Consider the following 239,623-nt stretch of genomic DNA (forward strand, 5'->3'; position numbering starts at 1 on the left):
TTGCCAGTCCACATGATCTTTATAAACCCATTTTGGGGTTCATATCTTAACAGGACTTGAACTCCTGGAACAGTAGGCACAGATTGTGGCTTCTTCGACAATCAGCAGAACTCACTAGCAGGAAGGATCTAGATCCAAGAGGTATAAGCAAAATTTTAGCTTCCTCACTTTCCTAATCTCATACATAGTAAGCACTTGTTCCCTGTAGAATGTGAAGAGATACTATTTCTTAAAACATAAAACCTGTTCCGAAGACTCGTCAAGTAAAAGATGCCTAGGTACACACTCATTATGCACCTCCAGCGACTGCTGAGAAAAATATTACGAGGTATTAATTGACCTCAAAGGGCATCTTGGAAATGCACCACAACGCATTTTTTAAAAACTGTTTTGAAAACAAAGCTGACATAAAGCATAACCTGTAAAATCTGAGCATGAGAATTTGAATGGAGAATCCGGATCATGGCCCTTAATTTATAAAATGTGCAAAAGAGAAATTATGCAAAATTAATGCACAGAATGAGGTTGGACTGTATTTTGTTTTCAAAAATCCGATTCATTTTTCCTCCAAGATATGCATGTTAATGGATGCTGTTTTTCAGGCAGCTACCTTAAGCCCCAGTTTGCTGCTTAAGTGTACTTCAGAGATAAGAAATGCAACTGAGCTATACAAAATGAGACAACTTCCCTCCTGTCTCTTGTGCATGATAAATGCTAAAGCAATTAGGAACCACTGTTGCATGCTACTTTGGAATTTGTCAACAACGTCAGTGCTGTACTATGTAAATGGGGGGAACTTATTTAGAATAAAGTCCTGAGAATTTAGGAGACCACTAATTTTACTTAATGTTAAACATTTGGGTTCATAGAACTGAGCTAGAAGCAAACCCCTCGACTTTTCAATCTCAGAATATCTATTATAGGGTCTTCTATTTTGTTAGCAGTAATCTGAATTAGCATTTCCAATCACAAAAGAAGCAAGGCAATATTGAAATGGAAAGCAGATTCTTTAAGTGTGTAAAGAAAAATGTGAAGCTTATAATTCATTCTGTATTTTCATACTTGTAACCCCCCAGAAAGTTTTCAGCAGTTTTGCATTTTCTCCATCATTTTCAGGGAATTAAGTCTGTAGGGCACTTAAAATATAATTCCTCAGACTTTCTGTTACTGTTACTTTAACTTTTCCAGAAGCAGATTAGGAACCATGTGTATGACCTTGCTTTTTTTGAATATTTTAAGTGTTTAAGAATAAGTGCCCATGAGTAAAGAAGGCACATGTATCTTTGCTTTTAAATTTTGTTTCTTTCCCCTTTATAATTATATCTTAATTATATTAAGACTATGCTTATTCCAGGAGGACCAGAAGTATTGGTGGTGCTGCTTAGTTCTTAGAATTATAAATATGTTAGAGTAGATAGATAATCTCTTTTTGCAAGACAATCAGGTCTTTTTGTGGGAGTGTGACAGTATCACTAGATCAACATTTAGTCTTGAAAGTGTCAAGTTTTGTTTCTTAACACTTTAGAAAATAATAGTTGACTCTTTGTGCAGAGTTGATATTCTGGAATTAGGTTTAGAACTACGATGAATCTTACATGTGGTATAGACCAAGCCTTATCAGTCTTTCAACTACTTCCCTCTTCATCTACTCATCTTTGAAAAAGTTATTTTAGTCATTTTCCTAGCCTTTAAATTCCTGATAAAAGTCTAATAGGGAAATAAGATTAAATGTTTGGAAAGATTTCTTTTTAGTTTAGAGTTTTATGACTCATGATATCTCATAGAAAATGAGAGTTTGACATACAGGATATTTTTTTTCTGACACAGGGTCATGTTAAGTAGTCCAGGCTTACCTTGAACTTGCTGTGCAGCAAGTTCAAGCTGGCTTTGAACACCCCACCCCCAACTCACCATATAGGATTTGAAAGAAAGTTTTTCTCTTCTCCTTCCCTATTTTGACACTTCCCACCCTCACCAAAAAATGTCTTCATTACACCTGGTACTTAAGTATTTATTTTTGTAAATTCAGAGTGTAAAACAAATTTTCCCAGTTTTCCCATGTGTGATTGAGAAAGTAAAATCCCATTATGCTACAGGTAATGAGAAAAATATCTTTTTTGTGGTGCTGAGGTTTGAACTCAAGGCCTTGCACTTATCCGCTTAAGCCATTCCCCCAGCCCTTTTTGCTTTTCACTTATTTTTTCATATAAGGTCTTGCTTTTGCCTGGGGCTGGCCTTGGACCATGATCCTCCTACCTTTGCCTCCCGAGTAGCTTAGATAACAAATGTGTACCACTATGCATGGCTTGTTTGTTGAACATGGGACCTTGCTAAATTTTCCCAGGCTAGCCTCCTGAGTAGTTGGAATTATAGGCATGAGCCACCTTGCCTAACCCAAGAGATATTCCAGATGACCCTAATTGAAAGTCAAATGTGCCACACAGTGAATAATATCCTCTAGAATGTTTTTGATCCAATGTAGTGCTAGAACCAAGTCATTTTAAGTAATGAGAAGTAAAATGCTTTAGGAAGTCTTTACTTCTGACTGATATTCTAGATTTATCCTCCCATTTGAATATACCTCCCCGCAATAAAACCCCAAAGGATGAAAGAAGGGTTTTGAAGATACTGAGGAAGAGGCAATAAAAGACTGGGATCCCAAAGAGATAAGAAATTTGGTGAGCCCTATGACTATCTTGGCTTACTGCATTGAAAGAAATGTCTGGCCATGGAGCAGGCTTGGAGAACCCAAGCAGACTTCCTGAACTGAGGAAGCAGAATGGCAGTCATACATTTTACATCTTCAGTAATTGCATTAAGTGTGAATGGCTTGAACAACCCAATCAAAAGACAGAGATTGTCAGAACAGACATAAAAGACAAGGTCCAAGCATGTGTTCCCTAGCAGAGATACATTTAAGATTCAGAAATACAAACAGATTGAAAGTAAAGGTACAGAAAAAAGATGTCATAAAAAAGTAACAAAAAGAGAGCTAGAGTGACTATATTACTATCAAACAAATAAGACTTTTAAGACAAAAGTTGCTACTAGAGATAAAACCATTTTGTAAGATAAAGAGATGAATCTGTAAGAAGATATAATAATTATATATACATGTAAGGTCAGAATCTCAAAATACACAAAGCAAAATCTGATAGAATTAAAGTGATAAATATACAGTCAACAATAATAGCTGAATACTTGATAATCCCGCTTTCTTTTTGTTGTTTACCATCATTTGCTTTATCTTTATTTTATTTATATTAGCATAAATTAATTGTAAAAAAGAGATCATTGTGATATTTCCATACATGCATATGATGTACCTTGATCATATTTACTCCCTTTACCACACTTTCTTAGACCCTTCTTTAAAAACAGTTTTTAACAGGTTTCATTATTCTATTTTGAATACCTCACTTTCAATAATGGACAGAACTGGGCAAGGGATCAATAAGAAGATAGAACACTTGAGCAATACAGTAAATCAACTAGACCTAATAGGCTTCTACAGAACACTTTACCCAAAAATGACAGAATACACATTGTTCCAAAGAGCATATGGAGCATACTCTAGGATAACCATATGTTAGTCCATAAAACAAGTTTCAATAAACTTCAAAGCATTAAAATCATATGATGTATGTTCTCTAATCATATTGGAATGAAATTAGCAGCCAAAAATTGGAGAATTCACAAGTCATGTGGAAATTAATTAGCATTCCCCTAAATAACCAATGAATAAGAAAAGTTGCAAGGTAAATTAGAAAACACTTTGAAATGAAGGAAAATTAAACATGACATACCAAAACTTAAGGTGTATGGCCTAAACTGTGTCTAGAGATAAATTTATATTCATAAATACCTCTATGAGGGGGTTGGTATCAGTGGGAGGGAGAGGATATAAGGAAATGGGGTCATAGGGTGGAAATATTCTGTACACATGTATGTAAATGGAAAAATGAGACCTGTTGAAACTATTCCAGGAATGGGGGGAAGAAGGATAAAGGGGAATAATGGAAGTGGTGAGTTCAACTGACATATTCTAAGAAATATTGCAAATGTCACAATGTACCTTCAGTACAAAAATAAAGTATAAAAAAACCTAGAAGAGCAAACTAAACTCAAAATAAGAAGGAAATAATAAAAATTAGAGGGGAAACCAATAACATGAAGAATAGAAAAGCAATAGAGAAAGATGAACAAAATTTCATGTTGGTTCTTTGAAACATAACAAAATTGATAAACCTTGCTATACAGACCAATACAAAATAGAAGATTAACATTAGTAAAAGTGGGAATGAATGATGGGACATTACTGCTAACGTTAGAGAAATAAAATGGCAATAAAAAGACTGAAGAATTGTATGCAAACCAATTAGAAACACTGGGTGGACTGGACTAATTTCTAGAAGAATATGAACATCATAAATAACAAAGAAAAAAATTCCATAAAAACAGCAGATTATGACATTGAATTATTATTTAAAAATTAAATGTGAAAGACTAAAACAGATAAATGTTTAAAGGAGCTGTAACACCAACCCTTCACAAAATTTCCCCCCAAATGGAAAAGGAGATAAAATGTCCTAGCTCATTCTATGAGGGTAAAACCTCATAGACACCAAAACCTTGATACCAAAACCAGACAAAAACAGAACAATGAACGAAAACATAGACCAGTATCTCTTACAGATATAGACATAAAAATCTTTTTTAAAAAAGTTACTAGCTAACCCAATCTAGCAACATAATAAAGCCCAGGACCAGATGTCATCACTGTTGAATTCTATTACACATTTAATAAAGAATTATCATTAATCCTGCTCAAACTTTCCCAAAAAATGAAAATAAAGGAACATTTTCCAGTTCTATTAGATTAGTGATACATGGATACCAAAGCCAGGTAACAACACTATAAGAAAACTGCAGACCCATATCACTTATGAATAAAGATGCAAAAATCTTCAACAAAATACTAGCAGACTGAATTCAAAAGCATATTAAAAGGGTTATATGCAATGAGTAAATAAGACATGAATGAAAAAATCCACAGCTAACACTATACTTCATGGTGAAAGACTGAAACTTTCTTCATTAGATCAAGAACAAGAAAAATACGTATATTCTCTCTCTCCCTCTCTCCTTCCTAGGCAAGCACTCTTATCACTGAGCTAAATTCCCAACCCTCATTATTTCTGTTTAAAAGATAAAGCTATGTCTATTTGCAAATGATGTGACCTTATATAGGGAAAATCCCAAGGAATCCACTAAAATACTATCAGGGTTAACAAATGCATTCAGTAAAATTGCAGAATACATAATGAATACACAAAAAAATGAAAAACAAAAGCAATCTTATTCCTATACACTGGCAATGAACAATCTGAAAAGGAAATTAAGAGCACTTCCATTTGCAGTAACATCAAAAAGGGTAAAATACTTATAAATAAATTAAACAAAGAAGTACAAGACTTGTACACTAAAAACTATAAAACTCAAGCCAGGTGTTGGTGGCTCCACGCCTGTGATCCTAGCTACTTCAGAGGCAGAGATCAAAAGGATCGCAGTTCAAGGGTAACTCAGGCAAAAAAGTGAGACCATATCTCAAAAATACCCAGCACAAAAAAAGGGCTGGTGGAGTGGCTCAAGTGGTAGAGTGCCTGCCTGGCAAGTGTGAAGCCCTGAATTCAAACCCAGTACTGCCAAAAAGGAAAAAGAGAAAAACTATAAAATACCACTGAAAGACATTAAAGAAGATCTAAATAAATGAAAATACATCGTGTGTTCATGGTCCAAAAGACTTGCTATTGCTAAGATACATTCCCCAAAGTGATGTACAGATTCAATGCAATCTATCAGAGTAGAAGTTGTCTTCTTTTTTTCCCACTAATTGAAAAACTGATCCTAAAATTTATGCAGAATTGCAAGGGAGCCTGACCAACCAAAAATCTTGAAAATGAAGAACAAAATTGGAAGACTCACACTTGTCTATTTCAAAACTTACTATAAACATTACAGTAATCACGACTGTGTGATACTAGCATAAAGACAGGCATTGTAGATCAATGGAACAGCATTGAGAGTCCAGAAATAAATCTACACATTAATGGTGAATTGAGTTTTGATACAAATATCAAGACAATTTAATGAGGGAAAGAGCAGTCTTTTCAACATGTGGTGCTTGAATGACTGGATACCTGAATGCAAAAGAATTAATTTGGAACCTTACTTCACACCATGTATAAAAACTAATTCTAAATGGATCAAAGACTTAAATGTGGACAGAGGGTGTGGCTCAAGTGGTAGAACACCTGCCTAGCAACTTCAAGGCCCTGAGTTCAAACCCCAGTACAACAAAAACAAAAAGGCTTAAATGTAAGAGCTAAAATTATGTAATTCTTAGATAGAAACATAGGAGTTAATCTTCATGCCCTTAGATAAGGAAAGGGTTTCTTAGCTGTGACACCAAATACAAAAATGGCAAAAGGAAAACAGATAAATAATATTTCATTAAAACTAAAACCTTGTGCTTTAAATTAGGACCCCATAAGGAAAGTAAAAAGGCAGCCAGGTGTGTTGGAACACTCATGTAATCCCAGTACTTGGTACCCTAAGGCTGGAGGATCGTGAGTTTCCAAGCAGCCTGGCTACATAATGAGACTCTGTCTTGAGTTTGGGACAGGGAGAAAGTAAAATGGCACCCTCAGAATGAAAGAAAGTATTTGGAAATTGTACATCTGAAAAAGGACTAGTTTTTATAATATATAAAGTACTCTTACAACTCAACAACAAAAAGACAAATAACCCAATTTAAAAATGGGCAAAGCATCTGAACAGATATTTCTCTAATGAAGCCTGGCACCAGTGGCTCATTCCTATAATTCTAGCTACTTGGGAAGCTGAGATTAGGACAATGATCACAGTTTGAGGCAAGTCTGGGCAAACAGTTCCTGAGACTCCTCCAAAATAACCAGAGCAAAATGGACTGGAGGCATGGTTCAAGTGGTAGAGTATCTGCTGTGCAAGCAGGAAGCTCTGAATGCAAACTCCAGTCCCATCCCCCCAAAAAAAGAAGATATACAAATGGCCAATAAGCAACATAATTCATTAGGAATATGCAAATGACATATAATTCACATCCAATGGGATGGCTATAATTAAAAATGGAAAAATAGGCAAGGGTGGAAGTTTATAATCCCAGTACTTGGGAGGCTGAACCAGGAAGATTGTTAGTTTGAGGACAGCCTAGGTTACCTCGTCTCAAAAAAAAAAAAAAGAAAGGAAAAACGAGAAGCTTAGGTAAGGTTGTAGAAAAGTTGGAATTCTAGTACATTGCTGGTAGGAATGTAAAGTAATCCAGCTACTGTGGAAAATGGTTTGGCAGTTCTTCAAGAAGTTAAACAGAACTACTACAAACTCAGAAACTCCACTCCTCTCTCTCTCTCTCTCTCTCTGTCTCTCTCTCTCTCTCTCTCTCTCTCTCTCTATATATATATATATATGAAAGAATTGAAAAAAGTATTCAAATGAATGCTTGTACATTACATGAATGTTCACAGCAGCATATTTACAATCACCAAAATGGAAAAATAACACAAATACCAACGGATGAATGGATTTAAAAATGTGGTATATCCATACAATGGATTATGCAACACAAAAAGAATCAAGTTCTCATGTATGCTATAATATGAGTGAACCTTAAAAATATGCTAAATGAAAGAAACCCGATAAAAAGGCCATATATTGTATGATTGCATTTATATGCAATTATCCAGAATTGGTAAATCTATAGAGACAGAAAGCAGATTAGTGGAGAGTTAGGAGCAACTGCTTAATGGAAATGAGGTTTCCTTTGGGGATGAGAAAAATGTTTTGCAGCTGGGTAGAGGTAGGGTTGCTCAACATTATAAATGCACTAAATGTCACTTGAATGGTTAGTTTTATGTTATGTGAATTTCATCTAACTGTTTTTTAAAACAAATAATGAAGTGTTGGTACAAGTTACAACATGGATGAGAGCCTTGAGCACATTATGGGGAGAGAAAGAAGCCAGGCACAAAAGGCCATGTATTGTTTGATCCTATTTATATGAGATGTCTAGAATAAGCAAATCCATAGCAACAGAAAGTACAGTAGTAGTTGACTGCAGCTGGGGGAGGCAGGGATGGAGATACACTGAGTAATTGCTCATGTGCATGGAGTTTCTTTAGGAGGTGATAAAATATTCTGGAATTAGATAGTGACAGTGGTTGAACAAGTTTATTAATATGTGAAAAACCAGTAAATTGTACTTTTAAGAGGGTGAATTTTATAGTATGTGAGTTATATCTAATAAAAAAGAGAACGTACTGCTTAAAAAAGTAACAAAGTAGTATGGGGTTTATAATGTGTTAAAAGTGCAGTATATGAAGATAATAGCACAAATCTCAAGAGAGAATTGAATGTACACCAGTGTAACATTCTTATAGCATATATGAAATGGTATTCTATGACTTGAATATAGACTGTGATAAATTAACAATATGTATCAAAAACTTTACAGCAGCCACTAAATCAACCAAACAAAATGTTGGAGTTAATGATGTTACAAAGCAGATAACATGGAACCAGAAAAAAATATTCAATCTAAAACAAGCCATAAAAATGAACAAAGTAAAATGGAACTGATAGAATGCAAATAACAAAATGATAGATTTTAAACTTAGCTCTAACAAATAACCACATTAAGTGCATTTTGTTAAAAAGCAAAGATTGTAAATCAGGCGTGGTGGTACACATCTGTAATCCTAGCACTTGGAAGGTTGAGGCAGGATGATTTTGAGATAGAGGTTAGCCTGGACTACATAATGAGATCCTGTCTCAAAAAAAAAAAAAAAACAAAGATTGTCCATCTGTATAAAAAAGTCTAACTATATGCACCTTAAGAAATGCACCTAAAATAGAAATGCACAAATAGGTTTAAAGTAAGATAATGTGAAAAATGCATCACGTTGATACTAGCACAAAGAAAGCAGGTTGGTTATATTGTTATCAATGTAGACATCAGTGCAAAGAATATTAGCATTTTCTTTCTCATATTGCCATTATACTGACAAAGGGATCATTTCATCAAGAGGGTATAACAATCATAAATAAATATTTATGCACTTGGTGAAAGTATTTCAAAATAGATGAGAAAAAAATAGAACGCAAGGGAAAAAGCCTTAGCACATTTTCATGTACCATGGCTATTTCTACTTGCTTCAGGAGGCAAAAAGAAAATGCAAGTTTCTCAGGGTAGAAGAAAGTGTTTATAAAAATGGCTTCAGGCTGTATTACTTTACACTCTATGAGGGGGGATTTTCTGTGTTGCTGCTGGCCTCAAGGTGGGCAATAGTTGCCACATATGAATGTACACAGTAACCTCAAAGCCAGGCTTCTTATTTCGTGATTGCTATAAGCTAACCAGGGCCCTATTTTGGCCTAGAGGGTTTTTCAACTTGTTAAACTTTCCCATTTCTCTAATCTGATAAATAGCCATTTACTGTTTGTCCCACTTGGCTTGACATTTGTTCATTGATTCTCAGCCTAAATTTCTGCTGAAGAGAGCCAAATAAGGAAAACTACTACATGTAAAATATCATCAATGGAGATTATAGTTAGCACACATACACTCAAGTTGCTTCTGTGAGTGTAATTTTGTATTTTAAGTTGAATGATTAAGATATAATGAACTTTCCAATTGAAACTAAAGAAAATTTCCTCTCCATAGAGTACCTTCTGCATTGTCTGTAATAGTGACAGACACTATCTGGATGGTCTCAGATGTCCAGAAGTGGTCCTCAGTTAGCCACTCCTAACACTGTAGAGTTTGCAGATCAGAGAATTCAAATTCTAGGAGCTAATCTAGATTCAAGAGTCCTTAGAAAGCTCACATAAGGTGGGCCCCAGGCCCACCATAAGGTTTTCTTTAGCTGCAGAGGCTTACAGCAGACAGACAAGAATGTTCTGAGGTATAGTAGATTAAGTTATTGAAAGTTCTCTGTGTCCAAGGGCTAATTTGAAAGGGTCTCAAGTGCACTTCCTTCCAAAAACATGCAGTGAACTTCTCGTAAGGCACAGACCTCGGTAGTAGAACCTTATGAATCTCTGCTGCACAGGATTCTGGGTGTTTTTGTTGTTGTTGTTTGTTTGTTTCTGGGCATGGGGATGGAACACAGGGCTTGGTGCATGCTAGGCATCACTCTTACCAGCTAAGCTGTATTTCCATCCCTGGATTCTAAGTATTGTGAAACAGTCATCTTCATGGCTAGAAGATGATGGTTAGATTTTTGAGTGTATTAATAACTTGTCCCTTGACCGTGGGAAAGTTGTTAACCACTCCAAAGCTCAACTTCTGCATCTGTAAACTGGAGACCCATCCTTGTACTGCTTCAACACATCAGAGTTGTAGAGGCTCAGGTGAAATGTGTGAAGAACTGCACTTAAGTGAGAACTAAACCTGGCACAGTGGCTCACTGTAATCCCAGCTACTGGGGAGGTGGAGAGTGAAAGGATCATGTTTCAAGGTCAGCCTAACTAAAAAGTTAGTGAGACTCCCATCTCAACTAGTAAAGCTGGGTATGTGGTACTTGCCTCTCATTCACATTATGAGGGAGGCAAAGGTAGGAGGTTCGCAGTCCAGACTGGCACAGGCGAAAACCACAAGAATCCATTCAAAAAATAATTAAAGCAAAAAGGGCTGGGGACATGGCTGCAACGATAGAGCCATAGCAAGAATAAGGCCTGGAGTTCAAACCCCAGTATTGCTAAAACAAACAAGCAAAACCAAAACCCAGATAAGAACTATATAAACATAAGGCATTACTCTAATTGCTTGCTGAGGCATTGGAGGTAGTCTTTATAGCCCAAGCAAGTATCAAATTATTGTGTCAGAGAAAGACACAAAGGTCTGACATCTGGGTTTCTTATGTGGTTTATGACAGTCTGGCAGTAGCAAGCACTTTATTGGCCCTGAGGAAATCAAGCAGAAAACTATTTTACCTGAAGGTATGTTCACTTCATGGTAAGCTCCATGTGACCCTGGCTGAAATTAACAGGTAGAGTCAGACTACCATTGGCCTTTCAGTTTATCCTGTGTTTCATAATCCCTAGTGCAAGCCTTCACTCTGGCACCCTTGATGGACAGAGGAGAAACAAATATGGAACTTCTGCAGGTTTACCTTTCGCATACACTCTTGAGGCTAAGAAAGTAAAAACTGTCCATTTCTTGGCTAGTATCATTTTGGGTCTTTTCACTTACTGTAGGCATGTACACCTGTCTTGGTGGAGTCCTCTGGTTGAAGTAATACTACCGGGAGTTTTCAGAGATCAGTTAATGGGACTTAGAATCTAGCCTGCCAATGGGGTAAGTAAAATTTTTTGTTTGGAATAGGATGGGGCAAGCCAAATGACGACCTAAGGGAGGGAGATCCAATGAGAGAATATTTGGATAAAAGGTAAATAAATAATTTAGGATCTTAATGAACATAATTTGCTTTATTTCACCAGAAGGAACTTGAAACTCAGCTTATTATAGTTTTTTAAATTTAGGCTTTAAATCAGATGATGTTAAGTCATATTTCCACTGGCTTATCCTTTAGCTCAAAGTGGAAAATGTTTAATAATGCATGAGTTTTATCAATTAACCCTAATTTTACTACATAAAAGGATCTCCCATTCATTTTGGAAACTAGAAGCAGTACTATATTTATCAGGTTATCAATAGCAGACAACGCACTTAAATTAGAATAATATGAGGAGAGTTTAATTAGAAAGATAAGATAGTGGGATAAGAGCCACAAAAGGAAGTTCAGGAATCCAGGTAGCAGCATAACATCAGCCCCCTTGTCACCACACCTAGACCTCCCCAGGAGAGGAGATCACTAAGAAGAGCAAGTCATTTTGTGAGGAGAAAGAACATTCAATGGAGGCGCACTAGCCAACCTGAAGTGACCCCACAGAGAGGGAGCCATGACAATAAATACCCTAATCTCACTCTTGTCCCTTCCTCTGCTCTCCTGCTGGGACATCCCATTGATTGAATACAGAAGCAAGAGGGTTTAGGAATTCTCTGTGGGCAGAAAACAGGGAAGGATACAAAGTGAATCTGAAAGGGAAAACAAGGATAGCTGGCATAAACTGGTATGCTATCAGCAATTTGTTACCTTGTGAGTTCAGGTTTTGGACCATGCTGTCCCCCAGATAAACACAGAATTAAGGTTACATAAATGTGATTTTGGCCTGTCCATGTGTTAAGGAATAGGTTAGCGAGCCAGCTTCTTCCGGACATCTACTACTGGCAAAAAGCCCCACGATCTGTTTAAGGGTTAGTAAGACTTGGTAGTCAAAGATAGACTACAAAGATAACGTTTCTCCAGAGTATATATTATGGTGACCACATATTTTTCTAGTCGACTTGACTTTGACTTGCTAACTAACATAGTGCGTTACAGCTAATCACCATCCAATGAATGTTTGTCAATGTAGAACTTGGGAGACAGGCTTATCCGGACCTAAACGTCTCAATGCATGAGCTATTTCCACTATATGAACTTTCAAAGCACCCTGAATACATTCTAAAAGCCACTGCTATTATTAAAAATGGCAATGACTTATGATTTTTAAATATCATTCAATTTATTTTGGAGCTGCCTGGGGATGAAGGTGTTTGAATAGTCCAGCCTGAGAAAAGAGTTTCTCTGCCAAAAAAGCCAATTGAAGTCACAGCCAAACAAAAGTGATTTTTTTTCCTTCTGTGTTGAGAGGCACAAGAAGTGCTAGCAGAGCCAACTCCTAATCAAGCTCTTAAGAAAAGAATCATTTGACAGCAAAGCATTTGGATGCAGACATTATGAAAATTGGTTCATTTCTTAGAATATTTGCTATTGATTTTTATGAAGATGAAAGAATGCATGAAGCTTAAAACAAGGAATCAGGAGGCAGGGCTTTGAACAAACACTATCAATAAGCTCAACAAATCATTACACATGAGGACTCATTTTTATAGGCAATAGTGCCCTCTTGTGTTACCTTCTAAATAAACTTTTGATAGCTTGGCAAGACCAGCTGAGTTTTTAATTAGTCATGCTAATTGAAGCAAAGAACCTCATTGGCACCACAAGAACTAAAAAGTGTTTTTCAAATTTCACTAGGTGGGAAAAAACACTGTAAAAGCTCGAAGTGTCCAATAAAAACCTCCTTTGGAAATAATGAGTAAGACACCAACATGGCACTAGAATGCAGATATATCCAACAAACTAAGAAAGCAAAAGGAATGCATAATTTTCCACAACACAGACACACACGCACATATATATATATATATATATATATATATTTATATATCATGCATGTATAATTCCTGTGGTAGAAGTAGTACTGCCAGAAGTACGTCTTCCAAAAGGTGAAGGTGTCCATGAACCAACACTTCCATATAACTGTGGAACATTAGGATTTGCTAGCTATGTTACATCTGAATCATAACATATTTGCTAACTGGTAAAATCCCATTTGGTACACTTGCCTATTTGGCATCAAACTGAATGATTAAACAGACTAGCTCATTCATTGCCTGCTGATGTGAGAAAACCATTAACTGTGGATGACTATAAAACTCACTGAAGGTTACTACAACAACTAGCTTCAGAATAATTTTTGAATAATCAATGGTAAGGAAGGGTCAGCAACATTAAGGTCCTGGAATGGACCGGGTTTATGTACTCAAAGAACAAAGCAAGTGTAGGGATAGTTGGAGGTGTTAAGAAACAGATCAGTTACACATATAATAAAAAGTTATAGATGTTCTTTTTGAGGTAAGGTTTGCAACAAGCTATATATGAGAAAAAGTTGCAAACAGCCCAATCTCTGGAATCAGTTTTTACACCTATAACTCAAGGAGGAACCTTCGAATGTACACTATGCTGAAAAACCTGTGGGATGTAATATGGTATTTTTCAGTTAAAATTACTCATTAATTTAAAAACCTAAGTAAAAGTTGCAATTGGCTAGCCAAAATCAACAAAATAACTCTTACATAGTTAGCATTGCTTAGACTCTGCATTTTATCATGATATATTCTAAGCTTTAGATTTTACATGGGTTCATATAGGATCTAAAATTCTCAAAATTGTTCTAGTTGTTTTGTATTTTGGCTATAACAAAAGTTTTATTAGAAACTCTTTTAATACCTCTTATTTTTAGCAAGTTCTTGATTATTTGAAAAAGCTACATGTGGCTCATTCTTAATTATTAGGAATATTAACTCACTAATCTGCTTTAAACATTACTATGGATTTCTTACCCAAATAGAAACCAGTTCTGCTCCCTTTCTTGGCCACCAACATAATGTTGTCAAGAAATTTATTATTTCAAAAATATCTTCCAAGAGGTTGTTTTCTTAATTGGAAAAAGTTTTCATTACTATATGTTTTCTATCAGCTATCAGAATGCTTAAAGTCTACAGAAGTCAGTTCCCAGAGAAAGGAACATTTGATGTGCAAATATGTAGTTTATCTGTAAATAAGCAGTTTTTTTCACATAGGCTGAAGAGATACACAAAAAACCATCTTTGCAACGCATATCTTTAATTAAATTGATGCTGTTAGCTTAAAAAACATTTAGTGAAAAGATGACAGCTAGGGAAATAAGATATTCTGTGACTATAGTAAAATGTTAAATATAAAAAGAGTTAAAAATCCAGCTTTTTGTAATTGAAGAGAGTTAGACTAACCAAGTATTGTCTTCCCAGTTCTTCTGGGAAAAGCTGCGGTGTAAGCAAGACCACAGGAGAATAGTTCTTACATAAGAAGCACCAGAAAAAGAATCATTAATTTTTTGGTAAATTTTGTTCCTCAGAACTCTTGGGGAGAACTTTGCCCAGTCAGGGATGAGCAAAAATGAGGTATAAAAAACATTAAAACAGGAGGCATCTGGTTTTAAGAGTGTCTTGGAGAATATAACCAAAAAGAAATTGCTCCATTGGATATTATAATTTGATATGTAACATGAACCATTAAATTCTGATTAAAATGCTCTATTTTTTAAAAATCAAGCACAAACAGGGGATAAAAATCAAATCTAGTCTCAGTAGTAACTTGATGTAAGAGTATAAATTCTGTCACATATAAAATGTTGCTGTCTGTACTCTATGCTTTCTTACATTTTCTGTAAAGAGTGATTCGTGACACGTCATACATAAATGACTCAACATTTTGAGCTAAAAAGGTTGTTTACACAATATACACATTCTTTACGTACAGAGCAAAATAAGCTTAATACTTTATATTAAAAACCTGGCATACAGTAGGATTAGTAGCACCATGAAAAATAATTCTTCCCCCAAACAGCAGTCTTTTATTTTACTCAGCGTGATTCTCAATTAACTGAATTCTTAATGTGCCATTTTAGTAACTGGGCAAAATATATGATCTTCCTCTTATAATGCTTGGAGAAAGTCATTCTGCACCCAAAAAGCATGTTCACTTCTGTATTTCTTTCATAGAAAAATAATGGAGGCCTTGTTCTGGCACATTGCTGAGGTACATCTCAATCTTCATGGTTACTAGTCAGCATGCTCTCTTGGTCATATATAGTAGCACCATTGGTGGCAGCAGTGGTAAAGTTGGGGAGAGTGAGACATTGGATCCTGGTAATTTTATATATATATCACATTTAAAAACACACGAGGAATTCTTCAAAATGTTATGTCCTCTTCATGCACACTTGACATCGGCTAATACGTGTCCTCAAGTCTCCTGCTTTCAGCGTTTCTGACTGAGGTTTACTGGAAAACAAAAAACAAGACAATCAGATTTGCCTTTTCTAATTTTGATTCTTTATCTTTTCTGGTATTTCAATTCTATTATTGGTCCAAAGTCACACTCAAACATTCTCTTTGTGTTAAGTAGTTCTCCTGATGACTTAAGGGTTTACTTTTGAGCAATCTGATTTCTGCAGTGACAGGTATGGCATAAAAGCCTTTATTGATTATATGTATTTTATGACAATTCTCCCCACTACTATTATCTTTGTATATTTGTCTCTCCCTCTCTTTCTCTGATACCTATTTCTGATATTCATAAGATGGGACGTTTCTGAGCAACTAAGGATCAATACATGATGAGTATCATAAAAATATCAAGCAATGATAACTCAAAAGAATCAACACATAAAAATACATTTAATCCAATAAATTTCAATAGATTAAAGTACCCTAAGGAACATGTATTATGTGTGATTTTACTTGTTCAAACACTTGGATGAGAGTGTCTAAAGTATTCTTAGAAAGAGGATCCTTGGATTGGGGTAGAGATCCCACACTACCACTTTAATTCTGGGGTCATCTCATTCTATTAGAACAACTCATGAGCAGGTCCCATTACCTTTCCTTGTCTCTGTTTTGTTACTGAAAGATTATTACCAAGACATCTCTAATCACACTTACCCAGTATTAGTCAGGTCTGTTTTTCTGCCCTGGCCTACATAGATGTAGAAAACAAGCAAGAATAAAGGATACAGTTCAATAAATTCTTAACATTCACCCATGAATTATCTCTCTTCACTAGCATCTCCTAAGAAAGATTCAGGCCTGACCTAAAGCCATAAACATCTTACCTGAACATGTCTGGCACATCTACAGTTGCCAGCCAAAAGCTATAGGAGTTGGCATAGTAGTTACAGGTTCCCCGTCCATGACATTCAATGAAGGGAGCTGAACGAAACTCTTCCAAACAAGAACCAGGAGAGGCCAAGGCTTGACCTGAGCCCTCTGCCCCTGCACTTGTATGCTAGAAAAGACAAGGAAAAGTATAACACTATACCTATGTGCTATGATACCTTTGTAAATATACAATGATATGTACCTAGCCTGGTCAAATATTCGAATCCAGTGAAGGGGAGTAGGACCAGGGACAGTCAACAAAAGCAGGAGGCAGATTATAAAAATGTGCTATAGAAAATGTATAAGGGAGAACACAGTGCTTGAACAGAAACTATTGAGATTCAGGCATCTCACTACATAAGTGACAGGGATTCTTTTAATTGGGGAGAAATATACATATGAAGAACACTCAGCTATGATGACAAAAGCAAGGATGACTGTTTCATACCATCATGAAGGAATAACCAATCCACAGAGAATCCCATCCCTGAGGACAATGTGGAATCTGGATGGTCTGACTGTGAACTGCGATCACCACAGCTGGAGCTTCACATACTGAACATCTGGGAAAGGAGGGGAGAGAGAACATAATCTACAGAGTGAGAAGGTGGGAAATAGTAATCCCTCTTCTTTGGCAGCTATCCTGGTATGGTGGCCTATTATTTCTGAGCATTAAGGTGCCTTCAATGCTCAGAAAAGGAGAAAAATGCACTTGGAGAATTATTTTTGCATAAACACTCTCTTTCAACACACATAATAAAATTATAAACTAAAACTGTAAACTTTTTAAAAGAAACGCTGAACCACTAAGTGAAATGCTATAGCATTTTCATTTTCCAGTCTGCCCTAAATTTGTACTTATATTTGCTATAGTCAATGCCATAATTGCTATAAGAGTTTGGCTTAGTGTATTACACACACTACTTGTTGTCAAAGTGCCCAATTGGAGGGTAGACATTTAGTAATGTTGCAACTGTGGTAAGAACAATGTCTGGTAAACTGGAAAAGACAAGAAGTAGATACTTTCTTAGTCCCCACCCATGATTATTGGTCCAAAGGACATTTATTCACCATTGGTCATATTTGGTTAAGTGCAACAGATCAAGAACGATGGGTAGGCACCCAGGCACTTAGAGATATGACTGAAATCTATAAAATCAAGTACAACAAGTGAATAAAGTTGAGTCTACCAGATTTTGAAATATGGCTGAGGTCAATTATGCACAGTTTACTTTCATAATATACAATACACTTACAGGATCTTATATTCCCCAAAGTTAGGTCTAACAAAAATGTCACAGAGACAGACAGGCACCCCCTCCTTGTCCTGTTCCCTCACCACATGCACACAGTTCCCAAAGGATTTAAGCAAATATATTACAAAGGGCACCATGAATTTGCTACTAGAGTTGAACTAGGTTTAGTCTTTATAGTCAATGTCAAAGAAACTAGACCTTCTAATGATTTAACCCTACAGTTATAACTTTGAATCATGATCAATATAAAAGTGGCAATATCCCAATATCCAACATTTCCAGGAGATTGAGTTAAACTAAGGTTCCAAGGTCCCAGGAAATCTCTATTAATAGTACCAACCTCCTCTTAGTTACTCATGTGCCAATCTCAGATATCACTTCCTCCTTCCCACAGCTAAACAACTGCCAAATCCTATTTATCCTAATAATGTGATACATGCCCCCAACTGTAAATCTAATCCATTTATACCAGGACTATAGCAATATCATTTAATCTAACTGGTTTCTCTGCCTCAGAACTATCCCTTCTGTAATCCATGTTATATACTGATGGCTCTTTAATTTTCCCTGAAGTGTAGCTAAAAAAATTTTTGGAGGGGTCCTCAGAATGTACTAAATAAGTTCCAAGGTGCAATTTGGCACTGAAAGCATTCTACCATCTGAGCTCAAGCAAACTTTCCAATATTTTTCCCTATGTAACCTTTAAATACCACATTCTAGACACCTTAATCTATATTATCCATTCTCATTCTAGTATATCTTTCCCCTTTATAACTATATGTGCCTCAAGTCCTTTCAATCCATCAAGGACAGACCAGTTCAAAACACATTTCTTTAAGCTAGCCATCCCAGATTTCCCCAGGTGGAATTAAAGCATCTTGTATTCTTTCATAACATTTTTATTTTCTTTATTGTAGCACTTAGCCCAAACTTGTTTTTGTTTATTTACCCTAATGACTAGGCTCTGAGTTCTTTGTATATTATGCTATTTAGATAGTAGGACCTGGTCAAAAGCAAATCCCCAGTAAATATAGATCAAACTAAATACTGAGTTGATGATTAAACAGAACCCTTATCTGTTTATCAGAGGGAGGATATCATCAGATTCTTATCTTTAGACTGACTTCTGACTAAACTAACTGGGGATTGGTACAAGTCAAAGATAAACCAAAGCCTCACCGACTAATGAATGGTTGGATGCTCTGGCCCTTCAGGGGTTCCATGTTCATTGGCATGGGCTCTGGGGTGGAGAGCCAATAAGAATAGTCATTTCTTGAAGCAAAATTACAAACATTATTGATGTTGCAGAACATAAAAGGCATGGTACTGAAGCGACGAAGGCAGCTGCCAGCCGTCCCTAGGAAAAATTGGAAAGAAAAAGATCATGATTGCATCATGATGATACTTTAGTTTCTTCTAAAACAGTAATAAATAACCTTTCAAAATGAAACTTGTCCACATTTCTTAAATAATAAATACACTTTTTGTAAATTCTAAGATTTACTCATATTTTAACATTTCCAAACTCAGGATGTACTTTACAATTTATGCAGCCATTTATTGTTATAGCTCATCACATATTATCCCCCAGCGCTATTTTTAAACCAGTGATGCATCTTATAAACAACAGTGTCTATATATCTTGTGTGGGTTAGCAAACTCTTTATGCCTAGGAGGATAATAGTGGTGACCAGTACACATTGTGACCTCAGATAGGTTTGGAGATGAGTAAATAAGAAGGGAAAAAGAGAGAAGAGAGGAAGGAAGTTTTGAAAAAAGAAAAAGATCTAGTCTTGAGAATACACAGCAAATTCACAGCACAGAAAAACAACAATAGGTGTTATCTCTACCAGTAATGAAGGCTTTCTTTTCTAATTTACTCATGAAGGTAGGATGAAGAATGATGTTCCTGCTCACACATTTTAAAGTACTATATCTAAATTTTTGATTTTTTTTAACTTTTTCATTAGTTTAAATTGAGACTGTGACACAGGTTACTCCAGAGGCACCTGCACACCCATGTTTATTGCGGCACTATTCACAATAGCCAAGTTATGGAAACACCCAAGATGCCCCACCACTGACGAATGGATTAAGAAAATGTGGTATCTATACACAATGGAATTTTATGCAGCCATGAAGAACGAAATGTTATCATTCGCTGGTAAATGGATGGAATTGGAGCACATCATTCTGAGTGAGGTTAGCCTGGCCCAAAAGACCAAAAATCGTATGTTCTCCCTCATATGCGGACATTAGATCAAGGGCAAACACAACAAGGGGATTGGACTTTGAGCACATGATAAAAGCAAGAGCACACAAGGGAGGGGTGAGGATAGGTAAGACACCTAAAAAATTAGCTAGCATTTGTTGCCCTTAACACAGAGAAACTAAAGCAGATACCTTAAAGCAACTGAGGCCAATAGGAAAAGGGGAACAAGTACTAGAGAAAAGGTGAGATCAGATAGAATTAACCTAGAAGGTAACACACACACAAAGGAAATTAATGTGACTCAACTCCCTGTATAGCTATCCTTATCTCAACCAGCAAAAACCCTTGTTCCTTCCTATTATTGCTTATACTCTCTGTACAACAAAATTAGAAATAAGGGCAAAATAGTTTCTGCTGGGTATTGAGGGGGTGGGGGAAGAGGAAGGGGGCGGAGTGGGTGGTAAGGGAGGGGTGGGGGCAGGGGGGAGAAATGACCCAAGCCTTGTATGCACATATGAATAATAAAATAATAAAAAAAAAGAAAAAAATTGATGCTGTGCAAAGTATTATGCTATTAGTTGAGCCAGGTATGGTGGTGTACGCCTGCAATCAAGGACTCAGGAGACTGATGCAGGAGGATAGTGAGTTGGAGGTCAGCCTAGGCCACCAGTGAGACTGTCTTAGAGTAGGAAATATTGATAGGCTATTGAATAGGAAATATCGATAGGCCTATAGAGTAGGAAATATTAAAATATTGATAAGTACTCAATGTGTGTCCTTCACTTGTACACAGTAAGTTACTAAATATTCTTCATAAGACATTCAATAGATGCATAAGATGCATCTATTATTTATAAGATACATCACTACTTAAGAAATAGCATAGGACAATATACTGATCCTGTCTCAAAGAAAAAGATATTAGCTATCATCTCTCAACTCTAAACCCACCCTTCTATAGCCTCCTTTATACTACTAGAAGCTGGGAATTTGAAACCACATTTCTACCTCACCAGCTGTCATTTCTGGTGTTTTTTGAATATTGATACTTAAAGATAAATGTTTATATCATTCTTTCAAGGGTATCCAATTCAATGTTTTGGAACATCACATTACCATTTTAAAAATATATAAAATCATTTCTAACAGTTGAAAGTTATGAATTGTTCCTTTTGCATTTTGAAATTATATTTCCATTTCATTTCTCTCACACAGTTTAAGCCTAATTTATTTTTATTTTGGGGAGTATTTTATTGATCATTCTATTTGTGATATTTAATCTTGACTGTCAACTTAATTTGACTGAGAAATGCCTAAGACATTAATAAAGCACACTTCTGGGTGTGTTTGTGAGGGTGTTTCCAGAGAGGATTAACCAAGGAGGGAAGGCCCACTATGAATGTGAGTGATACCATACCATGGCATGGGTCAATCCCACCACCACCAGGGAATAAAAGGGGAGAAAGAAGAAAAAAAAGCAGCACAGGCTCTCTTCTCTCTGCTTCCTGGATGCCATGAAAAGGGCAGATCTGCCCCTCCATACCCACCCACCATGATGTTCAGTTTCTGCACAACCCAGAAACAACAAAGCCAGCTAACAGTGAACTGAAACCTCTGAAACTGTGAGCCAAAGTCGATCTTTTCTCCTTCAAAATGTTTTTTCCCCAAGGTATTAGTCACAGTGATGCAAAAGTCTGACTAACATATGCTTCTTTGAAACAAGAATTTAAAATAATTTTTAAAACTTTCTGTCACCATAAGGCTTAGGATGTTAAATATTTTGTCTTTATCTGTCATTTACTTATTTTTTTGGTGCTGGGAATTGAACCCAGGGCTTTAAGCATGCTACCACCGAGCTACATCCCTAGTCCCAGAAACACATTTCTTAATGTTTAGGACTGGTTTATAAAGTATCTATTAATGGAGACTTTAAGAAAACCATTATTTTGAATGTCCTCTTTGAATTTGTTTCCCAGATGTTTCCATACTTCAATGCAGCGGTGAAAGGTTATATGGGAAATGTAATTACCCAAAACACATTCACAAGCAGAAAAATTTTAGGAGAAAGTGCAGCACTTGAAAATTGAGTCCTTTAAAATTAGGCCTGTGTGGCAGCACCAAACCACAGGAAAAGAAAAAGCAAGAAAGTAGAGAGTAACCTCAACTTAGGTACAAACAATCAAACCTTCAAACAACTAAGACAACTAAATGACAGGAATCACCACATACCTTATCAGTACTAATGCTTAATGTTAACAGACTTAATTCACCCATCAAAAGGCATCGCTTGAAGAAATGGATTAAAAAGGAAGATCCAACAATTTGTTGCTTACAGGAGACCCATCTCACTGACAGAAATAAGCATAGGCTTAGGATGAAAGGCTGGAAGAAGATTTACCAAGCCAATGGCCCCCGAAAACAAGCAGGAGTAGCAATACTTATCTCTGACAAAAAGACTTCAAACCTACATTGATCAAACGAGATAAAGAAGGACATTCCATACTAATAAAAGGGGAAACAGACCAAAAGGAAATAATAATTATCAACCTGTATGCACCCAATGTCAACGCACCCAATTTCATCAAACATACCCTGAAAGACCTAAAAGCATATATTAATGCCAACACAGTGGTTGTAGGAGACTTTAACGCCCCATTATCATTAATAGATAGGTCATCCAAACAAAAAATCAATAAAGAAATCCAAGATCTAAAATATACAATAGATCAAATGGACCTACTTGATGTCTACAGAACATTTCATCCAACTTCTACACAATATACATTCTTCTCAGCAGCCCATGGAACCTTCTCCAAAACAGATCATATCCTAGGGCACAAAGCAAGCCTCAGCAAATATAAGAAAATAGAAATTATACCATGCATTCTATCTGATCACAATGCAGTAAAACTAGACCTCAGCAACAAAAGTAAAGACAAAAAACATGCAAACAGCTGGAAACTAAATAACTCATTACTTAATGAACAATGGATCATCGATGAAATAAAAGAGGAAATTAAAAAGTTCCTGGAAGACAATGAAAATGAAAACACAACCTACTGGAACCTATGGGACACAGCAAAGGCAGTCCTGAGAGGAAAGTTTATAGCCATGAGTGCATATATTAAAAAAAAGACTGAAAGATCTCAAATCAATGACCTAAAGATACATCTCAAACTCCTAGAAAAATAAGAACAAGCAAATCCCAAAACAAACAGAAGGAGAGAAATAATAAAAGTAAGAGCTGAAATTAACGAAGTAGAAACCAAAAAAATCATACAAAGAATTAATGAAACAAAAAGTTGGTTCTTTGAAAAATAAACAAGATCGACAGACCCCTGGAAAACCTGACTAAAATGAGGAGAGAAAAAATCTAAATTAGTAGAATCAGGAATACAAAAGGGGAGATAACAACAAACACCATGGAAGTCCAAGAAATCATTTGAGAACCTATATTCAAATAAATTTGAAAATCTTAAAGAAATGGACAGATTTCTAGATACATATGATCATCCAAAACTTAACCAAGAGGAAATTAATCACCTGAATAGATCTATAACACAAAATGAAATTGAAGCAGCAATCAAGAGTCTCCCAAAAAAGAAAAGTCCAGGACCTGGTGGATTCTCTGCTGAATTCTATCAGACCTTTAAAGAAGAACTGATACCAATGGAGAAAAACTGAAACCATTCTCTCTAAAATCAGGAACCAGATAAGGATGCCCACTGTCTCCACTCCTATTCAACTACTGGAATTCCTAGCCAGAGCAATTAGGCAAGAAGAAGGAATAAAAGGAATACAAGTAGGTAAAGAAACTGTCAAAATATCCCTATTTGCAGACGACATGATCCTATACCTTAAAGACCCAAAAAACACTACTCAGAAGCTTCTAGACATCATCAATAGCTACAGCCAGGTAGAAGGATATAAAATCAATATAGAAAAATCATTAGCATTTCTATACACTAACAATGAGCAAACTGAAAAAGAATGTATGAAAACAATTCCATTTACAATAGCCTCAAAAAATATCAAATACCTAGGTGTAAACCTAACAAAAGATGTGAATGACCTCTACAAGGAAAACTATAAACTTCTGAAGAAAGAGATTGAGGAAGACTATAGAAAGTGGAGAGATCTCCCATGCTCATGGATTGGTAGAATCAACATAGTAAAAATGACTATATTCCCAAAAGTAATCTACATGTTTAATGCAATTCCTGTCAAAATTCCAACGACATTCATTAAAGAGATTGAAAAATCTACTGTGAAATTTATATGGAAACACAAGAGGCCAAGAATAGCCAAGGCAATATTCAGTCAAAAGAACAATACTGGAGGTATCACGATACCTGACTTCAAACTGTATTACAAAGCAGTAACGATAAAAATAGCATGGTACTGGCACAAAAACAGATATGAAGACCAGTGGAACAGAATAGAGGACACAGATACGAAGCCACACAACTATAACCAACTTGTCTTTGACAAAGGAGCTAAAAATATACGATGGAAAAATAGCAGCCTCTTCAACAAAAACTGCTGGGAAAACTGGTTAGCAGTCTGCAAAACACTGAAACTAGATTCATGTATATCACCCTATACCAATATTAACTCAAAATGGATCAAGGATCTTAATATCAGACCACAAACTCTAAAGTTGATACAGGAAAGAGTAGGAACTACTCTGGAGTTAGTAGGTATAGGTAAGAACTTTCTCAACGAAACCCCAGCAGCACAGCAACTAAGAGATAGCATAGATAAATGGAACCTCATAAAACTAAAAAGCTTCTGTTCATCAAAAGCAATGGTTTCTAAACTGAAGAGAACACCCACAGAGTGGGAGAAAATATTTGCCAGCTACACATCAGACAAAGGACTGATAACCAGAATATATAGGGAACTTAAAAAACTAAATTTTCCCAAAACCAATGAACCAATAAAGAAATGGGCAAGTGAACTAAACAGAACTTTCTCAAAAGAAGAAATTCAAATGGCCAAGAAACACATGAAAAAATGCTCACCATCTCTGGCAATAAAGGAAATGCAAATTAAAACCACACTAAGATTCCACTTCACCCCTGTTAGAATAGCCATCATTAGCAACACCACCACCAACAGGTGTTGGTGAGGATGTGGGGAAAAAGGAACCCTCTTACACTGTTGGTGGGAATGTAAACTAGTACAACCACTCTGGAAAAAAATTTGGAGGCTACTTAAAAAGCTGAACATTGACCTACCATTTGATCCAGCAATACCACTCTTGGGGATATACCCAAAAGACTGTGACACAGGTTACTCCAGAGGCACCTGCACACCCATGTTTATTGCGGCATTATTCATAATAGCCAAGTTATGGAAACAGCCAAGATGCCCCACCACTGACGAGTGGATTAGGAAAATGTGGTATCTATACACAATGGAATTTTATGCAGCCATGAAGAAGAAGGAAATGTTATCATTTGCTGGTAAATGGATGGAACTGGAGAACATCATTCTGAGTGAGGTTAGCCTGGCCCAAAACACCAAAAATCGTATGTTCTCCCTCATATGTGGACATTAGATCAAGGGCAAACAACAATGGGATTGGACTATGAGCACATGATAAAAGCGAGAGCACACAAGGGAGGGGTGAGGATAGGTAAGACACCTAAAAAATTAGCTAGCATTTGTTGCCCTTAACGCAGAGAAACTAAAGCAGATACCTTAAAGCAACTGAGGCCAATAGGAAAAGGGGACCAGGAACTAGAGAAAAGATGAGATCAAGAAGAATTAACCTAGAAGGTAACACACATGCACAGGAAATCAATGTGAGTCAGCTCCCTGTATAGCTATCCTTATCTCAACCAGCAAAAACCCTTGGTCCTTCCTATTATTGCTTATACTCTCTGTACAACAAAATTAGAAATAAGGGCAAAATAGTTTCTGCTGGGTTTTGAGGGGGTGGGGGGAGAGGGAGGGGGCGGAGTGGGTGGTAAGGGAGGGAGTGGGGGCAGGAGGGAGAAATCACCCAAGACTTGTATGCACATATGAATAATAAATCAATAAAAAAAAGAAAGCAAAAAAAAAAAGAAGTTCTCAAAAGACAGACGCAATAAATACATAAAGAAACGTTCAACATCCTTAGCCGTCAAGAAAATTCAAATAAAACTATATTGAGACTCCACCTTATCCTATTCATAATGGCTATCATCAAATAAACAACAACAAAAACCCACAAAAATGCAGGGATGGGGATGTGAAAAGAACTTTACACACTGTTGATGGGAATGTAAATTAGTATGACCATTATGGAAATCACTATGGAGCGTCCTTAAAAAACTAAAAATATAACTATCATGTGATCCTGCTATACCACTCCTGGGTATGTAAGGAAAGGAATCAAATTCAGCATACAATAAAGATAGCTGCACATCCATGTTTACTGTGGTGTTAGTCACAATATCCAAGTTATTGAATCAGCCCAGGTGCCTATCAGTGGAAGAATGGATAAAGAAAATGTGGCATAGATACACAATGGAATTCTACTGAGTCATAAAGAAGAACAAAATCATGACATTTGCAGGAAAATGGATGAAAATGGGGATCATTCTGTTAAATGAATTAAGCCAGACTCAGAAAGACATATCATATTTTCTCTCATATGTGGAATCTAGATTTTTTCAAAAAGACATGAAAGTAGAGGAGGAGTATTTGGCAGAAGGAAGAAACTAGCAGGAGGGGCAAGGGAGACAAGAGAGGATAATGGGGGAAGGATGAGTACGATCAAATTACATAGTATGCATGTATGAAAATGTCATAATGAAACACATTATTTTGTACAATTGATATATGCTAAAAAAGGAATAGAGAATGATCTATTTTGGCCCAAGCTACCTCTAGAACTCATAAGGATTTTCAAAACAAATCCAAATGCATAGAAAGAAATAAGATGCCAATTATCTCACCTAAATCTTGACCGTGGGCTCTTTTATTTCCTTGCACATACAGGAGAGAAAAACCTTCATAAATCTGGACTGTTCCGTGTGGGCATTGTGGTGCATCTGTTGTCTGGCTGTGGCGTGTGATGAGGAATCCATGGGCTATAGAGGAGGTTCCAGGGGGACCTGGGGGACCTTGCAATCCATCTGGTCCTGGGGGACCATCCAAACCACGAGTACCTATTTCCATGAAATACCAGTACACAAGGTTAGGTAAGTACTGAGCCACTATTATGGCTATTGGCAAAACACAAGAACTTTATTTGATTACTTAACTTATTCAATATTTACAGAGTGTCATGTCATTAAAGGCGTTGTCAGATATCATGGGCACAGAGACAAATAAGACATGGTTCCTGCCCTTAAATAGATTTAAATGAACATTTTTTAATTCTGGCATTGGCTAAAGACATTAGGTACTAAAATACTGGTGAATGGAACTTTAAGTAGAAAGAAGTTAAGCTATGGGAAACCTGTATGTTATCTAGTCTCTTGCTATACTAATGGAGTCTGAACCCCATGACTACATTTTAGCCTCCTGTGTTGTTCATCAATGGGAAAGAAAGGGTATGGTTTCCATCAGTCTGCTTTTCTATTGAATTTTTCTGGGTAATTATTCTTAGGTACACTTTGTTTAGAAAACAGGTAGAGGGCTGAAGGTGTGGCTCAGGTGGTTGAGTGCCTGTTTAGCAAGCTTGAAGCCCTGAGTTCCAACCCCAGTAACCAATAAACTCCTCCCACCCTCCCCCTCAAAAAATCCAACGGGTAGAGCATTCTTAAAAGCCTTTTCAAAATGTCTATTTTAATGTACCACTGTCCTCCTTCCCTGTTTAGCGTCTTTATTTGAGCTCATTTAAAAGTTCACTTTATATATTGGCCTTTATTCAATATGTGTAAATATGTCTTTATTTTTAAGAAACTTCACAGCAATGCCTGTGATGAAGATAACAATAGCTTGTTCTAGAAATCTGAAATTAATGAATTGGCAGGGTGTTAGCTCTAGGAAGGCCATGAACTCAGCACTCTGCCTTGTTGCCACTGATATTTTTTGCTAACACAAATTATTTATGTTTATATTATTTAGAGTTTTATTTGTATCAAGAGTTTCTAAAATATACTAATAATCTATTGAGTTTATGACCTCCTATTTCTATTTTAGCAATCTTACATTGATGTATCAAATTCTTTTTGGAAGTAGGTTGACTACAACAGAAACTTGGTAGATACCAGACTCAATATTACCAAGAGCATCTATTAATGAGTGACCTCAAAAGCCTGCATATCAATATATCATCTTAGCATGAGATGTCATCATGACTCTCAAAGGCTGGGGATCACTTAAATTTTTCATCTATAGTTACTGCATTTTATGGGGGAAATTATACCCTATTGTGATATTTTCAAATGTGGAAGGATTCACAACAGTTCTAAGGTGGGCAGAGATTTAAATCAACACACTGAAAATGAGGTGAACAGAGCTGGGGGATGTGTGTCAGTGGTAGAGCACTTTCCTAGCATGCACAAGGCCCCATGTTTAAGCCCCAGCACTGAAAGAAAAAAATAGAATTAAAAGAAAACAAAAAAAAATTTAGCTGAACAAGTAATTCCAGTGAATATCTAGAGGAAGAGCTGTGTTTTATGGTGTTTAGCACACATAAATAAAAACAATCATAGTATCCTTCTCTCATACTGCAAATTTCTTTGGATGTGTCTCCCTATTTTTCCCCAGCTCCAGATTCACTAGCCAGCTGTAAATGCCTCCAGAGGAAGGTATCACAGCACTGAGTAGAATCTTATATCCAGAGGCCTCTCTGACATAAAGACTACCATTAGCAACACTGTTTTAGCTTTCTTACCTGGCTGTCCTGGCAGACCTGGGTCTCCTTTGCGCCCTCCTGCACCATCAAAACCAGGGAGTCCATTGCGTCCAGGATCTCCTGGAGGACCAATGGGACCTAAAGGAAAAGAAATGAGTGTTTTTCAAATGTGGGTAAATTAAGTCCATATCCAGACAGATCTAGGAGATCTTAGGTTTGTGAATTCATAATCTGTTTTTCTCTTAAATCTCCATAAATGAAGGAATAGCTCAGACACAGGAATAGCAGACAATGATTTAGCTTTGGCTTAAATATTCCATCTGCTTCTGAGAAGATTCCCTTAATATGGCAGGTATATTCTCATGCCTTCAGAAATAGAAAAGAAGACATGTCCCACCAATTTTTGTTATCTATCCCTCTATAGATAGGGCTGTTACTACTAGGCAATTTATGAAAAGGCTGCTACCTACTCCGTAAGAAGATAAAGATAAAGTTAGGTCTAGCCTTTTTTATTATATAAGTTGACTATAAACATACAGCCAAATGATCAAGTAACAATAGTTAATTTAAAAATCAAGGGGGATCTGGGTGCACATCTCAGTGGTAGAGTGCTTGCTTAATATGCATAAAGTCCTGGGTTCAAGATCCAGAGATTACTAGTTCTTAAACATATTTCCATGTCATTATAGACTCTTAACACTAACCTAATCATTTAAAATAGAATGGCCAGAGGAGCTTAAGAAATCTGAATGGGACTAAAAGAAATTTGGGCATGACCAATGAACATTTTCAAGAAAAAAGGAAAAAGTGGAATCTATGGTGGTCTGATACTCCTATTGTCAGAGACAGACTGCTGTGTAAAAAGAGAGAGCCAGGAAAATGTTCTCAAATAGACAGGTCTTTTTTATTATTCATATGTGCATACAAGGCTTGGGTCATTTCTCCCCCCTGCCCCCACCCCCTCCCTTACCACCCACTCCACCCCCTCCCTCCCCTCCCACCCCCTCAATACCCAGCAGAAACTATTTTGCCCTTATCTCTAATTTTGTTGAAGAGAGAGTATAAGCAATAATAGGAAGGACCAAGGGTTTTTGCTGGTTGAGATAAGGATAGCTATACAGGGCATTGACTCACATTGATTTCCTGTGCGTGGGTGTTACCTTCTAGGTTAATTCTTTTTGATCTAACCTTTACTCTAGTTCCTGGTCCCCTTTTCCTATTGGCCTCAGTTGCTTTAAGGTATCTGCTTTAGTTTCTCTGCGTTAAGGGCGACAAATGCTAGCTAGTTTTTTAGGTGTCTTACCTATCCTCACCCCTCCCTTGTGTGCTCTCGCTTTTATCATGTGCTCAAAGTCCAATCCCCTTGTTGTGTTTGCCCTTGATCTAATGTCCGCATATGAGGGAGAACATACGATTTTTGGTCTTTTGGGCCAGGTAACCTCACTCCAAATGATGTTCTCCAATTCCATCCATTTACCAGCAAATGATAACATTTCGTTCTTCTTCATGGCTGCATAAAATTCCATTGTGTATAGATACCACATTTTCTTAATCCATTCGTCAGTGCTGGGGCATCTTGGCTGTTTCCATAACTTGGCTATTGTGAATAGTGCTGCAATAAACATGGATGTGCAGGTGCCTCTGGAGTAACAGTCTTTTGGGTTTATCCCCAAGAGTGGTATTGCTGGATCAAATGGTACATCAATGTTTAGTTTTTTAAGTAGACTCCAAATTTTTTTCCAGAGTGATTGTACTAGTTTACATTCCCACCAACAGTGTAAGAGGGTTCCTTTTTCCCCACATCCTCGCCAACACTTGTTGTTGGTGGTGTTGCTAATGATGGCTATTCTAACAGGGGTGAGGTGGAATCTTAGTGTGGTTTTAATTGGCATTTCCTTTATTGCTAGAGATGGTGATAATTTTTTCATGAGTTTTTTGGCCATTTGAATTTCTTCAAACTTTTGAGAAAGTTCTGTTTAGTTCACTTGCTCATTTCTTTATTGGTTCATTAGTTTTGGGAGCATTTAGTTTTTTAACTTCCCTATATATTCTGGTTATCAGTCCTTTGTCTGATGTGTAGCTGGCAAATATTTTCTCCCACTCTGTGGGTAGTCTCTTCAGTTTAGAGACCATTTCTTTTGATGAACAGAAGCTTTTTAGTTTTATGAGGTCCCATTTATCTATGCTATCTCTTAGTGGCTGTGCTGCTGGGGTTTCGTTGAGAAAGTTCTTACCAATATCTACTAACTCCAGAGTAGTTCCTACTCTTTCCTGTATCAACTTTAGAGTTTGTGGTCTGATATTAAGATCCTTGATCCATTTTGAGTTAATATTGGTATAGTGTGATATAAACGGATCTAGTTTCAGTTTTTTGCAGACTGCTAACCAGTTTTCCCAGCAGTTTTTGTTGAAGAGGCTGCTATTTTTCCATCGCATATTTTTAGCTCCTTTGTCAAAGACAAGTTGGTTATAGTTGTGTGGCTTTGTATCTGTGTCCTCTATTCTGTTCCACTGGTCTTCATGTCTGTTTTTGTGCCAGTACCATGCTGTTTTTATTGTTATTGCTTTGTAATATAGTTTGAAGTCAGGTATCGTGATACCGCCAGCATTGTTCTTTTGACTGAGTATTGCCTTGGCTATTCGTGGCCTCTTGTGTTTCCATATAAATTTCACAGTACATTTTTCAATCTCTTTAATGAATGCCATTGGAATTTTGACGGGACTTGCATTAAACATGTAGATTACTTTTGGGAGTATAGACATTTTTACTATGTTGATTCTACCAATCCATGAGCATGGGAGATCTCTCCACTTTCTATAGTCTTCCTCAATCTTTTTCTTCAGAAGTGTATAGTTTTCCTTGTAGAGGTCATTCACATCTTTTGTTAGGTTTACACCTAGGTATTTGATTTTTTTTGAGGCTATTGTAAATGGAATTGTTTTCATACATTCTTTTTCAGTTTGCTCATTGTTAGTGTATAGAAATGCTAATGATTTTTCTATGTTGATTTTATATCCTGCTATCTTGCTATAGCTATTGATGATGTCTAGAAGCTTCTGAGTAGAGTTTTTGGGTCTTTAAGGTATAGGATCATGTCATCTGCAAATAGGGATATTTTGACAGTTTCTTTACCTATTTGTATTCCTTTTATTCCTTCTTCTTGCCTAATTGCTCTGGCTAGGAATTCCAGTACTATGTTGAATAGGAGTGGAGATAGTGGGCATCCTTGTCTGGTTCCTGATTTTAGAGGGAACGGTTTCAGTTTTTCTCCATTAAGTATAATGCTGGCTGTAGGTTTTTCATATATAGCTTTTATAATGTTGAGGTACTTTCCTTCTCTTCCTAGTTTTCTTAGAGCTTTTATCATGAAATGGTGTTGGATCTTATCAAAGGCTTTTTCTGCATCTATTGAGATGATCAAGTGGTTTTTGTCTTTGCTTCTGTTAATGTGGTGTATTACGTTTATTGATTTTCGTATGTTGAACCACCCCTGCATCCCTGGGATGAAGCCTACTTGGTCGTGGTGAATAATCTTTTTGATGTGTTGTTGAATTTGGTTTGCCATTATTTTGTTGAGGATTTTTGCATCAATATTCATTAAGGAGATTGGCCTATTGTTCTCCTTTTTGGAGGTGTCTTTGCCTGGTTTTGGGATAAGTGCAATACTGGCTTCATAAAATGTGTTTGGCAGTTTTCCTTCCCTTTCTATTTCATGGAACAGTTTAAGGAGGGTTGGGATCAGTTTTTCTTTAAAGATCTGATAGAATTCAGCAGAGAATCCATGAGGTCCTGGACTTTTCTTTTTGTGGAGACTCTTGATTGCTGCTTCAATTTCATAGTGTGTTGTAGATCTATTCAGGTAAATAATATCCTCTTGGTTCAGTTTTGGATGGTCATATGTATCTAGAAATCTGTCCATTTCTTTAAGATTTTCAAATTTATTTGAATATAGGTTCTCGAACTAGTCTCTGATGGTTTCCTGGACTTCCATGGTGTTTGTTGTTATCTCCCCTTTTGCATTCCTGATTCTACTAATTTGGATTTTTTCTCTCCTCATTTTAGTCAGGTTTGCCAGGGGTCTATCGATCTTGTTTATTTTTTCAAAGAACTAACTTTTTGTTTCATTAATTCTTTATATGGTTTTTTTGGTTTCTATTTCATTGATTTCAGCTCTTATTTTTACTTTTCTCTCCTATTTGTTTTGGGATTTGCTTGTTCTTGTTTTTCTAGGAGTTTGAGATGTATCATTAGTTCATTGATTTGGGATCTTTCAGTCTTTTTAATATATGCACTCATGGCTATAAACTTTCCTCTCAGGACTGCCTTAGCTGTGTCCCATAGTTTCTGGTAGGTTATGTTTTCATTTTCATTGACTTCCAGGAACTTTTTAATTTCCTCTTTTATTTCATCGATGATCCATTGTTCATTAAGTAATGAGTTATTTAGTTTCCAGCTGTTTGCATGTTTTTTGTCTTTACTTTTGTTGTTGAGTTCTAGTTTTACTGCATTGTGATCAGATAGTATGCAGGGTATAATTTCTATTTTCTTATATTTGCTGAGGCTTGCTTTGTGCCCTAGGATATGATCCATTTTGGAGAAGGTTCCATGGGCTGCTGAGAAGAATGTATATTGTGTAGAAGTTGGATGAAATGTTATGTAGTCAAATAGACAGGTCTTAAAAGATAATCTACAAAGGTACCTGGCAAGCCTTGAGGGCCTGGTAGTCCTTGTAGACCTTTTAACCCAGGGTGGCCAGGGACCCCTGGAGGACCAGCATCTCCTTTGATTACAATACTCTGTCCTGAAGGACCAGGTAACCCGGGAGGACCTAAGAGGAAAATCACACAAATGTGAAGATGGGGAAGAGAAAAGTCAGAAGAAACAGATGCCAAAGTGACCTAAAGTCAGACGAAGAATTGGCAAGAGAGAAACAAGTTATATGTATTTACCCCTGCCATATCCAACAGAAATCTGGCATTGAAATTACTATTATTTTACCCAGAAGACTGAAAAATAAAGTTTTCTTAAAGCCAATGGCAAAATTAGGAATATCTTCCCTGTTGTCAAGCTGTAGGCATTATTTTGTTACTAGAAAGTGTAATCCATTACCAAGCTATGAACACGGGTGTCCAGGAAGATAATCTTACTCCCTGACAAGTCATTTTGATTCTGACATTATTTGCAGTTCTTATTTGTTGTGTTTGTCAAGCACACTAGTGGGGGAATTTAGCAGATGCCCTCTCTTACAGCTTACCAGAGACCTCTATAAGCCTCTATCAGCACAAACAACTATTTTATTATAAAAAGTATACAAACATACACATATAACTTGTTCTTGTGATTTGTTCAATTGAATATGGGGACACCAGTATAAAAGTCAGTAAAAATATCAGTTAAGACTAGCTTTCTTATTGATCTTGCATCTAAAATTTAAAAATTTAAAAAGCCTGGTATCAATATGATGTTAATAGTAGAGAGTTTAAGAGATTAGTAAACCGTGGTAGTTTGGGTGAAAGACAGAATGGAAACTCAAATTCTTTAATGTGTCTAAGTATGAAGTATAACAAGCTTCAGTAGTAATTCTTACCTGGAGGGCCAGTAAGTCCTGGTTCTCCCTCAGGGCCAGTTGAACCAGATACTCCCATGGGTCCTTTCATACCTGGAAAGAAGGTACACACAATTGCACAGCAAAGCAACAAGTCCACAGCCTTTGCTCAGACAAATCAGAAAATAGGCATCTTGTCCCAAAGGAGCTTAACATAAAGAAAACCTCAAAAACATCCCTTCAAATACCTGGGAATCCTGGAACACCAGGAAGACCAGGATCTCCTTTCATTCCATTGAGACCTGGCCGGCCAGGATTGCCCTGAATAAAAAAAGAAATCATTTAGTGTTAAGAGAAAAAACTGCAGGAGGAAGGGGAGTGAGGGCAGAAGAACTGCATAGTGGTTTTCAGCACTATTTTTAAACTTTTAGGATTCAAACCCTAATTTCACTTATTTTGACCCCTTTGATCCATAGTTTTCACATCTCTAACATGGAGATGATAATAGTATATGTACTTCATGGAGTGGTGGTGAGGATTAAATTACATATTTCACATTAAATGCTTAGAAAATTAATGGACATGAGGTGTGTATTTAATAAGTATGAGCTATTATTATTATTAAAAATACTTCCTTTATAGTGTAGATATGAAGTCCTTGGATTAGAATTGCATATGTAGAAATGATAAACTTGAAAGACCTAGCAAATGTATTGCAGGACCTGTCAATTAATTGGAGTTGAAGCAACAAAAAGTATTGAAAACAAAAGAGAGGAATATAGCTCTAGAAAGAATCTAAAAGAAGAATATAGAATGGTAACATCATGAAAGAATCTAAAGGAAGAATATAGAATGGTAACATCATTTAAGAGGTTATTGCACTAGTCCAAGTGTGGGACAATGAAGCTTCTAATGGGGATGAAAAAGAGGTAAGAGGAAATATTAAAAAATGGGGGGAGTGGAAGCATGTCAGAAAGTCATAGGATTCATCTTGAAGGGGCTATCAGATATGGGATAATGTGAACATCAAAATGATAGCTTAAAATTTTGTTAATCATTGAAAAATGAGAAATCTTGAGTTCATATTGATGATAAATATATAAATAAATAGGAGAGAAGGGAGGCTCTTGTTTACAGTAGGGCTGACTGATATATGTCGAGATAATGCTAGAGTTGCAAAATCATTTTACCACTATCTCAGAACAAATTGATTAAGATAAAAATCATTAATAGATGTTTCATCTAAGGGGAAATTTTGATGAGGACTAGTATATTTGCATGATCGCAATGTTCCTTCCTGCAGGTTTGCTTATTAGTTGCAAGGGGAAAAGCAGAGGAGAAACGGACAATAACTTGATTGAGTTATGAAAATTAAAATCACAAATGAGGGGCAGATGGACATCATGAGCCTCCTTATGTGTTACTCTGAGGACACAACATCACTCATGTCGTATTCCAGCTGAGGATGTGTAACCTGAATCTAATTATGAAGAAACATTATACAAAAGAAAGAATATTCTGATTTTAAGATGGGAGGCTACAATTTTTTTTAAATGTCAAGATCATGAAAGAATAGAAATAGGTTTAGGAACCATTCCAGATTAACAGAGAATAAAAGACACTAAAGTGTCTTTTTAATAAAAGACAATTAGGTGGAATACATGATTTGGTCTAGATCCTGTACTAGGGGAATAAATGCTAAAAAGGACATTACTAGGTCCACTGGTACAATTGGAAAATGAAAGATAGAAATTAAAATATTAAACCTATGTTAAACTTTGTGAAGTCGATAACTGTACTATAGTTATCTAAGGCAGTAGCTTTCATCTTAGGAAAATAGGTACTAAAGTATTTATTGGTAAAGAGATAGATGAAACTTATTCTCAAGTGTTTCAGGGAATATGTACTTGCATATACGTATATTTATACATACATATGTGCACACATGCAGAGAGAGAGAGAGAGAGCAAATGAGGCAAAACATATGTGAGTGGTGTTGAATGCAGAGGTACTTGGGAGAAGACAGAAGTAGGAAGCGAATAGAGAATCAATGAAAGGACTACATTCTACAGTCTAGGTAACTAGAAGTAATGCCATGGGAAAATGGTTAGCTATTGGAAAGCTTTAAAAGGCATTACTTTATAGATAACTTTTTGTTATAAAGTAGCCTTCATAGTTAGAAGACAGTTCAGTTTGTTGATTTGCAAATCTATGATCTGCTTGAATGAATGGAAGCAGCTTTGAGGATCCTTAAAGAAGTATATGACTTTCTGGGTCTTTCAAACCATCGTAGAAAGCTCATGAATGAGTGGATATCCTATTATTCTCTTTTGTAGGAAAGACAGAAACCCAGAGTGTCTGTTTTTGTCACAGACACAAAGCAGAAGTATATAGTGGAGGGGAAATTTGACCCAACTTTTCTAAATTCAAAGTCTAAACTACTCTCATTCACAAAATTACTTCCCTATGAGAGGACTCATCCACATGCAATGCTCTGATATACATGTCTCCTTTGCATACAAATTTGCTTTCACTGGAAGTAAAGTATCTTTTGAAGAACACTTTTTGCTACAATAAAGCAAAGACCCTTAGTTAGAAGACTATAGGAAACTTGCCTTCTACTTCCATTTTAATTCACCAGTAAGCCATGCATAGAGCCTCCTCCAGTGAGTGCTAATTAAAATGTTATAGCTAAGAATTCTCACTTCGAATGCAAATATCCACACTCCTCTCTCATCAAATATCTACTCCCATTTTCCTACCTGGAGTCCTGGTGGTCCTTGATCTCCTTTCAAACCAGGCAAGCCAGGTTGTCCAGGTGGACCTGGGTTTCCTCTCTCTCCTTTAATACCTCCATTTCCAGGGAGACCCCGGGGACCTTCTGGACCTGGTAGACCTTGATAATGCACACCAAATGACATTTCAGTATAGCATAAAATATCTATCACCTTCACATTAGTCTGTGGCATAAAACTGAAACTACATTAAAATGTATACACCTATGCTGATTTCCTTCCCAATGCAAATTGGGCTGGGTTCCTTTTGTTATTAATATTGGTTTGCAGGCCATTTTGGTTTATATTTTATTATCTATTAAACCTAATAAACTCATATCTAAAGAAAGGACTCAGAACATAATGTTTGCTTTTGTAATCCCTGACAAAATGTTTGACTTAAACTGAAATGAAATAGACACAGAAGGGCACTCTTCTCAAATTGGTGTATGCATCAGAATCACCTGGGGGCTTGTTAAAATAGATTCCTGGACCCAGCTCCAGAGTTCTGGCTTCAATAAGGCTGGGGAGGCACCCAGGAATTTGCATTTTAACAAGGTGCTCTTTAAGAAGCTGAAGCTGCTAGGTGCAGGACCACACTTAACCATTGTTGTAGGGCAATCAGGAATTCAAGACATTTATCTTCCTGTGTTTAAAATTAAGTTACTTGGGGCCAAGGGGTGTAGATCTTACTTGCCTATAAAGCATGAAGTCCTGGGTTCTCCCAGTATCACAAAAAATTATATTCCTGTATTTGTAAAAAGTTACATTTATTCAGCTTTCATTACTATGGAATATTTTTTGTGATGCTGTGCGACCCAGGCAAGCACCTAAGTACTGAGCTACATCCTACTATACAATCAAGATATTTAAGCAAGCTAACATTAATTTAATTTTAGTGATATACCTGATACATGGGAATGTTTTAAAATGTCAGAAATTTACTGCTTCGATATAGTACTGTAAAAATTTATTTTTAAAATGATTTTAAGGGCTAGGGCTGAAGCTTAGTGGTACAGCATGTGCCTAGCAGTGTGAGGCCCTGGCCCCCAGCACCACATAAAAAAGTCTTCATTTATTTTTTGCATTTTAGATATTTTAAAAGAAAAAAAATAAAGAATTGTGAATATATCTTACGGACAAACAAAATGGCATTTTGCTAAGCTTTTTTCCTGATGCTGTTTTTAATCTGTCATTCTAAATACCGATATCAGGTTCATTAAGCAGGTGATGTTATCATCAGGCATGACTTTCGCTGGCAGGTGGGAAATTGATGCTACTTGTTTGCAGAGGGTTTAGTGGATGAGGCTGAGACTAAATAGTTCTGCCTTAAGAAAATAATTACAAAATCCTAAATAATGAACAGTCTATAGATACCTTTTATATCTTTTCTCCTCTGGTTGTCTTAGTTTTTTTTTATTGACTTCAACAAAAATGAAAATAGTAGATTTTTTAAAGGAACTACCATAGGCACATGAATTAAGAACACTAAGATCATGTTTACATATTTACAAATTCGACTTCAGTTACTTTCCCAAACTCTTATGACTCAATCAATGACTACACACTAACAAGACAGAACAACACAGTGACTAAGAACACTGCGGCCTAGAGTTACAATGGTGGGTTCAAATCCCAGCTCCATTAGTAATTAGCTGTTTGACCTTAACAAGATTATTAATGTCTTCTTTGGCTTCAATTTCTTCTTCTATGAAATGAAAATAAGAAGAGTTTCTACCAGGTTGTTACAAGCACTAGATGAAATAGCATGTATAAATTACTCAACACAGTGCCTGGCACATAGCAGTAGCTATGAAAGTTTTGTTATTTTTATAATTATTGCTACTATTATTTTATTATCTTTACTATTAGTAAAATTGAAGGCAAGAACATATACTAAAATGGGCCTATTTTCAATATTTCAGGTATTTTTATGTGATGTCATAATCTAATACTACTTTATCTGGAATATGAGAAAGAGGAAGCAAATTCATGACAAAATAGCAATTATTTTTATCTTTAGACAATTTTGTTCATATAGTCACCTTAGCGTGATAACCAGACAACAGAGACATTTCCTTCTCAGTTATAGAGGGTTGAGGCACTTTGTACTTAAAAATAACAAAAACAAAACCACAACTACTTAGTTCAAATACACTAGATAGTGTTTTCTGAGCAAACTTGTTAGTTTGCATGATTTAGACAAGAACTCAGGTAGCAAATCAGCTTAGTAAGAGAAAAATAAACTATAGCTGAACCAACCTGATGACAATGACAAAGTAAGATTTAAGATGAAAAGAAAGGAACCTTTGACTACCATCTTTCTCAGTTTGAAATTACCAGAACAGTACATGGTCCGAAGAAAATAAAGCACTGATCTTTTTTGTAATGAAAAAGAAACATTGGGGATTTTACCTGTCAATTCGGACCTGGTGTTTAGAGTCCCTCAAATTTAAATTAATGAATTACTACTTGTATAATGGACATACAAGTTCTATTTTTAACAGTATTCAGTAATTTCCTTCTCTCATTACTGAAAATAGCTATGAACACACAGTTCAGTGTGATGACAGATAAAAAAGAAACCCAAGAAAATAAAATCAATACTCAGAGATTATAAATTAGTCAGATGTCTGACTAAATAAATGCCTTAATGTAGTCTAGAAGATAAAAGTAAGTGTATATTCATTTAAAATTCAACATGTCTTTATGTAGGATTTTCTATTATAAACAATCAAAACCACAAAAACATCATATCATTTCAAACTAAATTTCAAAATAAGTCACATTACCTTCACAGCAATGTTAAAACCCAAGTAGGCAGTATTTGGAATAACAGCACTGTTCAATGACTTCTGAATTATAGCAACATTAAGTGTATTTCTCTTATCACATGTATGAAGCATTAAAAAAAAAAAGAACTGACCAGTGAAGAGTCTAACCTTGAAAACCTGGGAAGATCAGAGTTCACCAAAGCCCAAAGATCGATGTTAGCAGTATCAGACATCACACAGTACAAAATAAGATTATGAGTTAGAAGTGGTTCATATTATAGCACAAGTTAAACAATAATCCTTTGCCAGCATTTCTTATAGTTACAACTCAATCAGTATTCAAACAGAACCATAAAGATCTATACAGACAAATCTTTTCAAATAGGGCTTATTCTAAAGAATAAGCTGCTGGTCTTCATTAATCCAAAAAATAGAAAACTCTACTGAAGACATCATGTTAACACTGTTACTGTGGCTTTCCAAAAGTTAGCTTCTCAAAACATTAATGTTGGCAAGATAGCACCATTTCACTGATAGCCTCCAGTTCCATTAAGAAAGGGGTAATTGTGGATAAGTTTTTAAGTGTATCTTGGCCTCTGCCATCCTTTGATAAAAATATAAGGGGAATTTTTTTTGTGGTACTGGGACTTGAACTCAGGGCCTACGCCTTGAGCCACTCCACCAGCCCTTTTTTGTGTGTGTGATGGGTCTTTTGAGATAGGGTCTCGGGAACTATTTGCCCTGGCTGGCTTTGAACTGCAATCCTCCTGATCTCTGCCTCCTGAGTAGCTAGGATTACAGGCATGTGTCAACAGTGCCCAGTTGAAATTTTCTTTATATATTCAGACTGACCCAAAGTGATAATAGTTAACTTTAAAAGTCTCACTTGTAAAAAAATATACAAAAATCAAATAGAAAAATCAAAATATGAGTATGCCTTTACCAATTATACTTTTGTCTGTCTTTATTGGAAAACTATTCCATGAAGCCATATTCTGATTTGTTTCATAATTTATCAGGAGTCCATCTTCTATACATTATTACTAAAAATAAGTACCTAAAGAGAAAAAGCCAATGTATATGTACACTATTGAACTTGAAAATAATGATTTAAATTTTCCAAAGATCTGCAGACTATCAGTGAAGGGGTGTTCTAAAATATTTTAGCATGCAATATCCTACCCCAAACCACAGAAAATATTACAATTACTTTATTATTATTATCCAATGAACATATTTAGTCAGGCTACTCACTATTAAAGGATCAATAAACAAAAAGATTAAAAGCCTATAGATAGACACTTCTTGATTAGTGTTAATTGACTATAAATACAATTTCCTTTTCTTACAAGTCTTGCTATGATTTAGAAACACTGAATGTTAGCAGAGAGAATAAATTGTGCTAGAGTACCAAAGCCCAGGATTTAGAAGGCCTATGCCTTCTTGCAAGGTACTAAAAGGAGTAGAAATATGAGTAAGACCCAAACTCTGCCTTCAAGGAGCTTACAATATAAGTACATTATATGTTGTAAATGGTGCCATACCATACATGGAGAAAGCATTATTGTTACTGTTCAATAATGAAACTTTTAAAGCATTTGGTAATTTAAAATTTAGGAAGCTAAAAATTAGCTTTTGTTTAAGTGAGTTCTAAACTACAAAAGCAAACCAACTCAAGAAAACACTTAGAGCAGAGCATGGCCCACATTTAGTTCAGTAAATTAGAATTCCTACCTAACATAATTCAGAATTTGAGTTAAAGGCATGTGATACGTGTGTTTGAAACAGAACAAGAACTCTTAGAAAGATATCTCATTGAAATATGAGATTTTAATCTGAGCCAGCAGCAGGGGAAACTTTGGATCATATCATAGCAAAACTTCTAAGAATTTAACTTCTAAAAGGTTACACCTTGATAAGTTATATGCCAAGTCAATTTTGTGTATGAGGCTCTCAATCCAGTTTTTCAAAACCCCTGACAAAATTTAACTGAAAAACAAAACAAAACAAAAATCTAGACTCTAATATATTAGCAGTAATTGCTAAAGATAAACTGATGAGTCAATTGGCATTTTTCAAATTTAATTTCCTTTTAAGGTTGTATTCTTTAATTGTTGCAAAGAAAACACCACAGAGACCAGGTTTCAATAACTTCAACTTACAGTACATTTGGTAAATGGGAAGTTGTTAAATTGGTTTGAAAGTAATATAGCTATTTTTCTTTTTCTTCTTCAAATATATTCTAGTGCCTCACATACAAAAAAATCTCGTGGTTGACAGTCTTATCTAGCAGTGATCAAGGCAGCAGAATTCTATGAAAATTAGACAGGGCAGGACTCAAAATTACTTCAAAGTACCTCTAGTTTCCTTTTTATTTTGGTAATAATTAAATCACAAGCACTGTCTTAATCTATTTGTTGACACCCATTTAGGAAGAATATAAGAAGCAGTTATTAGGGGTTGAAGGAGCTTTTGAGGTAACAGAAAACAAGAAAGTGAATGCAAGGCCCAGTCAGCTATGGCCAACTCTTCTAAAATGGTAGAAGTTTTTCTCCATCAATTTACCATATTTGCAACTACTAAAAAAGACCGGATCATAAGTATAAAGCTCAGTCAATCTTCTCTATTGCAACAACATTTCCTCTATTGCAGGAATCTTGAATAAAAATCTGTCATGCCATCTTTAACAAATGTCCGTGAGTAATTTCTCTTTTATATTTGTAAAGCTTCATCCCTTCTAGACCTGGAATTCTGTAATTCAATGAAATAATGAGTCTGTGGGGAAATAAGAAACTAGGGAATCAATTTAGATAGAGATGGCTTTCTACAAACCATTTTGAAAAATTATGAACTTTTAAGTTATAAGAGTAAAAATAATGTCCTGTCATTCTCAATAGCCAGACCTCAGGAGTATAATATTTCCCTGTTTAGTTTCTCTCTAGAAATTTGAAAAGGACTCTTTATTTTGAATAATAATAAATACATTCAAATATTTGTTGCTCTTTTTACTCCTGATTAGGTGCACATCTTTGATTAGGAATTAGCAAGTTTCCATTGGGTTGCTTTTGGTAATTGTTCTTCGGTGTGTTTATTTGCATGTATATGATGAAAAAAGATTAAGGTCCTCTAATCTGGGTTGGCTGCACAGACTTTTTTTTACTCTATGCCTATTAATCCTTCTTCACAACAGTAGAATTTAGAACTATGTGACAAGCCAAAATATGAAGACTGCTGAAAACCTACAAAAGTTATGGCAAGTCAAGGAGTATATATATTTGCAGAATCTGATAATATACATTATTATTATTTTAAAGATGTCCTTCAAAAGATCGTTCAATTTAATTTTCATGAACAGATATAATAAGGCAAATGCAAGAGATACATCCCATTACAAAGGAAAGGTAAAAATATTATACAAAGCTGTTTGGATACTATAAATTTTCAACTTAAAATGACACAAATACATGAATTTTGGAGTGTTACATTAGTTTTCCTAATTAGATAATATGAAATCATTCCAGGAAAAACACTGGGCTGTACAAGTTTCTGACATGTTACAGAGCTAAGCCACCATGTAAGAATTGAATTGGCATATATACTCTTAAAATATATTCAAACACTTAAAAACATTAGATACAAGAATATATATATACAAACACATATATATGTAAATACATACATAAATTGCATATATAAATGTATGAGAAAAGTTTCAAACTTCATGCAATTATGACTTTGAGTTAAGGAGCTAACCTGTAGGACCTGGATAGGAGCCAAAGTTCACCAAGGCCCAATGTCATCATTAACAAAAAAGGAAAAATATTAAAACTGTTAGATACATCAAGAAACTAAAGCATTACACTAAAGAATTTAAAGTTAAAATTTAATTCAATGACAGAATATTCTGAAAGCGTCTATTCATGCACCTATACATAAACCAAATTATCTCCACTTAGCACTAACACTAAAATGAAAATAGCACCTGCCATATTTTGAAAGTCCAAAAACCATTTTTATAATCATCATTACTATGAGCTCTAAGAATAATGAATTCTAAGAGCAATTGGGTTTAAAACTCCTGTTTAATCTATAGTTTACAAACAAATTGAGAAGTAAAATACTCATCAAATGTATGTTCTTCATCTGAGTAGTTTCATTATTATTTCTTTAGAAACATTAATTTTTAAAGTACCTTTGTGACTAATGGTTTTATGTTGACATATTCTAAAGTAATTTTCAACAGTGAGCTCCATTGCTAGTAAGAACGAATAACCACAGTGCTAATTATAATATTAAAAGGATAATAGTTTGGTTTATTTGAATTATTACATGCAAAACAAAGCAAGGTATTTGCTTCAATTCTTTACATGCAAGAGAGTTAACATGGCTGGGTGTATTTTCACTGATTTGTTTCAGTAGACACAGTCAAGTCACATTAGATTATAATCTGATTTTGAAAACAATCTTCTGAACCTAGCATGTGATCCAATTTAATACATGTTTTTAAGGCATACTGTATTAAAATTAACTCCAATCACTTATGATTGTACTGTAATGAAAATGTAATTTTTATTTAAAAGTACATTAAAAAAATAAATCCGGGATTTTTAAAGGATAAATGGACAATTGCTTTGTTTCTCCAATCTTAGAGTTCTCTTCCTTTGTAGAATCAATGAAGGCCAAATTTTCCATTACCAGAAATATAAAAACTAAACATCAAATCTCAAAATCTGTTAGTAACCTATAACCAGTGACTAGCCTCAGCAATGTTAATCCAGTATGAAAGTGAGCATTTTCCCAAATTAGTAAAATGAAATGACACAGCACAGACACAAAATGAAAAGGTGAACATTGGATGCAAAATTGAGTTACTAGAGCAGTGAATACAAGACGAACAAGGTGTAGGTATGAGGTTGGTATGAAGAGATCACTAGTCAATTTGATCATGCTGTGATGCTGAAGATAAGTTTGCTTGCCTAGTTCCTAGAGAAGATAAAAAATTTTATTGTGCCTGGTGACATTTGCTGATCATGTGACAAAACCATAGCAACACTTCTGGTATGGACCATAAGCATCTGTTGAGTGATCACTAAAATGATTTCTATGATGTCATGCTGAGAAGCTCATATTTAAAAATACAGATGGCACTTTGCTGCCAGGTTATCAGCATAGTTTTATCTTTAACAGTAAGACATATAACTCCATCATTTTTTGTCCAAGTCATTTGGTTTTACTTCAACTTATAAAATACATTACAGAAAAAAGAATATATTAGATGCCATGGAAATAGAGCTGGGTATAAACCAAGCTATTTGATTATAAGAAGTTCTTACATTACAAATTCTAAAGTCTTAAAGACTGAATAACCTGCCAGCAAAATAAAATAAACAGAGTAATAAACAGACCATTACCCTACCACTCACAAACATACCTGGTCTCCCAGGAGGACCTTGGGGCCCAGGATTGCCTTTAGGGCCTTCCAGAGCTGGACCAGGAGAGCCAGGAGGGCCTGGGGGACCCTGTACACCAGGGAAACCCTGAAAGCCTGGTTCACCTTTTGGGCCTGGAAGGCCAGGATTTCCTGGAATGCCAGGTAATCCTCCATCACCCTTTTGACCTATGAAAGCAAAATGATATTAGAGAACACATTAAATGATACTGAGTTATAGGCTTGACTATAAGGATAAAGCTATTAGAGCAACTAGTGGAATTCACTAGGGTAATTTCTATCTCCCACTAAATTCCAAAGCCATATTTTAAAAAAACTCATTCTTTCTAATATATATATGCAGGCATGTATGTATTCTTGTAGAAGTATTTATTGTAGAAATAAAAAAACTTGAATCCTAAAAGGTGCCTTTTATATTAAGACAAAGAGCAATGATCACATGACCAATAGTTGTGAGGAAAAAAAGAAAAAAAATCATAAACTTTCTTCAATAATAGGTTCAAGATGGATAGAGACAATTCATAAAACAATTGCTTTAGGTCTAGCTTTGAGACTAATGGAAGATATGGATTTTTAATGGTTGCTATGGATCTCTGCAGACCATTGTACCCAATGTTTGTAATCACAATCTAGACAAACTGTTCTCAACATTTTTTCTACACCACTAACACTCTTAAGACCCATGAAACGGCACATTAAAGCAGTAATTTTCATGTTGGGATCATGAAAACAATGTCAGCATTTCTAGGAGATATACTTATGGTTTGAGAAAAACCTCCAGGGTATAGTCAATTGTCATTTTTTAGAATATAAACATACTTATCTGCATGCACATTAAGTCTATTAACTATTCAGTGTTTAATCAAGCTCTAGAGAGTGAAGGTAGATGTGTGTGTGTGCACATATCCACCCAAACATACAATATTAAATTTGAGTTTTCATTTTCTAAAAATTTTTTGAGACAGGTTTTGTTATATAGCTCAGGCTAGCCTGAAACTTATGATCCTCCTGCCTCAACCTCTAAAGTGTTGATATTACAGGCATGCACCACCACGCTTGCCTCTAAAGTGGAGTTTTTAAGAAACATTTTTATTTTTAGTACATATTTCCACAGGATTTCCTTATATTACCTTGATATTGCTTGCATGGGGAGGAAAGAATGCTTTATTTCTGTTTAAATGAGTTTTTAAAAATCTATCTCTTCCTACAATAATGCCTTCTTTGTATATTATTTCCTTTGCAATTATTTACAAATTTAACAGAGATATCTACATGTAAATATCCTTAAAGATGCATTTTTATATAATATGACTCCTTATATTAAGTTGCTAAATAAATTCTCATTTAGTTTTTTGGATTTGTAAATGCATTTTATAACAGTAAATGGAGATAGAAAAATAAACATACTGAAAGATTTTCATTTATGTATGTATTTAGCATATTTAAAAAGATTTACCAGAAAGTCCTGGGAGTCCAGGGGGTCCTGGGATTCCAAAGCCTGGTTGACCTGACAGGGTACAAAATGAAAACAATTTCAGATGGATAATAATCATTGAAATATGGACAAATTATTTTCAGATCAATGAGGTTTCAAGAGCTACAATTTATTATAAAAGAACATGCAAAAGATTTCCTTTTTCTCTTTCCTTTTGTCTTTACTTTCCCCTTTTCCTTTCCCCCTTTCCTTTCCCTTTTCCTTTCCCCTTTTCCTTTCCACTTTCCCTTCCCCTTTTTCCTTCCCCCTTTTCCTTTCCTTCCCCTTTTCCTTTCCTTTTCTTTCTTCCCCTTTCCCCTTTCCCCTTTCCCCTTTCCTTCTTTCTTTTGGTTCTGGGGATAAAACCCAGGGCCTGCTGTATCACTAAGTCATACCCCCAAGCCACAGAAGACTGATTTCTAACACAGAACAATTCTACCATGAGAAAACTATATGTTATATTCTATTTGTAATGAGTGTCAAATATATTTTATATATTTATGCCATATGAAAACATATAAATGGAATATACTATATAGTGAAATACAGAGAAATGTGAAAAGTCTGCTCACTTCTTAATGTGGAAAATTGGACAAGACAGGATTCAAAGGGTTTTTTTGTTAGGAGGGAGGCTAGTTGTTCAACAAACATGAAGAGGAAGAACCTAATTAGGAGGGAAAGTGTATGGTGGCTTAGAAGGTGAGAAAGAAGACACAACTTCATTGTACGTAAAAAGAACAATTAAAATAGACAAGGAGGAAATTAGAAAATTAGAAAAAAATGAAAAAAGTATAGCACCTGGTTCACCCTTCTGTCCTGCTGGTCCAGGAATACCATCTTGACCTGGTTTTCCTTTTTCACCTTGAGGTCCTGGTGGCCCAGGACGGCCTGTACCACCTAAAGAGCAGAATGTGGCAGGTTACGCTCATCTTTCCAACTCTCTTTCCTTCAATATACTCCATTTCCAGTTTAGATTCAAAGAGTTCTGTTCAAAACACACAAAGTGTTTCTGACACACTCCTTTAAAGTGAGAAATTTTATGAAAATGAAGAATGAAAAAAATGAAAGAGAATGAGAATAATCCCCAATCTATTCACCCAATGTCCAAGGTTTTTTGGTTTATCATTTCAATGTAGATTTTAGAATATCTCAGAGAATAAGGCTCAAGGGGTGACAAAGCCTCACATGGGCCAAGATAAGTGATTTACTTTGAGTCAATAAACAAACAAAACTGTTGCAGCCTGCCATTCTTAAAAAAACCAAAAAACCAAAACTTAAACCAAAAAGAGAGGTTTTGTCTTTTATATACTAGGACACTTGAATTAACCTTCTCTAGAAAAAGTGAGTCTAGAAAATTAGGTCCAATAATGACAATTTCACGTAATTTTTAAAATTAAAACTTGTTGATCTGACACCTAATATACAGTGCTAAATGAATGATCTCCATGTTTTCTTGTCTTAAAAATGTCCACAGCTGAATTGAATATGATAAACCTTAGTTTTACAGAATAGTAAAATCTTAGTTTTCATGCTCACCTACAGGACCAGGTTCTCCTGGAAGGCCAGGGTTCCCAGGAGGACCACTGATACCTTTTGGCCCGGGAAGGCCTGGGATTCCTAGAATAAAGAGCTCAACATAAAAATAAAAGAAAACCCACATTGCTTTGATAGCTGCACTTCAAACTTATGACATTAACATTGAAACAGCGAAGAGCAAAAGGGAGCCCAAAAGATGTTGGTGATTGCTTGATGTTCTTAAGAATAATTTTAGGTGTCTTACCTATCCTCACCCCTCCCTTGTGTGCTCTCGCTTTTATCATGTGCTCATAGTCCAATCCCCTTGTTGTGTTTGCCCTTGATCTAATGTCCACATATGAGGGAGAACATACGATTTTTGGTCTTTTGAGCCAGGCTAACCTCACTCAGAATGATGTTCTCCAATTCCATTCATTTACCAGCGAATGATAACATTTCGTTCTTCTTCATGGCTGCTAGCATTTGTTGCCCTTAATGCAGAGAAACTAAAGCAGATACCTTAAAGCAACTGAGGCCAATAGGAAAAGGAGACCAGGAACTAGAGAAAAGGTTAGATTAAAAAGAATTAACCTAGAAGGTAACACCCACGCACAGGAAATCAATGTGAGTCAATGCCCTGTATAGCTATCCTTATCTCAACCAGCAAAACCCCTTGTTCCTTCCTATTATTGCTTATACTCTCTCTACAACAAAATTAGAGATAAGGGCAAAATAGTTTCTGCTGGGTATTGAGGGGGGGAGCGGGAGGGGGTGGAGTGGGTGGTAAGGGAGGGGGTGGGGGCAGGGGGGAGAAATAAACCAAGCCTTGTATGCACATATGAATAATAAAAGAAAAATGAAAAAAAAAAAAGAATAATTTTAAAGTTTTAAATTTATTTATTCAGAAGTTGAGATAATTATATATTCATAAGCAGATAATAACTACTAACATATTACACTAGTAAAATTTATAGTATTCCAACCCATATATCTATTGATGAACATTTAAATTGTTGCCAGATTTTAGATATTATTAATAAAGTGGTTATGAATATTTTTGTACCGGCCTTTTTGTACAATAACGCCAACCTCTGGTTATTATTCATTTTTCAGATAGGTGTATTTTGCAAATATTTTCTCCTAGTCTGTGTCTTTCCTATTCATTTTCCTAGTGTTATTAATAAATTTTGATTAAGTTTAATTTTTTTCTTTTACAGTTAGTTTTTGTGTCCTAAGAAGACTTTGCCTATCTCCAAGTCATAAAAATTTTCGCCTATGTTTTCTTTTAAAATTTTTAAGGTTTTAGGTTCTACATTAAGAGTAAGATCCAATCAGACCCCAAACTCTTAAGTTGATACAGGAAAGAGTAGGAAATACTCTGGAGTTAGTAGGTATAGGTAAGAACTTTCTCAATGAAACCCCAGCAGCACAGCAACTGAGAGATAGCATAGATAAATGGGACCTCATAAAGCTAAAAAGCTTCTGTTCATCAAAAGAAATGGTCTCTAAACTGAAGAGAACACCCACAGAGTGGGAGAAAATATTTGCCAACTATACATCAGACAAAGGACTGATAACCAGAATATATAGGGAACTTAAAAAACTAAATTCTCCCAAAACTAATGAACCAATAAAGAAATGGGCAAGTGAACTAAACAGAACTTTCTCAAAAGAAGAAATTCAAATGGTCAAAAAACACATGAAAAAATGCTCACCATCTCTAGCCATAAAGGAAATGCAAATTAAAACCATGCTAAGATTCCACCTCACCCCTGTTAGAATAGCCATCATCAGCAACACCACCAACAACAGGTGTTGGCGAGGATGCGGGGAAAAAGGAACCCTCTTACACTGTTGGTGGGAATGTAGACTAGTACAACCACTCTGGAAAAAAATTTGGAGGCTACTTAAAAAGCTAGACATGGATCTACCATTTGATCCAGTAATACCACTCTTGGGGATATACCCAAAAGACTGTGACACAGGTTACTCCAGAGGCACCTGCACACCCATGTTTATTGCGGCACTATTCACAATAGCCAAGTTATGGAAACAGCCAAGATGCCCCAGCACTGACGAATGGATTAAGAAAATGTGGTATCTATACACAATGGAATTTTATGCAGCCATGAAGAAGAACGAAATGTTATCATTCGCTGGTAAATGGATGGAATTGGAGCACATCATTCTGAGTGAGGTTAGCCTGGCCCAAAAGACCAAAAATCGTATGTTCTCCCTCATATGTGGACATTAGATCAAGGGCAAACGCAACAAGGGGATTGGACTATGAGCACATGATAAAAGCGAGAGCATACAAGGAAGGGGTGAGGATAGGTAAGACACCTAAAAAACTAGCTAGCATTTGTTGCCCTTAACGCAGAGAAACTAAAGCAGATACCTTAAAAGTGACTGAGGCCAATAGGAAAAGGGGACCAGGAACTAGAGAAAAAGTTAGATCAAAAACAATTAACCTAGAAGGTAACACCCACGTACAGGAAATCAATGTGAGTCAATGCCCTGTATAGCTATCCTTATCTCAACCAGCAAAAACCCTTGTTCCTTCCTATTATTGCTTATACTCTCTCTACAACAAAATTAGAAATAAGGGCAAAATAGTTTCTGCTGGGTATTGGGGGGGAGAGGGAGGGGGTGGAGTGGGTGGTAAGGGAGGTGGTGGGGGCAGGGAGGAGAAATGAACCAAGCCTTGTATGCACATATGAATAATAAAAGAAAAAGGAAAAAAAAAGAGTAAGATCCATTTCACAATAATTTTCTATACAATAATATATAGGTTGAGTATGTCATTATATGAAGATCACCAAGTTTCAGGGCAATTTCCATGTTGGATTTCTTTGGTCCCCTTACCAAAGTCATTTTCTTGGATAATATGTGTCTTTTTCTATGTACTATATTCATTCCTATTTATTAATCCTTGTGCAAGTACCACACTATCTTGATTACTGTACATCTTGAAATGAAATAGTACAAGTCTTCCAACTAGGTTTTCCATTGTTAGTATTTCTTTGAACATTCTATATTCTTTCTATTTTTATAAACATTTTAGAATCAGTTTATCATTATGCTTATTAAAAGCCAGGTTATTAACTGGAATCATTTCGAATCTATGGACTACTTTGGGGACAATTGGAATTTTAATGATATTGATCTTCTAATCCATGGATATGCTATCTTTTCATATAGGTATTTAAATTTTTCTTATAGCAGGTTTTTATAGTTTTCAGTGAATACACCCAAGTATAGCCAAGATAGAGTAAACCTACTATAGTCTCTTTTTCTACAATGATATAATTTAAAACTAACAACAGCAGGCATATTTCAGAGGGAAATAAAAGCTTGAGAAATGACCAGAAGAGCAGTGCGTTACTTTTCTATTGTTATATAACAAATTATTACGAACTTAATAATTTAAAAACAATGCTGGTCAATGCCACTCTTGGGGATATACCCAAAAGACTGTGACACAGGTTACTCCAGAGGCACCTGCACACCCATGTTTATTGCGGCACTATTCACAATAGCCAAGTTATGGAAACACCCAAAATGCCCCACTACCGACGAATGGATTAAGAAAATGTGGTATCTATACACAATGGAATTCTATGCAGCCATGAAGAAGAATGAAATGTTATCATTCACTGGTAAATGGATGGAATTGGAGAACATCATTCTGAGCGAGGTTAGCCTGACCCAAAAGACCAAAAATCCTATGTTCTCCCTCATATGCAGATATTAGCTCAAGGGCAAACACAACAAGGGAATTGGACTTTGAGCACATGATAAAAGAGAGAGCACACAAGGGAGGGGTGAGGATAGGTAAGACACCTAAAAAATTAGCTAGCATTTGTTGCCCTTAACGCAGAGAAACTAAAGCAGATACCTTAAAAGCAACTGAGGCCAATAGGAAAAGGGGACCAGGTTCTAGAGAAAAGGTTAGATCAAAAACAATTAACCTAGAAGGCAACACACACATACAGGAAATTAATGTGAGTCAACTCCCTGTATAGCTATCCTTATCTCAACCAGGAACGCTTGTTCCTTCCTATTATTGCCTATACTCTCTCTCTTCAACAAAATTAGAGATAAAGGCAAAATAGTTTCTGCTGGGTATTGAGGGGGTAGCGGGGAGAGGGAGGGGGTGGAGTGGGTGGTAAGGGAGGGGGTGGGGGCAGGGGGGAGAAATGACCCAAGCCTTGTATGCACATATGAATAATAAAACAATAAAAAAAACAATGCTGGTAATTATTTCACAGCGTTAGTAGAAAACAGTCCAGGTACAGCTAAGCTGGGCCCTCTGCAAGGCCAAAATCAAATTTCAGTCTTCCTGGGCCCTTTTTTGGAAATTATGGGGAAAAGATGCACTTCTAAGCTCATTCGAATTCAGTTTCTTGGGGTTGTAGGACTGAGATCCCTGTTTCCTTGAAGACTGGTTGCCAGGAACAGTTTTCAGGTTTTGCAGGCTGCTCACATTTCCATCCTACAAGATGTCTCCATCTGAACAATGCAACTACTTTATGTATGATCCCTCCCATACTTTGAATCCCTTAAATTTCCTTTTCTGCTATTAGTTGGAGAAAACTCTTATTTTAAAGAGTTTATGTCATTATTATTATGCCCACCCAGCATATCTCCATACCTTAAGATAAACTGATTTAAGAGTTTAATCATATCTGCAAAATTCTTCCACAGTAGTATATAAATCAGTCATTGGTCAAATAAATAGAAGCTATGAATATTTGGTAGGAGTCATCTTATAATTCAATCTACTAAATAATCCAATAACTAATGAAAGCATAATAAAAACATTCTCTACTGAATGATAGCTAAGAGAATTTGCTGCCAAGGGATTTCACTACAAGAAATATTACATGAAAAATTTCAAAAGAAATGACCCCAGAAAGGCCATACGTTAAGAGTAAAGGTGACACACCAAATCTAAGGGATATACTTAAGACTAAGAGCAATGGAAATGTCCCTGCTATGGAAAAGCCAAAATCTCCATTACTGCAAAATCAAGTTGACTCTCAGGTAACTGAACTACCTGCTAGAACAATATTCCACACTTTTCAAAACTATTTCACAGAATACAGGGCCTCTATGCCAAATTATGTACAGCACTCAGTATATAATAAAAGTATCATATATGAAAAATCTGAAAATGTGACTTTCATCTGGCAGAAAAGAACAAACAATAGAAACAGACTCATAGATACTAGAATATTGAGGTAAGCAGAAAAAGATCTTTAGGATAGCTATAATAAATATGGCATGGAATTTACAGGCATGGAGGCTAAGGGCATAGCTCACTGGCAAAGAGCATGCATGTGCAAGGTGTGGGTTTAATCTCCAGTGACAAAAAAAAACATGAGAAAAAAAAAAAAGAATCCATGAAAAAAGATGTATACAATGGGTGAAAAACTGGAGAATTTCTAGAGAAAGAAACTTTAAAAAGTGGCAAACAGAAGCATGTTTTGTGGAGGACACTAACAGCATATTAAACATATCAGAAACAAAAGGATCTGTAAATTTGAAGGTAGTAAAAAGAACCATCCAAATTAAAGCAAAGGCACACAAAAAACTAGAAAAAATATAGTCAGAGCCTCAATGACCTAGGAGACAATATTGAGTGATGAAATACGCATATAATTACACTCCAAAAAGGAAGGGAAAATCTGTGGGAAGAGTTATATGATGAAGTAATAGCTGTAATTTTTCCAAAGTTATTTAAAAATAACAATCTTACAGATCTAGAAATATCAGTGAATAGAAGGCAAAATAAATATAATCACAACTAGTCTCATCGAAAAGGAACCAATGACAGAAAGAAAAATCTCAAAATGTATCCAGCGGAAAACATCAGACATAACATAAAGGAGAAAACGAATAAAAATTTCTCACTAATTAACAAGAAAAAATAGAGATGGAAAGATGGTGGAAGAAATAACTAAAGTATTGAAGAAAACAGAGCTGGAGGCTTGGCTCAAGCTGTAGAACACTTGCCTAGAAAGTGTTGAAGCCCTGAGTTCAAACCCCCAGTTCCACCAAAAAAAAAATTAAAGTACTGAAGAAAACAAACATCACAAACAGATTGATAGGAGATAAGGGTATATCTCAGTGGTGCAGTGCTTGTCTTGCATACACAAGGCCTTGGTTTCAATCCCTAGCATCACACACAAAAAATAATTTCCATAGTCAGTAAAAATTTCCTTAAAATGAAAGCAAAATAAAGACCTTTTCAGATAAAGGTGAGAGAATTTGTCACCGGAAAAGTCACTTAATAATAAATGATAGTGGATGTATACCAGGCTTTAGAGAATGATAACAAATGGCAATTTGATGTAAAGGAAGGTAGAACATTGAAAATGGAAAATATGTAGGTAAATGTAAAAATTAGCTTTGTCTGTTTCTAACATGGAATTCTTTAGAAGCCAATGGACAGTTTAAAACAAAGATAAGGCTGGGATGTAGCTCCGTGGTAGTGTGCTTGCCCAGCATGCACAAAGCCCTGGGTTACATCACCAGCACTTCAAAAATCAATCAAACAAACAAAACCCAAAGATAATAGCAATTGTCAGATTTATTATATACATAAAAGAAAAATGTGTGAATACAATCATACAGATCTTTATATAAGAACATAATTATGCTATTTTAAGTATCTTATATGTGAAGGTGTATAATATTAATTTAATGTAGAGTATAATAAATTAAGAGTAGTTAAATATCTAGAACAATCGTTTTAAAATAGTAGGAAAAGGTAGAGGTTAAAATAGAAGAGATAGAACTGAATATCAATGCATTTATCATTAACATAAAAGAGAACAAGCAATGAAAGACAAAAGACAAACAAAAAAACAAACATCAAGATGGTAGACTAGCACTGAAATAGCAATAATTACATTAAATATAAATGTACTAACCACTCAAAATTAATCAGAAAGATTGTTAGAACAGAAAAAAGCAAGATACAAATGTTCACAAATGATGCAATTTTTAAATATGAAGACAGGTAAAAGTAAAAAATATAGGAAAAATATATTATACAAACACTAAAGAATCTGATATATCTATATTGATATCACACAAAGAACAGTCTAAAGGAACAATGTATCATAAAAATAAATAGGGTCTTTATATAAGGATAAAAGAATCAACTCTTCAAGAAGTCCTGTTTCCTGAATATACACCCAATAAGAGATTCAAAATATGTATAGCAAAAAACTGGCAAAAACATAGACACAAAGGAAACTCCACAATCTTATATTGGAAATTTTAATACCTAACTTTCAGTAATTAAAAGAACAATTAAACTGAAAGTTGGTAAAGGTATGTAAAATTTTAATACTAATAACTAACTTGACACAATAGATATTTATAGAACAATACATATAATTACAAAATACACAATGGTTTTATATAAACTATGAAATTTCACCCAAACAGACCATAAAATGAGCCATAATATTTAAGTCATACAAATATGTACTCTGTCCAAAAAGAAATCAGTAACAAAATTGAAAGTATCCAAATATTTATGAATTGAGCAACCCAATTCTGAACATCTTATGGATAACAACAGAAATTAACAAGGAAATTAGAAAAAAATTTTGTAGTGCCAGAGATGGAATTCAGGGCCTTGTGCATGCTATTGGTAAGTGATCTACCACTGAGCTACATCCCCAGCCTAAAAAATATTTTAAATTAAATGATAAAGAAAGCACAAAATAACAAAATTTGTGAGATGTTTCTTAAGTATTCCTTATACAGAAACTACAAGTTTCAAATATACCTGTTGTAAAAGACAAACCTGAAAAAATCTATGATATGAGCTTCCAGTTAACAAAGCTGTAGAAAGTAGAGGTTGTAAATAATAGAGGCATAAGCAGAAACCAGGTAAAATAGAAAGCAAACCCAATGAGGTCCCAGCCAATGTAATTAGGGGAAAAAACATAAAGGTATCAAGAACAAAAAGAGGTAATAATATCTGAAGTAATAAGTTTATTTATGCAAACAAAAAATCTACAAACTCCTAGAATTAATAAGTGAAATCAGTAATTTCTCTACATAAAAGTTCAAATTTCCAAAATCAATTATTTTTATGTACTTTAAACAAATAATTACAAAATGAAGTTGGAAAGGCAGTACTATTTAAAATGTCATCAGATTTCCAAGGACAAACTTTACAAAATATGAGCAAAATTTATAAAATAAAAGGTGCCAACATATTTTTGAATTAAAAAATGTTTAAATAAATGGAGATTACATGTCCACTAAATTGGAAGACTGAACAATGTTAAAATATCGACTATCCTCAAAGTTATCTGGTAAATTACTGCAATCTTAAAGCCACTGCAGTATATTTTCTAATGGAAATTGATGGAGTCCCAAATTCATACAAAAGATCTAGGATAGCCAAGAAGAGTACTTAAAAATTGGAATAAACTTGTAGCATTTGCACTACCATGTTTCAAGGCTTAACACAAATTTACAAACTTCAGACAATGGTTCATTAAAGCATGAGTAGAAAACAAGTCAATGGAACAGAATACAGAAATACAGAAACAGACCCATATACAGTCATTTGAGGTTTTTGGCAAAGAAATAGCCGTAATTTATTGAGGGAATTAAAGTCCTTTTTTCCTGTGGCTATCAGTGTGGGAAATATTGAACTTTGACTGCTACCATACACTACCAAAATATTTTATTTGAGATCATAAATCTAAATGTGAAAGTTTAAACATTAAAGGTTATAAAAATTAGGAGGCTATTTCCATAGCTTCAAGTAGACAAATATTTATTGAATAGGATAAAAAGGCAATAACCATGAAAGAAAAGATTTATGTACTGGACTTTATTAAAACAACAAACTTTCATTTGTTGCAAGACAGCATTCAGGCAATGAAAGGCAAATCTGAGAAAGGGAGGACAGATTGGCAACATATGTATTTGACAAATGACTCACATCTAAAACATAGAAACTGAAATACTTTGAATCAATTAGAATAAAGGCAAAGAAGAAATGAAATGAACAAAAAGACTTGAGTAGGCACTTCAAAAAGATGTTACCCCAATGGCCAATAAGTGTTATGAAAATGTATTTAATAGTATTTATCATTAGGAAAATGTAAATCAAAACCTTAATAAAATATTTCTACAAGCCCAAGAAAACAGATAACAATGAAAAAGACTAAGAATACCCAGTGATGGTGAGGATATGGGCAATTGTATGAATCACACATTTTTGATGAGGCTGTAATTTATAAAAATCACTATGGAAAATGGTCTGGTACCATCTACTAAAGTTAGATGTACACCTATTCTATGATTTTGGCAATTCTACTACTGAGTTTTTATCTAAGAGAAATCGCTACATATATCCACTAAAGACATATATAAAAGAATATTAATAGCATTTTTCATAATAGCTCTAAACTCTAAACATCCAGAAGTCCATCAATAGGAAAATGTATAACTAATTGTAGTACATTTTTAAATACAGTATTTCACAGTAACAACAAAGAACAAAATTAATGAATCTTAGACATAATGATTAGTGAAAAAGTCAAACACAAGGCTACACAGTGTTATGATTCCACTATATGAATTTAGTAACAAAGTCATCGACATGCAGAATTTATAGTAATGGTTAACGTGGGATGGGGTAGGGGAAGGTTCTCTGTGGAGAGGCATAGGTAAACATAAGATGAAAAATTTGTAGTTTTGGTGGTACTGGAGTTTATACTCAGGGCCTCAAGCATGCTAGCACTTGAGCCATGACCCCAGCCTTTTTAGCATCAGCTTACTTTTCAGGGAGGTTCTCATGCTTTTTTCCCAGGGTCAGTTTAGGACCACGATCTTCCTACCTCCACTTTCCATCTAGTTAGGACCATAGCCATGTGCCTCCATGACTTGTTTGTTTGTTGAGATAGGGTCTCAATTATTTTTTTGCTTGAACTGTGATCCTCCTATCTCTGCCTCCCAGAGATTACAGGTGTGCAACCCAATACCCATCACAAAAGATTTATTTTATATTTTGATATGTATGGTGGATTCATGGATATGGAAATAGACAGGAACTCATCTACAGTCTTGTATACTTAAGTGGACTTTGCCATATGTATGTCATATTTCCATAACAAGATTAAGAAAAATATAACCAAAGACCCACTCATCCATGCCACTGTGCAATTCAAAAACCAAACAAAATATTAATCAGATATAATAATCTAGTTTAGCCTATCTACTTGACTGTAGCACTAAGTCCCTTTGCATGAATGACTCAGTCCTTGCCATTTGAATGGACAGTATGATTGTTCCTCCAACAGCCACCAGTTGTGTGCCTGTGTACAATTTTCTAAGAGAATCAGCAGCAAGTTAGGGCCTGGCAGAGTATATTATCACCTACAAAAATAGCAAGGTCTCTTAATTGATGTGTGGCTAGCAGTCAAAGATTGAAAAATGCTCCACCAAACAAGTCTCTCTGCCCACAGGATATTGTCCTGCTGAGTTCACATTACTCATTCTCATTTTATACAGAAAGACATTTGGGCAAAGAAAGGGAAAAGAGCTAGTTTTAGATTATGTTGCTAATCAGTATCTGATTAGGAAATGGAATGAAAGTCTGCCAAATAAGAAGTTGCTATGTGGTACTGGTTAGAGCATGTAAGGAAGGAGATGAAGCATTTGAGAAAAGGAGTACTTACCTGGGAATCCAGGGAGGCCTGGCTGTCCTTTTGCTCCAGGGGTCCCTGGTAATCCAGGCAAACCAGTGTTTCCCACAGAACCTTTGATACCTGGGTTCCCTGGGTATCCAGGCAGACCAGGTTCACCCTGAAACGATGAATAAATAGATAAAACTGAAGTCTTTATATGACTCAGACTGTGTAATAATGTAACATTATTTATAGAGCTTTTACTATATGTCAGACACTCAGCTAAGTGCTTTATATAAATTGCTCCATTTAATCATCACAACAGTCCCATGAGTTAGTCTTTGTCATCTCCATTTATAAATGAGAAAACTGAATCTTAGAGACGTCATGTGCCTAATGTGTATAGTAAGTGGCAGAATTAAGATTTGAAACAAAGTCTATCAGATTCCAGAGCTCATGCTATTTCTGTGCTAGGATATACATCATTCCCATTAATTCATAACAATTCTATTGGAAAGATACTATTATTATCCTCATATTATAGTGATGCAGCTAGTTAAGTGGTGGAATCAGAATTTTGACTTCAGAACCTGCGATCAGCATCTGTAGTATGCTGCAATGTGATTCATTGTTTACAATAAGCAAGTCAATGAACAGCTACAGTAGTTTCAACTGAAAAGAGAAATTTCATCTTAACATGAAGAAATCTATCAGTTCTTCACTGGACATCTAAGACCCCATTTCTTCCATGAAACCATTCCGGACAAAAAGAGTTTACTTGAAGAGCTTAGGGTATGTGCTTGTTCTTTCATGATTCTAATAGTTTCACACATGCAAATTTTAACTCTTTAACAAAATTTATGGTATCTTTTTGCTCAGTGAATATTTGTATTATGTGTTCTTCTAATACACCCTTAGAAGAATTCCTACCCACTTTCACTCAGAAAAGCTATGTTAGTGCCCTACTACTGAGCTATGTCCCCAGTCTGAGTCCTCTTGTTATTCATAAATGAATTAAATCGACATAGCAAAATACAGAAATTGAAAAGAAAATTTTAGTATTCTGTTAGTGGCAAACCTGAAAGGCATTCAACAAACTCCTGATTGCTTATGGTAATAAGGTATGTTAAATTCCACAAAGAACCCCAATTTCCAACTTTAGCTAGCACTGTTTCTTAAAACAGTTCCTCTCATCACCCTTATAGCCCTACTCTTTCAAACTAAAAATTTAAAAGAATGTAAATATTTTATTAGGACTTCTGAAAAGGGCTATAATTTACTAACTTAAGCTTTATCTAACCTTTCATTATTCATACACTTACAGGGAAAACAATGAGTTTCAAAAAAAGGTAAAGCAGAAGAGATAAAGAATAGTCAGAAAATCAATAAACTGGCCAGGAATCCTGTAAATCACCCTGAGAAAGGAAAATTCAATTCTATTTGCACTTTTAGCAAAGCTAGAAGTGACTTGAATACACTTAAGCTGCAAATATCTACATTCATTTTAATGTCAAGCTTTGATAAAATTTTTGAAAATGGAATATATCATGCTTAATGGGTCAAATTTACCACTGTGAAACTATCATACAAATACAGTGATACTGGAAGACTAGAATTGTTTTTAACAAGCCTGAAACTGGAACTGCTTTCAAGGTCATTGTGTTGTATCACATGCAGTTTATGTAGAAAAAGGACTGAATTTGATATCTTCTCTGCTGCTAAAATTCAAATTGGTAATCTAAAATTATTTGGATCACAATGTCTACTATGTCTTAATAATAGCATCTTCTTTTCCATTCCATGCTATAAGGTAGGACCCAGACTAAAATTACAGATTTGTACCATTTTATAAAAGACATAAAAGCTGGTGAGAAGTTAATGTTTTATTTCTTGCCTGCCATTGTAAAATTGAAATACTGCTTCTGAGACAAAACCAACACAGTGAATATAAAAATTTGGTTAGAAAAGGTAAAAACTGCATCTTCCTCTACTGCAACAGAAGCCCTATGACAGCAGTCCATCAATTGGAAGTTGTATTCCCCATTTAATTGTTAACTTTTTTATAGCAGTATCTGTATTTGGAGATTAAGGATTCCAGAAACAAAGCCATATGTGGCAAGAACTGACTTATTTATGGTTCTACTTTAGACAGAAAATATTAACAACAAGAGAAAGTAAAATAGAAGTACCATAGAATCCAAAAGTCAGGCATGCTCCTGGTTATATATCAAAAGGAAATCAACACATTGCATTCTTATGCTTATTACAGGACTATTCAAAATAGTCAGGATATGGAACCAACCTAATGTCTATCAACGGATGAATGGACAAAGAGAATATACTTCATATGCACAAGGGAATACTAGTAATCTATAAAAACTATGAAATCATGTCACTTGTGACAACATGGATAGGCCTGGAGAATATTATGGATGTGAACCAAGCCAGGCACATAAGGACTAATAATGTATGAGCTCTCTCATATGTGGGTCTTTAAAAGTTGATCTCATAGAAATTGAGAATAGAATGGTAGATGCCAGAGTCTGGGGAAGAGATAGAGGGAGAGGTTGGTCAACAGGTAGAATGTTATTGCTTGATACGTGGAATAAATTTTGGTGTTCTATGGCACAGCAGGTTGAAAATAACAATAATGTATTATGTATCTCAAAACAGAAGAGAGGGATTTGAAGACATGCATCATAAAGAAATGAGAAAAGTTTAAGGTGACATATACATTAATTACCCTAAGTTGATCATTATTCAATCTATACATGAATCAAAACCTTATAGTGTCCTTTATCAGCATATATAAGTATCATGGCTCAATCAAAAATAAAAGAAACTAAAGGTCAAAAAAGTGGATGTAGCTTTTTACTAAAAGCATTATTGAGGTATAATTTATGCACAAAATTTACACATATATAATGTATAATATTTTTGCAGTACTGAGGTACTCAGGGTTTCATGCTTGCTAGGTAGGTACTCTACAGCTTGAGTCATGCCTCCAGCCCTAATGTATACATTTTGATGAGCTTGGACATAAACAAACTATAATCAAAATTTTCTTTGTGTTCTTTTGTGTCTCTGTGTGTGTTTTATGGAAACACATAAAATTAATCTTCTCACACTCAGGATGGTCTGGGGTCAGAAAAAGCTGCTACGTGGCAATTGTGGCTCTGGCATGATGAGGGACAGAAGTTGTAGAGTACACTTTCCTATGAACACCCTATCCCAAGAACACTGCCCAACTGAGAAGGTACATATTAACACATCTACTCACGAAGGACTTTTTAGCAGAGCAAGCTGATCAAAGGCCCTGAACACTTGGGACCAATCAGGGGTGAGGAAAAGCTGCTAGGCACCTGTGTCTGTGGTGTGGGTGGGAGAGAGGGCAGGGGCGCAATTTCCTGTGACAGTCAGATTCCTAAGAGCACTGCCCAGTTCACTAGGTACAGGTAAACACATCTGCCCAAGGATGACTTTTTGGCAAAGCAAGCTGACCAAAGGTGTGTACACCCAGGACTGGACCAGGAGTCAGGAAAACCAACAAGAGAACTGCAGATAGAAAGCTCAGGAACAGAGAGTAGAGAAGAGCATCCGCTACACTGGTAGAGCCAAGCAGACATACACTAGTATTCAACAGGGAAGAAATACCGACTTTTATTATTATCCTTCTTTTTACTTTTTTTTTATACATTTTAATTTTCTTTTCACACTCTTTTCTAGTGATGGTTTATTCTATTTCTTGTCTTTCTTATTCTTAGTTTTTCTATCCCATTGCAATCCTTGACTATACCATCTTTCTCCACAATAATTGAACCATATTCCTGCACACTATTAGCTTGTTTACATCAAGCCCACACACTTTACCTCCTCTCCTTCCCTCATTTTTCCTTCTTCTCTATTTCTTCCCTTACCCCTTTATTCTATTACCTAATTTTAAAGTCCTATGCAATAATCTTTTTTTCCTGTACCTCTCCTGTACCACATGAGTGCTAGTACATTTCATATACGTTATTGGTGGTATAGATGGTGTTGCCAATGGTTTATTACTTCATGTAAATATATGGTTTGTATTCACCTGGTGAATTGGTTATTGCTGAGTTATACCCAAGGCAAGTGGTGAGAAATGGCACATCAACCCTGCCACTATCCATTTCTGCCTAGAATATAATGAAAATGAAACACAACCTACCAGAACCTATGGGATACAGCAAAGGAGTGCTAAGAGGAAAGTTTATAGCTATGATTACTTACATATGAAGAGAGAGAGAGAGAGAAAGAGAGAGAGATCTAAAATGAATAGCTTACTGATGCACTCCAAGATCCTAGAAAAACAAGAACAAGGCAAATCTATAATTAGCAGGTGGAAAGAAAAAATTTGGACAGAAATTAATGAAATAGAGAACAAAATCTACACAAATAATCAACAAAACAAAATGTTTGTACTTTTAAAAGATAAGTAAGATTGATAACCCCTTAGCCAATTTGACTAGAAGGAGGAGGGGAAAAATCCAAATTAATAAAATTAGAGATGAAAAGCAGATATTATAATAAATACCAATGAAATCCAGAGGATCATAAAGGAATGAATACTTTGAAAATTTATGATCAAATAAACTAGAAAATCTAGAAGAAATGGATAAATTTCTAGATGCATTTGACTTACCAAAATTATGCCAAGAGGATGTAAGCCATTTACATAGATCTATAACTGAAGCAGTAATAGTCTCCCAATAAAGAAAAAGCCAGAATCCAATGGATTCACTGCTGTATTCTACCAGACCTTTAAAGAACTAACAGCAATATTCAAAGTTTTCCATGAAATAAAAAGGGAAGAAACAGCACCTAACTCATTCTATGAAGCTAGTATTCCACTCATTCCAAAAACGGACAAGAACACAACAAAGAAACAGAATTATAGGTCAATCTCTTTAATGAGGAGAGAAACAAAAATTCTCAATAAAATACTTGCAAACTGAATTCAACAACACATCAAAAATATCATACATGATCAAGTTGGTTTTATTCCAGGGATTCAAAGATGGTTCAACATACATAAATCAGTAAATATTATACAGTATATGAACAAAATCAAGGACAAAAATCACATAGTCATCTCAATTGATGCAGAAGGAAATCTTTGACAAAATTCAGCTTTCTTTTATGATAAAAGATCTGAAGAACCTAGGAAAGGAGGAATGTACCTTAATATAATAAAGTGTTTATATGACAAACTTATTGTCAGCATCATACTAAATGGGAAAAAACTGAAACCATTTCCTCTAATGTCAGGAACAAGACAAGGGTGTCCATTTTTCTCATTATTATCCAATATAGTATGGATTTTCCTAGCCTGAGCAATAAGGCAAAAGAACAAAACAAAAGGGGTGCAAATATAGAAAGAAGAAATCATATTATCCCTATTTGCAGATGACATGATTCTATACTTAAAAGACCCTAAAGATTCCACCAAAAAGTCCTAGATATGATGAAGACTTTCAGCAACATAGCAGGAGAGCTAACTAACATGTAAAGTTGATGATCTTATTGTATACTTTTGCCTATATATCACTTACTAAAATATTAGTGGTTGCTCATTGGGTATGAAGTCTATCCAGGATTTTCCATATACCAAGTAGCTTTTCTACATACTAAGAATGAACAGTCTGAGAAAGAAATCAGAGAAACAATTCCATTCAAAATAGCTGGGTTATAATACATGCATACATGGAAATGTCACAGTGAAACACATCTTAAACAAACAAAAATATCTTTTTTAAAAACAAAAACAGAGAACAGGAAGGTAGGACAGGTCCTGTCTGGGGAGTTGGTACCAGTGGGAAGGGGGGAAATACAAGGAAAGAGTGTAGGAGGCTGAATATGGTGGAAATATTATGTACACATATATGTAAATGGAAAAATGAGATCTGTTGAAACTATTCCAGGAATGGGGGCACAGGAGATGGGGAGAATGATTGAGGGGGTGAATTCAACTATGATATTTTGTAAGAACTTCTGTAAATGTCACATTGTACATCCAGTATAACAATAAAAAAACAAAATAGCCTCAAAAATATAAAATACCTAGATATAAACTAATGAAGGAGAGAAAAGACTTTAAAATGAAAACCATAAAGCCTTGAAGAAAGAAACTGAAGAAGACACCAGAAGATTTAAAGACCCCCCATGTTCATGGATTATTGGCAGAATCTATCATGAAAATGTATATACGACCAAAAGCAATACATGATTCAATTCAGTGCCCATCAAAATTCCAATGTTGTTCTTCGCAGAAATAGAAAAATTAATCCTAAAATTCATTAGGAGCATAAAATACCCCAAATAGAAAAGGTAATCCTGAGAAAAAAGAGCAATGCTGGAGGTATACTAGACTTCAAATTGTACTACAGTGCCACAATAACAAAACAACATGGTACTGGAACGAAAAACAGACACAAAGATCAATGGAACAGAATAGATAATGCAGAAATAAAACCACAAAGCTTCAGCCATCTGATCTTTGTAAAAAAGGAGCCTAATGGCTTCGGGGGGGGGGTGGGGGAGATGGCACAAACAATGTATATACATGAATGTAAATGTATAAGTGATAAAATAAAAGGAGAAAAAAAATCAAAAAAAAAAGAGAGAAAAAGGAGCCTAAAAATACACTGAAGAAGATAGCTTCTTCAACAAATGGTGATGGGAAAACTGCTTTATCCCCACATGCAGAAGATTGAAACTAGACCCTATCTACTACCCTGTGCAAAATTCAAAATCAAACAGATCAAAGTTCTTAAGGTAAGTCTTGAGCCTTCTAAACTACTGCAGGAATAAATAGGGAAAACTGAAAGACACAGGCCAAGACAATTATTATCTGAATGGGACTCCAATTGCCTAGGAAATAAGAGCAACAATTGACAAATGGGACAGCATCAAATTAAAAAGTTTCTGCACATCCAAAGAAACAATTACCAGAATCAAAACAACTCACAGAATGAGAAAAATCTTCCCCAGCTATTCAACAGGTAAAGGATTAATATCCAGAATATGCAAGAACTCAAAAAACTAAACAGCAAAAGAACAAATAATTTAATAAATGGGCAAACAAATTAGACCATTCTTAGAAGAAGAAATACAAATGGCTAATAAATATATGAAGAACTGTTCAACATTTTTAGCCATAAAGGAAATGCAAATCAAGACTACACTAAGATTCCCTCTTACCCCAGTCAGATTGGTAATCACCTAGAAAACAAACAACAAGATGCAGGGGGGCGGGGAAAGAACCCTCATACACTGTTGGTGGGAATGTCAACTAGCACAACCACTATAGAAGTGAGTATGGAGGTTCTTCAAAAACTTAAAAATAGATCTGCCTTATGACCTCACCATACAACTCTTAGGCATATATCCAAAGGAATGTAAATCAGTATGCAAGAGAAATATCTGCATACCCATGTTTATTGCAGCTTTGTTCACAATAGTTAAACTGTGGAATCGGCCAAGCAAGTGATGAATGGAAAAAGAAAATATGATACATACCATGGAATTTAACTCTACCATAAAGAAAAATGAAATCATGTCATTTACAGGAAAATAGATGGAATTGAAGATCATGATGTTGGGTGAGATAAGCTAAGCTCAAAAGCCAAATATTGCACGTTCTTACCCATTAGTGCAACCTAGACCTAAAATGATGATGACAATGAGATATGAATATGAAAGGGGTATGCTGTGTGGGAAAGGAAAAGATACTTTAGGGTGAAGAAAATCAAAGTACTGTGTCTGTCTATATGTGTGTATATATGTGTGTGTGTGTATATAAATATACACATACATATAGACAGTATAATGAAACCTACCAAATAGTTTTGAAAAGGGGGAAAAGAGGGAATGGGAATGTAAAGGAAAGGTGAACTTGTTCAAAGCACACTGTATGTATGTAGGAAATTATAATGAAACATTATCATATTATTAATATATGCTAATTCAAAAATATAATAAAACTATTAAAAATCTTAACATATTTAAAGGCAAACAATACTGTTAACTGTAGCCATTGTATTGTACTGCAGATTACTAACACTTATTCATCTTGCATAACTGAAGCTTCACATCTAATAGGCAACCACTGATATGTTAATAAATGATATATAGGAGAGAATATACAATAAGATCTTCAAGTCTGCATGTTAGTAAGCTCTCTCAGGTAGTGAAATGTGTAGCTGGCAAAGACAAACTGATAAAAAACAGTTCAAGGTAGCCTGATCAGTCCAAAAGTTACAAGATTCATTATGTGTATGTGTAAGGTGATGAACTTAGAGAAAAGTAATATGAATGGAGTTTATACGATAATGGTCTCAATGTTATGTTTTACTATTCAAGAAGGGAATAATGAAAAAAAAATTGCTCCAAATGTCAGCCCAGTGTAGACAAAAGTGGCTCAAAACACTAAAGAAACATTAGAGAAAAATATGACTCACAAATATATTCCATATTCATACAGCATGTGTAGTTCTAGTACCCACACTGTAAATTTATTTCAAATATCCACAAAGTTAAGTGCAAGGAAGGTAATACTCATGTGTTCATCAAATTGTAGAATTCTAAAACTGAGAGAACACTGAAATGAAGATAGTGTAAGTTTAAGACAAATGAAACCTTGAGAATTTCCCCATTAATGTGCATGATTAAAGCATTTAAATACCTTTGAGCTAAAATTCACATCATACAATTTATTCATGTAAAGCATACAATTCAATGTTCTTAGTGTTTTCACAGGGTTGTACTACTATCATCACAATCTAATTTTACAAATTTTCACCTCTTTCTAAAAGAAACCCTGTACTGATTAGCCATTATCCCTCATTTCCTTTCCCTCCAGGCCGTGGCAACAGGTAATCCGCTCTTTACACAGATTTGCTTATTCCAGAAATTTTATATAAATGAAATCATATAACATATATCTCTTCAGTCTGGCTTCTTTCACTTAGCAGAAAATTTCAAGGTTCATCCACATTATACTATATAGCAGCGCTTCATTCTTTTAAATTTTCAAATAATATTTCATTTTTTAATTAGGCACTCATCCGCTGATGGACACTTGAGTTTTTTCCACTTTCTGACGTTATGAATAATGCTTTTATGAACATTCACACACAAGTTTTTGTGTGGAGATACAACCTCATTTCTCTTGGATAGATACCTAGAAGTGGAATTGCTAGGCCATATATGATAACTCTGCATCTAACTTCTAAAAGTATTTTTTAAACTCTAGTTTTATTTAAATTAATAGACTAATTTATAGCAAATGACATTTTAAAATAAAAACCAGTATTTTATTGAACAAATACAATATAAAAGGCAAAGCAATAAGTTATAAAATATAAAATAAAAATACATTATAAAAGGTAAAGTGAAAAATAGAGAATCCTTGGTTGTCTAAAGACATTTTCTTGTTTTTTTCTATGTTTTTTTAAATTCTTTTTTTACATTGAAATAAGAAACAAAATTTAATTAATAAATTCATTCTTGAATAGACCATTTTATATATCTAATTTTTTGAGGCACTGCCAATTTTTTTGTCACAGAAGCTGCACCATTTTATATTCACACCAGCAATGTATAAAGGTTCCAATTTCTTCACATCCTTGCCAACACCTATTTTCTGTCTTTATTATGGCTACTTTAGTGAGTGTGAAGTGATATTGCATTATGGCTTTAATTTGCATTTACATAATGACCAATGAGGTTCAGCGCCTTTTCATGTACTTATTAGTCATTTTTACATCTTCTACTCAATTCCTTTGCCTATTTTGCCTTTTTAATATTTTAATTGATAATAATTATATGTATTTATGGGTAAATTGTAATGTTACAATCCATGTATATGGTGAAATTATTCATCTTATAAATGAAAATTTGTATACCATAACATATATCTCCTTACTTTCCCCTTCCAAACCCTTAGCAATCATGACATTACTTTCTGTCTCTAAATTTGACTATTCTAGGTACCTCATATAAGAGGCATCGTACAGTATGTGTCTTTTTATGATTAGCTTATTTCACTTAGATTGGTATCTTCAAAGTTCATTCATGTTGTAGTATGTATTAGAATACTATTCTGTTTTAATGTTGAATAATATCTCATTGCATATGTATACCATATTTTGTCTATCCATTCATCCACTAATGAACATCTGAGTTACTTCCACTTTTTGGCTATTGTGAATATTGCTGCTATAAACATGCTATAAAATATCTGTTTGAGTACCTGTTTTCAATTCTTTGGGGAGAATATATCTTAGGAACACAATTGCTGGATCATATGATAGTTCTACGTATAAATTTTTGAGGACCTACTGAACTGTTTCCACAGTGGCTACACCATTTTACATTCCAGTACCAATGCACAAGTGTTTTAGTTTCTCTACATAACTCACCAACACCTATTATTTATTAGCTTTATAACAAACTTCTTATTGGGTATGAAGTATTATCTCAATATGGCATGGATTTTCATTTCTGTATTGATTAATGATGTTGACCATCTTTTCATGTATTTAGTGGCCAATTGTATATCACCTTTGGAGATAGGTTCTTTGCCTATTTTTTTAAATTTTATTTTATTTTTAAATTTTATTATTATTGTTGTTCTGGGGGTACATCATGACATTCACAAAAGTTCTCACAATATTTCATAGCTGAATTCACCCCTTCCATCTTTCTCCTTTATCCCACCTCCTCTCACTCCTAGAATAGTTTCAACAGGTCTTATTTTTCCATTTACATACATGTGTACACAGTATTTGCACCATAGTCACCGTCCTACACCTTTTTCCCACATCCTGTCCCCTCCCACTGATACCAAATCCCCAGACAGGACCTGTTCTGCCCCCGTGTTCTCTGATCTTGTTTAAAAAATGACGTTGTGTTTGTTTAAAATAGCTATACAGAGAGTTTCCTTGGGATATGTCCATGTATATATGTATTATAACCTGAATTGGTTCATTTCCTCTATTTTTCTCCTTTCTACCTTAGTCCCCTTCTTATGGTGATTTCAACAGGCTTAAAAATTCTATATTCATTCTCGTAGAGGGAGTACATCAACCATATTCACCTTCTTAACTTCCTTCTTTTACTCTCCCTTTCTTGAATATGACCTCCCTTTAGTGTGACCTGTTTTTCATAATATTGACTGTATTTGTATTAGGTCTATATTCCACATATGAGAGAAAACATGTGGTCTTTGGCTTTCTGAACCTGGCTAACTTCACTTAAGATGATGTTCTCCAGTTCCATCCATTTACCTGCAAATGACATAATTTCATTCTTCTTTGTGGCTGAATAAAATTCCACTGTATATAAATGCCATGTTTTCTTAATCTATTCATTAGTCTTGGCTGTTTTCATAGCTTAGCTACTGTGAGAATGCTACAATAAACATGGGTGTACAGATGCCTTTATTGTTTCCTGACTTACATTCCTTCAGGTATATATCCCTAGGAGTGGGATTGATAGATCATATATTTTGCCTATTTTTGAATTGGCCTGATTTTATTTTTTATTGTTGATTTATAGGAGTTATTCACATATTTTGGAAGTTAATCCCTTATAAGATATATGACTCATAAATATTCTCACATTCTGTGAGTGGCCTTTTCACTTAGTTGATAGTGTCCTTGGATGCACAGAAGTTTTCCATTTTGATGCAGTCCATTTTATTATCTGTTTTGTTCTTCTGCTGCCTGAACTTTTGGTGTCATATACAGAAAATCACTGCCAAATCCGAAGTCATAGCTTTTGTTCCATGCTTCCTTCTAAGAGTTTTATAGTTTTAGGTCTTACACATTTAGGTCATTGATCCATTTTGAATTAATTTGTGAATATGGTGAATATGGTGTAGAGGGTTCAACTGTAGATTCATTTGCATATGGACATCTAGTTTTCTCAGCACCATTTGTTGAAAAGTCTGTCTTGTGCCCATTGAGCTCATTTGACCATATATGAAAGGGCTTATTTTGGGAGTCTCTATTCTATTCCATTGATCTGTTTTTATATTAGTATCCTCTGTTTTCTTAGTCAATGTAGCTAATGGTTTCCTTTTTAAAATTTTATTTTATCATTTTTACATTTATTTACATATGTATACATTATTTGGGCCACCTCTTCCTCCACCTTCCGCCTCCGAGCAAATTGAGTTACCTTGGTTTTGTTGATTTCGTCTATTGTTTTTCTATTCTGTATTTTATTTATCTCTGCACTAATTTTTATTTTCTTTTTTTCTGTTACTTTTGGATTTAGATTGCTCTTATTATAGCTGTAAAGTCAGGTTTTTGATTTGAGATCTTTTCTAATGTTAAGCATTTATAGCTATTCTTTTACTTTCCGTATTGCTTTCACTGCCTCTTATTAAATTTAGGTATATTGTGGTTTCATCTTCATTTCTTTCAAGATATTTTCTAACTTAATCAGTGATTTCACCTTTGTCTCATTGGCTGTTTAAGAGTATGTTATTTAATTTACACATATTCATAGATTTTTCTGGTTTATATTCTACTGTTGATTTTCAGTTTTATCCTACTATGATAGAGGACAAACTATATAATTTCAATCTTTTAGTTTTATTATGATTTGCACCTTAATGTGTTTATTCTATTTTGTGTGCTTGTAAAATGCATATTTTGCAATTGGTGAGTAGAATGTTCTTTATGTGTCTGTGAGGTGCAATTCACAATGTAAAGTTTTTACTAATTTATTTTCTTATTTAATTTTATAAGTTCTTTACATATTCTGGATTCAAATCCCTTATCCGATACATTACTTGAAGATATTTTCTGCCATTTTGTAGGTTGTCTTTACTTTTTTGATGGTTTAACAGCAGTAAAAAATGAAATTTTAATATAGTCTATTTTTGATTTGATTGCATTTTTTGTGTCATAGCTAAGAAGCAATAATCTGATCCAAGGTTAAGGAGATTAAGTGGTCTTTTCTTCTAAGATTTCCATAGGTCTATGATTCATTATGAGTTAATCTTTGTATATGATGTGAGGTATGGGGCCTAAATTCATGCTTTTATATGTAGAATATCCTCTTGTCCTAGCATAATTTGTCGAACAGATTCCTCATTTTAATTGTCCCAGCCCCTTTGGTGGAAATCAGTTGACCAAAATATATGGATTTATTTCTGGAATTTTAATCTATTTCATCTATCTCTATGTCTATTCTATGGCAAGAAAATCTCAGTATTTTTGCTAAGATCAAGTGTCTTACATCTAGCCTAGGCCAGTATGACACTCTTCATTATAGTAGCTTTGTAGTGAGTTTTGAAATCCAGAAGCATTCTCTAAATGTGTTCTTTTCAAGATTTGACTATTCTGGGTTCCCTGCATTTCTATATGAATTTTAGGATGCACTTGTCAATTTCAGCAACAACAACATCCAGGATTATAGTAGGGATTGTATTGAGTCTGTAGTATGGTTATATTTTAAGGAGTAATTCAGGTTTGAACCATCATGCTGTGATAAAAGAACATTACAGATTCATACAGTTCCGTAGAACTATTTAACTTAAGAGTTGTAGAAATTATAGAAATCATCTACTACACAACTCTACCTCATTTTAGAGATAAAAACACTGTGTAGAAAATGCTTTGTATTTACAAAGTGCTCTTTAACCTCACTGAAGTCTCACAATAATTCTGTGCACAAGGTAGGATATTCTCCCCATTTTACTGTCAAGCTGATAAAGTCACTTGGTAAGGGCATGTATGTGGCTTCAGGATTTCAAATTTCTGTTTACAGACTCCATGTCCAGGATTTTCAGTATATTCTATTCTTCATTCTTTTTGAGTAACAAGGATGATATCACATAAAGTATGTCATTTATAAAACAATTGATCTGATCATCTAGGACATCCTTACTTCTTAACAACTCAGTAATTATGGAAATTTCTCTTATGTTTGTCACCACAATCATGCTATGTTTCCTGAAACTTTCTTAATATCTTCCTGAATAATATAGGCACTTTTTGTTTTATGTAGTCACGTGGGACTGTAAAAATGAAAATGCAAGCTGAAATCATATAAAGTATCTTAATAATCAATGGTAAAATTATGGTTATTCTATGATCTTCAAAAATATTTGTCAAAACATTAAAGTATCTCTTAATGTAAATTATATATGTGTAAGGAAATAAAAAACATAGAAGTTAAATTTACTCAGTATATTCTAATTTAAAATATTAGAAACATTGACAATGAAAGTTTATTCCATTGTAAAAGACTTACCCAAAGAAGTTTGAACAGTGTCTCCCTATTTTCATCATATAACTTACAATATGGAGCACACATCTTTTCTATGTGTTGGAGGAGAAATTGTCACACTGACTTCTAAGTTTGAATCAGCTTCCAACATTTTAACCTTTGTATTTTCAACCTTGTGAAAAATCTCCAAGACTTTTTTTAATGGGAAGTTTTTTGATTGTACCACTTCCTCTGTAACATCTTCATTCTTTTCATTAGTGTCCTTTTCTCATTTGGGCTGGTAAGCTTCCACTTACTACATTTCTTGCTTTCATATATAGCATACCTCATACAGTGGCAGTGTCTGCATCCCTATAGGTATTTTTTTGGCAGTATTGGCTTTGTGATTGCTAGGCAGGCACTTTATTGCTTGAGTCACACCTACAGCCCCCTATAGGTGTTTTGTTCTGTCATTTCATTTACATTAGATTTATATCTCACTTTCAGTGTTATCACTATTTATTTATGTATTTATTTATTGTTGAAGACTGAAACCAGGGCCTCATACTTGCTAAGCATGTGCTTAACAACTGAATACCACCAGTCCCATTTTTCATTTTCTCTAAACTTTCTTCTCTACTTACCAATTTCTTGTTTCAATTGTCCATTTTTGTAAAATGCCACATTGCTTTATCAGTGGGAGACAGAGAGCCAACACAGTACATGAACTTAACAGATGTATGGTGATTAATCACTGACCAGAATTTGAAAGAAGTAAAATGTCTGTTCATTGATCATGATGCAATCTGTTATTTACATGGTAATTTATGAACTGAAAAGCTAATATACCGTGGTAACTGAAATTTGAGCCATGTTTTGGTAGGCTAGTATTATTTTACTAAATTTTTGTAATTGAAATTTGTATGTATGGCAACTGTACAAGACAAGAACTGCCTGTGCCTAATAGAACTAAGTTATAAAGCTTAATTTTTCAACCTGCCACTATTCCGACATATAATACCATCTGAAAGAAATAACACGCTACTTTGTTGTTTCCTTATTTTATCACCTCTGTAAATTTACAAATTCAGTGTAGAATGTTTATAGAAATAAACATTCAATGTTTATAGAAATGTACTTGTAGGCCACATAGAGAAACTAAAAATTAGCCTCTTGCCTGAAGAGTGGAATATACATTGGATATATGTCAAGACATATTTTTCTGCTACTATTAACTATAAATTCAGAAATGATCATTTCACTATGTAAATGTTACAGTTTACTCATTCTGGAAAAATATACATGAACAAATTTCAATTTAAAATACAATTTTAAATCAATCAGTGAATAGAAAAAAAGAATGGAGTTTGTAACAAATTGGGTTGGATCAATTGGGAATTGATCTGGAAAAAAGGTCCTCACCTCATATATCACATAAAAATTCAGATGGAATAAAGATGCAAATATAAAGAAAAACAATGAAAATACTGGAAGAATATCAATTTATTTTTATAGACTAAGGATGTAGAAGTCTTTATAAGTAGAAAATGAAAAAAACCCAAACCGACAACCTTTATGTCAGGCCTCCAAACCTTCCTTGTGTCTTCCTTCTTCCTACCTCCCAGTTGATGAATTTTCATTTCAGCAACAAAAAATAACCAGAAAACTATGTTTCTGATCTTTCCCACCAAACCTGCTTCTTTGAAAATCTTTCCTATCTTCCAGCTGCTCAGTATTATAATTTTGGGGACATTGTTGACACCTCTTTCTCTCACATTTCACAAGCAAATCTTCCTAGTTTGAGCTACAAAACTGACCATTTTTTTACCACTTCCACTGCTACCCCCCTGATCCAAGTCATCAATATCTCTAGACTGTGTAATTTTAATAGTATCATAACTGGTCTACCTGCTTTTATTCTTGTCTTCTATTATCTATTTTGAAACAAGAGCTGTGGTATATTTTGAAAATTCATATAAAATGCTGTTATTCTTTCTTTTGCTTTCCACTTTACTCAGGATAAAAGCCCTAGATAATCTGTCTCCCATTACCAACCTGACCTCATCTTCTATTTTATGTCACCTCATTCATTCTGCTTCATTCACACTGGCCTCATTTATGCTCCTCAAACGTATGAGGTATACTCCCACCACAGGGTCTTTGCATCACTTACTGCAGTGAGGTCACTGCTCCATTGTTAGGGAGACTTTCTCTTAACAACCTATTTCAAAATGTAGTAATTTCCAGCAATTCTTTATCCCAAGCCTCACTTTACTTTTTGTCTTGAGATTTACCACTTTCTAACATAGCATGAACTTATTTATTTTGTTTAATGTATGTATCCTTGACTAGATATGAGTATCACATTAACAGTAGCAGCGAATTTATTTCAGGTATGTATCCCCATCACCTAGAATAGCACTTGGCATATCACACTTACAGATTAGATATTTTTTGAATGAATAAATGAGTACAAAACTTTGCCCATGTAAAAAATTTAAACTTCTACGTGATGAAATATACCACAAACAGTATTATCAGACAAAAAAAGTGACTAAGAGAAAATATTTCCAATATATGTAACAGACAGTGAATGCACCCTCATGATTTACAATATACTTTTACTAATCAGTAGAAAATATATAACCATCCCCTTCCTAAAACAATCAGGAAAAGATGCTTGGTGCCTGTGGTGTTTGCCTATAATCCTAGCTACTTGGGAGAATTGTAGTTCCAAGACAGCCCCAGAAAAAATGTTTGTGAGACTGCATCTTAACACACAAAAGGTGTGTGTTGTGGTGTGTGCCTATCATCCCAAGGGCAATGGGAAGCTTAAAATAGAAGGATCTCAGTCCAGGCTGACCTGGGCAAAAAAGCAAGACCCTATCTTCAAAATAATCTAGGCAAAAGTCTGGCGATGTGGTTGCAGTGATAGAGCATCTGCCTTGCAAACACAAAGCTCTGAGTTCAAACTCCAAGTTCAAATCCCGCCCCCAAAATGAGGCAAAGAGTATAAAGAGACAATTTAGAGAAGAAATATGGATGTACAAAGTCTGACTGGCATTCAGGACAATTTTAATACAAACAAAATGATATGCTATTTTCACCTATTAGATTGATAAAAATAAAAAATTGTTAGCACTATTTATAAAATAAGAAAATAAGAAGTGCTTTGTACTAATTATGAAAGACCACCTTTGTACAATTAATAGATGCTAATAAAAATAAAGGAATAGGGCTACTTAATAGGAAAATATGGCAGTAACCATCAATATTACAAAGGCACATATATGCTGGGTTCCAACAAGTCTGCTCAGAATTTATTTTACAGTTATATTTATCAAAGATTTAAAAAAATATATATGAAAGACCTGATTAAGAATTATCAGTGAGCCATATGTTTGTAATCATGAAACCACAGAAACATCTTCAGTGTTCGTTCATAATAGGTTAAATTATTTCTGGTGAACCCCCACAAAAATGCTATATAATTATGGAAAAGAATAAGGCATATATGAGCTAATAAAGAGTTTACCAAGATCTACTAAGTGATGGTGGCTACACAAACAGTTTACAGTATGATTTATGTGCATAAATAAAAATATAAAAACATACCTGAATTTGGGAGATGTACCATCATTTCATATATCAATAATTGAGGGAAAATGCTTTCAAATTTAACTGTAATATGCTTTCCATTCTAAGATGCACTTTAAAACCATAGATTTTGGATGTTAAAATGAGCCTTGAAATTGATGAAATATCATATGTGCGTGCATATACATGTATTAAAACCCCTTTTCTAGAGGAGTACATGAGAAACGGCTAAAAGTAGTTACTCTGGGGTTCAAGTGGTAGAGCATCTGCTTTGCAAGTGTGAAGCCCTGAGTTCAAAACCCAGTCTCACTCCCTCTCAAAAAAGAAAAGAATCTATCCAGTATACATAATTAGACACGTGTCCACAGGTAGAATGCATAATGGCAAAGAAAGTTGTCTAAGATTTACTGAGAAGGGAAATAATGTACGAGTAATAAAGCAAGGTAAAGAACTTTGAGCACACTATAACTGTGCATATATATAACGTATAGATAAAACAAAATTCTACATGAATATATATATATGTGTGTGTGTGTGTGTAGAAGAAAAGATTCAACTTTATAGAACTACTGACAATGGGCATCTGTAGGGAACAGAATGAAAAAAAGAGGTTAGGGCATGAGGGAAATTTTTCACTTTTACTCTTCGTATGTCTATATTTATTTTTCTATTTGTGTTTTTGAGACAAGTTCTTGTTATGTAGCTCAGGCTGGCCTGGAACTCAGTATATATCCCAGACTGGCCTCAAACTCTTGATCCTCCTGACTTAGGCTTCTAAGTGTTGGGTTTACAGACATGTTTCATCATGTCTGGCTTGTACTTTCATTTTTTAATAAAAGTGCAGATTCATGTATTACCGGTAAAATCTAAATGCAACAAAAATTAAAATTTACTTCAATAAATTTTATATTGGTAAGAATATACAGAAGCTTCTCTGAATTACCTCTTATAATAACTCAATCAACTGGACAATTATACTATAGTCTTTGTATACTATCAAAAGGAAATTATGTTTAAAATACAGCTCAGTAAATTCTTATTTCAGTGGGAATTTTCAGTACTTCCATGCAAGTTGAGTATCAGGATTCCTTTTCTATTACTCCTTAACTGTGGTCTGCCTGCATGATTAAGGGAGTTACCTGTTTTACATGGAACTAATCAGTTAAGAAATTCCTGCTGTGTTCAGTGGTTCTAAATAAGTTCTAATTTTTTTGAGACATGAGGTCTTTCTATATAGTCCAGGCTAGCCTGGAACCTTCAATCTTTTACCTCAACTTCCTGAGTGCTGGCATTACAGGCATGTACCACTGTGCCTAAATTTGATTACTTGAAAAATACCATCAAAGTTTTCACAGTGACAAGGAGAGTAGAGGACTATGTAGCACTGAACAGAGAACCACCTCAGGAATGTGGTGGTTCATTAAATACAAAAGTTATTTGTTTATAAATCTTTTCAAATTAACTAATAACAATATTAGGAAAATGATGAAAAAAAGTCCACCACTAAAAATAGAAAGCCAAAACCAGGCAAAAATATGCCTTTGATTTATTGAAACATACTCAGAAGTTAAGTTAGAGGAAAAAACAAAGAGACCAAAAAGGTTTTTTTCTTTGTTTCTTGGACTTGGTGCAAAGCTTAAAACGTTATCTTCTCACAACCTAAGAGAAAAGAGAAGGAACAAATCTCTTACCCAGAACATACTATGTCCTTCTAGTTTGTTTAAAATAGAATGAGAAATGAGCATACTGTTAAAGAAAAATCACAACTGCTCAGGCATCAGACATATGATAGAATATGATTACCTTTGGACCAGGAAGACCTGGAAGACCAATGCCTGAAACACCAGGATCACCTTTGTTTCCTTTCTGTCCAGGTAATCCTGGGGAGCCAGGCTGTCCAGGAACTCCAGGAGGTCCAGGGGGCCCTTCCATACCCTGAGGGCCTGTTGAAAATATGCAACATACAATATTTGATAAAATATTATTTTCTCATGTTATATTTAAGATGCATATGACCAAGCAAAAAGATTTTTTAAACCTCTGCAAACTCTGAGATATATAATAATGAGCTTTACAACAAAGCCTATTTTTTAAGAAGTTTAATTGAAAGGGATACAGCTGGAGAGCAGGCACATTTATGAATTCCAATTTTGGAAGTTTCTAAAGCTCTGTGCCTTAATTCAAATAGTTTTGTAATGAGAATTCTACCCATTGATTAGACATTGTCTCAACCTGATTCTACCAACATTATTAGTCTTTTTTTTTGCAGTTTTGGAGATTGAACCCAGAGTCTCATGTTAGGCAAGTGTTACATCCTCAGCCCCCACTCTAGTCTCTTTTCTGGTAAAAGGATAGCGAACCACCTTCCATTAATGAAGTTGAATATTTGAAAGTTTTTCATCACTCACCTGGAAAACCCATATCACCTATGTTTCCTTTAAGTCCAGGCGGTCCCATAAGTCCTGGCTGGCCAGGGAGACCAGGGTTACCCTTGGGACCTAGAAAAGTGATTTAGTAAAATTAAGACAAATATGAGCAAGCAAGGAATTTAAGGGTTAAATTTTGTTATATGATTAAAGTTCACAGATATAACTCAGTACGAACAGGTAAAGAAATCTCCTTAGGAACGCATTACAATATAACTATGGTAATAGAAATCTCCTGCTATGACTTTATGAAAGAGAGGGGAAAAATCATTAGAACACCTTGTTTCTTCTCCTAAAACTATTTAATCACCTGATGTTCTTACTTGGTGCATACGTATAATTACCCTTGCTGTATTTTCACAGATAAATACAATATAGTAAGTCTGTTTTTCAAACACTCAGGAATGGCCTTCCCATATAGAGCCTGATTATGTGAGACCAGGAAGAGCAAAGATGGTAGCCTGTCATGACATATCCCTAGTACATTAGGCCAAAGAGAGATCAGGGTTGAAGGAAAGGTACTAGACATTCACCCCTCACTGACCAAGCTGCTCTGTTTGTACATTCTTCCTAGAATTTAGGTGTTTGAGCTCTGTGGTGTCACCTAGGGGCTTCCCAAGGATCACAGTGTTACCTTAAACATTTTTTTTCTTTTTTCTTTCACAATGACTTCTAACTTGGGAAAGAGAATGCAGAAGATGTAAGGGAGATACAAAGAAAGGACTTATCTTTCTGACTATACAAAGGCAATGTGTTGTGAAGTCAAGAACAAATAACTGACCTTCAGGGATCTTACATGGATGAAGACCAGCTGCTCTTTATTTCTCTAGGGGCCAAACTAAAGGAAAATGACTTAAGAAGCAGCAAGAGTGTTTAGTGAGGAATAAAACCAAAAAACTGTCTAATGTAAGGGTGATTAGTGTTATAAGAGAAAACCAAAGAAGGCTGTGAAATTTTCATCCCTACAAAAATTTTAAAATAACATTAGCATCCATCTGTTTTACATGTCTTAATGATTGACTTGTCTCAAGGCAAAAAAAATTGCTAAAGGTAAATTATTTAGCATCCTACCAGATAAGTGTCTTATTTGTATACATTGCAATGTATGGAATAAAGCACACCTTTCTTGAATCATACTTTGGTGCATACCCTATTGCCACAGAAAGACAAAACTGAATGAGCAAAGCAAAATATCCTAAAAGTCTTGTCTGTTGAAATATGGCCACATGGCAATATTTTGTCAAACGTGAGCTCCATATTTTAGTAGCTACCCAAGCATATTACCATGACCAGAATAGTGTTTCCAGGGTTCAGCTTCAGCCATCCAAATGCTACAAGTGGTCTATCATACCTACCTGGAGGCCCTGGTAATCCAGGTTGTCCACTCAGTCCAGGTTGGCCTGGGTCTCCAGGCAAACCTTGGTAGCCTTTTGGCCCTGAAACTCCAGGAATCCCTTCCAAGGATGAACAAAAGACACAAGTCAGACTTATTACAATTAATCATTAAATAAATTGACAAAACAGGCTATCCAAGTGTTGAACTGTAAGTGAAATGGAGGAAGTGGAGATATTCATATTTTCCTGCAATTCTGTGTCCTGTGACAACAGCTCTGCTTCTTAGAGTCCACTCAATTCAAAAAATCTATCTGACTAATATTTAAGAGGGCAAAGTTACTAGGACAAAACAACAATGGAAAGATAACTGAAAAGATGGAGCTGAACTCTGCTTTGGGTGGATACATGGGGGTGGTCACGGGGAGGATGAGGTAAACAGAGGTCATTCCTTGCATGGCCCTTAGGAGGTCAGGGATGCTTCCCAGGTCATCTACCACATCTTGGGGCAAATAAACTTTACAGTTGGAGACAGTGGCTGTCCAGCCTGTAAATCCAACAAGACACGGTGCTGCTCACACATTTTATTAAGATGCCCCTGGACAGATGGGCTTTTGCTACATGGTAAAGCACTGGCCTACCATATGTGAGTCCCTGGGATTGCCCTCCAGCACTGTTAATACAAAAGCTGTATCTTGAGCTATAGCTCTACAGTAGAATGTCAATGATCAGGGTCCTTGGAGAACCAGGACCAGTGTATGGGGGACTGAATTGGTGATATTCTGATAATGTATGATTCTTAGTACTGGACTTATACTAAAAATCCTCACTTTATCAGCCACCAATAAATTCAGAGCACTCAATAAAGTCACCTTTCCTCTTTGGCCTTAGTGTCTTATAGTGCAGTACCTTTAAGAAGACTATAGTGGAAGTTAAGTGTAGTTTATAGCCCCTATTATACAGAAAGCATAGTTGAAAAAGAAAAGAAGCTTTGCAAGGAGTAAACCAAGAAAGATCTCATTTTTACTATAATAAAAACTAGGTGACCTTGACTCTTTTGTCACTACATGCAAAACTATAATAGCTTAAATTTTTTGTAATGGAAAAAAATCCTACCAAATTCTGCTTATTAAGAAACTTTAACATCTATACATACACAACATACTCACATGACTATTGATATTGATGGTTAGAATCTGAGAGTTACATACTTACTCTAAGCTGTAAATAGTAACTAATTTTTAAAGTTCCATATTGTTTAAAAAAGCTATTATATGTAGATTGAGTTGCAAGTACTTTTTAAAAAAGTATTTTCTATTGTGTTTTATATATTGATTTATGCTTATTTATATTTTATGATGTTTTGTTATGAACATGTTATACTTCTAGAAAAAGAAAAAAGTATTTTTAAAATTAAAAAACCCATGTTATACTTCACACTTTATTTGTTTTTCATAAAATAGCTATAATAACACAGTTGTCCCTAGACCTACTTTTAGCAAGTTCCCCCAGGACTGAGCTTGGTTGTTCATAGTCCAATACTTGTTTATTCTGCCAAGGTAGAATAACAGTGCTGTATTTAAAAGCCAAGAATGGTATGGATATCAAAACACTGCAGTACAACAATGCACTATTCATACCCATTTGGTATCAAGGGGAAAAAATGAAAAGGACAAGCAAATTTCCTAAACAGTGAAACCTGTTCTCTAAGTTATTGTGGCTATATATCCTTTTCTCTCTACTCCCTCTTGTACAACTTTCTGGAAAGCTTGAAGGCAATTGCTTAAATCTATTTTAAAATCCTACAGCTCATGACAGGTAAACTACAAAGAAAATACGCAAACAAAACTAAATCAGTGAAACAGTATGAATCAAGTGAAAATTAATATTAATTACCAACATTTTATGTATCTGAGTGACTTTTGTTGAATTTCTTTTTACAACTTTTCATATTGTTTAAAAATAAACTTCAGGAGCTGGGGTGTAGCTCATTGGCAGAGTACATGATTAGCATGTACAAAGCCCTGGATTTCATCCCTAGCACAAAAAATTAAACTTCATTTATACCAGAAAAAGTATTTGTGAATACATGCATTCACTCACCTGGTAAGCCAGGTTCTCCCTTCTCTCCCTTTGAGCCCAGGAGACTTGGATCCATTGGCCCAGGGGGGCCTGGAAGGCCAGGCTCTCCTTTACCACCTTTTTCACCTTCAGGGCCAGGAAGTCCTGGCTGACCCTGTAAGCCATCATCACCTAAAATCAATATGTGTGGGAAAGACAATTATCCATCCACAATTCATGCATGCAAAGGTTATTTATATGTTTGATAGTTGGGTAGGCTGCTGGCCACCCAAAACGTCTATGCTGCTTAATTATTATCTATGAATTACTTGAGTGTATACAGAATTTCAAACTCAAATAACAATCTGTGTACTTTCTGGAATTCTTTGACAATGGCAAAGTCTAATTATAAAAAAAGAAAAAATTAAAGTTTAATATTTTTACATTTTGGGCTAAACTTTTACCAGGTTTCATAACATCCAAACTAAGTATGCAACTAAATTGAAAACAAAACCTTTATTTTTATGCCATGAACAAAGAAACAAAGCACAAGGCATTTTAAAGTAGTCAAATAAAAATATTCTGTATTGACATAAAGCAGTGTTTAATTTTCCCTCTCATACACATCTGTCAGCAAACTCTGTTACCTTTAAGACCAGGAACGCCGCTCCTGCCAGGAAATCCCAAAGGTCCTGGTGGGCCTGGAGGTCCCATCATACCCATTTCACCTTTGGCACCTTTGAAGAATATCAGTAAGTACCATATGACTTCTTGACTTTGGGAAGATAAAAGGTAAGCTTTAAGGTGTCTACTAGAAAACTATTGAGGGTTGGAGAGCACTGTGAAGTTTTACTCCTTCTCACCTGCTGTTACCTCAGTACCCATTCCTGCCAATACCCAGGAACAGAAACTCCCAGGGGCAGCTAATATCTTCTCAATGAAGCATATTTCCTAGTACACATATGTGGTGGATTCCCCACCCCTGGAATCTGGGATGCCTCTGTGTTTTATCCTTGGCTACATGACACTGCATAACACCCAAGGCTAGATCAGAACTCTTGTGGCTTTTACATGGGACTCCTGGATCACTCACTTTTGGCTTTTGAGATTCTTTCTCTTTGGAAGTCAGGTGCGATGGTAGGACAGCGAGTACTGTGATATTATGATGATGTGAGGGGCCAAAGCCAAATGAAAAGGCACCATGGATGATGCCATATGAGTCAAAGAACACCCAAATGTGAGAGAAGTGCCATCTTAAGTAGATACTTCAGCTCTAATCACTCACGTTGGGGCCATATGAGTTACAGATAAATGATCCATTAAAGCTATTCCTTTATTTCTGACCCACAGAATCTTTAGCAATATTAAAAAGGTGAGTGTGAACCATCACAGTTTAAGGTTGTTTATTATACAATAATATATAACTGGAACTCTTATAGACAAAAGTATAGTGTAAATAGCAAAATAAGTTTCCTTGCAATCAAAGACATTTAGCACTCTTCTTTAACAGATTGTGTCAATCCAGAGAAGTGCAACATGAAAACAATCTATAAGAGTTATACTACTATTAATTTCCTGAATCCAAAATCAGAGATAATTAAACAAGTTACCTGGAAGTCCAGAGACACCTTCTTTTCCCGGGAGCCCTGGTGATCCTGGAGGTCCAATAGGACCAGGTGCTCCAGGGATCCCTGGACTGCCCCTCTCACCAGGGGGTCCTGGAACATCAAACCCAGGAGGTCCTTGATCCCCCTTCTCTCCTGGTATTCCATGTAAACCTAGTTAATATAGTAACAAGTATTGAAGCAGTTTTAAAAGATGTGTCTGATTACTTTTCTAATAAGCAAGTGATAGAATCCTGTGTATAACAAACCTCAGAGAATGTTAGAGATACTTTTGGCATAATGCTTATAAAATGACTGAAAAAATCAACACTTAGGATTTTTAATCACATTTCTCTAAAATAATGCTTCTCAAATTGTTTCTGGTGAAAGACTAATTTTTCTTGATTCCTAGCTCATAATGGAATAGTATATTTATAAAAGACCATAAAATCACTAAAACATGAAATAAAAAATAAAGACACAAAATAAAAGCCTAATTTTTTGTTTATTATATTCAACAAATATGATTATATCATGTAATTGCCATAAAAAATTCTAAAGGCTTACTCAATCTTTGTCCTTATTCCACTATAGACTGATTACAGTTTGTGATTCATTGGCCATACTTGGATTTGCATTGTTCTAACATTTATGAATCATTATTACACACTGCTGTGCCCTTAAATGATTAATTGCTGAATAAGTCAGCTACATGGACCCTTGTGATTTTATTTTGGCTTTATTTTACATGTTGTTTTCATAATACATTACTATTAGTTCTTATTATGAACTTTTGTTTCTCAGTATTTCAACAAGGATTTTACAGAAAAAAATATGACAATGCAAAAATACTTAACCTTAGTACATTTCTAGATTAAACTGCTCCAAAAGACAAGGTGGTTAGACAACAATATTATAGGGAAAGAATTACATTAATACATTGTGCATATTCTTGGTCTGAAACCTATCGACTGTACAACTTAAGTGAGCTTAGTCAAATGATCATTCCAAGTATCCCTTCAACAATGAAAGCTAAATTTATTGTTGAAGATTCATAGGTGATTGTTTTTATAAAGGGAACTCTTGTTCTTCGTTGGAATTTTAAAATATGTTTGATGCCCTATTCCAACATGCACTGCGGTTGATAAAATTCACTTTGAAGATTTGAGAATTCCACTAAGTGAGCACAGTGCTAATGGTTCCAAAGCTTCCTTTTGATTCATGTAGTGGAGATTTTTTTTTCTTTTTAGCTGATTTAGTTGCACACTTTTTTCCTGAGACTAAGCAAGTAGCTATAGTACATTTGGCTAAGATAGAGTATATCTGTATACAAAGAGTATATTTAACTGATCTCTAAAAAGATTCACTAAAGCACTCACTAACCTTTTACCTAATGGTCAAATCAAATAATAAGAATCAACAACCTCCATATTTGTCTGGGTTAGTAGGGCATAGGATGAAAAAACATTTTGCTTTTAGTCCCTTGGTAATTTTTTTCCTGCTGTGGGATGAGGAACTGATATTCAAAAGGACCTAAATTTATAAATTTGCTAAGCTGTATAACTTGCCTTGGGAAAGAAAAAGCAATTAGTAAAACATTAAGTAAATAATAATAGAATCAAAAGAAAAACCTAAAGCATAACACATTTTACACTCCAATGATAACAATATAGAATATTTTGAATAAAGTATTCTATTGCAAAGTAAAACACTAGTATATTAAGTATGTTCTTTTAAAATAGTTGCTGTTAATATTTCAGTCATGCAGTGTAACTCAGGTATTAATATATTCATAATAGTCTTGCTGAACATCCTATTTTTGAAATATGTGATCAGGAATTATGACAGTTTTGAAATATGTTAAGATAATATTTTGTTTTGGTGGCATAATTAAAATTTACCTAAAAAGAGTTATTAAATGTGGTTCATCCATGACAAGAAAGTGTGGTTTGAGAACATTTCTACATTAAGACGTGTCAGTAGCTTTATGTCAGGGCCAATAAAAAAGGTACAATGTGCCTTAAAATCAATTTTTTAAATATCACAGAGAGAAAAATAGCCTTTACCTTACAGGCTGTTTATATGATTACCAGTGTTCTAGATTTTTATCATAATAGCCAAGAAAATACCCATTGTCATATAAGGTCAGAAAACGTATTTCTATGGGTTCAAAAATAAATGTATATACATATGAACTGTGTTTTAAAGACCTCCTATGCATTCATTGTGAATTAAAGAATGATTAAATGTTCCATATTGGAGTGAGCTTTTTCTCGCTCTTGTTATTACTGAACCTAACTGGGGCTAACTGGGCAGTGATGGGAGATTCAGAAACGGCACAGTATAGGCAGACAGACAGAAAGTTGGGGCCAGGTGTGTTGGGTGCTTGGGTGGAGACACACAAACCTCATTGCTTCTTTTCTCTATTATCCTATTCATTTACTCTGCTTCTTACCTCTATCTTTATTCTTTAAGGTCTTACTCTTTTACAGTTCTTTAAAACATTGCTTCTAAAGTCTTTCCTTAAAATCTTGCTTTTAAAGTCTTCTTTTCTGTTCTTCAAAGTCTCTTTCCTTAGACTCGCACTATCCCATGTTTTCTCTTAGCTGTTCTTTAGCATAATCTCTCTTAAAATCTTTGCCCGCACACTGGCACTGTCCCATGCTCTCTCTTTAGGTTTCTTCAAGCCTCAGTGCTCAGACTTGCACTGTCCCATGTTCTCTGTAGCTTTTCTTTAGCTTAGTTTTTCTAAAGTCTATGTATAAAGCTCTCGGTGCAGACTTTCTATCAACCCCTCTTTAGCAATCCCCCTTTAGCATTTCTTTTCCCTTCTGCAATCTCCCTTTGGCAATTTCCCTTCCAAAAGCCTCCCACATCCAAAAGCCAAAAAGCCAAAAGCCAAAAGCAAAACCAAAAAGCCTCAAGCTAAAGCCTCCTGTACTCCTTTAGTGAGTCTTTTATATCCAGTGGTAAACAGGGTGGAGCAGCAGTTCTTGGGAAAGGGCGTGACATTGTAACAGGAGAAACCTGCATTCCTGCTTCTCTGAATGTAAACAATTTAGGAAAAGCAGCTGTTCTGCATTTTCCTCTTCTGTGGCCAGGGCTATGCCAATCTCACCCTATAGATAAACATTTTAGGAAAAGCAGCTGAGCTGCATCTCGCCTTGCTTATGTCCAGTTCTCATAGGCTTCTCATAATCTGCTCTCCACGCTATATTTGTTGATTTTATGAATTATTATTTCAGCTACTGTGCCTGCTTAGATTAGAATAAGAACTCACATCAGCAAATAATTCAGAAGTCACAATCTCAATATATTTTCACACGTATGTAGAAGAACCATATGATTCTCTATGGAGCTAAAAGAATTAGGATACATGTTGATGAAACTTTGTGGAGTGTCCAATTAAAAAATACAAAAAAACATTCTACAGTGTTCAGTTACAAACTGATTGCCTTTTTGGGGGCAAAAAGGAAAAAAAATCAACTACTTTTCAAAAGAGAAGAGGAAATGATAGTGCTAACTATATATAGCTTAGTGCTTATATGGCTTATATGTCAATGGTGCAATTATTAGACTACATTATTTAAAAAAGATGAATTTTAGATGAACAGGAAGGGAAAATGTCAGGGATTTAAAGTAGCTCTTATGCTGTGACCTATATATTTTCATTTTTACAAATTTATATACACATATATATTACCTGTTAAATTGGTGTTCTGGAAGACTTATATAGTTTTCATTTTATCAATGCGCTAACCAACCTACACGTTATGAGTGCTATAAAACACACATTTACTCCAATCTTACCAGGTTGGCCTATTGGTCCAGGAGTCCCTGGTGGTCCTGGTGGCCCCTGAACACCTTTTCCTGGCAGCCCAGGGGGCCCTACTGGTCCAGGTTGTCCATTTGCTCCAACATCACCTTTCATAAATAAATATAGTTTAGAAATTAAAAATAACAACTGAACCACCAGTCCAAAGGGAAATGGCACATCATATTAAACAGGGATCTGGAAAAGTTGGCCATTGTTCAGGAGAATGGCTAGAGAACTCATCAATAGGTAAGATTCTTATATAATTTAACATAAGTAGAGCACTCAACTTCAGTACTCAAATTAATGCCACAAAAAGAATAAGAAATCATAAAGAACACATTCTTTCTACTTCTAACCCATCTTAGGCAATTATTTATTAGTAAGTTTAAAATACATTTTCAAATTACATGTATTTTAAGGTAGATAGCTTTCAACATCTTCCTTTTTATTAACTCAGGACTGTGGCATAAAATAAGCTCAAGCCTCTCTCATCATCAGTAAAACATTTCTTTGATATTAGAAACTTCACTGTCTCCATTTTCTAACAGTCCAACTTTTCAAACATTTTGCAGGTATTAAAATTCACTTTGAAAAGTGTGCATTTTGATGAGTTTTGACAAATGTATATAGTCACATAATCACTACTAAAATGAAGTTATTGAACAGATCCATCAACCTCAAAAGGGCCCCGTGTAGTCAATCTACCCCCTCCCTGCATTCCAATTCCCTTGCAACTACTGATCTACTTATATCTTACAGTTCTTACCTTTTCTAGAATGTTATAAATCTAATCATGCAGGATATAGCCTCTTGACTATATCTTCTTTCACTTAATGTGATTCATTTACGGTTCGTTAGTGCTCTGTGTATCAGTAGTATTCCACTGAATGCATACAATATATTTTGCCAGTTTTACCACTATCTGATGGACATTTAGGCTGTTTCCAATTCTTGGTGATTATGAACACTGACAACAGATTTCTGTGTGAAGCTTCAAATTTTCTTTAGTAAGTATCTAGAAGTGATATTGCTGCATCATGTGGTAAGATCATGTTTACATCTATAAATAATTGTCATGCAGGAGAGACAAGATGGCAGACTGGAGACACCCACCACATTCCTGCATCTTCACAAACATGAAATCAGATACATGGATGCAATGAGAACTATTCGTTGGACAAATAAATAATATCCTGAAAACAGGTGCTCATCAATTGATTAATGGATAAAGAAAATGTGGTATGTATACACACTGGCACATTATTCAGCTGTAAAGAAGAATGAAATTGTCATTTACAGGAAAGTAGATACAGTTGGAGATCATGTTGAGTGAAATAAGTCAGATTCAGAAAGACAAATTTCACATGCTTTTTCTCATATGTGGAATCTAGTGTAAAAAATCAAAACAAAAGAAAAATAATGGCATGAATATGAAAGGAGGACTGTTTGGGGAGGGGAGCCAGCAGGAGGGCAAAAAGAGAGGGTGATGGGGGATGAATATGATCAAAGTACATTATATGCATGTGTGAAAATAGGTTAATAAACACATGAAAAATTATAAAAAGAGGAGCATGGGAAGGGGATAAGAGAGTAATAGAGTAGTAAATGTGAACAAAACACATTATATGTATGTGTGGAAAGATCACAACAAACCCAACAATTTTTAAAAAATAGTAATAAAAAGAAATTGTCACACTTTTTCAATATGATATCAAACTTTTCTTCTGTGCTGGAGACTGAACACTTCTTCAAAGTGCCTGTACTATTTTGCATTCTAGTTGCTCTGCATTCTTGGCAGCACTTGGTATTACTAGTTTTCTTCTTCTTTTGTGAAAAAGCCAATTCCAATAGTTATGTATGACATTGTGGGTTTAACTTGCACTTGGGAGATGAATATTTAGCATTTTTACATGTGCCTTTTTGCCACTTGGATGTTTTCTTTGGTGACATTTCTATTCAAATTTTTGCCCATTTTCCAACTGTAGTTTTAATTTGGTAATTTGTTTTCTTATTTCTGAGCTAATGTTTTCCTTAATCAAAGAACATCTGTATTGATGTCAATAATTGTGTCATGGGTTTCTCCAAGGGAACATATGGGGTTAGTGTTTCCTTTTTTTTGATTGTTGTACTGGGGGTACATTGCAACATTTGCAAAAGTTCCTGCAATATATTATAGTTGATTCACCCCTTCCATCATTCTCCTTCATCTCCCCTCCCCCCCATTCCTGGAACAGTTTCAACAGGTTTCACTTTTCCATTTTCATACATGAGTATATAATACATTGGATCAAGCTTTTTGCAATGTCATTTATTAAGCTAAAGAAATTCTCTTCTATTACTAATTTTCTGAAAGTAATTTTTTTCAGAAATGGATATTATTTCAATTTTATCAAATAATTTTTAGTATTTATTAAGTTGATAATACTTTAGACTGTTGATTATGCAAATTATACTGATTGATTTTTCAAGTGTCAAACCAGCTTGTTCTGAGGATAAAACTTACTTGGTTGTAATATAGTCTCCATTTTATATGCTGCTATATTTGATGCACCAAAATTATTTGAAGATTTTTACTTCTATGTTCATGAGAAATACTGGTCTCTAACTTTCTTTTTTATGTCTTTGCTTTCTTATAATGTCTTAGATATCACAGTAATACTAGTCTCAATATTTGGGAAGTGAACCATCCACTATTTGGGGGAAGAGACTGTGTAGATTTGGTGTTATTGCTTCTTTAATGTTTGGTAAAAATGCCAAACATTTATGCAAATGATGCCAATTGGACCGTTAGTTTTCTTTGATGATATGATTTTAACTGCAAACTCAATTTATAAAAAAAATAGGTATCTAGGTTGCATATTTCTACACCAGTAAGTGTCAACAGTTTTGATCAATAGTTTGTAATCAGTCCATTTCATCCAAATTGTTGAATTTATGAGCATGCAGTTTCTTGTAATATATTTTTGCTATTCTTTTAAGATCTATAATGGAACTGTAATGATGCTCCCCTTTTCAATCCTAATATTGGTTACCTGTATGTCTCTTTTCTTTCTTGGTCATCCTGGCTAGATGCGTATCAGATTTATTGGTCTTTTCAAAGAACCTCATTTGATTTCATAGAACTTTCCATTTCCCAATTTTAATTTAATTGATACTTGCTCATTATAGCCAACAATCTGCATGTGTTCTTGTAAATTTGTTTTTCTTCTCTAATTTTTTCTTTCTTTTTTTGGTGATAATGAGACTTGAACTCAGGGTCTCATGCTTGATAGGCAGGCACTCTACCACTTGAGCAACACCTCCAGTCCCCCTTCTCTGGTTTCTTAAAGTGAAAACTTAGATAATTTATATGAGATCTCTTTTTTCTAATAAAGTCTTTAATATATGAATTTACTTCTAATTACTTCATATAATTCTGCAGATTTTGATATGTTTTACTTTCATTTTCATTTGATTCAAAATACTTTATAATCGTCCTACTGATTTCTCCTTTGATCTACTGTCTATCTAGAAGTGTTCATGTTATTTTCTAAATATGCCAGAAATTTCCCAGATATATGTCTTTCTGGTATTGATTTCATATTAAATTTATTATGGATTCTTATTATGGATTTAATAAGAGGGCTTACTATATAAGTAAAAGGACTTAACCGTATAACATCAAATTTTAATTTGCCAAGGTTTGTATCATTGCCCAGATTATGGTCTTTTATGGTTAATGTTTCACGTGCATCTGAATAGAATGTGCTTTCTGATCTTATTGGGTGAAATATTCTATAAATGTCAATGTAGAGGAGTTACACTAGAGCAATTTCTAACAGTTCCCTGACAGAATACTAGACACCCTTATCCCTGTATCCTTTTATGGAAACCAATGCCAAGTATGGCCCATTCTAGTTGGATGAGAATGATAAATCTAGACCACCTAATGGTGGGATACTATTCCCCAATTTTCTATGTGTAATTTTATACTGCCTTTAATGGAACCATTCAAATTGTATAATTTGAAAATACAAAAATCTTTATCTTGTACATTTTCTTCATAGTATTTTAATTTTGCATTGTATACTTATAATTATAGTTCTATTTTATATATTGTGCATTAAGGATTTATTTAATGAGACAATTCATTCAATAACAATTTTAAAAGAATTGACTCTTTCCCTGTGACTAATGATGACTCTTCTGTGAAATATGAAGTTTCTATATACACAATGGTGTATTTCTGAATCCTTTGTATTCCACTGGTCCACTTGGTGATTCCTGCACTAGTTCACAATGTATAATTACAATGACATTTTAATATATTCTAGCAAACATTTATCAAATATTAAGTTTCAGAATCACTTATGTCAGATGCTTTCAAAATTTTACTTGAGTTCTCATTGAAAACAAATTATATTTATAGATGAATTTGGGAAAAGTTGACATCATTGAGTCCTCTTATCAACACATGATTTATCACTCAATTAATTCTACCATTTTTTCTTATTAACAATAGAGTTTATATTTTTCTTACAGATACATTAGGCATATTTTGTTAATCTCAAGATATGACACACATTTTGTTATTATCATAAACTTATATTTCTTCCAATATTTCCTAATACACCATTCTATTTCTTCAAATATTTCGCACATTATTTCTGCTGCCTATGACCCTTTTCTTAAAGAGTCTATTCAAGTGTCACCTCCTATCTGAAACCTCCCAAGTACCCTAGATGAAGTCCTAAACAAAAGTAACTTATCAAGTAAACAGAATGCTTCTAAAGTCATCTTCTTTCTTTATTTCTTTTTGTATAATTTCATTTTAATGTTCAACCTTAAGTACATTTTCTACTAATGTAGATATATACTGATTGTTATTAGCTTCATTAATTTATTATTGGTTACTAAGCTGTTTTGAAAGTGCTGCATCAACCTCTCCTATAGTTTAGTTGCCGAGGTTAAATATCTAGTAATAGGCGTGAGTGTGTTTGGTAGGTAAACTTATTTCTGTCAGTGCTGGGGATTGAGCCCAGGGATTTTCACATATCAGGTAAGTATTCTACTACTGAGCTATACTCTGAGCTCTCGTGGGTGAACTTTTATTGTAATTGCTTGCTGGGTTTTGACTGTGATCTATTAATTCGAAAGATTAGTTATACATATTCATAAAAAGTTCCTGTTGAGATAACAACTATCATAGCAATACCACCTACATTTTCTTAAAGTCTAGAGCAATCTCTTCAGACCTTTAAGAACTGAATTTATGTAACTGTGTTTCTAGTGATTCAGATACTACATGGCTAAGGTTAGGAACATAATAACTGTTGGAGGATTGAAGGGATCACATGGCAGACTTCCCCAAATATTTATTCTTCTAGCACCTTAAGAACTATGCTGGGAGCCAGGCATGGTGGCACACACCTATAATACAAGCACTCATGAGGCTGTTGCAGAAGGACTGTTAATTCAAGGCTAGCCTTGGCTATAGAGACAGTGTCTCAAAACAAAACAAAAACCAACCAGCCAAACAAACAGAAAACTATAACAGGGTTTTAGTAACTGAGAACTTCTTTTATTAGGATACAGGGATCTCAAATTTCCTTCCAAAGATTAAACAAATGCCTCTGAAGACGTTCATGTGTCTCAGTGACATATAATAAAATATAATGAGTGAGTTATAACATAAGGAGATTGCTACACAGCTTATCATTTGGAATATTTCCATCTGCAATTTTGAGGGTCATGGGTCTACAGCTGAGAAGGGGGATAACTGGTGGGAAATATTATCTGTAACATTGAGATATAGCTTACAGCTGGCCAGAACTGTTTAGTCAAAGATATAAAAGTATTTTTAAAAGAGCTTACCTAAGAAAAATTTGTGCTGGGCTAGTTTGTGGTTTTGCAAGTAGAATCTATCCTGGTTAAAAATGGCTGTACTATTGCTTTAATAGAAACCAAACCAATACAGTTCAGGAATATTGACTTATTTGGATTGTTCTTTAGGGATCAAAACATTGACTAGGAGAATCTGGCTCCTTGCAAACGAAACAACAAAAAAAATTCCAAACTAGCTATACTAATTCTATTTCTGAATATATTTAGCAAACTCAAAATCATGGGGCTAAAAGAAACCAACAGAGAAATGAGCAAATGACATTAGCAGCTAAAACAAAAAATTATGACTCTTACATATATGAAATGATGGTCAATTCACTCATAGCAAGGGACATACAAATTTAAACCACCCTCAGAAAAAGGCAAAGGACCTAGTAGAGCCAATAAAAAAGAACAAATTTACAGGACTTACATTACTTGACTTCAAGTCTTAATATAAAACTATAGTAATATAAACAATGTAGCATTGGCTTAAGGATAGTAAAATAGAAATAAAACAGAATTGAAAGCACAGAAATAGACCCACACATATATAACCATTTGATTTGACAGAGATCCCAAAGTAACCCAATAGGGAGGGGGGTATTTTAAATAAATGATACAAAATAAAAGTTATGTGAGATAGGTGATAGTTCTAAAACCATAAAGCTAGGGGTGAATTCAAATATGATATATTTGTTACATTGTAAGGACTTTTGTAAATGCCACAATGTACCCCCACCCAGCACAACAATAAAAAAAGAAGAAAAAAGAAAAAATCCAAAAAAAAAAAAAAACCATAAAGCTTTTAGAACAGAGTATCTTGGTAGTGCTGGGGCCAGCAAATATTTCTTAGAAAAGACACAGAAAATTATAAACATAAAACATTTTATGGGTAATACATCAACAAAATTAAAAGTTTGTCCATTAAAATACATGGAAAAGTGAATAGGAAAACTACATAGGGATAAAATACTCATTCCAACTTAATACTAAAATGAGAAACACTGATCATTTAAAATGACAAATAGTTGAACATGTAAATAGTCCACAAATACATAAAAAGGGTTCACAGACACTTTTCAAAGAAGAACAAATGGCAAATAGATACAGTAAAAAAATATTCAAAGTCTTCAGTCATAAAAGAAATGCAAATCAAAACTGCACTGAGATTCCATCTCACTCCAGTCAGAATGGCTATCATCAAGAAAGCAAATAACAAATGCTCGTGAGATGGGGCAGGGGGGATAAGTCTTATTCACTGCGAAGAAAAGGTAAATTAGTCCAGCCACTATTACAATCAATATGGAGATTCCTCAAAATATTATATGATCCAGCCACACAATTTCTGGGTATATGCCCAACAGAATTAAAGTCATCTTACTAAAGAGATACCTGTATACCTATGCTTATTGCAGCATTATTCACAACAGTTAAACCATGGAATCATTCTAGATGTTTATCAGTTGATGAATGGATAAAGAATATGTGGTACACCTACACAATGGAGCATATGTGAAAGCTAGGGGAAAACAAAACAAAAACCCAGGTCATGATAGTAAAAGGGGATGAGAGGGGAAGAAAAAGGGGAAAGCGAGGAAGGGGAATAAGAAAGAGCAATAGAGGGGTTGAATATAATCAAACTACATGATATGCATGTATGTAAATGTCATGATGAAACCCTTACCATGTACTATTTAATTAATGCCAATAAAAAAGAGCTGAACATCTTTAATCATCAAGCAAATGTAAATTGAAACAACTTATGAATCTACCACAACCTACCAAAATTCCAAATTTAGAGAGAATATGGTATAACTGAAACTTTCTTACCACATTGGCATGAATTTAAAATGGCACATCTATTTTGGAAAAAGGTCTAGTAGTTTCCTACACAAGTAGATACACACTTAAGACCCAACAATTCTATTCTTATTTACTCAAGCAAAATGAAAGCATATATCCATAAAAAGACATGTATAACCTGCTCTTAACAGTTTCACTCATAATAGCCAAAAATGTGACACAGTCCAGGTGACATTCAGTAATTTCACTGAAAGATAAAAACTACTGATCAAAAATATGTTTGTTGAAAGAAGATTTACACAAAGAATGTACATATTGCATATTCCACTTATAAGGAGCTCTAGGATAGGTAAACAAATTTATAATTAAAAACTCCTAACAGTATAGTTGCCAACGTGGATGTGACTGACTGGAAGGGGAATAAGGAGAATTTCTGGAATGATATCTTTTCCTTTTTTTTTTTGTGGTAATGGAAATGGAACACAGGGCCTTGAGGATGCTATGTAAGCGTTCTACCAATGAGATACTTCCCTAGCTCTGGTATAATATCTTGACAGTGGTTTGAATTACACAGGTATATACATTTACTAAAATCCAGAAAATATACCCTTAAGATCTGTGCATCTCATTTAATGTGAATTTTATAACAAAGTAAAAAGTGAAATTTTAGTTATGGTACACATCCTGAAATATTTAGGGAGAAGTATACTATTGTTGCAATTATTTTGAGATGCATCAAAAGGAGATCAATGGATATAGAGGTAGATGGGTAGATGAGCACATATGTGCCAAAGCATGTATAGTGAAACACTGAAAGTGGAATATCAGTGACGGGTACATAGTAGTCATTGTAATGTTCTTTCTACTTTGTGTTGTACATGACTTACATCACTATTTTTCTGATCCTAAGGATTGTACCTAGAGCCTTGAGCATGCTAGGCAAGTGCTCTATTGCTGAGCTATACCCCCAGCCCCTATATTTAGATTTTTAAAATTAAAAATCTGGCAGGGAAACAAAATGTTAATTGTGAAATCTAGGTAGTGGATATATAGCCATTCAGCGTTTAATTATTTTTATTTTCTGTACTTGAAAATTTCCACAATAAAATGTTTAAAAACAACTACTCTGAGAAACCTACTTACTTCTATCAGCCTAACAAAAATTCAGGAGTTTTTCAGTATACTTGGGAAGGTTTTGGAGAAACAAGAATACCAATTCATCACTGGTGAGAGTATAAAACGGTACAAATGGAGAGGAATCTGACAATATCTAGAAAATCCATTTACCCTTTATTCAGAAAGTCCATTTTCATTACTTTATTCTGTAGTTATCCCTACACACATCTGAAATAATGTGTATGAAAGATTATTCACTGTGGCATTATTTATAATAAGAAAACATTGACAAAAATGAATTCTAGCAAATGCCACCTGGTAGAATAAGGTAGTATACCCATGCAATTCAATACTAGGCAGCTACTTTGCTTTTAAATCAAGATTTCTAAGTACTGATATGAGTGATTTCTAAGATATAAAGTTACATGAAATAAGCAAAGTAGAAAAACACCTAAAGTTAAATACATGGTCTTTTAAGAAATGGAGAAAATAAAAATACATTTGCCTTAGATAGTGTTTTTATAAAGGAACAGTAGAAGGATAATTAAGAAACCAAAAAGTGGGTGCATATGTGGATGAAGAAGAGTGGATGGGGATGGAAGGGAAGAAATACTTCCCACTCCTACATTTATTTATTTATTTTTGAAACAGGGTCTCACTCTAGCCCAGGCTGAACTGGAACTCATGATCATCCTGCCTCTGCCTCCTAAATGCTGGGATTATAGACATGACCAGTTGAGTGTTACTTCTATACAAAGATTTTTGTATTATCTATCCAAAGAAGTAAAAGATAAAATGAAACAATGGAGGATGTAAAAAGGAGTGTAGCAGTGACAGAGGAACATCAGAGACTTTCCACTTACTTGGCTTATCACCCTTAAACTTTCCCAAAGGTTTCAATTTCTATAAAACCAGAAAGCAAATTGAGAATTACCAACAGCCTCCATACCTTTTGGTCCAGGTAGCCCATCCAAGCCAGTGCGTCCTGGAGGACCTGAAGGTCCTGGGAAGCCACGATCACCTTTTGGACCAATCGTTCCTTTGAAACCGGGGAGTCCTGGCAGCCCAGGTGGCCCAGGTAACCCAAATCCTGGCTCTCCCTTAAGGCATACACATGACAAAACACAACAAAAACTCCCATAACTTTTCTGGGGCTTACTATTTACTACAGAGAATTTAAAGCTGAAAACGCATGGTAATACATTTTTCCAGAGGGAGAAGGGGAGGATAATTAAATGAAGAGTAATTGGTATGTTAGAGAGACCATCTGGAAGGATGGGAAATAAGGTTTAGTAAAACAAATTAATTGACTTGGACTGGTTTCAGAATAAGGAAGATAACTAAGGAGTATGAGATTAAATAAGTCTTTCCAAGTGAGGAAAGACTGAATATCAGAAAAGTCAGAAATAATTATTTTTAATTTGACTAAGTATCATAATGGCACTGAGATTTTTGTATAAAATACACATGTACTTAGAGATGAATACAGAAGCATTTGTAGGTGAAATGGCATAATTTTGAGATTTGCATTAAAATATTGAGTAAAATAAAATGAAATAAAGTAAATATGAGAAAATCTTATTAATTTTCCATCTTGGAGATGGATAAAAGTATTACTCCTTTTACTTATGTGTTTATTTGAAAATGTCCCTAACAAAAAATTTTTAAAGTCAAACAAAAGATAAGTGTTTTTTTCATGAGAGCTGGGGTCAAGGTCAACTGTTTTTCCCATGGAAAACAAGAAATAATGATAAAACTCAAGAGAATTAAATTAATTAAACACAGAGAAAATACAGGAACAGTCAGGACAATTACACATTACAGCAGTTTGCTGAAGTCTGATTGAGGAAAGTTTGAGATTAGGTAAGATACAATAAAAGAAATGGAAAATAACACAAATATAGAAGTTTTAATTATTATTACTATAATAAGTCAATTATAGTGATTTGCATTATGCATCTGTGGTAGAATTAGCACACAGGCAACCAGTATAGGATGTTCTTAATATGTTCAACCAATCATCATATAGGTATATCAGATAATGGGGTAGTAATTCTATAGAAAAGCACAGTATAAGCTGATTATTATATTTTCTCATCTATTTGAATAAATGGCCATTCTAAAACAGGATTAGAAAATTCTTAATCAAAATATGACCTCTTGGACTATTATAGATGGTTTGGGGATTAAATATTTTTAAACAAAAACATGATCAGTTAAGTTTTATCTATATAGTAAAGACTTGGAATGATGTCTAAGTTAAAATAGAAAGTTAGGACTAAGGAAGTTGAGGAGATAGAAAAACAAGAAAGGGTAAATTAAAATGTCCTAGACCTTTGGTCCTGGAAAGCCTGGTGGCCCTGGAGGGCCTTCTAGACCAATTCTTCCAGGTATCCCAGGTGCTCCTGGAGGTCCTGGAATTCCTGGAAAACCTATAAAATGATATATAATTTTTTAATTCCCACAGTGGAGACACTTTAAGAAATGTATGTTTATTCTCACCTTACACAATCATGCTTAGTGACTACAGTAAGATGTTAAAACACAATGATATTCTTTATGACTACTTAGGATTAAGCCTTAAAGATATCTGACATTCTTACTCAATGACCTTACAATCCTTTTATTTTTACAGACACAATGTGTATAGAAGAAGATATGCTCTTCTGAAGAAAAAGAAGACTATTACATAGTAAGACAGAACTAAAAATAAGGAATGAATCCCATGCAAAATACAGAACAACTTTTTTTCTACTTACCTCTTGATATAGTACGATAAAATGCATATCACATACGTCTAATAATGAACTAAAAACAGCTACAGGTATTACACACACATTCACACATAAAACTAAATCTGATACTTTTGAAAGCATTTGATAACAGTGATGGTTATGTTTAAAAACTGTCCTCACACAAATGTGCACCCTTGCCAATCATGAGAATAAATTCTGTGAGGAATAAAGCAGAACTGTTGCAATAGCCCTAAAAGTTTTTAATAACTCAAGATAGCATTTTTACTTGGAATGAAACATTGTATGTATGTGTGCAATAAATTTTTCCTGTTTAATTCAACCCATTAATTCAACAAATATATACTGAGTGATTACTATATTGCCAGGAACTGTTACAAGCTTGAAAATACAAAGGTGGACACAAAATACAACAATTCCTGTGAGTTTTTTGCCTTGTAAATTATTTTTATTCTAACCTTATAAATCAAGCTAACCTTTCCTACCAACTATCAAATTCAACATACCTTTAGGACCTGGTGGCCCAGGAAGCCCAATTCCAGGGGTACCTGGTTCTCCCTTGCTACCAGGTATTCCTGGCAGACCTGGTTGGCCTGGGAGTCCAGGGTCACCTATGAAGAAATAGGTTTTGAAAGGTAAATGTTCAAAAAAAAAAAAAAGAAGCCAACAAGCAGTGAAGATGTTTTGAAAGAAATTATTCCCATACCTGGAAGACCTACTTCACCATCTCTTCCTGGATTACCAGGAAGACCAGGCTTCCCTGGCTGGGTTATGGTCTGACCAGGATCACCTTTTGGACCTGAGAACAAAAGAGAATCAGGGCTGAGTAAGAAATATTTACTGACTAATGATCTTTTAATTAAAAACTAAAAGGAAATCATCATCAACAATCTTCAGAAATGCAAACTAATAAAATTCCACAAGAAAAACACTCTGACATTATATATTCTAGGAAGGTACCAGACAGAAGGATGAAATTTCCAAGAGATAAAGTTGATGATAGCTTTAAGAACTTCCCTGACTGAAGAAGTGTGATGGCTAATTTTAGAAGTCAACTTGAATGGATTAAGAGATGCCTAGGTATCTAACAAAGGATCATTTCTGAGTATGTCTGTGAGAGTGATTCCAACATCTTGGATAGATCAAAAAAGGCAGAAAACAGGTGAATTAGCTCTCTCTCTCTCTCTCTCTTTTGGAGTTGGGACACTCATTTTCTCCTGCCCTTAAGCATCAGAATGCCCATTTGTCCAACCTTTAGACTCTGGGACTTGCACCAGCACCCACTCCCCCTCCCCCAGTTCCTAGGCCTTTGGACATTGATTGAACCACACTACCAGCTTCCTGGTTCTGCAGCTTGCAGAAATCCCATCATGGAATCTCTCAGCCTCCATAGTCATGTGAACCAATTCCTTTAATACATCCCTTCTTTATCTATCTATCTATCTATTTATCTATCTATCTATCTATCTGTCTGTCTTGCTACCTATTCATCCATCCATCCTATTGTGTCTATATCTTTGGAGACTCCTGACTAATCAAAGATAGTATCTATAAAAACATTTCTTAAATGTAGGCCAAATCACCCTAAAGTATATCCAACTGTAGTAAACAAGAAGCATGCTTCTTTTGATTAACTAATGGTACTTTAGGTTTTGTGTGTGCAGAGTCCAAGTACAACTACTTTTCAGTAATTCAAACATGAACTTGAAATGAGTTAAGGACAAAGAAAGATTTCCTAGCCATGACACAAAATATGCTAACCATGAGAGGAAATACTGACAAATTGACTATATTAAAATTGATTTCTGAAGGATAGGAAGGAAACGGGTCATTTCCGGGGATGGGTACCAGTGGGAGGGGAGGCATAAGGAGAGCATGAAGGAGGGTGAATATGGTGGATGTATTTTGTACTCATGTATGAAAATAGAAAGATGAAACTTGTTTAAATTGTTCTAAGAAAGGAGTGGGGATGAGGGAGAACAAGAACAAAGGAGGGGGTAAATCTAATTAAGATATAGTGCAAGTATATATGTAAATACCACAATGTATCTCCCATGTACAACTATTATATGCTAACAAAAAAGAAATATCTTTAACAAAAAACTGATTTCTGTTCAATAAAGACACCACAGAGTGCAAATGGCAAGCAAAATTAGACAAAGATTTTTTTGCAAAATTCATAGCTAACAGGCCAGATGTGGTGATATAAACCTGTAATTCCAGCTACCTGGGAGGTAAAGATCAGGAGGATCACATGGAGTTTGAGGCCAGCCTTCGGACAAAGCTAGTTAGACCTCATCTCAACAAGTAAGCTGAATGTGGTGGCTTTATGACTATAATCCCAGGTCCTTGTTAAGGACTGAAGAATCCTAATATAAATGGCCAAGGAAACACATTTCTCAAGGAAGGAAGCCAAGAATGGCCAAAAGATAGTACGTTTCTGCTCTTGAACACCAAATTTAAAATAAAACAATCATAGTAAACATACCTGGAATTCCTGGTGGGCCTGGATTTCCTGCCATACCTTGTATGCCTTTTTCACCTATTGGGCCTGGAGGGCCAAAACCAACAGGACCTGTAGGCCCCATTGTCCCTGGGAGACCTGGCAAACCTGGGTTCCCAGGGGGGCCTCTTTCACCCTTAAAAGCAATTCCACCCTAAAAGAGAAAAGTTTAATACACAAACCATAGATAAAACAACTACCTGTAGGTGATATAATTGAATACAACTAGGGAAATCATGCAACCATAAATAGCTCTTGAGGGTGAATTCAAGTATGATATATTTGTTATATTGTAAGAACCTTTGCAAATGTTACAATGTATCCCCACCCAGCACAACAATAATAAAAAAATTAAAAACAGCTCTTAAAAGTGTATGGTATTATGGAATGCTTTGTATAATCACTTCATTTAATCATTCACTGTTTCAACAAATATTTTTGAGATCCTTATCTGATCTCAAAATCATATAGTAATACAGCAGAGAATATAAATATACCAAAATCTCTGATCTCATTAAGCTTATGACCTAGTATAAGTCAAGAAGGGTACATTCTAGCTAACATATTATAAAATATACTTTCAACCTAAATATTTTAGGCTGTTTGCCTTGAACAAAATGATACTCTATTCATTTATGTACAATCTTTGGCTCTGTGGCACACTTAACTCATAATAATCTATGAGATTACTGTATGTAAAAATCAAGTTAGATTTCTGGTTGTCAGGTCTAAACAAACACATGTGATGTGAGAGAAAGTGAACCTCATACTGACTCATAAGCATGCTAACCTTCTGCCTACCTATTCATAGCCATTATACTCAATATCAGAATGGGTTAAGAAATAGTTAATGAAATGGAAAGAAAAGACTAGCAAGGAAATCCCACATAATATCATTACTATATTAATCACATTCTTTTAGGTATTGATAGGGTATTCATTCCAACATCAGGTTCATCATTTGTTTTAATTTAGCAAACTTTCTTGGGGGGAGTGGGGTCTCACACTCACACCAGGGTCTCACACATGCCAAGCAAAAACTCTACCACCAAGCTATACCTCCAGCCCCTAGGAAACATTTCTAAGTAGCAATCTGACATCACAAAAGAAAGAATAACAAACCAACTCACAGGTTCTCCTTTGCGGCCAGGAAGCCCTGGCAATCCATCCTGTCCAGGAGTGCCAGGTAAACCAGGAAGCCCTGGAGCTCCAGGGGAACCTAACTCTCCTTTGTCACCCTTCATTCCTGGAAAAGTGAGGATGTCACCAGGATCACCTTTAGATCCAGGAAAGCCTGGAGTACCTGGAGCTCCAGGTATTCCCTGAGTTTGGGGAAAAAAAAGAAAGAAAAAAATAGAAAAAGAAAATCAATTTTTTTCTAACACTTTCTTCTCTTCAGTTTACCTCATTAATCCACCCAGCAACTTTTAATGCAAAAAGCACTGGCTCAAATGAGGTGTGTGAGTCAGGTAGAGTCAAACATTGAAATAAATTACAATTTCATATACAAGGTAATTACCATGTATTATACTTTATATAATACATATTATATAATCATTTTATATTATATACAAATACTGATTAATAGATATTAATTACATATAATATACAAAACTATTATTTATATAAGCAAAAATATATCCAAAAGTGAAACTCAAAGTGCACATGGCTTCCTTCTACTTCTTTTTGATCTAAAATATACTCAAAGCTTACTTACTGGTAATCCTTTGGGACCAGTTGCTCCTGCATATCCTTTTTCTCCCTTCTGTCCAGGGAAACCAAGAGATCCTACGACACACACAAAATAATGTGAGCTTTGAGCCTGAACCTTTTACAAAGCTCATAAAGAAATCAGCAAATCCAGAGCTCAAGTTTTAAAATAAGAACCCCACTCGATCCCATTTATGTCACATTTTTATTTTCCTCTTTTATATTCTCCAAATTAGGAAATCACACTTTCTTTTAAATAAATTTCATGTTATATACAATATTGTATCTTCAGGTATTTCTAACCCAAAGTAGCTTTTCCCAGAGCTTATATCTACCAAATAGTACATGTACTGGTGCTTGAATTCCTGTAATCGTAATCATCCCAATACCAAGGGGAGAAGCAGATAAGAAGTTTTCATATCTTCATTCTCAGTTATACAATTTTCCTAGATCTTCACCAGTGCTTCCTTTGGTTTGTCACTTCCTAAAATTTGGTTTAAGAGAAATGTTTGGTGCCCAAAGACTACAGAAAAAATGAATAGAGCAGTGGTTCTCCAAATGAATCACTGCCACCAGAATACTAGGTAAAAATGGTAACTTTTGAATGTTTCTAATAACTTCCCACTGTGAACTACTGAATCAGAATCTGGGATTTAAGACATGCTCCAGGTGATTCTGATCCACTGCAAATTTTGAGAGCACTAGACAAGAGCCACAAGGCTAGATGACTAACTTCTAGAGGCTGGCTTCTAGATTTGTAGAAAGTATTTCCAAACTGCTAATGAACTGGTGTCTTTGGCAGACACACTAGACAGGTAAAGATCTGGTATCTATTCTCACCCAGACTTAGACATAAAGTGTGACCTCAAAAGCATCTAATATTAGGGTATACAAAGAAACAATTGAGTAAAACATTTGGGGGTCTGAAACACTGAAGATGGTTTTCACTGGAAATGAGGAGGAGATAGGTAGGTAGGTAGGTAGGTAGATAGATAGATGGCAAAGGAAAGGAAAGCAGTGGAGAGGAGAGGAGAGGAGAAGAGAGGAGAGGAGAGGAGAGGAGAGGAGAGGAGAGAGGAATTGACAGCTGCCAAGCTCTTCCTTAATGACTCATGTGATATATCCCCAGTGACTAGAAACTCTGCCATTGGAAACTATCCTCAGGGTTTAGGCATTATCAACTTTGCTTCAGTTTTCTAAAAGAAAGAAGTCTGACTGTATTTTATATTCCTTTATGTATGGAAAACAGGGAAGATATAACTCTTAGAATAATATTGTTAAAATGCTGTAATAGAAAATGTTGTTAGTTTCAGGTATCAGGCATAAATAAGAGCATAATTTATTTCATAACAAAGAAAGGCATTTTATATTGAATTATTTGTGACTGGCTATAAAATTATGAGTGACTGTCTATAAAGTGAGAAATTGGAAATATTATAAATCTATGAATGCACTAAAATATAGCCAAGAAATATTTTAAAAGATTGCCTTCAGGCAGAATGTTTTACCTGGAGGACCTGGGAGACCTGGCAAACCAGGTTGACCTGGTGGCCCTGAAATACCAGTTCCAATACAGTTGAAGCAAGTGTCACCTTTGTCACCTGATGAAAATCATAATAGAAAACAAAATATTACTGGAAGTGGTACTTAAACCTTCTTTAGATAGGTTCTAAAGAACTTAGCACTAAGGGATAGCATTCCTATGCAACAGTGTGGTTAGAGAAGCCTATGTCTAGAATTGATTCACTGACATACTTATTGAGTGACTTCTTTGTACCAAGGACTGTTCCAGGTGTTTGTGATACACTGACAAACAAAACAGGCAAAATTATATGCCTACACGGAGCTTACTTTCTACAGGTAGAAAGGATGATAAACAATGAAGGTAATAAATTACTAAATTACAAGTTAAATATTTTAATACAATATAAATATGCTAAATTTTAATATATTAAAATATGTAGGAAAAATATGACAAGAATGGGTGAGTGGAAGGAAGGTTGCAATTTTAAATAGGTTGCACATTTAATAGGTAGATCTCACTGACAACATAATATATGATTTAAAAAACTTAAAAGGCATGACATTCTATACATAAGTATACATAAATATAGAATGTTCTGACAGAGAGAATAACCATGTTTGACATATACATGAAGCAGCAAGCAGACCACACAGCTGGAGCAGAATGAGGAAGTGGAGCTAGGTCAGATAGTAGTTTCTAAGGAGTGGCTTACCATGAAATATCATACAGATCACAGTAAAGACTATAGCTTTTACTGTGGTGAGATGAGAAACTAGTAGAAGAATTTAAACAGAAAAACAGCATGACATAACAAGTTTTAAAAGTATGATTCTGGCTGTTGTGTTAAGAATAGACTTTAGGGGCAAGGACAGAAACCAGGTAATCAATTAAGAGGTCCCTACTACAGTGATTTAGAAGATGGTCACTCATCCCAGAGTGACAGCAATTAAGATAATCAGAATTGATTAGGTTCTGGGCATTCTGTTTGTTTTCCCTCATCTCCTCTCTCCCCTTCTTAGAATAATTTCAACAGGTTTCATTATTCTATTTTCCAATATGAATACAAAATACATCCAGCAAATTCCCTTTCATTCATCCTTTTCTTATGTCCACCCTCCTCCCACTGGTACCCGTTCCTGGAAAAGACCTGTTTTACCTTCCCGTCCTTCATTCTTTTAAAAATGTATATTGATAGTCCAAGGGGATTTCACTTCGCTTTGGCATTTCAGGTATGTATATATCATGTTTTAATCACATTATCCCCCTATTTGCTTGTTCTTTCTCTATCATCTCGCCCCCTTATTATTCAACAGCCTACAGTGCATTACATATTATAATAACATATAGATAGAATGTTTCAATATTTTTCACTATCTAACTTTCTATTTCCCTCTCCTGCCTCCCATAGTTCCCTCAGGCAGACCCATGAATACAATCTTGTTCTGTCTCATATACACATATACACATATATGTGTATATATATCCATATATGTATTTATATGTACATTTAATTTATGCTATATGTACATTTAGCTTCCACATATGAGGGTAAACATGCAAAGATCTTGGAAATTCTTGCAAGTACAGCCAATGGGATGGTTTTCAAGGACATATACAAATACAAAATAAGAGGCTGATAAAGGATGACTCCAAGGTTTTTAGCCAGACCAACTAGAAGGTTGGAGTAGCATGATTTTTAAGTAAAAGGGAAATATATGAGTGGAGCAATTGTGGGGGAGAAAGTGGCAGAAATGAGGACTATAACTTGATCAGGATATCAAGTTCAAAAGGCTAAGTAGGCAACTGAATATACAAATCTATAGGTAGCATAATATCTGGACAGGAGATATAAATTTGGAAGTCACTGTCAAGCTGATGCTATTAAAAGTCATAAAACTGGATAAACAAGTTTAAATAAGAGAAGAGGAACAAGAACTGGACCCTAGGGCATTTCCAATGAAAAGGTGATTAGATAATTCTAAGATGCATACAAAATACAAACATCCAAAAATACTTAAGACTTAATATAAAGCCACAATAATTAAGACAGACTGGTATTGGTACAAGGAGAGACAAACAGAAAAATAGCATAAAATAGAGAGGCTAGAAACAGACTCACACATATATGGTCATATGATTTACAACAGAAGTGCTAATGCAATTAGTGAGGGACTTAATGGTCTTTTGTACAATATTACTATGATGCTGAGGTAACTGCATATCTATAGGGAAAATTAATTTTCAATCCTGCTTCAGACCATGTCCCAAAATTAACTGAAGATAAAGAACAAAACACTGGAAGGTTTTGATAAAGCATCTAGAAGAAAACATAGAGGAATATCATCAGCTCTTTAAGATAATAAATAATTTCTAAAGTAGGGCATAAACAACACTATCCATAAAACAGGACATTAATACATTCAATTTCATTAATCAATTATTTTTGCTTAACAAAAGATGCAAATAAAAAAGCAAGTCACAGATTGGGAGAATATATATATATATATATATATATATATATATATATAAACGATTCTCAGCTAGTATATATAATAATATCATATACATTACATATTCTATATATATATTATATATTATATGTAACAATACTAAAAATGGAGAAGAGAGAGGTACTTTACAAAAGAGAATATATAAGCCATAAGAAAGAAGCTCATTATCAGTAAGTCATCAGGGAAATGCAAACTAAAATCACTTTGCCAAATGGTTTGGTGCTACCTAGGAGATAAAACCTACGCCTACCCTATAACCCAACAATTCCATTCTTAGGTACATCTCCAACAGAAATGAGAGCTTATGTACTACAGAAAACATGTACAAGAATATTCACTATAGCTTTATTCATAATCATTCCAAATCAAATGTTCATTGACATTAGAATCAATATTGAGGAAAATCTGTACAATAGAATACAAAATAATACTGTTGTAAAAAACATGGATGTATCTCACAGATATAATACCTATCAAAACAAATCAGACACAAAATAACTCATACTGTATGATTCCATTTATATTAAGTTCAAGATTAAAGTATAAAATAGTGGTCGTATTTTGTGATGCTAACTATGGGGCACAAGAAAGTTTTCAAAAGTCCTAGAAATATCCCATATTTTGGTTTAGATGGTAGGTATGTGCAATCTATCTACATATATTTCATATACACATATATAAACATATAAATGCCAGGGAGGTATGAAGAAAAACAGGAAATGTAATTTACTGAAAGCCAAGTGAAGAAAGTCATTTACCCAGGGGAAAAAGCAATTAAAAAAACAGAGACTTGACATTTGGATCAACAAAGTATACTTTGACCAGCATTTATGGAGTGGTAGGGAGCAGAGTGAGATGGAGTGATGAGATAATCTATTCAAGACCTCACAGTTAAAAGATAAAGAGATTTTTAAGTCTGAAAGACAAAAGAAACAAATAATACAAAGGGATGCCCCAATTTGTATGACTGTTGATTCTCAGCAGAATCCTTACAGGTCTGTAGAAAATGGTGTAAGATTTGCACAATATTGAATTAAAAAAATAAATTAGCTGGGTGCTAGTGGCTCACGCCTGTAGTCCTGGTTACTCGGAGGCAGAGATCAGGAGGATTGCAGTTTGAAGCCAGCCTAGGCAACTAGTTCTTGAGACCCTATCTTGAAAAAACCCATCACAAAAAAGGGCTGGTGGACTGACGTGAGGTGTAGACCCTGAGTTCAAACCCCAGTATCGCAAGAAAACAAAACAAAACAAAACCTGTAAACCAACATTACTGCATTCAGCAAAACTACCCTTTAGAAATTAAGGAGTAGCCATACTCCTTAATAGATAAAATAGATAAAATAGATTTTAACTCAGAATCAGTAAAAAAGAGATGAGTGGTCATTATATAATGATAAAAGCATCAATTCAACAAGAGGAACTAACAATTTTGTATTTTGGAGCACCCAAATACAAAAAGCAAGTATTAGTAGACCAAAAAGGAAACAGATTGCAACACAATATTAGTTGGACACTTTAACCAATGGACAGAATATTCAGATAGAAAATCAACAAAGAAACATCAGAGTTAAATTGTACCCTAGATCAAATGGACCTAACAGATATCTACAGAACATTGTATCCAACAGTAGCTGAATATACATTTTCACATTCTTTAGGATAGATAACAAGTTTCAACTAATATAAAAAACTTGAAACTATATCAAGTATCTTCTCTGACTACAATGCAATAAAGCCAGAAATCAGTAGCAAAAAAGAAAAAAAAACTCTTTGGAAATTATGCAAACACTTGGAAATTAAACAACTAATTTTGAACAACTTGATTAGCTTCTTGAAACAAAGGAAATAGGACACACACATACCAAAACCTATAGGTACCTATTTCAGTACAGCAAATGCAGTACTAAGAGGGAAGTTTATAGCAATTGAAGCCTGCATCAGAAAAGTAGAACAGGTTGGGTGTGGTGGCTTATATCTACAATCCCAGATACTCAAGAGGCAGAGATTGGAGAGAGGGAGGATTGTGGTTCAATGCTAGCCCAGGCAAAAAGTTAGCAAGATCCCATCTCAGTCAATAAACTGAGTGTGGGAGTGCTAGTTAAATTGGAGAGCACAAGTAGGAGGATCATGGTTTGAGGCTGGCCCTGGCAAAAACATGAGACCCTATCTGAAAAATAACTAAAAATAACTAAAGCAGAAAAGGGATAGAGGCATGTCTCAAGTGGTAAGAGTGCCTTCTTAGCAAACACAAGGCCCTGAATTCAATCCCAGTACCACCAGAAAAAGTAGAACAATCTAAATAAACAACCTATCACTGAATGTCAAAGGACTAGAAAAACAAGAACAAAGTAAACTCCAAATTTGTAGGAGGAAGAAATAATAGAGGTCAGAACAGAAATAAATGAAATGGAGACTAAAAACAACATAAACGATCAATGAAATAAAGAGATGGGTCATCAAAAAGATAAAATAGACAAACCCTTAGCTAGATTGACTGAGAGAATACTCAAAATCAGAGATGCAAGGGAAAAGATTATGACTAACACCACAGAAACACAAAACACCATTAAAGATTATTATGAACAACTATATGCCAACAAATTTGATAATTTAGAAGAAATGGACAAGTTCCTTGACACATACACCTTACCAAGACTGAATCACAAAAAAATAGAAAATCTGAACATACCAGTAACAAATAATGAGATTTAATTAGTAATGAAAAGCCTCCTATTAAAGCAAAGTCCAGGATCAGATGGCTTGGCTGCTGAGTTCTACCAAACATTTAAAGAATAACTAAAACCAATTCTCCTTAAGTTATTCCAAAATAGAATAAGAAGGAATTCTTCCAAACACATTCTATAAGACCAGCATTATTATGATACCAAAACCACATAAGGACACAACAAATAAAGAAAACTACAGGCCAGCATTCTTGATGAACTTAGATATAAAAATCCCCAGCAAAATATAAGCAAACCAAGTCCAATAGCACATTTAAAAGATTATTCACTGTGGGGAGTGGATTATGAGAAGCCTATGAGAACCTGACATAAGCACAATTGTGCTCAATGATCTACAGGCTGAGTTTGGCATGGCCCCAGCTGCAGAAGACAGCGAGAGGCAAAATGCAACACAGCTGCTTTTTCCTAAATTGTTTACATTCAGAGAAAGAAGTAGGAATGCAGGTTTCTCTTGTTCTGATGTCATGCCCCTCCAGAGAACTGTTGCCCTGCCTCCTTGTTTACCACTGGATATGAAGGAGGACACAAGGTTTTTTGATGGGAGATTTTTGATTGGCTGCCTACTTGTGAGGCTGCTGTGAGAATGACACTGCTGCTGCTGCAGCTGAGTTATGCTAGAGATTAGAGGAAACATGGGACAGTGAAAGTCCGAGCACCGAGGCTTTAAGAAAGTTAAAGAGAGAACATGGGACAGTGCAAGTCTGAGGACCTAGACTTTAAGAGAGATTAAGGAAAACATGGGACAGTGTGAATCTAAGGGAAGAGACTTTAAAGAATAGAAAAAAAAGCAAGGTTTTAAAGAAAGACTTCAGAAGTAAGGCCTTAAAGAATAGAGAAGAAAAGTAGCAAAGTGAAAGAAGAGCTAATAGAGTAATAAAGAAACAAAGCTGTTGTGCATCTCCATCCGAGCACCAACACACCTGACCCCAACTTCTATTGTTTGTCCTTTATGCATCTCCAGTTGCCTGCAGTTAGGTCAGAAGGAACAGAGCTCAAGAAGGCTCGCTACAATTCACCATGATATCAAGTGGAATTCATAATGAGGATGCAAGGATGGTTTAATATATGCAGATTGATATACAGTATATATGATATCAACAAAATGAAGGGAAAAAGCCATATGGTCATCTCAATTGATACAGAAAAGGCATTTGATAAAATTCTGTATCCATCCATGGTAAAAATGTTGAGCAAAACAGGCATACAAGGAACATACCTTAAAATAATACCATTTATAATTAGGCAACAGCTACACAGTGTTGAACAGGGGAAAGCTAAATCTTTCTCTCTGAGACCTATAACAAGACAAGGATGCTCACTTTCATCACTCTTATTCAACACAATGCTGGAGGTCTTTGCAAAGAATAATTTGACAAGAGAAAAGAAATAAGGGTATCAAATTGTTGCAGATAACTCGATCTTATATATAGACCCCCCAACTCCACCGAAGCTAATAGAAACTAATAAATGAATTCAGCAAAGCTGTTGAATTAAAAAAAGTTGCTGAATTCAAAATCAAAATACACAAATCAGTACTATTGCTGTATACTAACCGCATATTATCTGAAACAGAATACAAGGAAACAATCCTCATTATAATAGCTAAAATTATATATCTAGGAATAAATCTAACCAAAGTGGTAAAAGAGCTCTATAATGAAAATTGTAAAACACTGACGAAAGTAAATGAAAAGAACACAAAAAAGTGGAAAGTCATTGTATGTTCATGGATTATAATAATAGGTATTATTAAATTGTCCATACTACTCAGAAGAACTTATAGATTTAATACAATCCCTCTCAAAATAAAAATGAACTGGGAAAAAAGCCAATAAAGAAACATTAGTATTTTTAGTGTACCCTTGGCCAAATGGACCTAACAGACATCTGACATCCATATGGAGCCACAAAAACTCTAAATAAAGCCATTTTGAGCAAAAAGGACAAAGCAGGAGGGATTATGCTATCAGCTTAAAAATGTACTACAAAAGTAGAGTAATTCTTTTTCTTGAGTTTATTTATGGATAAGAATGTGAACATTGCTTCATGTATTTATTGGCCATTTTTGTTTCTTCTTTTCAAAACTGTTCAACTCATTTTCCCATTATTAATTAGATGACTTATTTCTCACCTATTAACATTTTGGAGCTCTTTATATATTCTGTATATTAATCTTTTGTCCAATAAATAGCTTGTAAATTTTTTCTCACTCCCCAAATAACCCCCAAAGTACAGTAATCAAATAGTGCATGGTATTGGCATAAGAAGAAACACATAGACCAATGGAACAGAACAGAGAGCTTAGAACTAAACCAACACATCTATAATCAACTGATACTTGATCAATGTCCTTTCATATTGGAGAAGGGATAGTCTTTTCAATAAATGGTATTGGAAAACTTTGATATCCACATGCAGAAGAATGCAGTTGGACTCCTATATTATACCAGTCATAAAAATTAATTCAAAATGGATTAAATGTAAGACCTGAAACTATGAAACTATTAAAAGAAAACAGGGAAATGCTTCAGGACATTGGAATAGCAAGGACTTTTTGGACAAGATGCCAAAAGCACAGAAGACAGAAGCAAAGATAGCAAATGGAATTACATAAAACTAAAAAGCTTCTGTACAGCAAAGGAAATAATCAACAAGAGCACAGAGACAACTTTCAGAAAGGTAGAAAATATTTGAAATGTATATATCTCATAAGGGGTTGATATCCAGAATACACAAAGAACTCAAAAAATTCAATAGCAAAGAGACATATAACCCAAATTTTAAAAGGTCAAGAGATCTAAATATATAATTCTTAAAAGAATAAAAACAAATAGCTAATAGGGACATGAAAATTGTCAATATCACTAATCATCAGGGAAATGCAAATTAAAACTACAATGAGAGATAACCTCATCCCAGTAAGAAAGGCTGTGATCAAAAAGACTAAAGATAATAAGTGCTGTAGAGTTTGTGAAGAAAAGGGAACCCTATCACTACTGGTAGGAATATAAATCCTACCAAAGAGAACGATATGGAGGTTACTCAAAAAAATAAAAATAAAACATCCATATGATCTAGCAATTCTACTATTGAGAATATATCCAAAGGAAATAAAATCAGTATGTTGAAGAAACATGAGCATTCACATGTTCATTGCAACACCAGTCACAATATCCAACAAACAGTGACAACCTAAGTATCCACCAACTGATGAATGGATAAAGAAAATTTGTTACATATACACAATGAAATATTATTCAGCCATAAAAGGAATGAGATCTTGTCATTTGTGACAACATGGATGGAACTAGAGATCATTATGCTAAGTAAAATAAGTCAGAGACAGAAAGACAAGTACCATATGATCTCCCTCATAGGTGGAATGTTAAAAGCTAATCTTATAGAAGTTAAAGTACAACTGGGTTATCAGAGGCTGAGGATGATGAAGAAGGGAAAGAATGGGGAAAGGCTGATGAGTGGGTACTAACTTATATTTAGAAAGGAGCAAGAAGCTCTGGCATACTTTTTGTGGAATGGTAACCACAGATAATAACCATGTACTATACATTTCATGAAGCTAGAAGAAAAGATTTCAAAAGCTTTCATCACAAAGTAGTGATAAATGTTTGAGGAGATAAATATGTTAACTTGATTTAACTACTACACAATATTGAACATTACATGGTGCCCCATGAACATGTACAACTTTTGTTTTTCAGTATTAGTTAAAAGTAAAAAATAAGAGAAAAAAGAAAAGAGTATTTAGAAGCAGTGAGAAGAAAATGCTTGGAGAGTTTTGCTGCAAATGGAAGCAGGAGGATAGAGTTGTAGCTAGCAAAGGAAGTGGATTACCATTATGGTATATTTTTAGATGAGTGTGAAAAGCCTATCTACATGCTGGAGGGAATGACCCAGTAGAAAGTGGAAAAACTGATTATTTGGAAATGGCAAGAATTTCTGGATCAAAACAAGAGCAAATGGAGCCTGTTGTAAAATAGAATAACTGGCTTAGATAGGAGCAGTAACAGCAATTAGGTAAGTATATAGGCACAAATGAAAGTAGGTAGGAAAATGTGGCAGCAGCAATCTGTGAAGATTCTCACTATTAGTTTGATTGGTTAGTAAAGAAGGAAGTAAGGTCAGAATCTTACAATGAGAGTAGAGAAGAAGGTATTCTAAAATGAGAAGAGAAGGTGCAGAATCAGAAGAGGTGGGAATTTGAAACTACCAGGGCCACCTTTAGTTTCAAGTGAGTACAATGGAGTGAGACAAGGACAAAAGAGTCAAGGCCTTATGAATGGAATTGATTGCAATGATTGATCATAGAATTCAAGCTAGGCTAAGAGGAAAAGGGCATCAAATAGTTAAAGTTGTTAGGTCTCAGAGGGGTTGAAGTAATACTGGAGTCAGGTAATAAGAGGTAGTAAGCTAGAAAAACAGGAGATAAGTGATCAGAAAATGTGATTCATGAAATTATTATGGAAGTATACACTATTGTTAATGAGATGGTCTTGGAATATGACTTATGGGAGTGAGTGGCTGAGGGGATGGAAATTACGATGTAGGGGGTTTTGCTGATGATTTGAAAGAATGAAAGAATGAATATGTCTGGGGATCAAACCTTTCTCTCCTTGTTCTCCTTGGAGTCCTTTATCACCTGGAGATCCTGGGGGACCTGGAGGGCCTCCTTTACATATCTCATCACCTGTGATTAGGTAAAGAAAGGATAATAAATTAATTGTTGTGAAATACCTAAAAGACTAAGCCCCCAAAAGCTTTAAAGGCTAAGAAAAATGATCTATTGTCAATTACTTCTCTGCAGAAATATAACTACCTATAAGCAAAATGAAGATGTGGTATTTTTGATAATAAATACAATTTAAATGTCAAAGAATCACCAAAATCCAGAAGTAGAAACAGCGGTAGAATCTCTTAGACATCGGAAACACAAATAATGATGCCAACTATAGCTAAAGTCACTTATAAGTGAAATTTAAAAAAAACAACAATAGAACTTATCAGGACAAAACATAGCTTACTAGAAGGGATTTGAGGGCCCGGAGGGCCAGGAGGCCCTGGAAGGCCAGGGGCCCCAGGCTGTCCATCAAGTCCAGGAGATCCAGGAATAGAAATTCCAGGTGGACCTTCATCACCTTTCTGGCCTCTTTCTCCAGGAAATCCAGGGGGGCCAGGAGGACCAATAACTGAAGTCCCTAAGATTAGAAAAAGCACCCATTAAACGATCAAAATGATCTAATTTTAGTGATATTACTTTGTTTCTCAACAAGACATCAAGTAATGATAAGATCTTCCTTTAGCATACTGTTGGTTACATTCTTATTTTTTTCTATGAGAATCAACATCTAAAAAGGAAGTAAAGTTCCGAATAATGTTAAGTAACAGTTTGAGTATAAGAAATAATAATTTAAGGTAACTATTACTTTTAGAAATTACTAATAACCCTCTACTCACCCTTTGACACGATGATTTTTTAATCTCAGAAATACCAGTAAGTTATCAATAAGAGAAAAAGAGGCATCACAAAGTGTTCATGTAAACATGGCTCTATTTCTGAACAGTTTTCAGTTCCACTGCCTATTCCTGTACCATTAACATACTTTTTAGTTACTACAGTTTTATGTTTTCAAGCTTGCTAAGGAAATTATATACATATTTGTTCTTTTTAAAAACTTCTTTACTACACTTAACAAATTTACTCTTCCAAATTCACATTAGAATCAGCTTGTCAGTTTCTCCTTTAAAAATCCATTGGAATTTGGAATGAGATTAATTTGAACTTAAAATTTTTGGTAGAGTCAACTGTTTATAGTATTTATCTCATATGAAGTCATAAATGTATCTATTATCATATATTATTTAATATGTTTTTAAAAGTCTGCAAAGATTTCTTACTTATCTTTTGCTGGGTTTAATCATTTGTTTTATTATTACTGTGAATTTCTCCACATCCATTGACCTGTTCTCTTTTACTCTATAAATGCAGTCAATTACAGCAATATTGAGCCACCTTTATAATCTTTGAGTAAAGACTACATGGTTATAATGCTACATTATTTTATAGACTTCTGTGATAGATTTGATATTGTATTTATGTTTATTGCTTCTATGTCCATATGAAATTGAATTGTACTTATTCATGCTGTTATCCCTTGGGTGGCTTGGTATCAAAGTTATTAAATTGTGCTTCCTTTTTAAAAAAATGCTCTGAAATAGTTTAAAATATGAGAATTGTCTGTTCTTTGACAGTGTGGTAGAATTCACCCATAAAACTATAAAACTACCCATAAAGACTATACTTTTTCATGGAGATCATTAACATTTCAAAATCTTCTATGGTAACTGATCGTTTTTCCTGCTTTCTCAGAACAATTTTAATAATTTGTTTTTTGTTTCATGAGGAATTTATATTTCATATAGAATTTGAAATATATTAATAAAGAATTATAAGTTTTTGTAATTTAAGTGTTCAATTTTGGTTATGGTAATATCCTTTTTTCTTTAACAATTTTATTTGTGCATTCCTTATTTTTGCCTTGATTATATTTGCCAAGTTTTATTTGTTACAAACTTTTCCTTTATTTTCCCTATTCAACTATAATTGTTTTTAGTTTTTATGTTATTAATTTTTCTGTTTTATCTTTGTCAAATTTTTTCTTTTATATTTTTGTGGCTCTTTCATTTCTTACATATGTACGTGTGTATATTTTAAACTAACTTTGTTTACTTTTTTTTATTTGCAGTGGGTAGAAATAGGAACTAGGGCTTTGTGCATGATAGGCAAGTATTCTACCACTGAGATAACCTCCCAGCACTCCCCCCATTTACTTTTATATTTCTAGTCTTGTAATATATTAAGGGTACCTCTTTGTCTATATTCAGAGCTTTGATATGAAGTGATTTATTGTTGCTTAGCATTCACTACTTTATTGGTTCCATTTATTTCTTCCTTATCATTGGAATTATTTTTAATTGTGTCTTGTGTGAAGATATTTGGTCCTTTTTGTTGTTATATTCTCACCTTATTTCACTGTGATCACAGAAAATGACCTGTATATATTTTAGATTTTTTTGGTCTTCTAGAGTCAATTTATGGAACTATTCCATGTATATTTGTACAAAATGTATATTCTTTGCTAAATACAAAGTTTCATCCCCCATATAGACAATTTGATTGTGTTGGTCAAATTGTTTGTATCCTTATTGTTACCTTCTTGATGTGCTGGAGATTTGTCCATTCATTCCATGTAGTTTGTGGGTTTTCAATTTAACAAAGCTATTTGTTAAATATGTAAAGTTTCATGACTTTTATTATCATTGTGGCATAATTTATCTATATATTCATATGAAACATCTGTCTCTTTAATGCATTTTTGCATTGAATTCTGTTTCATACTACATTAGAATTGGAAACCAGCTTTCTTTTTAATATTGTTTGCCTAGTGCATATGTATTTGCAGGTAAGTGGATGGAACTGGAGATCTTCATGTTAAGCAAAGTGAGCCAGGCTCAAAAAGACAAATGTCACATGTTTTCCCTCATATGGGGAAGCTGCACCTATAAGTTAAATATATATAAAGATACATAGATAATCGTATGTATGTGTATATATATATATATAGTGAGAGAAAGAACAAAATTGTATTAGTGAGTCCAGGAGTACAGGAAACAGGAGAGGGAAAATGTTAGAGAATGAAAAGTACTGAAACAACTCATCTATACATGAATGTAACATAATGTACTGTATTGTAAGTTGTTGGCTATTAGGGGAGCATGGTGATAAAGAATGAGTAAATAACAGGAGGGGGGTTAATTTGATTAAAATATGATACATACAGGCCTGAAGCAACAAGGTGAAATCTCCTTGGACTATCAATATACACTTAATTTAAAAAGGGAAGGGCAGGAAGGAAAAATAGGTCTTTTCTGGGGATGGGTACCAAAGGGAGGTTGGTGGGCACAAGGAGAGGGTGAAGGAGGGAGAATATGGTAGATATATTTTGTATTCATATGTGAAAATAGAAGACTGAAACCCACTGAAATTATTCTAAGAAGGAGGGAGGGGGGAAGATTGTAAGCACATATGTAAATATCACAATATATCCCTGTACAACCATTATATGCTAATAAAGTAGTAATTAAAGAATAAAAATGTGTATATATATACATATATATGTATATGTATATATACTTTTATTTCCAAATTTCCTGTCTTTTTGCTTTAGATATATAGCAATTTTAATTTAGTGTCTTTTAATTGGTATTTGGTATTTTCACATTTGTTGTAGTTACTACATGTTTAACTTCTTGTCATTTGTATTTTCTTTTCTATTTAATCTGGGTTTATCTTTGTTCTGCCCCAAACTTAACTTTTATTGCATAGAGAGTTTTGGTCAGTTTCCCCTCACTGGTGTGTAAATTATCCAATACATTTCTATTCTGCTCTAATGGTTACTAACAAAATTTTAACCTACATGCTTAAATCTATATTTTTCTAAAAACTTACAGTTTTATTTTCTCTCTGGCTAACAAGACAAAAAAGCCCCTCTTATCACCAACTGACTCCCCTATCCTTTCTGTACCAACACATCTCCTGTTAATAATGTTTGCAATTATAGTTCCAGGTTGTTAATTAAAACACCTTTGTTATTTTTTAATGATCAATTAAATCAATACTCTGAGTATTAATCATTAACTAATATATTTCCTAGCCCTGGTTCTTTCATCCTGCCTCTTACCCCTACTTCATTCTGAATTCCTTCCTTTATTCGCAGAATAAAATATCTAGTAACTTTCAGAGAAGGTTTGGAAGTGGTAAACTTTCTAGGTATACCATCTTCACATGAGGATGATAGTTTGGTAAATACAGAATCTCAATTTCATAGTTATTTGTCTGTATTACTTTGAAAATGTGCTGTATTATCTTCCCTATATCTTATTGCTGTGTAGATAATCTTCCTTTTTTTTCTCAGACAGCTTTTAAGAATTTCTTTTTATCCCTAAATTCTGAAATATCCCTGCAATGTATCTAGTGACAAGTTTCTGTGTAATTCTTCTTCTTCTCTTGTTTAGTGCTTCAGGGTCTTTTTCATAGGGTTTTTTTTGTGTTTTTTTTTTAATTAGATGGACATTCTCAGTCATTATTTGTTTTCAAATACTACTCCTTGTCTCATTCTCTCCTCATTGAACTCCTTCATGACAGATTTGGGAGCTTTTAGGTTAATCCTTTATATGTTCATTTTTCTTTCATACTTCTCAGTTCCTTAACTTTTTTACATCATCTTGGGAGAATTCCTCATTTCAATATTCCAGACACAATATATATTTAGTACACCATCTTGAGATTAGAAATCCAAAGTACGTATTTAGATCATAATGGATCTTACATTTATTCTCTTCTCAGAAGGACAATACAGTGTCACTCATCTTATCATGCTAGTATTTCATTAGCTACATATATGTGGAAGCCAAGGAACCATAATTTATTCAATATGTAGGTGCGCTAAGTACTGTACCAGATGCTTTTGTGAATTTTATGTAAATCCCTACTATCAACTCACTTCAGAGAACATCAAAATAAACATGCTAGACAAGGGCAGTTTTATTTTTGGCCAAATTAGAAATGCTACACTGTAGTATGTATTTTCAAAGGGAATGATATAAAACTCAGTATTGAATCCTAAGATTTTATTGCACAGCAAAATCATCATGGGGATTCTTCGTTAGATGTTTCTGGAACTCTAAGTGGACAGTACTGCTTACCATTTTTATATAGGAAATCTTATAAAATTAGGCATTGGTAGCACAACATCTGCATCTCAAATAGTATGAAAAGTGTGAGAGTCATCTATTAGATCACAGAACTGTTTGGTATAATTGATTAACAATAAAAGATAAAATGGGATTCATAGGATAAAAGGGCACTACACTATTCAAATGGGTTTTTAAAAAAAGTATGAGTGAGTAATATTGTGAGAAAGGGTATAGTACAACTTGGGCAGAATCTGTCAATTAAAAAGTACTCATGTCTTCTGCCATCCTCACCCTAGAACTTGTATGATAAATTGTATATACGGATTAGTAAAGATGCTAAAACAAAAAGACATAAATATAGTTTCTTTTACCTGGAGGTCCAGGAAGGCCAGGTGGACCTTGTATTCCAGGATATCCTCGCTCTCCTTTTTCTCCAGGCAAGCCAGGTAATCCAGGGTTTCCTTTTTCTCCTACAGTCACACCAGTCCCAGGTGTAGGAATTACCTTTATTATGAAAGAAAAAAATAAAAGGAACTCAAAGAGGAAGAGGCTTATTTTCCTAAATGTAGACATATGATTATAATAATACTTAATTTTCTACTGCATAGATTGAGTCTCATTAAGACTACTACATAGAGTGAGTCATATTCCTTATCCTTATTCTCCTACTGATTAGAAAATGTCTAAACCAATAATAATATTACCACCTTTCTGAGTCCCAGGCTTAAAAAACTAGAAGTATTTCCACTGTCTCTTCTCTTATAATTCACATTCAATTCATTCTAATCACCTAGACCCTGACAATTCTTTGCCAAAAAAATCTCTCTTTTTGGCTATCTTCATTCTTCTTGCCAGAGCTACTGTCTTCAACTTACGCTTGGACTTACACCTCTGAGCTTGCCCCTTGAATTCAAATGTACTGCTAGAATATGCTTTCTCAGAAAACAATTTTCCTATGTTAACAACCCTGCTTAAGGACTTGAAATTTTGAAATTGCTTACTACTCTTTACTATATCTGATTTTACATTTGACCTTAAGCTGTGTCAAGAGCTGCACATTCTTAACTGTGCCTCTGCATATGCCACTCCAAACATCTATAATGCCTTCCCTCAGTCTTTTACTATGTCAACCTACATGTCTTTCTTCTTTAAAAAAAACTCATCTCTTCCAGGAAGACTGTATTGATTAAACCCAATCAGCTGATCGGACCCTTTTACTATGTCTTCTTAGAGCTCAGGACATAAGTGTATTCTAAAGAATTTCATATTAAAAAACCTAAATATTTAAAAATTCACCTCATAGGCCTATAAAGGCTTCAGATTTAGGAAACTGTCAGTCTGAAGCATAAATCAACACCTACTAGTAAAGTGTGATATTTCATTCTGCCTTTACTGGGTATAAAAAATACTAACATAAAAGGAGACCAACAGTTGTAGTGAACAAGGATTGGGATAGTGTTTCCAAGAGGAAAACAAGCTGCTAGATAGGACTGTACTCTCAAAATTTCCATTTCTTCTGATACGCATCAAAATTTTACTATGTCATTTTCTAAAGAGATTATTTATCTCCTTAGAGAAGTGAAATTCTGATTTTAAAATGAAAGTGAATAAAAAATTGTCTAAGATCTTTAAGTATATCCTCATTAAATTTAGTACAGTTATAAGTACTAATATCTATGACATTATACACAAATACTACTAAAATATAAGTACTAAATTACTAAAATATCTGGACATTTTGTGGCATTCACACTGTGTTGGTTTCAGTGCAGCCTAAAATCTAGGGTCTTATGAAATTTCAACCAAAGAAAAACTAAAAGGTTAAATCCTACAATGATGTTTTATCCTTAATATGACTGGAAATACACTTGACTTAAATTTCACGATGAATGTAAACATGACAGAAAAATCTGTAAGCTCCACAACTGTTCTTTCATAGAGCAGTTTCCTACACTTATTATTAAGATACCATACAAAGCACACATTCTGGAAAGAAAGAGGTGTGAATCAGACAATTACAAATTGAGAAAACCTATTAAGAACAAATCTCTGAGCACTGCAGGGGCAAGGACCAATCTCCACTGGCCCAAGAATTATTTTTTATTGAACCTTTGGAAGCAACACTTGCACCACCTGCTGGTTGCTTGAGAAATGATTTGTCAACCATGATGCAAAATAACCCAATGCCATAATTTTGAACTGTTAGCATGGAGAAGTAATACACAGGCAAAATTTTAAAAAGTCCCAGTCAATACTACTGAAATTTTTAAATGTAAAGACTTCTAAACCAAAAGAAGTTAGTAATGACTTGGATTTTTGTGTTCTATGAAGAAGAGGTACAAAGTATATCATTTAGGTAAAAAATGATAATACAATATTAAATTTGACAAATGAAGTCTTAAAAAACTTACAAGTCCAGGAGGTCCAGGTGGGCCAATGTCACCTTTTTGGCCCTGTTCAATGCAATTATAAAACACTTTAGTAAAAATCACATGAAAACATTAATTTCTTCAAGAACATAAGAGATAATTAACTTTCACTAAAGACTCAGAAATCAATAATAAAATACCTGAAAAAAGAAATACAACATGCATTAATGAAACAATACTGGGCTAAGCCTACGAACACCTGTATGTTGCCTCAGTTTATTAGCTATATCATCTTTGACTAAATTTTATTATGTCATTTTGTAAAGAGATTATTTATTTCCTTGGAGAAGTGAAATCCTGATTTTAAAATGAAAGCGAATAAAAAATTGTGAATAAAAATTAACCTCTCTGGCTTTAAAAAAACACAAAGATGTTGGACTTCTAGCTAAAGTATTCTTTGAATTTAAGATTCTTATTTTCTAGCAAACTATACATTCTTTACAAAGAGGATAATGAAAAAATGGCATCACTACAATCAGTTAAAACCATTCACAGACTTTACATTTATTCTTATTCCTTCTCACAAAGCTGTCAAGGGCATTAGTGACATATTTTCAAGGCAATGTACTTAACTATCTCCAGGGACAGTTAATAAATTGTAATTTTTCGTGAGTTTGCTTTTAGAAGCTAATGAAAGACAAATTCAGACAAAAACCTTATATCCTTGATCAGTAGCTATAATAGCATGCAGAGCACAATATTCAATTGTTAGTTTATTGGCCCAGATCCAAGAATAGATGTCTCTCTCACACCACCTTTATTCTGGTTCCAGACTTGTAGATTGAAACTTTTCATCTATGTTCAAACTCCTTTTAGTTTAAGGAGTTAAGCTGTTGTATAACTAACTCCTATTCTCTGAGTATTTGCTGCCTCCCTTTATTCATCTGTGCCTTTTAGGCCTAAGTACAACTTGGATCTAGTTTACAGAAAACCACAATTAAAATGTGTGTCTTCTTGATACAATCAAGTTTGTAACACCTATCCCTTCTTTGTTGAAAAACAAAGCTTTTCAGTTTGGTTTTGACATAAAGCAGTTGAGAGACCAGAGGGCTTGGAGGACTGAATATTTTTGACCTGCTAAAAATAGGGTTACTGTGTGCTTCATACATTCTTTCAAAGTCACTTTTAAGATAGGTAACTAAATAAATTACTTTAGTCAGGCTGCACTGGCTCAATGAAAACAATGACAAAGAATTAGCCAAAGACTTTACATTCAATAATTGCATATAAAATGGAAATGTTTTGGAAAGACATTCTAAATTTGTAACTTTAAAACTTTATAGTAAAAGAACCTCACTAAAATAATGGTGAACCCTCTCTCTGGAAAACAAAAGTTTTGTCGATAAATGCTCAAAGCAAAGGCACTGATTTCACAATGGAAATACTAAAGTTAAATAATCCTGCAGGCATTTCCAACATGTGGACTATGATCTGGGGCAATAAGGGAAAATTTAGAGGATAGCATATACAAAAAGAAAAAGAAGCAATACCAAAAGATGGATAAATAAACCATGTTTTGAATATAAAAACTAGTTATTTGTTTAAAAATAAAACTATCACATGATCTGGCAATTCCATATCTGGGTGTGTATCTAAAGCACATGAGATCAACATGTAAAAGAAATACCTGCACCCCTATGATCATTGCAGCACTAGTTACAATAGCCAAGATATGGTATCTACCTAAGTTTCCATTAACAGTGGAAGGAATAAACACACACACACACACAAACTAGTTGTAACTTTTTCATTTATAACTCATCTTGGGAAAGAAAATGATTATGTTAATGAGAATAAAAACAGTCACTACAAAGTAATAAAGTTCTTACCTTTTCACCATCCCTTCCTGGTTCACCAGGGTAACCAGGATCACCAGGCAAACCCTTTAACACACAGTACAGGATGACATCAGCAAAAATAGCAGAGCAAGAAATTTGAAAAATCCTTCCTGCATAGATTCTATGAGAACACTGGCAAAAACAGTCCATCAAAATCAGCTTTTTCAAAACTATGGAAAACAAAGCTTACAGCAATCTAAGGAACATTTTGTTTGCTTTTAAAATCTTGATAAAAAGAGTTTTGTGGCATTTTAACTTCCTCTATTCCCATCACACCTCCTCAGCTTGTGAAAGCTTTTTACTGAGAAAGCTTATGTTCACACAGAAACTATATGTGAATATTTGCAGCAGGTTTACTCATAATGACCAAAACTCAGAAAAAGCAAAATACCCTTCAATGTGCAAATGGATAAACAAACCACGGTACATCCAAAGAGCCAAATAATACTCAGAAATAAAAAGGAATAAACTACTCATACATGGTACTATATATTATGCTATATGAAAAATTATGCTATATTGTATGATTATGACATACAATATGCCAATATTTTTATGACATTCTAGTATGCACAAAATATGGGGATAGAGACTAAAGCAGTAGTTGTCAGGATCTCAGAGGACAGAGTAGGGAAAGGGATAACTACAAAAGAACATTAGGGAACTTTTGAGGGTGATGGAACTCTTATATTATGATGGTGGTCACACAACTCTACATTTATTAAAACAAATAACTGAACACTAAAACGGTTTGTTTTGCTATCTATAAATTATATCGCAATAAATCTGACTTAAAATAGAAGAATCTCAAATTTATATTGAAAAGAGAGAATAATTTTCATTCATTTAAACTATTTCCAAACTTCAGACTCTCTGCCATCCTGCTTTTCTTTCACCATGACCTACAAAAATTATCAACTTTAGTGGGAGGTAAGAACCTTAGATACTCACTGGAATTCCTGGTTGGCCATTTTCTCCATCTTTTCCTGGTTTACCCTGTAGAATACAAAGAAATGATGAGGCAAGAGCATAGATTTGTTAGAAAGCATGAGATTAAAGAAAAGAATGAGCTTATTCCTGCATTGGACTGTATTATATTATATACTTTCAGATATCAATATTAAGTAATTATGTCAATAGTGATATTTTCAGACAAAAAAGTAGTATTTGAGAAGAAAGAATAAAATATGCATACATATTTAGAACTTTTCTGTAAAATAGTATTAGTAGCTGTAACACTTACTCTTTTGCCTGGCTCTCCTTGCTCACCCTTCTCACCTTTCACACCACCAGGAGGACCCTGAACACACAAAACAAGTAGTTTCACACTGGCTCAGGAGACACTGTGTATCAATACCAGTCTACATTAAATGATGCTAAAGAACTTGAGGTTACTTACTGGAGGGCCACGTATCCCTGGAGGTCCAGGAGGCCCTTGGTCACCAGGAACTCCCTATTCAGTCATAGGGGAAAGGAAAGCAACGTTAATACTGCATTCTCACTCTAAGTACTAGAGCTAGGAAGGCATACTTTTAACAAGCTGAACTATGCTCATGTTTGATAACCAAAGACAATAGACTGTTTCTAACTCAAAACTGAAATCTGGTAGGCAAAAGAACCTACAGCCATAATTGCTCCCTTAGCTAATTTCTAGCATATATATCAGCCCAGCTTTGAGGTAAATAACAACATAACACTTAAATGGAAATACTAATAATTTTTAGTCTTATAAAATATTTTATAAAAATGGCTCAATTCATACTGATGGTAGTTACAATACAATTTTTCCTTTATTCTTAACTTACTTAACAAAAAAGCACAAATTCTGCATGTGTGAGAGTGGGCAAGTATGTTTTAAAAGTATGTTTGATCCCCTCATCTACTCTAGCAAATGCAAGGCATCAGATAACTATTTCTAAACACAACAAATATATTTTGCATTTTTGTAAGGATATATTTGTTGCACAGGGGGATTCATTGTGACAATTCTGAATAGCCTTACATTGTGCATTGGTTAGATTGCCCCTCACCATCTCCCTCCCTGCAACCCCCTCCAGGCCCCACTTAAAGCAATTCACAAGAGGTTTCATTGTTCTCTATCATATATGTATATGAAGCCCATCAACCATTTTCCCTCACCTTCATCTCTTCCATTCACCCTCCCCCTACCACATGGACCCCCACACACTGTACACATTTTTGTAGTTCTGTCTACCATTATTAATTCCAAAGTCAATGTTCAAAGGGGTTTCTCGATGTATCCCTGCTGTGAGTATACTTTACTCTGGTCAGGTCAAATCCCTTCTGTTACTTTCCTTTATCCCTTCCCTCCCAACACTATTATTCAACAGCTTTCATTACATATCATTATATCCTCTACCTGAACAGATGTAATATATTTAGATACTACTGACTCTCTATCATTCTCCTTTCCTTTCCCTCTTCTCCCAAGTTCCATAGAGTAGTTCCTCTATTACAAATATGTTCTACATATAAGTTTGTATATGATCATGTTTCTTTCTGTAAACACAGCAAAGATTTATACAGTTATATTATCTCTATGTATTAGTGAAATGTAGAAAACACAGTCATCTAAAACAATTATAATTTACCTTATCATGACCTAATTTACACATGAATGTAATTCAAATAGCAAAAAAATGGAAAGAACAAAATGTCCATCAACTGATGATGGGTAAACAAAATATGTACTATCTAGACAATGGGATATTATTCAGTAATAAAACACCAATACATGCTACAAAATGGTTGAACTTGAAAATATTATGCTACGTAAAAGAAGGTAGACACATGACTGGGGGTGTGGCTCAAGTGGTAGGGCATCTACCTAGCAAGTATGAGACCCTGAGCTCAAACCCCAGTACTGCCAAAAAAAAAAAAAGAAGAAAAAGAAGTTATAGACACAGAAGACCACATATTGTATTATTCCATTCATATGAAATACAAAGAATAGACAACTCTATAGTGTAAACAAATAGATAAAGGTTGCCTAGGATTAGAGAATTTGGGAAGAAATAGGGAGTGACAACTAATATATATGGAGTTTTTGGAGAAGGCTGATAAGGGTTGTTTAAAATTAGATTATGATGGGAAGAAATAGGGAGTGACAACTAATATATATGGAGTTTTTGGAGAAGGCTGATAAGGATTGTTTAAAATTAGATTATGATAATAGTTTGACTACTCTACGAATATATAAAAATGAATTGTTACCTTTAAATTGGTGAATTGTATAGTATATAAATGATGTCCCAGTAAAGCTGTTTTTAAAAATTAAATTATACTAACTTCTAGGCATTTAAAAATATTCTCATATAGATCTATATTCCAGCTTATGATGCAATTTTAATGTAATGCTACTTCCATAGCAAGATTTTTTTAGCTTTTTAAAACTTTTTACAGCTTTAAGTTGTGGTTCACAAATAAAATTATATGTATTTAAGATGCATGACGTGACTTTTTTTTGGTGGTACTACAGTTTGAACTCAGGCATCATGCTTGCTAGGCAGGCACTCTACCACTTAAGCCACTCCACCACTTAAGCCACTCCACCAGCCCATGGTGTCTTGATATATATATATATCAAGATCATATATATATATGATTGCTGCAATCAAGCTAATTAACATACCCCTAGCAAGATTTTTACTGATTTCCTCCCTACCTACTCACCTGATCTCCTTTTTGAAACTCTACATCAATTGGTCTTTTCTGTTCACTGATTTGCCCAGGTGGCCCAGGTGGACCCTGAAGACCTTGCTCACCCTGTTTGCAAGAAAAAACAAGACTGTGATATTTCATAATATACTATAGACAGTAATATAAACATGTATGTACATATAAAACACATAAACTATATCAATTGGAAGAAGCAAGAAAAGGGAACTCACAGTTCAAATGACTATGAAAGGAGAAAGGTGAGGGCTGGATAACCAACTCTTTTTCCATACTCACCTTTTCACCCTTGGGTCCCTGGAAATTTAAGCCCATATTCCCCTAAAGAGAAAGGTTTCAGTTTAAAATCTCATTGGCAATATGAAAATGAATACATACTAAATGAAAGATATAGAAAAAGGAAAATTACCTTTGGTCCTGGCAATCCTGGTGGGCCAGGCGGGCCCTAAGAAGACATAGAAAAGGAAAAATATACTAAGATTATTTTAAAATTATTTGGCTTCATAAAAAGTGAGGAGTGAAAGCCCTTCAAAGCAATATTTTCAGGACTGGGGAGGTAGCTCTGTGGTAAAGCACTTGCCTAGTATGTTGAGGCACCACAAAAAAAAATTCCTATTGCTTTTTAGTCAAAAACATATATTTCAATTGGTCAATGAGATGAATGTGGAAGCTTGTGGTGACAGCATAGGAGAGGGCAGAGGCAGAAATAATGTTAGGATGGGTAGAGGAGATGGTGCACAGTGTCAAAATCAATCAAAGTTAACTTCAACAGAAAGTATCCTAAAGCAACGAACTTTAGTTCTAAAAAGCATGTATTCATTTTTTAAAACCAGTTTTGTTTTAGAAATTTAAAGGTTTGTGCTGGTGGAGTGGCTCAAGTGGTAGAGCACCTGCCTAGCATGTGTGAGGTCTTGAGTTCAAACCCTAGTAAATCCCAATATGGCCCAAAAAAGTTGGAAATTTTAAAGGTTTAAAAAATTAAATAGGCATTTGTCTGCCTAAGAATATCACCTCTTAATCTCAAGGGATATTCTCATTTATGTTGGTGGCATTTCTAAGGTTTTGCTTCACCTGTTAAATCAGAGTTAATTGTGGATTAATTTGGATAAATGACTATAAGGGTTAAGGCAGGTCAAGGTTTTTGACAACCTACCCAGGTACCATAATGTTGTAACAGTAGTTAAGAGAAAGTTCCACGGTACAGTTTCCTACTTTGCAGGAGGTCTATAACAAAGAAAAACTAAACAAAGGGGTCTTCTATTCCTTCTCCAAGGACTTCCAGGAAAGCAGAAATACTTTTTCTGGCAGATTCTTCTAAGATTTACCAAATGCTATTTCCTTCATTCAAGAGTAAAGGACCAATTGTCACAAACAAAAATTTATTGTCTCAAAAAGTATAATGACAACTGTCACTTAAATATATGGTAGATGGGAAGTAGAATGGCATATGAGAAATTACTTTGACTGAAATACAATCTCCGTGCCCTTTTAAGAGGGCAATAGCAAAGCTCTAAGTCTGAATCATGACTTGAATGAAATGTAAGTATTGCAGGGGTAAAAATACTAAGAATTAATTAGGGTAAAAGAGTGACCACAGAGTTAGTATAGTAAGAGAACTGGTTGAACACTTGGCATCTTTAGAAATTTCTTTCTTCTCTACCAGGTTATGCAAATCTATGAGCCCACTGCAATGATTATACCCTACTCCAATCCTATTTAGTACCTTCAGAAATAAGGGTCAACACTTTTTTGTGGAGCCATTTTTATTCTTCTTAAATTAAACAAAACCCTGCAGTTTGGAGAAACACGTTTCATGAAGTAAACAGATTTTATGAGAAGATTGCCTTATAAAATTTCCTGAGATGGCCAGAATTGACTTCAGTACTAACATATCAAGAAGCAAGCAGCAAAGTACTTTGGTTTAGGACTGGAGGTGTAGATTGCATAAGGCACTGGGTTAAAAAATTTTTTTTTATTTTTCTGAAGTACTGGGGATTAAACTGAGGGACTCATGTAAGTTAAACACTCAACCACTGAGTCACACTCCCAGCCTCCACTTTATTTGAACTATTTCCTTTCCACATATTTCATTTTTCCATCTGTAGAATGGAGATACTACTTTCAATGCATATTATTCACCTTAACATAAAGTTACCCTTAAATAACAAAATTATAATTATGAATATTGAAAAATGTAGCACACTTTCAAGAATTACACATAATATCAATACTTGTGGAAGAATTCAGAAAGAAAAGTGGGATAAATAGAATTACAGAACAAGCTTACCATTAAACCTGGTGGTCCTGGGGGACCAATTGGTCCTGGTATACCCATGGGACCAGCTGGACCCTGTTATAAAGGGAGTAAAGAAAAGGATGAAAAACAAAACAAAAAACTCTCAATATTAAGCCCCTCAATGTATCTTACAAAGAGCTAAATGGATGAAATTTAAATTAAGCTGTTGTCAGAATTCTGTTCTAAAATTCTGTAATTCTGTAGTATTATGAGCAGGATTTTAAAATGTATACAAATAAAGGTATTAAGTGATTTATTATAAAGGAATTCAATTAAATAAACTATATTCAGTTTTTAGAAGCTAATAGATAAACATATAAAGAAATTTATAAAATAAAGCAATAAAGATGGGCATTTAGTAGGGCTTTTATGCTAGAGATAGGGAGAAAAAGGATACTACTTTCAAGGTAGCCTCTATAATTATAGAATAAATAGAAATAAAGACAAAGAATGAAATGAGAATAACTGAGATAAGTGATAAGGGAAAGATGCAAGTGCTACCGAATACAATTTGGCCTCTTTTTAAAAATTGAAATTTTACCTGCCCTGAAAACCTGTGATTCTATACCTAGGTATAAATCCAGGATTATTTTGTAATGAAGTAAACTATAGTATATAAACAAGTGGAAAGTTAAATGGAAGAAAAACTGAGTGAACTACAATCATGTACCATAATATGGATAAATCTTAACATATCAAGTAGAAATAAACAAGCTGCAGAAAGTTGCATAAATATCCCATCATTTTTATAAAGTAAAATTAAAAACTCTATTGTTTAGGGACATATTTTTAGAATCAATGAAAAACTCAGGATGGCAGTTATATCTTGAGGCAATCCAGAAGGATGTGCTGCCACAGGTTGATTCAAAATTATTTGTAATATTTTTGTTCCTAAACGTTGTGTTGGGTTCATAGGTATTCACAATGTTTCATAAGGTGCATGTATTTTTCATGTATTCTGTTGTATTTTCAAGTATTCATAATAAAAATTCATAAGGTATAAAGGATAAGATTGAGGGAATTTAAGAGAATATGGAAGGGTAATGTCAAGTAAAGAATGAGAAGGGAGCTAATGAAAAAATGTCTCCAGCACTGTATCTTAGTGATCAAATAGCAGAAAGCTCTGATTTTTGTTTTTGGCAAAGGGATTGGTTCTCATGAATTATAAACCCCAAGAAATGGATTTCCTAATTTATAAATATGCAAAAGTCATAGCTGAGGCATAGTGGCGTATGCCTGTCATCTTGGAGGCAGAGGCAGTTGGGTCTCATGTTTAAGGTCAGCCTGGGCTACACAGCAAGCTACAGGTCAGCCTGAGCTACACAGTGAGATTCTGTCTCATACAAAACAACAAAAACCCATACATTACTGTAGCATGTTATCTGAACACTAATATAATCTTTTTCTTAAATTTACATTTGATGCTTATCATGCATAAACTATATTTCTTCGGCTTTCAAAATATGTTCGGATGTTATCCATAGTTGATAATGTTACCAACGACATTTCAAATATCTTAAATGGGAGACATAATTTTTGTTTTTAATAAGAATATTTACAGGGGAACCTACTATTCTCCAAAATGTAAGAATAAGAATATAGAAATTTACTTATGTTGCCAATCCACCCCTCAAAAATGTCCATGAACATTGGATAGAAAGGTAAAAGAATATGATAGGGCTTATTAAAATTGTCCCTGGCTCTATTTGCTTTTATTTTTTGGTAGAAAGTACAAGAATTCCTGCCAAATGTCAGATAATAATTTCTATGTCTAAAATAGAGGTTATTGAAAATTGAGGACTTGCTGTGATCTTTTGATTTAGTCATATAAAAATCACTGGATGCTTACTTGTATTCCAGGAGGACCTGGATATCCTGGATTACCCTTTGGTCCTGGCAGTGATGACATGATTATACTACCTGGTTCCCCCTAAAAGAAATCAACAATAGAAGTTGTAATAGTTATTATACATGAAAATAAGCAAGAATACAAATAATATGAGAATTCAGTTTATCACAAAAGTATATGACAGATTAAGCCATCTCAGTAATTTAATGAACAAATTTATCTTCTAAAGGAAAACGAGGAAATATCCATGGCATACTGAGTACAGGAAATTTATTAAGAGCCTATGATACCTTCAACTACTCATTCATTAAAAATATATATTAAATATGAAGTATTTTTCAACTGTTGTGTATAATTGATAATTAATATTCTCATTGGGCTAATAATATAAAGGGGAAATGCAGACTATAACATGCAAACACATAAAATGACAATATATTCTATCAACTGCTATGAAGAAAATCAACACGACACATGAGTGATAAGGAAAGTGTGGAGAAAATTCTATGATGAGAACATTCGAATCTCAAGCTGAAGGATAGCAGAGTTTGGCACATTCAAATAACTGAACACAGGACTGAGGATGGGGCTTAGTGGTACAGTGCTTGTCTAGTATGTGGGAGACACTGTATTTGATGCCCAACACCACAAAACAAAAAATAATTTTGAAAACCAAATGAATGAATGAAGACCCATCATCAGTGAGCCAGGGAAAAGTGGTTTAAGATGAGGCTGTAAATTAGACAGAGTCCAGAACATGCAGGTCTTCCAAACCATGGAAAAGAATGTGGACTTTATTTTAGACACACAGTGGGAAACCCTTAAATATTTACACACAGGAGGATCAAATTATTGATTTTTACTTTCAAAGATCATTTTTGGCTGGTTGAGAATAAAACAGGCTGGGATGTGGGGGATAGTAGGAAGAAAAGAGACTAGTTAAGAGGTTACTATAGTAATTCAGACGAGACCTTATAGTTAGTTTGGTGACAATGGAGAGGAAGAGAAGTGAATGAACTTAAGATACATTTTAAAGGGAAATGTAATAGTATTCAATGACAGAATGGAATGAGGATGTATGTGAAAGATGTGAATACTAAACCTCAGGCTTTAAGTTTATGTAGAAGTGTACATAATGATGCAAATTTTGTATGTGGGGAGCCAGAGGGAAGAGCAGGTTTATTTGGAGAAAAAGGTTAACTTGGAACATGTTAATTTAGATGTCTGGGAGATATCTGAGTGGAGATGTCAGGGAGGCAGTTGAACACATGCATCTTGAACTCAGAAGAAAAGTGTGATCTGGAGATATAAAGGTAGGTATTCAGTAACTACATAGTAATCAATACTATGAACATTAATATTGCTAGACATAGAAGAGAAGGAGTCAGGACTAAGTCTTGATGATTCTGGGATAGTACAGAACGAGCTTTCATAAAAGACTGCAGAATAATCAGAATGCAATGGAAAAATTAGGAAAGGAGAATGTCACAGAAGCCAGAGGAAAAGAGTATTTTAGAACAGATGGGCAATGGAATCAAAGTGTAATAATAACACCAGGACTGAAGGTGTCAGAAAAGAAAGCTAAGTCTGATATAAACAATTTCAAATATATAAGCATATAGAATGTACTTAAAGCCATGGGAACAGAGGAGAGTTTCTGCTTATGCATCAGCACAACTTCTAGAAGCATCCATTTTGAGGTACAGGTTGGATCATTATCTTACTGAAGTTGCAAACTTTCCATTATTTTATTCAAAGTATTTACCTTCTCAGCATGAGATGCTTACCTTCATTCCTGGGATCCCAGGAGGTCCCTATTATTAAAATGAAAATTGATTATTTTACATAATGAGAAGGAGGTGAAAAAATCAACACACACTTTCTAAATAGAATACAAACTGAATAAACTATTCTATGGTTATTACTGAGTATGATATCTCTTAGAATACTAAGAGATAACATACATTAAATACCATGAAATTTGGCACAGCAGGGAGCTATCATACCAAGTTCTTTTTAAAAATTCTTTAGTTTGCAACTTTAAAAATAGTATTTTATTTCATATAAATGCATTGAGCTCACTCTCAATACTTCTGCTTTTTCAGTTAATTCCCGGGTTTACTATAATCCTGAATTTTAGAACTTACTGGAGGACCCTGTAAGCCAGGATAACCGGGACTGCCTGGAAATCCACGTTCTCCCTAGGAGGAGTTAAATAAAGAGTGTAGAAGAACAAGAAACAAAGAATTATACCAACAAACAATGACTTCTTAAAAAGATTTTTGTAAAAGCCATTTTGAAACATTCCAGATTGCTAAAATTCATTAGATTTCACTTTCCAATTATTTCAATATCAACTATCCATATCAATTGAACCGACCAAGATACTTTTATCTGTCCTCATCCACCCCAATCAAAAATAAAGCAAAATCTTTTGCCTTACTCATTTTTATTCTGCCAAATCCATTTTGAGACCATCACACCACAAATTTCTGACTATTACTACATTTAATAGCCAATGATTTGCCCCAATTTCCTGAACATGTGTTATATAGAATCTCATTTTAACTGACCTGCTGCATTTTTCTTTTACTGTAAACTATTTCAAATTATTTTTGTAAAAAGGAAAAAATGGCAAGAAAGAAGGCCATTAATATCACCAACAGGACAACAGCAATAGTTCTAACAATTGTAAGACATTACGTTTTCTAGGCACCCAATTTTTCCCACTCACTATTTTAAAGTACTAATATGGATGTTTGGTTTAGAAAACAAAAGCTAAAACTGGTGTAGAAGAACCCCAAAACAAACTCTTTTCAAATACATATACACTATAGTAATCCTGGAAAGAACCTTGTCAGGAGGTTTAAAAGAGTAAAATTACTACGGCTGTATGCCTTTGAGCTATTGTTTGATACTCTTCTCTCTACCACTTTTTATACAGGCAAAATGTGGGCCCAAAGAGAAAGAAGTAACCTGTATATCAAGTTTAGAAGACATTAAAAAGGAATAACATTGTAGCTCCAACTCCAGTATTAATCATTTTGTTTACAAGTGAGAAAACAATCTAATGTGAAAGTATCCGTAATAAATCCATTTAATTTGTTTAAAATTTATTACTCACATAATTGGTGGCCTAAAACACAAAAAATCATTACGTCTGTCAAGGTGCTACTTTACAAAAATTAAAAAATAAAGATCCTTTAATCATATAGATACTATCTATACTCATTGTAGATACATTTGACCTTCATATTAAAGCTTTTACTACTGGTCTATTTGTTGCTTAAAGCATGATGGAAAAAAATCATAAATAATTAACCAGAATAAGAATAAGAATGTAGTCTACTTTCACATGAAATGTGTCATGCAAACTAACTCCCAATGGTATACCATCACTAAAGGATGCACCAGCCCAAATGAAAAACATAAGTAACCCCACAAATCCAAATGTTTAATAAATGATGGAGGGGTGAATTCGACTATGGTATATTGTAAGAGCTTTTGTAAATGTCACAATGTTCCCCCAGCACGATAATAAAAAATGAAAAAAAAGAGAATCGTATTGCCTTCACATATATACTACAGAAAGTATCAGAAAATATGGCAAAATAGTTTCTTCAAGTTATTTTAAATGTATTCCCTAATATAAAACCTGGCACATGTCATTAATTAGAAAGATATAGGGTATTTCATGAATAGTTTCACTGAATATTATGTGGAAAACAGAAAGTGCCCAAGGGGACAGATGAAGTTGCTTGCACTTGTAACCCCAGCTACTTGGAAGGCACAGATTAAGAGGATAGCAGTTTGAGGCCAGTATGAGCAAAAAGTTAGTGAAAGAGACCCCATCTCAATCAATAAGCTGAGCATGCTTGTGCACACCTGTGATGGCAGCTATGCTGAAGCTGAAAGTAGGAGGATCATGGTCCAAGGCTGGCCCCAGACAAAAATGCAAGTCCCTATATGAAAAATAACAAAAGCAAAAATGGACTTGGGGTGTGGCTCAAGTGGCAAAGTGTCTTACCTAGCAAAAAGAGGCCCTGAGTTTAAACCCCAGTATGGCCCCCCTTAAAAAACTAGAAAATAAAATGCCAAATAACATACAGATAATACTATGTTGCATTTATCTCAAGGAAAAGAAGAAAAGTGGAGAACGGAGTCTAAAATATATAAATTTGCAGGAAAACTAAGTTTGCCTCATTGTCTTATCTGTAACTATATATCAATTCCAAATAGTTGATTAAAGACAAGAAAAGTGGCTCAGAAAAAAATGTTTGCCATTTCTAAAGATACTGTTTTATTTATAAATTATTAAATGCAGTTTTTGCTAATGAAAATGAGTTCGTAGTTTCATACTAACAGTTGAGCAATTTAAAAACTAAAAGATGCAGCCTTCACTGTTTTGATTCTGTGAATGAGAAAAGTCAGGTAACACATGAAAGACTATATTTTGAAGAGAGGAAGAGTATCAGGAATGACAAAGAGATAGCAGGACGTCAGAAAAACACGGAGAAACCAAGGCAACAGAGAAAAGCAGCAAACAGTTCCAAGACTCCTCAGCTTCCCAGGAGGGACAGGAAGCTGAAGATGCCATCATATAATAAGATAGACAGTTTTGCCAACAGACCGGCAATTCTAGCTCCAAGGTAACTCTTATCTCCCACAAGTTTGAACCCCAGTAAGGAGATTTGTAAGACAGTGACTGCTCTGCTGTGGAAGGCTATTCTTAGTGAAGAAAGACATTATGTTCCTTAATTTGGAGGGAGACAGCAAGGCACTATCTTGAGAGAGGGCCTATTATTTGAGACAGGGGGCATGAAAATAAGGAACACTCACAGCTCAGGGAGATTTGGGACACCCTGCCAAGGTAAGAGGGTAGGAGACAGCAACAACAGGTGGCCAAAGAGACAGAGAGGTTCTGACATGGTTCCACAGAGAAGTTCAACAACTGGGAACTCCAGCAGCACCAGGTCCCAGTCAACCTCCAGGGCCAGTCTCTTGGCTGCATGGGTTGACTCCTAGGTGGGTCAGAGCCCGGTTCAGACCCTCTGACTCATGCATACCCACAGCTTGTTCTTCCCTCTCACAGGGACAAAAATTGTCAAGCAGATTTCTGAAAGCACTGAGACCTGCCCCCTTACTCTGGGAAATGGATCCTTGCATGTGTTTGCTGAGCCCAGGATCAGATGAACTCACTACCAAATTCTATCAGACTTTTTTTTTTTTGATGGGACTGGGGTTTGAACTCAGGGCTTCTCACTTGCAAGCAAGCACTCTACCCCTTGAGCCACACCTCCAGTCCATTTTTGCTTTTGCTCTGGTTATTTTAGAGATGGCGTCTCATGAACTATTAGCCTGGGACGGCTTCAAACCTCAAGCCTGTGGATCTCAGCCTCCCAAGTAGCTAGGATTACAGGAGTGAGCCACCAGTGCCTATCTGTCTACCAGACTTTTAAAGAGGAAATAACACCAAGGCTTCTCAAACTATTCTATAAAATAGAAAGAAAAGGATAACTCCCAAATATTCATTCCAAAACAAGGCAAGGACACAACAATAACAACAACAAAAAAAATCATATACCAATCTCTTTAATGAACATAGATGCAAAAATCCTTAATAAAATACTTGCAAACCGAATTCAACAAGTTAAAAAGATCATACACCATGATAAAGTTAGTTTCATTCTAAGGATACAAGGACAGTTCAACATGTGCAAATCGAGAAGTATAATACAGCACATAAACAGAAGCAAGGACAAAAATCACATGATCATCTCAATAGATGCAGGAAAAGACTTTGACTAAATTCAGCATCTTTTCATAATAAAAGCTCTGAAGAAACTAGGAATAGAAGAAATGTGCCTCAATATAATAAAGACTATAATAGGACAAATCTACAGTCAATGCCATACTAAACAGGGAAAAACTGAAATAATTTCCTGTACAGTCAGGAAGGAGACAAGGGTGTCCACTCTCCCCATTCTTATTCAATATAGTACTGGAATTCCTAGCCAGAGCAATAAGATGAGAAAGAAAGAAAAAGGATTCAAAACAGAAAAAAAGAAGTCAAATTATTCCTATTTACTGAGAATATGATCCTATACTTAAAAGACCCTAAATATTCCACCAAAACACTCCTATATGTGATAAACACTTCTAACAATATAGCAAGATATAAAATTAACATACAAAAATCAGTACCTTTTTTACATACCAACAATGAGCAGGCTGAGAACGAAATCAGGAAAGCAATTCCATTCACAATAACCTCAAATATATATACATATATATGTGTATATATATAACTGAAGAGGTGAAAGACATCTGCAATGAAAACTATAAAACCTTAAAGAATGAAGTTGAAGAAGACACTAAAAGATGGAAAGACATTCAATGTTTGTGGTTTGGCAGAGTTAATATCGTGAAAATAATTACACAATCAGAAGCAATCTATAAATTCAATGCGATGTCCATTAAAAATCCAATGTTGTTTTCACGGAAATAGAATAATCAATTCTAAAATTCATATGGAACCATAAAAGACTCCGGATAGCAAAAGCAATCCTGAGCAAAATAGAGCAGCAGTGAAGGTATCATAATATTGGACTTCATATTATATTACAGAGCCATAGTAACAAAAACAGCATGGTAATGGCACAAAAACAGCATGGTAATGGCACAAAAACAGAAATATAGATCAATGGAATAGAATCAAAGATCCAGAAATAAACCCATACAGATACAAACATCTGGTTTTTGACAAAGGGACTAAAAGCATATATTGAAGAAATGACAGCCTGTTCAACCATGTTGCTAGGAAAACTGGTTTTCTACATGTAGAAGACGGAAACTACACACCTCTCATCCTGCATAAAAATCAATTTGAAATGGGTCAAACATCTTAATGTACCATCTAAACTTCTGAAACTAGTTGAGGAAAACACTGAAAGACATAGCTTTAGGCAATGATTTTCTGAATATGATTTCCAATACCCAAGTCATAAGAGCAAGAACTAACAAATAGGATTGCATCCAATTAAAAAGCTTGTGCACATCAAAAGAAACAATTACCAGAATCCAAAGACAACCTACAGAATGAGAGAAAAATTTTGCCAGCTCTTCAATGGATTAAGGATTAATATCCAGAATATACAAAGAGCTCAAAAAATTAAACACTAAAAGAACAAATAATCCAATTAATAAATAGCCAAATGAATTGAACAGTTTTCACAGGAACAAGTACAAATGGCTAATTAATTCAACATCCTTAGCCATAAAGGAAATGCAAATCAAAACGACACTGAGATTCCATTTTATCCCACTCAGGGCAATCATCAAGAAAACAAACAACAAATGCTGGTGAGGATGCAGGGAAAAGGGAACCCCTACATACACTCACTTTGGTGGGAATATAAACTAGTTCAGCCAAGATAGAAATATGAAGGTTCATCAAAAAACTAAAAATAGACCTTCCTTATGACCCTGCTATACTACTGTTGGGCATATATCTGAAGTAGTATAAATCAACATACAAGAAACATAGTTGCATACCCATGTTTACTGCAATACTATCCACACTAGCCAAGCTGTGGAATCAGCCTAAGTGCCCAATAACCAATGAATGGATAAAAAAATGTGGTATATAGGCAATGGAGTATTATTCATCCATATGAATAATACAGGGGAAAAAAGATGGAACTGGACACCATCATGATGAGTGAGATAAGGCAAACTCAAAAAGTCAAGTATCACATGTTTTTCTCATGTGTGGAATCTATACCTACAATGATAATTATAATAATAATAGTAATAATGGAATATGAATGTAAAAGGGGGACTGTCTGAGGAGGAATCAGCAGGAAGAGGGAGGGAGAAAGGAGAGGGTACTGGGGAAGTAAAGAGGATTGAAGTATATGACATATCTATCTATCTATCTAAAGATATAATGAAGCTCACTAAATACTGTTTGAAAGAGGGGAAGGAGCGAGGAGAACTGAGGGGATATAATGGAGGTGATGAGCTTTTTCAAAGTACACTATATGCATCTATGAAGTCATCACAGCAAAAACCCCTTATACTATTAATAAAAAAGAAAAATAAATAAAACATGGAATGTTCCAAAATTTAAATTTTACCTATTTTTTTAAAAAGGCAAAACAAATGAATGACATTCCCAAGCATTACTCTTAACAAATGATATATTATTTGACACACATACATCCTAATTCCCTTTTAATTCACATCCAGTTTTACACCAAAGCCAAAAAAGGATTTGGTAAGTGATATTTAATCTTTAATATAATGCAATATTTCAGCTAAGTACACATGCTTTTATAAAAATGAAATTACTGATATTTAATTGAGTCAGAACACCCCTCATATCCTAGACGTGAAATCAGTATATTGCTTCTTAAACATTCTTAATAATGATTTCTTAGATTTTAAGCTAATTATTAACAGGTATAATATTAAGTTGAAGAAGTCTCACCTTGGTTCCATTGCATCCAGGGATACCTTGAGGTCCAGGGGCTCCATCATGACCTGGTATTCCCTTTGAAAAGGCACATAATACATGTGTAATATTTCTTAGATTACAGTTTAAGGGATTTAAAAGAAATCCAAATCATACTTACAGGAAGACCTGGTGTCCCTGGAAATCCAGGAAGTCCAGGAGAACCCTATAAGAAGAAATGAATTCCTTGAAGCGAATGACAACCAATAGTAATTAAAATAATATCCTACCCAAGGGTATTACAAAAATTATATTTAGAGTATTTAGAGTAGAAACAGACAAAATGTGCCTCACTGAGTATTATTATTATACATTGTTGTTTTAAAAATTAGACAAAAGCCTTTTTCAGAAAACTACAGAAGACGAATCATATTTGCAGCAGTGTGGTCCCCATTGCACTGAGTAGGAGCAAGCAAAGTATGGATGATATGTCGGTTGTGACAGGTAACACTCTTCTAGATCTGTGATGAACAATGAATTCAGCAGAGAATGGGGTGTGATCAGCCAAAACATTCTTCAATTAAATTTTCCTGTCAGGACTGGCACAAATACAAGCTTGACATTTTCTGTAGGTGAGACTATAGGCAAATGGTACTCTTGTACACTGCTATTAGGGATTCAAACCTTATGGCAGGAAATTTGGAAATATCTACCATAATTACAATTGCATATTCCCTTTAATGTAGCAACTCATGTTTACAAATCCATCCCAAAGATACACTAGAAATTATGAACGAAATTTAATATTCAAGGTTTGTGGTTGCTGCATTATTATAGCTAGATCTAGGAAATGCAGAAGATCCTCCTGAAAGTTCTTGTGCCAGAAAGCAAGAAAGTCATAAAAGATCAATGAAGTTTTTGTCAAAAAGACACAGGACAGAAGCCAACCCTGAAGTGGGTTTCCATAGGTCAAGGATGGGACAATCTGGGTTTCAAAAAGAACAATAACTAGGGCTGGCAGCGTGGCTCAAGTGGTAGAGTGCCTGCCTAGCAAGTATGAGGCCTTGAGTTCAAACACCAGTGTTGAAAAAAAAATAACTGAAACTGACCGAAATTCTAAATTCTATGTGTTTATAATGAAAAAAATAAAACCTTTCTTGATCACAACTTGAAGTTGCTGGTATAGCAACTCATTAACCTATTAAAATTCCTGATGATAAATAAAAATTCTAGCTAAGAAATGAAGGATTTAAAAAAATCACCTTTTTGCAATTCTGAAAAAAAAAGATCATCAGTGGATGCTAAACCATTAGGTAAAAGTTGATGAGGATCAAGCTGATGCTACCTGAGATCTCTATTTAAATCTAGTGTCAAAACGTGGGACAATGAGATATTTGTGCCTCGTCATGTAATTTAATAGTAAATACACAATACAACCTATAAGGTGTTCTTTTTCCTAGCTTCTTTTATTGAAGTATGATTTACATAAAGTACACAAATCTCTCTCTCTCTCTCCCTCTCTCTCCCTCTCTCCCTCCTCACCCCACTCTCTCCAGGGATCAAGTGTTTGTCCTGCCTTGGCTTACTGAGAAGCTGGGACTGCAAGTGGACACCGCCACACCCAGCTTGAAATACAAAAACCTTAGTGTAGAACTTTGTTTATATCCCCAGAAAGTATTCAAGTGTCTCTTGCAAGGCAACTCCCAATTTATAGGAAATTATGGGGTACAGAGGAACAATTTAAATGACATCATGAAGAAGCAACCAGGCAAATTCAGAATGTGGAATGTGGTACAATTCAGTTGACCCCGTTTTTCCAATGGCATAACAAAAGAGGCTTAAGAAGCACAAAAACTAAATGTAATGCAAGGACTTGCTTGGATTGGGATCTGAATTAACCAATTGTAAAAAGACATCTTTAAAACAATCGAGGAAATCTGAATATGGACTGAATTTTAGAAAATATTGAAGAAGTAATCCTAATTTGTTAAGGTATGACAATGGTATTGTGGTTTTGTGGATATTAGTTACAGAAGTATACTTAAGTTTTCATTGATGGAATAAATGATGTGCAGGATTTACTTTAAAATATTCCAAAAATAGTGGCAGGGAAGAGATTAAACAGAATTGTAAAAATTGTTATATTCTTTTGAAGTTGGAGATGCACACATAGGATCCACTGTATTGTATAGTCTACATCTGTATACACTTAAAACTTTTCATTTAAAATCTGTACAGCAAGAGTTGCTCACAAGCTGAGACCTGATGATGCAAGAAGTATTAGGCTCATAAAGAAGAATGAAATTATGTTATTTTCAGGTAATAGAGGGTACTAGAGAACATCATTTTAAGCTAAATAAGCAAGGATCAAAAAGTCAAAGGTCACACGTTTTCCCTCATATGTAGAAGCTAGACCTATAAGTGTACACATCAATAATATATGATTATATACATATATATATATATATATATATATAATATAGTGAGTGAGAGAACTAACTTGTATTAGTGAGCCTGTGAGGGAACTACTACAGGAGGCAGGAGAAGGAAAGAGAATGTTAGAGAATGAAAAATGTTGAAACATCCCATCTATATATAAATATAATAAATGCAATGCACTGTAAGCTGTTAGATAATAGGGGAGCAGGGTGATAAAGGGTAAGTAATGGGGAAGTTTAATCTGATTAAAGCACAATAAATAAATGTCTGAAACGCCAAGGCGAAACCCCCTTGGACCATCAATATACACTTTAAAAAAATTAAGGAGGAATGGTGGAGTGGTTCAAGTGGTACAGCACCTGCCTAGCAAGTGTAAGGCCCTGGGTTCAAACCCCAGTACCGCCAAAAATTTTAAAAAACTAAAAAATGAAGGAAAGCAGGGTAAAACAGGTCCTTTCAGGAGGTAGGTAGCAGAGGGGTGGGGCACAAGGAGAGGATGAAGAAGGGAGAATATGGTGGATGTATTTTGTATTCATGTATGAAAACAGAACAAAGAAAACTGTTGAAATTGTTCTAAGAGTGGGGGAAGACTGGAGGGAAAATGATGGAGGGGTAAATATAGCTAAGATATATTGTAAGCACAAATGTAAAGATCACAATATATCTTTCTGTACAACTAGAAAAAAGAAGTATTAGGCTCCCTTTTCCCCAAAGTAGAGGCACATGGACTATCCAAGTGCTCCTCAATATTTGGAAATGGAAATTGATAGAATGACATTCTTTTTACTCTCCATAGTGCTGAGCATATAGTAATGGTAGCTATACCTATCATGGGATATATTACTATTATGAGGATCTTAATTAGAATATTGGTATACATTTATTATAGAAAAAAAGAATTATGTCTGCTAAAATAAACTAAGGGTTTTGAGTTTCTTCTTTGTTTTTCTAGTACCCTTCTTACACCAGTCATAGGCACATAAGGAAAGATACATGTTTTTTAAAAATATAAAGCAAATAGAATATTTTAATCTTACGTAAGTTTTGTGCATCTAAATATCTGAAATCAAAGACTCAAAATGTTTGGTTGTTTTTGTCATACACATAAACATTTTGTCACCATCCATGTATTTTATAGTCAAAATTAGTGACCTTATCAGCCAACAATACAGAAATTCAGAGCTAAAAGGGACCTTGGAAATTATTCTGTTTAACATTCTAACGGATGAAGGAACTGAGACTCAGTTAAACATGACCTTCAAAAAGCTAGTAATATTTATAAAACTAGTTTCCTCTTACTTTTAAAGAACAGTTAAATGTATGCCAACCCAAAAGTTTTTGGGAAAAAAATTATACAAAATATGCATTTCAGTTTGGAGGTACATCCTGATTTTCAGAACCTTAAAACGTGAACAAACATGCATTTAGAAATGAGGAAATGCTGTATTTTTCCAAAAGCAGTTATTCTTTAATAGAGTGATTTAAATCAAACTTATTTTCTTCAAGATATGCAAAAAGTGCTGCAATACATATACATGGTACCACGGGAGGCTACACAACCTGAGGGGGAAGTTCTCTGAACCCCAGTAGGCTGAGATGGTCACATTGTTTGGGAAGTTTTGGCTTAAATCAATTACATTTCACAATTTTTAAGAAACTTTCAATTTTTAAAAAAATTAGCACTTGCATATTTCTTAACCACACCCTACTTCACATTCCTTCAAGTCATTTAAATAGACTCCTAGGCATATACCTTAACAAATATATACCTTAACAAGTTAGGAAAAATTTTTCACTATACTCTAAAATTCAGTCCACATGCAGATTTCAGTGGTCTCAATGATGTCTTTCTACAATTGGTTTTATCTATCTATCTACTATCAAAATACTAAAGAAACGCTAATTATAGACACATACTAACTCTTCAATTTAACTTTTAAAAGACTATATTTTCTTCCTATATTTCAACATGCATCTTTTCTGGTTGTCTCATAATACCTCATTTGCTTTTTATCTATTTCCACCAACAAAGCATTTGCTATACAATGCATATTGCTTACTCTGGTTCCTTTTGGTCCCGGTGGTCCTGGAATTCCATCATCACCCTGAAAAATAAAGTATATTTAGTTCTTTTTCCTTCAAAAATCCCTCAAATAATTAATTTTCCATTATAGGGGATTTAAAGTTTTGTAAACTTTTGTGAAAGTGATAAATTTATACACCCAAACAAGCAGCATTTATTATTAAGACTAAAAGCACTAAGACAAATTATATGACCCAAACTAAGAAAAGTCCTTATTTTACTGAGAAGGAAACTGCTGACATGTATAAGAAACTTTACATCTATAAAATTAAGTATGAATCATGCAAAAATAAAAATGAGATAGCAGTAAAGATAGTCCCCAAATAATTTATGAATAAATAAAATAAGAACTGAAAATCTGGGCAGTTTTCTTATTGTGTAAATCTGCTTGTTATGCTGTTAATAAATAACATCACCTTTGTGCCCAAATATGTGCATTCTTGAGTTTGCTGTTTTAAACCTTTGCTTTGTTTTATAAGGCACTTTTCACTGGCAGAGCTTAAGAGCTTAAGAAGAACAGAGAAAGAACTATAAACTTTCCTTTTCAGATTCTGCTATCTATTCCATGTTAGAGTTTACCCACATGTTTGCTAATCCATTTACCCATTTCTAGTTGCAGCTATATTTAAAATATTATCTCAATATGTTTTATTTACTATTTTTTTTAAAAAATTGAACAAAGAAAACTTAATTCTACTTCACGTAAACTAACACATCCACAGGTTTGGGGAATAAAAATGTGGATATCTTAGGAAGGGAGGCCATTAAAAGCAGAGTATCTCTTTATGATGCTCTGCTTTAAAAAAGTTTAACAATATCTTTCCACAACATGTATTTCTAAGGAGATTAATGTAAATCAACTTACACTTTAAAACAACTAAAATAACTTTTGTTCATTGAATATTTTTATGCATTCCCACTGCAGGTAGAAATAAGGCAAGAATGCTTCAATATTGCACTGATTATACTAACCAACATGGCTAAAGAAGAGGAAGAAATTAGAGGATAAAAATGAGAAAGAATGGGGCTGAGGTTGTAGCTGGTTAGGATGCATGCCTAGCATGTGAAAGCCCTAGGTTCAATACCCAGCATCACATTTTTAAAAAGAAAAAATTTGAAAAGGTGAGTAAAAATTGAGGGTCCACTAGCCCTGTCAGATATAAAAATACACATAAGGCCTTGACTATTGGAAGATTCAGAAGCAAGTCCATATATTCATGCAAATTTGGTATGTCTTACCTTATGTAAGGAGGATACATTCCAAGACCTCCAATACATGCCTGAAAGTGTGGATAGTACTAAACCGTATACATATACTATGTTTTTCCTATATATGCATATCTTTAAAAAGGTTAATTTACAAATCAGGCACAGTAAGAGATTAGCAATAATTAATAACAAAAAGAACTACTATAAATTATACAACAATAAAAGTTATTTAAAGCTTGTGAATTGTTAATTTCTAATATTTTACATTTAATATTTTTAGACTATGGCTGGCTACAAGTTTTAAACTATGGAGAGTGAAATTGTAGATAAGGGAGGTCTACTGTACCATGAATGTGGTACTGTGAATTAGTGGAGAAAATAATAAAGTTGGGCATTAAATCACAAGTTATCTATCCACCAGGATGAATTTCACATGAGTCAAATATTTACCTGTAGAAAATGAAATAACTAAACTATTAGAAGAAAACACTTGAAAATTATTATATAGTCCTATAGTGGGGAAGACTTTTTCTACTCAAAATCGGTACATATAAAAGAAAAGATATTTGAAAAGCATACCCAGAGAGACACATAAATGCACACACACATGCACATATTCAGCAAAAATAAATTGCCAACTAGAAGAAAATAATGAAACTCACTGTATAGACAAAGAGCAAATCTCCCTAATATATAAATAGTGAAATATGAAAATACCAAAAATCCAGTAGAAAATGAATAGACAGGGCACAAAAAAGAAAAACAATTCTTAGACTCATGAAAAGCATAGAAAGAGAAATGTGAATTAAAAGTACATCAAGAGGTCACTTTTTTATCATATTGACAAAAATTCAAGAGTTTCAAAATAGTGTTGGTGAAACTACAGGGAAACAGATCTTGTACACTGCTGACCAAGGCTAAATCATATTATAAGTTTGGGAAGGGACAATGTGGCAACATTTATAAAAATATATTAAGTTTGTGCATCCTCTGATCCAGCAGTACCACTTCCAGTAAGTTATTTGACAGAGTCAGTCCCTTATTGGTGAAAAGATATCAATGTTTTATTCTATTGTTCCTATACACGCCTACCTTTGGAAAATTAGAAACTACCTAAATCATAATCATAATCCTGGTCATAAATAGGATACTGGTTACTAAATTATGTTTTATATGCACAATGAAATATAATACAGTTAGTAAAAATGAGATTCTATGTATAATGTTTGGTTTTTGTCTTTCACTTAGTATAAATTGCAGCTGTCCTAGGAAAAAACAAAACCAAACATAATACACTACTATTTAAAAACAAAGGTGGATAAAAGTATGTGTATATAACTTAGTAACTAATGAACACAGGTGAGAAAGGAGGGTTTTTTTTCATTGTATACCTTCTCATATTAATTTATCTCAAATGAAGTAAGTACATTGTCTAAATCTAAAAATAACTAAATTTTATGGTTAAGAATAAAGAATTCCTTTAGAAAATAATTTATCTACATATATAAAAATATGCATATGTTTTATATATCTTTACTTTCATAAATAAGAGTGTACCAATAAAGAATAATCTTACAAAATTTTTGACTTTGTATGTATACATTCATACATATATACATAAGTAGCTATGTTGGGGAATATGAAGTTATAAACACAGGAGTACAAACTGCTTCAAATGTAGAATCCTGAATGTTTAAAAAGTTTACCTTCTCATTTTATAGATAACGAAATTAAATCATAAGAAAAGAATGGACTGCTTTCTAAACTTAAACTGCATACAAGCACGTCTCTACAGACTATCATACTATTCAATCCTAGTTAATGCTAAATTATTTTAAAGAAATTCTGACATAACTCTTTTGAATAAAACACAAATATTTTTAAAACAGTTATCTCTCAATAAACATGTGTGCAAGAAACTCAACCCCTAGTCCCAGATAAACTCAGATAGAAGAAATGTAACATTTTCTACAGTTTAACTCAATTTCTATTTCAATGCATTAATTTCCACCACATGGCTGAAATTTATTTCAGTTGACGTGAGTCCCCACCTCACTTAGACACAAGATTTTGCCTGTTTTGAAGCATTTAAATAGTTAGAGTGTGTTGAGGGGTGGAGGCAGTCTAGTTCAAGCTGAATTTCACTGAAATGTCCCTTGCCAATAGTATGCATGGATTGCTGCTGAATTAATGCTCAATTTCATCATCTTGACTGCTTCAGATTTATCTGCTACTTCTGTGCCCCTCCAGGGTGCATAAGAATCATTCTGCTGCTTGTGCTATTGCTGTGTTATTTGACGTAAGAAATTCAGTTGAATGGCCCATCTACCAAAATTCTATGCAGTCATTTAGGGTCTTGCTGTGTCCTCAGTGCTCAAGGTCCAATCTGGAAATTTAGCACAGGTTCCATCTGGCTCTTGAAACTAACAAAACTACCTCCTCAGATCATAGTGAGCATTCTCCCAACATTCGAATTCTGATATAGTTGAATGTTAGAAAGTATTCAAACATTTAAATTAATTGTCCTCCTTTTTTGGGAGGACAACCTGATGAGTATTCATTTGATTTTCTAAATACTTCAATGATATGATATACCACCAATATATAATATAATCAAATTAGAAAAAAAGGTCTTAAAGCCAATTTTCCTTTCCAGGCAAGTGAACAGAAATGCCCCTTTCATGTGTCACTTAACCAGTCTAGCTAATATAGATGGAACAGGACACTGAGCCAAAAGAGCCATTAAAAACTAAAAGAAAAAAACTCTCAATCTTTAAATTCACTATTATTTCTTCCCACTTTCTATCTTAACATGCACATAAAGACGCTATCCTTGTTCCTGGTACAGGACAAACTTCCCACATTGCTTCAATGGACATAGTTCCCCCAAATGACAGGTTCACAGAATAGCTTGTGTGACTTCCATCTTGCCAAATTCATCGATATGCCTGTCCCAGGTGGTTGTCGCCACTCTGAATTTGACAAAACTGCTGGATGTGTCACCCGCTGCCCAACCCTGTATGTAAATGTTTGATTGCTGTGCTGGTGAATATTACAATGGACATTTCTCTGAACATGGGCCATTTTATTATTTCAGGTACCTCAACCTTATTGCATAGGATATCATTTGTTTCCACAATTGCACTGACACCACAGAAACAAAATGTCTTTTTAGATGTCAAATGCCTCCTGTTCAAAATGGGAGCAACTGAAACATCTGGGACAAAAGATATGGGGTTTATTACTGGAGCCATTTTGGTCGTGAGAGTGGCAGCCTTCTCCATATTACACAAATTTTCCAACTCTATACAAAGACTCTGTCTCCACGGTCTTACATTTCCAGAACTGTGTATATCCCCATTGGGGTATTATTCCTTTTGGAAAAACCAGGCCTTCAACATTCCTACTAATGGGACATGCTCTCCTGGCTGGTCATGTTCTTCTGCAGCAGACTTCATCATCCAGGCCCTTTGGTGGAGACCTCCCTATGGGAGGAGGAAACCCTAACGAGACTTTTTCTGCATGCTGACTCATTACTTTCCCACCCCTATCCCTTCTCCCACCCAGCCCTTTGGTCAATACAATTTCTATATTCTTTGTTATGAACTCTCCCAACAATGAAAGGATTCCCAGCCTTTGTGCACTTGCTGGTGCTGTGCCATGGGGAAAATGGAATAGTTTCTCAGAGCTTTCTCCAGTTTAACTTCTTTCTTACGATAGTGTAGTAAAAGTGTAAAGGCATAACTGCTACTTTAATTTTGGTTTGTTGTCTTAATTAGCTACTCTGATACCTGGCAGCTCATTTCTCTCCAACTCAGCTGAGCTCCCTCAAAGACTTAATTTTTGTTAAGGATCTCAATAACAACATACAATCAACAGCATCTTCCAGAAGAATCTGGACATGACAGTAATGTTCAATTAAGGAAAAACACAATGAAGTATAAACTCCCTACTATTCCATTGTTTAATTTAAATATTACTTTCTTATTATAACTTAGTTACTTTTTAGTTGACTTGAAACCTAGTCTCTTAGTTAGATAAGAATCAATTTAGAAAGTAACACTTATGTACATGGAAACAAAACCAGGAATCTCCCTAGATAGCTATCCTTACCTCAACTAGCAAAAACCCCTGGTCCTCCTTATTAATGTTTATACTCTCTCTTCAACAAAATTAGAGATAAGGGCAAAATAGTATCTGCTTGGAAGTGAGGGGATGGGGACAAAAGGGAGGGGGTGGGGAGAAAGGGAGGGGGCAGGGGGAAGGGGGGAGTAATGACCCAATCAGTGTATGCACATATGAATAACGGAAATAAAAAAAAAGAAACTTAGTCCCACATTTAACATGGCTTAATTTCTCTGATGTTGCTAATTGACAATGTACCTTTTGTCCCTGAGGTCCTGGAGGTCCTTCTGGACCTGGAAATCCAGGCAAACCTGGATGGCCTTTCAAACCTGGAAATCCACGGTCTCCCTGGAATTGAACAAGAATGAAAACTAAGGTCAATTGTAAATTTTTAAGCACAGGAATGGCTGAGATTCAAGCAGATCAAATGACTGTCTCGAAAAAACTAACTTTCTTTGATGATATTAAATTCACAGTATCTAGTAACATGGGGAAACCGGAAAGATGTGATGAGTAAAATACATAAATTTATCCTGAATTTATACCATATGAAGTAATGTAATCTTTGTCTCTAGTAAAATTAAGTATATCACAAATGAAGCGAGAGTTAAACATACTAACATTAGAGTTTAACAGGGAGATAGCAATATTCCCAGGAAGCCAGGTGTATAATGGTTACATTAAATAAATATGGGGCAGGATGAAGAAGGTTAAAAGGAAACAATCAGAGAAGGTCACAGATTAGTGGTAAAGTAAAAGAGCTATAAATTCATTAGCTGATTGGAGTTTAAATTAATTATCTAGAAAAAGCATTTAGAATACCAAAATTTTATAAGATTTTGATTATAAAATTAATACAAAGTGGGAATACATGTTCACTGTGGAAAACAAAAACATACAAGGAAAACACCACCAGTATTTCCTCTACTCAAAGTAATTATTTGAATTGTGATTCATGTCTCAGTACTTGGGAGCAGCATAGACTGGCTGCCTATCTACCAGTAAGGGTCTATCATTTTCTCAGCATCAATAAAATAGTTTTACCTGTTCAAAGCCTACTTCAAAGCCAATGAAGCAAATGTTAACTAATTAATGATAGGTTAAAAACACACCTATAACTTTGAGAACAATTAATACTGACATATTACTATATGTATATATTTTGCATTTTCTATAAATAAATCCCTCTGCTAATTGAATTAGTAATAAAATTGTGATAATTTAATATTCATTAACCTCATCATTATTTTGATGGAAATAGGACAAGAGGGGAGAAATCAAAAGTTTTAAAACTTTTTTGTGTGTTAACCTTGACTCCACCCTCCCTTCACCAAATCAATTATATCTTCTTCAACTTTTATTCTTAGTGTTCAACAGAACAAATACTCAGTAAACATTCAGTCAATGAATTAAGTTCCTTAAGGCTTACACTACAATTTTAGCAAAAATATTTTTAGCAAATATTTTTGCTAAAAATTCAGAAAAATATAAGAATTAGGTTATGAGAAATTATACAAAAGATGAGTTTTGTGATAAGCTAGTTTATTTATTTATTGTGTGGTGCTTGGGATAGAACCCTGGGTCTCATGCATGCTAAGCGAGTACTAGCCATTAGTTTTAAGAAGGATAATAGACTAGCTGAAAAGCAGCCCCTAGTTTTTGAGAATTTAGTGTCATCTGAGGAAACTGTCTAATCCAAGATCATAAGAATTTTCTATTTCCTTCTTAAAGATGTATAGATTTAGAATTTGTATTTATGTCTATGATCCATTTTGCATTAACTTTTACATACAATGAAAGCTAAGGCAAAGTCTATTTTTGTGCTAATGCATATCCAGTTTTCCCAGGACCATTTGTTGAGACTATCATTTCTCTACTGAATTGTCTTCACACATTTATCAAAAATCAATGCACCATAATACAACTGAGTATTCTGTTCCATTTATCTATATTTTCATTTGGCTGATAACAATATCTTGTTTACTGTAGTTTTATACTAAGTCTTGGAATTGTGTACTTTAAGTCCTACATCTTTGTTGTTCTTAATTTTAAAAAACTTTTAAATTTTTCTACTTTTGTTGCACTAGGTGTACAAAAACTGTGACATTTACAAAAGTTCTTACAATATATCAGAGTTGAATTCACCCCTCCATCATTCTCCTTAGAATTACTATGTGAATTATAGAATCTGCTTTTTTTTTTTTTTTTTAGGGATCTGTGGACCCCTAACTAAGTGGCCAGTGGGTTGGATCCCTTAAGTCTCTGGAGAAATGAAAAAATTCCCAGTAAAGCATTGTAACAATGAAGTAATATCAACTCTTCAGTCATTTCAATAGAATAGTTTAAGTTCCCAGCCACTGCAGATTCTATCTAAGAAGGAAATCTTTCCCTTTCTTACAGTTTTCATAAAAGATTGGGTAACAAGACTATTCATATTGATTAAAGCATGTGGGATGATTCTTAACACTTAATAGGAGCTACCAATGTTTGCTTTCATCCTAATTATTATTGCCCATTAATACACTGTATACAGAGGAAATTTATTTTTAAGTGATCAGGGTTTGGTGTTAAATTATAATGAGTGGTTTGCCAAATTTCTCTGTCTCTCTTATTATCTTTTCTTCCCTTCTTGTTTAAATGCTGGATAGGATATGGGTGTATTATGCAAAAGAAGAAATACTACTGATATTTTAACTCACAGTAGAATCTGCTTTTTAATTTCTATAAAAATACAAGAATTTTGATTGCGGTTGCCTTGAAGCTATAAATAAACTCAGGGGAATTGGCAACTAAGTGGTAGTAAATTTTTCATCATTTGACTATAGAAAAATACAATTGATTTTTATTTATTGATCTTAGTTTATTGATTTTCTTTAGTCCATGATCTCTCTAAACTCAGTTATAAATTTTAGGGGCATTTTGGTGTATGCTCATAGAATTTTCTACATTGACAAATCTTGTAATCAACAAAAAAGACAGTTTTATTCCTCTTTCTCCTGTATGGATGCTCTTTCTTTTCTTACTATTCTAGCAATATTGAACGGAAATGATTAGAGCAGGCATGTTCCTGAATTTAGGAGAAAATAAATCAATCTTTCCCTACAGAGTATAATTTTAGCTACTGGGATTTGGTAGATGGCCCTTAAAGTTGAGGAAATCTCTTCTACTCTTACTTTGCTGAGAAATTTTTTTAACCAGAAATGGATATTGAACTTTGTTAAATGCATTCTCCACATCTACTGAGATAACTATATTGTAGGTTAGTTTATACTTTATAATATTTTTAGTCTTTTAATGTAGTGAATTATATTTTTTGATCTTCAAAGGTTAAAACCAAACATGCATTCTTGTTATAAATCCCACTTGGTCATAATTTATTATTTACTTTACATGTCATTGGTTATAATTTGCTAAAAATTTAAGAATTTCTGCATGTATGCTCATGACATATTGATCTACATAGTTTTCTGGTTTTGTAATTTTGTCTTTGTCTGGTTTTTGGCATCAGGCTGTGCTTGTTTCATACAATTAGTTGGGGGGATATTCCTTGTCCCTTTTTTTCTAAATGAATTTATATAGTCTTCTATATTTTGCCACATATACATCATTTCTAGTGTTTTTCATTCCACCCTATAAATCCACACATCTTTTTAGTGACATTTCCTTTTCACCTGAAGAAATTTCATTGATGCTAGTTAATAATTCTATATATTCCTGGTTGGATGCTTGTCTCATGCCTGTGATCCCGGCTACTTGGAAAGCAAAGATTGGGAGGATTGCTGTCCAAGGCCAGCTTGGGCAAAACAGTAGTGCCCACAACCAATAAGGTGGGCGTGGTGGTCCACACCTGTCATCCCATCTAAGCAAGAAATATAAGTAGAAGAATTGCAGTTCTGGTTTTATACCGTTTAAAATTATCTACTCTTTCTAGTAAGTTCATCATCATTCATGTACTTTTTCCACAGTATTTTTATACAAAGGGTTTTTTAGCTTGCAAGATTTTCTTTTAATAGCTGGTTGTTAGGATGTTCATGATGATGAGCCTATGTGTAGTCTTCTTCGTTTTACCCTGTTTGGGATTATTGAGCTACTTATATCTCTTATTTCACCTACTTATTTTACCTAGTATGGGAATTCTTGCCATTATTACTACCCTATTATTCATTATTCTTTTTGCTCCCCCATTCTTTCTCTCCTGACCTTATGGAACTCTATTTACATTTATTTTAGACTTTTTTATATTGTCATACAAGTCACTGAGGCCCTATTCATTAAAATGTTTTAAAAAATTCCCTGAGTTTCTCAGCTTAGATCATTTCTTGTGACCTAAATCTTTAAGTTCATTGACCCTGTCTTTTGTCATCTCAATTCTGCAGTTATACTCATTGAGAGTTCTCTTCCCTTATATTTTACTTTTTATATGTAGTTTCCAGTACTCTATTGTGACTCCTTACCTGTTCAGCATGAGATTTTTCTTTTTAAAATCAATAAATATATATATCTTATCTGTTTCAAATCTTTGTAAAATCAAGCATCTGTATTATTTTAGAGTTGATTTTCATTGATTGTCCTTTTTCTTAACTGTATGCCATTCTTAGTTGATAAGTTTTACTTGTATACTAGACATTATAGTTAATATGTAGAGATTGAGTTTTCTTACCTTCCTCTAAAGACTGTTAGACTTTTGTTATAAGTTTGCTCAGTTGAACTCAAAACTTAAAATTGTTTTCTTTTCAGTTGACAGCAGTTAAATATATACTTAGTTAATGCAGGCTTCCAGCTATTTCTTTTTGCTATGTTGTAAAAATAGTGCCCAATGTAGATAAATCTCAGGATTTAGCCAAAAATTTGCATTGAATCTTCAAGCATAGTTTTAGGCTCTCCACTCTGTATCTCCTTCCATTCCAACATATTTTATCTTATTTTCCAGTCCTTCTGGAATCCACAACTCTTTTTTCCTGGTTTCTGAACCCACTATGACTAGCCATCCTTGGTCATGCTGCCTGAGTGATCTACTTAGTAGAAAAATATAAATGTAAATTCACCCAGAATAATTCCTTTCTGTTAAGGGTAGAATCCTCTCCACTTTCTTCCTTTGTTCACTTTCTGTGTTATTCAAATAGCTGCTATATTTTGTCTAGATTGTTTAATTCTTATCTCTAGATGAGTTAATTTGATAAACGTCACTCCACTATTATCTGAAATGAACCCTGTAGTCTTGGCGGGAGTAGTACTAGGGTCTGAACTCAGGGCTTCACGCTTGCTAGGCAGCAACTCAACCCTTTTGTGCTTTAGTTGATTTTTAGATAGTTTCTGCCTAGGGCCAGCTTAGATCCATCAGCCTCCTACCTATGCCTCCTGCATTGCTGTGATTACAGATGTATACCACAACACCTGGTTTATTTGCTGTGATGGGGTCTTGCTAACTTTTTGCACAGGCTGGCCTTGAACTGCAATCTTCCCTGATATTCACTTCCCAAGTAAGTAGAATTGCAGATGTGCTCCATTTCATCTGGCCGCTAGTAGTCCTTTTTACCACTACATAAAGCACCTTTATTGCAAAACTACCCCCTCCAACTAATATTACTCACACAAGTGTTCTATAGAACATTGTTCAGTTAATAACAGGTGTTCTGTTAGGGGGATAGTGGGTCATAGAAACAAACTATTGCAAAATAAACAAGTGGATCACTGTTCCAGTTTACTTTCTCTTTAATATGCTAATGGATCTTCTATATTCCTAAGAGAATATGCCCTTAGAGATATGGTCCCAATTTTTTCATATACCTTTAGTAACATTCATTCATTTATTCATTCAAAAATCTTTATTGAATTCCAAAGAGTAGAGACTAGAGTATGACACTAGTATAATTCTCTTTAGATTATAATTCACTATACTTTTAATTTTCTAATAGTGATGTCAGTCACTGAGCAAGAGTAGCTAGGTTTAGGCTATTTTATCCTACCTAATACTTAATTTGTAATCATCATATGTATACACTAGTAGGTGTTACTGTGGGAAAAGTAGATAAAAATAAACATTCATTACACATACTAGATAAAAATACATGAAATTGCTTATCACAGTATCCAGCACAGATTAGCAGCTTGATAAATGTTTAGTTTCCTTCTTAAGTGGTTCCTCCCACTTTTTGCCTATTAAATCAGTAACTTTAACAAGATTGATAAAAGATTGGAAGATTACAGCTCTCAGGCCAAATGCAGTCAAAGATTTTTTGTGTGTGATCCAAGGGCTAAGATTTTTTGGTCACTTTTAAAGGGGCATTAAAAAAAAAAAAAGAAAAAGAAGGAAGGATTGGGAATGTGGCTCAAGTGGTAGTGAGCCTGGTTAGCAATCTTGAGGCCCTGAATCCAACTCCCAGTACCACAAAAAAAAAAAGTGAAAGAGTTGGGAAATGTAGCTCAGTAATAGAGTACTTGCCCAGTTGCCTAGTAGCAATACCCTGTTTCATCCCTAGAACCACAGGGGAAAAAAAAAGAAAAGCAATGTTACAGAGGCCTTATATATACCATAAAACCTAAAATATTTACTGTATAGCCTTTTGCATAAAATGTTTGCTGATCCCTAAGATATAGTCTAATATTTCTAAGTTATCAAATAAGCAATATAGAAGAATTCATTTTATTTACTTATGTGCTGAATAGAAGCTCTGCTTTTCAAAAAATGTATTAAAGCAGTATTTTATTGGTTTTACCCAGTTTGCAAAGGCCCTTCTCAGATCTTACCTTTTCCCCTTTTACACCACTACAGTCACACTTTGATCCTGGAGAGCACCCATAGCAAGTCTGTAAGGAAGAGAAAGAGGGGAAAATCATTAAATACAAACTTAAAAGCCAGACTCTGACTTAGATCTCAACTGAATTCAGCAATCCAAACTTGTAAAACTAACACTGGAAAAATATCTGAAAGGATATATATACAAATGGAAAGCAACAAAAATTTTTATTACATAAAAACTTTAACCTTTTATTATATATATTTCTGTTTGAACTTTTCACCATGAGTAAATGTAAATTTTATAATGTTAAACTGATAGATATCTTTTAAGAAAGATACTACAAATGAAAAAGAAATTCATATAATTTCCTGGTTTATACGATTTGCCACTTTTACAAACTCTAGGAACTCCTTTCTTTTTCTCATAACATCACTTATAACAAATAACTTCTCAATCTGCAATTACCAATGACCTTGGCAACTAGCCAAGGACTGTTACCATTTGAAGTCAAACTTGCTTCTCTGCATTCATGAGCAACCATGAAGCATAAAACACATAAAACTGTATTTTTCCACCTTTCTTCTCTTTGTCTCTACTCCCTTACCACTAGCAGTAGCTCAGTGTCTAACACCCCCAAAGCTTTACCACAAATGTTGCTGCCATAGTCTGGATGTTCTAAATAGCCACTGCTAACAAATTCATTCACTCATAGTGGGAACTGAAGTCCTGAAGTCAGGAAAATACCTTCCTCCAAAATAAATAGTATATGACTTCTGCCATCCAGTACTATCCTCTACTCTGGCATGAAGCTGAACTGCTTAGAAAAACAAATAGCAATTCGTGCAGCATATGTAGCAGCTTAGTATTTATGTACAAGAAGGTAGCACACTTTTTGAAAAATACATAACCAGACTCGCTTACTAAGATCTTTATGTAGTGTAAATACCAAATAATGTTCATTCAGTGTTCAACCTTGAGAACCTGTGACTATAAAAAAAGACCCTATCCTCCTGTCCAACAGTCTATGTTTTCCTTTCTCTAGTCCTTATCAAAGTACCTTCCTGAGTCCCTATCAATTCACTGAGCTGAAACTGAAACCTCTTTTCCTGATTATATGGCTTGATGTTGGAGGAATCTCACTCACACTGCAAGGGACTGTTGCAATAAAAGAAGTACTCTTCACACTTCAAATTGTAAGTCTTCTCTGCAGCCAGTATTTATTATACATAGGTGATTAGGTTAAACCCTCTAATTAGTGTTATAACTTAACTACATTAGAGATCAAACAGGCTTATTCAGGTATACACAGTCTTCAAAAATGAAGTATTATTAGAGCTCAAAAAACATGTAAAGCACTAGAGATACAAAGATGATTAAGACCAACTCCCTCTAACATATACAACTAATTCAACAAATACTTACTGATCGCCTGTTATGTGTCAGCCACTGTTAAGTTAGATGCAAGGAGAGATACAGTAGATCTTTGCTCATCAATGGAACGGATGAACCCATATACAAAAAACTACATTACAATGTGCCAGAAGCAGGGGTTAACTTAAAGTATGTAATATTGTTTTGTGCAAAGATAAATGATTGATTCCAAACTATGAAATTACAAAAATTAGAAGCCTATGATTCACAAGAAGGTACTGACTTTCACATAATGGGATGTGTCAATGGTTATAATCACTGAGTTAGATTGTGCATACCATCAGCACTCAGTTACATGCATTAATAGAAAGACAAAGGGTATTACTAGTCCAAAATTGCTATTAATGTCACAATAATGTTTGACTTTGGAATGAACACCTGCATTTTATATGTGAATATATGTGCATAGGATTTTGTTGTAAGCTGTAGAATATGGTGTAATTTTAGACCTTCAGCCTTTATTAAGAGATCTTTTAAATACAAATTAAAGATTCTGAAAATAATACAAAGCAATGAACTAGCAGGATTTCACTAATATGGACTACAAACTATGTGTTGTAATTGTATTTTTCATTTATCAATACCTAGTAATAGCCCTTAACTTCTAATATAACTTATAAACAAACAAAACCTTTTAAGTTCTTGAATATCATTTTTCAAGGTGTTTTACATAATCTTTTACTTTTAAAAATATTTTTCTTAAAAATTAGTGATTTCATACTTTTATACTTCTTTGTCAATGTGAAGATTATTTTAGAGATAAAACTACTTAAAATATTTGAAAATTACAGATAATTTTGTTTGAATTAAATTTAAAAATTTAAGTTATATTCTATTTACCCATGGGTTAAAACAACAAAACAAAACAAAAATCAGGTCATTGTAATACACACACCAACCACTAGATGCCACTTTCTATACAGTTATAACAGTGGGAGCTACATGGAAATAGCCCTAATTAGACACCTGGTTAATGGAGCAACAAGGTTTTGTTTTGTTGTTTTCTTTAAAACAATACCTATTAACATTGATCAGGTACATAATAAGCACAAAGCATCATATTATGTCTATGAGCTACAAAAAATATGTAGCTATGGATGCTGCCTTTAAGGAACTTCCAATCTAGTTAAAAGAAAAAAAAACTAGGCATAAACAAATGCAAATAAAATTAAAATAGAGTGGGATAATGATAAGGCAATGGGAATGAGAAAAGTACTAACATACAAGATAGATTCCCTGAGTTTATTTCATCAGTTGAATCATTAGGAGATAATGAGCAAGTCATTCCCATATTCTAGGCTATCTTCTCATTTGTAAAATGACAGACATGAACAACATGATCTCCTTAGGTAGCTTCATGCTTTCACTGTCTGTAATTCTGTAGGATTCACTAAGCAATAACAAATGTTATCAGAGTTAAGAAAGACAATTCCCTGAGTCTAAGACTATTAATAAAGGCTTGTAGAGAAGATGAATACTTGGACTTTAATTTGAAAGAACATTCAGAGAGCTATGTAGGGGCAAAATGGCTATGCTAAGCACCAAGGTTAAAAGGAAAAATTGCTTGAGATGGAGTCAGATAAAATGAACATCATGTGTCTCCATTTAAAAGGCTTCCTAGGTACAGTAGCAGATAAAGCCAAAGAAGCCAGTCTTTTCCTTTTAGACATTAGAGTAGAGAAAACTAAATCCAAAGCCAAGAGAAGGAAGTAAGAAAGATCTGAACTAGAATTAACAAAATGGAAAACAGAAAAATGGAGATAATAAAACTAAAAGTTGCTTCTTAGAAAAGGGCAACAAAAAAATTAAAAACATCAAGGAAAAAGAAAAGACTCAAATTACTAAAATCAAGAATGAAAGCAGGGACATTGCCAAGGTAGGAAGAACAGGAAACTGTGTCAACTTGATTAAGGACATCTACAAAACACCCAGAGCTAACATCACACATAATGATGAAAGGCTAAATAATTTTTCTATGAGAACAGGAATAAGACAAAGACGTCCATTCTGTTACTTTTTTCTCCTGCCTCTCCAGGGAAATTAGACAAGGATGTGAACCATTCATATTAAAAAGGAAGAAGCAAACTTATTTATTTTTGCATAAAGCATAGTCTTATTTCTAGATATTCTTATTAGAGCTAATAAACAAGTACAGTAAGGTTATAGGATGTAATATCAATATACAAAATTCAATTGTATTTCTATGTACTCTCATGAAATTAAGTGATAAATCCATTTAAAACAGAATGAAAAAGAATAAAATTCTTAGGAATAAATTTAAGAAAAGAAATTCAAAACATATACCACGAAAATTACAAAACATTGTTGAAATAATGTAGAGAATACCTAAATAAATTGAAAAACATCCAATGTTCATGAATCAGAACACCATGTATTACTAATAATAGAGCTAAAGTTGTAATCCCCATATTTTTCTGCAGGACCAAGGCAATCCTTATAAAAATTCCAATTGTCTTTTCAATTTGCCTATATAAACAAGCTGATACTAAAATTAATGTGGAACTCATGTAATTGCAAAAAAATTCCACAAGCCAAAACAATATTGAAAAAGAAGAATAAAAAGCTTACTATAAACCTATTCATACCAGAGCAGTGCTAGTATGAGACATACAGGTCAATGGAATAGAACTGAGTCATTTATCTATGGTAAACTTATTTTCTTAAAGGTGCCAAAGACATTTCACTAGGGGGAGGAAATAGTCTTGTCAAGGAATGAACTTGGACTTCACACTATAAAACTAGAATTAACTTAAAATGGATAACAGACTGAAGAGCTAAAGCTGTAAAAATCTTAAAACACTGAAGTACATATTCCTGATATTTGTTTAGTCAAAGCTTTCTTAGACATGACACCACAAGCACAAGTGCCAAAAAAATAATTCTTAAAAATTTCATCCGAATAGCAAGGGCTTGAGTTTAAAACTCAGTATCACAACAAAGGGGCTGGAGGTGTGGGTCAAGTGGTAGAGTGCCTGCCTAAGTAAGTGCAAGGTCCTGAGTTCAAGTCCCAATACTGCAAAAGTAAATAAATATCAAAATTTTAAAATCATCAAAATATGAAAGGGAAAAAGAATCTTCATACAATGTTAGTGGAAATTTAAATCAGTCCAGCAACTGTGGAAATCAGTATAGAAGTCTTCAAAGAACAAAAAATAGAACTAACATATGATTCTGGTATTCCACTTATGGGTACACATCCAAGAATGTAAGGCAGCATACAATAGAAATACCTGCACATCCATGTTTACTGCAGCACTATTCACAATAGCCAAGTCACGGAATCAGTCTAGATGCCCATAAATCTGATGAATGAATAAAAATGTAGCATACATACACAATAGAATAATTATTTAGACAAAAAGATATGTAAGTGTCCAATGAGGACATGCAAAGATGCTCAATATAATTAGCCACCAGGTAAATGCAAATCAAATGCACAATGAGTCCGGCGCCAGTGGTTCACACCTGTAATCCCAGCTACTCAGAAGAGAGAAATCAGGAGGACCATGGTTCAAAGCCAGCCTAGGCAAATAGTTCACGAGACCCTATCTTAAAAAACCCAACACAGAAAAGGACTGGTGGAGTGGCTCAAGGTGTAGGCCCTGAGTTCAAGCCCCAGTAATGCCAAAACAAAACAAAAAAAAAGCACAGTGAGCTACCTCTTCACACATACTATAGCTATAATTAAAATGGACAAAAAGTGTTATTGAGGATGTGGAAAAACTGGAATCCTCATGTATTGCTCAACCACTTTAGAAAATAGTTTGGAAGTTCCTCAAACAATTAAACACATGCCCTATCTGTTCTACTCTTCAGTATCTACCCAAGCTAAATACAGACATGTCCATACAAAAACTTGTACACAACTTATATATAATATCATTATTTGTAATAGTTGGCCACTTCAAGAAAGTGTAAAACAACCCATATGTCCATCATCTGAGGAAGTGATAAACAAAATACAGTATACACATCCAGGGAAGTATTATTGGGCAAAAAAAAGGAATGAAGTACTGTTTCATGTTACAATATGCATGAACCCTGAAACATTACACTGCGTAAAGATGCCATACACAAAATAACCACCTGCTGTATAATTTTACTTATTTGAAATGTCCAGAATAGATAAACCTATAGAGACAACAAGCGGGTGCATAGGGCTGAGAGATTAGGTGACAGTTTAATAATGCAGGTTTCTTGCGGGGGGTGGTTGATAAAAAAGTTCTAAAACTGGTTTAGATAATGGCTGCATACTTCTGTAAATATTCTAAAAACTGAATTTTATGCTTTAAGTGGATGAATTGTATGTTATATAAATTATTTTTCAAAGAAGCTGTTAAAAATTGGTGTCAACAGATAAAATGTGGGAAGAATTATGAAGTGCATAAGACATTTTTGCCCTAATTGGGAGCTAACAAGTTAGTGTGCCACACTATCATGGATGATAGTAGTACATACAATAGTACTTGATCAGAGACAGCAAACAATTTATCACTGAGCAACAACCTGGGTTTCCCTGAGCCCCAATTTCCACAGGGTGATGCTAAACAGACAAGATGATGCCTTCATATTGGCTTCATTGCTATAGAAATCTACTATTTAGAGAACCCACATATTTTATAATGGGCAGTAAGCTTGCTTGACTTTTGTCCTGAGATATTATCTTTATTATAGTAAAGGTAAACAAATCTGGCTTTTCTTCAAAGAGTTCATTGCAAGGACAGTTCCTCTCCTCTGAACATGTACAGAGATACAAGAGAACCATGGACAATCTCCTTCAAACATATTTGAGAATTTTAAAGAGTTAAGAGAGTAAACAAATGCAATACATGAACATCTATGAAAGACTTAAGACAGGAAAATATGAATTTGAATTGGATATTAGATGATGTTTAAATTATTGTTCATTTTCTTAAGTGTGATAATTACATCATGTTTATATAGTGATAATGTAAGACATGATGTATGATGAAGTATTTAAGCACATAAACTTTCATGATATCTGTGACTTACTTTTAAAATGACAGCAAAAATGAAGTGCATACACACAAATTCATACTTATATAATCATATACATCATAGAATTATTAAACAAATTTATACATATAGACACTAGCGAGCAAGAAAGGTGTAAAGCAAATACAGCAAAATACTAACAAGTGTTAAATCTAGATGAATTTATAATGGCATTCATTATATCTTCTTTGAACTTTTTTTTAAAAGTCAGCAAAAAGATAAATACATTCAGAAAAATGTTGGAAAGAAATATTCTTAGACTTCAACAAAAGGAGTAAATTTTCAACATATCTGGTATTTTTCAGATATCAAAAATGGAAGGTTATGTAGAAAGGTTGAAGCAAAAGATGAAAAAGTCGTGCACAAGTAATAACCAAAGAAAGCTGGTATAGCTATATTAATGTTCAGACAAAGTAGACTTTGAAGCAAAACACATTATGAAATATAAAACAAGATCACTTTAGAATGGTAAAAAAACTGACTCCCAAGGAAGTTAATGTTAAAACTGCATACACTAATAACATCCTCAAAATATACACAGTAAAAACTACAAGATGTACAAGGTTAAACAAATCCACAATCGTAGTTGGAAATTTTAAATAGACCTGTGACAACTGATAAAACATAAAAAAATAATTTGTAAGGGTGTAGAAATATTTGAAAATGTTTAACACACTTGTTCTTCTAATGGACATATATAATACAGTGTACCCATCAAATGAAGAACACACATTTACATCAGGCCCTCTTGGAAATTTATTTATAAAAATGACCATTCAGTGGGCCTTACGGCTAGTCTAAACAAATCACAATAGATGTAATTCGTACGGAATATAATGCAATTAAATTAAATCTAACCAAACCTTTCCAGAAAATACATGAGGAAGGATAAAAATTACCATAATCTAGATACCAAACTTAAATAGGACTGAGTGTGAAAGGCCAATCTTACCAATAAATATACAATTAAAAATCCTAAATAAAATATGATGCTGTTGAATTTAACCTAAGCCCTAGCTAGGTTGAAAGGAAAGGGAAGGTTTGGAAAAGAAGAAATAAAAATGTCATTCACAGATTACATAATTCCATAGAGATAATACCAAAGAATCTCCACAGAGAAATTAGAATAAAGTTTAGTAAAATTGCTGAATATAAACCAATACATTAATGTGAATCTTATTTTTATATACATTAAAAATCAGAAAATAAAAAAGAGACCATTTACATTGGTGTTCCAAGTGTAGTTTCTCAGGTGAAAATTAAACAAATTACATATATGATGGAGCTTTTAAGAAAAAATAGCATAACAAATGCATTACAAGAATTTTTAAAAAGTAATTGGAAACAATGGGGAAAATGAACACAAGAAAAATATAATAATAGATTCTTACTGCCAATGCAATAAACAACATATTCAGAATATTCACATATTCAGAATAATGTAAAATCAGCTTACTGATTTAATTTGAAATGGTATAATCTTAAGAGGGGTCAGAAAAAAGAAGATAGGAGTGGTAGCAGAAAGCGCCTCATCTATCATAGCACAAAGTAAATAGACAATGTTGACAATGTGAAAATTATTTGCATGTTTTTGCTCTTGAAGAACTATCTACGAAGTCAAAAGGGATGAAGAAAGGAACTGATGGTTTTTAGTAATACTTGAAAATTTTGCACCATTTGGAGCACAATAAATACAGTGTTATATCACATTACCATGCAATATACACACCCATGAGTCCCATAAACATAGATATTATTTCAAAATTATCATTTATTTATTTCATATTATTATATTATTGTTGTACTGGGGGTACATTGTGACATTTACAAAAGTGCCTATGATAGATCTTAAATTAACCCCTTCCATTAATCTCCTTTATCTCCTTCCCTCATTCTTAGAATAGTTTCAACAGTTCTCATTTTTCCATTTTCATACATGTGTACATAATATTTTCACCATATTCACCCTCCTAAATCTTTTCCTTATATTCTCACCTCTTCCATTGGTACCAACCCCCAGACAGGACCTGTTTTACCTTCATGTCTTTTGTTTTTGATAAAAGACATTTTTGTTTGTTTAAGATATCTATAAGGAGACTCTCATTATGACATTTCCATGTATTTATGTATTGTATCCTGAATTGGATCATTCCCTCCATTTTTTCCTTTCTACCTTAGTCCTCTTCTTATTGTAATTTCAACAGGTTTGAAAATTCTATATTCATTCTTGTATAGAAAGTACATCAACCATATTCACCTTCTTAACTTCCTTCTTTTGCTCTCCCTCTCCTGTTAGTGCCCTCCTCTCAGTGTGACCTGTTTTTCATTCTTATCCTTAGTTCTTTAGATGTCTATTTGTTGTTCAGTGGGATTTTTCCCTTGGTATTATAACTGTATATGCATTGTACTTAAGTCAATATAACACCCCTCCACTGCACTTCCTCACAGTTTCCTCCCTATCCTGTATTGTTTAACAATTTTCAGCGTGTTTCCTTGTGTCTGGGTCCTACACAGATGTGATGTATTTCATTATTATTTGCCATCTTTTGTTCCCTCTTTTCCTCTTCCCTGGTCTCCTCTACTAATCCTACTTTTAGATATATGCTGTGTAAGTATATATAATGTATATATAATACTGTGTACATTACATATACTTTATATATAATATTGCTTGTGTTGGGCCTGTATTCCACATACAAGAGAAAACATGTGACCTTTGGCTTTCTAAACCTAGCTAACTTCACTTAAAATGTTCTCCAATTCCATTCATTTACCTGCTAATGATAAAATTTCATTCTTCTTTGTGGCTGAATAAAATTCCATGGCATATAAATACCACATTTTCTTAATCCATTCGTCAGTAGTGGGGCATCTGAGCTGTTTCCTTAGCTTAGCTATTGTGAATAGTGCTGCAATAAACATGGGAGCGTGGGTATCTTTATTGTAACCTGGCTTACATTCCTTTGGGTATCTCCCTAGGAGTGGTATTGCTGGGTCATATGGCAGGTCTATGTTTAGGTTTTTGAGGAGTCTCCATACTGTTTTCCATTGCGGTTATACTAATTTACATTCTACCAACAGTGTGTGAAAGTTCCTTTTCCTCCCCACATCCTCACTAACATTTGTTGTTATTTGTGTTCCTGATGATAGCCATTCTAACAGGAGTGAGGGGGAATCTCAACATCATTTTGATTTGCATTTCCTTTATGGTCAAGGATGTTGAGCACTTCATATGGGTTTTTTTTAACCATTTAACTTTATCATCTAAAAACATAAATCATCTTCAACATGTTTACCTTTAACAAAATCTATGTGGAGTCTACATTCATCGCAATGTCCAAGGCTAAAGATTTTCAATATCGCTTATTGATATCCTATCACAACCCATAAACAGATAATGATATTTCTTCCTCATAAATGCTATCAATAAAATATGTTAGAGGTCTTAGAAATATTGAAAGTGGTCTTAGAAATCTACTAAAGCAACCCCATCATTTTAAACATGGAGAAATGGACATCCAATCAAGGATAAAGCCAGAGCAAGAATCACTTTCTTGACTTGTGCAGTGTTCCAAAACTATTCCTAGTTTCTTTCATATTCTGAGCAAAAACCAAAGATATTTTCTCACTTTTTCTATGAAGAGAAAACACTTTCTTCTCGGTCTAATAAACTTTTTTCTTGACATATCAAATGATAGATGAACACTTTAATCAGTTGGAAAGCCTTTTAATCAAAGCAGTAGCTGCCAATTTCTACACACTCAGAACTAAAAAATATTAGAGGAGAAACACTGAAATATAATGCCTACAACATGTAATACCAATACTAACCTAGTTGCTGATTTTCCTTCATCAAAACATTGCAATTTCTAAAGATAATCAAAGGACAACATACATTAACTTAGTTTTTTAATTGAAAACTTTTAAATTTATTTTTTATTACTGTTTTCACTGTTTTTTTTCCAATGGAGGTTGGGGTAAGGTTGGAGGGAGAGCTAAAAAAAGTTATTAGGCAAAAGAAGTATGCCAGTCATAAGGACGCTTATATTTCACATTGACCAAAATGAGCCTAAAGATTTGATGACATGAGTTCTCAGATGATGCCACTATTCTGAAATTTATTCTGGAAAAATTATTTCATTACTAGCACTTTACCCTTGAAACTTCACAAATTCTTCAGATTAGCCACAATAACTTTACATTTGGGGTGGGAAAGCTATGCTCATGGCTTGTATAAGGCAAACTTTTTATTTACAAGTACTTTCAGATACCATTTGAAAATACATTAAATGATCTTGAAATTGGTCATTTACATGACATTAGAGTGACCATGTAGCCTATATTCCCTAGGTTTTTGTTTTGCTTTTTTAGCAGCACTAGGGTTTGAACTCAGGACCTCACACTTACTAGGCAAGTGCTCTACCACTTGAGCCACTTCATGAAACAGGCCTGGCTGGGGGTGTGTGGTTGGTACCAGTGCGAGGGGGGAGGAAGTGGAGAAATGGTGAAGGAGGGTGTATATGGTGCAAATACTGCATACACATATATGTAAATGGAAAATAATACCTGTTGAAATTGTTCTAGGAATGGGGGGAAGGAGTTATGAAGGAGAATAGTGAAGGAGGTGCATTCAAGAATGATATATTTGATATATTATAAGAACTTTTGTAAATGCCACCATGTTCCCCACCCAACACATAAATAAAAAAGAAATGTCAATTAGCCAGATTTAACCATTACATATTCTATACATGTCTTGAAATGTCACACTGTGCCTCATAAAGATGTGCCATTACTCTGTGTCAATTAAGAACAAAAATATGTACTTAAAAATAAAGAACTACAACAATAATAACATCAACAAAAGAAAATACATGAAATGGTACCTGCTCTACTAATTAGGTTATTAGATGCTTTTAGTAGCACTTGAGTAAGTAGGATTCCTATATGAGAAAATTACCCAAAGTCAGAACGGCATTTGTCAAAAGTACGTCCTATGATAGGAAGACAGGAACAAAACCAAGTGCAAGTCATCTTGATCAAGAACAACTTTACCCAGAAGTTTTAGATAACAATGCACATAAGTTATATTTGAATATTATCTGGATATAGTGGAGCACAGTTGCAATTCCAGCACTCAAGAAGCAGAGGCAGGAGGATCAAGAGTTCAAGGTTAGCCTGGGGTACATAGAAAGACCCTATTTCCAAACAAATAAATAAAATCAGGCAAGAAGTCCTACAAAGACAAATATCACTTGTTTTCTCTTATTTGTGGAAGCTAGGGGAAAATGAAACAAAAATAAGAAACCGAGGTCATGATAGTAAATGGGAACTACTAAGGAGGTGAGAAGGCAAAAGGGAGATGGGGAAGGGGGAATAAGAAAGAAGAATAGAGGGGCTGAATATAATCAGAGTACAGTACATGCATGTATAGAAAGTTCCTGATGAAATTCCTTACTATGTATAATTTAATTCATGCCAATAAAAAATAAATCTTAAAATATGATCAAGATTTTACTGACTGCTGGCCCTATAAATTAATGTGAGATATTAAACATTTTATCTCCTAGAAGAACATAATAACCTAAGAAATGGAATAAGAGAAATAAATTATTACATAGACTGGAATAAATAACATGAACATAACAAAGTATTCCATCAAAAGAGGAAAAACTGCTTAGAAAACTGCAAAATGGACTTTTTTTCACATGCAACTCAAGTAGATTTTCCCCTAGACTTTCCCAAAGGCTTTTTGTTCCCTAAAACTTAACTTTTATTTCATTTAAATTTTATTTATTTATTTATTGTTTTATTTTTATTTCTCTCATTCATATGTGCATACAATATTTGGGTCAATTCTCCTCCCTAACTCCCGCCCCCTCCCTCTCCCCCCTACCTCCTCACTACCAGGCAGAAACTATTTTGCCCTTATCTCTAATTTTGTTGAAGAGAGAGTATAAGCAATAATAGGAAGGAACAAGGGTTTTTGCTGGTTGAGATAAGGATAGCTATACAAGGAGTTGACTCGCATTGCTTTCCCGTACATGTGTGTTACCTTCTAAATTAATTCTTCTCAACTACCCTTTTCTCTAGTTCCTGGTCCCCTTCTCCTATTGGCCTCAGTTGCTTTAAAGTATCTGCTTTAGTTTCTCTGCATTGAGGGCAACCAATGCTATCTAGTTTTTTGGGTGTCTTACCTATCCTCACCCCTCCCTTGTATGCTCTTGCCTCATCATGTGATCAAAGTCCAATCTCCTTATTGTGTTTGCCCTTGATCTAAAGTCTGCATATGAGGGAGAACATACGATTTTTGGTCTTCAGGGCCTGGCTAACCTCGCTCAGGATGATGTTCTCCAATTCCATCCATTTACCTGCAAATGATAACATTTCATTCTTCTTCATGGCCGAGTAGTATTCCATTGTGTATAAATACCACATTTTCTTAATGCATTCATCAATAATGGGGCATCGTGGCTGTTTCCATAACTTGGCTATTGTGAATAGTGCTCCAATAAATATGGGTGTGCAAGTGCCTTTGGAGTAACCTGTGTCTCATTCCTTTGGGTATATCCCCAAGAGTGGTATATGGCAGATCTATGTTTAAAGAAGCCTCCATATTGTTTTCCAAAGTGGTTGTATTAGTTTGCATTCCCACCAGCAGTGTATAAGGGTTTTTTTTCCCCACATCCTCGACAACACCTATTGTTGTTGGTGTTTCTAATGATGGCTATTCTAACAGTGGTGAGGTGGAATCTTAGTGTGGTTTTGATTTGCATTTCCTTAATGGTTAGAGATGGTCAACATTTATTCATGTGTTTTTTGGCCATATGAATTTCTTCTTTTGAGAAAGTTCAGTTGCCCATTTCTTTATTGGTTCATTGATTTTGGAAGAGTTTAGTTTTTTGAGTTCCCTGTATATTCTGGTTATCAATCCTTTGTCTGATGTGTAGCTGGCAAATATTTTCTCCCACTCTGTGAGTGGTCTCTTCACTTTTAGAGACCATTTCTTTTGTTATGCAGAAGCTTTTTAATTTTATGAAGTCCCATTTGTCCATCCTTTCTCTTAGTTGCTGAGCTGCTGGGGTTCCATTGAGAAAGTCCTTGCCTATACCTATTAGTTCCAAAGTATTTCCTACTCTTTCCTGTACCAACTTTAGAGTTTGGGATCTGATATTAAGGTCCTTGATCCATTTTGAGTTAATACTGGTATAGAGTGATAAACATGGATCTAGTTTCAGTTTTTTGCAGACTGCTAACCAGTTTTCCCATCAGTTTTTGTTGAAGAGGCTGTCTTTTCTCCATCGTATTTTTTTAGTGCCTTTGTCAAAGATAAGTTGGTTATAGTTGTGTGGCTTCATATCTGGGTCCTCTATTCTATTCCACTGGTCTTCATGTCTGTTTTTGTGCCAGTACCATGCTGTTTTTATTGCTATTGCTTTGTAATACAGTTTGAACAATACCTCCAGCATTGTTCTTTTTGCTGAGTATTGCCTTGGCTATTTGTGGTCTCTTGTGTTTCCAAATAAATTTAATGGTAGATTTTTCAATCTCTTTGATGAATGTCATTGGAATTTTGGTGGGAATTGCATTAAACATGTAGATTGCTTTTGGGAGTATAGACATTTTTACTACGTTGATTCTACCAATCCATGAGCATGGGAGATCTCTCCACCTTCTATAGTCTTCCTCAATCTCTTTCTTCAAGAGTTTATAGTTTTCCTTGTAGAGGTCATTCACATCCATTGTTAAGTTTACTCCTAGGTATTTGATTTTGAGGAGATTGTAAATTTGCTTCTGTTAATGTGGTGCATTACATTTATTGATTTGCATATGTTGAACCACCCCTGCATTCCTGGGATGAAGCCTATTTGGTCATGGTGAATGACCTTTTTGATGTGTTGTTGAATTCTGTTTGCCATTATTTTGTTAAGAAATTTTGCATCAATGTTCATTAAGGAGATTGGCCTATAGTTCTCTTTTCTGGAGGTATCTTTGCCTAGTTTTGGGTTAAGTGTAATACTGGCTTCATAAAATGTGTTAGGCAGTTTTCTTTCCCTTTCTATTTCATGAAACAGTTTAAGGAGGGTTGGTATTAATTCTTCTTTAAAGATCTGATAGAATTCAGCAGAGAATCCATCAGTTCCTGGACTTTTCTTTTTTGGGAGACTCTTTTTTTTTTTTTTTTTTTTTTTTTTGTCTTACGCTAAGTTTTAACAAATAATACAGAGAAATGCTGAGTATCTTTCATCCAGTTTTGGGAGACTCTTGATAGCTGCTTCAATTTCATTTTGTGTTACAGATCTATTCACGTGATTAATGTCTTCTTGGTTCAGTTTTTAATGATCATAAGAATCTAGAAATCTGTCCATTTCTTCAAGATTTTCAAATTTATTTGAATATAAGTTCTCAAAGTAGTCTCTGATGATTTTGTGGACTTCCATGGTGTTTGTTGTTATCTCCCCTTTTGCATTCCTGATTTTACTGATTTGGGTTTTTTCTCTCCTCATTTTAGTCAGGTTTGCCTAAGGTGTATTATCTTGTTTATTTTTTTAAAGAACCAACCTTTTGTTTCATTAATTCTTTCTATTTTTTTTTTTTTTGGTTTCTATTTCATTGATTTCAGCTCTTATTTTTATTATTTCTCTCCTTCTATTTGTTTTGGGATTTGCTTGTTCTTGTTTTTCTAGGAGTTTGAGATGTATCATTAGGTCATTGATTTGAGATCTTTCAGTCTTTTTAATATATGCACTTATTGCTATAAACTTTCCTCTCAGAACTGCCTTTGCTGTGTCCCATAGGTACCGGTAGGTTCTGTTTTCATTTTCATTGACTTCCAGGAACCTTTTAATTTCCTCTTTTATTTCATCAATGACCCATTGTTCATTAAGCAATGAGTTGTTCAGTTTCCAGCTGTTTGCATGTTTTTTGTCTTTATTTTTGTTGTTGAGTTCTAGTTTTATTGCATTGTGATCAGATAGAATGCATGGTATAATTTCTATTTTCTTATATTTGCTTAGGTTTGCTTTCTGCCCTAGGATATGATCTATTTTAGAGAAGGTTCCGTGGGTTGCTGAAAAAAATGTATATTGTGTAGAAATTGGATGAAATGTTCTGTAGACATCAACTAGGTCCATTTGATCTATGGTATGTTTTAGATCTAGGATTTCTTTATCGATTTTTTCTTTGGATGACCTATCTATTGATGATAGTGGGGTGTTAAAGTCTCCCACTACCACTGTGTTGGAGTTAATATATGCTTTTTGGTCCTTCAGGGTATGTTTGATGAAATTGGGTGCGTTGACATTGGGTGCATATAGGTTGATAATTGTTATTTCCATTTGGTCTATTTCCCCTTTTATTAGTATGGAATGTCATTCTTTATCTCGTTTGATCAATGTAGGTTTGAAGTCTACTTTGTCAGAGGTAAGTATTGCTACTCCTGCCTGTTTTCGGGGGCCATTGGCTTGATAAGTTTTCTTCCAACCTTTCATCCTAAGCCTATGCTTATTTCTATCAATGAGATAGGTCTCCTATAAGCAACAAATTGTTGGATCTTCCTTTTCAATCCAATTTGTCAAATGGTGCCTTTTGATGGGTGAATTAAGTCCGTTAACATTAAGTGTTAGTACTGATAGTTATGTGGTTATTCCTGTCACTTAGTTGTCTTAGTTGTTTGAGGGTTTGATTGTGTGTAGCTAAATCAATGTAACTCTCTACTTTCTTGCTTTTTCTTTTCCTGTAGTTTGTTACTGCCTACCAGTTCCTGGTTATGTTGGGTTTCATTTTCTGTGTGCAGAATCCCTTGAAGAATCTTTTGCAGTGGTGGCTTTGTGGTCATGTATTGTTTTAGTTTCTGCTTATCATGGAAGACTTTTATTGCTCCATCTATTTTGAATGATAGTTTTGCTGGGTAGAGTATCCTAGGGTTGACGTTATTTTCATTCAGTGCCCAGAAGACCTCACCACAAGTGCTTCTTGCTTTTAATGTTTCTGTTGAGAAGTCTGCTCTGATTTTGATGGGTTTACCTTTGTATGTTATTTGTTTTTTCTCTCTTACGGCCTTCAATTTTCTTTCTCTAGTCTCTGTACTTGTCATTTTTATTGTAATATGTCATGAGGTAGTTCTACTTTGGTCAGGTCTGTTTGGTGTTCTGGAGGCTTCCTGTACCTGTATCAGCATAGTTTTCTCTAGATTTGAGAAATTTTCTGTTATTGTTTTGTTGAATGTATAATGCATTCTTTTTGCTTGCACCTCTTCTCCTTCTTCAATGCCCATGATTCTCAGGTTTGGTCTTTTGATGGAGTCGGTAAGTTCTTGCATTTTCTTTTCACAGATCTTGAGTTGTTTAATAGTTCTTCAGTTTTTCCTTTAATTACCATTTCATCTTCAAGTTCTGAGATTCTGTCTTCTGCTTGTTCTAGTGTGCTGGATTGACCTTCCATTTTGTTTTGCATTTCTGTTTCATTCTTTTTTCTGAAGTTTTCCATACCCTGATTCTCTTCCTCTTTAATTTTGTCTATTTTCGTCCTGAGTTCATTTATCTCTTTATTTATCGTGTTCTTTGTTTCACTTTGGTGTTTATATAGTGCTTTTATAGTTTCTTTTATTTGCTCTTGTGCTTTCTCAAATTCTCTATTTTTGTGGTGTTGGAATTTCTTGAGTGTCTCCTGTACATTTTGGTTGACGTTATCCAGTATCATCTCAATAAAATTCTCATTGATTACTTGCAGGATTTCTTCTTTCAGGTTGTTCTTGTGGGCTTCACTGGGTTCTTTGACATAGTTTATCTTCGTTTTTTTGGAGTCTGGATCTGGACATCTGTTTTCTTCATTTCCCTCTGGTTCCTGTACTAATTTATTATTGGGGGGAGAATGGTTTTCCTCTTATTTCCATATTCCCATTATTCCCCTTGCTACTGTTACTGTCCCTGTACTGTGTGTAATTCAGTATTGTCTAGCTTGTAATAGTAACAGTGATGATATCTGGTGGTCTCCTAAGCAGGTTAGGATCTGGCATCTGGAGGCGCAGGAGCCCTCCTGGTTTCTCCATTTAACGTGGCATGGGGATGCTATGCATGGGCTTGGGGTGTGGAGGTGTCAGAGTTTTGCCTCTTCTTGGTAGTTTTTCATGCCAGGTGTATCTCCAGCATCTCTCCAAGGGTTTACTTTAGGAAGCACGCTTTCTGCTTCCTCCCTCTAGTCACCATCTTGGAATCCTTTACTTTTTTATTGCTATGCTGCCCGGGATGGCTTCGAGCTTGTGATCTTACTGCTTCAGACTCCAGAGTAGGTGGAATTATGGGTGTGCATCATTGCCTACTATTCAAATTGAAAGCAGTTATTTTACTTGAGGTTGGGGAAAAATGTACAGTGCTTATAAATCAATTTCTTCTGCTGTAATCAGTGTAATTTATATCTAATATGAAACTCTGGAAAGAAAATCTGGTGATATGTAAATTTTCAGTAATAAAATGAAACATATTCTTAAGTGATACTATCATATCTAACCTGCTACGTAAGTGATTATATACAGGAGATCAACATATTAAGATGTTTGGGGTAAAAGAGTTACAAAACAAAAAAATGAAAATCAACATTTGCATAGCACTGTGCAGTTTACAAATAATATGACATATGTTTTATTTGTCCTCTCAGTAATAATGCTATGATGTATGCGAGCATAGTTATCTACATTTTCAGATGTAGAAATTGAGGTTTTGACTTTATTTGGTCCCACACAGTAAGCTAACACCTGAACTAAGATTTTTGTCTTTTGCTTCCAAATGCAATGTCCCTCTACTACTAATTTTTCTAGAAGAAAATATGCAAGACTTCCAAGCAAAAATTAGTGGTTCAGAATGATGGAGTGACAAACATGAATAACATATTAAAATCATCAGATTTTATAGTTTATCTGTGGATATTACAAAAGCTTCCTGCACCATTTAGAATGATTAAGTTTCAGATAAATGAGTTAACCACAGCTGGGGCTTCACTGAAAAAAGAAAATTGAGATAGAAGATGAACCCTGGCTTAATGACAAGAAAATCTTTTATGGACTAGCTACTGATAGCATTGCAACTTTCCATTCTATCAGACATGTACAGACATGTGTTGAATTTCAATATCTTTCTTAGGATCACAATACGGTGGTTCCATTAATGTAAAGAGATTAGCACAAGTTGAACCTATCTGTAGTCATTTGTTTTAACTTGACCTTGGAAAAGTACTAACATCGCAGATAAAAGAAGCAAACAAAAAGACCACAGTACCATGATATTAAGAATAAAAACTTTAGAGTTGGGCCAAGGATAAATATGTCTGGAATGTCTCCCTATGAAGTGGTCAAAACCTGTGTTCTAAGTGTATTTAAGACTCAGTGAGTCCAACTCCAGGGCTCTATGCCAATGGAAAAATGCAGTAACAATGCCCTAGGCCTCCCTGTTGCCTGCTTACAAGAAGGTAAAAAGAAGAAATTGGTTTTTCCCTTGCACTGAGTGGACCAGCATTTCCTGTGCATTTCTAACAGAATTACTGGCTGATCATCTCAGCAGCTGGTATTCACAACATGGGAAGTTAATATGATCCTTATTTCATAGGCAGCAAAACAAGAAGCTTTGGTACCAATTTCAGTAAGGCAACTGTTTTGGCACTTTCCAACAAGAGCAGAAATCAAGAAAAGCCTAGATTGCTATAATCACCAAAAGCAGGAATACTTCAGTTCTAGCTGTTTCATTTGTAACTGACAGGAAAAAGCAATGCATTTTTCATAATGTTTCTGATTACTGGACACCACTTATATAAAATAACATACCATGGGTGGAAAATAATGGGTCAACATCCCCACAACCTATCGCAAATCACAAAAGCTCCAAATCCATGCAACAGATTTGTAATTGTCAAGTCAACATTTGGAAAACTTACAACTTCCTCTTAATTATAAAGTTAGCAGAGCTTTTTCAATGCTTTTCACTCAAATAGAGCAATTATTTTCCAAAGCATCTTCTATTTATATATCAGTCTAAATCTGTTGTCACATTACCCTCTTATCATGACCAACACCAGTCCATTTTTTATCCCCACCTTAAAAAGACCAACAGATGGCAAGGAAAAGGGGTACAAGGTTAAATACAGTGCAAAAAAAGTATAAATATGTATGCAAATGCAAAAATGACACTGGCTGAAACTGTTACAGGAATCAGGGGAGAAGGGATAAAGGAGAGCTGTGGAGGAGGTAAATTCAAGTATGATATATTTGATACAGTGTAAGAACCTGTATAAATGCCACAATGTACCCTCACCCAGCACAACAATAAAGGAAAAATAGACCAAAGGAAGCATAGGTGAGAAAGAGATGATTCGATAAACAGATCTGGAAGATGGAAATGGATAGTTCTTTACAGGCAGAAAGAATGCAGAGTATGCTTTATATATATATACAGTCAATGAAAATAACAACCACCTGGAAATTTTCCATTTAATCTTGCATTAACATGAGATTATACTTTATTTCTATCACTATCCCAGTTTAAGGAATGAATATTAGAGGGCTAGGTGAAAAGTCTTAAGAACCATGCATAAATTAGCAAAATAATTTTAGAAATCCAAGCAACTGGTTAGTCATTTATAAACATAATTCAACGCAAAACTGAAATTAAAACAAAAACAAGCAAATACTGCATAGCAGAAAATGATCAAAATGAAATTAAAAATGTACCTCTGGTAGAAAAAGAGCTACACATAGACAAAATTAGAACAGAATGTACAGTATCTTGACTTGTGGCTATATTTTTGAAAATGGAATGTCTAGCTATTCTTAAGGGCGTACTGACCACATTCCTAGTTACTAACCCTTTGTGATATGTAGGCTGTATACAATTCAGTTTCATAAACACTTACTGCAAGCTTTACCATCTCAAAAGTAAAAGTACTGCTAAGAATGAGAAAAGATGATAGGAAGATGAATTGGTATGCAGAACTTGAGCACAGAGACATAATTTAGTTGGAAAACATATGCAAATCAGTACAGTTTTGTAACAAAAGGAATAGAAATATAATTCTATGATGGAAGTATAAATAAAGTGCTGTGAATTGGGAATGGTGGTGTAGACCAGTAATCTCAGCATTCAGGAGGTTGAGACAGGAGGATAGCAAGTTTGAGGCCAGTCTCAGTTACACAGGGAAATAGAGAGCAGTGTGGGCTACATAGCAAGATCCTGTCTCAAAAAGGATACACACATTCATGCATACAATCAAACATGCATACATACATACATATAGTGGCAAGAGAAAAAATCAACATGCAAAAATTAATAGCATTTTTATACACCAATAATAAGCTTGCTGAGAAAAAAACCAGGAAGGCAATTCTATTTACAAAAATTGCAAAAATAATAAAATATCTAGGAATAAATTTAACCAAGGAAGTGGAAGCCTTAATGAAAATTAAAAACATAATCAAAGAAATTGAAGACACAAAAAATGGAAAGATTTTCCATGTTCATGGATTATAAAAAATAATCTTGTTAAAATGTTCATACTATTCCAATATATTCGATGAAATCTCCATCAAAATATCATTGAAACTTCACAGAACTAGAAAAACAATTTTAAAATTCACACATAAGCAAAAAAGACCTCAAATAGTCAAAGAAATCTTGAATAAAAAGGAACAAATCCGAATGCATCACATCCTATATGGGCTAGGGGTGTAGATAGGTAGTATAGCACTTGCCCAACAGTGATAAAAAGACATACTACATAGCTATAGTACAGTAACTAAACAGCATGGTACTAGTACAAACACATAGATTAATAGAACAGAATCGAGATCTCTGAAATACATTGATACATCTGCAAGCCAACTTTGATTCTCAACAAATGCACCAAAAACATACACTGGAGAAAGGACAGTCTTTTCAACAAATGGTGCTGGGAAAACTGAATACCCATATGCAAAAGATTGAAACCTGACTCCTATGTCTCACCCTGTACAAAAGTCAACTTAAGATGGATCAAAAACCAAATTTAAGACCTGAAACTAGGAAACTACTAGAAGAAGACATAAAGTGAACACTTTGAGATATCAGAATATTCAATAATTTTTTGGATAAGACCCTAAAAGCAAAGGCAACAAAAGCAAAAAATAGAAAAATGGGATTAAATCAAACTAAACTTCTGCTCAACAAAGGAAACAATGAACAGAATAAAGATACAACCTTTTGAATGGAGAAAATATTCACAAACTATTAATCTGACAAAGGAGTAATATCCACAACATATAAACAAAAAAGTTTTTAAATACTACTAGAACTATGTTAAAGGACTATGGGAACCAACTCATCAATACTCCCATTTGCCAAATATGAGACACTTCATGCTTTGGTAACAAGAATATTTGAAATGGATTAAAACCCGTCAAATATGTTCAAGTGTAAGAGTTCATAGTAATATTGTAAAAAGAAAAGTATTAGTCACTTTCAGGGATTGATGGAGAACCAAGGCATTATCTTGAAAACTGGTAAGTAAAGAGAAAGTATAAAATTTTTATTCTGCCCTTTCAATATGAAGTGTACTGGTAACCAAATAACAGATGATGGGAGATATCTAATTTTAATAGTATTTCATGTATTAAAATTTCAATAGTATTTCATACAGTCTTAACTCTGCCTACCATAACAAAATATCACAGATTGGGTAGCTTAAATAACAGAATTTTTCTCAAAGTTCTAGAGAGCTGAAAGTCTAAGATCAATGTTTCCTGCAAGACTTGCTTTCTACTGACAGCTCCCTCTTTGGTTTGTAGATGTCCCCTCATGTGGCAAGGAGAGAGTGAACTCTCTGGTGTATCTTTTTAAGGACATTAACACTATCAGGTTATTGCTCCACCATAAGCACCTCATTTGACTTTAATTATATTCTTACTCCAAATACTCCAAATATATGGTTCTCTCAACATTACCTCTAATTCAGTGTATGAATTTTGAGAGCGAATAATCCAGTCCATAACACCAACTGATAAATGGAAATAATCTTTAAAATTAGAATATCACTACTTTTCAAACTAAATTAAAGTCGTTAAGCATCAAATCTTCATTAATTATTTAAGTTAAGAGTAGGTCTCAGAAATCTACATTCTATTTAATAAACATCTCAAGTGACAATTGTTGGTAGTTTTCTGACTGTGCATTAGGAAATACTGAGCTAGAGAAATGGGGCAAATGACAAGATATTACTCTTCTCTTTCATTCTTTCTTCATCTTTCTATGGCTTCATTATTTGTTCTTAGTATCATTGATCCTGGATTAACCTAAGAATAACATATTTTAGGTATAGGTCCTGATAGAAACACTCTGAGTTCATCCAAATTTGAGAATTAGGAAAACTTCCTCATCCTATGCCCAACACTCTTCTGGATTTTTCTTTCTCCATCTCTCAGTAGCCTTTCATTCTTCCTTGACCCTCTGATCCCATTTCTCCTGCTAGACTCATCCCTCACTGGTTATATGAAATGCCCTAATTAAACTTAGAATTCTAATAATTATATCTTTCTTCCTGTGTTTTTACTGGAAAGGAGGGTTAACACTAGATGTTTGTCTATGTACAGGCACTTTTTAAAAGTATACTTTTTTCTCTCAATATTATCTGTAAAAATTACAAGCTGTTGCATACTTTTGTATAAGCCCAAAGGAGTTAAAGAGTTTAGGCAGCACCACCAAGTTGCCGTCTATTTAATAACTTAACAGGAACCTGATGAAGTATCCATGTACTTTCCCAGTACTTCTTGAGACTCAGCAGTAGATATTATTTCTTAATTGTCTTGAAAAAACTGGAGGAATCACAATAGATTGCATGTTCTAAAACTTTTACTTTATCATATCATTGGCTAAATTAACCAGATTTGGATGGATAATTCTTCAAAGTAATTCTTCTCATCTCATTCCCCCCTTTCAAACAACCTTAAAAATTCAAGCCAAATCCTTCCAGAGTCCCCTGACATTGGGTAGCTTTCCATGTTGTAAATGAAAGAGAACAAAAAATGCACTTTGCTATAAAAATTTTCATTTCTTTAGGACTTTTATTGATAATAATAATTTCAAAAACCCTAGACTTACTTCCAAGAAGCATAAGTATCTCCTTAAACATTTGGCAATTCTCAGGGGGAGTCTGAAAGATGGCATCTTCTAAACCATCTTGGGTGGGTGGGGTGTGGGAAGTATGAAATGTAAGCATTGCTATAATTTTAATTACTACATTGTATTTTAGTAATTTCCCAAAATGCCAGTGATAGCTTAAAATATTCTCTATTTTTTTAATTCCCAAGAATGAAAACAGTTCAGGTTTATCCTTTCTAATTATAAACTAACACTCTTAATACTGAAAACTATGAAAGTTACAAATACTCAACATTTCAACACACAAAGTTGGACTCGGTTAATGCACCAATGTGTCTAAATCTAAAGTCTTCACTGTTTCTCTCAGTATGTCTACATGTGAGTGCATACATGTATGTATATATACATTTTATGCATACATGTATTTGCTATGTATTACAAAACATGTAAAATATACTATATTTTATATAATTGTATATATATGTATTTAAACACAGATGTATGTTGTTGTAGATAAAAGAGCATCACAATTTCACTAGGTTTTGTTTAGTATTGTTTGCTAGGCAGTCACTCTACTACATCAGCCACACTCCAGGTCACATTGCTTTAGTTATTTTTCATACAGGGTCTTGTGCTTTTTGCCTTGGGCTATAATCCTCCTATTATTCTTCCCCTTGTAGCTGGGATTACAGCAGTAAGTGACCACACTCAACTTGTTGGTTGAGCTGGAGTCTAACTTCTGGCCCAAGGCTGGCCTTGAATCACACTCCTCTTGATCTCCACCTCCTGAGTAGATGAGATTACAGTGTGAGCCACTGCACCCAAACCCAACAGAATATATTAAACAACGAATATATTAAAATGTAATGGACTAGTTACATATTTGACAGTGTTTATTCAAGTGAATATTGTGGAACTGTGGAAAATCTTATTTTTAAAAAATAGTCAATGAAATATTGTTAAGTGTTCATGCTGTAATGTTAATTAAGTGTAATATACAACTATACTACTGCACAAAGAAAAATCTAGGCTAAGATATTTTCATTAGCCAAGTCAAGCAAACACTTAAGGAAAAAATAATACTTGTACCACAAAAACACAGAAAATGCAAGAAGAGAAAGCACATTCAACTCAGTAAGTAGGTCTGCATTGCCATGATATGAAAACCACATAAGTGAATTCTAAGAAAATATAATTACAAATATCCTTCAAGAACACAAATCCAAAAATATTTAATAAAGTATTAATGAATGAATGCATCTAACTCAAACAGTTTAATCCACAAAGTTAAAAATTAGCTTTTCACTAAAAAATAAGTAAATGTAATCTAATTCATTAACAAATTAAAGGGGTGAAATTATATGGTGTTTGGACAAAATTCAATATCCCCTCATGATAAAAATTGTAATGAAATGAAAAACAGAAGGTAACTTCCTCAATCTGATGACATGCATATAAAAATATATGTTTAATAATGAATAGTGAAATGCTGAAGATTTTTATGCCTATAATTGGGAAATTATTCAACCTTGTACCATTGGGCTTCAGCACTGCAATCACACAAGGAAGCATAATTGGAAAGAGAAAAAAATAAAGTGGTCTCTACTTAATGATGTGAGTTTTAAATGGAGCAAATTCCAAGTTTTCCATTAAACACCTATAACATATAAATATGTAAATTTTGTAATATATTAGTATAGAAGAATTGCTGGTCACCAGTGCTTCATGCCTGTAATCCCAGCTACTCAGCATGCAGAGATCAGGAGGATTACGGCTCAAGGCTAGCCCAGGAAAACAGTTTGTGAGACTATATCTCAAAGAAAAACCCATCACAAAAAAAGGGCTGGTGGAGTTACTCAAGATGTAGGCTCTGAGTTCAAAGCCCAGTACCACAAAAAAGTATTTACACAAAATCAAATTAGTAAATCATTGTAAAACTAAAATTAAAATAATACCATTTACAATGGTGTCCAAGTCATTAATTACTTAGAGATAAAGTAAGCATTTACAAGGCCCTAGATTCAACCCCAAATCAAAAGAAAAAGAAAGAAAGAATGAAAATAAGATGCTGGTTCTTCAAATGATTAAGGACATTTACACTGCCACTTTGAAATTCTACTTGTACCAAATGCCCAAGACAAGTGCAAATACACGTCCATAAAAAAGTTCACAGAGATATGCACAGAAGCAGTATTTGTAATGTACCATTTTTATATCATTACTTACAATAAGATTAAATGAATTTAAAATGAAGAAACAACTCAAATGTCCATCAACTGATAAACTGATAAAACAAAATGTGCTGCATGAGGCTGAGAGCATGGCTCAAGTCGTAGAGCACCTGCCTAGCAAGCACAGGGCCCTGAGTTCAAGCCCCAGTGTTGTTTTCAGATGATGGAATATTATCTAGCATAAAAGGAATGAAGTACTAATATATGTTCCACTGTTACTAAATCTAGAATCCATTATGTTAAGTGAAAGAAGCAGTCATAAAATACAATATATTGTATGATTGCATTTATATGTAATGGCCTGAACAGGGAAGTCTAGAGAGTCAGAGAGCAGATTAGTAGTTGCCTTGGAATGGGGGAAGAGAGTTACTACAAGTGGGTATGGAATTTCTTTATGGAGCATGAAAATGTTCAGAAATAATTATGGAGATGATTTACAACCCTGCAAATAAGCAAAACATTGATTTGTATATTTTACATTTATACTTTATTAATTTTTACTTTATATTAACTGAAAGATGATGATTTTCATTATGACATTTTCATTCTTACATACTATGTGCTTTATATATTTTAGATAGGTAGATTACAGCTCATTAATGCTTTAAAAAAGAATGGCAGTATGAAAATAATAAAGCTGGGGTAGCAATAATAATTATGACACCAGAGTCTTCAAATAAAAAACATCACAGAGAAAAAGAAATAATGCATAATATGATACTGAATGTGTTTGCAACTAACATAGCTTCAAACTATGAAGTAAACTTGTTAGAAATGAAAAAAAAAATAAGCCAATGCACACTGTGTTTTGAAACTTCATCAGCTCTCTTTCAGTAATTAATAGAACATGAAGAAATCAGCAAGGATATAATAACATGAACAACACTACCAACCAATTTGATATTTATGTAACAGTCCATCCAACAAAATGTGCATTCTTCTCAAGTGTGTATGATACATTTGTCAACACAGAACATATTCTGGGCCATAAAAAATGAGTAGAAATCACACAAAGTATATTATTTGACCACAGTATAATTAATTAATTAATTGCTAATTAATTAAACTAAAAATCAAAAAGAGAAAGATATTGGGAAAATCTCCAAATGTTTGGAAATTAAACAGAGCAATTCAAACTAACAGATGGATCAAAGTAGAATTTTTGAAAGTGAATTTGTGTTGTAATTGGAACCCAGGGTTGTGCACATGCTAAGCATGCCCTTGACTACTGAACTACATCCAAACTCCTGCCATCTTTCTTAATAAATGAAAATGAAAAAAGAAACACAATAGGTCAAAAAGTGGATGGCACACAGCTAAGGTGTTCTTAAAGTTAAATTTATAGGATTAAATGCACATATTAGAAAAATTACATTTCATGAAATGCAAAATAAAACCAAAGAAGCAAAAAAGAAATATTAGAGCAGTAGTCAATGAAACTGAAAACAGAAAAACAGTAGAGAAATCAATGAAAACAAAGAAAAGAAATTGAATCCGATGTTTTAAACCTTCTGAAAAAAATATTCCCTATGCCAATTAGTTTCACTGGATAATTCTACAAATATGTAATGAAGAAATAATACCAACCCTGTGTAATCTCTTCTGGAAAACAAAAGAAGAGGGGGCACTTTCCAGATCATTTTATGAAGACAAAATAACACTAACACCAACACCATTTAAAAATGGTCCCAAAGGGAAAACTAAAACCCAAGAGACCCCTGGAGGTTTTAGTTCCAGAAAGATGATGAATGCTTCCACCACGTCATACAGCATTGATTCCACTGACTTGGAAGTTAAACCTACCATCCAGCCACTTGGGATTCCTCATGCCTCTAATTTATCAGGCGGAGAAGGAGTGGTGATATTAGCTAAACTGTTACTAGCATTCTGTTGTAAAAATGCTAAAAAAAAAATAAAACTACTGATATTTTGTTAGATTTATCCTGAAGTATTTTTGATGTTAATGACATTTCTTTTATAGATTCAATTTTCAATTGCTAATATTTAGGCATACAATTGATTTTTTCCATTAGTTTATATTAATTTTAAAATTGATTTTTGCATGTTATCTTTTTATTCTATTACCTTACACTTCATTCTGTTTTTATCAACTTCATAACTGAGTGTTCAAGCATCATGCTCTAACCCAAAGCATAAACACATTAACTGTATATCTAAATACTTCCTTACAACTACACAGAATCATGAACATAGAAAGAATGGAAGGGTGAAAAGACTTAATTTTATGTTAATTGTACAAAATCAGCATTGCTTATTCAGTACAGACTATGTCACTAAAACATCTTAAAATACATAAAGCATTTTAGGAACTTGTGAATCGTTCAATGGATGAATGTTCAAGTGGGAAAACAGTCATTTCCACATAAACCTCTCCACATTAGCTAACCTATAAATGCATTTGAATAATATATTTGAAAAAATCAGGGCTTTAATTTATCACAGATTAAAGTTCTTCTAGAAGTAACTGCATACGGCACACTGAAATACAAACAAAAAAGTGGCATAAATGTGTTTTAAACTTGAAATTTCTTTCAAATAGCTTAATATGTTAAAACTTGAGATTTTTTTCTTTAAAAGAATAAACAACTCAAAAATGAAAAATCAGAAAGAAGAATCAGATTCCTCTTACTCCCTGCCTCTTGTATTAACTGTAGCTGATTACATCTGTACTTAGGGATCCTTTGCCCTTCTATCACCTATGTGCCATTAGAATCTTTTATATAAAATATTGTTGGACTTGCAGAGAAATCCTGCAAAACATATAGGGCTTGGTATGACAATGGTTCAGGTCAAAACAGTACTTTCATGTAGTCTTATGCTTAAATTTTATTTTATAAAAACAATAAATAAATGCTGTAGACTTAAATAGATGTAATCTATTTTATAGGTTTTTTTGAAACAGGGTCTCATCATGTAAACCCAGGCTGGCCTGGAACTCACTATGCAACTCAGACTGTCCTGGAACTTGCGATCCTCTTGCCTCAGTTCCTCAGTCACTATGCCTGGCATTATGGAAATTCTAAAAATTATTTTCTGAGCATCAAGCAATATCAAAATAACCACAAAATAAACAAGCACAGTTTAACGTTATATTTGAAGGAATTTGAGGTACAGCATTGGTCCATTTGTGAAAAATATTAACAAACAAAACTATTAAAAAGTGAAAACTGACTAAATAGTCAAAGAGCATTTAAAAGATGCCCCTCTCTACATTAGTTGTTCTTGTTTTGTTTGTTTTTGGTTTGAGATATAAAATGCTAATTGATTGCCCCATGCAACTGGGGGACTTGCTCAAGTGAACTACATACAGTGCTACATTTGACGACTATGTGATCCAAGGAATAGGTTCGTGTAATTGCTGTATAAGAAAGGAGCTACTGGAAGAAATAAGATTCTGGTTTGAAATTAGCTTGGGCAAAAATTAGCAAGACCTTATCTCAAAAACAAGCCAGGAGTGGTGGTACACACTTGAGGTCTCAGCTACTCAGTAGGCAGAGATTAGAACATTGTGGTCAGAGGCTGGCTCTGGCAAAAGCAAAAGATGCCCCCCTCCCCCCAAAAAAAGGACTGGGGGCGTAGCTCAAGTTGTAGAGCACTTGCATAGCAAGCATGAAGCCCTTCATCCAAATCCCCTGTACCATAAAAAAAGGAAAGGAGCTACATTATCCTCATTTATTCTTTTTTAAAGAGAAAAACAGAATTGAAGTTAAGCACCAGCATATCTATTGTCTTATTTCTACTATCAGATCCACTGTGTATGTAAATAAAAACCAACACAGAATAACACTACAAAGAGCAGCTTAGTCACTAAATTTAACTTATCCAAAAATGGCTTAAAAATAAGAAAAACAAACCTCACCTGCTGCCCCAGTACATTTCCTAAGTGGTAACTCCTCGAGTTAGCAGACTGCAAAGTAAAATTATTTCTTTTCTCTTTGACATCATTCATTTTGCATTTGAACTCATTCTATTCAAGTTGCTTAACATGCATGAACATATTTAGTTGATAAGATTCCAGGTCTTTCCCGTGATGTTCTGCATTTTCTAATGAATAAGATCTCCAAAATTTATGCATAATTCCACACTTACTTGTTGAAGCTCCCTGGGCCCTTGCTTATATACATATTATTTTTAAAAATTCTTCAGCCCTTAGCCAAGTCTATCAAGGGCATTGAACTAAAGAATCAATTTTTAAAAGTTATACAATGCTTTCTTTATAAAAATAATATTTAGCAAATACAAATACTCAGCAGAAAGAACAAGTGAGACAGGTTTTGAGCACTGGATTTGGAAGAAAGAGAAACATAGCAGAGCCAAGTATTATTTGGGAAAGGATTCAGAAGATCAAAAATCCTGCAAAAGACTCAATGATATTCTAATGGGCAAACAAGGAAGTTGCCTGAGGACCTGGGTTTAATCAATTCATTTGCTAACAGGAAATGGGTTAGCTTCTACATATCACAAGATAGAAGACCAAAATTTAATTTTAGGTTATAATGCAATAAAATGGCCAGACATTCCTGGAATAACTATCTAATATCTATGAAAGCATATTTTAGTAAATAAATGGGGATCCCCTAGTTATGTTAAATATTTTACTTGTTCATTTTCTTTGTCAAATTAGCCATATAGTAAGCTAAATCTCTTATTCTACAATTTCCATACTTCCTTTTTGCCTTTAAAGATGACACTACATTACTTAGTGGGGGTTGGGGGGGCAGCACTGGGGTTTGAACTCAGGGCCTCATGTTTGCTAGGCAGGTGCTCTACCACTTGAGTCATCCTGCTAGCCCTGTATGGTGTTGAGTATTTTTGAAATAGGGTCTCCTGAACTATTTGCCCAGGCTGGCTTCAAACTTTAATCCTCTTGATCTCTGCCTCCTGAATAGCTAGGATTACACAGGCGTGAGCCACTGATTAATATTTTTTGTTTGTTTGTTTTGGGTGCTTGACAGTGATACACTTATACCTGCTTTGTAAAAATTCATTGATAACTTGTTCACTTTTATTGATGGTGATTCAACAACTTTAATGAAAATATTAAAAAATAAGACAAAACAGGATTACAAAGGAAATCTAGTACATTGAAACATAGTTCCATTCACAGACCTTATGGCATTGCCTTCCTATGTTAAGACTCTAGATAAGAATCCAGATATAAGGAAAGGGTGTAGGAGGATGAATATAGTGGAAATATTATGTACTCATGCATGAAAATGGAGAAATGAGATGTTGAAACTATAATAGGAATGGGAGGAGAGGATAAATGAGAATGATGGAGGGGGTGAATTCAACTATGATATATTGTAAGAACTTTTGTAAATGGACAATGTACCCCCAGTACAACAGTGTGATAATAATTTTTTTAAAAACTGTAAAACTTTTAGCTGGCACAAGTGGCTCATGCCTGTAATCCCAGTTACTCAGGAGGCAGAGATCAGGAGGATTGCGGTTGGAAGCCAGCAAGACCCTATCTCGAAAAAATTCAATACAAGATAGGTTTGGTGGAGTGGCTCAAGTGGCAGAGCATCTGCCTAGCAAGCATGAGGCCTTGGGTTCAAACCCCAGGACCACCAAAAAAAATGTAAAACTTTTAGAAAAAACATACACACAGGAAAAAATTTTTAGTATCTAGGGCTAAGTTGAGAGACCTTACATTTGCACCACAAACAAAATAAATAAAGGGAAATATTGCTAACTTGGACTTCATCAAATTTTAAATCTTTTACTGTATAAAAAATCCTGTTTCAAAGAAAAAAACACACTGCACACTAGGATGAAATACATGCAAACCATATATTCAACAAAGTTACTAGTATCTTAGATTATACAGAGATCTCTAAAAACTCAACAGTAATAGAAGAAAGAATCCAACTAGAAAATGTGCAAAAATTATGAAAACACAAAAAATTATAAAGATTTTTACAGAAGATAGGCAGATAGCAACAACAGAAGATGTTCATTATCATGAGCCTTTAAAGAACTACAAATTAAAACCATGTTGAGATACCATTATGCACCTATAATGGCTAAAATAAAGAAAAAACAGTGATGGTAAAGAGAAACTAGATTTCTATTCACTGCAAGATTTTAACATAAATTTGGGATAGGAATGCTACTCTTAAAACAGTTTGATAGCTTCTTATAAAGCTGTATATGTAATTACCATATGACCCAGCAATTATACCCATGGTTATTAATGCTAAAGAAATCAAAACTTATATTCACACAAAAACCTTTTCAGTAATAGTCATAACACCTTTATTTGTCATTTAAATGACAAAATTTGAGAAATAGCAAACATATTAGTGGTTTCGATGGGTTAGGTGGTGGCAGGGTATTATGAAGGGGCAACACGGAGACCAATATGTTTTTTTTTTTTTGAAGGTAGCTGACAAAGAGAGAGCAGGTGTTGATTCAAAGCTCATCATATTTTCCTGGAGATAAACAGCTGTAACCAGGCAGCCCCACTGGCAGAACCCAAAGGCATCCCTCATGATGTATAACTGAATAATAAATGGTTTTCCTGCTTAAAAGCAAGTATGACTCTGGAGTTACTTTGAAAGTACTAACATTTCACTGGGGCTAAATGAATAATCTCATTTAAAGAAGAAAACAGGATATGAAGATATCAATTTTGCAGATAAGTATTTTACTTCCTCTGTGATGCTTACTCAGACCAGTCCTCTATAGATCCTACACTGGTTGTTCTTTCACATGAGCTTTTCTTTTTTTTTTTTCTTTTTTCAACAATTTATTGAAAAGATTACTTTCCCCATTGAAATATCTTGGCAACTTTGGCAAAAATCAATTGATATTTAAACATAGGATTTTATTTCTGGACTTCTAACTCTATTACACTGATCTGTGTGTTTATCCTTATTTTTTTAAATTGTTTTATTATTCATATGTGCATACAAGGCTTGGGTCACTTCTCCCCCCTGCCCCCACCCCCTCCCTTAACACCCACTACGCCCCCTCCCTCTCCCCCCCACCCACTCAATACCCAGCAGAAACTATTTTGCCATTATCTCTAATCTAGTTGAAGAGAGAGCATAAGCAGTAATAGGAAGTAACAAGTGTTCCTGGTTGAGATAAGGATAGCTATACAGGGCATTGACTCACATTAATTTCCTGTATGTGTGTGTTGCCTTCTAGGTTAATTCTTTTTGATCTAACCTTTTCTCTAGTTCCTGCTCCCCTTTTCCTATTGGCCTCAGTTGCTTTTAAGGTATCTGCTTTAGTTTCTCTGCATTAAAGACAACAAATGCTAGCTAACTTTTTAGGTGTCTTACCTATCCTCACCCCTCCCTTGTGTGCTCTCGCTTTTATCATGTGCTTAAAGTCCAATCCCCTTGTTGTGTTTGCCCTTGATCTAATGTCCACATATGAGGGAGAACATATGATTTTTGGTCTTTTGGGCCAGGCTAACCTCACTCAGAATGATGTGCTCCAATTCCATCCATTTACCAGCGAATGATAACATTTCATTCTTCTTCATGGCTGCATAAAATTCCATTGTGTATAGATACCACATTTTCTTAATCCACTCGTCAGTGGTGGGGCATCTTGGCTGTTTCCATAACTTGGCTATTCTGAATAGTGCCACAATAAACATGGGTGTGCAGGAGCCTCTGGAGTAACCTGTGTCACAGTCTTTTGGGTATATCCCCAAGAGTGGTATTGCTGGATCAAATGGTAGATCAATGTCTAGCTTTTTAAGAAGCCTCCAAATTTTTTTCCAGAGTGGTTGTAGTAGTTTAAATTCCCGCTAACAGTGTATGAGGGTTCCTTTTTCCCCGCATGCTCACCAACACCTGTTATTGGTAGTGTTGCTAATGATGGCTATTCTAACAGGGGTGAGGTGGAATCTTAGTGTGTTTTAATTTGCATTTTCTTTATTGCTAGAGATGGTGAGCATTTTTTCATGTGTTTTTTGGCCATTTGAATTTCTTCTTTTGAGAAAGTTCTGTTTAGTTCACTTGCCCATTTCTTCATTGGTTCATTAGTTTTGGGAGAATTTAGTTTTTTAAGTTCCCTATATATTATGGTTATCAGTCCTTTGTCTGATGTGTAGCTGGCAAATATTTTCTCCCACTCTGTGGGTGTTCTCTTCAGTTTAGAGACCACTTCTTTTGATGAACAGAAGCTTTTTAGTTTTCTGAGGTCCCATTTATCTATGCTATCTCTTAGTTGCTGTGCTGCTGGGGTTTCGTTGAGAAAGTTCTTGCCTATACCTACTAACTCCAGAGTAGTTCCTACTCTTTCCTGTATCAACTTTAGAGTTTGTGGTCTGATATTAAGATCCTTGATCCGTTTTGAGTTAATACTGGTATAGGGTGATATACACGGATCTAGTTTCAGTTTTTTGCAGACTGCTAACCAGTTTTCCCAGCAGTTTTTGTTGAAGAGGCTGCTATTTCTCCATCGTATATTTTTAGCTCCTTTGTCAAAGACAAGTTGGTTATAGTTGTGTGGCTTCATATCTGGGTCTTGTATTCGGTTCCACTGGTCTACATATCTGTTTTTGTGCCGCCAGTACCATGCTGTTTTTATCATTATTGCTTTGTAATATAGTTTGAAGTCAGGTATCGTGATACCTCCAGCATTGTTCTTTTGACTGAGTATTGCCTTGGTTATTCATGGCTTCCTGTGTTTCCATATAAATTTCACAGTAGATTTTTCGATCTCTTTAATGAATGTCATTGGAATTTTTATGGGAATTGCATTAAACATGTAGATTACTTTTGGGAGTATAGACGTTTTTACTATGTTGATTCTACCAATCCATGAGCATGGGAGATCTCTCCACTTTCTATAGTCTTCCTCAATCTCTTTCTTCAGGAGTTTATAGTTTTCCTTGTAGAGGTTGTTCACATCCTTTGTTAGGTTTACACCTAGGTATTTGATTTTTTTTTTGAGGCTATTGTAAATGGAATTGTTTTCATATATTCTTTCTCAGTTTTTTCATTATTACTGTATAGAAATGCTAAAGATTTTTCTATGTTGATTTTATGTCCTGCTACCTTGCTATAGCTATTGATGGTGTCTAGCAGCTTTTGAGTAGAGTTTTTTGGGTCTTTAAGGTATAGAATCATGTCATCTGCAAATAGGGATATTTTGACAGTTTCTTTACCTATTTGTATTTCTTTTATTCCTTATTCTTGCCTAATTGCTCTGGCTAGGAATTCCAGTACTATGTTGAATAGGAGTGGAGATAGTGGGCATCCTTGTCTGGTTCCTGATTTTAGAGGGAATGGTTTCAGTTTTTCTCCATTAAGTATAATGCTGGCTGTAGGTTTGTCTTATATACCTTTTATAATGTTGAGGTACTTTCCTTCTATTCCTAGTTTTCTTAGAGCTTTTATCATGCAATGGTGTTGGATCTTCTCAATGGCTTTTTCTGCATCCATTGAGATGATCAAGTGGTTTTTGTCTTTGCTTCTGTTAATGTGGTTTATTACGTTTATTGATTCTCGTATGTTGAACCACCCCTGCATCCCTGGGATGAAGCCTACTTGGTCGTGGTGAATAATCTTTTTGATGTGTTGTTGAATTCTGTTTGCCATTATTTTATTGAGGATTTTTGCATCAATGTTCGTTAAGGAGATTGGCCTATAGTTCTCCTTTTTGGCAGTGTTTTTGCCTGGTTTTGGGATAAGTGTAATACTGGCTTCATAAAATGTGTTTGGCAGTTTTCCTTCCCTTTCTATTTCGTGGAACAGTTTAAGGAGGGTTGGTATCAGTTCTTCTTTAAGATCTGATAGAATTCAGCAGAGAATCCATCAGGTCCTGGACTTTTCTTTTTGGGGAGACTCTTGATTGCTGCTTCAATTTCATTTTGTGTTATAGGTCTACTCAGGTGATTAATTTCCTCTTGGTTCAGTTTTGGATGGTCATATGTATCTAGAAATCTTTGCATTTCTTTAAGATTTTCAAATTTATTTGAATATAGGTTCTCAAAGTAGTCTCTGATGATTTCCTGGAGTTCCATGGAGTTTGTTGTTATCTCCCCTGATTCTACTAATTTGGGTTTTTTCTCTCCTCATTTTAGTCAGGTTTGCCGGGGTCTATCGATCTTGTTTATTTTTTCAAAGAACCAACTTTTTGTTTCATTAATTCTTTGTATGGTTTTTTTGGTTTCTATTTCGTTGAATTCAGCTCTTATTTTTATTATTTCTCTCCTTCTATTTGTTTTGGGATTTGCTGGTTCTTGTTTTTCTAGGAGTTTGAGATGTATCATTAGGTCATTGATTTGGGATCTTTCAGTCTTTTTAATATATGCACTCATGGCTATAAACTTTCCTCTCAGGACTGCCTTAGCTGTGTCCCATAGGTTCCAGTAGGTTGTGTTTTCATTTTCATTGACTTCTAGGAACTTTTTAATTTCATCTTTTATTTCATCGATGATCCATTGTTCATTAAGTAATGAGTTATTTAGTTTCCAGCTGTTGCATGTTTTTTGTCTTTACTTTTGTTGTTGAGTTCTACTTTTATTGCATTGTGATCAGATAGTATGCACGGTATAATTTCTATTTTCTTATATTTGCTGAGACTTGCTTTGTGCCCTAGGATATGATCTATTTTGGAGAAGGTTCCATCGGCTGCTGAGAAGAATGTATATTGTATAGAAGTTGGATGAAATGTTCTGTAGACATCAAGTAGGTCCATTTGATCTACTGTATATTTTAGGTCTAGGATTTCTTTATTGATTTTTTGTTTGGATGACCTATCTATTGATGATAGTGGAGTGTTAAAGTCTCCCACAATCACTGTGTTGGTGTTAGTATATACTTTTAGGTCTTTCAGGGTATGTTTGATGAAATTGGGTGTGTTGACATTGGGTGCATACAGGTTGATGATTATTATTTCCTTTTGGTCTATTTCCCCTTTTATTGGTATAGAATGTCCTTCTTTATCTCTTTTGATCAATGTAGGTTTGAAGTCTGCTTTGTCAGAGATAAGTATTGCTATTCCTGCCTGTTTTCAGGGAGCCATTGGCTTGGTAAATCTTCCAGCCTTTCAACCTAAGCCTATGCTTATTTCTGTCAGTGAGATGGGTCTCCTGTAAGCAACAAATTGTTGGATCTTCCCTTTTAATCCATTTCGCAAAGCAGTGCTTTTTGATGGGTGAATTAAGTCTGTTAACATTAAGTGCTAGTACTGATAGGTATGTGGTGATTTCTGTCATTTAGTTGTCTTAGTTGTTTGAAGGTTTGATTGTGTGTACCTAAGTTGAGGTTACTCTCTACTTTCTTGCTTTTTCTTTTCTGGTGGTTTGGTGCTGCCTGTTTTTTCATGGTTAAGAGAGGTTTCACTTTCTGTGTGCAGAATCCCTTGAAGAATCTTTTGTAGTGGTGGATTTGTGGTCACATATTGTTTTAGTTTCTGCTTATTATGGAAGACTTTTATTGCTCCATCTATTTTGAATGATAGTTTTGCTGGGTAGAGTATCCTGGGGTTGAAGTTATTTTCATTCAGTGCCCGGAAGACCTCACCCCACGCTCTTCTTGCTTTTAATGTTTCTGTTGAGAAGTCTGCTGTGATTTTGATGGGTTTACCTTTGTATGTTACTTGTTTTTTCTCTCTTACAGCCTTCAATATTCTTTCCCTAGTTTCTGAACTTGTTGTTTTAATGATAATATGTCGTGGGGTAGTTCTGTTTTGATCTGGTCTGTTTGGTGTCCTGGAGGCCTCTTGCATCTGTATGGGAATATCTTTCTCTAGATTTGGGAAATTTTCCATTATTATTTTGTTGAATATATTATGCATTCCCTTCGCTTGCACCTCTTCTCCTTCTTCGATGCCCATGATTCTCAAGTTTGGTCTTTTGATGGAGTCGGTGAGTTCTTGCATTTTCTTTTCACAGGTTTTGAGTTGTTTAATTAATAGTTCTTCAGTTTTTCCATTACTTACCATTTCATCTTCAAGTTCTGAGATTCTGTCTTCTGTTTGTTCTATTCTGCTGGATTTGCCTTCCGTTTCGTTTTGCAAAAACATTCTTTTTTCTGAGGTTTTCCATATCCTGAGTAGTTTCCTCTTTAATGTTGTCTATTTTTGTCCTGAGTTCATTTATCTGTTTTTTAATTGTGTTCTCTGTTTCACTTTGGTGTTTATACAGTGCTTCTATGGTTTCCTTTATTTCTTCTTTTGCTTTTTCAAATTCTCTATTTTTGTTGTCTTGGAATTTCTTGAGTGTCTCCTGTACATTTTGGTTGACCATATCCAGTACCATCTCTATAAAATTCTCATTGAGTACCTGTAGTATGTCTTCTTTTAAATTATTCTTGTGGACTTCATTGGGTCCTTTGACATAGTTTATCTTCATTTTGTTGGAGTCTGGATCTGAGTATCTGTTTTCTTCATTCCCCTCTGGTTCCTGTGCTAATTTTTTGCTGTGGAGAAACTGATTTTCCTGTTTTTTCTGTCTTCCCGTCATTGTCTTTGGTGTTGTTACTGTCCCTGTACTGTGTGCAATTAAGTATTTTCTAGCTTGTAATAATAACAATGGTGATATTTAGAATGGAAGGGTGAGTGGAGATGGAAAGCAAGAAGTTAAAGAAAAGGGAAAAACAAATAAGCAGACAAGAAGGAGAAAACAAAACAAGGAATCAGATAAGAAAGTCTCAAAGGTATAAACAGGGAGTGTTAGTGTACTAATTGACAGTAAGCTGAACAGGCATTAGAGAGACAGAGAGAGGATTGAAAATAAAAAATAAAAAAAAGATAAGAATAAAAATAAAAAATAAGTAAATGAAAGAAATATATATATATAAATAAAATAAAATGAAAACTTGAAAATTAAAAAAGAAACCAAAAAACCCAAAAACCTCCAAGTTCAAATGCAATGAAGTTTCAGTCTTAATTTTGGTGTCCGTCTCAATCTCCAATCCTGGAGGTGGTGCCTCAGATGTTGTTCTGTAGTTGTCTCATCAAAGGGGATGCATAAAGTAGAACAAAACTACGCATATACACAAAAAAACCCCACCAAGTGTCCCAAGTTCAAATGCAATACAGTTTCAGTAAGTTTTTCAGCATGCAGGTGTAATTTGGTTGTTTTCTCAACAAAGGTAGGGAGAAAAAGAGAAAAAAAAAAGAATCTGGAGACAGTTCTGAGAATGGTATCTGCAGCTGTGACTTGCCTGCCCGCTGCTGTCAGCCTGCTGTTGCTGGAGGCGTTATTTATGCAGATCTCAGGGGTGAGCTTAGCACTCACCTGCCCTGCAGGCTTTGTTTACTCAGAGTTCTCCTGTGCGTGAGCCTCTGCTACAAGCTTTCCCCTTTCCAAGCACACTGGGGAAGGTGACACTGCACTCGCTTTCTCAGGCCTGCATGTTTATTTACAGTTCATGTGGGAAGTGGGTCTTCCCTCCTCTCCTGTGCAGTTTTCCTCCCACCACCACTTTTACAAGTTTTCCTGCTCCTGATTACTGGGCGGTGCTGCTGCTACTGCCAGCCGCCATGTTTGTTTACAGCTCACGTGGGAAGTGGGTCTTCCCTCCTCTCCTGTGAAGTTTTCCTCCCTCTGCCACTCTCACAAGCTTTCCCGTTCCCCGGGTGGAGGTCGGTCTGTCCAGGGGGCTATGCTGCTCTGGCCCAGGCTTGTCTGTGGGAGTACCACGGTACCACGAAGCTCACCTTGTCCATGTCTTCCCAAGCCGTCTGGACGTGGGTGACTGGCAGCCCGGGGGCCCTCCTTGTTTCTCCGTTTAATGTGAAGTGGAGATTCTCCGCACTGGCTGGAGGTATGGAGAGGTCAAAGTTTTGCCTCTTCTCAGTGATTTTGCCTGCAAAGTGTACTCTAGTGTCTCTCCAAGATTTCACTATAGGAGGCTCGCTTTCTGCTTCCTCCCTCTAGCCGCCATCTTGGAATCGTCAGGTTTCTTCTTTTTCATATTTTTATTAACATATATTAGTTGTACAGGGGAATTTCATTGTGCTATTTACATATGTGCTTACAATGTATCTTAACAAGATTCACCCCTTTCATCATTATCCATCATTCCCTTTCTCCCCTTCTTAGAACAATTTCAGCAGGTTACATTGTTTTATTTTCATACATGAATTCAAAATACATCCACCATGTGCACCTTCCTCCGCCCTCTCTGTTTCCAATCCCCCTCCCACTGGAACCTATTCTGAAAAATATTTGTTTTGCCATTGTATTTCACACATGTATCTATTAAACTTCAATCAGATTATAACCCCCTATTACTTTTTCTCTATTGCCCTGCTCCCTTATTACCCAACAGCTTTCAGTGCATTTCATTATGGTATCTTCATGTACAGATGCAATGTATTGAGATGTCATTCACTCTCTATCATTCTTTCTTCCTCTCCTGTCTCCCCATGTCCCGTCCAACAGACCCACTGTCACAATTGTGTTCTTTCACTCCTCTTTCTCTCTATACATATACATATATGTGTCTGTAATATGTGTATGTATGTATATAAGATCATATATGTATGTATGTATACATATATCTTTCCACATGAGGGAAAATGTGACCTTTTTGTCAGTCTGAGCCCTGCTTACTTCACTTAATATGGTGATCTCCAGTTTCATCAATTTACCTGCAAATAATATAATTTCATTCTCTTTATGTCTGGATAATACTCAATTCTGTATATTTACTATGTTTTTATTAATCCATTCATCATATGTGGGGTGTCTGAGCTGTTTCCAAAGCTTGGCTATTGTTAATAGTGCTGCAATAAACATGAGTGTGCAAGTGGCTCTATCATATCCTAGCTTACATTCCTTCTGGTATATGCCTATGAGTGGTATTACTGGATCATGCAGTGGGTCTATTTTTAGTTTTTTTGGGATCCTCCATACTGTGTTCCATAGTGGTTACAAGAGTGGATAAGGGTTTCTTTTTCCATGCATCATTTCCAGCATTTATTGTTGTTTCTGTTATGGATGATAGACATTCTGGGGTGAGGTGAAATCTCAATGTTGTTTTGATTTGCATTTCCTTTATGGTCAAGGATGCTGAATATTTCTTCATGTATTTATTGATTATTTGTACTTCTTTTGAGAATTGTCTGGAAATTTTTGCCAGCTATACATCTGAGAAGGAATTAATAGCCAGAATATATAGGGAACTCAAAAAACTAAACCCACAAAGAATCAACAATCCAATGGATAAATGAGCAAATGAACTGTTTGGTATTTTAACTGTAGTGCTAGATACATGAACATATATATATATATATATATATGCATGATAAAATTGTATAGAACGTAAATGTATACAGAAATGTACACAACTAAAACTGAAATGTAAATAAGAGGAATGGACTGTATTAGTGTTAACATTCTGGTTGTGACAATATGCAATCATTCTTTAAGATGTTACAATTGGGGAGAGATGGGAAAAGGGGTCTCTATATTATTTCTTATAACTGCACATGAATCCGCGATTATGTCAAAAAGTTCAATTAGAAAAATACCATATCATTAGAAAAGTTGTTCACTCTGCTATAGAACCTTCTAATTTACTTAATGTTAGCAATGAGTAGAATTTTAATTGAAAATTTGAAAAAGTCTCTGTATGTTGGTAATCTTAATGAGATGAAACCAGAGTATCCAATCTACCACCTATATCCAAGTAAACAAAGGGAAAAATGATGAACAACAAGGAGATGTGGATGACTTAAAAAATCTACCTTTTTATTTGATATTATTAATGGTGAATTTTGAATAATTCTTCTGAATAGTAGATTCAGAAGATTTTACTACTATTAATTCAATTAATAGTAGTAGAAAGGAAGCTTGGGCAATGTTAGAAAAACACTTGATATAAACAAATAAAATCAAACAACAGCTGGAAAATGTTTTTAAAATGCAACTTCAGAACTCCAATATAAACGTAATTCTAAACAACAAACATTTCATAAGCTCTAAGCCAGTGCTAGAGAGGAATATAATTCTGTGCTCGATGTAAGTTTACAATCTAGTGAGAAAGGCAGATACATAAATAAGTAAGAATGATACATGACAGATTTTGGTAAGTGCTATAATGGAGGTGTTCTATGATGCCATAGAAAAAGCTCTGAGAAATTTTATTGTGTGATGCAAGACTTTCAGAACCATTTATGAATCAGTCTACACATTTAAATGTACATTAAACTTATAAACTTCCTGGGATGTGGCTTAAGTATTAAAAAAGAAAATTATGAACATATTTCAAATGAAAGCATATTGTAATTTTAAATAATTCTATACAGATTCTAACACATTGATAAGTTCTAAATAAAGCATAATTCTGTTTCTTGGAATATGAAAATATTTCTATAAAGTATAGCATATATTAAGAAGAAACAAAAATGTTGAATTAAATTTCTTAATTTATATCACTTAAAATTATGTGCTGACTTCCTTGTCTGTCATTATGATGTTAGTTGCATAGTGAGTGAATTATAAAAATCTGGTGAATTTTTAAAACACATAAAGCATGCCTAGCTTAGCTTATCTGACCTAAACATGTTCTTTGGAAACACCCTTATTCTCTATGTAAAAGAACATGCCCACAGGTGTAAGTTGAGGACATTATGCCCATCAATCCAAAAGCATCCCAGACATCATAAAAAGGAAAATTTTAAAATAAATATTATAGGGTTTTAAATATATGAAAAGATGCTCAATCTTACTCAGAACAGAAACAGAAATTAAACCCACAGTGAGATAGTCCCCTCATTTTCATCTATCATATTAGCGAAGATATGATGCTTGATACCACAGTGTGTTGGTGAGGGCATATATAAACATTGTTGGTATAGGTATAAATTGGCACGACCTCGTTATAGAGTACATTCTGGCAACAACCTTCAAAATGACAAAGACACACGCCATACAAACCAAGAGTCCCATTTCTAGACATTCACCCTACAGATAACACATATCTGAAATGACCTATTACAAGATTATTCATTGCATAAACGCAGTAGCAAAAGACACAAAACAAGGTAAATATCCATCAATAAGGGACAAACTAAATAAATGATGGCATGTCTATATAATCAAAGAGCCACAATAGCTCTTTACATACTAATATGAAATGCTCTAAAACAAAGTAGAGAAATATGTGTAAAAACAACGGCAAAAACAATGTGTGGACAAGTTTGCCAGTGCCATGCTTGTGCATGCATGAAATTTCTCAGATGTAAAAACAAGAAATGTTAACACTGGTTGCCTATGGGAAGGGTAACTGTGTGGCTGAGTATAAAGGATAGGAGATTTTTAATTTGATACTCTTTTATAGCTTTCAAATTTTGTACCACATGAATGTATTACCTAATCAAAAATGAATGTAAGGTGGAAAAAGAAAAAAGAAAAGCAATCCAAAGTTGCACAGCTCATCTTTCAGAGGAAATTATTACAGCTAATTTCCCTTGTCTAAAAAACATCTTGAGGCAGGGTAAGAACCAAAGGTACCATTTATTTCAGTCACAAAATAAGCAATCAGACTGATGTTTCCTTCATGGTATTATGATAAGTTTTCCCTACTGAAATTTCCTGATTAGATGTTAAGACAGCTTTACCTTTAGCAGATCTTCCAATTCCAAACACTATTTGGTCAGAGAAACAACCTTCTGGAATAAATAAATCAACATTTTTAACATATAGGTGATGAAACTGTATTACTACATCATGAGGGTCATAGGGTCATTACATTTATGTTTATTTTTCCTTTCAAATTAGTTATTTCTCTCTTTCTCTCTCTCTCTCTCTCTCTCTCTCTCTCTCTCTCTCTCTCTCACACACACACACACACAGTTTATTTCCCTGGTAAACCCTTTAAAATTTAATTTGGAAAATTATTTCTTCTTATGCTTTATGCACAGTTCTACTATTATACTCATCATAGCATGCTATAATTTCTCTCTTAATAGAGCTCTATGAGGGTGAGGATACTATCACTACTTTGCCTAGTATATACATTGCAATGCAAAAGTATGAAAGATATCTCATAGATTTCCTGCCTCAAATACTTTCAAATTTAATCATCATTTGCTTTATTCTGATAAATTTAAACCACAAAATTAATACTGGCATCACAGCTTTCTCTTTGTTTTAAAAGATTCACAAAATTCTACTTGAATCTTAGACAGCTAGACAGCCTACCTCAACATTTGCACATAATACTGTTTTTAATTAGCATATAGATCAAATATATTAAAACAAAAATATTTTTCAAAGTGTTTTTTGAAAGTACAATTAAGAAATTTTATTATGCTTGGTATTTTGGGTTGAATACTGATCCCCTCCTAGAACAGAATATCAGAATATAATCTCAGAATATAATCTTAAATCAGATATGTCTCAGAATATAATCTTAAATGGAAGAGGGTCTTTGTAGGTGTAATCAAATTAAGATGAGATCAGAATGGATTTGGGTGGGCCCTAACCCAATGACAGATATCCTTACAAGAAGAGGGAAATTTGGTCACAGAGATATACAAAGAGGAACAACACCATGTAATGACAGAGGCAAAAATTGGAATCTATAAACCAAGGGATTCAAGGATTGCTTAAAACTATCAGAAGTTAAGAAGAGGAGCCAACACCTTGATTTCAGACTTCTAACCACCACTTAGAATTTGTGGAAGATTGTTAGGGTAGCCTTAAGAAACTTTGCAAGTAAAATAAAATAGTAAACTACTGTTAATACTTACTTTTAAAAACATCTTAATAGCTTCCAGTCCAATTGTAATAAGTTAGTGAACGGAAGGGTAAAAATTTTTTTTCCACATTTTCGAACATGAAGCTCTGTTAGCCAGTTTAGTTTCACAAAACCCAAGTAAATGAAGTACATTTCTGGATCTAGATTTTGTTTCAGCAATTTGAGTTCTCTCACAAATTTCCCCCAAAACTACACTCTTTCCCTTGACCATTCTATGACCCGGCCATCTCGCAAGGATGAGCTCTGATTTTACCTAATGCATAGAAGCCTTCTTTAACAAACAGAGGTCACGGTAATTTCTCCCTTCAGTGAATATATGAAGAATTCCTTGACAAGAAATTCTCAGATGTATTTTTGTCCAATTCTAAAGTCAACCCCCAAATCAATAGCATTCACAGAAGCATAAATATTCATTTTATAAAACACCATAGCATACTCTTTTAAAACCAAGGTACAACAACTCTATTAATATTTTGCTGGCCTATTTGACTATATGCAATTTCAAGCTAAAGATGTATCTTGTACAACAATGTAAGTTACTTAAGTACTGAACTGTACACTTAAAAATGATTAAGATAAATTTCATTTTTGCCATAATTAAGAAAATAATTTTGAAAAGATACAATGAAATAATAATGTTGCCTTCTCATTTAAATCACAGAGAATTGAAAAAATTGGAATATTGTGATGGTTAATCTGGACTGTAAACTTGATTGGATTGGGAAGCACCTAGGAGACTAGTAAAACATACTTCAAAGTATATCTCTAAGGGTGTTTCCAGAGAGTATTTACTAAGAGGGGAAGACTCACCCTAAATGTGCACACCACTATCCAGCAGATTGGGGGATCAGATGGAATAAAAGAGGGGGATGGAGAAAGCCAATGAGGACAGGCATTCTCTCTGCTTCCTGGACACTATGCCCTTCCTGCCATAATGGACTGAATCCATGAGCCAAAAATAAATATTTCCTCCTTTTAGGTTGTTCTGTCAAGTATTTTGTCACAGCAATGAGAAAAGTAACTATACAGATAGTATCTTTGAAACTCTATCAAATGACTTTAATTGGGATTTCAATCTGAAATTTTAATGTAAATCCAAAAAGAAAAAACGTAGGTATTTGTAGGATCCATATTTTCCTTCATTTCCAAATGAGAAAATACCACTGATAAGCTGAGGGTGTGTTAACTTGCCTTTAGCTTAGAATTTTGCTTCATACATGGCTTAAAATGTTGTTTGTTTTGTTGCTAAATGGAAAGTTTTATGAAAATAGGGATCTTACCTGTCCTATTCACCACTATATCCCCAATGGCAAGCACAATACTAGTGATTTCAAATAAACAAATAAATCAAATTTCAGCTTAAACACTACTTCTTTATGTCTCTCTCCTTTAACCTATAAGCTCCAAAAACACAGGGACCGGGCGTCTTACAAAAAAAATCTGGCATTTCCTTAATTAGTATACTAATTTACACTATTTTAACATTGCTAAATTAGTCAAAAATGCAAGAAAAGTTCTTTAGTAGCATATTTCCATGTTTTGAGAAGATTTAATAACCACAAAGTTCTTTTGCTTTTCAAGGATGGGCAATTGTTTATGATTTGAAGATTGTCTCTGTGTTTGGAAACATCAGGGAGAAGATAAGAGGTTTAGATTTTCAGAATGATGACTCTTATTGGAGCATGTATTGGCAAATACATTTAAATATCTGATAGAATGACCCTGATACAGCAAGGGACAAACAGCAGCACGCTGATTGTATTTCCAGTTTTTATATACAAACTTTAGCTATGAATAGAGCACATTAGTGCCAAGATAATGTGTCTTCATTTTGTTGTCATGATGATGCTTTTCAAAAGAACAAGTTATATCCCCCCAAATTAAATTTCATTCAATATGTGTGCAAAATGAATTCTGGTGATTTTGCAGCCTTAGTATTGAAAATTCTATTCGGAAATGAAAAATCCTTTTCTCATTACTAGTCAAATCTTCCAAAAGTATCCACGTGGAGCTTTTAGAACTCAGATTTCACTCCATTGTAACAGATAATTTTTCAGGAAATTACTTTAAAAACACTTTTTAAAAATACATCTCTCCAGTACAAGTGAGCGTGAAGGCTGGGTCTGAAGGTGGGGGTTTCCTGCGCGGGGTGCTGCTGGTAAAGTTCTGACCTCATGGTGGAGGTGTTTTGTGAGCCCAGAAGATGAGCAGCTGGTGTGTGTCGGCCCCTTCCGGAGATATGAAACTAATCCTTTGGAGCTGATCCACAGAAGAACAATGATCTTTGCACGACTATATCAAAGAATGAACCATCCCTTGGATAGACCTGAGAACTGTGGGCAGATCCATTGATGAGCCATGAAAAAACTGCAAGGACAGTCAGCAGAGCTGTTTATAGCTAAACATGTATGCACCAGGCTGGCCATTCATGAAGAGAAGAATATGAGGAACTTTGTGAAATTGTATTTAAAGCACTGTGGACAGATTTGTATTCTGAATTGTTAAGAGATGGTAGTGAAGATGATTGGGTTTTGAGCATGCTTTAATTTTGTGTTAATCATTAGTTCCAGAAACGAGAACTGACTATTGAAAGGGTACTTGTTGAGACCAGTTGTTTTCAAAATACATATAAATAATACAAGGAAGTTTCTTTTATTATCTCAGGTCAAGCATGCATATGTGTAATTTAGAGCTAGGAACCAGTTACAGTGGAGGAGACAGTACAGTTTTCTCCTTATTATAAAAGAATAACATGATATACATTTGAAATATGGAGGAAATAGGATAATTTGAAGAAGAAAATGAAATCCTCCTGTATTCCAGTTGCAGTTGAACTCAGTAATTTATCAGAATTGGACTTACACTTTCAGATATTTCACTCAAGAAATATTTGAGTGCCCATTTTGTGATGGGCAAAGAAAGGAGGCTTTGGGGAGATAAAGGTAGGGGTTGGAAAGACAGCTGAATATCCTAAGAGCTGATTTGAGCAGCAAAGGGAGGTATAATGGATATTGGGGAAAAGCTGTCCTTTAAAAATATTATGACAATATAAAAATTTCTTCTATCTCTCCCACGGTCTGATAAGCAGAGAAATGTTTGCACTGAGGAGGCCCAGCAACAAAGGGGCATGGTGGGGAGTAGATCAGAGCTTGTGAGAAGTGCCTCAGTGGGTAGGATGAGAAGATGGCTTGGAGCAAAGAAGGACATTCTGGGAGCAGGAGAGGAAATTATTTGAATTATATCCTTGAACTGAACATTACAATGTCACTGGGAGAAGCATTCAATGAAGTTTTACTTAATATTACAGTATCATCATTAAATAGCCTTAAAAACATTTAATGAACCCATAACATGTCATTGTAAAAATAGCCATAATTTATTTTACTCCTCTACTATGACCGAACATTGTCATTTAAAATTTTTTCTTATAAATGCTATTGATGAAGATTCTTGTCAATCTTTGGTCACATCCATGGTTATTTCCTTAGGAGACTGAAATTTGACAGTGAAATTACAAAGGATGTAACATAGATAATATGGATTCATATTGCCAATTCGCTCCTTCTTTCAAGCAGTATATGAAAGTGGCAGCACCCTTGCCTGGACTGTGTATTACATTTTATTTCTACCATTATTATAGGTGAAAAGTGATATGCTACTTTAACATGCATTTCTCTGATATTAATGAATTTAATGTGTTTTCCATGTTTTGTCATATTCTTAAAGTGGTTTTAAACTACTTTTTCTTCCCAATTTATGCTTTTTAAATATAAAGAAAATTAAAAATAAATAAATAAAATACATCTCTCCAATTTTAGCTCAAAACAAATGGACATGCTTTTATATGTCATTATTCAATTTTCATTAAGATACAGTCAAGAATTTTTTTTGTACTTGTAGCTAAGAAAATAAATGTATGGAATAGGAATGGCACTCAAAAACTCATGCTGTACTCTATCTTCTACTTTACCTTGCATAGAAGAGCTTGAGGTAAGCAGTCTCACTTTTAACATTGGTATAGTAATGAAAATAGACAAACCAGAGAAATGGAAATTTTAGAAAACAAATTTCAGCATTTTAATTCTTGGTAAAAATTACCCAAAAGTGTGAGCAAATATCTCAAGTTATTTGGTAACTGGGGAGCAGGGGAGGGACTTGAAATTCATGGAACTAGTCCGAGCTAGAAATGGTATCTGAACAGAGTAAGGTGGGTTAATAGTTCTTTAGTGAATATGTGAATCTTGGCTAGTCATATGAGTTTGCTATTCACCAGAATATTGAATTGTAAGTTATTATTTTGTGTAGTGATGGATCACACAAAGACAAGATATTTCAGGACAAAGTGTTGAAATACCACTACATGCATTTCCAAACTTACCAAAAGACTGATTCTAAACAACTGCCTTATGAAATTAGTTTTTTGCAATTAAAGTATACAGCATCTATAGGAAATAGTATAGACTCTAATCAAGTTTCAAATATTAAACCAACCACAAGTTTTTCAGATCCACAGGCCCTTCATATTTTACTAAGCCTGGCACCAAAACTCAATTGGCAGTCCAAACTAGCAGGGAATTATGTAAGGCTACTTACCCTTCATGTGACTGTTCCTAATTTTTACTTCACAAATCTTAATACATTCAGTTATAGAATGTGAGGCAATACAGTATGTAAATATTTATAAATTCTGATTTCCAAAATGTTCATAAAAATTAAATTTCAAGTGTGAGGTAGAGCATCACCTGAGAATGCAAGAGTCATACAGTGGAAACAAAACCCTATTACAAAACTGAGATGAAGACAGCATAAAAGAAAAAGTGCAAAAGAGGAAGTGAGAGAGAGAGAGAGAGAGAGAGAGAAAGCTGCAAACCAATGTTTCAAAAGCATGCACACAAAATAATGAAAAAATTGAAGAATCTGTATGAAAAATAATGTTTCACACCAAATGAAGTTTATACTAGAATGCAAGATTCGCTTAACATTTAAAAACCCATCAAGATAATTTCCTAAATTAATAGAATAAAGAAGAAAAACTATATAATGTCTGCAGCGACAGAGAAAATATTTGACATAAATTCAATAGAATTTCTGATGAAAATTCTCACAAACTAGAAATAAAATGTAGCTTTTTTAACCTGATAAAAGACATTCCCAGTTAATACAATGTTTATTTACAGCAGTAGTATTGACAATTTGGTCTGGATGATTTCTTATAGACACTGTGAGTGGCTAGTCTGTGCATTGTAAGATGTTTAGCAGAGTCTCTAGCCTCTACTCACCAAGAGGAGCCTCCATTTGTGACAACCAAGAATGTCTCTAGATATTGCCAACAGTCCTCTGGTAAGTCCAGTTTCCCCACCCATTGAGAACCACTGAGCTAACACCACATTCAATGGTAACAGACTGAACAGTTTACCACTAACAACAGAAACAAGTAAGGATGTCTGATCTCAGTATTTGCTCTCTCCAGTTCTATTGAATATGTTTCTGGAAGTCCCAGTCAGAACAATAATATAAGGTGGGATTTATTTCAGCTCATGATTGGTAGGCTTCATTGCTTTGGGCCTGAAGAAGGGCAGATTATCATTGCAGTGGGAACATGGAGTAGAGGATGCTGCTCACATATTGTAGAGAGAAAAAGAGAGAGAGAGAGAGAGAAGAGAAGATACGCTCTTCAGGGGCTTCAGCGGCATGCCCCCAGTGACCTACTTCCTCCAACAACTAGTATCCACATGGTAATAGTTCATTCTGATATGAACTCATTAATCCATTGATGAGTTTAGAGCAGTCATGATTCAATCACTTCTCAGCGACTAATCTCTGCATACTGCTGCATTGAGAACCAAGCCTTCAATATATGAAGCTTCAGGGAACATTTCATTTAAAAACAAAACAGCATAAGTTTTCATACAGAAAATCCTGAAGAATTTATAACAAACTATTACAACTACTGAAAATAATGAAACTGCTGTGCAAGAAATTGCTAAGGAAAACAAAGACCAAAAATACCATAAATGTATATAAGAAGGCTCAACATTATTAATGCAAATTGATCTATAAGACTAAATACAAACTCAATCAAAATCCCAGCAGATAGGTCAGAAATTGGGAAACTTTTCCTAAAATTTATATGGAAACACGAGTTTTTTTGGGGTTTTTTTGTTTATTTATTTATTTTTAAATTTTTATTTTATTCATATGTGCATACAATGTTTGGGTCATTTCTCCCCCCTTCCCCCTGCCCTCTCCTTTACCCCCCACCCCGCTCCCTCCCTTACCCCACCTTACCCCTCACTACCCAGCAGAAACTATTCTGCCCTTATCTCTAATTTTGTTGAAGAGAGAGTATAAGCAATTATAGGAAGGAACAAGGGTTTTTGCTAGTTGAGATAAGGATAGCCATACAGGGAGTTGACTCGCATTGATTTCCTGTGCATGTGTGTTACCTTCTAAGTTATTTCTTCTTGAACTAACCTTTTCTCTAGTTCCTGGTACCCTTCTCCTATGGGCCTCTGTCGCTTTAAAATATCTGCTTTAGTTTCTCTGCATTGAGAGCAACAAATGCTATCTAGTTTTTTGGCTGTCTTACCTATCCTCATACCTCTCGCTTTATCATGTGATCAAAAAAGTCCAATCCCTTTGTTGTGTTTGCCCTTGATCTAATGTCCACATATGAGGGAGAACATACAATTTTTGGTCTTTTGGGCCAGGCTAACCTCACTCAGAATGATGTTCTCCAATTCCATCCATTTATCTGTGAATGATAACATTTCGTTCTTCTTCATGGCTGCATAAAATTCCATTATGTATAAATACCACATTGGAAACACGAGTTTTAATAGCCAAGACAAGCTTGCATTGCCTTATTTCAAGGGTTACCATAAAGCTACAGTAATCAAGACAGTGTGGAATTGGCATAAAGATAAACATGTAGAGCAATAAGTTTGGAGGCTTCAGAAATACATGCACACATATATGGTCAACTGGTTTTCAATAAAGATGAAAATATAAAGGACCATCATTTCAAAAATCATACTAGAGAATTTGGGGGCATCAATGAAAATGATGGAGTAGGCAACTCTAGGCACTTGATCCTCTACAGAGATAGGACAGTCAAGTATGAACTGTCAGAACCAATGTTTTACAAGTTTGGAAAACAAACCAAGATTTACGACAACCAAGAAAATGTTGAATCAAGAAAAACACCTTAAAAATTGTAGTAGCATCTGTTGTGTTTCTGCTTGCCCTTACTTAACTGCCTCCCCAGCTCAAGAGCAGTCTTAAAGAAGGTAGCTGTGTTTACAGTGAGGGTCTCTTGTCCTTAGTTCCATAGGGAACACAGAAGACATTATTCTCAAATAATTGTTTATCTGTTCTAACTTGTCTGGGAGCTACATAAAGGATTGAGGCAAAGCAATTATTGTTGTTTTGACTCATGAAAAGAAGAGCAGTAAGCATCCTTGGAAAACATTGTAAAAGAAAAATATACAGTTGCCTGGGGCAAAAGATTACAGGTGAGGCATATAACAGAGCACCAAAAAACATGGAGGAAACGATGGGAAGAGAGTTTCTTTGAGAAAATAGGGAACTAAAAAGTATCATGTATAATCAGGAATTAAAAAAGCTGGGCATATGTTCAGGGAAGGACTATACTCAGGAAAGACCCCAGAAAGCTTTCACCTTTAACTGATCACCAGACTGTATACAAACTGCCTAATTAAGGGATTAAGAAGTACCCCAAAGGCAGAGCCAATGTACTAAGAAGAAGAGATTTTTCATCTTTCATCGTTCTTTTCTGTCTCCCTTTATTGGTTCTTGGAATTCAATGAAATTTCTGTCAGAACAATGTCTGAACACAAGGTAGGGGCTGAGGATGTAGTTCAGATTTAGAGCACTAGCCTACAATGTGTGAGGCCCTGAGTTTGATTTCTAGCATTGAAGAAAACAACAAAAAATTGAACACAAGCTAAATGAACACAAACAACAGTACAACATAGAGCAAGGAATATGGTCTTTGCAAAAACCAGTTGGAAAGTCCTCAAATAAGTGAACAATTGCAGCTCTCAACAATAACAGCAAACACTGACACAGGGCAAGAATTTGATTTCCAGTTACCACATTCAAATATTCAAATGCTCAGTTGCTAATAAAAATTACAAAGCATAAAAGGAAACAGAAAATTATGACTCAAAGAAAAAATATTTCCTTCCCTGAAGAAGTCCAGACATTGGCCTTACTTGATAAAGACTCTAAAGCAACTGTATTAAACATACTTTAAGAACTAAAGAAAAGTGTGGAGTACAAAAGTTAAAGGAAATCAGAAAAATAATATATGTGCAAAATGAAAATACAGAAATTATAAGAAACCAAATGGAAATTTTAGAGCTAAAATCACAGTATTTGAAAAAAAAACTTTAGTAGAGTGTGTCAACAGATTTAAGTTGGCAGAAAAAATAATCAGTGAACATGAAGTTAGGTAACTTAAATTATTCCCTCTGAGAGACAGAAAGCAAAATGAAGAAATCTAAGCAGACCCTAAGGGTCCTACATGACATCATCAAGCAGAACAATACATGCATATGTATTACGGGAGGCTTCAAAGAAGGACAGACAGGATGTCTCAGGAAGAATATTTTAAGAAATAGCACCAGGAAAGTCTAAATATGGTGAAAGATGTAATTTTACTCATTCAAGAAGCTCAATGAACTCCAGATAGGATAACCTCAAAGAGATCCACACCAAGAACTATTATAATTGAACTGTTAACAGGTACAAAGACAAAGAATATCCAAAGCTATAAGAGAGAAGCACCACATAACAATCAAGGGATACTCAATAAATTAATAGCCAATCTCTCATCAGAAGCTAAGGCAGCCAGAAGGCAAGAAATGACTTATTTAGTGCTGAAAGAAAATAAATCTGTCAACCGAGAATTCTGTATCTGGCTGGGCACAGGTAGCTCACAACTATAATCCTTGCAGAGATCAGGAGGACCATGGTTTGAGACCAGCCAAGGCAAAAAGCAAGACCCTATCTCAAAAATACCTAACACACACTAAAAAGGGGTGGGGGGCTAGTGGAGTGGCTCAAATGGAAGAGTGCCTGCCCAGCAAGGGTGAGGCCCTGAGTTCAAACCCCAGTACTGTCAAAAAAATTGTACAACTGTAAAAGTCATCCTTCAAAAATGAAGGAGGAATTAAGACTTACCCAGATAAACAAATGCTGAGAAACCTGCCCTGTAAGAAATGCAAAAAGGATTTCTTAAGGCTGAAATGAGAGACACTAGAAAGGAACTCAGAGCTATAAAAAGAAAGATCTCTGGTAAAGGTGTTGAGTGATACCAGAACCACTATATATATGTAGATAGATCTAGATATAGATATATGCCACTATACAGTGTTTTTGACTTGTAACTTCTCTTTGTATTTCCTACATAACTTAAAGGACAAATGCATAAAAATAATCATAAATGTATGTTAGTGAGCAGACAATATATAGTGAGATGTAACTTGTGACAAGAATATAAAGGGAAGAAAGATAGATTGCAACACAATTTTTGGATGCTATTGCTACGTTAATATGGTATCCATTCACATAGATTACTATAAGCTTAAGACATTAACTTTAATTTCCATAGTAACCACTAAGAAAATATGAAAAAATACACAAGAATAAAATGAGAAAAGACTCAAAATGGTATACTACCAAAACTCAAACCTAAGAGATTAATAGAGAGAATGAGGGGGAAAATGGCATAATGCACACAGAAAACAAATAGCAAAAGTAAGTTACTCCCTCATAAACAATTTCTGTACATATTAATCAACTAAATTCTCCAATGAAAAGGCAGAGACTGGAAAAATGGATAAGAAAACATGATATGCTTTCTATAAAGAGATTCACTTTAGACCCAAAGATAGAAAGATAGGTTGAAATTTAAACAAAGAAAAAACAACATTCCTTAAAAGTAATAACTAAAACAGAGCTGGGGTTGCTAATTATAATATTAGTCAAAGTAGACTTTAAGTCAATCCCTGCTATAGTATACAAAGAATGATATTCGATATTGAAAAAGATAAATTCATCAGTAATATATAACAACTACTACACACGAAATGACCTAACCCCCAAATATATAAAGCAAATATTGACAGAATTGAAACAAAAAATAGACAGCTCGGACACAACGTCTAGAAGAAGATTGGTAACAAAATATAAATCTTGAACTATATGATAAACCCAAGGCCTAACAGACACACATAGAAAACTATATATACTAGGAGAATACACATTCTTCTCAAGTACATAGAAAAAATATATAAGTTACAAAATGACGATAAATATTTAAAAACTTCAAGTCACACAAAGTACCATATCCAACAACAGTGTGATGAGACTACAAATTAATAAAATGAGGAAAATTGGAAAATTAACAAATATGCACAAATTAAACATACTCTTAAATAATCAATAGACCAAAAAAGAAATTACAAGTGAAATTAAAAATCACATAGAGAAGAATGAAAATGAAAATACAGCATACCAAAGGCTTGGGGGTATAGTAGGTGTAGTGGTTACAGAGAAATTTATAGCAATCTAGGCTTACATTAAAAAAGGGGAAAGATCTCATATCAACTACCTAACTTTACACCTTAAAGAACCAGAAAACAAGAGCAAATTACAATCAGGGTTAACAAACGGAAGGAAATTACAAAGAGTGGAGATAAATAATATACAGAATAGAAAAAAATAAAGAAAAATCAATAAAATAAAAAAGATGGTTCTTTGAACTGATTAGTGAAGTTGACAAACCTTCAGTTAGACTGAAAAAGTAGAAAAGGTAAAAATAAATGAAATAAAATGAGGCCATAACTACCAACTTTACAGAAACATAAAGGATTATAAGAGAATTCTGGGTATGGAGGTGCAAATAGAGAGAGAGAGAGAGAGAGAGAGAATACTATCAACAATTGTATACCAGCAAATAGGACAACCTACATGAAATTGACAAATTCCTAGAAGAAACAGAAAATCTAGAAGCAATTTATAATAAATATAGACATTGAATCAATAGTAAAATGCATAACAACAAATGAAAGTCCATATCTAGACAGCTTCACTGGTAAATTCGGCAGAAGATTTAACAACAGTTATTCTCATATTATTCCAAAAATAGAATAGAAGGAAATACTGCCTACTCATTGTATGAAACTACTACCATTCTGACAGCAAAATCAGAAAAAGGTAGTACAGAAAAGAAATTTGTAGACCAACATCCCCTATGAAAACAAATGCAAAAAATAAAATAAAATACTAGCAAACCAAATCCAACAACATGCTCAAAGAATTATATACCATGACCAAAAGAGATTTACCCCAGGAAGACAAGGGTGGTTCAACACAAGAAAATCAATGTATTATACCACATTAACAGAACAAAGGGGGAAAAATGTGATCATCTCAAATGATATGGAGAAAGCATTCAACAAAATCCAATACACCATTGTGATAAACACACTCAAATCTAGGCACAAAAATGATCTTTCTCACCATTATAAAAATATTTACAAAAGATTGACAGCTAACTCAATACTCAAATATAAAACACTCAACACTTTTCCTATAAGATCAGAAACAAGACAAGGCTGCTTGTTTCTGCTGATTCTGCTCAACATAGACCCGTAAGTACTCAGCCAGAGTACTTAAGCAAGAAAAAATACAAAAGGCATCCACATTGGAAAGACGAAAGTCAAGCTATATGTCTTTGCAAATGACATAATATTATATATAGAAAGTCTTTAAAAATCCACAAATAAACAATGAACAAATCTGGCAAACTTCAGGGCACAAGATCAAAACACAAAAACCTGGAAAGGAAATTAGGAAAACCATTCCATTCATAATATAATCCAAGCAAATAAGGCATATTGGGATAAAATTTAACCAAGGAGGTGAAAGTACACAAAAACTACAAAAGATTGATTTTAAAAAGTTTAAAGACCTAAATACATGGAAAGACAGTCTGTGCTCCTGGATTGGAAGATTTAATATTGCTAAAATGGCATCAATACCCAAATCAATCTATAGATTCAATGAAATCCCTATTAAAATTCCAACATGCTTTAGTGCAGAAATGTTAAAAGTCTATCCTCAAATTCAGGTGGAACTGCAAAGGACCCAAACAGCCAAAACAATCTAGAAAAAGAAAAAATGTCATAGGACCCATGCTTCCTGATTTCCAAACTTACTATAAAGCTAAAGTAATGAAACCAGTATGTAAGTGGCATATTCAGAGTCGAGAAATTAAGCCATACATCTATGAAGAATTGATTTTTGACAAGGGTGCCTACATCATTCGATAGGGAAATAACAGTTTCTTCAACAAATAGTTTTGGGACAACTAGATGTCCACATGCAAAGGAATAAAATTGAACATGTAACACACACCACTTACAAAATGGATCAATGAGCTGAATTTCAGAGCTAAAACCATAAAACTCTTACAAGAAAACATAGAGGTAAATCATGGTCATTGCTTAGGTAATGGGTTTTTAGATCTATCACTGAAAGCATAAGCAACAAAATAAAAAATAAATTGAGCATTATGAAAAAATTAAAATGTTTATATATTAAAAGGACATTACCACAAAAGTGAAAAAGACAACCTACAGAATGAAAGAAAATGTACAGAATCTATATATTTGTCTAATATCCAGAATACATAAAGAGGTCTTACAACTTAACAACAAAATGTGAAACAGCCCAATTTGAAAATAGGCAAAGGCCTTGAATAGACATATCTTCAAAGAAGACATACAAATGGCCAGTGATGTTATGAAAAAATGCATAATATCATGAGTCATTAAGAAAATGCAAACTAAAGCTACAATGAAGAACGACTACATAATAAACTACAATGGCCAAAATAAAGATTTTAAACCCAAGTGTTGGTGAAGACGTGGAGAAGTTAGAATTCTCACACATTGGTAGTAGGAATATAAAATGGTTTAGCCACCATGGAAAAGAGCTTCGTGGTTCCTTAAAAACTCAAGAATAGACTTACCATACGATCCAACAATACCCTAGCTAAGTTTATAACCTGAAGTTTTTAAAACAAGTATTCAAACAAATATATGTATCTAAATGTTCAGAGAAGAAATATTCACAATAGATAAAAGATAGAAACTGCCCGAATGTGTATCAATGGAAGAATGAATAAGCAAATTATCTGTATAATGCAATATTAGCCATAAAAAGAAATGAAGTACTGACACATGGTACAACAAACACAAACACTGAGCATATTACACTAAGTGAAAGAAGCCAGACACAGTAAGTCACATAATGTATGATTTCACTTACATGAAATATTCAGATTAGATAAATCCAAAGAAAGAGAATGTAGATTAGTGGTTTCCAGGGCTAGGGAATAGAAAAATGTAGAGAAACTACTTCCTGGATATAGGTTTTATTTATTTATTTTTTGTAAATTACTTTTTCACTTCTTTTTAAATTTTTTTATTTAATGTTTTTTACTATTGTGCTGGGTGGGGGTACATTGTGGCATTTACAGATGTTCTTACAATATATCAAATAAATCATATTTGAACTCACCCCATCCACCATTCTTTTCTATTGCCCCTCCCCATATTCCTGGAATAATTTCAACAGGTATCATTTTCCACAGGTTTTATTTTTGAATAACAAAAATGTTTGGAACTAGATAGAGTTGGTGGCCACACAACTTGGTAAATGTACTAAACACTATGGAATTGTTTACTTTTAAGTGGATAATTTTGTGTTATGAGAATTTTGCCTCAATAAAATTTTAAAAATTAAACCAGGACCTTATCTCATACTGCATGCAAAAATAATTCTAAATGTATCAAAAGTTAAAAGCATCAAACATACAGAAGAAAACAGGCTACACTTAAAATTTTAGTGTAGTTACGGGATTCTTGTATGTGATGCAAAAAGCAATAACGATAAAAGAAAAACTAAAAAACTAAACGATCAAAAATTGGTGATAGAGAATGAGTAACAGGGTGGAGGTGGTTGATTTTATTAAAACACAATGTATACAGGCCTGAAACATCAAAGTGAATCTTTTTTGGACTATCAATATACACTCTAAAAAAACGAACAGCAGGAGGGAAAAATAGGTTTTTTCTGGGGATGGGTACCAGTGAGAGGGGGTGAGCATAAGGAAAGAGGAGGATGAGAGTGAATATGGCGAATGTATTTTGTATCCATATATGAAAAGAGAAGAATAAAACCTACTGGAATTGTTCTAAGAAGTGGGGAGAGGGAGGAAAGAGGGAGAACAATGGAGGGGGTAAATCTAACTAAAATATATTGTAAGCATATATGTAAATATCACAATGTATGCCCCTGTACATGCTATTATATGCTTGTATTATATGCTAGTACAATAATTAAAACAATGATTTTCCAGAAAAACATTTTAATTCTCCTTATTAAAATACAGGGTTATGAAAAAGAACATAAAACCCAGAGAATGGGAAAATTACTTTGCATGTGTTTATGCACATGTACTTATATATATACACACACACACATATTATATCCACACATATGGCAAAGATTTGTAACCAAAAAATACAAAGAACTCAAAATTATAAAAATGCAATCCAATTTTTTAAATAACAGGCAATGTTTTAAGAAGATACTTATCACAAAAAAGATTCAAATGGTCAATAACTACATGAAAATACGTTCATCAGGAAAATGTAAATTAAAACAAGATAACTATTTCAGATTCACTAGGATGGCTATAATTAAAAAGATCCTGGGTCTGGGGATGCAGCTTAGTGTGAGACTACATGCTTAACCTGTGGAAGCTCCTGTGTTCAATCCTCAGTAGAAAAAAATGATCCCATACACTGCTGATGAAAATGAATAATAAAATTACTTTGACAAATATTGCTGTACATTATTGTAAGGTTAAATATATTATACACTTATGTGGCACAACAATTTTATTCCATTGCAATCACCTCTAAAAAATTAAAATTATATGTGCAAAATTGTATGTGTCCTATATACAAACATTTATAGTTACAGATAGCAGATCCCTGGCTTCCAGGGTACAGGGGTAGGGTGAATTTACTAGGAGGGGTCTTTAGGGAAGTTTTTAGAGTGATGAAACTAGTTGATACCATAATGGTCATGGGTAGATGCATTTGTCAAAATACATTAAAATGTACGCCTAAAATTGGTACAGTTTATCATATGTAAACAACACCTCAATAAAGCTCAATTTAAAAGAATAGAAAGGAGAGGGGTTTGAATTGAGACGTGGGCTTTTTCAGTAAGATTTCCCCAGGCTACTCCCATGAGGGACGCTTCATTGAGGTCCCTGTTTGCACCAAGGAATGCGGAGGCAAAACATTGTTGGAATAGCTAAGTTATTCACTTGTTCTGTTAAATTTGCTAAATGGCATGCTGTATTTACTGAAATATTCAAAGTATTTATTTAAATTTCATTTGGGTAAGAAGGAACCCAGAAATTAGTTAAAGTATAACAAACACATATATTTAATATATATGCATACAGACACACCTATCCATACTGTAATATTTAATTCAACTCAAAAATTGCTTAGTAATTTAAATTTTGATTTCCTAGGAATTCAAAATGGGCAAATAATTTAACATTTCTTCCCTATAGCTGCAGATAAACCTACTTTCTTGTTTACACATTAGTTCTAATTTTTTCTATTCCCACTTCCCATTTTCCTATCTTTCATTTGGGACCATTTCATTTCTAATCAGATACGACTTTCCAAATTTGTTTTTTAAAATATCAAATATTGCTATATGAATACAGTTGACAAGATGTTTAGCAAATATCATAGACATAAGCATTTTAAGTGCTTCAATGACATCTTTACACTTTATGATAAAATACCAGAGATAAAGAAAATTGATCAGAAAGGAAAATAAATAACTAGACCTAAGATTGAACTAAATTACATTCGAAGAGGATACTATACTACAGATCCTGAGGAAAATCAGTAATCTCTTATTGAATACTTACCCTATGCCAGTAAAATGCCTTGCTAAGTAGTAGGTAGAAAAGTCACAACTTAAATCAAACTTCATCTCAATGCCTATGCCTTAAATGAAACCATTACACTACACTGCCATTGTAACTTTAAAGCCAGCTACTGCAGAAATGTTGGACTGCCATAAAAATAGAAGAATCTGTCGTACCTAAAGCATAATATCAAAATGCTAAAGCAGTACATCTTTCTCATTATCATTCTTTGGTGTCCAGGAGAGACTCTTTGAGCATTCCCTCTCTTTTTCATTAATAAAGTCTAGCCTAACTTCCAAGTCCACTTCTTTCCAATAATTTGCTGTAATCCAGGAAACTGAGGCAGTAATGTGGAGAAGCTGAATGTACCCCCCATATCACACTTTGACTAACTGACAAACGAATGACTAACAGATGTGCAGAATCTACAAGAGCATGAGACCAACACACTTAATGGAATGCCACTTGCATTTCTCACAGCTGCACTCACCTATGCCCTTCCAGACAGAATGAGTAAATTTACATCCTCTTGGCAATACAAATCCTTGTTTAAATAAAAAAGATGTTAAAATACACAACCTTAAACTAATATTTAATATTTTTCTCTTTATTCATATATTCATATGTGCATACATTGTTTGGGTCATTTCTCCCCCCTGCTCCCCACACCCCCTCCCTCTCCCCCCCACCTCCCTCAATTCTAGGCAGAACCTGTTCTGCCCTTATCTCTAATTTTGTTGAAGAGAAGACATAAGCAATAATAAGAAAGACAAAGCGTTTTTGCTAGTTGAGATAAGGATAGCTATACAGAGAGATTCCTAGCATTGCTTCCATGCACAAGTGTATTACAACCCAAATTGATTCATCCCTACCTGACCTCTTCACTACTTCCCTGTCACCTTCCCATATTGACCTCTGTCACTTTAAGGTTTCTGTATTAACTCCTTTGCAGTGGGAACATCAAACACTTTCAAGTTTTGGTTCTCCTACCTATCCCCATTTCTCCTGTATGTGCTCTCCCCTTAGCATGTGACCCAAGTCCAACCACATTGCTGCATTTTCCCTAGATCTAAAGTCTTCATGTGAGGGACGACATGCGATTTTTGGTCTTCTGAGCCTGGCTATCCTCGCTCAAGATGATGTTCTCCAGTTCCATCCATTTACTTGCGAATGGTAAGATTTCATTCTTCTTCATGGCTGAGTAAAATTCCATTGTGTATAAGTACCACATTTTCTTAATCCATTCATCAGTAGTGGGGCATCTTGGCTGTTTCCATAACTTGGATATTGTGAATAGCACTGCAATAAACATGGGTGTGCAGGTGCCTCTGTAGTGACCTGAGTTGCTTTCCTTTGGGTATATCCCTAGGAGTGGTATTGCTGGATCATATGGCAGATCTATGTTTAAAGAAGCCTCCATATTGTTTTCCAAAGTGGTTGCACTAGCTTGCATTCCCACCAGCAGTGTATGAGGGTTCTTTTTTCCCCACATCCTCACCAACACCTGTTGTTAGTGGTGTTTTTGATGATAGCTATTCTAACAGGGGTGAGGTGGAATCTTAGTGTGGTTTTGATTTGCATTTCCTTTATGGCCAGAGATGGTGAGCACTTTTTCACATAATATTCAATATTTTTTAAACATTCTTATTGTAAAAGTAGTATTTACTGTAGATAACTGAAATATACATACAAAAAAAGAAAAAAATCACCCATAATTTCACAATATTTTATATTAGTAAATATAATCCTCTATCTTTTTTCTCCCTTAAACTTTAAATATTTATGATAGAGAGATCTTATGTTAATATAAAAAAATCATGCTTAGCCAAGTGCCAGTGGCTCATGCCTGTAATTCTAGCTACTTAGGAGGCAGAGATCAGGAGAATCTCGGTTCAAAGCCAACCCTGGGCAAATAGTTCGTGAGACCCTATCTTGAAAAAAATTCATCATAAAAAAGGGCTGACAGAGTGGCTCAAGGTGTAGGCCATGAGTTCAAGCCCCAGTACTGCAAAAAAAAATCCACGTTTAGGCTGCTATTGCATTTATACATGCTCTTGACAATCACATCACCCTCTGTTTCAGCTTGACTATGGAGTCAACACCCAAATACTCACTGAGGTTGACAAACTGCTTCCCTGGAAAATTTACAAGCTGGGCTGAGGATTGAAGGCAGTAGCAGGTAATATAACCCAATAATTTCAACAAAAGTTGACAAACAATACAAACTAGTAAAACTTTGATTTTATAAGGCTTCAGGGTACATTATACTATTAAATCTCTTTTACTCCAATTTGAAATAAACATTGACTTATAAAGACCTATGTTAATATTTTAAAAAAAGCATCCCATTATGTTGCTGCTCTATTTTGAGGGAGGGGGATTTCTGGGGACTAAACATAGGGCCTTATGCATGTTAAGATATCTTCTTAAAGCATCTATGAGAGAGTTGCTACACATTTTACAAATCCTGAGTATACTTCATCCAACCAGAAACACTTATTTAAAATTCTCTCCTCTTTTATTCAGGGAAGGTTTTGTATTTTGTTGCAACTTCTTGGTCAATTTATATAAAGATCTGATAGACTCACAAGACTTTAAATAAAAACACAGGTTTTATATTTATATTATATATTTTGCTCTAAATATAAGTGGAAAAGGTAAACCTAGCATTAAAAAAATCACTCTTTTTCACATTGATAAAGTAAAATGTAGAAAGCTGTTTGTCATTCAGTGGGAGGAAATGATGAGAACATAAATTACACTTTACATAAAAATACATATAAATTAAAGATGACTTCTCTCTATTGTGTTCAATGACAGATCTATTACTAGTGTTTGTTCTGGCAGTTTCTGGAGTATTTTTACTTGAAAAAACTTACTGAGGTTTAAGAAAGTCATGTGAAGGAAAACTCAATATTTGCCTGAAATATTCACTAAAGTAATAAAATTTTGTTTTTGTTTTTCAATCATTCATCTAGCCTTCTTTTCCTTTAATAACAATGATGTCATTAAAACAACTAATGGCAAAATATATTGTCAATTTATTTATATCCAAAATCTTGAAATATACAACCTGAAACTAATATTCAACATTTTAAAAACATTTTTATTGTGAAACTAATGGACATTTATTGTAGGTAACTGAGAAAATGCATACAGAAAAAAGAAAAATGAGTCATAATCTTACCACCAGAATTTTATACTAATATATATTATCTTTTAAATCATTTTTCTCCATTCACTTATAAATAAACCTTCATTATAGAGAAGTACCACTTTACTATGAAAAATTCATGTTTAGGTTCCTATTGCATTTTTAGTGTCCTTACACATACTAAGCACACACTCTACCACGATCCCTATCTCTGATATTACATTTTTAAGTGCAATGGTAAGGAAGGAATGAAATGTTAGGCACCAGAATATTCTAACCAACAGCAACCAAATTAAAGTTTCTATAAGTACACATTTCTGTTGGCTGTGATTTCATGAGAAATTATGCTTACACATTTTCTAATTCTATTAATGTTTAACATCCCCCAGAATTTCCACAAAATTTCTAAGTTCTGTATGCAGATGAAAAAGTAGAGATGTAAGCACAACCAAGAGATTATAATCTATAATAACTTAATCCTTTTTACTACTGAATATCTTCAGTCTTTCCAAATTTAATTGAGACCTGATTTTAAAACAAATGCTGAGTAATAATATAATTCTTACAATGCCTCATGGAAATCAAAAAGACCAAATTTTGAACCCAATTTTGTTTTCCTGCATATTACAATTTCAAATTGTAATGACTTAACCTGCTGAAGAATAAGGATGTATTGCTTTCCCTATCTGTGTATCATGGACTACAGAAAAAATGAGAATATGGGTATGAAAATCTACTAGGATACAGATAGCTTATATGCCCATGTCTTTAGGTAAAGGTCATCAGTCTGCAAATTTAAAAGTGGCAGTCAAATTAGTCAGGAAAACAAATTCAAGCTCCTGAGGATGAACCTCTTTTTCAGCCTCTAAGAAAGGTGACCTTTTTCAATTTGATCTCACTTGTTATTTTACATTAGTCGGTGGATTTTTTTCCATTATACAGTATACACAAATGAAGGCATGAAGGCTGTGATAAGGTCTAATGAGTTTGTCTTTACTACAACTGTGGAGAAAAATGGAATGTCTAAATAGGCTGTAAAAGATAAGCAAGCAAATAGAAGTGAGAAAGGTTAGTGCTAAGAATGAATGTATTCACTATTAACTAAATTTCGATGACATGATTGTACTCTGTGAAGTAAAAATATTTTTTAAAATTAAAAGCTTAGGAACTCATCTGAGCATAAGCACTGAAAAAAAAAGCTATTATTTCTCTTCTTCCAAAATGTATCAAGTATCTATAATAGTGGGGTGGGCAAATAAGAAGTGAGGAAATTCAAAGCTTGCATAGATGAATCTTGGAAGGCAATAAAATCCTTCAACATAGTATCTGAGGAAAATGTATAGCTTAATTTTAAAAATCACAATGTAAAAGTAATTGATCTTTTTATTTTAAAGTAATGAAAATTAACATGAACTTAGAGCCTGAGAAAACTGACTTATTTATAGCCAGCTAGAAAAACTACCCAGAAGGGATGCTAAAGCTTAAATAAATGCTTCCTATTTCAGAAGGCTTTTGAAACTCACTTAACTCAAAGTAACTCAAAATGTTAATGGAGGATATTTCCTACACAGTCAAAATAATGGACAGTTAGAAAAAGTGTCCCTCATATCAAAAAGAATCAAATTTCATTTTTCTAAAATATTTTTTAACAGCAGTCAAATATAAGATCCATATATGTGGTTAAAAGTTCTTTTTGATCCCAGGCTTTGCTTCCTTTAAAGTTCATCAGGAAAATTAGAAACACCTCTACTCCAGAATTAAAGGGATATTCTGGTATGAGAAAATCAATTAATTTAACAAAAGAGCTTAGATGATGCAAGGTATAGAAGAAGTTTGAAATATAGTCATTGCACTTGAGATAACTTTCATATTTGCATATAAGAGTATCAATGCTCTTGAGGTATGAATACACCTATGCAGATAGAGATGTGTGTATGTGAGAGAGATCTAGTTTTAGAAATTTGCACAATAGCCTGAAATACAAAGACTTATGTTCAAATATGTTCAGAGCATTATTACTTATAAATATCAAAAAGTGAAAGCAGGCTACATTGTAATAATTGTAGCTGACCTTGTCCTGTTACCATAAACAACTAGGAAACTATACAAAATATGTGAACAAGTATCTGCCAACATTGAAAAAAAGTAGAAATTACTGTGGTCTCAACACTTACATTAAACATTCTCCTGAAGGCACCACCAAGGACAAAAAGATAAGGGAAAAAAGGAGTATGCAAACTAGAGCATGAGAAGTAAATTTATCTCAGAGCAGAAGATATAATGTAGCTTAGCGGTAGAGAATTTGCTTAGAATAAACTAGGTCTCACATTCCATTCCCAGCACAGAAAAGAAACAAAAATTAAATTTATCTTGCTTCACAGCCAACATAATCATGTATAGACAACTGTAAAGAATCCATAAAGTATAATTAATTTAGAAAGACCACAGCAAATAAGCAAATAAATTTTTAAAAGAAAAAATCAACTGTATTTCTATATAGTAATAATTAAAATAGAAAATAAAATCCAATACTATCTATTATGCTATTAAAATACATGAATAGTTAGATAAATTAAGTACATATAAGACCTATACATTAAAAAGGGTATTGAGGGGGGAGCGGGAGGGGGTGGAGTGGGTGGTAAGGGAGGGGGTGGGGGCAGGGGGGAGAAATAAACCAAGCCTTGTATGCACATATGAATAATAAAAGAAAAATGAAAAAAAAAAAAAAGTATAAATCATTGCTGACAGAACTTAAAGACAACTTTAATAAATGGCAAGATATACCATGTTCTACATCAAAACAATGAATACGATTAAGATATTCATTTTCCACAAATGACTTACAAAATAAATAATTCCATGAAAAATCCCATTTTTATTCATATTAATTGATATAACTCTAAAATTTATATTGAAATGCAAAGAAGGGAGAACCAAAAATTTGAAAAAAACCAAAAAATTTGGAGAACTTACACTACCTTATCTAAAGCCTTATCATAAAACTATAGTAATTGACACTGTGCTACTGGCGTAAGCACAGTACTTTGTCTACTGTGTAGACAAAGACTTATCCACAAATGTTCATATCAAAGGAAATGGGAAAAAACCTTGAAGACACTTTTTCTCACGCTGACTTAGTACTATGAACTTTTTCCACTCCTAATCTTATCTGACTCCTCCCATAGACCACTGTGTGAATAAAACTGCAAGAGCCTTTTGTTCAGGGCTTCCTGGTCAGTGAGAAATCCCAGACCCACAAGCCAGCAGTGATTTACAGTACAGGGGGAAAAACGTGACTGGGAGGGAGGAAGAGTCCTCAGCACTTTTCTGGTTTAGTGTCTTGTTTATACAATCACAGTAAGTGATTAAAGGCTTGACTGCTATTTTCATTTTGTTGTCTTAATCAGCCACTCCAACACCTAGCTGCTCAGCTGAGCTCCTGATAACATGACTGTTTAAATAGATGCAAATCATTTTGATGAAATCTTACATTCATTACATTTTTAAAAAACTCAATAAATAGGAATGGAAAAGAACCTCTTTAACCTGTGAAATGTAAGCCATAGGAAACCTACAACTTACACAATCACAAAATATTGAATATCTTCTACAAATAATAGCAACACATGGACGTCATCCCTTACCACTTCTATTACATTTGTAGTGGAAGTCCTAGCCACTGCAATATGGCAACCAGTACAGAAATAGGGATTGAAAAGGAAGAAGCATAACTCTCTATATTTGCATCACATGATTGTATGCATACAAATTCAAATTACTGATGCAACTACTAGAACTAATGAATAAATGTAGCAATATTGTTCTATATCTTGATTAGAAACTACAGTTACAATACTGTATGCATCTTTCAGAAATTATAGGACTGTGCATAAATGGGTAAGTTTTACAGTATGTAAGTGATACCAAAAAAGAAATATTAGTACTGATTTAGGATGAAAAGATCAATATAAAATGAACTACTGGTATACATGTTAGCAACAAGTAACTGAAAAATTTAAAATTTAAAAATTAAGTTGCTTACAATAGAAATAGTAACATATGTAGGAAGCTATTTAACAAATGAAGTACATGACCTCTATGATGATGATAATTAAAGAATATCTAAGTTAATGTACTGTTCATGGATTTTTAAAAGTCAATAATTTTGAGATTTTTGTTCCTAAATAGATCAATAGAACTTATGTAACCCCTATCAAAATATCAAGGTAAGAGTTGATGATTCTAAAATTTATATGGAATAAATTTATATGGAATAAATAACCACTGGCATAGTGGCTATTCATTCTGGAAGAAGAATGAATTTAAAGAACTTATACTAAAAAATTTAAAAGTTATTATAATATCAAAGCAATTAAGACAGTGTGAAACAGATCAATAGAACAGACTACAGTTCTGACCTACAACTGAACATACACATTCAACTGATTTTCAATAAAGTCATCAAGGCAATTTATTGGAAAAGGGATTATTTTTTTCTTCCTAAAATATTGAACAATTACATAAGAAAAATAGACCTAAATGAAAAATATGAAACTAGAAAGATTATAAGAGACAACATGTGATAATATCTTTATAGCTTTGGGGGTTTAAGTTTTTTTTAGATGAGACACAGGAGATACTGAAAGAAAAGGGACATGAAGGCAATTTCTAGGGTAATGGAAATGTTCTATATATTGCCCCGGTTGGTAGTTACCTAAGTATATTCAATGGTCAAAACATTGAATTTTTTTAACTAAGGTAAGTGCATATCACTTTATTTAAATTATACCTAAAATAATGGTAAAATGCAAAACAAAATGCTCATAGCAGCTTTACTTTAATAACCACAAACTGGAAACAATCCAAATGTCCATCAACAAAGTGTGATATATCCATACAGTGGAATGCTACTCAGCACAAAACAATGAACTATGGATACATACCATAATATGCATAAATCTCAAAATAATTACTCTGAGTGAAAGAAGCCAGAGCAAAGAAAGTATATATAAACACATGATTCTATTTATATAAAACTGTAGAAAATGAAACCACTGTATAGAAAACTGATCACTTTCATCCCTTACAGGATGTGGTATGGTGGTAAGAAGTGAGGGATTCAAAAGTGGCATTAAAGTCTTTTGGGGTGCCGGGCACCAATGGCTACTTGGGAGGCAGAGATCAGGAGGATAGCAGGGCAAATAATTCACAAGACCCTATATCAAAAATACCAAACACAAAACAGGGCTGGTAAAGTGGCTCCAGTGCTAGAGTGTCTGCCTAGCAAGCGTGAGGCCCTGAGTTCAAACCCCAGTACTGCCAAGAAAAAAATCTTTTGGGGTGATTTATACATTCATTATCTCCAATGTGGTGATGGCTTCACAGGTATACATATGTCACAACAAAAACTGTACATTTTTGTGTACTACATTATATGTCCATTATACCTCAAAGTTCTCTAAAATTACAAAGGTAGATCGAACTCAGTAAGAATTTTCCTTCTAATAATCAGAACAATAAAATTTAGGAGTTGAAAGTGACCTCATAAGCATTACTAACAAACTAGAGCTTATCCTCTATTCCTATTACTAAATAGCGTGTTAGAAAATTCTTGCTTCATTGAGACTTTTTGTAAATTAATTCATTAATTCTAGATCATTTCTCTTGGTGCTATCCAAATAAATAAAACTCTATCCCCAAATTTAACATTCATTTGAGAACTAAGTACTGAGAGTCAACAATATACAAGAAACCAGGCAGTACACTGTGGCAAACACAAAGATATATAAGGCAAGGATGTTATTTCAAAGATTTTCCAATTTAGTACTTAAAAAAATAACTACCATTAGCTCATTGTCTTTATCACTGTCATCTCTGTTATGATTAGTAAAGTAAGAATGTTTCTTTCAATCACCAGTACCAAAAAAATTTCTGACTTGGCAATTAGAATGAAGATGGTAGGAAAAATGAATGCAATCAGGTATTTACATTTTTGTTCAGTATGAAAAAAATTATAAAAATCATATTGTCAGCTGGCCAAACCCCAAACCAATGTGTTATACTGAGCAAAGGACAAGAATGAGATTCTGAGAAGATATCTTCTATTTCTGCCTTTACAAGTGACCAGCTGTATCTTTGACCAATCACTTCACCTTCCTATAAGATGATAGAGCTGGTCTTTGTAGAGAGTGATTTATAAACTTTTTGGTCTTAACATCTTTTTACTCTCTTACAAATTACCAAAGACCCCAAGTTTTTTTTGTCTACATCAATTGTATCTATCAGTACATACCATATAAAAATTAACACACAGTAGTATTCAAAATATTTATTCATTTTAAAGTGACAATAATCAATCTATTACATATTAACATGTTTTTTAAAAAACACATAGTTTGTAAAACAAAAATTGTACAATACTAAAGAACATACATATTAACATAATCACCGACCTCATTAGAGAAGTCTAAGATTTGGGAAGCTGGAGCTACAGGTGAGTAGTAGTGTACTTTCCTTACAAGAATGAGGCCCTGGATTTAATACCCAGCACAGCAAAAACAAATAAAAAAGTCTAAGAGTTGGCAAGCTGTCATATAGTGACAGATTTAAATTTGCCAAAATTGTGATTCTCATTTGAAAAGCTCAGATTTTTCATCAGCAACAAATACTGTGAATACTTTCTTAAAGTGATAGATTTACTTGGCTCATTTTTGAGAATATGCCTGCCAAATACCCAAGTGTACATAAACATAGTTTGTCTCAGTTGTCATTTCGAGTAAAAATGTGTTACACACACACACACACAAAATCGATTAGTTCAGCCCATAACTCAAACAACTACTTCATTGTTTTTTCCTAGAAACAATTATCTTACTTCAAATATGGAAGTGCTCTTTGTGTATTTCCCATTTTGTCATACCTAATGTTAAAAAGGTATACACTTAAGGATACAGATTTAATAAAATCAATACTATATTGAAGATATTCTTAGGAAATTTGGAGTTTTTTCCCCTTACAGTATGAAGAATTGGAACAATTGGTACACTTTACTAACACCTTTCACCCATTATGAGTGCAAATGTGAACACAGTGGGAAACGGTAAAGTAGTCTTCATATTTGCTATGGTCTCAAAAGTTTGCCCCTCAAAATTCATATGTTGAAATCCTAATCTCCAAGGTGATGTTATTAGGAAGTAGAGTCTTTGGGAGGTAATTAGGTCATGAGACAGGGCCATTAGGAATAACATTAGTGTTCCTGTAAAAAAGACCTGAGAGACCCCTCATCCCTTCCACTACTTGAGTGCCCTTTATGAACCAGAAAGCAGGCCCTCACCAGGCACTGAATCTGCCTTCCTCTTAGGCTTCCTAGACTCTAGTACTATAAAAAGTAATTTTCTGTTGTTTACAATCCACCTAGTCTAAGGTATTATGCTATAGTAGCCCAAACAGGCCAAAATAATACTATTGTTAAAACAGTCTTCAGGTTTCCCAATATGAGCTTAGGAACCACAGGGGTCACAGACCACACTTTGAGAACTATTGATATAAAGAATCCCTAATGTCCCTCCAACTCTACAATGTCTACAGTTATGTAGTAAATGTCTTTCATTTGCACAATTATACAACTTCACTTTCTCTACATTTAACAAATTTATGACAACTATTTTATTTTGGTGTAGAACAGGAACTGTGTCCTCCTTCCCTCCCCCCCACAAAAAAAATAAACCTTGATTTTATTCGGATTTTTCCCACCTTATAACTTTTTCAGGCAGCAATGTGCTTTGGCAGGGACTGGTTGTATAAAAGACTGGCCTAATGCTACCTTTATGGTCATATTCCATTTGCCAAATGTACTGGTTTAAATACACACACACACACACACACACACACACACACACATAATTCTAACAGAGGTGTTCCCAAGGTGGTGGTATAAGACTCCTGAGAAAGTTTTTGCTGCTCATAAAAAGGAATGCACATGAACAGTTCATATCCTTTTTCCACTGGACATTGTAGTGTCTGCACATGATCCCTAGAACTGTAGGGATCATGTCAGCATGAGTGGCACTAGTCTTATGAGCAAGATAATAGCCAGAGTATGCACAGTAGAAAAATTGCAAAATTCTGAATACTTAGTGTCATAAATCAACTGAATTAATAAACCTTGGAGATAATATACCTCCAAACTTACTGTTATATGATCCAAAATTTTTCTTTATTATTTAAAACAAATAAATTTGTGTTTTCTACCACATATACCAGAAAGCATTCTATTAATATGGCTTTCTTATACTTAGAGAAACATTTTATGATATAAATTAGATTGTGAGATTATGGAAAGAGAAATACCTCCTCTCCTTTAGTAAGGTTCTGGAGGGCTGGTAAATATATAGAATAAACTATATTTTTAGTAGTGTCCTCCTCTTACAACCACTTTTCCCCAAACTTCCTGGTCACCTTCAGCACTCCATGTCATATATACTATAAGAAATTCGAGAAGAAAATCTACATGTAAGGAGAGTGTTATTTTATTTATAACAGATACAAATGCTTTAACAGAACTTAACTGTTAAGAGTCAGAACCACAATTCAATAAACAAGATTAGCACTTGCTCATAAAAGGTGCTTTAGTCTCTCTATAAATTAATAAGTAAATCTAATACTTCAGATTCAGTAAAAACAGGGAACAAGTCAAAAATTAAATTTAGCAAAAGTCTGTTTCACTTATAGAATTTGTTTTTAGATGTCTTTAATTAGCAAATAACAAGGAATTTAAACTTCCATTTCAATAGGGTAGCAAGCGCCATCTCAGGCCTTTTGGTTAAAGGCAAACAGAAGCTACTAAAGAAATAAAGGACAGTTGGACCTGGACAGATTTTGAAGGTAAATAAACTCAAGCACTGACGCATAAAATGAGAATCTGTTTTCTTAATATGAAAGGAACTAATGTGTCAGATATTACACTAAAGATGCCATTCCAAAAAACCTCAAGAATTACTACTATTAAAAACAATCTTTATAATAAAGATTTACCAAGTAACTGGGTAGTTTATTTATAATAATAATTAGCAAGATTATTTTTCAAAAATGACTTCTGTTTCATTGTTGCTATTGTCAAAAGGGGATTGAATGACACAATGATTACATTTTTAAAAGAAAATCATTAGAGGACAGCACCAAATCAGCCAACCAACTGGCAATCAATAGAGCATCAATTCCATGGTCACTGTAGTAGATCAGAAAAAAACATTAAGATTGTCTTATTGGCTCTTTTATACACTACTGATAGGAATATAATTGGCAAAACCGTTCCAGAAAGTAATTTGGCAAAAGCAGATCTCAATCAGTCAGAAGCTTAAAGTTCAGCTATTCAAATGCCACCTGGAAAAATCATGATGCATAACAGTTTGTGATTTTGCAGAGGAATATATTTGAATTGCACAAGCTACAAGGCTGGCAATCGGCCAATAAAGTCATTTAGGTATTGAGGAAATGCAGGGAGAAAGTAAAGTGGGAGAGGTACAAAACTAATGTAGAGCCTCTTGTTCCATATGTATTTACATGTTTAATTATCTAAAAAGAGGACATGGTGTCCAGGGTATTATCACCCCAAAGCAGATACAGCAGCTTAATGGAGTGAAGTTTCTAGAGAATCACTAAAGGTGAGATAAAAGTGAAGAGCAGTACTAAGCAAAGGCATGGCCACTTAGGTGTAAGCTTGATAGACAGCTATGGTGTTAGGGGCTGTGAAGGGAGTGAGGAAGAAAGACGAAGGGGGTTTATATTTCAGATGCATTACAAAACTCCCCTGGGGGAGGGGAACCATCAGTGGACTGGGAGTATGTCATACCCTTGTTATAGCTAGGAGATCAGCGGGAGAGGCATTCATGGTGGGAAGGCTCCACCTTCTGTCCAGGGGAGAAGAGTAAGGAGATTCATAGTACACAAAATCAAAATCTAGGCCCTTAAGCATAAATGGTCTAGGCAATTGTACCAAAGAGTTATGATGGGTCAAGTCAAGTGACCAGTTACAGGAAAGGGTTATGGAAAGGGCAGTGGGAATTACTCAGCTTTGCAATATAACTTTATCTTTTCTATTTTATCATGTATGATTTAAGGAAAAAAATCTCTTGAGCAGATTCTAGAGCCAGACAGCCTTGTTTCAAATCTTGTCCCAATCAATTATTAACTGCATGACCTTGGGGCAAGTTATTTAATCCATATGGGCCTCACAGTCCTTGCACATACAAGTGGTAAGAGCAAGCAAGGAAGGATTTTTCAAACTCCAAAACACAGGAGACAAAAGTAACAACAGACAAATGTATCAAACCACAAAGTTCCTCCACAGCAAATGAAACAAGAAAATGAAGAGAGCACCTATGGAATGAGAGAAAATATTTGCAATACATACATCTGGTAAGGGATAAATATCCAGAATACAGAAGGAATTTCAAAAACTCAGAGAACAAAAACAAATAACACAACTAAAAAATGGGCAGTAAACATTTCTCATACAAATGGACAACAGGTATATGAAAAAAATGCTCAACATCACTAATCATCAGATAAATTCAAATAAAAACCACAATGATATATTACCTCACCTAATAAGAATGGTAATTATTAGAAAGACTAAGTTCTGGCAAGGATGTAGAGAAAAGGGACCTCTTACACACTGTTGGTAGGACTGTTAACTATAGCTATTGTGCAAAGCAAAGGCATTACTCAAAAAAATTAAAAATAAAACTAACATATAATCTAGAAATCCCACCACTGGGTTTATATTCAAAGGAAGTAAAATCAGTATGTTGAAAAGACATCTGCACTCCCAGGTTCATTGCAGCACTATTCACAATAGCCAAGAAATGGAAAAAACTTGTGTCCATCAATATATAGATAAAGAAAAGTAGTACATATATACAATGGAGTACTATTCAGCCATAAAAAGAAATAAGAAATCTTGTCATTTACAACAATATAGATAGAAATAAGAATCATTATGTGAAGTGAAATAAGTCAAGCATAGAAAGACAAATACTGCAAGATCTCAGTCATATATGGAATCCGAGAAAGTCGATCTCATAGATGTTGAGAGTTCAAAGATGGTTGCCAGAGGCTTGGGATGATGGAAAGGGGGCGGAATGGGGAGAAGCTGATCAATGGGCACTAAGTTAGATAGGAGTAAAATGTTCTGGTGAGTTATTGCACAGTAGAGTGACTATAGATAACAATTATGTACTATGCATTTCAAAAAGCCAGGAGAAAGAATTTTGAGTCCTTTTGACATAAAAAAAATGTTTGAGTAGATGTGTTTAATCTGACTTAAACAATGCACACATATTTTAAAACATCACGTGATAGTCCATTAATATGTATAATTCCACATATCAATTAAATTAATTTCAATCAATAAAAATACTTTAAAAAGTAGAAACAGTATTATCTACCTGGCAGGTTTAAAAGATACTACTTTAAAAAGTTGTATCTATTAATATAGGCTTTCTAAACATTAGAATCTACTGCATGACATTTCAGACTTTAAAAATACTGACAGCCTTAACCCAATACATATTGCAAATGCAAACAAGTAGCTAGGCATGGTGGTGCATACCTATAATTCCAGCACTTGGGAAGCTGAAGAAGTAGGATCGCAAGTTTGAGGTCAGCCTGGTGTACACAGCAAGATTCTGGCTCAAAAAAATGTAATCCAGGCATAGTTTTACATGCTTATAATCCCAGTACCCATGAGGCTGAGGCAATGAGGCAGGAAGATCTTAAGTTAAAGGCCATCCTGAGCTACACAACAAGTTCTAGGCCAGGATGGGCAACATAGTGACACCCTGTCTCAAATAAAGCACGAAGAAGTAAATGAGTTGTGAGGTATATAATATAAATTGTATGTACAGAAATCAATTAAAAGTAATGTTTTAAAACCAAGAATTTTAATACTGTCAGCAAAGGCTCTGTAATTTAAAAACACTGGGATATAAAATTGTATAAAGGAAAATCATCAAAACAATAATAGAAGTTATTTTTGGGCTACTGGTAGAGTTATGGATGGATTCTTATTTTTTTTCACGATATGTATCCATATTTTCCAATTTCCCAACTTTGAGGATGTATTACTTGTCAGCATACAAGATTAAAATAATTGGTTAGATGAATGAACAAATGTATAGTTGTCGTTTCCAAATTGTGTATAAGACAAAATAAAATAAAATGATTGTCAGGCCAAATGCATTGGAGACACTAAACTAGGTGAGGTTAAATATCAAATATCCAAGGAAGGATATAATCACAAATTGATAAAACAGGAAAAGTTTCACAGGACTTTTTTTTAATCTATTCTTACTAGAATGTGCACTTTATGAAGTCAAGGACCTTAGCTTATTTAGTTTTATCCACCATGTCTAGCACAAGATAACTTTTTAGATAGTATGTCTCCATCAGTATAGAAATAGAGCAATATAAATACAATTCTTTAGTTCTTAAGATTTGCTGAACTCAAATCTGCTAAAAAAAGTAAACACTATGCTGGAAATGAGCAAAGATTTGGATTTAAATGATTCTAATCAAGATGGAGATGGATGGAAGACCAAAATATGTATGCAGCACTCAAAGGATTGTAGGAAAGCTTACCTAGGCTACAAGAGGTAGTATATTGTGACGTGCAATATAAAAGAAAGTTGGATGAGGGGAGAGATCATAATAGGACTTGAAAATCAGGCAGAGAATTAATGTATCAAGAAACGCCAAGTCAAGTAGCTGGGCACGAAGCTCAATGGTAAAGTGGTAGAATGCATTTAGGATCAATCCCCAACAGCATCCTCTAAAAACAGCAAGTAATAAATAGTTTGTGAGACAAGAATGAAATGCTGTTCTAAATGTTTTAGATAACTTCTAAAATTTTATCCTGAAAATGATCCATGAAATATATTGCCCCCTCTTTTGCCAATAAGAAATTAAGACCCAAAGGTTAATGTTTTGCTGAAAGTCACACATCTGCCAGGTAAATGCTGGAGCTGATTCCAGAGATCAAGCTCTTTAAGACTCTCAATAATATCAGAAAACATGTCTGAAGAGATGCCAGAAAACAGTGAGATCCCACTACATCATAAATGTGTTTTTGTTGAATGTTCTTAGACTGCAGTCAGAGGTACTGTTATAAATTCATGGGTTTCAACACATGTATATAGAGAGATATTTTAAGAAATTGATACAAAAGTAGGTATCTGTTTGTGTATATATACACATATATTTCCTAGTTCTGTCTGCTAAGAAGGATTAGAAGCAATGCCACCACAGTGGCAATGAGTAAACCAAGCATCCAGGTCTTGGTTTCTAAATACCACTCTTTTCTTTTTTTGGTGGTACCGGGGTTTGAACTCAGGGCTTCATGTTTGCTAGGCAGGCACTCTTACTGCTTGAGCCATTCCAGCAGCCATTTTTTATGTTGGTTATTTTTGAGATAGGGTCTCAGGAACTATTTGCCCAGGCTGGCTTTGAAACATGATCCTCTTGGTCTTTGCCTTCCTAAGTAGTTAGGATGACAGACATGAGCCACCAGCACTGGCTCTAAATACCATTCTTTAATAAAAGCAATCAGAGTTCCTTGGAGAAATGGCTCATTCCAGGGTTGGGGCAAGGAAGGATGTTCAAAAATTGATGAGAACATGCTGAAAGGACATAGAAGCCAATGTAAAGGGACTCCAGATTCAAGGTAAAGAGTCTCTTGCATATACAAACATCAGCAGTCAAATAAAATCACAAGAAAAATGTACATGGTCTTATACAGTTACAGGTCAGATACATATATAAATAGAAGTGCAAGACTAAATATAAAGGGCCTGGAACAGAGCTCAGTGGTAGCGCACCTGCCTAGCATGGGCAAGGTCCTGGGTTCGATCCCCAGCATCACACACACACACACCCCTAAATATACATTGGTAGTGAAGTGAACAGAATTGGATATGGTGAGGTAGGCAAGTTCATAAAAAACAAAACTGAATTAAGCATTTTGGCAAAAATGTGTCATGGTACACACTTACCCTGTTTTTTATTTTTTTTTATAATAAACATTTCTGAAAAGTCCAGCATATTTTAAATTACTGGGAAAACTAACCAAAGAATTGCAAATTTCTCTTCAAAATATATCATCTATCACAAATTATAGTTGTTTAACAAATTTAAGTTTTTATATATTGTGAGTGCATAAAATCATACAACTTGCAACAGCAATTGCTTTCAGTCTGCATTTAAATTACCTCATTCTCTGTATATACACACAGAGATCAAACTGGTTATATTTGAAAGCCCATAGCTCTTTCCATTATTCTGTGCTGCTTCTCCAAACATCAATAGGAAGAGATATAAACCCCATCATCATTTCCATTGCCCCACTGTGTCCAAAAAAAGTAGAAGAGATCCAAATACTCTCTATAGACTTCATACAAAGGAGGCAGTACAGGACAGTTGTTAAGGGCAAAAAATCTGGAGTCAAATTCCAGTTCTACAACTTACCATCCATGTGCTATTTGGCAAGTTACTTAATCTCTGTGATTTTTAGGTTTTTTTCATCTGTAAAGAGAGAATTAACAGTATATGTCTTATAGGGCTGCTGTGGGGGGTAAATATGAAGAACAAGTACTGAGCATGTACAAGGCCCTAGCAGCACAAAAAAATAAATTTTGACAATTACCAATTTGTACATTACCATTCCAGCATAGTGCAAATGTAAAGTATAATGATAATGAAGCCAATGATGACAAATTATTCCTATGGAGCAATATACTTGGAAGAAAAATTATTTCATGGCCAAAACCACAGCCCTACTCTTCATCAATTCTCACCACTGGTCACAAGGTACATAGTATGTCTAAAATGAGAGAAAATTGTCTTTTCTACTGTGCAAAAAGCAACTGACTAACATTTGTATAGTAGAAGTAGTATAATTTTGCATACTACTTATATCCACATCATAAATCTAAATGCATATCCTACTGTCAGTGAGTCTTTATGAGTAATACTTACCTGAACATAAAAACATGTCATTTTACCGGGTGCAGTGGTACACTTCCGTAATCCCAGCACTAGGGAGGCTGAGGCAGGAAAATCTTGAGTTTAGGCCAGCCTGGGCTTCATAAGTGAGACCCTGCCTCAAAAAATGTTATTTCCTTCACTAGAAATTACCTTTCCAACCCAAAGCTGCCTTGTTCTTTTGCTGCTAATTTTTCAGTATAAGAGTTACTTTATTTCACCTGATCAACAGTCTACCTAAAAAAGTCTTCCAAATATTTGTTATATCCAAATTTGTCATCACTTCAGAGATAAGGAAATCACATAACTATGAAAGGTAAAACAATTTAAGTAGCAATGCTCTTCCTGATATAAAAAGTCTCAATATTAGATAACTTCAGTCAACAACAAGCCCCACTATCATGCAGTTTCACTCTGGGGAAGGTCACCAATATCCCTAGCACTAGTATGGAGAGCAGATACCATTCATATTTTTGAGATGATTAAAACTTTCATCTAACTAGGATATTTATGTGTGAAGCAGGAAAAACAAATCTCTGGATTTATCAAAGGTATAATATCCAAATGATAGGAAAAGGGGATATAAAATGTCCATTAAAATTAGGTAGGAAGAAAAAAACTGCAATTACTCCTTGAATACTAGACTGTTACTTTACGAATAAAAAAAACCAACAACTATCACTTGTGTGTGTCTTTGTTTAACTTGTGAACAAAGACTCACAGATTGTTGCAAAAAAATAAATCTTTTGCAACCCAGAGCTCATTGTTCATTGTGAGTTTTGATACATATAAGAAGGAAGATGATAAGAGTTCAAGAAACAATCTTGCACCAGAGTTTTATCAATCATAAAGAGGAATTACACTTTTGGTATAAAATGATTTAAACTGTCATGTTATGTTATTATACATACCTGTATAATTGGGATTTGCTACACATTTATTAATACCAAGGTCAAAAGAAAAAAGAAGGAAATATTTAATAAAACATCCAAAAGTCTTTGCCCCTGGGCCAAATGCTATGAGCAGTAGGCACCAAGATGTTTTTTAAATGAACTATTTTCAATAGCACAATTGTAGTTTTACCCCACGGTCTGTATCCCTATTGACTGGCTAAACCTTACCCAATTAAAGATGCTTTGTACCAAAGAAGCAATTTTAAATCTTCCATCTATTTTGATAGAGGCAAATTATGGCATGCAGAATTAAAATATGTGATGTGCATGGTTTTCGGATTTGCCACCCTTATTATGCTGTACCTACAGTAATATGAAAGCTAGTTTTTGTCCTTTGAGTACACACGTTCTGAAAAAGGCGATGCGTTCTGAGGTGCAATGAGTGCTCCAGAGTGCTAACTTAAAAATGGACCCAGTAAACTACGACACGGCGCTGCATATAAAGAATAGTCACTCAAATATATGAAGGCCTAAGCTGTTACTCATATTAAAGTGTTTTTAAAACTATCCATTATGATCACTCAAATATAACACTTAATTCTTATTCTTACAACACTTGTTCTTTAAAGGTTCAGTGAAATTAAGGATGATGGCCTTGAAGTTGGAGAACATTTTTTCTGACAAAGCCATTCATTCTTTTACATCTGCCTCTCAAGGCCGGAACGATAGTGGGTGGGAACATCCAGATAATCTTCTAGGACATATACTGAGATAGCAACTGTACACTCCTAAAGTCGAGTGCATCTTGTTACTCTTATCACTTCACATGGTCATCCTCCCCTTTTAACTCAAAAGGCTTATTCTTCTTTGAAAAAGAAAATTCTTTCCTTTTAAACAGGTAATGGGAAAATTTTCAATTTGTTCAGGTGCCTTTGTGAACTAAAAAAAAAAACCTGTAAACAAAAATCCATAGCAACAACAAAAATAAAGACATAAAGACCTGAAGCATGAGGTCATCAGCCTTTACCTCAGTCCTATGGGTTATGTTACCTTAGCGTTCCTATACAAGGATGGCAAAGCAGGTTGGTGACTTTACTGACCTGAGATGGGGGTAGGTTCCTGTTACTAAAGGAAAGAGCAAAGGGGAAGAACTTCATCCTGGCGCTAACCACTGATGGAAGCTGGATTTTAGAAGAGCCAAAATACTAAACTATAGGCAAAGTTTAAAGTGTGCGTGGTCTGGGTGCAAGTAGTGAAAAGGCTAGCCGGAAGGCAAGGAAACAGCCGAGGGCGGAGCAGAGGAGGAAAAGTTTTAAATACCCACCAGAACCTAGGAATCCATTAATATGTTCCCCCAGCCAAGAATCTGCTCTTGCCCCAGAAGAGCTGGCTGTAGAGAAACAAGCTGCCCTATTTCTGCACACTTGACATTCTCCTCTGGACCAGCGTTGTAAGTGTTTTTTCCTAAACAAGTGAAAGCAAATTTGAATTCCCTAGTCAAGGCCAAGGAGAAAGAAAGGTAAAGGGACAAGAAGTGGTTTCTGCGTGAGAGTGCGGAGATGGGAGGGGGGTCGGGGGAAGACTTACCGCAGCCTCTGCGGGCTGTCCCCAAAGACTCAGGGCCAGTAAGAACAAGCAGGCAGCCAGGTTGACTCTGCGCAGTTTCATTCTTTTCCGCCTCCTGCAGCTCCTTCAGCACTGGCACAAAATCCTAGGCTGGCTCTGACCAATTGACATAATCTTGAGGATTTATTGGGAGAGAGCTAGCGCCAGAGAGGGACAGTAAGAATGTCCCAATTGTGCCGGTCTACTTGAGTGAAGAGAAAAAAGGAAGCTTTTTTAAAAGTGGAGATTTTTTTTTTAAGAAGAGAGGAAAAGAAGTTGACCTTCCTTCCCCCTCCCTTCCCCGAAGCCCGGCTCTCAGGAGCACTTTTCCCTTCTGTTGAGACTTGCAAACTTTTCCCTCACGCAACCCTACAGATCTACTTTCTTGTCTTCGCACCACCCCTCCCTGCCGGCACTGGGGAATTTCAGTATCACTCCGCCACTGCTTCAGCCTGTACCCAGCAACCTGCGAGGGAGTAATGCTCAGTTATTTAGAGGGAAACTTCTAGACCAGTTGTCTGAGCACCATGAGTCCACCCAGGAAACTTTCTTTATTCGTTCATTTGCACCTTTGGTGGATAGCACTCTTCCCTGTACAGTCCCACTCTTATTAGTGTACCAAACCCAATTACAAATAAACCTGAGCTGGAAC

The 239,623-nt window shown here is 34.5% G+C and overlaps 1 protein-coding gene and 1 non-coding gene across 3 annotated transcripts; one reads left to right on the top strand and one right to left on the bottom strand.

Annotated features, from left to right (window-relative positions):
• Positions 1-14,584: 14,584 nt before the first annotated feature.
• Col4a5 (collagen type IV alpha 5 chain) lies at positions 14,585-239,370 on the bottom strand. Of its 2 annotated transcripts, XM_074063706.1 has the most exons (51): positions 238,954-239,370; positions 157,705-157,764; positions 151,216-151,305; positions 145,601-145,645; positions 141,283-141,327; positions 141,138-141,200; positions 134,794-134,847; positions 134,434-134,460; positions 132,647-132,727; positions 130,789-130,851; positions 128,911-128,946; positions 128,781-128,822; positions 128,499-128,591; positions 126,205-126,258; positions 126,049-126,105; positions 125,757-125,801; positions 124,797-124,850; positions 122,950-122,991; positions 120,910-121,042; positions 115,807-115,980; positions 115,389-115,472; positions 105,497-105,589; positions 103,996-104,066; positions 103,409-103,600; positions 102,264-102,432; positions 100,482-100,574; positions 100,282-100,386; positions 99,357-99,454; positions 97,972-98,122; positions 88,232-88,345; positions 84,428-84,595; positions 83,465-83,554; positions 82,860-83,009; positions 80,780-80,878; positions 79,407-79,496; positions 78,802-78,941; positions 59,203-59,329; positions 48,503-48,583; positions 47,765-47,863; positions 46,949-46,999; positions 45,475-45,660; positions 37,258-37,391; positions 34,744-34,816; positions 34,538-34,609; positions 33,650-33,778; positions 28,989-29,087; positions 27,100-27,312; positions 19,120-19,297; positions 17,133-17,247; positions 16,639-16,811; positions 14,585-15,808 (listed from the first exon to the last, which is right to left on the bottom strand). In XM_074063706.1, the coding sequence occupies exons 1-51, from the start codon at positions 239,032-239,034 to the stop codon at positions 15,727-15,729; spliced, it is 5,058 nt and encodes a 1,685-aa protein (XP_073919807.1). In that variant the 5' UTR covers positions 239,035-239,370; the 3' UTR covers positions 14,585-15,726. The 2 variants fall into 2 exon arrangements, with proteins under 2 accessions (XP_073919807.1, XP_073919808.1); XM_074063707.1 differs by lacking the exons at positions 14,585-15,808; positions 16,639-16,811; positions 17,133-17,247; ... (5 more) ...; positions 34,744-34,816; positions 37,258-37,391 and adding an exon at positions 43,966-45,026 and having other exon boundaries at positions 238,954-239,367.
• Positions 237,151-237,276, top strand: LOC141420175 (small nucleolar RNA SNORA40). The gene has a single exon (XR_012444848.1). It is a non-coding gene; the product is annotated as a small nucleolar RNA SNORA40 (small nucleolar RNA).
• Positions 239,371-239,623: the final 253 nt, after the last annotated feature.

This window comes from Castor canadensis, chromosome X (genome assembly GCF_047511655.1).
Source record: "Castor canadensis chromosome X, mCasCan1.hap1v2, whole genome shotgun sequence".
Taxonomy (NCBI): domain Eukaryota; kingdom Metazoa; phylum Chordata; class Mammalia; order Rodentia; family Castoridae; genus Castor; species Castor canadensis.

What these genes read in the sequence shown, in the direction of transcription:
- Col4a5 (XM_074063706.1), bottom strand. Translation starts at nt 239,034, where the DNA reads ATGAAACTGCGCAGAGTCAACCTGGCTGCCTGCTTGTTCTTACTGGCC. An exon ending in GGGAGAACCTGGCTTACCAG is followed by an intron (nt 80,879 to 82,859) that starts GTGAGTGAATGC and finishes CATCCTTGGAAG; the next exon opens with GGATTCCTGGAGTTTCAGGG. An exon ending in AAGGACCACCAGGACTCCAG is followed by an intron (nt 34,817 to 37,257) that starts GTAGGAAAATGG and finishes TTTTTTATTCAG; the next exon opens with GGCAATCCTGGCCGGCCAGG.